Source organism: Solanum verrucosum, unplaced genomic scaffold, assembly GCF_900185275.1.
Source record: "Solanum verrucosum unplaced genomic scaffold, falcon-dt-bn FXZP01000252.1, whole genome shotgun sequence".
NCBI classification, from domain to species: domain Eukaryota; kingdom Viridiplantae; phylum Streptophyta; class Magnoliopsida; order Solanales; family Solanaceae; genus Solanum; species Solanum verrucosum.
In genome coordinates, this window is record NW_026019988.1 from 2,437,799 (window position 1) to 2,721,827 (window position 284,029).

Genomic DNA, 284,029 nt, shown 5'->3' on the forward strand with positions numbered 1-284,029 from the left:
ATATATATACACATATATATAACATTTAACTACACATCAACAGAAGTTTAATTTAATAAATTTAATTTATCGATCAAGTCAATGTAAATAATAATTTGGTTTACCCGCAAACCACAAACCGACCTCCGGATGTCGCTTTTAAAAGTAATTAGATGAAATAAAAATACCGATCTCCGGATGTCGCTTTAATTAATAGTAGAAATAAAAATACCAACCTCATGAGGTCGGTATTTTAATTACATACTATTTAATTTTTACCGACATTCGGAAGTCGGAATTATGAAATATTTAATTGAGAAAAAATTCCGACCTCAGGAGGTCAGAATTTTTAATGAATTACAATAAAAACTGACCTCTTGATGTCGGTATTATTTTCTCAATTAAATATAAAAAATACTGACCTCATGAGGTCGGTATTTTAATTACATACTATTTAAATTTTACCGACATTCGGAAGTCGGTATTATGAAATATTTAATTGAGTAAAAATTCTGACCTCAGGAGGTCAGAATTTTTAATGAATTACAATAAAAACCGACCACTTGATGTCGGTATTATTTTCTCAATTAAATATAAAAAGACCGACCTCATGAGGTCGGTATTTTAATTACATACTATTTAATTTTTACCGACATTCGGAAGTCGGTATTATGAAATATTTAATTGAGAAAAAATTTCGACCTCAAGAGGTCGGAATTTTTAATGAATTACAATAAAAACCGACCTCTTGATGTCGGTATTATTTTCTCAATTAAATATAAAAAATACCGACCTCATGAGGTCGGTATTTTAATTACATACTACCGACATTCGGAAGTCCGTATTATAAAATATCTAATTGAGAAAAAATTTCGACCTCAGGAGGTCGGAATTTTTAATGAATTACAATAAAAACCGACCTCTTGATGTTGGTATTATTTTCTCAATTAAATATAAAAAAATACCGACCTCATGAGGTCGGTATTTTTATTGTAATTCATTTTTTTCAGGAAAAATTCCGACCTCCAGAGGTCGGAATTTGGTTTTCCCGCTTTATTTTGCATAAAAACCGACTACTTGTAAATACCGACCTCCATTTGAGGTCAAAAAATTTTAGGTCGGTATTCACTGTTTTTTTAGTAGTGAGCGTTCCACCAAGTAACATGCCTTTGGATAAAATGCTGCTTGTTGTGGATCATGGAAAATCTACAATTTGGGCCTTTTGGGGAATTAATTAAGTTAATAATTTTAAAGTTAGAGTTATTCCTTAAAATAAAACAAAAATAATTACAACCAAATAATAAAGAGAGGGAGAGAAGAATTTGGGCCTTTTAGGGCCTACTGCTGTATATCAGTGTATAAAGCTTGTATATCTGCCCCGTTTCCAGCCTTCCAGACCTGTAACAGCTTCTCTTTCACCACAAATACGAGATTGATTCAAAACGACTCAAGGATATGCAAGAGTGGAGTCCAAAATGGACTCGGATGGAGTTTCACATGCAACGAAAATGAGGATAAAAATTAGCGCCTGAAAATAATAAGAGTAATAATGTATCTAAAATAGATTATCACATGATGTAGATCAAAGTGACACTACTTCAAGGAGGCCTTTCACAAGGAGTCAAGCTAAGGACCTTCAAGCATTGCAAGCTTTATGGATGAAGATGAAACCTTTGGAAGGCTCCAACATGGAAGACTTGAAGATATTTAATATATTAAGTGCTCTACCATTTTAAGTACCTTGTAATTTTAACGAAGGGCAATTGTTATTTTAGTTTTTAGTATAAATAGTAGATATTAGGGTTTCATAAAGGGTTTTTGACATGTTATGCCCAGGGGCGTATCTAGAGGGGGTGTCATGGGTTCACGTGAACCCATGCTCCCCTCTCTAGATCATATATATTAGTGTTATATTTTAAGAACGGAAAAGGGCCTAAAATACCTTCAAAGTATTGGAAATGGTACACAATTACCCCCCATCCACCTATTGGCCCCCAAATACCCTTCCCATCCACCTTTGGGTCCAAATTTACCCCCTTCATTAACAGAGTACAATTTAAAATAATTAAATAATATTTTTAATTACGTGGCATTCAACCATTGGTTGTAATTTAATTATTTAATATAATTTTAAACCCACCCATTTAACTTAACCCGCCCCAAATAGTTACTAAACCCGCCCGCCCAACCCAATACAAATGAAACCATCTAATTAAAACAACCCTAAAACCCAAATAAACACTTTATTTCTTCCAATTCATTTCACGATCTACAGAGGGTTTAGAACATCAATGTTCTTCTTCTTCAATTTGTTATAAATGTCAACTTCTTCTTCGATTTCTTCCCCTGAAGCACTTTAATCTCGTACATGTAAGTGTGGATTTATGGCAAGATATTTTACTGCTACAACTCTTGAAAATGGTGGACGCCGATTCTACTGTTGTCGTCGTCTTGGGTCAAATTCTTGTGGTTATTGGAATTGGATTGATGAAAAACTTCCATGTCATGTGTCAACCATGATTCATAATCAAAAAGTTGAATTGGATTCAATTCGGAAAGAAAGAAATCATTTGAAGAAGATTGTGGAGGATATGGGTGGCATTGAAGATTCTTATTTGAAGAATATGACTGCCGATGAAATGTTTGAGTTGAATGTTATGAATGGAAATGAAATTTCTAATTTGACGAAAGTTTCTGCCTTGAAGGGAAAAATGTCAAATTTGGAGTTGACCGATAAAATTGAGAGTTCAAACCTGAAGAAAGTATCTAGCTTGAATGATAAAGTTTCGAAGTTAGAGTTGAAAGTTCATCAATTGATAAGTTTGCTTGCAGTTTCTTGGGCTATTATTGTTGGTTTTGTAGCTGCCAAGATGATGTAGTGTGGTGCTATTGTTTGTGTTAAGTTAGTATTATTAGATTATGTTAGTTTTGTGGTTTTTTGTTATTGTAACGATGGTTTGTTTTGAAAATTTGTCAAGATGATGTAGGTTGTTGTTCTGTCTACTAATGAAGAATTCTGCAGCTTGATAAGCTGCATTTTCTTGCATTTTGATCATGCAGTATTCGTGCACTTTGTTAACAGAGGACCAAATTGACCACAACTTATTACCTGTTACTTTGAGTGGTAAGATGAGAATTGATATTACAAAATTATTACTACTATTTACTGCAAATTTTGACATTAATAATTAATCTCAAACATACAATAAAGCTAATTGAAAAGCAAAAGCAAATCTTTTTTTTTTTTAATCTTAATTGTATATGTGAAGATATAACAATAGAAAGCCAATTTCAAATGGGCGGTGTTGCAGTAATGCTGCTAGAATTTGTAACATTTTCACTTGGTAGCACACTAGCTAGCACTAAACATTTTCTAACTCTGAAGTCCTATCAGCAATAAGTTACTATCCCTAACTACATATAAATTATTGAAAAAATGTTCTCATTTTTCAACACCACACAGAATCTTCACAGTAGTAATCAAAAGTCTCTAGTTATGTGTACCATGATAATGTTAATATATGATTAAATCAAATAATTTGTAAATTGCAACTACCCAGTGAAATACATAAGATGTAAACTATACATGGCACCATGTGACTGATGGAGAGAAACACACTTCAACAAGGAAGGTAACTACCTGAAGAAGGCTCGCTATATTACTGAATGGTCACAGCATTAAGAAGCCAAACTTACATAAAATAAAATAAAAAAACAATCTCAGACATTAACACTGATAACAGAACTCAGCATTCCAATCTCAGACATCAAAACTGAGAACAGAACTCAGCAATTTGCCAACAACCTAGCATTTCAATCTCAGACATTAAAACTGATAACAGAACTCAGCAACTTCATAAATTTTACAGGTCACAAAATATTTTCAACCCACAAAACATTGTCAGACTAATTTGTCATTAACATGCATGGCCAGTGACACACGGTTAAGTATCAGAAAATAACAAACTAAGAAGTTTCACTGTACCATTACATACTAAACAAAAACTTAAAATCACTACTTAGCAACTACTTTCTAATGCTTTCCCCTCTTTGCCTTAAGCTTGCCAATTTTTTTCTCCTTGTCTTTTGTCAACTGATTTGAGGTCACACACGCTTTGCCTTTCCAAGTTAGCTTTTTTGGTGAGTATGGCAAATTAGTAGGAATAGAAGCACCATTTTCATCACCCTTGAAACTAATCCTTCTTGAACCAATTGGTTGTTGTTGCAGCTTTTTCATTTGTAGTCTAGTCTTTTCTTCAGATATCATCCTAGGTGCAAACACTGTATCCTCATCCTCAGATTCAATACCATATTCAACTTCATCTTCATCAACAGTTGCAATTGAAGGTGCAACAACTATTTCTTTTCCACTGTTTTTAGACCTCTTTGGAATTGCATCAACTTTGTCCTTTGAAACATTTTTTCTCTTTGATTTTGAAGGACCGGGAGCTTCATTGAATGCTTGACTTGATTGCTGGCTTGTTTGTCGACTACAAGATGCAACAAATCTAGGAGTTGGCATAAAGACGAGTTCATTTTCTTCACTTGGTTGGGGTGCTGGGAGAACTTGTCCTCTTTTTTGAAGCTATAAAATTTGTGAAAGAGTAAGATAAATAAATATACATTGTAAGTAATTATAAATTGATGAAACATAACTTACCAAATGACATCTTCTTCGATTATGACCTACAGCACTGCAGTTTCCACATGTCATTTGCAATCCTTTTCTACTTTTCGACCATAATCCCTCCCTTTTTCTTGCCTCATCCTTTTCCCTTACTCTCTTTAATTTTGGTCTACCAACCAATTTATGAATTTGTGGTGGTTGCATAGCTTGAGAAGGATCAATTTTCTAGAATTTCTCACCCCTAACAGGTTGAATTTTAGGCTGATAAACAAGCAAGTAAGCTTCTTTTGAGTACCACCAATGCATCTCATTTAGTGGTTCTAGTCTATCATGTTCTAATGCTTTAATAGCATGAGGACATAGTATTCCTGTCAAATCCCATGTCCTACAAGTACACTTCTTTGTAGCAAGATTCACAACATATCTATCTATACCCTCAGCCATCTCATATCCTAAGTCTATATTAGCAACAACATGACAACCTTGTGCAATCATTCTAAAATCATGATACAGATCCATGGAGTATGGACAATACTCTTCTGTCCACCTCTTACCCTCTTCTTCAAGTTGTTTCAACCTTTTCATAACCTATAAATAGCAGTGAAATATATAACATATACATGACATATATAATCTAAACATAACACCTACATATTACTATCATATTAAATATAAATAGTTACTATTATATAGTTATATAAAACAGTGGCAGTACCTTAATTCTAATGTCTTCCAGCATCTTGATTATTGGTTTTGCCCTTGCTTCCAAAATCCATTTGTTGAATGACTCAGTAAAATTATTTTCACATAAGTGGTTTTTGCAAACAGTGTCAAAAAAGGCCCTGCACCAATGTTGTGGTGGATACCATAAAAGCTCTTTGGCTGCTTGTTTAGACACAGAACCCATAGACTTTAATTGGTCATTAAATTCCTCTTCATAGGTACTCCAAGTAGACCACCAAAACATCTTCTTCATTTGTACACCACTCCAAGACCTGGACCAATTGGCTTCTTTGTGCCTTGCACACCATCTATGTTGTGCTTTTGGAAGCAAATCACCAACAACGTCAATCAAGCCCTGTAACAATAAGAAAAAATAGAATAGAATAACTTAAAAAAATTCAAGTGTATACAATAATTATAATAAAAAACTATCAAACACTTACAAAATTACCTTTTGCATATCAGACATAAGTGTCAATCCTTCACCATCTGTCAACCCCAATGAGTTCCTCAGCAACTCAATGAACCATTTCCATGTTCTAATAGTTTATCTATCCACCACTGCCCAAACAAGTGGATAAAAATGCTTCATTGAATCTTGTCCAAGTGCAACCAATAAAATTTACTTCCCTTTTAAAAAGGTGCCATCTAACCCTATAAATGGCCTTAGACCAGCTCTCCAACCACTTTTCAAAGCCTGAATACAAATATACATTCCCAAGAATTTTCTTTGTCCATGTTCCAACAAAGCCTCTTTGGATATGTTTATAATCACATCGGTACCAGGGTTGTTGTCCCTTAACTCTTGCGCATAACTCTCCAATTTATTGAAATCATCAACATAGCTACCATCTAATTTCTCTAGCACAAGTCTTTTGACCCTCTTCATTTTTGAATAACTAATATTAAGCTTAAAGTTATCATCTACAATCTTTCTCATTTCATTCACTTTGCACTTAGGATCATTTTGGACCTTCTTCTTAAAGTAGTGTGCTAGAGCTTGTTGAGTAGCTCTTCTATTCTTGAATGCTTCTGGACATGTATGTTTTGTTTGCAAGGTCTTAATTTCAAATACTTGCCCTTTCTTAACTTCAGAAATCGGACACACAAAAGGACAACCAACAATACACTTATATCTAACTCTAACAGAGTCACTCTTATCAACCCTAAGGTCAACCTTCCTAGCAATTGAATAGTAGCTTACAACCCTTTTAGCTTCTTCAAGGTTCTTAAAGCTCATACCTTTTTCCAACTCTTTAAAGTTGTCAAGTTGATCATTAACTTCTCTTTTCTTTTCCAACCTAAAGGATTCCAAATCTTCACTATTGTAGTCACTGGGATAAGGTTCATTTTCTTCCTCACTTGATTCACCTTCAGCTGCAGCATCTAATGTGACTAGGTAAGGTTCATTTTCATCATTTTCTTCCTCACTTGTTTCACCTTCAGTAGCAGCATCTATTGTGACTAGGTAAGGTTCATTATTGTGGCTGATGTCAATAGCTGGAACAACATCATCCCCCTCATCTACATCAAACAGTTCAAGTACACCAGACCTAACAAATAGTGATGTTTGTATTGTTCTTATGCCAAAGTCCCCCTCAATCAAATAATACCTCCAAGAAGGTCCTTTGAGTAGAAGTTGTTGGACCTTACTAAAACCTAACTTTTCATGAAACTCTTCACATATGTCTATATATGACAATAAATTTGGATCATACTCCTTCCAAACATGAGTCAATTTTTTAATGTAAATAACAGTAGGTATAAGTATCCACCTACCCCCATAATAGAATAATAGGTCCACCTTGTCAACCATTCTTCAAGAAAAGGACATTATAGACAAAAAAGAAAGAGAAAAGGGCTATTAGACAACAACAAAACATTAAAAAAAATAGAGGAATCTACCAAGAGTAAAGGAATAGGGACCACATTCTTCAAAGTAAAACTTTACATACGCAAAACATATAATATAATACCTAGAATCCAAAAAATGGACCATTCAATAAAATATTTCATACCTAACAACAGTAAAGGCAAATCAAACTAACAACTACACAAATCGAATAAAATTATAAAATAAAGAGATAGACAACGAATAAAGACAGAAAATAACAAACTTGAGACATCAATATAAAAATCCTACTCGAAATCAATATAGTAACACATAACACTAACATAAATAGACACCACAAAAAACTATTGTATCACCATAATAATTGTCAAAAAAGCATAGAAAAGATGGAACATTAACATTAATAGAAATCGATTCTCAAAACAAGTAAAATCAATAAAAACCTAAACCCTCACTGAAATTCCGAAGTGCACAAAAGTTCTTACTTGAGTTGACGTTGAAATTGTGAACGAAAATACCCTTGCAATCTGAGATCTTCACGGATGAGTGTAATTATCAGGATGGAAGCTACTAAACCCTCTGTAGATCGTGAAATGAATTGGAAGAAATGAAGTGTTTATTTGGGTTTTAGGGTTGTTTTAATTAGATGGTTTCATTTGTATTGGGTTGGGCGGGCGGGTTTAGTAACTATTTGGGGCGGGTTAAGTTAAAATGGGTGGGTTTAAAATTATATTAAATAATTAAATTACAACCAATGGTTGAATGCCACGTAATTAAAAATATTATTTAATTATTTTAAATTGTACTCTGTTAATGAAGGGGGTAAATTTGGACCCAAAGGTGGATCGGAAGTGTATTTGGGGATCAATAGGTGGGGTTAATGAAGGGGGTAAATTTGGATGTCAACAGAAATCATATGATTCATGAGTTGCTTGTGATTGTTATTGACTGTTGTTGTTGTTGATGCCGTGGAAGACTTGGGCAAATACCAACTGCTCTGTCAAGGCAACACATAAAGTGGTACTATATAATTGAATAATATAGAGTCGTCCCCATTAAGAAATGTTTTACCACAATGTGATACTTCCCAGTACAAATGGAAATTTCCTCAAGAATAGAAAACTATTTGTAACTTAATAAATCGACAATAATAATAATCATCAAGAAATTATACTTCTATATTTTAAATTTTTACTGATTTAGATATGTTTTACTTGAGCCGAATGTTTCGAAATTGTCTCTCTACCTTTAATACAACATAGGAATAAAATTGTGTATGCATCACCCTACTTTCTATTCCTTAGGCAACACGAGTAACAGAAATAATAGAATAGAGTTGGCCCATACCTTTTAATAATTATTATTATTATAATAATAATTATTATTATTATTATTATAATAATAATAATTATTATTATTATTATTATTATTATTATAATTATATTATTATTATTATTATTATTATTATTATTAAATTACCAATTAACCCTTCATTAAAAAAATGTATTATTACAGGTTAGTTGGTCCAAAGATGATAAATGCAAGTGGGATTATGATGGTAACTTAGGTCAAGCAACATGCATTTTTTCCAAACTTGTCTTACACTGCATGACCCTTAGGTTGACTTGGGTTTGTACAATATATATGAGCAATTTTCACATATATCAAACACAAAATTCATATTTGTATGCTATAGCAAAGTTTGCATAATTGCGCTTCATAGCAAACATATATATGTATAATTCGCTATATATATACAAAAAAAAATAATAGTTGTATAATTCGCTATACATATACAAAGAAAGCAGTTGTATACAAAAGATCAATTGTATAATCTGTGTATGTATAAAACGAGAAAGAGAGAAAGGAAAAAAAAAACTGGGCAGGAAAATATTTGTATTATATAATTATAAGTGTATAGGACAAAGATATATGCATTTGCATGTGTATATACAATTTTCTCTTGCTTTATACAAACAGAAGTGCAATTTATACGTTTCATTTCTGTTTGTATAAAGTGAGAGAGGCGAGTGAGCGAGCGAGATCTGGGAGAGTGGCGAGCGAGATCTGGGAGAGGGGAGAGAGGGGAACGAAAATATATGTATATATACAATTTTCTCTCGCTTTATACAAACAAAAACACATTTTATACATTTGCGTTTTTGTATAAAGTGAGAGAGGCGAGCAAGACTGCCACCAAACGAGAGTGGCGAGCGAGATTCCACCAGGGAGAGTGGCGAAAATAGCAATAGTTTGCTATAGGGTACAATTAAATCAAAGTATATTTATAGCATTTAATTTGAATTAATAGTTTGCAATATATACAATTTTCCCTATATATAATGCACAACCTTTTTTTATATATATAATTTTTTTTTAAAATAATTTAAGTTAACTGACTTTTCTCAATCAATTTCCTTAACCCTTAGATGACGCAATTCCTCAATATGATGACATTTCAATAATGTGAAATACCCCCCAGTCCCACAAATAAGTTTGTGGAAATCAAAATCATCTAACTTCATTAGTACGTTTGTAAAATAAATATATATTTTCATCATTTTTTTTCTTACTAATCATTTTCATCATTTTTTTTTCTCCTTTTCTTGACATTTTTTATTAATTCTTTCAATTATTTTTTTCTTGCAAAATCATCTTCTTAACTTATACCTCTTCAATTATATAAATTCTATTCTTAAATTAGTATTAATAATATTCATAACTCCCAAACCTTTCATATTCATAACCTCTCAGGCCTTTCATGTTCATAACCTCTAATTATTTAATAAAGAAGGTTATATTAACACTATAAAATCACACTAAAATTTATAGGTTCATGTACACTATTTATTACCATAAGTAAAATTTCACACATAAATTTTGTACTGCCCCAATAACAAAAGGTCAAACAACATGTTTTTTTTCTAAACTTATCTTAGACCGTGGAGACTCCCATCGACTTGATTCTGGACCATACAATATATATATCCATATGTTTTTGCCTTTATAAAGTTGGCCAATGTGAGATGACATTGCAATAAAAGTTTGTGGGAATCCTTAATTCCTTCTCAAATCAATTGATACGCTTTATAAGTACAAGTGGGATGAAATTCTTACCTTTAAACAAAAACAGAAACTTGAATGAGATAATCAAAAGCACTAAGGCTAGATATAAAATACTTTTGGAAAAGGAAACAGAACTATATAGGAAATAAAGGCAGAGGTAAGACTCCGTACACTTGTGAAATTACATTGGGTGTTGTTGTTGTTGATGCCGTGAAGACTTGGGCAAATACCAATTGCTCTGTCAAGTCAACACATAAAGTGGTACGATATAATTGAATAATATAGAGTCGTCCCCATTAAGGAATGTTTTACCGCAATGTGATACTTCCCAGTACGGATAGAAATTTCCTCAAGAATAGAAAACTACTTGTAAAACGTAATAAATTGACAATAATATAATGATCATCAACAAATTATTTTTTATATGTTTCCTCACTTTTGTGTTTTAATTTTTTACCGATTTAGGTATGTCTTACTTAAGCTGAATGTTTTGAAACTTGTCTCTCTACCTTTAACACAAGATAGGAATAAAATTGTGTACACATCACCCTACTTCTATTCCTTAGGGAACACACTGAGTAACATAAATAATAGAATAGAGTTGGCCCATATCTTTTAATTATTATTATAATTATGAAGGATTAAATTACCAATTTACCCTCCATTAGAAAAAAAGAGTTATTACAGGTTAGTTGGTCCAAAGATGAGAAATGCATGTGGGGTTTATGACGGTAACTTAGGTCAAGCAACTCTGGAGGTGAGCCGAATCCCATTTTCTCCAAACTTGTCTTATACTGCATGACCCCCTTAGGTTGACTTGGGTGTTGTTGTTGATGCCGTGAAGACTTGGGCAAATACCAATTGCTCTGTCAAGTCAACACATAAAGTGGTACGATATAATTGAATAATATAGAGTCGTCCCCATTAAGGAATGTTTCACCGCAATGTGATACTTTCCGGTACGAATGAAAATTTCCTCAAGAATAGAAAACTACTTGTAAAACGTAATAAATCGACAATAATATAATGATCATCAACAAATTATTTTTTATATGTTTCCTCACTTTTGTGTTTTAATTTTTTACCGATTTAGGTATGTCTTACTTAAGCTGAATGTTTTGAAACTGTCTCTCTACCTTTAACACAAGATAGGAATAAAATTGTGTACACATCACCCTACTTTCCATTCCTTAGGCAACACACTGAGTAACATAAATAATAGAATAGAGTTGGCCCATATCTTTTAATTATTATTATAATTATGAAGGATTGAATTACCAATTTACCCTCCATTAGAAAAAAAGAGTTATTACAGGTTAGTTGGTCCAAAGATGAGAAATGCATGTGGGGTTTATGATGGTAACTTAGGTCAAGCAACTCTAGAGGTGAGCCGAATCCCATTTTTTCCAAACTTGTCTTATACTGCATGACCCCTTAGGTTGACTTGGGTTTGTACCATATATATAACTAGATAATGTTGGCCGTGCTATGCACGGCCCAATAATATAAATGATATGTTTTAGGGCTAATAACCGAGTTTTTGAAGCGATTGTTTGCATGAATAAAGGAATAATTTTTTTTTTATCACAAATCCGTACTTTCTTTGACACTATTTAAGGCATAATAAGACTACCCACATACAACAATTTTGAAATATTTTATGTTGTCAATTATCATGATTTATAGTATTTTTACGATAGATTCACTTCAAGAATCAGTAGAATTTTTTATATTTTTTTCAAAACATATTTTATATTGTCAATTAGTTGGTCCAAAGATGATAAATGCATGTGGGGTTTATGATGGTAACTTAGGTCAAGCAACTCTGTAGGTGAGCCGAATCCCATTTTTTCCAAACTTGTCTTATACTGCATGACCCCTTAGGTTGACTTGGGTTTGTACCATATATATAACTAGATAATGTTGGCGGTGCTATGCACCGTCCAATAATATAAATGATATGTTTTGGGGCTAATAACCGAGTTTTTTGAAGCGATTGTTTGCGTGGATAAAGGAATAAGTTTTTTTATCACAAATTTGTACTTTCTTTGATGCTATTTAAGGCATAATAAGACTACCCACATACAACATTTTTGAAATATTTTATGTTGTCAATTATCATGATTTATAGTATTTTTATGATAGATTCACTTCAAGAATCAGTGGAATTTTTTGTATTTTTTTCAAAACATATTTTATACTGTCAATTATCATGATTTATAGTATTTTTACGTAATTTTTAAATATAAATAAAAAATAAAAAATAAGACAAATAAATTAAAATGGACCCAATATATGTTATTTGTGTTGTCTCCGTTCAACTATCAATTGTTCGGTCAACTCAACAACATAAGTGTTGCTATAATACATTTGAAAAACAAATCAAGCTTTGAATCAATCATGAAGAAGAATTTTCTCTTATTGATTCTTCTCTTTCTAATTCAATTTTCTGTATCACTTTCTTCCTCAAATGAGACTGACCAACAAGCTTTACTGGCTTTCCAAAATCTTATTACACCTCCCAATCATTTTTTGGCCAATAATTGGACCAAAAATACTTCTTTTTGCACTTGGTTTGGTGTCACTTGCAGTCCAAAAAGGCAAAGGGTTATAGCCTTGACTCTTCCTAATTTTCAACTAAAAGGCACAATTTCCCCATCGTTGGCCAATTTGTCCTTTCTCAGTGCTCTCAATCTCAAGAACAACTGCTTCCACGGTGGCATCCCTTATGGACTTGGCCAACTGCCTCGCTTGCGAGTAATTAACGTTAAAAACAACCAGCTCAACGGAAGTATACCGACAAGTCTATTTCAACACAGGAGAGTTCAAGTAATTTCATTGGCTTTCAATGAACTCAGTGGTGAAATGTGGAGAGGGCCATGGTATGTACCCCAACTGAGCGTCTTAAATCTCAGGAATAATAGCCTCACGGGTATAATCCCTCCTTCTGTTGGAAATGCCACACAAATGATGAACTTCAGTTTGTATGGGAATAGAGTCAGCGGCAACATTCCAAAGGAGGTCGGTAATCTGAGCCAGATTGCATTTTTATCCTTGGCCGATAATCAATTAACAGGTTCCATTCCCGCAACACTGTTTAATATCTCGTCCCTACTTGCCGTATCTGTGTCACTCAATAGCCTTTCTGGTCCTCTCTTGCTAAATGAAGGCAATATTGTGTCGAATCTGTACTATTTAAGTATATCTAAAAACCAAATTTCTGGTTGCATTCCTTCCAACATATGCCAACTCACGGAGCTCCAAGTTTTGTCCATATCTTTCAACAATATAGCTGGAGACATACCCAGAAATATTGGTTGTTTATCCAAACTCGAGAAATTTTATATGGGTGATAATCCAATAAAAGGGACTATTCCCACTTCATTGGGAAATATTTCCACTCTGCAATATCTTGATTGTATCAACAATTGGATGGAGGGGCAAATTCCTACGGAATTAGGGAAGCTATCAAATTTGAGGCAATTACGCTTTGACAATAATTCTAATCTTATTGGTGAAATTCCAGAGGCTATTTTCAACATATCTTCTTTGGAAGTGATTGGTTTCAATTTCAATAACCTCTCGGGGAGAATTCCAACCACTACAGGTCTTCATCTTCCGAATCTTGAAGTACTTGAGTTGGGAGTCAATCAGCTGGAAAGGGAAATTCCATTGTTCATAACAAATGCTTCCAAGCTTCAGATACTGGAGCTAGATGATAACTCTCTCACAGGAACTATTCCTAATAATTTGGGGAATCTTCATGAGCTGCGCGCACTGATCCTACATGATAATCAACTTACCAATGAACCAAGAGAGAGTGAGTTGCGATTCTTTGATTCTTTGGCGGACTGTAGGATGTTGCGATATCTATTAGTGGGCAACAATCCGTTGACTGGCGTTCTTCCCAATTCTATTGGGAATCTTTCATCTACTATTGAAGACTTTCATATAGGACATGCGCACATCAATGGCCTCATCCCCACAAGTATAGGCAACATGACCGGTCTTACATCCCTAAGTCTTGGCAGAAACAACTTGACAGGGAGTATTCCTTCTGATGTTGGTAAGCTTAAACAACTCCAAGGGTTGTATCTATATAATAATAAATTGCAGGGACGTATTCCAGAGGCAGTATGCCATTTATCTAATTTGGTTCAATTATTTCTGGATGGTAATGAGCTCTCTGGATTAATTCCAGAATGCTTTGGAAATCTTAGCATGCTACAACATCTTTATTTGGATTCTAATAAATTTTCATCAAAATTTCCGTTGAGCCTTTGGAAGATGAGTGGTCTTCTCTATCTAGACGTGTCAAAGAATTCAATAGAGGGAGAAGTTCCATCAGATATTGGAGGACTAAAAGCCATTGTAGAACTATATCTTTACAATAACCACTTTTCAGGTGTAATACCAACCAGATTGGGGGAGCTCCAAAACCTGCAGTATATTGACCTATCGAACAATTCATTTTTTGGCCAAATTCCATTATCCTTTGCCAACTTGATAAGCTTGGAATTCTTGAATTTGTCTTTAAATGCCTTGTCTGGTACAATTCCTAAGTCTTTGGAAAAACTCTCATACCTTAAAGGCATTAATGTTTCATTTAATGATTTAGAAGGTGAAATACCGAGTGGTGGCGTGTTTGCAAATTCCACTTTGCAATCATTTCTCGGGAACAAAGGTCTTTGCGGAATGCACATATTGGAGATTCCTGCTTGTGCTATCACTAATCCTGGAAAACAATCAAAGCCTAAGGAGGTTGTGCTAAAAATTGTTACTCCAGTGGTTATAGCATCCTTTCTGATATTCTTGTTCGTTTCAATTTGGATAATGAAACAACACAAGAAAGGAAAGTCTAAAGATGTTGAAAAGGTACCGGAGATCGGGACTCATCAATTAGTTTCTTATCACGAGATTCAACGAGCAACAAATAATTTTGATGAATCCAATTTAATTGGTGAGGGAAGCTCTGGCTTTGTGTACAAAGGCACATTATTTGGTGGAACTGCAGTGGCCATAAAGGTTCTGGATTTGGAAAATGAGCAAGTATGCAAGAGGTTTGACACCGAATGTGAAGTGATGAGAAATGTTAGACATAGAAATCTTGTTCCGGTGATTACTACTTGTTCTAGTGACTATATAAGAGCCTTTGTTCTGCGATATATGCCCAATGGGAGTCTTGAGAATTGGTTGTATAGAGAAGAGTATCACTTGAACCTCCTTCAAAGAGTCTCCATAATGCTTGATGTGGCTGTGGCAATCGAATATCTACACCATGGTCATAACACTCCAATAGTTCATTGCGACCTGAAGCCAGGAAACGTTCTTTTGGATGAAGATATGGTGGCTTATGTTGGTGATTTTGGAATCTCTAAGATTTTAGCTGTCAGCAAGTCCGTGGCACATACAGAGACATTGGGCACTCTTGGATACATTGCACCAGGTATAATAAAATCTACTCTCATTGATTTTCTCTTATCATAATAAAGCCTCTCCAAGTTATAGAAGTAAAAAGAGAATTATTGTTGTATTTCAATTGAGTAACTTTTCTTCATTCCTTTTCTAAGAATATGGCTCGGAGGGAATAGTGTCCACTAGTGGTGATGTTTATAGCTACGGCATCATGTTGATGGAGGTTTTGGCGAAAAGAAGGCCAACAGATGAAGAGATATGCAATGGAAATCTTAACTTGAGGAAATGGATCACACAATCAATTTCAGGGAGTATGATGGACGTTGTGGATGCCAATATTTTTTCTGAGGACGAACAAATCACTAGTAAAAGTGAAATCTGCATAGCGTCCATGATAGAATTGGGCTTAGACTGCACAAAGGAAATGCCGGAATCAAGAGTGACTATGAAAGAAGTAGTGAAGAGGCTTAACAAAATCAAGAACGCATTTCTGGAAACATAGAAGTCATGGTGTTCTTTTCTGAGCTGCAAATTAATATGATGCTTTTTGTTTACCTGGTTTTTTTAATAAAGTTGTTGTATAGTACTACTTGAAGTCTTTGAGTGGTTTTGGACCTAATTTACTCTATCTATTTGTGATATGTCTTGAATGCTTGAAAGAATCAGAAATAAAGGTGTTTAGCTGCACTATTTTGTTTTTTGAATGTGATGAAACAATTAGTGAATTGAGCACTTCTCATTTCCTTGTACTAATTAATTATTGTCTTCTTTGGACTTCACCTGCACAAGTATTCCAACAAGCCTATCTTAACTGCAGAGAGTTCCAAAGAAAAAATTGTAATCTGAGGCAGCTTGCATTTATGTCCTTGGTCGATAATCAATTAACAAGTTTCATTCACGCAACACTGTTGTCCCTCCAATGGAATATTGTGTGAAATCTGAAGTTTCTAAGTATATCTTACAATCTAATTTCTAGTCACATTCCTTCCAACAACATAACTGCAGAAATACCCTCGAAAAATCAAGTAGTTTTCCTTTGGAAAGATTAGTGTGAGGCTTCTGTTATAATCCTGAGTTTAATTTCATTGAAAATATGTTTTAGATGTTATTTTCATACTATGCTATAGACATATGATCATTTATAGGTTGAATGACACTTTGATCGCTATAGATCTCTTAAAGACCTTGCTATTTTAATACTCAAGATTATTCATAAACAATGTCACATTTATATAAGAGAATCAATAAACATTTCTGTTATAACTTTAGTGACCTGAGTATGAGTATAAGCTGAAAGAGATGAATGCTACTTAACTGCACATTTTTCCCACTTCACATAGCAGATAGGAATTCAACTGGGAGAAGAAAATCATAGCAGTTATTTTCTCATTGCAAAATGGTACTCCTTTGTTGAGTTAAACAAGAATTAAGGGTGTATTCGGTCGGTACACGGGAAAAGTATAAAAAGACAATTTATAAGGAGAGAGATGTTTTTACTGTGGTTGTTTCCGGTGGTTCACTTATCAAGTCTCTCAGGTAATGATTGATTAATTCTCTTCGTTTCTACTAGGAAGTATCATTTTGGGTTGCTAAGGTTTGTTGCCAGAAACTGGTGGAGCCACCATATATTGATTCAATAGACTGGTCGAAATGGCACGTTTTCTGGGTGGATGAGAGAGTGGTTCCAAAGGATCATCCTGATAGCAATTATATATGATGGTTTTCTATCCAAGGTATATTTGCAGCCCTTCCTACAATATATTGATTTTATTTAGTGCTGCCAACATACTGTGTAGTTTCTTCATTAGCTTTCTACCCATTATATTTCACCCTCTCCTCTGTTTATTTGTCGTTTTTCCCCCAACTTTTGTGATCTTTTGCTTGTTTGCCTGGTCAAAATGTGGGACGCACTAGTGATTTCTTCTCATCTGTTCAATCAGATACCCCAAAGTATTAGTAGAGCTATTCAGATTCTCATTCATCAACTCCAGATGAAATATTTGGGAAAATCAGTTGAGAAAGTAATTATGTGAGGGCGTTAGCCCAGCTGTATGCAAGTCATGCATACTATTGACATATCTTTTTCCTTCAGTTTATTCTCCTATTATATTTTATCTACAAGTTAGGCATGTGTACAAAATTGTTTGCATCAGTAACAGATTGATACCGAATGCAAAGGAAAAAGATATGGTGGCTCATTTTGCAGCTGCTATATTCAGGATGGAGCCGGTAATACGTGTGAGGCTTCTGCTATATTCATTAGTCTATTTTATATAGAGGAACATCACTTGGGAAAACTCGGTATTAGAACAGTATGTAAAGAAGCTAAGGTTGATTGTTTAGGTAGTAAAAGAAGCATTTTTTACAACAGTGGAAGAAGCAATGGGAAAGAAAGCTTATGACCAATTAGCTTCATCTACTTCAGAGTGTTTGTCAAACATATGAAAACTGATTTCTGCATCAAAGCTTTGCACATGTGATTACTATCTAAATTGTTACCGAATTAATATAATCTAATTTAACTTTGAAAATGAATCAAACTGACTTTCGAAAAGCGCAACATGACAATTAAAAGTGGACAGAGGGAGTACAAGCAAATATTAGTACACACATAACAATAACAGAGAAGATGGTGCAGCTGCTCTGATCCTTCAAAGTGTTTCATGTCCATTGACAATTGTTTTTGGAACCCACACTAGATTACGTGATGGGAAAAAGTTATTAAATCAGATAGGGAAAAGTAGTCGAAAAGATAATCTAATTCATTCAGTACCCAAACTTTAAATCATATCTCATATATTATTATAAGTGGGAGACTTTTATCTTCAAAGTTGAATTACCATTTTGCCCTTTTCTAAAAAAATCTCTTAATTTGAATTTATTTTTACAAAAAAAGAGGAGACAAAAAAGACCAAAAGTCATTACTTTTATTTAATAAAGAACCGTTTCTTTTCTGGGAATTCAATGACCTCCTAAGAGATAACCCCCATAAGTTTTTCAGAATTGAGACATTTATTTATCTTCCACATTCAACTCTTTGTTTTCTTATTGTTGAGTTTGAAAGATTTTTTTGTCTTATCACGTGTATTTTTTTAAAGGGCAACAAACATTCATATTTTATCAACAAAATCAATTACGAGATGATGCTGAAGAAAGATATCAGCTTAATCTTCTGGGCAACATGAAAACAAAATTTTAATTTAGGGAAGGTCAGCTCTAAAATGGCAAATATCATAAAGTCAGTTGTATCTTTCTAAACATGGATTGATTTATTATCTCTTTCTTTTTTTAGTGTTCTTCATGAATATCTATATGTGTGATTATATATTGTTGTTTTATACAAGGGTTTTGGGATAATAGAATGCCAACTTAACTTTGCAACACCAATTAATTATATATTTTTTGCATGCAGATTTTATACGATTGAAGCAGTGAAAAGATATAATTTCTTTCTTTTCGGTTCGCATCTTAGGTAATTGTTCTATTCAATATTTTAGCACTTCTTATGGACTATCAAACTAATTTTTTCCTGTTTGCTTCTTTTTTTCTCATTTTTTATTTATCAATTGTTTGTTCATTGCAAAAGTCTATTTTTCTCATTTTTTTTATTTATCAATTGTTTTTAACATTTCAAAATCTCGAAATATACTTACTAATGAATACCATTTTCAATAATAAATATTATCTTTAGGATAAAATATAATATTATACTTCATAATTCATTGTACTTAAGTCTCCAAAACATAATTTTTATTTTTATGTTATATTAATTTCTAAATTTTCATTTTTGCATATATTATATTATTATTTTGAAAGTGGAAGCCTTTTAAGTTGAAAAAATGAATTACCGAAATATCCATTATAAGTTGAAGGACATTTTTACTCATTAGTCATGAACTATTTCTTCAATATTCAAGTTATACAAAATTGTAAGAAAACATTTCATAAAATATTACCATTAAATTATTATAAATTTGTAATCAAATTATATTAAATGACAGAAAGACAAATAAGTTGGGAAGTGTAACCATCACCTTATTGAATAGCTTTTATCTTTACGTATTCTTCTAGAATATTCTCTAATTGGTTATGTGGTTAAATTTTTGACTGCTAATTAATTACGTTTGTTTTTAAAAATAAAAATTTTATATTTTTTTAAATGGAAAAAAATATTTGTAAGTTGAGTTGGAGGCTAAATCATATAAGACCGTGAAAAATTGAAAAATAAAAGTAAGAATTTTTTAGGTATATTCTTAGGTATAGTACTATGACAGAATCTCTTTCATTTATTCCCTTTATTTTGCTTGATTTTTAACAATTTTAACTTTCTAATAGGTGATGTTATCGTCATATAGAAAGGAATTAACCTCCAAAAATCTTGAAAACAAAGTAAAATGATAGGTATACATTGTGAATGATCTTTTAGTGTGTTGCATACTTATAATTATAGTTCTATTTCAAATATAATAATTTATTGTTAGATGTAAAATGACTATTTTAAATTGTAAGAGTGATTGTACTATATTACATTGAATTTGCGATACTTATAATGAAGTCATCTCCGATGCATACTGCAAGCATCTAAACATGCACCTCTGGTTATTTGAGTAGGTGCCTAGGAAGCAACAAATTCATGTTGAATGGTGCGTAATTAGGAAATTCGTAGGGGTGTATAAAAAATGAAAAGATTATAATCAGTTATGTATGAAATTTAAAGGGTTATATCACTATAAATAGGCTTGTACCCTCCACTGTATGGAATTCAAATGGATACATCGGAACTATGACCAGACATACACTTATGTTTTATTTAGTGTGGTCTTATCTCTATGAATACATTTTATGTATAATTTTATTTTATGTTGCAATTTTAGGCTGATCCTTCTATTTGTATCATTTGAAATGATAAACTTGTATTTTTTTTTATAGGTGTGCTACATAAGTTCTTTCATAAGCTAAATATAAATTATCATAATGTTTTTAGAACCTTTTCACCTCCTAACTTAATTGCAAGCTAAAGAATCATAAAGTGATCATATTCATTAGTAAGTAACAAAGTGATTTGTTAATATATATATATATATATATATATATATATATATATATATATATATATATATATAAAATTTATTTTGATTCGATGAGAAGACTCTTGAATTTTAATTGGTTATGGGAGAAGGTGTAGACAAGAACTCCAAAAATTATGTAGTAATTCTATCCTCCCTTTTTTTTCCATATGCATTGTTATGATTAAAATTTTAAGAAGGATGTGTATATTGTATTTTTTTCATGTATATTTTTTGTGTGTTTTCTCCCCTATTAGACTTCTTTAGTTTAATTTTCTACGATTTTCTATATTTTTATCAAGCTCAAATTAGTTATTTGTGACTTTAGTGAAAGTTTGCTACTACTAACCAAAGTTTAGATGTACCGTTGGTTACTTTATAACGAATTGCTTTTAAACATTAAAAAAAATGCACCCCTTGTTTGGTGTTTCTTGTCACACTTTTAATGATTAATTATTTGTAATTGTTGCATTTTATTTCTCATTACATACATGTTTTCATAGAATTGTAATCGTTCTAACAATCTAAAATAAAATTACATAGGACACACGTGCAACGCACGTAGCCAGAGACTAGTATTATTAAAAGTGGGAAGAATCCAAGTCAAAAGTTGAATTACCATTTTACCCCTACACTAAATAAAAAAGTTATAAAAATTAATTAATTAAATATTAAATAATAATATTATTATATTATTATACTAAAGCTAATCATCATAACCTGCTTGTTTGTTTTCTTCGTTTTGGCCTTTGATTTCCTTGGTAATTAAATTCCTTCTCCCATTACCTATAAATGCTTATTGCTATAATAATTATAATAAAGAAGGTTAATGAAGAGTTGCAGTGGTAATTAATTGTGAGAGTTATATATCATATTTGTGTAGCAAAGAGGTGTCGGTGGTCATATTTTTTGCAAAAATTCATGATTATTAAACAATTTTTTTATTTCTCTCTAAATACATTAGTTGATCACTGATTACTCTCATTATATTTTTTTTTTCACGAGAGAAATCTATACAAATTCTAAAACTTCATACGGAGCTTGCAATGATGAAAATGGATGTTGAAAATCTTCATGGAGGTTGAAAGCTATCTATTCACAAAGCTGGCCTTTTAGCAAGCATAGTTAGTAACTAATACATTTTCATGTTTTGAGAAACTTCTCTTTTAATAATTAGTTTTTAGGCAATTGTTCGAGGAATTCAAAGCAGCATTTTCACTGATTTACATACTTTGGGTAAGTGATAAGATGGAAACTCTCTTCTTCCTTTCTTTGTCATTTCACTTAATTATGTTATGTAATTTAATCATCCGGAAAAGTGTTACATTTGTCTTTCTTCCATTTAATTTTTTACCCCTTATTTTGTTAGAGCTTAATTTTTCATGTTTTAGATCATACCTAGCTACCATCTTCCTATCGAGAATCATTTTTTTTAATCATAATATTGTATATGTTCAATCAATCTATATTTTGTATATGATAATCCTTCAATAATATCAGATAATGCTTAGGCCTTGTATTTTGTGTATCGAACAATTATTTTTCTTATGCGTGCAGAAGAACAACGCTATAAATGAAGGTTATAAGATGTTGAATATCGGAGGTGGAAGGTGATTAAGAGAGAAATTCAAAATGTAGTAGATTTTTATGGATATATATATTTTCCCTTTGCCTTTATTAATTTTGTTAGTGATGTTTACATGCACTTCTCAAATTTAGAGCAAGAGTTCCTCGATATATCACATATCATCAGATGATATTTTATCTTAATTAGTGTTACATACTTGTACAAAATTTATACAGTAGTAGAGGACAAACGTGCAATACACGTTCTCAAAACTAGTACAATAGATAAGTACAACCTACAGCTAAATTTAAGGACACTAACTACAAGTTGTACTCACTAACAATTACAATAACTAATGCTTAATACACCCCCTTAAGTTAGGTGTAGTGCAACAATGCCTAACTTGGAATGACACCGTTCAAAGGCTGGTTTTGGCAAGGGCTTGGTAAATGTATCAACAAGTTGATCACAAGCGTGACAAGAACCTGATGCGCTTGAACTTGGTTCCTAGCATAACAGAAGTCCACAGAAATATGTTTCATACGGCTATGAAACACTGATTATGATAGAGATAAGTGACACCAACATTGTCACAAAATATTGTGGGTGTATTTGGAATGATAATACACAATTCATTGAGCAAGTTGCGCACCCATATGAGTTCGGCAATTGCATTTGCAACTGATTTGTACTCTGCTTCAGTGGATGAGTGAGCTACAACTTGTTGCTTTTTGGATGACCAACTCACTGGATTGGTCCCAAAGAAAAGAACATAACCTGATGTGGATATTCTACATGGTATCAGAGCCATAGCCATAGGTTGTCTTGTGAGTTTTTATTTCAAGATCGGGTTGGTGGTAGATTCAACTAGTTTGTGTAGATGGATTTTAGTGGTCGTGTTAATCGACTGGGGATGGAGTTTTTGAATCAGTCCAATTACAAGGTATGGAAGACATGTATGGAATCATACCTTGTGGGCGAGGATTTGTGGGATGTTGTTAACAGAAGTGACACAAATCCTCCCAATGACTGACCGAAAACTAGCAGTGCGTACAAGAAGTGGAAGCAGGTTAATGTGAAGGCGGAGTTCATTCTGAAGAGGACAATCTCCTCCGGTTTATTTGATCATATTATAAAGTGTAAATTAGCTCATGAAATATGGGGGACCCTTGATCGTTTGTTCAACAAGAAGAATGAAGCTCGGCTGCAGATATTGGAGAATGAATTGGCTTACATCACTCAAGGTAATCTTTCTATCTCCGAGTATATTTTAAAGATTAAGAACTTATGTTCTGAGATATCTTTGTTGAATTCGGAAGAGTAAGAACTTATGTTCTGAGATATCTTTGTTGAATTCGGAAGAGGCTATCTCGGAAGCACGAATGAGAAGAATTGTCATTCGTGGTTTGAAACCTGAATAAATTCCATTTGTGACGCCAATTCAAGGATGGACTTAATAACCATCCTTGGAGGAGTTTGAAAATTTGTTGTCGTCACAAGAACTACTAGCCAAGCAGTTTGCTAGTGTATTTGTCAAAGATGGAGAAGGAAATGCTCTTGTAGCCGACAATAGAAACTTCAAAGGAAAATCAAGAGATATGTTGCACTCTCGATCCTCAGGTGATATAAGATCACCGGGAATGAAGAAAGAGTCTTCCAACTATTATGGTAAGAAGCCTCTCAAATGTTATTGTTGTGGTCAGGTAGGACATATAAAAAGATATTGCCGAGCCAAGGAGAGTAATATGGCTCAAAAGGTTATTGAAGAAGAAGAAGAGTGGGGAAAATGTTTAGTAGCTGAGGCTCGAGCAATAGATGCCAGGATTTCCATCAATCTTGAAAGATACTGGATCGAGGATCTAGAATATAATATAGCCGATCATGTGGAGAAGCAAGACACTGATGTCATCGATATGAAGCAAGAAACTCTTGAAGATGTTCATACTGGTGATATGGTAGCTTTTATCGAAGAAATCAAAGAAATAACTCCTGAACATGCAGTGTTCAAAAGTATGTATGCCGATGGTAACCTTCGTGAAGAAAGCATTGAGGGACATGTATTGGAGATCGAAGTCTCTAGTCAATCATCTGTCATATCGAGGTTAGTAACTGGCTTTAGATTGAACATTGGAAACAAATGGAGAAAATGATGACCAAATAGATGAAGAAGTTGATTTTGAAGTTTCAAAGACAAATGATGTAACACCCCAGAGAATTTTCGAACTAAGACTCGAGCCATCCTTCATGTGGAGTGGGATTTTACCGAGGAATAAAAAATTTCTTGAGTGTTAAGTTAAGGTCCCTAGGTGTAGCACATTGAGTTCCAAGAAGAGTTGAATTGGAAATAGTCATTTTGGAAAGAATCTGGAAAATTTGGCTATGGAAAAAAGGTGAGTTTTTGGTCAAATTTGAGCAGTCGTATCTCCTAGCTCAAAATGATTTAGGCGAATTTCCAGTTATTTCTGGAAAGCCCTTGGAATGATCTTTCCAACGCCGCCGAGTTTGCTTGATTCCGAGTTCGTATGAGTGACTTATGCCCTTTGGAAGTTGGGTTGTTGGCACAGTCGCACAGTCGCACAGTCGCACAGTGCAGTTTGTTTAGTCCGAAAATTTTAAGGGTATTTTGGTCTTTTCCCTAATCTTTTCTTTGGGTTATATTGAGGTGTTAGACTGATGTTTGGATCATTTTTGTCCCATTTTAAAGAGTGAGAGTAAGAGTGAGAGTTAGGGCTTGGAAGATAAGAGAGAAAGAAGAGGAAAAGAAGAGGAGAAAGAGAAGAAGAAGCTAAGGATCGTCGTGGATTTTCGTCGGGGGTGATCCCTAATCAGGTATGTGAGCTTTTAGTGTTGGGTGATCCTTTCCCCCACACACCTAACCCCTTTTATTCATTAAGAAAGGATTGGTTTTGTTGTTAAAGTTGTGAGTTGTTGTGGTTGAAGTTGTTAAAGTTGTTAGTTGTTGTTGTTGAAATTATAGCTGGTATTGTTGTTGAGATTCTTGATGATTTGGGACTTGTTTCCGGTTGGGGTTTTGAGTTGAATTCTATTGAATGTTGAGGGATTTTATGTTTCTAAGTGATTGGGGCTAGAACCTTTGAAGTTAAGAGGGTTTACAGTTGGAAAAATGAAGGAGAAAAGTCGGGCTTCTTACATGAAACAAGTCCGTGTCGCGGACTTGTTCCCTCTGTGAACAAAATCTTCTCCGCGTCGCGGACAGGACGCGGACTCCACTGTTTTCAGAATTTATTCTCAAAATTTTTCTTAAGTTTGGTTGTTCCAAATCATTCCTAAACATCATGAGGTCCTTCCAAACACCAATCAAGTCCTTGAACCCATAATCCAATTCAAGGTGAGTTAGGATCAAAGTCAAGTGAAGTTAGTTTCCAAATCAAGTGAAAGTTAGTTTCCAAGTCAAGTGAAGTTAGTTTCAAAGTCAAGTGAAGTTAGTTTCCAAGTCAAGTGAAGTTAGTTTCAAAGTCAAGTGAAGTTAGTTTCCAAGTCAAGTGAAGTTAGTTTCAAAGTCAAGTGAAGTTAGTTTCCAAATCAAGTGAAGTTAGTTTCCAAGTCAAGTGAAGTTAGTTTCAAAGTCAAGTGAAGTTAGTTTCCAAATCAAGTGAAGTTAGTTTCCAAGTCAAGTGAAGTTAGTTTCAAAGTCAAATGAAGTTAGTTTCCAAATCAAGTGAAGTTAGTTTCCAAGTCAAGTGAAGTTAGTTTCAAAGTCAAGTGAAGTTAGTTTCCAAGTCAAGTGAAGTCAAGCTTAGAAGTAAGTAAGTCAAAACAAGTCTTTAAGGTTTTCCAAGAGTCTTCATTGATCGTTTTAACTTCATTTTAAGGCTCAAGTTAAGTAAAGAATGAAGAGTTCCAAGTTAAGAGTTTCAAGTTGAGTAAAGAGTTTCAAGTTGAGTCAAAGTATCGAGTTTCAAGTAAAGTAAAGAGTAAAGAGTTGAGTTCATTTCTCAAAGTTATTAGGGAACTATGTATTCCCAAAGAAGTTTTAAAGAAATGTTTTTACATTTAAACAAGGTTGGAAACTGAGATTTCCAAAAGAGCCTTCGGGCTAGTTTTTGAGTAATTATCTCATATCAGCAGGAATAAATATGTTTTAAAAACATAAGAGCCAGTACATTTTTGGGAGTAGTATTGAGCACCGAATTGGGGGAGAGTTCAAAGAACCCACAGCCCTCATAGAACCATGTTAGCCACCATGGGTAGAAAAGGATCATACTTTTTAGATGAATCCTTTTCAGATTAGACTAGTGGATCCATTAGGCAGTTCAGGTCTTATACCTTTGGCCGGGTATAAGATGCTCTGGCAGCGTGAGGTCGATCGCTGTATCATCACTATAGCTCTTATGTGATGGTTGTCGGTTAGAGAAACTCCCACAGCAGTTATTGTATTTTCATACACAGAAATTATTGTATTTTATATACATCAGTTCAATTGTATTTCTATATACATCTCAGGCTTATTGTATCCTTGTATACACTCAGAGTTTATAGCATGTTTTAAACAGTCTTTCTTTATATCGCACTTGTTTTAAATTGCCTTATATTGAAAGAAGTCAGTCAGGTTGAGTTCAGTTATTCAAGAGTCGAGTATCCTTGAGTTAAGTATCTTTGAGTTAAGTATATATCTTGAGTTAAGTATATATCCTTGAGTTGAGTATCTATCTTGAGTTGAGTATCTATCTTTGAGTTGAGTATCTATCTTTGAGTTGAGTATCTGTCTCTGAGTCCAGTATCTATCTTCTGAGTTGAGTAAGTTTGAGTAGTTTTGGGTATTCCTTGAGTTGAGAAAGTTTGAAAAGAGGTAAGTTATTCAATTTATTCCAGTTTTTCTTCTAGCCTATGTTGTTTAGCTTTCTAGCTTACATACTCGTACATTCCACGTACTGAGCCATTTGGCCTGCATCTTTTTATGATGCAGACACAGGTATTCAGGATCATCAACAGGAGATTCGTTGATACATCCGGGAGTTCCAGTTAGCTATGACAAGCCTCTTTGCTTCCGGAGGATTTCATTTACCTTTCAGTTGTATCAGTTGTTAGGAGGTCGTGGGTCTTGTCCCGGCTTCCATCTTTATCAGTTAGAGGCTTCATAGATAGACAATAGAGTTTCAGAAGTCTCTTCATTTATTTTGTTAAATGTTTTGAAGACTAAAGTTTCCTTTTATGGCGAGTTGTATATATATTCTATTATACAGAGTTTTCTTTTGAGTTAAAGATTTATAAAGTTGAGTTTATAAACTCTTATTCAGTTTTAAGCTCTTGTATGCTTAAGTTAGTATTCCTCTTGGAGTCAGCCAGGATGAGGGTTCGCTTGGGGACCAGCAATGGTCTTCGAGTGCCGGCCACGTCCAGGGTGTAGGCTCGGGGCGTGACAAACTTGGTATCAGAGCACAGAGTTCAAGTGTCCTAGGGTGTCTATGAAGCCGTGTCAGTAAGATCTTGTTTATGGTTGTGAGGGCCCCACTTCTATAAACGAGGGACTACAGACATTTAAGAAAAGTCTCCCTTTTTTTTCACACTCTTAATCGTGCAATAGAGCTAAGTCATGGAGATCTAATCTAACTCGTGCGTTCTTAGAATCTTTCAACTACCCATCATACTGGAGGTGGTTGAAAAGCAGAGTCAGTTCTTTGTCGATGAGTTGTTCTTAGCAAGAGTCTTGAGAAAGTCATGAGGATTCAGAGGGGCTTAAGAGAAGCCCAAGAGTAAGTTAAGTGTTCAGTTTCAGAGTAATGCCTTCATATGAATCGTGCATTTGAGATAAAAGTGAGTTGTACTTTCTTCTCTAAGTATTGTTTCAGCTGAGATCCTTACGAGGAGGTATGTTTAGAGCTTGGGTATGATTTTCACCCGAAAGAGTAGCATGAGTTACGAGATCATGAGCAGTAGTAGAGAAAGAGCCTAGAGTTAGAGAGAAAAATATACAGAAGTTTAGTAATTTAAGTAAGGGAGATAGTGATGAGGCAAGCTATGTTATTGTAGTCATGCACCCAGTAAGTTATGAATGAGGAGTTGTCCCTTATGGGTAGACTAAGAAGTGATGAGTTGTGAAGATTACATCATAAGAGGAAGAGTGTGTTGTAGCTAGATAGGAGTTAGTGATGAAGTGTTATTGTGTAGAAAATGACCAAGTGCGAGTGTTGAAAAAAGAAAGCAGAGTATTCATGAGGTGTTAGATCTACGCTAGGCTTATGATTTTGAGGGAGGTCCCATAACATTCAAGTGGTATAGAATTATTGGGCATTGATGTATAGTGAATGAGTAAATAGTACTCAAGTTGTGAAGGGAAATATGATAGTAAATTGTGAGTATGAATACTAAGAGGTGAGGTTTGACTTTTGGCCATAAGGTCCTAGTGGACGAGAGTTTCTGAATTTGTACCTAGTATTTGTAAGTTAGTGTAGTAAGCGAGCAATCATATTAATATTCGGGTTTAGTCATAAACCTTAAGCTTGAATTTGAGATGAGTGTCTTGACCAAAGAAATGGCAACATGAGAGTGATGATGCTAGTTTGAGATTTGATCTAGTAGACTTGACATAGAGTAAGTGAGGAATTAAGGTGATTAGTCGCAATAAATATGAGTGGTACAAGTGAGAGACCCTAACCTTTAGATAAGGGCAATGAAGTGTGATTAAGTCACCAGAGTAACAAAAGCGTTAAGAGGTGTACCGAGAGTGTATGTAACCAGAAGAAGTTAAAGGAAAAACCTTTGAAAGAGGACTTAGCACCGCTTATAGAGAGTTTGGTAGGCATGAGATAAATTTCTCCCAAGTGTTAGATTAAAAGAAGAGGTAAACAAGTTAAATATGTGGAATAGGTCCATAGCTTTCAAGTGTTAGCTTTAGACCTAAGGGGGAGATGTCAAGATGAGAAATGGAGTCAAGTGTTTTAGATTAAGATGGTAATGAATTCAAAGAGTTTGCGAGATATCTTTTCAGAGGCCATTTTAGAAATGGAGTGGTGTTAAAAAGAGGAGGTTGATGTTCTTATCGTGTTGTGATGGTGGGATAGTTCCATTTAAGTTTTTTTTTTTAACACTGAGGAAGAAAAGGATGAGGTTTTACTATGAGAAATATTCAAATGAGAGCCCTTAGTTGGATCTAAAGGAGTGGTTAGTAAGAGTCCATGGAGTGTTAGAATACTAAGCTTTAATGTGGTGTTAAAGAGTTATAGTCTTGGGATAAGATTCCCTATAGAGAGGTATAGAATCCGAACCTAAGGATTTGGGTTAAGCTTGAATATGGTAAGAGCAGACCATTAGTCGCAGACCTTAGTAAGAGTAGACCCTTCCATACCAAGACTAGCCGTCATTCGAGGACGAATGATTCCAAGGGGGAGATATTGTAACACCCCAGAGAATTTTCGAACTAAGACTCGAGCCATCCTTCATGTGGAGTGGGATTTTACCGAGGAATAAAAAATTTCTTGAGTGTTAAGTTAAGGTCCCTAGGTGTAGCACATTGAGTTCCAAGAAGAGTTGAATTGGAAATAGTCATTTTGGAAAGAATCTGGAAAATTTGGCTATGGAAAAAAGGTGAGTTTTTGGTCAACTTTGATCAGTCGTATCTCCTAGCTCAAAATGATTTAGGCGAATTTCCAGTTATGTCTGGAAAGCCCTTGGAATGATCTTTCCAACGCCGCCGAGTTTGCTTGATTCCGAGTTCGTATGAGTGACTTATGCCCTTTGGAAGTTGGGTTGTTGGCACAGTCGCACAGTGCAGTTTGTTTAGTCCGAAAATTTTAAGGGTATTTTGGTCTTTTCCCTAATCTTTTCTTTGGGTTATATTGAGGTGTTAGACTGATGTTTGGATCATTTTTGTCCCATTTTAAAGAGTGAGAGTAAGAGTGAGAGTTAGGGCTTGGAAGATAAGAGAGAAAGAAGAGGAAAAGAAGAGGAGAAAGAGAAGAAGAAGCTAAGGATCGTCGTGGATTTTCGTCGGGGGTGATCCCTAATCAGGTATGTGAGCTTTTAGTGTTGGGTGATCCTTTCCCCCACACACCTAACCCCTTTTATTCATTAAGAAAGGATTGGTTTTGTTGTTAAAGTTGTGAGTTGTTGTGGTTGAAGTTGTTAAAGTTGTTAGTTGTTGTTGTTGAAATTATAGCTGGTATTGTTGTTGAGATTCTTGATGATTTGGGACTTGTTTCCGGTTGGGGTTTTGAGTTGAATTCTATTGAATGTTGAGGGATTTTATGTTTCTAAGTGATTGGGGCTAGAACCTTTGAAGTTAAGAGGGTTTACAGTTGGAAAAATGAAGGAGAAAAGTCGGGCTTCTTACATGAAACAAGTCCGTGTCGCGGACTTGTTCCCTCTGTGAACAAAATCTTCTCCGCGTCGCGGACAGGACGCGGACTCCACTGTTTTCAGAATTTATTCTCAAAATTTTTCTTAAGTTTGGTTGTTCCAAATCATTCCTAAACATCATGAGGTCCTTCCAAACACCAATCAAGTCCTTGAACCCATAATCCAATTCAAGGTGAGTTAGGATCAAAGTCAAGTGAAGTTAGTTTCCAAATCAAGTGAAAGTTAGTTTCCAAGTCAAGTGAAGTTAGTTTCAAAGTCAAGTGAAGTTAGTTTCCAAGTCAAGTGAAGTTAGTTTCAAAGTCAAGTGAAGTTAGTTTCCAAGTCAAGTGAAGTTAGTTTCAAAGTCAAGTGAAGTTAGTTTCCAAATCAAGTGAAGTTAGTTTCCAAGTCAAGTGAAGTTAGTTTCAAAGTCAAGTGAAGTTAGTTTCCAAATCAAGTGAAGTTAGTTTCCAAGTCAAGTGAAGTTAGTTTCAAAGTCAAATGAAGTTAGTTTCCAAATCAAGTGAAGTTAGTTTCCAAGTCAAGTGAAGTTAGTTTCAAAGTCAAGTGAAGTTAGTTTCCAAGTCAAGTGAAGTCAAGCTTAGAAGTAAGTAAGTCAAAACAAGTCTTTAAGGTTTTCCAAGAGTCTTCAAAGTCAAGTGAAGTTAGTTTCCAAATCAAGTGAAAGTTAGTTTCCAAGTCAAGTGAAGTTAGTTTCAAAGTCAAGTGAAGTTAGTTTCCAAGTCAAGTGAAGTTAGTTTCAAAGTCAAGTGAAGTTAGTTTCCAAGTCAAGTGAAGTTAGTTTCAAAGTCAAGTGAAGTTAGTTTCCAAATCAAGTGAAGTTAGTTTCCAAGTCAAGTGAAGTTAGTTTCAAAGTCAAGTGAAGTTAGTTTCCAAATCAAGTGAAGTTAGTTTCCAAGTCAAGTGAAGTTAGTTTCAAAGTCAAATGAAGTTAGTTTCCAAATCAAGTGAAGTTAGTTTCCAAGTCAAGTGAAGTTAGTTTCAAAGTCAAGTGAAGTTAGTTTCCAAGTCAAGTGAAGTCAAGCTTAGAAGTAAGTAAGTCAAAACAAGTCTTTAAGGTTTTCCAAGAGTCTTCAAAGTCAAGTGAAGTTAGTTTCCAAATCAAGTGAAAGTTAGTTTCCAAGTCAAGTGAAGTTAGTTTCAAAGTCAAGTGAAGTTAGTTTCCAAGTCAAGTGAAGTTAGTTTCAAAGTCAAGTGAAGTTAGTTTCCAAGTCAAGTGAAGTTAGTTTCAAAGTCAAGTGAAGTTAGTTTCCAAATCAAGTGAAGTTAGTTTCCAAGTCAAGTGAAGTTAGTTTCAAAGTCAAGTGAAGTTAGTTTCCAAATCAAGTGAAGTTAGTTTCCAAGTCAAGTGAAGTTAGTTTCAAAGTCAAATGAAGTTAGTTTCCAAATCAAGTGAAGTTAGTTTCCAAGTCAAGTGAAGTTAGTTTCAAAGTCAAGTGAAGTTAGTTTCCAAGTCAAGTGAAGTCAAGCTTAGAAGTAAGTAAGTCAAAACAAGTCTTTAAGGTTTTCCAAGAGTCTTCATTGATCGTTTTAACTTCATTTTAAGGCTCAAGTTAAGTAAAGAATGAAGAGTTCCAAGTTAAGAGTTTCAAGTTGAGTAAAGAGTTTCAAGTTGAGTCAAAGTATCGAGTTTCAAGTAAAGTAAAGAGTAAAGAGTTGAGTTCATTTCTCAAAGTTATTAGGGAACTATGTATTCCCAAAGAAGTTTTAAAGAAATGTTTTTACATTTAAACAAGGTTGGAAACTGAGATTTCCAAAAGAGCCTTCGGGCTAGTTTTTGAGTAATTATCTCATATCAGCAGGAATAAATATGTTTTAAAAACATAAGAGCCAGTACATTTTTGGGAGTAGTATTGAGCACCGAATTGGGGGAGCGTTCAAAGAACCCACAGCCCTCATAGAACCATGTTAGCCACCATGGGTAGAAAAGGATCATACTTTTTAGATGAATCCTTTTCAGATTAGACTAGTGGATCCATTAGGCAGTTCAGGTCTTATACCTTTGGCCGGGTATAAGATGCTCTGACAGCGTGAGGTCGATCGCTGTATCATCACTATAGCTCTTATGTGATGGTTGTCGGTTAGAGAAACTCCCACAGCAGTTATTGTATTTTCATACACAGAAATTATTGTATTTTATATACATCAGTTCAATTGTATTTCTATATACATCTCAGGCTTATTGTATCCTTGTATACACTCAGAGTTTATAGCATGTTTTAAACAGTCTTTCTTTATATCGCACTTGTTTTAAATTGCCTTATATTGAAAGAAGTCAGTCAGGTTGAGTTCAGTTATTCAAGAGTCGAGTATCCTTGAGTTAAGTATCTTTGAGTTAAGTATATATCTTGAGTTAAGTATATATCCTTGAGTTGAGTATCTATCTTGAGTTGAGTATCTATCTTTGAGTTGAGTATCTATCTTTGAGTTGAGTATCTGTCTCTGAGTCCAGTATCTATCTTCTGAGTTGAGTAAGTTTGAGTAGTTTTGGGTATTCCTTGAGTTGAGAAAGTTTGAAAAGAGGTAAGTTATTCAATTTATTCCAGTTTTTCTTCTAGCCTATGTTGTTTAGCTTTCTAGCTTACATACTCGTACATTCCACGTACTGAGCCATTTGGCCTGCATCTTTTTATGATGCAGACACAGGTATTCAGGATCATCAACAGGAGATTCGTTGATACATCCGGGAGTTCCAGTTAGCTATGACAAGCCTCTTTGCTTCCGGAGGATTTCATTTACCTTTCAGTTGTATCAGTTGTTAGGAGGTCGTGGGTCTTGTCCCGGCTTCCATCTTTATCAGTTAGAGGCTTCATAGATAGACAATAGAGTTTCAGAAGTCTCTTCATTTATTTTGTTAAATGTTTTGAAGACTAAAGTTTCCTTTTATGGCGAGTTGTATATATATTCTATTATACAGAGTTTTCTTTTGAGTTAAAGATTTATAAAGTTGAGTTTATAAACTCTTATTCAGTTTTAAGCTCTTGTATGCTTAAGTTAGTATTCCTCTTGGAGTCAGCCAGGATGAGGGTTCGCTTGGGGACCAGCAATGGTCTTCGAGTGCCGGCCACGTCCAGGGTGTAGGCTCGGGGCGTGACAAATGATATGATTTTTGAAAGCTCTGAAGCTTCCAAAAAATCTATCGAGGAGATCATAAGAGAATATGGCAATGGATCCTATGTTGGTGTTGAGACTTCACAAGAAATTGATAGAGTTTCTCTGGATAATATAATTGTCGAGAAGTTAAGAGAAAGGGGGAGTTTGAGAACTCAACAAGGAGATAATTTAGATGGATCAACTGACAGTGAAAAATCTTTATCATTTGAAGAAGGAAGAGGAGTCCGGAAGAAAGTGTCACGCCCCGAGCCTACACCCTGGACGTGGCTGGCATTCGAAGACCATTGCTGCCCCCAAGCGAACCCTTGGCATGGCTTTCTTAACTCAGCAGAAAAACTCAATGCAATGCAAGGTTATAAAACAACCTAACTAATAAAAATCTGGCCAAAAAGGCAACTCAAGTCTCAAAATAGAATATTTACATATATACATATATGAGAGACTCCAAACTAACTGACTGACTGTCTATGAAGCCTCTAAAATACTGGGATGGATGTTGGGACAGACCCCATGACATCCTAATAAAACAAAGCTTAAGAGAACAAAATAACCGAGTCCTCCGGAATGCAAAGAGGCTCACCACTGACTCTGAAGTACTCAACTGGATCAACGGCAAACCGGATGCTGGCCCTGGGTACCTGTGTCTGCATCGTCATAAGATGCAGGCCAACTGGCATCAGTACATTGAATGTACAAGTATGCGAGTTGGAAAGCTAAACCACAACTTAAGCTTGAAGGAGTACAAAAGAACTCTTACCTTGGCTCTGTTCAATTCATGAATCACTGAACTCAATATATAAAACAATAAGACACATGCAATATATAAAGATTGAAAAAAAATAGTGTAAACAACTTAGTTCGTTAAGGATAAAACGATAACAAACTCAACTTTACTTATATAAAAGTAATATAACTTTTGTGGGAGATTCTTTAACCGACAATCACCACTATGAGCCCTAGTGGTGATACAACATTTTATCCTACGTTGCCCAAGGACCATCCTATACCTTGCCGTGATATAGGAAGCTAACTTTACTAAGTGGATCCACTAGCTTAATTTTACGGATTCATCTAAAAAGTATGACCCGTTAACTCCCATGTTGGCGCATGGTTCTTATGGAGAGTTGAGTTAATATGAACTCGTGTCCCCAATTCGGTGCTCAAGACTACTCCCAAAAATACTTAGCTCATAAGTGTTTTAAACACATCTTTCTTTATTTGAGATAATTACTCAAAACTTTGCCCGAAGGCTCACTTGGAATCGATGTTCCTTTTTCTTGAAAACTAGCCCAAAGGCTCTTTTGGAATCATAATTCCTTTTCTTACTCAAATGTAAAAACATTTAGAAACTTCTTTGGGAATACATAGTTCCCTTATACTTTTGAGAAATGACTCAACTTTAAACTCTTTACTCAATTGACTCTTTACTCTTTACTTGACTTGAAACTTGAGCCTTGAAATGAAGTTAAAACATTTAATAAAGACTCTTGAAAAACTTTAGAGACTTGCTTTGACTCCCTTCTTGAACTTCTAAACTCAACTCTTAACTTCACTTGACTTGGAAACTAACTCTCCTTGAATTGGAATTATGAATTCAAGGTGTTTGACCACATGATATGGATGAGTTCTTGACGTTTAAACGTACCTTGGAGTGTTGGAAACAACTATGAAACATAGGTAAAATACCTAGGAACATGTATGAAAAAGTGGGGAAGGAATGGGAAGACTTGGCGTCCTTGGCGCTCTGAGAGGTGCGGAGCGCCAGACCAAAAACTTCAGAGGAGGCCTGCTGGTTCACTAAGGGGCGCGCCGCCCCAAGGGGGAAAGTTCAGAGCTCCTATTGGGGCGCGCTGACAGGCGCGATGCCCCACCCTTTTTCCCCGAAAACTGACTTTTCTCCTTAGTTTTCTCCAACTCTAAACCTTTTACACATCAAAGGTTCCAGCCCCAAACACTTAAAATCATAAACCTCTCAACATACAATAGATTCAACTCAGAAACACCACCCGAAACATACACCAAACCAACAAGAACTTCAACTCAACACAACTACAACTTCAACAATTACAACCAACAACTTCAACAAACATATTCAATCTTTTCTCGAAATTAAACGAGCTTGGCATGTGGGGGAAAGAACCAACCCAACACTATGAACTCACATACCTTAATAGGGATCGCCCCCGAAGAAAATCACGACGATCTTTACGAAGTTTGCTTCTTCTTCTCCTTTCTCTCCTTTTCTCTCAAGAACCCTAATTCTTACTCTTTTTTAAAAAGGGAAAAACTGATCAAAAATCAGTCTTACACCTTAATATATATCCAAAGACAAGGCTAGGGAAAAGACCAAAATACCCTTACAAAAATTCCGGACGGAATCCCTACCAACTGCCCAACTTTCAAAGGGCATAACTCGCTCATACAAACTCAAAAATGAGCAAACTCGATGGCGTTGGAAAGACCAAGCCACGAACTTTGCAACCATAACTGGAACTACACCTAGATCATCCTGAGCTAGGAGTTATAACTGTTCAAAGTTGGCCAAAAATTCATTATTTTCCATAACCAAATTTTTTCCAGATTTTTAATTCTTTCCAAAAAGACTATTTCCAAGTTTTAAGCTTCTTCCTAGTCACCAACTTGCAAGATGTCACAGAAAGTGCTAAGATTTTCACCAAGACATGGCTCAAAGCTTCGTTTGAGCTCTTCCACGACAAGTGTGGGGTAGTTTCCAAAAAATCACTTTAAGGGGGAGTGTGAAAAATTAAAGTTGATTTTTTGGAGGTACAAAAAATATCTTAGATATTTAGTAAAACTTTCTAGAATTTTGTAGAGTAAATATCTTTGATATTTATACTTAGGAAATATCTAGATGTTCTAGATAAGTAGATATTTATAGTAAAGTATAGAAATATCTAGGTTCTTGTTACATAGTTAGAAGATAAGAATATCTAGATTTTTCTTGTAGAAGTATCTAGAATAATTTCTAGAAGCATCCCTATAAAAGAATAAATAGGGGTGGCATTAAGCATGTGTAAAACAATCTAATAACAACCCAAATAAAAGAGTCTTCTTCCATAAACAAGTTCTCCTTTCTAGCTTCCTCTTCTTTAGTTGAATATTCCAATCTTAGTTAACGATCTTGGGCTCGCAGAAGGTTTCCCAATTATACTTTTCTTCTGCTATTCTCTACAATTCTATCATTCAGGTCTCTGGCCCAATCGCATCAGTGTACCTGTAAAAATTGTTGTCTGAGTTGCAAAGAATTCGAAGACCTGAAGTTGTTGTGGCTTTAAGATACCGTAGTAGTATCCTCTTAACCGCCTTCCAGTGTTCATGGTAGGTTCATGCATAAACTGTGATAGTTTGTTGACAGCAGGCCGTGTGAATGATAAATCCTGTAACTTACCAACGGTGCGCCTGTAGAGTGTAGCATGAGCTAGCAGGCGGAGAACCATCAGCTGCCCGAGGTAGTTTACCGGAGCACATTGGAGTCAAGACTCCTTTACAATCTTGCATATCCAATTCAGACAAAATATCATGAATGTATTTGGATTGAGAGAGAATAAGACCATGACCATCTGACACTTTTTTTAACTTCGACACCCAAAAAGTAGTCTAAGTAACCAAGATCCTTCAAAGAAAACCCACTTCTATTCCATTTTGTGAAACACAACCCAAGTAGTAATGTAGTATTGTCAACTGGATAAATTCCTTTTCTTATTTTCCTCATACTTAATAATCTGTTTTCACATTAATCTTTTTGCTACTTATTTTCCTCATCCATATTAATCTGTTTTCGCATTTTGAATGTATTATATTTTGGAATTAAAAGAAAAAAATAAAAATAAAAATAAAATAGATTTAAAAAAAAAAAAGTGAAATCACACATGACAATGTGTGTAGTAGCGTGTGTCACGTTTGATTTTCTTCAAAAGAAAACATTAAAATTTCTTCCATTTTGTGCTAATTAGTGAACGTATGTTGTGTAACACAGCCTTGTAAGGTTGATTTGAAAGATTGACTCCCATTGACTTTGCTCTTAACAATTATTCTTTCTATATTATGACTTTTATTTCGTTCTGTGAAACACAACCCAATTAGTGTATTTTTTTTTATTTTGCTATTTATTTTCCTCCTTTTAATCTGTCTTTACATTAATCTGTTTTCACATTTTGGAAATTAGTCCATACTTTTCAGCATTTTATTTGTTTTGGTGCTATATATATAGTGGAGTTGTCACGCCCCGAGCCTACACCCTGGACGTGGCCGGCACTCGAAGACCATTGCTGGTCCCCAAGCGAACCCTCATCCTGGCTGACTCCAAGAGGAATACTAACTTAAGCATACAAAAGCTTAAAACTGAATAAGAGTTTATAAACTCAACTTTATAAATCTTTAACTCAAAAGAAAACTCTGTATAATAGAATATATATACAACTCGCCATAAAAGGAAACTTTAGTCTTCAAAACATTTAACAAAATAAATGAAGAGACTTCTGAAACTCTATTGTCTATCTATGAAGCCTCTAACTGATAAAGATGAAAGCCGGGACAAGACCCACGACCTCCTAACAACTGATACAACTGAAAGGTAAATGAAATCCTCCGGAAGCAAAGAGGCTTGTCATAGCTAACTGGAACTCCCGGATGTATCAACGAATCTCCTGTTGATGATCCTGAATACCTGTGTCTGCATCATAAAAAGATGCAGGCCAAATGGCTCAGTACGTGGAATGTACGAGTATGTAAGCTAGAAAGCTAAACAACATAGGCTAGAAGAAAAACTGGAATAAATTGAATAACTTACCTCTTTTCAAACTTTCTCAACTCAAGGAATACCCAAAACTACTCAAACTTACTCAACTCAGAAGATAGATACTGGACTCAGAGACAGATACTCAACTCAAAGATAGATACTCAACTCAAAGATAGATACTCAACTCAAGATAGATACTCAACTCAAGGATATATACTTAACTCAAGATATATACTTAACTCAAAGATACTTAACTCAAGGATACTCGACTCTTGAATAACTGAACTCAACCTGACTGACTTCTTTCAATATAAGGCAATTTAAAACAAGTGCGATATAAAGAAAGACTGTTTAAAACATGCTATAAACTCTGAGTGTATACAAGGATACAATAAGCCTGAGATGTATATAGAAATACAATTGAACTGATGTATATAAAATACAATAATTTCTGTGTATGAAAATACAATAACTGCTGTGGGAGTTTCTCTAACCGACAACCATCACATAAGAGCTATAGTGATGATACAGCGATCGACCTCACGCTGCCAGAGCATCTTATACCCGGCCAAAGGTATAAGACCTGAACTGCCTAATGGATCCACTAGTCTAATCTGAAAAGGATTCATCTAAAAAGTATGATCCTTTTCTACCCATGGTGGCTAACATGGTTCTATGGGGGCTGTGGGTTCTTTGAACGCTCCCCCAATTCGGTGCTCAATACTACTCCCAAAAATGTACTGGCTCTTATGTTTTTAAAACATATTTATTCCTGCTGATATGAGATAATTACTCAAAAACTAGCCCGAAGGCTCTTTTGGAAATCTCAGTTTCCAACCTTGTTTAAATGTAAAAACATTTCTTTAAAACTTCTTTGGGAATACATAGTTCCCTAATACCTTTGAGAAATGAACTCAACTCTTTACTCTTTACTTTACTTGAAACTCGATACTTTGACTCAACTTGAAACTCTTTACTCAACTTGAAACTCTTAACTTGGAACTCTTCATTCTTTACTTAACTTGAGCCTTAAAATGAAGTTAAAACGATCAATGAAGACTCTTGGAAAACCTTAAAGACTTGTTTTGACTTACTTACTTCTAAGCTTGACTTCACTTGACTTGGAAACTAACTTCACTTGACTTTGAAACTAACTTCACTTGACTTGGAAACTAACTTCACTTGATTTGGAAACTAACTTCATTTGACTTTGAAACTAACTTCACTTGACTTGGAAACTAACTTCACTTGATTTGGAAACTAACTTCACTTGACTTGGAAACTAACTTCACTTGATTTGGAAACTAACTTCACTTGACTTTGAAACTAACTTCACTTGACTTGGAAACTAACTTCACTTGACTTTGAAACTAACTTCACTTGACTTTGAAACTAACTTCACTTGACTTGGAAACTAACTTTCACTTGATTTGGAAACTAACTTCACTTGACTTTGATCCTAACTCACCTTGAATTGGATTATGGGTTCAAGGACTTGATTGGTGTTTGGAAGGACCTCATGATGTTTAGGAATGATTTGGAACAACCAAACTTAAGAAAAATTTTGAGAATAAATTCTGAAAACAGTGGAGTCCGCGTCCTGTCCGCGACGCGGAGAAGATTTTGTTCACAGAGGGAACAAGTCCGCGACACGGACTTGTTTCATGTAAGAAGCCCGACTTTTCTCCTTCATTTTTCCAACTGTAAACCCTCTTAACTTCAAAGGTTCTAGCCCCAATCACTTAGAAACATAAAATCCCTCAACATTCAATAGAATTCAACTCAAAACCCCAACCGGAAACAAGTCCCAAATCATCAAGAATCTCAACAACAATACCAGCTATAATTTCAACAACAACAACTAACAACTTTAACAACTTCAACCACAACAACTCACAACTTTAACAACAAAACCAATCCTTTCTTAATGAATAAAAGGGGTTAGGTGTGTGGGGGAAAGGATCACCCAACACTAAAAGCTCACATACCTGATTAGGGATCACCCCCGACGAAAATCCACGACGATCCTTAGCTTCTTCTTCTCTTTCTCCTCTTCTTTTCCTCTTCTTTCTCTCTTATCTTCCAAGCCCTAACTCTCACTCTTACTCTCACTCTTTAAAAAGGGACAAAAATGATCCAAACATCAGTATAACACCTCAATATAACCCAAAGAAAAGATTAGGGAAAAGACCAAAATACCCTTAAAATTTTCGGACTAAACAAACTGCACTGTGCGACTGTGCGACTGTGCCAACAACCCAACTTCCAAAGGGCATAAGTCACTCATACGAACTCGGAATCAAGCAAACTCGGCGGCGTTGGAAAGATCATTCCAAGGGCTTTCCAGAAATAACTGGAAATTCGCCTAAATCATTTTGAGCTAGGAGATACGACTGCTCAAAGTTGACCAAAAACTCACCTTTTTTCCATAGCCAAATTTTCCAGATTCTTTCCAAAATGACTATTTCCAATTCAACTCTTCTTGGAACTCAATGTGCTACACCTAGGGACCTTAACTTAACACTCAAGAAATTTTTTATTCCTCGGTAAAATCCCACTCCACATGAAGGATGGCTCGAGTCTTAGTTCGAAAATTCTCTGGGGTGTTACAGGAGTAACTTTGATCATTGGAAATACCACAAACACAAATTAATTGCCTTGAAATATTCTATATCATATGGAGAAGCACATTTTCTTATTGATTCTTCTCTTTCTAATTCAATTTTCTGTATCATTTGCTTCCTCAAATGAGAGTGACCAACAAGCTCTATTAGCTTTCCAAAATCTTATTACAAGTCCTAATCATTTTTTGGCCACTAATTGGACCAAAAATACTTCTTTTTGCTCTTGGTATGGTGTCACTTGTAGTCCAAAAAGGCAAAGGGTTGTGGCCTTGACTCTTCCTAATTTGCAACTTCAAGGCACAATTTCCCCGTCTTTGGCCAATTTGTCCTTCCTCAGTGAGATCAATCTTGGGAACAATAACTTCTGTGGTGGCATCCCTTATGGACTTGGCCACTTGCCTCGCTTGCGAGTGATTGATATTCAAAACAATCAGTTTAACGGAAGTATACCAACAAGTCTATTTCAAAACCGGAGAGTTCAAATAATTTCATTGGCTTTCAATGAACTCAGTGGTGAAATGTGGAGAGGGCCATGGTATGTACCCAAACTCAGAGTCTTAAATCTCGGGAACAATAACCTAACCGGTATAGTCCCTCCTTCTGTTGGAAATGCCACAAAAATGATGAACTTCAGTTTGTCTGGGAATAGAGTCAGCGGCAACATTCCAAAGGAGGTCGGTAATCTGAGCCAGCTTGCATTTCTGCCCTTGATCGATAATCAATTAACTGGTTCCATTCCTACATCACTTTTTAATATCTCGTCACTTCTTGTCCTAACTCTGAGAAATAATATCCTTTCTGGTCCTCTCTTGCTAAACGAAGGAAATATTGTTTCAAATCTGAAAATTTTAAGTATATCTTACAACCAAATATCTGGTTGCATTCCTTCCAACATATGCCAACTCACAGAGCTCAAAGTTTTGTCCATATCTTTCAACAATATAGCTGGAGATATACCCAGAAATATTGGTTGTTTATCCAAACTCGAGAAATTTTATATGGGTGATAATCCAATAAAAGGGACTATTCCCACTTCATTGGGAAATATTTCCACTCTGCATGATCTTTACTGTCGAAACAATCGGATAGTGGGGGGAATTCCTCCGGAATTAGGGAAGCTATCAAATTTGAGGCAATTAACCTTTGACAATAATTCTAATCTTATTGGTCAAATTCCAGAGGCTATTTTCAACATATCTTCTTTGGAATTGATTCTTTTCAATTTCAACAACCTCTCCGGGAGAATTCCAACCACTACAGGTCTTCATCTTCCGAACCTTAAAGTACTTCAGTTGGGAGTCAATCAGCTGGAAGGTGGTTCATAACAAATGCTTCCAAGCTTCAGAAACTGGAGCTAAATAATAACTTTCTGACAGGAACTATTCCTAATAATTTGGGGAATCTTCGTGAGCTGCAAACACTGCTCCTACATACCAATGAACCAAGAGAACGTGAGTTGTTATTCTTCAATTCGTTGGCGGACTGTAAGATGTTGCAATATCTACAAGTGGGTAAAAATCCGTTGAATGGCATTCTGCCCAATTCAATTGGGAATCTTTCATCTACTATTGAAAACATTTATATAGGATATGCACACATCAATGGCCTCATCCCCACAAGTATAGGCAACATGAGCGGTCTTACAGCCCTAAGCCTTGGAGAAAACAACTTGACAGGGAGTATTCCTTCTGAGATTGGTAAGCTTAAACAACTCCAAGGACTCGATCTATCTAACAATAAATTGCAGGGACATATTCCCGAGGCGGTATGCCATTTATCTAATTTGGTTAAACTATTTCTGAATGGTAATGAGCTCTCTGGATTAATTCCAGAATGCTTAGGAAATCTTAGCATGCTACAAAAGCTTTATTTGTGTTCTAATAAATTTTCATCAAAATTTCCATTGAGCCTTTGGAAGATGAGTAGTCTTCTCTATCTAAGTGTGTCACTGAATTCAGTAGACGGAGAAGTTCCATCAGATATTGGAGGACTGAAAGCCATTGTAGAACTACATCTTTCCAGTAACCTCTTTTCAGGAATGATACCAAGCACATTCAGGGAACTCCAAAACCTGCAGAATCTCGACCTGTCGAACAATTCATTTTTTGGCAAAATTCCATTATCCTTTGCCAACTTGATAAGCTTAGAATACTTGGATTTGTCTTCAAATGCGTTGTCAGGTACTATTCCTAAGTCTTTGGAAAAACTCTCATACCTTAAAAGCATCAATGTTTCATTTAATGATTTAGAAGGTGAAATACCGAGTGGTGGCGTGTTTGCAAATTCCACTTTGCAATCATTTCACGGGAACAAAGGTCTTTGCGGAATGTACATATTGGAGATTCCTGCTTGTGCTATCACTAATCCTGGAAAACAATCAAAGCTTAAGGAGGTTCTGCTAAAATTTGTTACTCCAGTGGTTATTGCATCCTTTCTGATATTCTTGTTCGTTTCAATTTGGATAATGAAACGACAGAAGAAAGGGAAGTCCAAAGAGGTAGAGAAGGTACTGGAGATCGGGACTCATCAATTAGTTTCTTATCACGAGATTCGACGAGCAACAAATAATTTTGATGAATCCAATTTAATTGGTGAGGGAAGCTCTGGCTCTGTGTACAAAGGCACATTGTTTGGTGGAACTGCAGTGGCCATTAAGGTTCTGGATTTGGAAAATGAGCAAGTATGCAAGAGGTTTGATTCCGAATGCGAAGTCATAAGAAATGTTAGACACAGAAATCTTGTTCCAGTGATTACTACATGTTCTAGTGACTATATAAGAGCCTTTGTTCTGCAATTTATGCCCAATGGGAGTCTTGAGAATTGGCTGTACAAAGAAGATCGCCACTTGAACCTTCATCAAAGAGTTTCTGTAATGCTTGATGCAGCTATGGCAGTTGAATATCTACATCATGGTCATGTCACTCTAATAGTTCATTGCGACTTAAAGCCAGCAAACATACTTTTGGATGAAGATATGGTGGCTCGTGTTGGTGATTTTGGAATCTCTAAAATTTTAGCCATAAGCAAGTCCGTGGCTTATACCGAGACATTGGGCAGTCTAGGATACATTGCACCAGGTATAATAAATCTTCTCTCTTTGATTTTCTCTTATCATAGTTAAGCATTCTAGAAGTAAAAAAAGCAAGTCTTCATTTATGCAGAATTATTGTTGTATTTCAATTGAGTAACTTTTCTTCAATCCGTTTTTAAGAATATGGCTCGGAGGGAATAGTGTCCACTAGTGGTGATGTTTATAGCTATGGCATCATGTTGACGGAGGTTTTGACGAAAAGAAGGCCAACGGATGAAGAGATATGCAATGAAAATCTTGACTTGAGGAAATGGATCATACAATCATTTTCAGGGAGTATGATGGACGTTGTGGATGTCAATCTTTTTTCTGAGGAAGAAGAAATCACTAGTAGAAGTGAAATGTGCATAGCGTCCATGATAGAATTGGGTTTAGACTGCACAAAGGAAACGCCAGAATCAAGAGTGACCATGAAAGAAGTAGTGAAGAGGCTTAACAAAATCAAGAACGCATTTCTGGAAACATAGAAGTCATGGTGTTCTTTTCTGAGCTGCAAATTAATATGATGCTTTTTGTTTACATGGTTTCTTCAATAAAGTTGTCGTATTGTACTAGTTGAAGTCTTTGAGTGGTTTTGGACCTATTTTACTCTATGATCTATTTGTGATTATGTTTTGATTTTTGAATGCTTGAAAGAAACCAGAAATAAAGGTGTTTAGCTGCACTATTTTGTTTTTTTTTGAATGTGATAATGAGTGAATGTGAAAAAAAATAAACAATTAGTGCAAATAATCTAACAAAATATGTTTTAGATGTTATTTTCATACTATGCTATAAACATAATGATCATTTACAGGTTGAATGACACTTAAATCTCTAGAGATGTCTTAAAAACCTTCCTATTTTTCATAAACAATATCTTTATATTTCTATCCCTCAAGTCAGGACAACAAAACATAGCAGTCTGGTCAAACAGAGAAGAAAAATAAAACAATACAAGGCCAAAGAAAAACTTATTTTCTCATTGCAAAATGGTATTTGTTGAGTTAAGCAAGAATTAAGGGTGTATTCTTTATAGGGGAAAAACATTTCTCAACTTTTTCATAAATGGTTACAGAGCAGTTGCTATAGATTAAGACTTCAGTTACTTTAAAATAACTCACTGTAAGAAAACAAAAGATATATGCGGAACTTTTCTTGTATATTTGATGATCTTTTCCATTGACAAGGTCTTGTATATATACAGCAAGAAAAAGAATCCTTACAGTTTACTAATAGCAAAGAAAAGACTCCTAACAAGATGTGTGTACGTCCTATTTAGCTTACTAGTCTATGGGAACGTGCGTTGCACGTTTGTTCCTTAACACTATTATAGAACTTTGATATATTTAAAAAATTAAGTTATGAAATAGCAAATTTTAAAATTAACAATATTAATTTTATATTTGTATTTTATTCATTAAATAAATTACATAAAAGTGGGACATGACATTTTTCATGAAACAAAAAAATATGTGAAGTCAATTATGACAGTATAGTCTTTAATGGTCTAAATATGTCGATGAATTGTTGAATTAAAAATTAATATATTCATGTAAATGTCTCTAACGAAATTTTCAAATACATGAACATACGAACAAATACCAACATGAACATACGAACAAATACCAAAAACGTAAAATAATAATACTGAAATTTTATCATTGTAACAAAAATAATATGTATATCCATTCACTAAAATTACACGCTAGCTCTAAATTTTATAATCCAAATGGGTTGACAACAAAGTGTTAATTGTATGACAACACAAGAGTCATACACTTATCTTGATATAATGTAAGATCTCCGAAATGGTCAAAATACAAAGCACATATTATATTATATACTCCCTCCGTTTCACAAAGAATGACCTCTTTTCCTTTTTAGTCAGTTTCAAAAAGAATGATCTCTTTTCTTTTTTGGTAACATTTTACTTTTTGCTTTCCACGTGGCATGTTTAAGACCACAAGATTAAGGACAATTTTGTACATTTGACATAACTTTAATTTAGGACCACAAGATTCAAAAGTCTTCTTTATTTACTTAAATTCCGTGCCAAGTCAAACCAGGTCATTCTTTGTGAAACGGAGGGAGTATATGAATAAAGCCTTTTAATTCACATTGCTTCACACTAGTGAAGACGATGATAATTCATTATCGATTTATCATGTTTACAAATTGATAGCTCATAAATCGAGCAACTAATATATAAAATTGGATTGAACATATCAATAAGCAACCCTAATAAAGTAAACGTTATTGAAGGCTATTTTAAGAATAGAGGCAGAAAAAGACTCTTGATTGATTTCAACACTTTGTTTTCTCATTATAATATAAAATTTAAAATGATTTTTTATGACTGATCCTAATAATCACAATAAACTATAACTAATTAATATATTCTTCAAGATTATATGAATCAATACCCCATATAATTCTATAGTTTTGCTTCTCATCATACATGATACAACATCAGATGTATCTTATGAAAATTATCTAGTGTGATAACTTTTCATTCTTGGAAATACAATTCACTTACATATAATAGGGATGATGATCCTACAAACACATTGTATATTTTTATCAAGTTCAATAATTTAACAAACGAAAATCAATTAAGCAACTAAAATTCTGATAAATAAATCACAAAAAATACTTAAAATTTCTACCTGTATATTTTGTTATTGTTTTTCACCAAGTAGATGACTGCATATGATACTCTTTACTCAATATATATTATCACTAAAAACTCTCAAGAAAATTATCAGATATAATAAATAAAAAATCAGGTTGATGGCTGCATATGATACTCTTTACTTAATATATATTATCACTAAAAACGCTCAAGAAAATTATCAGATATAAAAAATAAAAAATAAAAAATATCCATAAGAAAAAAGAAATCACCACAAAAATATTACACCCATATTTTAGCTAATACCCAAATCAAAATTATAATTCAATATATAATTCGATTCAGAAAAAATCCAAAAGAAAAGAAAAATATATAAAGTCTAATTAACTTGACACTCACAATACCCTTCAATTGTAAAAACGTGTAGTGTGGTCATATTGTAATTAATAGAGGCTGCACATAAAACTAAAAACAAATAAATACCACCTTAATTGTTAAAAAACATGACTTTTGAGCTTCTTGAAACCAAATTAATAAAGAAATAAAGAAAATATAGTAGAAAAATATAAAGAGACATTCAGGGTTCTTTTAAAATATTAAATAAATAATAGAAAATTAATAACAAAGATATATAAAGCGACATTCATGATTTTTTGAATATCAAATAAATAATAGAAAATTAATAACAAAAGAGAAAGGAAAAATTTAATGCACAGCAAAATAGAGTTTAACACCATTTTATTCCTCTAGTCGCATTGAGATATACGACGTTTCAGTCATCATTAAAAATTGAAATGAAAACACTTAAAAGCACATTTAATATTATAATTAAGATATTTAAATGATTGTTTTGAAGTTCTTTTACTCTAGCATAATATATTGTATATATTCACAATAAGTATTACACGGAAAAGTAACTCCGGAAAATTGAAAAGACTACAATAAATTTAGTTTCTCAACTAAATAATTCATTCTAAATATTTATTATAATATAAGTTTATTTTTTAATAAATAAAATATTTATAGAAATAGTTTTAGCTTGAGGGTATAATGGTAATCCAACTTTAATTGTTGGAGCTTCCCACTTATAATAATATATAGGGGTGTACAAAACCGAACCGCAAACCGAGTCAAACCGAAAAAAAAACCCGACTAGTGGTTTGGTTTGGCTTGGTTTGGTATTGAAAAAAAAACCCGACTATATTTGGGTTGGTTTGGTTTTAACTAAAAAAAACCAACCCGAGACCAAACCAACCCGACATTATATATGTAATTTTAAAATTTTATTTTATACATAAAAATGTTTATTAATATATAATTTATATATTTTTCTTAATCTTTCTCACAATTTTTTGTTTAATATTAGTGGACTTTGGGCTACATTGTTGACTTGAGCCCACTTGTTATTTTTAGGAATAAACAAAAGCCCAAATAAATTATACAATATAACTAGCCCTTTAATATTCTCTTTCTCATTTAACAAAGGTCATTTAGGTCAGCAGCTCAAAAATAGCTCTTCACCTTCAAAGACTTAGTCAATGTTAGGTTTTACTCATTAGCTATTAGGACATATATTGAGCTCGTCTTTTGGTTTTAGTTCAAATCGTCATCAACTCATCTTAATCTGGGTAAGTAATTGCTACTAACTCGTTTTTGGATATTTTTGTTCTATTGCCATTGTCAACAACATCACATTTTTGGGTAGTTGAATCATAGATATAAACCTAAAAATTATACATCTTGGTGTCCATATCTATGGTGTGTTAAGCTTAGCAACAAGATGATAAAGATGATGATAAATTTTTTGTATATAAGTTTCACTTATTTCTCTCTTTACTTATGTTGTTTCAATGCAATGAAAAAGGGGCAAGTGTTCGACTCATTGCTTTTGGTTCCATTTGTATGGAGGTTTTTGTACTGTAAACATTGTGATGGTCCGCAGAGATAAGGAAAAACAAGTGATAGAGATAAAAATTTAAGAGACTATTAGATTTGATAGCAGTAGCCAGTAATATACATCATACTTTTCTAACCAAATATTTTGTACTATATTGGTATCTGTTTTGGTTTCAAAGTGAAATATACTTCTAAGTCTTGTGCACAATACTTGAATGGAAGTCTTGTTGAAACACAATCTTGTATCAGAATACTAATAACTATCGTTATGTATGTGCAGAAACTTTCTTTTTGGATGGAAACTACACCTTCTGTAACGGATGTAGAGATGATTAATAATATTCCTTCAACTATGTCGACAATATCTCAACAACAAGGCAAAGTAACTCCACATCGACGCATACCTCCTAAGAAGCAAAAAAGAGCAGCTCCTCCGGTCACTCCTAACTCTGGAACTACAGGTAGAGAAACATCTCAAATTTGGGATCATTTCTCCAAGTTTATTGCTAAAGAAGGTAAATGTAGGGCAAAATGTAATTATTGTACTAAAACATTTGCTGCCGACAGTGTCAATGGGACAACTACGTTATGGAATCATTTAACTGTGAAATGTCTCAAGTCTCCATTTAAGTCCGATAAGTGGCAAACAACATTAAAACCTATCAAAAGAGGTTGGCCAGAAGGTGGTTCCACTGAAAAAGGGGTTTTTAATATGGATGAAATTAAGAGAGCAATTACCGAATTTATAATTATTGATGAACAACCGTTTAGGGCTGTTAAGCGAGAAGGATTCAAAAAATTAATGGCTAAAGCCTTTCCAAATTTTGAAGTACCTTCTCGTGTAACCGTTGCTCGACATTGTCTAAGGATTTATCAAGAAGAGAAAGAAAAGCTTAAGGAGCTTATAAAAAACCAACGTATTTGTCTTACCAGTGACACATGGACATCAATCCAAAATTATACTTATATGGTTGTCACTGCACATTGGATTGATGATCAATGGAATCTACAAAAGAGAATTCTTAATTTTTTTCAAACATCAGATCACAAAGGTGAGACTATTGCCAAGGGGATTGAGGATTGCTTATTAGGTTGGGGCATTGAGAACTTGTTTACAGTGACCTTGGATAATGCAACCGCAAATGATGCTGCCATTAAGAGTTTAAAGGGGCGTATTGAAGTTTGGAAAGGTGTAATGTTTGAAAATCAGTTTTTACATGTTAGATGTAATGCTCATATTTTAAACTTGATTGTAAAAGAGGGGCTGGATGAGCAAATTGAGCCTATTTCTCATATAAGAAGTGCTATCAAATATGTCAGGTCTTCTTCTTCAAGATTTGCTACTTTTAAGTCTGTTGTTGAGAAAGTTAAGATTGACACCCGTGGTCTTGTAAGTCTGGATGTTGAGACTAGATGGAACTCGACATACACAATGTTGGATAAAGCTTTGAAATTTGAAAAAGCTTTTACAAGAATGTATGTGGATGACCAGAATTATCAAAAGCAATGTCGAGAAATAAGTACAACAACAAAAAATCCATCAACAGATGATTGGAAGAATGTGAAAGCTTTTGTGAAGTTTCTTAATATTTTCTATCAGGCAACTTTAAAATTTTCGGGCAGCTTATATTCTACTTCTCACTCTTTCTTTCATGATTTTTTCAATCTCCGAAATGATATTATCAAGTATACAATACATGATGATCTCATTTTGGTTGATATGGCAACAAGAATGAAATCCAAGATGGATAAATATTGGGGTAAGTTTGAGAGTATGAATATGTTACTGATGGTTGCTGTTGTGTTGGATCCTAGATACAAGATGCAATATGTAGAGTATATTCTTTCTATTGCATATGGCTCTTTGATGGGAAGATTAAAGTCTCAAGATGTGAGAGATGTTTTGAATCTCTTATATAATCACTACAATTGCTCTTGCTCTGAAGATCCTAACGAAAATATTGAAAATGATAATTGTGTGATGGGTGAATCTAGTGATTTGTTGCAATATCAGTGGGAGAAACACATGAATAAAGAGGGATTTGTTGTAAAAAAATCTGATCTGGAAATATACTTGAAAGATGTAGTGAAGATCAATGATTTTAATATTTTGAGTTGGTGGAAAGTTTCGTCCAGTAGATATCCAATTGTTGCGAAAATTGCTAGGGATATCCTTTCTATTCCTATTTCTACTGTTGCATCTGAGTCAGCTTTTAGTACAGGTGGTCGAATTCTTGATAGTTATCGAAGCTCTTTATCTCCAAAAACGGTAGAAGCGCTTATTTGCACTCAACAATGGCTACGATCACCTTCTAAAGAATGCAAGCTTGAAGATATATTAGAGGAAGTCCAAAAAATTGACGAAATTGAAGAAGGTAACTTTATATATTCTAATTGCTATTAAAAATGATTCTCTGCTTTTGAATTTTATTTAGTATTCAATTTGTTTCAGTTGTTTCAGAATACCCCGACTCACCTTTGAGGATTGATTAGCCAGTTGATGTACTTTAATTTCACTACATGGAACAAAGGTATTAGTTTATTCTTTTGTGATTGTTAATTACCTAATTACTGTTTGCTCTAAATAGCAATAAGAACTAAGGACTAAACATCAACCTAGTTAATATGTTGCTAATCAACTTAATTGATTTGTATTGTCTACTTTGCAGATGCAGGCTATGGTTTTTGGAAAATATGTAAAGAAGATCTCACTTCAAAAATGTTTTGTTCCTCTAGGTACAAGGTCCTAGGTTGTAATTAATGATGGTGTAGAATTTAAAGACTTGAATGTAAATAACTTGTATTAACTTTTGATGACAATATTTTGACTATGCAAAAATTGTTTAAGTCACTATGTTACTTTCATGAATTTCTCTAATGTATAATGAATCACTCTTGATTATTGATATTATTTTATGATTTGTCCAAAATAGTAATAGTAGTAATTTTTTGAGAATTTGTGTTCCAAATAGAATGGAGAATTGCCTATTGAACTCATGGGCTTGCAATGCCAAAAGAAACTACTGAATGATTTTCTAGGATGAAAAATCATGTTAGTGTTCAACGATTTTTTTAAATCACTGAAAGAACACTAGTTCTTTAGTCTTTATAAAAAAACCCGAGAAAACCCGAATAACCCGAGAAAATCGAATAACCCGAAAAAACCCGAGATTGAAAAAACCTGACTATTATTGGTTTGGTTTGGTTTGGTTTATATATATTTTAACCCGATACAAATGGTTTGGTTTGATTTTTAAAAAACCTGAACCAACCCGGTAATGTACACCCCTAATAATATATATGATATGATAATACTTCAGCCCACTGTTGACTGAGATTGTTAACCAACTGAGGCCCAAAAGACCAAAAGAACCAATAAGCCATCTGAATCTGTGTGTGGAGGCCCAGTACTCTTTGTACAATTCTTGTCTTCGTTAGTGAGCAGATCAATTTTCACACCAACACCCTTTCTCAAGTTGGAGGGGATGAGAATACACCTAACTTGCCCAATAAGGTGTGATGCAGAGGTCCAGTCAATGATTTAGTGAACAAATCAGCTAGTTGGGATGAAGATCGAATGTGAGAAAGTGAAATGCAAGGTGTGCCTAGGGCTAGTTTTATTAATAATAAAAAAAGGGACCTCAAAGAGAAAAGTACAAGCAAGGCGGCCTAGGCCTTATCTTACTAATCCTAATAAGGTAGCATGTCTTTACTGATGAAATTTTTTATCATGCATGAGGCACAACTATGATGTGGCAGACAAAAGTTGTATGAGGCCACCGCTTTATGGGAAAATTAGCAAACTAGTCAAAAATCTTAACATAATTATTTAAAACATATATAGTTTATAAATATTAGTAAAAATGTCAAAATGTCAATATTTTAAAAAACATTGTGTATCCTAATTTAGTTCCTATTTTACCTCATCTTAATTAAAGTTTTCCAACTCATTCTCTCTCATATGTATTTTTTTTAAAAAATATTTTCTCTCTCACTGATTTCCCTCTTCCAATTCTTCTTCATCTTTCAACTCCCGCTTCTCTCTCTTTCGTTCTTTCGAGTTTTTTTTTCTAGAAATTGAAAAATATATCTCTAAAGATATTCACAACAATTCCTTGGATTAGTGTATGCATCTTTATCCGATTTTTCGGTTTGTTTACTGATTTTATTTTTGTTTAAATCTTTCTAAATTTTTGTTTGACCAATTTCGTTTAGGGTTTGAAAACCTCAAAATCACTCTCTAATGGACGAATATAAGAGGATTACAAGAGGTATCCAACTAAACCAATATTTTTCTAGCAATTTTCCATCCTTTATTGATTATATTACCATTACAATATTTGCATGTTCACTTGAAGTTGTTAAAATCATAAAAATCTTGATTTCTATTAGTTTCGAGTATCTATAATAATTTTCTTTTGTATTCAAAATTCATTAAGTATGCGTATTGATATAAAATTGTATTGCCACTGTGTATGGATATTGTGGGTTTTTAAATATAGATATTGTATTCCTTAATTTTATTTTATTTTTGTATTTGTGGACATTCTGTTAGTTTTGATAATATACCCACATACTTGGACTCATCATATCTATGTATCATTTTCTAGTTGTGGACATTGTAAGAGTGTTCTTTGTATCCAGTCAATTAAAGTTACATATTTACTTTATATAGTTATATTCATTTTTTAAGAATTAGTAATGTTATTTCAGATTGTATTCATGTTTAATTATTTGATGGTTTTGTATTCATTATGTTATATATGTTGTATATATTTTGTGTGCAGTATAGTTTGTTTTGTGATAAAAACATGTTTCAGTCATTATAAGAGAGTCAAGTATTCGTTAACTAGTGAATCATTAATTTGTTTGGAAGTTTGGACATGAAAGTTTTTTAAATTTTCCGGGTAATTATAATTTATTTTGGATGACGAGACAAAGTTTTACTAATGCACAAGTGAATACGGATTCATATTTGGGTTTGGTGAACTAAATCATAAAAAGGAACATAGTAGACGAAGAAGTAGAAGATGAAGAAAGAGAGAGTGAAAGAAGAAGATTGCAAAAATTGTATTCATATTAATTTTTGTTTGTCAATTGGTTGTCTTTTACTCAACATTTGTAGTTTTATTAAAAACATTGTATTTCTTTTTTAGTTTGTAGTCATTCCAATAGGTATGCCAAATGGATTTGTGTTTCTTAAGCATTGATGTATCCTATTTCTTTCACAGTCAATTTGTATTTTTTTTAAGAATGTTGTATTCTTCCTCAAAAGATTGTATTATTTCCACTATGTATGCTATTTTCTTCTAGAATCTTGTATCCTTTCTTAAATCGTATTCATATGTAACGATTAGATTATATTGGGATGCAATCAGTAATATTTTTGAATACAAATAAAAGAGAAATATATTTGGCAGCCATGTAATGCAATTTTGATCACTGGATACAATTTTTAGTTTTCACTATGAAAGTAAAATACATACATAACTCAATCATGAATACTTTTTGTTATATGAATGTAAATTTGTATTTGTTGATGATTTTGTATTCAATTTTTGTGGAATACAATATAGTTACATGGATAACTATTCTGTCTGGAGCGCTGATAGCCTTAAGATCATCATATCCAACATTTGGTGGTAGCTTCCTCTAGAACAACAAGGTCACACCAAACACAAGTGAAAAAAAAAGTAAACTCAAATGTCGATTAGAAAACATTACAAAAAACTACATGAAAAAATCAGCTGGGTGTTTCAGAAAACAAAAATTGGAGTACCAAATAAGGTTAGATCCCATTCGTAGCAAAACGGGGATGAGAAAGGCACCAAGCAACAAATTCAGCAGAATACTTGAACTTCCAACCCAACGTCGATTTCTATGCCTATCTGTTTGTATAGATCACCTTTTTTCTGGCAAAATCTTTGATCAATTGTCTTGTCTTCTACGGAGAAGGAGGATCATCAATGGAGAATTGAAAGTCGTTAATGGGGATGAGGAAGACGAGAGAATTTGTCGCCTATTTTAGTCTCTTAATCTGTATCGATCTCCTTTTTTTCGGCAAAGATCTTGTCTTGACTTCTACGAAGAACGAGGATCATCAATGGAGAATTGAAAGTCGTTAATGGGGATGAGGAAGACAAGAGAATTTGTCGCCTATTTTAGTCTCTTAATCTGTATCGATCTCCTTTTTTTTGGCAAAGATCTTGTCTTGCCTTCTACGAAGAACGATTAATGGATGATGAGGAAGACGAGAGAATTTGTGCCTGTTTTAGTTTCCTAATTTGTAAAGTAAGTAATAATATATTTTCAGCACTATTTACTTAATTTGAAAGATTATCTCCCCTGATTTTCTCTAATTTGTTATTTGCTTAGTTGTATTTTATTAAGTTAAATCAAAGAAAAAAAATACATAAATCAACATTATAACAAACTAAAATATTGATATTTTTAATAAATATTAAAAGTGTGGCTAATGATACTATTAAATGCTAAAATATTGACATTTTGAAAATTTTCCCCTTTATATTTACCAAGGGGATCCATATCAAAAAAATGGCCAGACGCCTCTTTCTCTCTCTTCCTTTTAGCGTTTTTTTTCTCTTTCTTACTTTTTTTTTTACTTTTTTCCCTTTGTGGTTTCTTTCTAACAATTGTACCAAATTTTATACTTTCATACTTAAATAACTTTATTCATGAAAAATATGAAATCCAAAAAATCTTGCCTGACTCATTCTATTTCTAACTTTTTGCTATTATTTTTCCATCTCGATATTAATTATTATTATTATTATTAAAAATAATTATATAAAATTATTTGTTAATTTACAAAGATACAATTAATTACAATTTTTCTATTTTATTACAACAATTAATTATTTTTGAAATTATAAATAAAATTTATAAAGTTACCAAAAAAAATCAAGGTATAAATTAGTAAAATTAATGTTCTATTTATAATTTCTTTAGAAATTTGTAAAAGAAAAGTATATTATAAATTTAATAAGTTTTTTTTCTCTCTCAATGATTTCATAATCCAAAAGCACTTCAATCCACAAATAATCTTCAATAAGTAAATATAACGAAAAGAACATCAATGATATTGACAAACAATTACATAAGTTTTGATACTATTGTCATGAAATTCAAAAACGAAAAAACATCCATAAACAACAACATAAATATATATTATTTTCGTCAATTTATACGATATATTTATTCTTAAAATTCAAGCTAGGTGAAAATTAATAAATATTTTGTTTATCTACTTTTCTTACACGTTTCTTAAGAATTATAAATATAAATAATAATTTTAATAATTTATTCCTTAAAAGAATTTTTGCAATTTTACAAATTTATTTATAATTTTTTAAAAAATAATTATTAGGATTAAAAAAACTACTTATATCTTGATTTTGTAAACTAAAAAATAAATTTCAAATAACTGTTTATTATAATAGAATAAATAACATAGAATAGAAAAAATAATATTAAAATAATAAACTAAAAACTTATACAATGATCGTAAAATTTAAATCAAAATTCAGTATGTAACAAAAAAGAGCATAAACTGATTGGATCAGCAAATAAAATTCTTAAAAGATTTGGTTAACATAATCTTAAAGAAGAACAAAATATTTAAAAAAATTAAAACACAAAATATATTGAACAAGGGGCATAAAACCAAAAAAAAAAAAAATGACGAAGGGGACTTTAAGATGTCCCTTTATTAGCTTGGCAAATGGGTCCCACTTATGTCCATTTGTCAATTAAACAATGCCTCATACAAGTATGACATGACGTGCCTCATACATAATAAAAATTTTCCTCCACTAATTATTGGATTTATTGGATCTTCTTGTTGTTATTGAAACTGTCATATGATTTTGTTTTGTTAGTCGCTTCGGTAGGTGCCTTGGAATAAATTTCTCAGGGCTCACCATCCTAACTATATATGTTGCCTTTCATGTGTCTTCTTTTTGCTTATGTTGCTTCCACTTCTTCATTGCTTGGTTGAGATATCCCCATCCTTGGCTACCTTATCAAATAGTATGTCTAGCATAACCTCCTTATCATCCCCGTCAAACATGTCACTGCCCAAGTCAATATCATGAGTTGTAGTTGGACTAAGTCTTGAAACTACAACTTATGGCTCATGGCTCTTTTCCAATACCTTGGTTGTAATAGTCAAATTCTTTTAGGAGTTATCAACTATCACTTCCATAGAAGAATTGGTAACCTTATAATATGGTCTAAATTTAATTTTCACATACCTATTTTACAATGCTTTCAATTGAGTTCATCATGTTCAAGATCCTGATATTCATGATTTAATAATTATGATTAGCATGTACAATCATGATGATTGGTGGAGTTAAAGGTACTAGACCTAACTAAAATCATATGAAAGGAATTGTCTTGATAAATATATACATACAATTTCCTAGAATCCATTAGACTTACCGAAAACTCAAGCACGATATATAGGAGATAAAGATTCATATTACATGATAACCAGTTGACTAAGATCAAATGTCCTAGTTGTAGTACAAAAGTGATAATATATCATCTCTTTATAGGTTGGTTACGTAGGTGCAATTGAATTTTACGTTATTGTCTATAAATTTTGTTCACTTGTTCGGAATTGAGACATAATTATTTCGAATATCCTGCTCTCAAATACTGCAATGGTAATAGATGTTCAATGCAAGTTGTGATGTGGTCAGGGGCAGATCTAGCTAATGTGGTATGTGTTCATGTGAATCCACATAAGCTAGATGGTCCGATGGAGATTACAATGTAGGGAATCAAATCCTCATCAATAAGCTGAAAGTTTAAATTGTCACACCCTGAGCCTACACCCTGGGTGGGACTGACACTTGAGAACCATTTCTGGCCCCAAGCGAACCCTTGACCTGGCTAGACTCTCAGCGGAAGACTCTAATCATTATTACAATGATCAAATGCTCTTATAAAACAATTGACTGAAATTAAACTCAGAACGTTTAAGGATAAAACATTCAACTAGCTATAGATTGCAACTCAAGTCTTAACATAAGAAATAATGATGTAAAGACAACAGAACTATTAATTGTCTATGAAGCCTCTAAAACAAGGAAGGATGCCGGGACAAGACCCCCGATCATCCTAACAACTAAAGTACTAAAGCAATGTAAAAGGAGCCCTCCAAAAATCAATGAGGCTCACCAACTGACTCTGAGTGCTCAACTAGATCAACGAGGCGCTGAATGCTGATCCTGGTTACCTGTGTCTGCATCATAAAATGATGCAAGCCAAATGGCATTGGTACATTGAATATATGAGTATGTGAGGGAATACTAAACAAGACATAAGCTTGAAAGGAATCTGAAAAGAACACTTACCTTGGCTTTACTCAACTCATGAATAACTCAACTCAAATGCAAAGTAAAACAACAATAATGGTGCAGTTATACAAAGCTTTTAAAAAAAGGAGGTAGCAACTCAATTTGTTAAAGAAATTCAATAACAACTCAGTTTAATTACATATAAAGTAATATAATACTGTGAGAGTTTCTCTAACCGATAACCACCATTATGAGCCTAAGTGAGATACAATGTCTTGTCCACGCTGCCAGAACTGTCCTATACTTTGCCGTCATATAGAACGCCTTAACTAAGTGGATCCACTAGTCTATGCTAAAAAAACACTAAGGAATCGCAGAGGGCGAAATGAGATCTTCTTGGAACAAGGTCAGAGACGTTGGACGGAATCTAAAAAGTATGATCCTTTTCTACCCATGATGGCCACATAGTTTATGGAGACTTGAGTTATTATGAACTCACGTCCCCATATTGGTGCTCAATTCTACTCCCAAAATATACTCAACTCATATTTTTTAAAAACAAAACTCTTTCTTTGGTTTGAGATAATTACTCAAAACTTAGCTTAAAAGCTCTCTTGGAAATCGGTGTTTCCTTTCTTGCTCAAATGTGAAAACATTTTAACTCTTGGGAATACTTCGTTCCCGTATAATCTTTGAAGAAATGAACTTTACTCTTACTTTTTACTCAACTCAAAGCTTAAGTCTTAAAACAAAGTTAAAATGTTTGTGAAAGACTTTTGGAAAATTCTATGAACTTCTCTTGACTTAATTCTTAACCTCTAGACTTGACTCTTAACTTTCCTTGAATTGAATTATGGATTCAAGGTTCATGATCTCATGTTTATGGATGATTTCATGATGTTTAGACGTACCTTAGAGTATATAAATCGACTAGAAAACATAGGTACGTTGCTAAGGAACTAGTATGGAAAGAAGGGGAAAAAAGTGGAAGAACTGGCGTCCTTGGCGCATTGAGAAGTGCGGGGCGCCAACCCTTAAATTTCAGGGACTAGGTTGGGGCGCTCTGACTGGTGCGGCGCCCCAAAGCCCAAATTTTAGAGCCCTTTTTGGGGCGCTTTGGCTGGGGTGACTGTCACGCCCCGAGCCTACACCCTGGACGTGGCCGGCACTCGAAGACCATTGCTGGCCCCCAAACGAACCCTTGGCCTGACTTTCTTAACTCAGTGGAAACTTAACTCAACAGTAACTCAATGCAATGCAAGGTTTTAAAACAACCTGACTGACATAAAATCTGGCCACAAAGGCAACTCGAGTCTCAAAATAAAATATTTACATATATACATAGATGAGAGACTCCCAACTAACTGACTGACTGTCTATGAAGCCTCTAAGATACTGAGATGGATGTTGGGACAGACCCCACAACATTCTAATTGAACAAAACTTGAGAGAACAAAATAACCGAGTCCTCCGAAATGCAAAGAGGCTCACCACTGACTCTGAAGTGCTCAACTGGATCAACGGCGAACCGGATGCTGGCCCTGGGTACCTGTGTCTGCATCATAATAAGATGCAGGCCAACTGGCATCAGTACATTGAATGTACGAGTATGTGAGCTGGAAAGCTAAACCACAACTCAAGCTTGAAAGGAGTACAAAGGAACTCTTACCTTGGCTCTGTTTAACTCTTGAATAACTGAACTCAATATATAAATCAATACGACATATGCAATATATAAAGCGTGTAAAACAGTGTAAACAACTTAGCTCGTTAAAGATAAAACAATAACAGCTCAACTTTACTTGTATAAAAGTAATATAACTTTAGTGGGAGATTCTTTAATCGACAATCACCACTATGAGCCCTAGTGGTGATACAACATTTTACCTCACGTTGCCCGAGGACCATCCTATACCTTGCCGTGATATAAGAAGCTAATGATACAACGTTTTACCTCACGTTGCCCAAGGACCATCCTATACCTTGCCGTGATATAGGAAGCTAATGATACAACGTTTTACCTCACGTTGCCCAAGGACCATCCTATACCTTGCCGTGATATAGAAAGCTAATGATACAACGTTTTACCTCACGTTGCCCAAGGACCATCCTATACCTTGCCGTGATATAGGAAGCTAATGATACAACGTTTTACCTCACGTTGCCCAAGGACCATCCTATACCTTGCCGTGATATAGGAAGCTAATGATACAACGTTTTACCTCACGTTGCACGAGGACTATCCTACACCTTGCCGTGATATAGGAAGCTAACTTTACCAAGTGGATCCACTTGCATAATCTTACGAATTCATCTAAAAAGTATGACCCGTTAACTCCCATGTTGGCACATGGTTCATTTGGAGAGTTAAGTTTATAGGAACTCGTATCTCCAATTCGGTGCTCAAGGATACTCCCCAAAATACTTAGCTCATAAGTGTTTTAAACACATCTTTCTTTATTTGAGATAATTACTCAAAACTTAGCCCAAAGGCTCTTTTGGAAAACATAATTCCTTTCTTACTCAAATGTAAAAACAATTAGAAACTTCTTTGGGAATACATAGTTCCCTAATACTTTTGAGAAATGAACTCAACTTTAAACTCTTTACTCAACTTGAAACACTTACTTGACTTGAAACTCTTGACTTAACTTGGAACTTGAGCCTTAAAATGAAGTTAAAACATTCAACAAAGACTCTTGGAAAGCTTTAAAGACTTGCTTTGACTCCCTTCTTGAACTTCTAGACTCAACTTTTAACTTCCCTTTTACTTGGAAACTTACTCTCCTTGAATTGGAATCATGGATTCAAGGTGTTTGATCACGTGTTATGGACGAGTTCTTGACGTTTCAACGTACCTTGGGGTGTTAGAAACAACTTGGGAACATAGGTACAATACCTAGGAACATGTATGAGAGTGGGGGGAAAGGATGAGAAGACTTGGCGCTCTGAGAGGCGCGGAGCGCCAGACCTCAAACTTCAGAGAGGTCTGGTTGGGGCTCTGGTAGGGACGGCGCCCCAAGGGCTGGACCTCAGAGTCCCTCTTGGGGCGCGCTAGCTGGCGCGACGCCCCAACCCTTTTCCCCGAAAACTTGACTTTTCTCCTCCTTTTCTCCAACTCTAAACCTTCTAAACTTCCAAGCTTTATACCCCAAAGACTTGGGATCATCAAAACCCTTAACATACACTAGATTCAACTCAAAAACACCACCGGAAACATACACCAAACCAACAAGAACTTCAACACAACACAACTACAACTTCAACAATTATATCCAACAACTTCAACAAACATATTCAATCTTTTCTCCAAATTAAACGAGCTTGGCGTGTGGGGGAAAGAACCAACCCAACACTATGAACTCAGATACCTAATAGGGATCACCCCCGGCGATATCCACGACAATCTTTTGACAAAAACTTGCTTCTTTTTCTCCTTTCTCTCTTCTTCTTCTCTTCTTCTCTTCTTCACTCTCAAACCCTTACTTTCACTCTTTAAAATGAGGGAAACTGATCAAAACCAGTCTAACACACTAATATATATCCAAACGAAAAAGGCTAGGGAAAAGACCAAAATACCCTTACCATTTCCGGACAGATTTCCTGCCAACTGCCCAACTTTCAAAGGGCATAACTCGCTCATACGAACTCGGAAACTAGCAAACTTTATGGCGTTGGAAAGATCATTCCACCGAATTTGCAAGCATAACTGGAACAACACCTAGATCATCCTGAGCTAGGAGTTATAACTGTTAAAAGTTGGCCAAAAACTCATTATTTTCCATACTTAGCCAAATTTTTCAGATTTGAAATTTTTCACATTTTTCCAAAAATGGGTATTTTCAATTTCAAGCTTTTTCAAAGTTATTTCAAATTGTCGGATGTTACAGCGACGCCCCATGCCCCTGCCCAGGTACACTCCAACTTTTCTCCTTCGTTTTTCAACTCTAAACCCCCTATTTCAACTTGGTTCTTTCCCCCAAACACTTAGAATCGACTATATCCTCAATATACATAAGATTCTACTCGAAATCACACCTAATTGCATGAATCAAACTCAACAAACTTCAACAACAAGAACCCATAAGATTTCAAACGAATTTCATCAAGAACTCATAAGATTTGCTTTCAAAACAATACAACTTCGCTGAATTGAATCATGATTGGCGCATGGGTGAACTAACCCAGCGCTATGTGATCTCACGTAGGGATCAACCCTTGGAGAAATCCACACGCAATTCTCCAAGAAATCGACGAATCCTTGCTTCTTCTCCTCTTTTTTCCTTTTCTTTTCTCTTCTATCAAAACCCTAACTCTTTTTCAAAAGTTTAAACTGACCAAGTTCAGTTTAGACCCCAAATAATTACCAAAAAATGAAATTAAAATAATAGGGTATGGAAAAGACCATAATGCCCTTCTAAAATCCGGATTAGACTTTCCTTATTTGAACAACCCAACTTCAAATGGGCATATATCACTCATACGAACTCGGAATCGCGCAAACTCGGAGGCGTTAGAAAGATAATTCCAAGATATTTCCTACGGTATTTGGAAGCACACCTAACTCATCCTGATCTAGGAGTTATGGTAGTTTGAAGCTGACCCAAAACTCAAACTTAACATAACTCAACAAATTTCCAGATTTTTCATTCTTTCCTAAAATGACTATTTCCAATTCTATCTCTTTCTAGTTCTTTCAATTAGTGAGATGTTACATAAATAGAAAGAGAATCACCCAAAATTTCAGTAAGTAAAAAAAGAAATCTTTGAAATTTCAATAAGTAGAATATTTAGAATTGACAGTAGAAACTACCACGAAATTGCTCCAAAAGAAATTTCAAGGAAATGACATTGGAATAACTATTGTCTAGTAAGTAGTACCTATCACTATATTTATTATTGCAATAAAGATGGTGTTGACATTAGTTTGATTAGGTAAGAGTTAATTAATTCTTCCTCTATTCTTTTTAACTTGTTCATAACATCAAAAATAGATGGCTACTTATACTTGTCAAATTATTTTTTAAAAAAACAAAAGATAATTTATCATTTCATACCGATTTTACCTTTATTATTAAGTACATCCGCCTGAACTCTAGTTCACTTGTGTCCTTTTACTTTCTTCAAACATGACATTTAAATAACTGTGTTCTTAACTTATCACTATATTTAGGCTATATTTATAGTAATAAAGAGGGTTATTGACATTAGTAAGACTAGGTAAGTGTTAATAATTGCATAATGAATTATTGAAATTAAGTGAATAAAGTCATTTATTTTTTAATTTTAAAAAAGTAACTTATTGTTTGCTATTTTCACTTTAAGAAAATGTAATACTAGCTGGAAGATGCATCTACGATATTGTTTCAGCTGTTGAATGCCAGAAAATTGAAAGAGATAATCAAAAGCACCTGAATTGAGTATATATTTTGCGAGTTTCTTAAAGTAAAGACCTTGAAATAGATTCACGGAGAAATTCACAAAATAATTATAAATATTTGACTATGAATTCAATTCATTTATTATTGTACTAGTTTCTGGGTACATTTAGCCAAGTGTATCGATTACTATAAACTTACAGTATATGACAATCGTGCTCCACACAAGTCCTTAGACATCTTATTATAATGTTTGACTTGTAAATGTTAAGTATTTATGTGATTTATGTTGCAGTAAAAAGTATAATTGATAATGGATATTAGAAGATTTTTTACCAATTAGTGTCACACAGATAATTGTTAGAGTAAGCGTGTTTGTTTGAAAATTAAAATAGTTATCTAATTTTATATGGATCATTGATAATGAACTTTATACTTTTAATCTCGTTGTTATTAATTAAAGAGGCAATATACTAATTCGACCATTGAAAGCAAGCTTTTGGCATTGAGGTATGTGTTGGGTTTTATTTGCCCTGACTTTCTTACCATAAATAAGTTTTCCTTTTAGGAAAATGTTTTAATATTTTACTAGTCCTTTTCTTGTAGGAAAGGTTTTAGGACTCTATAAATATACGTTTGTTCATTCTAACTTAATTAGCATTCACAATGTAGTCCTAGGGTTTTAAGAGTTTCAGTTATGGGGGAGAATTTGTGTACCTCCTTGTATTCTGAGTGAATTGGTTGAGGTTGTTTCTCTCTATATTTTGTACTCTCATATTTATAGTGGATTGCTCATCTCCTTTGTGGATGTAGGTCGATTGACCGAACCACGTTAAATCTTTGTGTCTTTGGTGTGTGTTTCTCATTTGTTTTCTTACTCATGGTCTTTCGAGATTTGCTTTGCAAAGCTTCCGCATTGTACCTGCTTATTTCGGTCCTAAAAAGTGGTATCAGAGCCAGGGTGCAATGTTTTGTTGATGGAACCAAGTTAAAAATGGATGTTCATCTTGGCGGGTGTAGTTCTACCCGCAACTTTTTTGACAATAATGAAGATCTTTGTTGGAGAAATTATTTCAAATAGGTTCTCTGTGTCGAGATGTAGATTTGATGGAGGAAATTATGGAGAAGAGATGCAATCTGTTGAAGATTATGTGAAGAAGGTGGACAAATTTATTTTGTCAGAAATTCATGCCAAGGGGGAGATTTGTTGGGTTTTATTTGCCTTGACTTTCTTACCATAAATAAGTTTTCGTTTTAGGAAAAGGTTTTGTAACATCCGGTAAGTTGAAATAACTATGAAGAGGCCTAAAAATCGGAGATAGTCATTTTTGGAATAAAATTGAAAATCTGGAAATTTGGTTAAGTGTGGGAAATCAGTGAGTTTTGGCCAACTTTGAGTAGTCATAACTCCTAGCTCAGGATGAGTTAGGAGTAGTTTCAGTTATGATTGTGAAGATTGTGGAATGATCTTTCCAACGCCACCGAGTTTGCTCGATTCCAAGTTCGTATGAACGAGTTATACCCTTTGAAAGTTGGGAAGTTGGCAGGGAATCCGTCCGGAAATTTTAAGGGCATTTTGGTCTTTTCCCTAGCTATTTCTTTTGGGGTTATATTGTTGTGTTAGGCTGATTTTTGGATCATTTGGTCCCATTTTAAAAGAATGAAAGCTAGGGCTTGAGAGTGAAGAAGAGAGGAAGAAGAGAAGAAGAAGAGAAGAAGAGGAGAAGAAGAGGAGATCAAGCAAGTTTCCGTCGTGGATATCGTCGGGGGTGATCCCTACTAGGTATGTGAGTTCTTAGTGTTGGGTTGATCCTTTCCCCCACACACCAAACTCATTTTTTTATTATTGAGAAAAGATTGGATATGTTGTTGAAGTTGTTGTGTTGTTGGTGTTGTTGTTTGTGTTGTTGAATTCCCTTGTTGATTTGGGCATGTTTCCGGTTGTGTTTGGGTTGAAATCTATGGTATGTTGAGGGATTTATGATTCTAAATGTTTGGGGCTGGAGACCTTGAAGTTTAGAAGGTTTAGAGTTGGAGAAAAGAAGGAAGAAAAGTCGAGTTTTCTGGGGAAAGGGGTGGTGCGTCGCGCGCCCCAAAGGAGCTTCTGAGCTTTCCCCCTTGGGGCGCCGCGCCTAGCAGTGCGCGAGCAGGTCCCTTCTGAGCTTCAAGGGCTGGCGCTCCGCGCCTTGCAGAGCGCCAAGGACGCCATGTTCCCCCATTCTTTTCATACTTTCTCATGCATGTTCCTAGGTATTATACATATGTTTCCTAGTTTTTTCCAACACTCTAAGGTACATTTAGACACCCCGAATTCATCCATAAACATGTGATCATACACCTTGAATCCATAGTTCAATTCAAGGCAAGTTAGGATCGAAGTTAAGGTGAAGTTAGAGTCAAGTCAAGCAAGGTTAAGAAGTAAGTTCAAGCAAGTCTCTAAAGCTTTTCAAGAGTCGTCATTAAATGTTTTACCTTCGTTTTAAGGTTCAAGTTTCAAGTCGAGTAAGGAGTATAGAGTTCAAGCCAAGTGAAGAGTCTCAAGTTTCAAGCTAAGTCAAGAACATAAAGTTGAGTTCATTTCTCAAAGTTATTAATGTATTCCCAAATAAGTTTTAAAGAAATGTTTTACATTTAAACAAGGTTGGAAACTGAGATATCCAAATAGCCTTCGGGCTAGTTTTTGAGTAATTATCTCAAATCAGCAGGAAGACATATGTTTTAAAAACATAAGAGCCAGTACATTTTTGGGAGTAGTATCGAGCACCGAATTGGGGGAGCGTTCAAAGAACCCACAGCCCCCATAGAACCATGTTAGCCACCATGGGTAGAAAAGGATCATACTTTTTAGATGAATCATTTTCCAGATAGACTAGTGGATCCATTAGGCAGTTCATATCTTATACCTTTGGCCGGGTATAAGATGCTCTGGTAGCGTGAGGTCGATCGCTGTATCATCACTATAGCTCTTGTGTGATGGTTGTCGGTTAGAGAAACTCCCATAACAGTTATTGTATTTTCTTACACAGAAAGTATTATATTTTTATACATCAGTTCACTTGTATTTCTATATACATCTCAGGCTTATTGTATCTTTGTATACACACAGAGTTTATAGCATGTTTTAAGTAGTCTTTCTTTATATCGCCCTTGTTTTAAAATTGCCTTATATTGAAAGAAGTCAGTCAGGTTGAGTTGAGTTGAGCCAGGTAAGTTTTTCAGTTTCTTCCAGATTTTCCTTCTAGCCTTTGTTGCTTAGCTTCCAGCTCGCATACTCGTACATTCCATGTACTGATGCTAGTTGGCCTTCATCTTATTATGATGCAGACACAGGTACCCAGGATCAGTATCCAGCACGTCGTTGATCCAGCTGAGCACTCCAGAGTCAGTGGTGAGCCTCCTTGCATTCCGGAGGACTCAATTATTTTGTGTTCTTAGTTTTGTTTTATTAGGGTGTTGCGGGGTCTGTCCCAACATCCATCTCAGTATTTTAGAGGCTTCATAGACAATCAGTCAGCTAGTTTTTGAGTCTCTCATCTATGTATATATTTAAATATCTTATTTTGAGATTCGAGATGCCCTTGTGGCCAAATTTTTATAATTTAAGTTGTTGTGTAAACTTGCATTGCATTAGGTTATTCTGTTGAGTTAGGTTTCTGCTGAGTTAAGTAAGCCAGGCCAAGGGTTCGCTTGGGGCCAGAAATGGTCTCCGGGTGCCGGTCCCGCCCAGGGTGTAGGCTCGGGCGTGACAGGTTTTAATATTTTACTAGTCCTTTTCTTGTAGGAAAGGTTTTAAGACTCTATAAATAGAGGCTTGTTTCTTCTAACTTAAATCAACATTCACAGTGTAGTCCAAGGGTTTTGAGAGTTGCGGTTATGGGGGAGAATTTTTGAACCTCCTTGTAGTCTGAATGAAATTGTTGAGGTCATTTCTCTCTATATTTGTACTCTCATATTTATATAGTGGATTGCTCATCTCTTTTGTGGATGTAGGTCGATTGATGGAACCACGTTAAATTTTTTGTGTCTTTTGGTATATTTCTCGTTTGTCTTCTTACTCATGGTCTTTCGAGGTTTGCTTTGCTAGCTTTCGCATTGTACCTGCTTATTTCTGTAACATCCGACAATTTGAAATAACTATGAAGAGACTTAGAATTGGAAATAGTCATTTTTGGAAGGAATTCAAAAATCTGGAAATTTGGTTAAGTGTGGGAAAAAAGTGAGTTTTTGGCCAACTTTGAGCAGTCATAACTCCTAGCTCACGATGAGTTAGGAGTAGTTCCAGTTATGTTTCCGAAGCTTGTGGAATGATCTTTCCAACGCCGCCAAGTTTGCTTGATTCCGAGTTTGTATGAGTGAGTTGTGCCCATTGGAAGTTGGGTAGTTGGCAGGGAAATCCGTCCGGAAATTTTAAGGGCATTTTGGTATTTTCCCTAATCAATTCTTTTGGTTATATTTAAGTGTTGGACTGATTTTTAGATCAGTTTGTCCCATTTTAAAAGAGTGAGAGTGAAGGTTTTGAGTGAAGAGGAGATGAAGAGGAGAAGAAGAGAAGAAAGAGGAGATCAAACAAGTTTCCGTCAAAGATCGTCGTGGATATCGTCGGGGGTGATCCCTACAAGGTATGTGAGTTCATAGTGTTGGGTTGATCCTTTCCCCCACACACCAAACTCGTTTTATTATTGAGAAAAGATCGGTTGTGTTGTTGAAGTTGTTGGTTGCTGTTGATGTTGTTAATTGTGAAGTCCCTTGTTGATTTGGGCATGTTTCCGGTTGTGTCTTAGGTTGAAATCTATTGTATGTTGAGGGATTTATGATTCTAAGTGTTTGGGGCTGGAAACCTTGAAGTTTAGAAGGTTTAGAGTTGGAGAAAAGAAGGAGAAAAGTCGAAGTTGTCGGGGAAAAGGGGTGGCGCGTCGCGCCTTGCAGAGCGCCAAGGACGCCAAGTTCCCCCGTTCTTTTCACACTTTGTCATGCATGTTCCTTGGTACTGTACCTATGTTTCCTAGTTGTTTCCAACACTCCAAGGTACTTCTAAACGTCAAGAACTCATCCAAAAACGTGTGATCATACACCTTGAATCCATAATCCAATTCAAGGCGAGTTAGTATCAAGTTAAAGTGAAGTTAGAGTCAAGTCAAGCAAAGTTAAGAAGTAAGTTCAAGCAACTCTCTAAAGCTTTTCAAGAGTTGTTATTAAACGTTTACCTTCGTTTTAAGGTTCAAGTTTCAAGTCGAGTAAAGAGTATAGAGTTCAAGCCAAGTGAAGAGTCTCAAGTTTCAAGTTAAGTCAAGACCATAAGGTCGAGTCCATTTCTCAAAAGTTATTAGGGAACTATGTATTTCCCAAAGAAGTTTCTAAATGTTTTTACATTTGAGTAAGAAAGGAACATCGATTCCAAGAGAGCCTTGGGCTAGATTTTGAGCAATTATCTCAAACTAAAGAAAGATGTGTTTAAAACACTTATGAGCTAAAGTATATTTTCGGGAGTAGTCTTGAGCACCAAGTTGGGGACACGAGTTCATATTAACTCAACTCTCCATAAGAACCATGCGGCCAACATGGGGTTTAACGGGTCATACTTTTTAGATGATCCCGTAAGTTAAGCTAGTGGATCCACTTAGTAAAGATAGCTTCCTATATCACGGCCAGGGATAGGATGGTCCTTGGGTGACATGAGGTAAAACGTTGTATCACCACTAGGGCTCATAGTGGTGATTGTCGGTTAAAGAATCTCCCACCAAAGTTATATTACTTTTATATAAGTAAAGTTGAGTTTGTTATTGTTTTATCATTAACGAGCTAAGTTGTTATACTGTTTTACAAGGTTTATATATTGCATGTGTCTTATTGCTATATATATATATATATATATATTGAGTTCAGTTATTCATGAGTCGTACAAAGCCAAGGTAAGTGTTCGCTTGTACTCTTTTCAAGCTTAAGTTGTGGTTTAGATTTCCAGCTCGCATACTCGTACATTCCATGTACTGATGCCAGTTGGCCTGCATCTTATGATGATGCAGACACAGGTACCCAGGATCAGCATCCAGCACGTCGTTGATCCAGCTGAGCACTCCAGAGTCAGTGGTGAGCCTCCTTGCATTCCGGAGGACTCAATTATTTTGTGTTCTTAGTTTTGTTTTATTAGGGTGTTGCGGGGTCTGTCCCAACATCCATCTCAGTATTTTAAAGGCTTCATAGACAGTCAGTCAGTTAGTTTTGAGTCTCTCATCTATGTATATATGTAAATATTCTATTTTGAGATTCGAGTTGCCTTTGTGGCCAGATTTTTAAGTTAAGTTGTTTTGCAACCTTGCATTTGCATTGAGTTATTCTGTTGGGTTAGGTTTCCGCTGAGTTAAGAAAGCTAGGCCAATGGTTCGCTTGGGGCCAGAAACGGTCTCCGGGTGCCGGTTTCGCCTAGGGTGTAGGCTCGGGGCGTGATAATTTCGGTCATAATAAGTGGTGTCATAGAGGTTGTTCCTTCTAACTTAATCAGCATTTACAATGTAGTCCTAGGGTTTTGAGAGTTGCGGTTATGGGGAGAATTTTGTGTATCTCCTTGTATTTTGAGTGAATTGGTTGACTCTATATTTTGTACTCTCATATTTATAGTGGATTGCTCATCTCTTTTGTTGACGTAGGTCAATTGACCGAACCACGTTGAATCTTTGTGTCTTTTGTTGTATTTTCTCGTTTGTCTTCTTACTCATGGTCTTTCGAGGTTTTCTTTGCTAGCTTCCGCCTTACAACTGCTTATTTTGGTCCTAACAGGTGGTTTTATGCCGTAATTTTACTATCTTTAGATAAATCACTTTTTGAAATGTTCTAAGTATAAAACAATTTTTAAAAAATACTTAGAAAAAAGTCGTCACTTAATTTTTTAAAGAAATTAAGAAAACTTAATTTAAAAAAGACTATAACAGATGATTCATCTTGGGGAGTAATTCAGATGATTTTTCCAGTCTTGAGACCGTCTTCAATAGTTTTACCAATTTTGACTATCTCACTTAACTTCTTTCCCAAAATGAGCAACATCCTATTGTAGTACTCCGGCTCTTGTATGCGCACGAAGACTTCAATAATTTCTTTCCCGATCATGGGAGGCATAACCCTTGCAACCTCTCTTCTCCAACGGTATGCATATTCTCGATAACTTTCACAAGACTTCTGCTTGATTCTCTCCAAAGAGTATCGATCAGGAATGAATTTCACATTGTAACCAAACCTTTCAATGAAGTCTTTAGCCAAAGCGTTCCAACTTGGCCATTGTTTCATTTCTTAAGAAATATATCATTCAAAAGCTTCTTCTTTCAGGCTTCGACTAAAGAGATGCATTAACAAAGCCTCATCTTTTCCAACTCCCAAAAATTGGTTGCAATAAGCCCTCAAATGAGCAAAAGGATTTTCAACTCCGCTAAAAGAGTCAAATTTCGGCACTTTAAAACCTTCCAGGAACTCCAAAGGTGAATGAATGCACAAATCTTCATAATTCAACCCCACAATGCCTGGGGTGTATTGAAAGTCCTTCATTGCATTCAAAACTTCCTCTCTGATGTTTTGCTCATCCTTTCCTTTTATGACCTTCCACCCCTTCTCCTTCTCCTCATAATAATCGAGTTCAAAATGTGTGGTAGATGGATGGTATGATTCTGACGGCGTTGGAATATGAAAATCAGTTTTAAGAGGTATGGATTGAGTGGTAGGTGAGTTTTGAACAATTTGAGTAGGGATTTGATGGTCGGGAGGAAAATTCTGGAGACTGTTGGTGTTTGAATTTCGAGGAATATGTAACTTTTGGTGTGAGGAGCTAGCATGATGTGGGTTAAGTTTAGTTAGGTTGATGATGAGAGGTTCTGGAATGGTAGTGGTGGATGAATTGTTTGGAAAATGTTTGGATGTTGGATCCAAAGTTAGAAAATTGAGTGGAGGCCTTTCATTGTCTGGAGTAGGAGTGTTGGCAATGATAGCCAGATTTATCAACTCTCAGGTCTTATCTGATTCATCCCTCATTTCAGCAATCTATTGGAATAATTGTGCAATTATCTTGTTCTGTTCAACAATGATAGGGTCATTCACATTGATTTTGGCCAAATTAGTGTTCTCAACATTCTCAACCACTTTTTCTTTGTCTTTCGACAAACATTGGTCGGAGAAGGAATCTTTGGGGTCTTTGGACCTCGTGAAGTATGAATTAATGTTCTGCCATTTTCTCAACACAGATCAATTTTGAGTACCTGAAAAGAAAAATAACTCAAAAGACAAATGTGTTAGTTTGTGTAGATGATAAATAATATAAAATATCACACACATGACTGCACACACATAAGAGTTGTTTTACATGAAGATAAACTAGCCCACATATATAGAAAAATGACTAAATAGACAAGAATTTGTCTATTTGATTTGAGATTAGTGAATCAAAGAAGTTAACTTTTGTGGAGCCGAGGTTCTTTTATACTTCTGATTTTTTATGAGATGGAACTCTAATCTTTTCGCAAGGGTTGAAAAAAATAGAATTTCTCAAAATGGGGATCGAGACTTGAAAGGTTGTCTACGTATCTCTCTGAGGAGAATTCAGGTCCTACGTAGTTCGACTTGTTTGAATCTCTTTTCGACCTGAGATAGAGGGTTAACCTTTTTCTAAGATGAGAAAGTAAAGATTTGAAAGATGAAGTTTGAATTTTTTAGGGAAACTGAAGACTCGAAGGGTATTTGGACACACTTTTGATAGTGACTTGATATTTGTGCTTAAGGGTTCTAAAAACAATTTGAAGAGGAGTGAACTAGAATATCTCCAAATAAAGCAACATATTCACATAAGCAGTTATAACACAATAACATATATTGCGCGTTCTAAACAAATATGTGATCCTTTTGTGCCAAGGTAGACCTAGCAATTTGAATAATGTATAACGTCATTTAAAACATTTCATTATTCCAAAATCAAACATTATACAAGTTTTATGAATAAACTAAATAGGGATACATAATAGGGGAAAGTGATATAAATAATCAGTCTCACACAGGGGCATAATCCTAAACTATGCCTCCATGGAAGGTTTTTCGTTCTTGAGCTTCTTATAGCTTGTAAAGCTATTTCTTCAACTAGAATAAGATATAATCTACCTCTTACCCTAGGATATAATGATTTTTCAAACAACATATACATCCTTTAAATTTAACAAATAAGTATGATCGTCCGTTTAGGCCGTGAGCCATTTTGGACTCAAGGTGGTCTCTCTAATGGGCCCAACACGCCTTGGGTGTTGGCTCATGTTAGGTCAATACGCTAAATTGAGGGATTTGATTTCGCTCTACACTAGTTAACTAAGAGTGGGTTTTATTTGAAGTGAATCAACGACCCAAATGGACAACTTGGGCTGGGGTAGTTAGCGACCATTGACCATCTAGTAGCCAACTACATTGGCCAGGGTACCCCGAGAAATAATTTGGATAACGAACGATTGCGGCCCGCATAATCATCCTTTAAGTGAGAAATAATAAGAAGTCGTTTGAAGGAATAAATTACATGCATACAATGACAGTTAATATCATAACTTAAACAAATAAGGCACATATGAGGCAAAACAATTCAACAAATATTAACAAATAGTCAAAAGAATCAAGTCATGGTTAGAACTTAATTAAATCTCCAGCAGAGTCGCCATTTCTGTATGCTGTAATTTTGCTATCTTTAGAAAAATCACTTTTTGAAATGTTCTAAGTATAAAATAATTTGAAAAAAATACTTAAAAAACAGTTGCCACTTAATTTTTTAAAGAAATTAAGAAAACTTATTTAAAAAAGACTCTAATAGATTAAGTGTTTAAAAATTTAGAGAAAATGGGTAAGAGGTTCTCATTTACACTTCAAGAAGGTTTTTAAAATATTTTAAGTGCTCGCTAACACGCATTATCCGACAACTTGGTTAAAATATAATTTTTGACTCTTTGTTAGAAAAATGATTATAAAAATAATTTACAATATTAACTTGAAACAATAGTTAAACAATGAACAATTAAATTACAGGTGATTAATATTTCAACAAAATTACATTAATTAAAATTTATTTGAATCATTTTGGAAATAATAATTTAAACCAATTTGATCAATTAAAGCATGGAAACTTTTTTAAATAAATAAAAAGTTTTGATTAAAGATAAAAAAAACAAGTCAAAACTAACTAACATAAAGTATATAGTTCATCTTTTGGAGATTTAATTAAATTAAACCAAATCAAATAAAAATGTTAGAATTAAACAAATCACAAATAAAGAGGATAAATAAAAGAGAAGCAAAAAAAAAAAAAATCAGATTTTTGGGCTTTGGCATAATCTGTCCTAAAACTATCAACAATCTGCATAAATATATGGGCTTTTGGCCCAATTGCGTCAAAAGTGCAAGCTGTTAGAATTTGGTCTTCGGCCCAATTTTCCTGCTTTTATACAGTGTATACAACAAGTGTATATTTTTGTATACGGGTCGTATTTTGACCCATTTTCTTGTATATCGGACTGTATACTGACTGTATATTGAGTGTATACTGTTGTATACAACATGTATACAACCCATTTTTGGCTTTTCGATACCTGTGATCTAACTTTTCAGTGACTCGAATAAGATGTGGCTGACTAAAAAATGGTCCAACTAAATGATATGTAAGGAGGGGTCCAAAATGGACTCGAATTGGTGAGTTCATGCAAAAAAAATAAAAATGATAAAAGATTAGGACAAGGAAGAAAGTCACAACAACTCAAAATTTGAAAATGCAGACATATGAGGGCAGAAGAATGAATTCCAGATTATGGATATGCTATGACTAAGATGACAAAACCTTTGCTGCAAACTTGGTTCAAAATTCTAACCATAATCAAATAAAATTTAAATGAAATGCCAACAAAGACACACCATTATTGTATTGAAACTAAGAATTTGCTAGTGCAAATTAATTATTAGAGAAGGCAATAACTCAAGTAAAGAAGACAATCACAAATCCATGAATATTTTAACTCATTCCTCAACAACAAGAAAAAAAAAACTATTTTGACATAATCCGAACTATTAAAACAAATTAACACATAGGTTAGCTAATTATTTCTGAAACAAATTAACACAGAAGTTAGCTAATTAATGATGAATTCAACAAGGCAACGGAAACTAATAGGAACCAAACAATAATAAAATAAATCCCATAGCATAGGCTAAAGAAGCTTATTACATGCACATTGTACTTCAAATTGCCACATGAACAACATATACTCTTAAAGCATTTACTAACACAAGCAATAAACATATAAATGTTGATATGCGATGCTTAGAAGGCCGAGCCAGGCCATTACAGATTTGCCATCTAAAACAAGCAAACAAACAAAAAACAAAAGTAACACTAAAAATCTTAATCATAGTCAAAGAATGTAGGTATGGGATAAGAGTAAACTTCACTAAATACAAAGAAATCATACATCATTGAGATCTTAAAAACACGCTTCATGAAGAAAGCAATCAGGTTGGAAACGAAAATGCTCATCAAACTTAGGCTAAATATACCTTACTTGGAACTGAACATGTAGAAACTCAAACGAGACTAAAATTGTAAGCTATTGAGCACACAAAATAGGATAAGATTTAGACATAGAAAATAATATGAACTTAAATATAACTTTAGGAACACACAAATTGATCATTCAAAATGCAACAGTGATAGTTAAATACAATTACCATTTTGACATGAAGATACCTTATACAGAGAACTAGAATGGATTACTACCCAAAAAAATAGAAATTTATAAGGCGAGTATATTACCTTTTGTAGAGCAGTGAATCCGAGACGACGAGCTTGACCACAAAGAACTTCCACTAGTGAGCCGATTTCGATGAACTCCGGAAAATAAAACAACTTCGAATTCAAATTCGAATAGAAGAGACTCAAACTCTCTGTTTTTTTTTTACTCTTTTAGGATGTATTTTTCTGTCATTTTTATGTGTATCTCCCCCCTCATAGTGATTGAAAGAGAGAATATATAGAAGATTTAACACTGAAAATTGGGGGAAACGGGCAGAAAAGGGGAGAGAAATCCGTTGAGCAAAATTCAAAATCTTTTGAATTTCTATCCTCCTTTCCAATGCCAACAATGAAAGGATGTGTGATTTTTGAAAAAGGAGAAAAGGGAACGGCGATTGGACGCAACTGCTTCAAAAAGGAGGACGGCGCGATTGTTTCCGAATTTTCTGGACGTTGATGGACTGTTCTCAATTTGTGTTTCATTGGGAACTGTTGTCGCTGTTGTGCGCTGGGTTATACGCTGATCCATTTTTCTCGCTGGCTTTGCATTTCTGGGTTTCTTCGCGTGGAAAAGAACGGGGTGGGGTCGGGCGTATGGGTGTTGTACGTATGCTGATGGGCTGATGGGTTTTAAAGTTGTATGATTGAAAATTGTGTTGTAAATAACATATATATACAAGTATTATAGAAAATTAGCAACAAATAGCTCATAATTAAATAGCATTTAATAGACCAAAAAAAAGGAGCACAAATTAGCCCATATTAACAGACGGCTACTAATAGGTTTTTCTTTAAAAAAAAAATTCTTGTGAAACTAACCGCCACACATAGCATTAAAAACGGAACGTGGGAAATCATATAAACTCCCCATAGATAATTAGCAATTTAGTATCCATAAACTCATAAATTCATAAAACTTCATGTATAAAAAAATCAACGAGATTCTACTACAAACATCAACAAATAGATGACATCTTTGATAGTATTGATTCATCATAGCGGAGAATGGGATAGCGCAAATAATTTTGTAAACTATTCCATGGAGGGGTGGTTATTACAACAGACATTGATTTCAACGGATTCACTCGCTTGCTTTCAAGCCATCTAAACGTCGATACTTCCTTGAATTCGTTTGATTTTCATTATAAAATTGATGAAAATTCTATGCCGATGTTGATACGAGACTCTATGGGATTACGAGTATACATTGAATTGAAAAAAGGTTCAGGAAACTTCAAAGACTATCCATTGTGCATACTTGGAAAGCTATAGATATTCATCATACACTTTTAATTAATGGAGAAGAATATGGGGAGGTCAATACCCAAATAATACCTCATAGTAACACCAACACAGACAATTTGAATGTAATTGAATATAATGACATGGCTGCTCGGGGTGATTGCATATTTTCAACAATGCAATATTATTGAAAGTGATGTTGCTAACGTACCCTCAGAAGATTTTGAAGTCTGTCATTGAAAATTATGCAATTCGAAAGAAGTTCCAATTTAAAGTGAACAGATCAAGTGCATCAAGGTATTATTCAATTAGTATAAGTAGAATATAAATCTATGTTATCTGCTACAATGTATACCTTTTCAAAAATGGTATTCTTTATGTATCCAATCACTTATAAATTTAAACAGTTGACTGAATTATGTATTATCAAAAGATTTGGTTTTTATCACGTGAATGAACAGTCATGTATACAATGCATTAATGTATACATATTCGTGTATTCGTTCACTAAAAAAGTAAACAGTGAATCGAATAATCTTTTATCACATAAATGAGTTTTTATCACGTGAATGAACATTCATGTATACACTGCATTCATGTATACATATTTGTGTATTCATTCACTAAAACTTTGTATACATTTCAGATTCTTCCTTCAGTGTGTAAATGAGGATTGCACTTGGAAATTAAAATGCTCAGCATTACACAAGTAAAAAATATTCAAAGTTAGACAATTCATTGTTGAACACACTTGTCCTGCAAAGGATAGACTAATGTCGCAACGAGTTGCTACCTCAACTATACTTGGAAGAGAAATACAGTACAAATATCATGATCCAAAAGTTGTATACAATGCGAGAGACATAATTACTGATATGAATAAACAATTTGGACTTGATTTGACATACTGGAAAGCACATAGAGCAATGTTAAAAGCATTGACAATGGTTAGAGGTGATCCCACAGAATCCTATGCTGAGATACCAAGATATTTGCACATGTTGACGCAGTCGAATCCAAGATCTATTGTCAGTTTACAAAAACACAGCTGAGGGACATTTTCAATATGCTTTTGTGGCTTTAAATTCTTCAATACAAGGTTGGGTAAATTGCAGGCCAGTTGTAATTGTTGATGGTAGCTTTCTCAAAGCAGCCTAATCATGGAACCTTTCTAACTGCTAGTTGTCAAGATGTTGGAGGTATGTATACAACTCTTATTTATTTCAATATATTTTTTCACATATAAAGATTGCACTAATTACCTCCTCAAATCATTTTTTTCTCATAACATTATACCACACTTACAATTCATTATGATTTGTTTAGGACATATATTACCATTGGCATACACAATTGTCGATTCCAAAAATAATGTATCATGGCAATGATTTTTTGAAAAGTTCAAAAAAGCGTATGGAGTGAGGGATAAAATGTGTTTTGTATCAGATAGGCATCAAAGCATAATTAGAGCTAAATCAGTTATATATCCAGATTTACCACATTATGCATGTATGTGACATCTGTGGAAAAACATCAAAGAAAATTTCAGAAGAAGCCAATTATAATTAAGGGAAATATATTATGCAATGGCTTGCGCATACACTGTGCGAGATTTTGACTACTATATGGCGGATGTTAATCGAATCGATCATCGAGTGAAGACTTACATGTATGAAATTGGCTATAGTAAATGGTCAAGGGCGCATTCCACAAGTAATAGAACAATGACCATGACATCCAACATAGCAGAGTCACTTAACTCAGCAACAAAAGACGCACAAGATCTCCCAGTAACAAGGCTACTTGAAGAGATGCGTAAATTAATTGAGAAATGGAACTATGACAGGTCAAAAGAAGCTCTGTATACAAATACCAAACTTACAGCAAAATATGAATCAATTCTTGCTGATAACCTGGAAATTGCACTACATATGATGGTAAGTTTTATTAGTTATACTAATCATATTAATTATTCTTAATATAAATTGCACACCATTAATATTTATACTAATCATATTAATTATCTTCAATAGGTGCGACCTTCAAGTGATTACCTACATACCGTCACACATATGGGGAAAACTTTCATCGTCTGTATAAAAGCAAAAACATGTACATGTCAACAATTTCAATTCGATGAACTTCCATGTCCACACGCTTTAGCAGTATTACATAAAAAAGGTTTGGATGGAGATGATTACAGCTCATTATACTATACCAAGGAGAACATGATGAAGACATATGATATCCTCGTAAATCCAATGCCCGATGAAAGTACATGGGACTTACCACAAGAAGTGGCTGAAGAAATTTTATTGCATCCAATAGGTAACAAAGTGCCTGGAAGACCCCGAAAAAAGACAAGAAAAGGCTTGAAAATCGGCAAAAATAACATGTAAGACGTCATGTGGAAAATATGGACAAGAAGGGCATAACATATAAGATCAGAACCTGCAGGAACATGCCTAAAGAAAAATAGAAGTTAAATATAGTAATTATATATAATGTGTATCTATTTCTTTAGAATATTTTATGAATTCATTGATGTCATGTACATTATTTTAGATATATATATTTATTTATTTATTTTTAATTGAGATGCAATAAAAGACCAGAGTATGTATGATAACATCCACCTTGAGCTTTGGTGATCAAGTTTGCTCTAGTGCTGAAATCTTAACTGGCACAGATTATGGTTCCAATTCTGAGGCTCATCAAAAGCATTAGGAATGAAAAAAATAGATTACAGAACCAGCCTCTGGAAATAATCTCGGTTATCATGTAATTGCTTCACCTTATACAAGTCATAACAAATGAAATAAAATTAACCACATCCCTTATGAAATATATAATTAGTTATTATATCATATCAATGAAGATAGTAAAATATAGATAAAGAATTAATGTACATAACAAAGAGCAAATTAAATTAATAGCACATGTCAAAAGGAAATTAGATTCCAGAAAAAAACGTCTACAAATATATAACCAAAACATCAAACTTACGGTTTAAACAAACACATTAACAATTATCACTTAAAACAATATGATATCTTTCAAAACAACAACTACACTTTCTGTCTAATAGCTTTATCCTTGATCTTGATTTTTCTCTTTGGGAACTCAGATTCACTCTCAGCTTGTTCTTTCTGCTTGTTCAGTCCATAATTTCATAAAAGACATGCCAATCGCCTTCAATATTGATCTACATCAAAATTGGTAGGGAACTGACGATTTCAAATGAAATACTCTACAAAAGCAGATACAAAAACACCGCAATCCCTGCATAGACAAATAAGAATTCCCTTAACTATTTCTCAAATTGGAGGGAATGAGAATACAGCCAACTTGCCCAATAAGGTGTGATGCAGAGGTTCAGGCAATGATTTAGTGAACAAATCAGCTGGTTGGGATGAAGATCGAATGTGACAAAGAGAAATGTAAGGTGTGCCTAGGGCTAGTTTTATTAATAATAAAAAAGGAATCTTTAAGCAAGGGACCTATGCCTTATCTTACTAATCCTAATAAGGTAGCATGCCTCTACTAATTACTGGATTTATTGGATCTTCTTGTTGTTGTTGAAACTCTCATATGATTTTGTTTTGCCAATCACATCGGTAGGTGCCATGGAATAAATTCGCCAGCCACCTTACCATCCCAACTATTTTCCCTTTCATGTGTCTTCTTTTTGCTTATGTTGCTTCCACTTCTTCGTTGCTTAGTTAAGATATACCCATCATTGGCTACCTTATCAAATAATATGTCTAGCATATCCTCCTCATCATCTCCGTCAAACATGTCACTCCCCAAGTCATATCATGAGTTGTACTTGGATTAAGTCTTGAAACTACTACAACTTCTGGCTCATGGATCTTTTCCAATACCGATCACCTACCTCTTATCGAATTTGCTTACAACAATAGTTGCCACTCTAGCATCCAAATGGAAATTTGTTAAGTATTTTGAGTTGAGTTTTTGGTCAACTACAAACGACCATAACTCCTAGCTCAGGATGAGTTAGGTGTGTTTCCAGATATTGTAGGAAAGATCTTGGAATAATCTTTCCAACGCCGCCGAGTTTGCACGATTCTTAGTTCGTATGAGTAAGTTATTCCCATTGGAAGTTGGGTTGTTCATATAAGAAAAGTCGAATATGTCACACCCCGAGCCTACACACTGGACGTGGCCGGCACTCGAAGACCATTGTTGGCCCCCAAGTGAACCCTTGGCCTGGCTTTCTTAACTCAGCGGAAACCTAACTCAACAGAATAACTCAAAGCAATGAAAGGTCATAAAACAACCCAACTGATAAAATCTGGCCAAAAAGGCAACTCAAGTCTCAAAATAAAATATTTATATATATACATAGATGAGAGACTCAATACTAACTAACTGACTGTCTATGAAGCCTCTATAATACTGAGATGGATGTTGGGACAGACCCCATAACATCCTCATAAAACAAAATTAGGAAAACGAAATAACAAAGTCCTCCGGAATGTAAGGAGGCTCACCATTAACTCTGGAGTGCTCAATTGGATCAACGGCGTACTGAATGATGATCCTGGGTACCTGTGTCTGCATCATAATAAGATGCAGGCCAACTGGCATCAGTACATGGAATGTACGAGTATGCGAACTGGATAACTATACAACAACTTAAGCTTGAAAAGGGATACAAAAGAGAACTTGCCTTGGCTCTAGTCAACTCATGAGTAACTGAACTCAATATAAAGCAATAAGACACATGCAATATATAAAGCTTGTAAAACTATTTAAAACATGACATCGAAATCATATTTATAATATCATAAAAATACCATGCTCCCTCTCAAAGTCTACTTGTGCAATGCATGAATGAAGTCCCATACCCCCATCCATACTAAGCAGAACTCCTCGAGGAACCATGCAATTTCTATTGTGGGAGTTTCTCTAATCGACAGCCACCACTACATGCCTAAGTGGTGATACAACGTCTTGCCCACGCTGCCAGAACTGTCCTATACTTTCTTGTTATATAGAACGCTTTAACTTAGTGGATCCACTAGCTTAACTTTACGTGATCATCTAAAAAGTATGACACGTCAAATCCCATGTTTGGCTACATGGTTCTTATGGAGAGTTGAGTTAATATGAACTCGTGTCCCCAATTCGGTGCTCAAGACTACTCCCAAAAATACTCTAGCTCATAAGTGTTTTAAACACATCTTTCTTTAGTTTGAAATAATTGCTCAAACTACCCTCTTAAAAGAGGCAATTGCTTTTGAAAACTCTTTCTAAAAAGAACATATCAAAACCATATTTTTAATATGATCATTGATGACTCGGGAAGTCATACTGCATAAACATTGATGGTATATCTAGAGACCATACTGTTTAAACATTGATGACATACTCAATTGTCATACTAATCATGTTTTAGAAACTCTTTCGCAAAACTCATCTTTTCTTAAAAGAGATAGTACTCAAACTGCTCAAAACTCTTTTGGAAATCTCAGTTTCCTCTCATCTTAAATATGAAAACATTTATAAACTTCTTTGGGAATACTTAGTTCCCTAATAACTTTTGAGAAATGAACTTGACTCTTTACTATTGGCTTAACTAGAAACTCTATACTCTTTACTTAACTTGAAACTTGAGCCTAAAAATGAAGTTAAAATGTTCAATAAAGACTCTTGAAAAACTTTAAAGATTTGCTTTGACTTATTTCTTAACTTCTAAGCTTGACTCTAACTTCACTTAACTTGGATCCTATCTTTCCTGGAATTGGATTACGGATTCAAGGGTAATGATCTCCTGTTTATGGATGAGTTCGGGATGTCTAAATGTACATTAGAGTGTTGAAAACAACTATAGAACATAGGTACATTGCCAAGGAACATGTATGAAAAAGTGGGAAGGAATGGGAAGGATTGGCGTCCTTGGCGCTCTGAGAGGCGCGGGGCGCCAGCATTCAGACTTCAGAGGGGCCTGGTGGGGGCTTTGCTAGGCGCGCCGCCCCAAGGGCTGGACTTCAAAGTCCCTTTTGGGGCACGGTGGCTGGCGCGACGCCCCAGCCTTTTTCCCCGAAAATTTGACTCTTATCCTTCCTTTTTCCAACTCTAAACCTTCTTAACTTCAAAGGTTCCAGCCCCAAACACTTAGAATCATAAATCCCCTTAATATACAATAGATTCAACTCGAAATCACAACCGGAAACATGCACCAAACCAACAAGAAACTTCAACAACACAACCACAACTTCAACAAACACAACCAATCTTTTCTCGGAATTAAAACGATTTTGGCGTGTGGGGGAATGAACCAACCCAACACTATGATCTCGCATACCTTAATAGGGATCACCCCCGACGAAATCCACGACGATCTCTACGAACCTTGCTTATTCTTCTCCTTCTCCTCTTCTTCTCTTCTTCTCTCTCAAAGCCCTAACCCTCACTTTAAAAAGGAAAAACTTATTTAAAATCAGTCTAAACCTTAAAATAACCAAAAGAAATGGTTATGGAAAAGACCAAAATACCCTTACAAATTCGGACTAAACTGCCCTGCCAACAACCCAACTTCCAAAGGGCATAACTCATTCATACGAACTCGGAATCACGTAAACTCAGCGGAGTTGGAAAGATCACTCCATGATTTTTCCAAACATAACTGGAAATACACCTAACTCATCCTGAGCTAGGAGTTATGACTGTCTGAAGTTGACCAAAAACTCATTTTTTTCCATACTTAGCTAAATTTCCAGATTTTTAATTCTTTCCAAAAATGACTATTTCCAATTCTAAGCTTCTTCATAGCTATTTCAAATTGCTGAATGTTACAATATCTCCCCCGTAGGAACATTCGTCCTCGAATGAGATTACTCTTACTAAGCTATATTGCCAATCCCTTGACTATGGGATAGGTAATCAGCTCAATTATCCTTGAAACCAATCCCACAATCCACCTTGATACCTCAAAACACCATCTCCCCCTTGTTCAAAAGCCATCACTGCTTATGAACATTTTGCCTGTAATTCCAGCAAGATAGGGTCTGGGTCTTTCTCACCTTTTACTTCTGGCACTAATGATGGGTCAGACCCATTCATCATCACTATTCCTCCTTTTGCGGAATCTATAAGTCTGACTCCCAGGCGTGCCGGTCCGTGCATATCTTTTGCTAACTCTCTCTTTCCTTCTTCAATATGGGTGGTGCTACCCATAGACAACTTGCTTAAAGAATCAGTAACAGCATTAACCTTACCAGGGTGATAAAGAAAACTCATGTCATCATCCTTGAGTATAACTTTAACCACTCTCTCTCTGTCTGAGATTAAGCTCATTCTAAGTGAACACACCCACATGAACATCATACAACAGTGACGTCATATCTTCAAAGCGAAAACTACAACAGCCAACTCTAGCTCATCACATTACACCCTGATTAGCCTAAACTCGACTATTGATCTCAAATCCATTTTAGATTCAGATACCCAGTATGTACTCAAGAACCAAATATCATAACTGGGTGGTAGTCAACTTCTCTTTCCATTCCTGAAAACTTTTCTCACAAGCTTCAGACCGTTGAAACTTCGCTATTTTTCTGAGTCAACTTGGTCAAATAAAACCCCTATCTACTAGATCCTTTTAACTGCTCTTTCAACTCTTTCAACTCTGCTGGTGCCATTCTATATGGAGAAATAGAGATAGGACAAGTATCTGGAATGATGTCTTAACCAAAGTCTATTTCTCTCTCAGGAGAAATTTCGAGTAGATCATCAGGAAAAACTTCTGGAAACTCTCTTACTATAGGAACTGACTGAAAAGGAGGTATCTCAACACTAGTCATTATCGTGGACTAAGTGATAGATACAACCCTTCGAAACTAACTTTCTCGCCTTGAGGTACGAAATGAAACGACCCTTAGGCACTGCTGAACTACTACTCCACTCTATGACTAGCTCACTAGGTTGCTCAGGTATAGCATCAAAGTTCATAGCAACATAAGGAATTACAAAAGATAAACTCGCTCTGGGTCTAGTAAAGCATAAACAGCAAAGTCAAAGACTTGAATCATACCAGTGACAACATCTGGTGAATCCTCTTGCTTTGGGCGACTATTGATTGCGTAGAGGCGGTTTGCTCCTCCGCCAGTACTAGAAATAGCTCCTCTAGGTACCATCTTGTCTGGGGGAGCAACTGATGAAGCTTGGGCCCTATTGCTCAGATTTCCACTACCTTGCCTGTTCTTAGGGCACTCTTTCATGAAGTGACCCTCTTGTCCACACTTAAAACAACCTGTCTGGCCATCACGACACTTACTTGGGTGGGTTCTACCACACGTAGCACATGCAGGAGCCTTACTACCCCTTAGTACCATACTGTCTTGAGGATATGTAAGTCTAGTCCTGAAACTATAGGAATTTCTATTGTACCCATCTTTGTTCTCAGGTGCAAGTGCACTAGCAAATGGTGGAGCAGGTCCCTTCTGTTTCTGTGGGAGGGATGACTGATTGGCATCATTTTTTTGCTACCTAAACTCGTCCCCTACTATCTTAGCCCTCTTATCCTTAAACTCTTCTCTATCCTTCAACTTATCCTCCTCAACTTGTTGTAAATGGATCATAAATCTTGTTAGGTCAATATCCCCTATCAGCATAGCTGCCTTGCCTTCCTTGCTTGACTGACGAGACAATCCAGCAACATATAAACTCATTCTACTCCTCATGTCTACAACCATCTCCGGAGCATAGTGGGAAAGTTGCGTGAACTTTAGACTATACTCATGAACACTCATAGACTCCGGATTAAGGGTGAGAAACTCTTTTAGCTTTGCCTCTCACAACTCACGAGGTAAGAAACGCCCCATGAGAGCACTCTCAAACACAACCCAACTCACTACTTTCGCATCCTCAACCCTAGTCTTTTTGCATTGGTCAAACCAGATTCTAGCAACACCCTTCATTTGGTATGTAGCTAGTTCCACCCTCTCCGACTCAGCAACATGCATCACATCAAATACCTTTTTAAGCTCCTCAATGAAGTTCTCCGGATTCTCAGTGACACTTGAACATGTGAAGCTTGGTGGGTTCATCCTTAAGAGTTCACGGATCCTTGAAGTATCAACCACTTAGTGTCAATTATCTCTCTGTCCAACATGAAAGGTCGCAACTTGACTTAACATTCGGATAGCTTCACCAAAATCAGCATATTTTATCTCTTCATGGGTTTGCATTTCTAGGGCATTTGGTAACTCTTGTTCCTCAACACTCTTCATAGCTGGACGAACTTTGATTGTTCTTCGTAGAGGCAAAATCCTCTAAAAACACACGCAAGCACGAATTAGAAGGAAACTTTTTAGAGATAAACTCTAACGCACGAAATGAATGTGAAAGAAGTGAGATAGTTCCTAAATGTTGCAGCCTCCTAATTATAGATGTGGTGTGCTTCACACCGATAACTAGGACTCTACAGACACAGCTTCATAGACTCCCTAGGACTCTGGAACTCTGTGCTCTAATACCAAGTTTGTCATGCCCCGAGCCTACACCCTGGACGTGGCCGGCACTCGAAGACCATTGTAAGCCCCCAAGCGAACCTTTGGCCTGGCTTTCTTAACTCAGCGGAAACCTAACTCAACAGAATAACTCAAAGCAATGAAAGGTCATAAAACAACCCAACTGATAAAATCTGGCCAAAAAGGCAACTCGAGTCTCAAAATAGAATATTTATATATATACATAGATGAGAGACTCAATACTAACTGACTGACTGTTTATGAAGCCTCTATAATACTGAGATGGATGTTGGGCCAGACCCCGCAACATCCTAATAAAACAAAACTAGCAAAACAAAATAACTAAGTCCTACGGAATGCAAGGAGGCTCACCACTGACTCTGGAGTGCTCAACTGGATCAACGGCGTGCTGAATGATGATCTTGGGTACCTGTGTCTGCATCATAATTATGATGCAGGCCAACTGGCATTAGTACATGGAATGTACGAGTATGCGAGCTGGACAGCTAAACAATAACTTAAGCTTGAAAAGGGATACAAAAGAGAACTTACCTTGGCTCTAGTCAACTCATGAGTAATTGAACTCAATATAAAGCAATAAGACACATGCAATATATAAAGCTTGTAAACTATTTAAAACATGACATCGAAATCATATTTATAATATCATAAAAATACCATGCTCCCTCTCAAAGTCTACTTGTGCAATGCATGAATGAAGTCCCATACCCCCATCCATACTAAGCAGAACTCCTCGAGGAACCATGCAATTTCTACTGTGGGAGTTTCTCTAACCGACAACCACCACTACATGCCTAAGTGGTGATACAACGTCTTGCCCACGCTGCCAGAACTGTCCTATACTTTCTCATTATATAGAATGCTTTAACTTAGTGGATCCACTAGCTTAACTTTACATGATCATCTAAAAAGTATAACCCGTCAAATCCCATGTTTGGCTACATGGTTCTTATGGAGAGTTGAGTTAATATGAACTCGTGTCCCCAATTCGGTGCTCAATAGTACTCCCAAAAATATTTTAGCTCATAAGTGTTTTAAACACATATTTCTTTAGTTTGAAATAATTGCATAAACTACCCTCTTAAAAGAGCTAATTGCTCTTGAAAAATCTTTCTAAAAAGAACATATCAATACCATATTTTTAATATGATCATTGATGACTCGGGAAGTCATACTGCATAAACATTGATGGTATATCTAGAGAGCAGACTGTTTAAACATTGATGACATACTCGATTATCATACTAATCATGTTTTAGAAACTCTTTGCAAAACTCAACTTTTCTTAAAAGAGATAGTACTCAAACTGCTCAAAACTCTTTTGGAAATCTCAGTTTCCTCTCCTCTTAAATGTGAAAACATTTATAAACTTCTTTGGGAATACTTAGTTCCCTAATAACTTTTGAGAAATGAACTTGACTCTTTACTCTTGGCTTAACTAGAAACTCTATACTCTTTACTTAACTTGAAACTCTATACTCTATACTTAACTTGAAACTTGAGCCTAAAAATGAAGTTAAAATGTTCAATAAAGACTCTTGAAAAACTTTAAAGACTTGCTTTGACTTACTTCTTAACTTCTAAGCTTGACTCTAACTTCACTTGACTTGGATCCTATCTTCCCTCGAATTGGATTATGGATTCAAGGGTAATGATCTCATGTTTATGGATGAGTTCAGGATGTCTAGATGTACCTTAGAGTGTTGAAAACAACTATAGAACATAGGTACATTACCAAGGAACATGTATGAAAAAATGGGAAAGGAATAGGAAGGATTGGCGCCCTTGGCGCTCTAAGAGGCGCGGGGCGCCAGCCCTCAGACTTCAGAGGGGCCTGGTGGGGGCTCTGCTAGGCGCGCCGCCCCAAGGGCTGGACTTCAGAGTCCTTTTTGGGGCACGCTGGCTGGCGCGACGCCCCAGCCTTTTTCCCCGAAAATTTGACTCTTATCCTTCCTTTTTCCAACTCTAAACCTTCTTAACTTCAAAGGTTCCAGCCCCAAACACTTAGAATCATAAATCCCCTTAATATACAATAGATTCAACTCGAAATCACAACCGGAAACATGCACCAAACCAACAAGAAACTTCAACAACACAACCACAACTTCAACAAACACAACCAATCTTTTCTCGGAATTAAAACGAGTTTAGCGTGTGGGGGAATGAACCAACCCAACACTATGATCTAACATACCTTAATAGGGATCACCCCCGATGAAATCCACGACAATCTCTACGAACCTTGTTTATTCTTCTCCTTCTCCTCTTCTTCTCCTCTTCTCTCTCAAAGCCCTAACCCTCACTTTAAAAAGGAAAAACTGATTTAAAATCAGTCTAAAACCTTAATATAACCAAAATAAATGATTAGGGAAAAGACCAAAATACCCTTACAAATTCGGACTAAACTATCCTGCCAACAGCCCAACTTCCAAAGGGCATAACTCACTCATACGAACTTGGAATCGCGCAAACTTGGCGGCGTTGGAAAGATCACTCCAAGAGATTTCCAAACATAACTTGAAATACACCTAAATCATCCTGAGCTAGGAGTTATGAATGTCTAAAGTTGACCAAAAACTCATTTGTTTCCATACTTAGCTAAATTTCCAAATTTTTAATTCTTTCCAAAAATGACTATTTCCAATTCCAAGCTTCTTCATAGCTATTTCAAATTGTCGGATGTTACATAATCCGGATTTTGGAAGGATATTATGGTCTTTTCCATACCCTATTATTTTATTTCAATTTTTGGAGTTTAATTAGGGTCAAATCAGAATTGATCAGTATAGTCAATTGGATATTCACGCTAGGGCTTGGAGAAAGAGAAAAGAGGAGAAAGGAGAAGAAAAGCTCAAGATTCGCCAAGATCGTGCAATTTGGTTGTGGATTTCGCCAAGGATTTAATCCTACAAGGTACGTGAGACTTTCATAGCATTGGGTTCGTTCACCCACGCGCCAAACATGTTTAGTTCAGCGAAATTTGTTCTAAAAAGGTTGAAAGTATGATGTTCTTAATATGTATTCTTGAATTTTATGTCGTTCTTGAAGTGGGCTGATATTGAGAAGTTTCTGAGATCCTTACGTCAAATCATAGAGTTGTTTTGAGTTAGGTTCTTAGATATATTTGTTGGATATCTGAATCTAAAGAGAATTTGAGAAAAATAGTCGAGTTTAGGAGAATTGGGACTGGAAAATGAAGAAGGAAAAAGTCAGGCGAATTTGGGCAGTGGAGCCGCATCGCGGACCTGCTCCTCAGATTTGAGAAAAAGTTCTTTGCAGAGCGGAGCGGTCAAGGACAGTTCTGCCTCAAAAGTTATTTTCGCGACCAGAAATTTAAATATATCTTTGTGCCGCGGAACAGCTTACAGGAAGTGATTTCTTGATCTTTTCTCATGTTTAACTATCTAAAAACACTCCTAAACATCATGAGATCTTTCCTATCACAAACCACAATCCTTGAATCCATAATTCAATTCAAGGAAAGTTAAGAGTCAAGTCTAGAAGTTAAGAAGCAAGTCAAGAGAAGTTTATAAAGTTTTTCAAAAGTCTTTTACAAACGTTTTAACTTTGTTTTAAGACTTAAAGTTTTAAGTTAAGCAAAGAGTAAAGAGTTGAGTTCATTTCTCCAAAAGTTATAAGGGAACTAAGTATTCCCAAGAGTTTAAAATGTTTTCACATGTGAACAAGAAAGGGAAATATCGATTTCCAAGAGAGCTTTTAAGCTAAGTTTTGAGTAATTATCTCAAACCAAAGAAAAAAGTTTTGTTTTAAAACATATGAGCTAAGTATATTTTGGGAGTAGTATTGAGCACCGATATGAGGATACGAGTTTATATTAACTCAAGTCTCCATAAACCATGTAGTCATCATGAGTAGTAAAGGATCATACTATTTAGATGACTCCTTAAGTGCTTTTTAGCATAGACTAGTGGATCCACTTAGTTAAGGCGTTGTATATGATGGCAAAGTATATGACAGTTCTGGCAGCAAGGGAAAGACGTTGTATCACCACTTAGGCTCATAGTGGTGGTTGTCGGTTAGAGAATCTTCCACAGAAACTATATTATTTTATTATACGAGTACAAATGAGTTTGTTATTGCATTTCTTTAACAAACTAAGTTGATTTCTACTGCTTTAAAAGTTTTCTGTATATTGCATATGTTTTATTGATTTATATTGAGTTAAGCTATTTAGAAGTTGAGTAAAGCCAAGGTAAGTGTTTATTTCAGATTCTTTTCAAGCTTAAGTTATGTTTAGCATTCCAACTTGCATACTCGTACATTCAATGTACTGATGCCAGTTGGCCTGCATCGTCTTATGATGTAGACGGACGTAACCAGGATCACCATCCCGCGCCTCGTTGATTCAGTTGAGCACGCAGAGTCTATTGATGAGCCTCCTTGCTTTCCGGAGGGCTCCTTTTTACATTGCTTTCTAGTTTTCAATTGTTAGGATGATCGGGGGTACTGTCCCGACATCCCTCTTTGTTTCAAAGGCTTCACAGACAGATAGTTATAGTTCTTTAGTCTTATTCATTTCAGTTGTATTCGTTTAAGACTTGAGTTTCCATTTTGGCTAAGTTATTATCTCTTAAGTTATTGCATGAGTTACAGTTCTTATGCTTAAGTCTTCCGCTGAGTAAATAAGCCAGACCAAGGGTTCGCTTGGGGCCAACAATGGTTCTCGAGTGCCAGTCCCGCCCAGAGTGTAGGCTCAGGGCGTGACAGTTTTGCTAACCTAAGTGCAGAAAATGGAGTATATTTGTCATCATATAAAAGGGGGGAATTGATGGTTTGAAGAAACTCTCAAATTGATTTTGATGATGAAAAAAATGAACCAAGTTCACATAAGACCTACCAGACTTAAAAATATAAAAGGCGGGAAGAAATCACTTATTCAGATATGAAGTAGCAAAAAGTGTTCAAAACAGCAAATCAAGTTAAATAAGGAAAAGAATAAAAGTAGATGACTCCTAGGCGGTTAAGGAAGAAGGCAAACAAGTTCTATAAGGAAATGTGTTGACACCCAATTTTGGACCTCCACATTATAGATTAATCGTCAAGCTTCTCCAATTTCAAACGATCTAAAATAATTAGTTTTATAATTTTAAAAAAATTATTAAAAAATATAATATAGTTTGCAAGTTATTTTAAAGAGATTTGTTACTTTCTATGATTTTTAAATAATATATATGTTTTATATAATTTTGTATATAATTAGTATATTTTATAAACATTTCGAAAATCATCTCAAAAAAATTTTAATTTTAGTAAGTATCTTATTAAATTAGTTTAGTTTAAATTATGGTTATAATTTTGAATTATTAATTTACAATTAAGTTAATTATTTTGTTTCGTTAAAGATTAAGAAGCTTGTTAGTTAATTATATTAATTCGTCTTATTTAAGTTTTAGTCGAATTCACTAGTTTATTCAATTTGGCTTATTTTTAAACCCAATAGATTTTTCCTTCTTTAAGACCAAATCAAGCCATTATGCCAACTCCCGTAATCCATTTTATTTTTCCAATTCCAAATACCCAATCCCAGCAGCCCACCAAAACATTCACAGCCCATTTCCAATTCAACAAAAAAAAAACCCCAATTCCCATTTTCCAGCAGCAGCAACAATACAACGCCCAAACCACCGACCCCCTGTACGTCATCTTCTTCTTCTTCGACGCGAACCCGAGCCCATAAGCACGGCAAGACCAGCGAATCTAGCAGCGACCCGACCCAGTTCTCGCGTCCCTCTCCCTCTCTCCTCTTGACGTGTTCTCTCAGTACAAGGACCGTTGCGAATTTTCTAGGTTTCGAAATCTCCTATCTCTTTCGTCCTTGCTCTTCAAATCGAGCGTCTAAGTTCATCTTCCGTTGAGAATAGGGACGAAATCGAGTCAGCAACCTTTATCTCTTAGGAATTTTGAATTTTGAATGGGGAAATCCATCTGAAATTCCCTCCAGATTCCCCCTTATTTCAGTCCATATCTCCCTCTATATAAACCCTTTTTCATGCTTCATTGTGAAGGGGATTTTTTTGGGAAAAGTTAGGAAGAAAATTTGGGGGAGAAAATTGACAAGAAATAGTATAAAGAACTCTTCCAAAGCTGTAAGAATCGTCCAAATAATAATAATAATAATAATAATAATAATAATAATAATAATATATACTTTAGATACATATTTCCTCTTCTCGTTCTTTGTGGGTTGCGAGGGTATTAGCCGGGTTTCTCGAAGTTCCCGTTCGTGGTGTTGAAGCGTCTTATAGATCGTTGTCCCGGAACGCTGCTCCGAAAAAGGTAACACTTCCTCCTTTATAGTATGTTCTTATCGTTTATATTCCGAAATGGTGTTTCCAATGTCTCGGAGGTTTGTGTTGTTCATGTTGGTCATTGAATTCTTGATATCCTGATTTCTCGTGTATGTGACCCTTTAGCGATTCCCCTGTCTAATAGTAGTATGCTTTCGATTCCTACTTTCTCATGCTTAGCTTCGCTGCTCCTCTGTGTTTATCTTGAGGTTATTTTTTCTCCCCCCTTATCTTGAGTTTACTTGCTAAAATGTAGTTGAATACACATGTTGTGTTTTCTCGTGGTCTCTTGGCATCTAGAGTTTTTTTGTTTTTGCTACTGTGATGTTGGTTTTCTTTTTATTCTTTGTTTTAAAAAAAATGGAATAAAATAAGACAAAGCAAAATCTCGGGAGTCATCTAATATGGAGTTGTAAGTTGTATGTTTCCAGCATGCTTTGGTTGTTTCCTAAGTCATATTCACATGTTCAAAATATTCTCATGTACGTGTGTTAGATTATTGCCTTTGTTTGAGTACACCTTTGATGTATAGGTTTGGTTTGGCATGATTTTTCATGTAGTAATTCTGTTCTGTGCAAGATGTGATCCTTTGTGATTTATATTTTTATGTATCTGCCGAGATTACTTCCAATCCCTATGAGTTTGGTCATTCATGTTCAGCTCGGTATAATTTTGCATTAATCCTAGTCCAATGTGTTAATTATTTTGATTCATTGTATATAGTTAATTAGTTTTCTCTTAACATGCATGTATTTGTTGGATTGTTCCTTACTGGCACACTTTTCTCTTGTTTCAAAAATATATGCAAAGTTGGTTATGTTCTCATAGTTATTTCCTATGCAAAATCATGTGAGAACTAGTTGTTTCTTAATCATCTAAGGTTTATTAACTCTTTGCTGATTAGTGTTACTTTGTTTTGTTTATTGTGAGCAACTATGGAGGATTCCATTTGGGGCTAGATCATCTTCTTGCATCATTAATTGGGCCATTTAGGCCCGAAGCCATTCCCGCATCACTCTTTTCATTATCGAGTTCAGAATTAGAAAGCAAATATTCGAATTTCGAAAGGAAAGCAATATACAAGGCTGAAAAATCAAAGTTACAGGGCTAGGAAGTCAAAAACAGAATGGTGTACAGGCCAATATACGCTGCGATACACCATTGTATACGTTGATATACATGGAAAAAACACCGATATGCAGGTTCAAAAAAATAAAAGGCAGGTTGCAGGGTCAAAATGGACTGTATACATTCGGTATTCAGTCCGATATACACAACAATAGATCGAAATACGGCCTATATACATCGATATACATTTTTTGTATACACAGGTCCTTGGTGCGAAAATGGGCCTAAAGTCCAACAGATTTGGCCCAAATTCGGGCATCCTCTTATTATTGCCACTATTTATTTGTTCGTATTAACTCTCTAACCCTTTTTATGTGATTTGGTTTTAATTTAATTAATTCCCCAAAAGATGAACATTCTTTATGTTAGTTTATTTTAATACCATTCATTTTTTATCAACTCTCATGCTTTTATTGATATTTAGTCAAAACTTTATATTTTGTTTTCAATTAATTCAAAATAGTTTCATGCTTTAATTAATCTGATTGGTTCAAGTTATTTTTTAAAATGATTTAAAAATATAAATTCTAATTAATTTAGTCTTTTTATTCTATTCACTTGCATCATAATTCAATTGTTTCACTTTGGATACTCTTCTATAAAAAATAAAACGTGTCATTTATTTAACTATTTTTCTCAAAGTTAAACAAACATCGTAAATCATCATTCTTATGTTAAAACATTTTTTTTTCCTTCTTTTTCTAAAAAACAAGTCAAAGTCATTTTAGTCAAATCGCCAGTCAACCACAAGTTGGCGGGCATTCCGAGGGCCTAACACCTTCTCGGAATGTACATTGAACTTCGAACCCTTTTTATTTTCAAATGGTTTTATCTGTTTAAATCTTTCGAAAATCTCAAGTCTTTTTTCTTGATTTTTACTAAAAATTAAGTGGTGACTCTGTTTTTTTTGAAAATTCGATTTCTCTTAAATCATAAGTTTAATCGATTTTTCGAAAACTCAATCATTTTTTATTTTATTTATATTTTTAAATAAAACAAAAAAGAATTAGTCTTCAAGGAAAAACTAATTCCTTTCCTTGTAGAAGTTGGTCAAGCTCAAATCAATCTTTACAAAAGGACAAGGGTGAAGAAAGAAAAAGTTGTCTTTGCCAAATAAAAATCAAGAGAGTTATTCCAAGCGAAGGCCAACCTATTCAAAGAGATCGAGAAAATGGAAGAAAGAAGTTCTAGAGTTGGGATTTCTTTTGTGTTTTAGAATTGCATTGATTCATCTCTGAATCAGTGTTTAGAGTTTTTTCTTAGAGAGTAGAGTCTTTGAGTGAGTTGTACCAAGAAGTGAGTTTGACTTCTTGGAGAGTAGAGTCTTGAGTGAGTTGTACCAAGAAGAGAGTTTGACTTCTTGGAGAGTAGACTCTTCGATTATAGTTAATCAATAGAAAGTATAGGTACTAGAGTTAATTAGTTCCTTGATTATTGAGTTGTAATCTTGAGTGTGGTTTTTCCCTTCCTTGGGGGAGGAAGGTTTCCACGATAAAATCTTTATTTTATTGTGTTGTGTCTTTACTTAGGCAAATTTATAAGAACCTGGTTCTTTATTAGGGGGTAAGGTTTCTTCGATAGGAATTTAGGAGTGAATGAGAGGGTTTGATTATGAAAACTGATTATCTACACGTTTAGGGTAATTTCGATGACTTCCTATAGGTTTCTAGGACAATAATACCCTTTAAAAAATGAGCTGGGAGTCGGGATTTTATTCCATCAGACAATGAGGTCCGTATTCACTTCGTAACGCGGATCATCGCAGTGTTGCTGTCAAGTTAGAGCGTCTCTAGTAAATCAACCATGATGTTTTACTCAGAACTCTGATTGAGGCAAACTTGGTGGCGTTGGAAAGATGATTCATAGAGCTTTAATTTTATAGGTAACAGGCCACCTAATTCATTATATTCTGAGAGATATGATCGTCTGAAGTTGACCTAAGTATAATCTTATATTGAAATTCAATCGGTAAGAAAGATTTCAACTCAACTTTGTGCTCGGAGATTCTAGTGACCTCAATTGATATCCAAAAATCATTCCCCAACTAAAGAATTGACCTTAGCACCTAAGAAACATTAAGAATCACTCGGCACAACCTTATACATAAATGAAGAATAGAACGGGTCTTAACTTAGAAATATTCGGGGTGTAACAGTCAAGGTTTAACATGTGAAACCATTTTATGATTTATCCAAATTTCACTTACAAGTATACTATCTTGACCTTTTATTTTGTACCAAAGAATTATCTTCCTATCAAATCTTTACATTAATTCATCTTCTATTGGGTTTGACTCCACAAGGACCAAACCAATTCTTTCAAGAAGGCCAACAAATGAAGCGATATGCACAAAAATCTTGACTCGCGGAAATGAATAACACAAACATTTCCATGGACTATGATGGATGTCAAGAGGCTTAACAAAACATAGTAAGTTAGTTTCTGAGCTGCCAGTTAATATTATGCTTTTTGTTTACCTGGTTTCTTTTGTAATTTCATTTGAGTTTGCTAAATTAACTCTTATTTTCTTTTATAATTTCATTTGAGTGGTTTTGATTGCCCTACAGGAGCCTTTCTCATAATTTAATGGCGTATTTGAACTTTTTCTTATAATAATAATGTGTTGTTGAATTTAATTTGGGAAACTTCTAAAAACATTTTGCAAATAGTCAAGTCAAGGTTGTGGAAACAAAGCATATGTGTGAGTGGCTGTGAATAATTAGGAACTTGGTGGAAATAAATTTCTTGATATTTAGTGTAATTTAATTTGTTATAGTAGGTTAATTATTACTCTTTCCGTTTCTATTTACTTGTCAAATATTTTATAATCTGATGTCCCTTTTTACTTGTCAATTTTGACAAATCAAGAAAGGACAAAAAATGTTTTCCTATTATATCCTCAATTTATTAACATTGAGTTAATATCTTTGAATAATGTAATGAGTAAATAGAGAAAATGGTCAAATGCCCCCCCAATCTATTACCGGATTCTCAACTAAACACTTAAACTTTACGGGGGTCCTATCACCCCCTGAAATGTTTTAAAATAGAATAAATAAACCCTTAATGCTGAGTCGGCTGAGAAGGTGTATTGCACTCTCTTTGAGAGAGTGAAAAGAGAATAAATAGGGTTGTTTTTATGTTTATTTCATATTTTTATTTTATTTTCTTTCTCTGTCTAATTAAATTAAAATAATCTCCCCCACCCCACCCCCAACCGCCCCACACTTCTTCTTTTTCACACTCACCCTACACCTCTTCTTCTTTTTCACACTTCTGCTTTATTTTTATTTTTCATCACAAATCTCTACAAATTTCTTTAGGAATTCTACATATTAACCGTCTCTTACATAATCAAAGAACCTTTAAACAAATTTAGTTATTACTCTCAAATCAAAGTAATACAATAAAGAACTCAAAATTTAATTTTTTTACCAGAACCCATTCCAAACAAACATAGAATTTTCAATTTCCAACACCTTCACAAGCTCTTCTCTCAAACGTTAATTCTAATTTCACATTCTTGAATTTAACCACAAATTGGGGTATTTTAGAAATGGGGCATAAAAAATTCAATTGGATCATATTTTTTTTCAATTGGATTCATTTCAATGTTTTAATTTGGTTTGCTACTTTCACCAACATTAAGAAAAGAAAGAAATTGAATTCAAAATTTATGGCATGCCCATATACTACTTTGGGTATATCCCTTCATAAGCCCCCAACATTAGTAAAATGTGTAGCAATGAACTTTGAGAGAAATTGTGGGGAATAGGATAAAGATATTGGTCATAGAAACTTTTACTCGTCGGAAAAAATTTACTGTCTTTTCTCTTGCCAGAATGTCAATGTATGAGAAGTGAGTTTGATAATGGTGATGTTCTTAATGATAATGGAGGGTTTCTAATGGGGCATATAATAATTTTTTTTTAAAAAGTAGGAAAAACAATTCATTTATTATATTTATTAGGTGACATTGACATAGCGTTGACGTGGCACTGACATGGCATGTGTGTGCGTTACACCACAATACACATGAGTGATTATGTCATTTTAGGGTGAAATTTATTTCCTTATAAAATAGTTTAGGGGGTAATAGGACCCCCGTAAAGTATGAGCGTGTAGTTGAAAATCCGACCATAGGTGGAGGGGATTTTGACCATTTTCTCGAGTAAATATATTTGGGATCTCATTAATTAATAGAGTTAATATCTACACCAATCATTATTTTCTTAATAGGCGTGTCAAATCTGAATTTGACAAGTAAAAAGGGACGGACGATATATTTAGCTTAAGTTACTTCTTAATGTTATTAAATAGAGTTGACATAATATATAAACGTGTCATTTTACTTGATCTTAATTGATATTTGTGCCCTCTGAGTTGGAGTGTTCACAAGTGGACTGACTTTTCTTTGGTTTTGTGAAAATAATGCATGCAAGTTGTCAGGTACTATTACTAAGTCTTTGAAAATGATGATTTCAATCAATTTCCCTACCCCTCAGTTTACGCAATTCACCTATATTCTTGTGTTTTTGTCAATGTATTTCTCAATGTGATGACATTTCAATTAAAGTTTGTGGAAATCACAACCATTTAACTTTATTAGTATGCTTATAAAAAAAGAAATCATTTTATCTATAATGACCAAAAAAAAATTGTAGTTATACATATGTTCTGACATGTAATTTAAGACTAAAAATTTCACAAGTTTTCAATGACTTCTCAAATTGCCTGTCGAATCATACTATGTCATACAAACTAGAACACAGGGAGTTGTTTATGTATAAACAACACACAGGACACACAAATTAAATGAAGAGTGAATAGGTTAAAGAAAACTTAAAATATTATTATTTTGTTGATTTCATACCTAAACTAACGGATGTTCTTGTAAGGGGTGGAGACAGAGGGGTGCAAGCAGGGGCGGAGTTTATTAAAAAATTAAATAAACATATATATATTAATTTGTGAACCCCTAACAAATTGATTGACGACTTAGTGGTAAGGAAGAGGTTGTGAAAATACTTTCCACGCTTCAAGCCCAAGCTCTGCGGCATGAAGTATACTCAAGGAAGTAATTTTCATAGAAAGACAATGTTAGAACAAAAACTTATGTAATCAAACTCACATGTAGGTTAATTAGGCTCTGCAAAGGCATAATAATAAACATGTCCTTTAACATGGCCTCATTTCACATTTATACCACATAGGACTCATGTGTCTACTTGTTCAACTTTATACAAGTTTAAGTGTCTACTTGTGCACACCAAAGTTGGAAAGTTAAAGGGCACATTTTTGTATTAAACACATACAATTTTTTAAAAGGAAGCATGCTTTGCAATATCTTGAGTTCATTATAGTTCATGGGTTTTATGAATCTTGCAAAACGAAAATAGTTTAACGGTTTATTAAGCTATTCACTCTTAACCAAATGTTATGATTACTATATCTCTTCAGTTACATATTCCACATAAAAAATTTCCTAGACTATATATGTTCTCGACTGTTATTAACTATACAAATAATTTTAGTACGTTATTGATTTATTTGCATCTAAGGACCATTCCATATGAAAGAAATTAATGTTTTGTATGTTTGATGTGACAGAACATGTTGGCACTGAAGAATTGAAAAATAGTGATATCTACATTTCCAAGGTAAGAGTAAGACTTTGTACATTTGTTAGAGTACATTGGATGTTGTTTTTGTTTTAAGAGTAAGACTTGGGCAAACACCAATTGCTCTGTCAAGTCAACAACATAAGTGGTGCTATATATTTGAAGAAACAAATCAAACTTTGAATCAATCTGTTTCCAAGTGCATAGCATATAGTAACAGCATGAAGAAGATTAATATTGTCTTATTGATTCTTCTCTTTCGAATTCAATTTTCTGAATCATTTGCTTCATCAAATGAGACTGACCAACAAGCTCTACTAGTTTTCCAAAATCTTGTTACAAGTCCTAGTCATTTTTTGGCCAATAATTGGACCAAAAATACTTCTTTTTGCTCTTGGTTTGGTGTCACTTGCAGTTCCAGAAGACAAAGGGTTATTGCCTTGGATCTTCCTAATTTGCAACTTCAAGGCACAATTTCCCCGTCTTTGGCCAATTTGTCCTTCCTCAGCATTCTCAATCTCGAGAACAACAGCTTCCACGGTGGCATCCCTGATGGACTTGGCCACTTGCCCCGCTTGCGAGTCATTGATATTCAAAATAATCAGCTAAGCGGATGTATACCAACAAATCTATTTCAACACCGGAGAGTTCAGGTAATTTCTTTGGCTTTCAATGAACTCGGTGGTGAAATGTGGAAAGGGCCATGGTATGTATCCGAACTCAGAGTCTTGGATCTCAGGAACAATAGTCTCACAGGTATGATCCCTCCTTCTGTTGGAAATGCCACAAAAATGATGAACTTCAGTTTGTCTGGGAATAGAGTCAGCGGCAACATTCCAAAGGAAATTGGTAATCTGAGGCAATTTACAATGTTGCGTTTGTACGATAATCAATTAACAGGTTTCATTCCCGCAACATTGTTTAATATTTCATCACTTCTTGTCCTATCTCTTGGAATCAATAGTCTTTCCGGTCCTCTCTTGCCTGATGAAGGGAATCTAGCAACCAAATTTCTAAACTTTTTAAGTATATCTGGCAACCAAATTTCTGGTTGCATTCCTTCCAACATATGCCAACTCACAGAGCTCCAAGCTTTGTACATATCTTACAACAACATAACTGAAGACATACCCAGAAATATAGGTTGTTTATCAAAACTCGAAAAGTTTTATATTGGCAATAATCTAATAAAAGGGACTATTCCCACTTCGTTGGGAAATATTTCCACTCTGCAATATCTTGATTGTGGAGAAAATCGCATAGTTGGTCAAATTCCTCCGGAATTAGGGAAGCTATCAAATTTGAGGAAATTAATTTTTGCCCATAATTCTAATCTTAATGGTCAAATTCCAGAGGCTATTTTCAACATATCTTCTTTGGAAATGATTGATTTCAGTCTTAGCAACCTCTCAGGGAGAATTCCAACCACTACAGGTCTTCATCTTCCCAACCTTAAAGAACTTTACTTGGGACGCAATCAGCTTGAAGGGGAAATTCCATTGTTCATAACAAATGCTTCCAATCTTGAGATACTGGTGCTAGTACACAACTTTCTCACAGGCGCTATTCCTACTAATTTAGGAAATCTTCGTGAGCTGCAAGATCTGTTCCTACATCATAATCAACTTACCAATGAACCAAGAGAGCGTGAGTTGTTATTCTTCAATTCTTTGGCGGACTGTAGGATGTTGCGATATCTACAAGTGGGTTACAATCTGTTGAATGGCATTCTGCCCAATTCTATTGGGAATCTTTCATCTACTATCGAAAGCTTTGAAATAGCAGAAGCACACATCAAAGGCCTCATCCCCACAGGTATAGGCAACATGAGCGGTCTTACAGCCCTAGACGTTGAAGGAAACAACTTGTCGGGAAGTATTCCTTCTGAGATTGGTAAGCTTAAACAACTCCAAGGGCTGTTTCTAGATAACAATAAATTGCAGGGACATATTCCAGAGGCAGTATGCCATTTACCTAATTTGGTTGAATTATTTCTGGATGGTAATGAGCTCTCTGGATCAATTCCAGAATGCTTAGGAACATTTAGCATGCTTCAAAATCTTTATTTGGGTTCTAATAAATTTTCGTCAAAATTTCCATTGAGCCTTTGGAAGATGAGTGGTCTTCTCTATCTAGACGTGTCACAGAATTCAATAGAGGGAGAAATTCCATCAGATATTGGAGGACTGAAAGCCATTGTAGAACTATATCTTTCCAGTAACCACTTTTCAGGAATGATACCAAGCACATCCGGGGAACTCCAAAACCTGCAGTCTCTTGACCTATCGAACAATTCATTTTTTGGAAAAATTCCATTATCCTTTGCCAACTTGATAAGCTTAAAAGACTTGGATTTGTCTTTGAATGTGTTGTCAGGTACTATTCCTAAGTCTTTGGAAAAACTCTCATACCTTAAAAGCATTAATGTTTCATTTAATGATTTAGAAGGTGAAATACCGAGTGGTGGTGTGTTTGCAAATTCCACTTTGCAATCATTTCTCGGGAATAAAGGTCTTTGCGGAATGCACATATTGGAGATTCCTTCTTGTGCTATCACTAATCCTGGAAAACAATCAAAGCTTAAGGAGGTTCTGCTAAAAATTGTTACTCTAGTGGTTACTACATCCTTTTTGATATTCTTGTTCATTTCAATTTGGATAATGAAACGACAGAAGAAAGGAAAGTCCAAAGATGTTGAAAAGGTACTGGAGATTAGGACTCACCAATTAGTTTCTTATCATGAGATTCAACGAGCAACAAATAATTTTGATGAATCCAATTTAATTGGTGAGGGAAGCTCTGGCTCTGTGTACAAAGGCATTTTATCTAGTAGAACTGTAGTGGCCATAAAGGTTCTGGAGTTGGGAAATGAGCAAGTATGCAAGAGATTTGATACCGAATGTGAAGTGATGAGAAATGTTAGACACAGAAATCTTGTTTCAGTGATTACTACGTGTTCTAGTGACTATATAAGAGCCTTTGTTCTGCAATATATGCCCAATGGAAGTCTTGAGAATTGGCTGTACAAAGAAGATCGCCACTTGAACCTTCATCAAAGAGTCACTGTAATGCTTGATGCAGCTATGGCAGTTGAATATCTACATCATGGTCATGTCACTCCAATAGTTCATTGCGACCTAAAGCCAGCCAACGTACTTTTGGATGAAGATATGGTGGCTCATGTTGGTGATTTTGGTATCTCTAAAATTTTAGCCATAAGCAAGTCCGTGGCTTATACCGAGACATTGGGCACTCTTGGATACATTGCACCAGGTATAATAAATCTTCTCTCTTTGAATTTCTCTTATCATAGTTAAGCATTCTAGAAGTAAAAAAAGCAAGTCTTCATTTATGCAGAATTATTGTTGTATTTCAATTGAGTAACTTTTCTTCAATCCGTTTTTAAGAATATGGCTCGGAGGGAATAGTGTCCACTAGTGGTGATGTTTATAGTTATGGCATCATGTTGATGGAGGTTTTGACGAAAAGAAGGCCTACAAATGAAGAGATATGCAATGGAAATCTTAACTTGAGGAAATGGATCATACAATCATTTTCAGGGAGTATGATGGACGTTGTGGATGTCAATCTTTTTTCTGAGGAAGAACAAATCACTAGTAAAAGTGAAATCTGCATAGCTTCCATGATAGAATTGGGTTTAGACTGCACAAAGGAAACGCCAGAATCAAGAGTGACCATGAAAGAAGTAGTGAAGAGGCTTCACAAAATCAAGAACGCATTTCTGGAAACATAGAAGTCATGGTGTTCTTTTCTGAGCTGCAAATTAATATGATGCTTTTTGTTTCTTTAATAAAGTTGCCGTATAGTGCTACTTGAAGTCATGTATTGTTTGTAATTTCATTTGAGTGGTTTTGGACCTATCTATTTGTGATTATGTTTTGAATACTTGAAAGAAACCAGAAATAAAGGTGTTTAGCTGCACTATTTTGTTTTTTAGAATGTGAAAAAAAAAACAATTAGTGAAAATAATCTAACAAAATATGTTTTAGATGTTATTTTCATACTATGCTATAAACATAATGATCATTTACAGGTTGAATGACACTTAGATCTCTAGAGATGTCTTTAAAACCTTCCTATTTTTCATAAACAATATCTTTATATTTCTATCCCTCAAGTCAGGACAACAAAACATAGCAGTCTGGTCAAACAGAGAAGAAAAATAAAACAATACAAGGCCAAAGAAAAGTTATTTTCTCATTGCAAAATGGTATTTGTTGTGTTAAAGCAAGAATTAAGGGTGTATTCTTTATAGGGGAAAAACATTTCTCAACTTTTCATATATGGTTACAGAGCAGTTGCTACTTCAGTTACTTTAGAATAACTCACTGTAAGAAAACAAAAGATATATGCAGAACTTTTCTTGTACATTTGATGATCTTTTCCATTGTACAATGCCTTGTATATATACATGTTAATGATACAGAATATTCACAAGTCAGATATAGCCTTTGCTTAACCACAATCTCGATCCAACCTCTCTTTTCTTCCTTCCTCCATGGATACTGATCCAAAGTCACCAGACAGCTCATCTCGTGCTACAGTCACCAACACTCCCAACATAACATCACACTTGGGTGAGGTGCTTGTATGCATCAATGCTGCTGCACAATAACCATTGAAACTGACTTCCACCAACTTTGTTTCGTGGAAAACCCAGTTACACTCTCTTCTCATTGGATACAATCTCATGGGGTATATCAATGTCTCCGTGCAAGTTCCTGTTGATGAAACTAATTTTCAGACAAGACAAATTAATCCTTCATGCCATCTTGACCTCGGTTTCAGAGGCTATTGTACCATTCATAGCCTCTTCCAAGACTTCTCACCATGCTTGGACAATAATCCAAAAAACATATGCAAACAAATCCAGATCACAAATCATGTCTCTTAAAGAAAGCCTCTCTGTGATTCAACGAGGTGAACAAACTATATCTGAATATCTTCAGCAGATCCGTACTATGGCAGACAGCCTTGCTCTTGTTGGTTCGCCTATTTTACAAGATGATCTCATTCTCTACACCCTTAATGGAGTTGGCCCTGATTACAAGGAAATAGCTGCTGCTATTAAGGCCCGTGATACCTGCATCTCATTTGAAGATCTTCATGACAAACTCAGACTTTGAATCCTATTTGGCCAAGTCCAAATCTATGGGTTCTGATGTCTCCATTGCCACACTGAATGCAACAACCAAGTCATGTCAACCACAACACCGCAACAGAGGTTCCTACTCTAATCACAATCAGCCGGCCATGTCTCACAGAAATTTGGGACAGCATGGGGGAAATCAGAGATCTCACAAGCCTCGTGTCATCTGTCAATTGTGTTAAAAGCCTGGGGATGTTGCAAAGAAATGTTACAGAGCCAAAGAAATCATACTTGGAACTCCGACAGCAAAACAATACAACTGTCTCTACTCAAACAACTCAAGGATGGTTAATGGATTCAGGTGCTTCACACCATGTCACCAATGACATTCAAAACTTATCCTTGTCTTTGGATTATGATGGCCGGTGGCCCTGATGAAGTGCAAATAGGTGATGGCTCAGGTTTGCATATTACACATGTTGGTACATCCAAAATAAATTCCTCCTCAAATACATTACACCTTCACAATGTCCTTTGTGTCCCAAGTATTAAATCTAATCTGAATTCTGTTGGCAAATTCTGCAAAACTAACAAAGTGTCTGTTGAATTTTTTCCGCAATATTTCTCTGTGAAGGATCTCAACACTAGGGAGGTCGTGCTACAAGGAAAAAATAAAGATGATGTATATGTTCTTCCAACGTCATCCCCACCTACAGTTCACAACACCATTAGAACACTTATCGTTGATTGGCATGGTCGTCTTGGACATCCTTCAGATAGGATTCTTCATCACATCATCCACACCGACTCTCTACCACTGTCATCATCATCTCTTAAGTCAAAGTCATGTGTCTCGTGTGCTTGTAATAAAAGCCATCAGCTTCCATTTAGTCAGTCTACTCTTCGGAGTTCATCTCCCTTAGAGTTGCTTTTCAGTGATGTATGGGGCCCTGCCCCAGTTGAATCTATTGACGGTTTCAAATATTATCTCATTTTTGTTGATCACTACTCTAAGTATATATGGCTTTACCCGTTGAAGAGAAAATCAGAGGTCACCAACTTGTTTCCCAAATTCAAATCGTTGGTTGAAAAACACTTCGAAAAACCAATAAAAACTCTCTTCACTGATGGTGGCACTGAATATTTTAAACTCAAAGAGCTTTTTGCCACTCATGGAATAAGTCATTTAACATCTCCACCATATACTCCACCAACACAATGGCTATGTCGAAAGGAGACACCGTCAAATAGTTGAAACTGGGCTCACTCTTCTTCACCAAGCTTCTGTATCTCCATCTTTCTGGTCGCATGCTTTTCAAGCTACCACTTATCTGTACCCCGACACTTGACTATCAACCCCCATTTCAACATTGCTCCCAATAGAACCAAACTGCGTGCCTTTGGATGTCTTTGCTTTCCTTGGTTGCGACCTTATGCAAATCACAAACTTGAGCCTCACTCTAAGCCATGCATCTTTATTGGTTACTCCTCAAATCAAAGTGCCTACAAATGTTATGAACCTGTGTCAAAAAAGATCTTCTTTTCTCGGCATGTTCAATTTGCGGAGTCCACATTTCCATGTTCCTCACAACTGTTACCATCTTCCTCTGTCCATGTTTCATGGAATGCTGCATCAAATTCTGCCACTCATTTCACACTACCAGTTCCCTCATCTGTAAAAAGGCCTTTACCTTTGCCCGTGCCTTCACCGTCTCCAAATGTGGACACTGTCATTTCTTCTCCTCCGTGTAGAGAATCTCCCCAAGGAACTTCAGATCCCTCACTGTCTTCACCACCCTGTCAAACAAACACTCATATACAACAAGGTCCCACGCGTAACCATCCCATGACCACACGGTCTCAAAACAACATTTATAAACCTAAACAAGCCTTCACCACAACAAAACATCCCATTAGTTCCTCCATTGAGCCATCATGCGTTACACAAGCCATTAAAGATCCTGAATGGAGAGCAGCAATGTCAGAAGAATTTAATGCTCTTGTTAAAAATGGTACATGGGAACTTGTCCCTTTTCAACCTCACTTTAATGTCATTGGTTGTAAGTGGATTTTCAGGATAAAGCGAAAAACTGATGGAACTATTAGCCACTATAAAGAACGTCTAGTAGCTAAAGGCTTTCATCAAAGACCCAGGCTTGACTATCATAACACATTCAGTCCTGTTATTAAAACAACTACCATTGGAGTAGTCCTATGCATTGTCTTTCAACTTGGGTGGAAGATTAGTCAACTTGATGTCAACAATGCTTTCCTTCAAGGATCATTGCAGGACGAAGTCTATATGAGTCAACCACCTGGGTTTGTTGACTCTACTAGACCATCTCACATTTGCAAGCTAAAGCAAGCAATTTATGGTTTAAAACAGGCACCTAGAGCTTGGTATCATGAACTGAGCAAATTTATTCTCTCTCTTGGCTTTGTTCAGTCTCAAAGTGATGCATCTTTGTTCATCTATGCACATGGTTCTGTCCTTTGCTATTTCCTGGTGTATGTTGATGACTTACTGATTACAGGAAATTCCAATCAGTTTCTGGAACAACTTGTTTCCACTCTCTCTACACAGTTCTCCTTAAAAGATCTGGGCAGCTTACATTATTTTTTAGGGGTTGAACTCATCCCAACAACCAGGGGCCTCATTTTGTCACAACACAAGTATATCAGGGACATTCTTGACAGATTCGATTTGAGTGGTGCTAATCCTGTTGCAACCCTATGTCCACTTCAGTTGAATTAAAATTGAAAGATGGAACTGCTTTGATCGATGCCAAATCTTATCGGCAGTTAGTTGGCTCCTTACAATACCTCAATCTCACCCGTCCTGATATTTCTTACAGTGTTAACAAGTTGTCTCAGTTCATGCAGAATCCTACCACAACGCACTGGCAGGCTCTTAAGCGAGTGTTACGCTATCTTAAAGCTACCATTTACCATGGTCTTCATCTCAAACGTGACTCTCCATTGATGCTTCGAGCCTTTTCTGATGCAGATTGGGCAGGGAATTTGGACGACCGTAGCTCTACATCTGCCTACATTGTCTACCTAGGCAGCAATCCTATTTCTTGGAGCTCAAAGAAACAAAAAACTATAGCCCGTTCTTCCACAGAAGCGGAGTACAGAGCTGTTGCCTCTACTGCTTCTGAACTTGCTTGGGTTCATGCCTTACTTCATGAACTACATCAGTGTCCATCCTCAACTCCCACAATCCTATGTGATAATATTGGCACAACTTATGCTTGTGCCAATCCCGTCTTTCACAGTTGAATGAAGCATGTTTCTATTGATTTCCATTTTGTCCATGATAGGATTGCCAAGGGGCAGCTACACGTTGTCCATGTATCCACAAAAGACTAATTGGCAGATGCACTGACTAAACCACTGTCCAGACAAAGGCTTGAGTTTCTTCAATCCAAGATCGGCGTATCTGATGGATCCTCTGTCTTGCGGGGGCATGTTAATGATACAGAATATTCACAAGATCAAAACAAATCAAGTAGCAAATCTCGCTCAATCAAAATCCCATGAAAGCAGCAGTCAAATCAGATTAGTGATAATAATTGATTCTGATATATCAGATCACTTGATTTTAGGGATTATATGAATTTGTAGTTGTGTATATATATACCTGTACTCTACAGTCAATATATGGAGTTCTTATTCTCACATATATTTATTATTGGGGAAAATGCATAAGTACCCCCAACCTATGCCCGAATTTCCAGAGATACACTTATACTATACTAAGGTCCTATTATCCCCCGAACTTATTTTATAAATAATTTTCTACGCCTTTTCGGCTTACGTGGCACTATCAACCAGATAGCTTGAAAAAATTGTCAACACGCTGGGCCCAGAAGATAGTGTCACGTAGGCCGAAAAGGGGTAGAAAATTATTTATAAAATAAGTTTGAGGGTAATAGGACCTTAGGGCATCTCCAACCCAATCCTCTATTTTACTCTCTAAATACAGAGTTCTCTATTTTTTAAGACAACCAACTCCAACCCAATTCTCTATTTTACCCTCTAAAAAAGAATTTTTTTCTCTTTCCTCAATTTTATATTATTATTTCTATTGCATTCTTATTTTCTTATTTCATAATATAAATCCTTTATTTCTTTTTTTTCAAAGAATTACTTTATATAATTTTTAATGTGATATGAAATTATATTTTATTCTAACTTTTTTAAATAACATAAATTGCAAGAAAATATAATATAATACATAAATTAGGGGACAAATTCAAATAAAAGTGACATACAATTACATAAACACTCAATTTTCAAAATTATTACGTTGCTCCCATAAATGCTCTATTAATGCATTACGGAATTTAAAATGCTCTATTAATGCATTACGGAGTTCAAAATTAATTCATTACAGAGTTCAATGGTAAAAAATATAGTGAAATCCATCCCATGGTAAAAAGCAAAACTTACATTCTATATATAATATATGTAGAAGTCTATTCTTGTCACAAAGGCAAGATAGTATACTCACATTTCCAGAAAACAACTAAAAAATGTCTCGATCTTCTGGATACTCTCTCAATGAGGATAAATTATTATGTCAAATCTATGTATATATCTCAAGACCCGATCACCGGCACATGCCAATCCTATGATCAGTTTTGGGTTCGAATTGAACAAAGCTATAATAATTTAATGGAAGAATCATGGATATATCGCAATAAGAAATCATTGCAGTGTCAAATAGCTTTAATTGAGAAGGCAGTAAGAAAATTAAGTGGATGTATTAGACAAATAGAAAATTTGCATCCCAGTAGTGCTTTAGATATAGATATTGTAAGTGACTATTTTCTAACTACTTATAATATATTTATATATATTTACTTACACAATTTTGATTCATATTTTTGCAAATTAATCAAGCAAAAATGCTACTTATGCAAGAACCAACTTATAAAAAAGGTTTTAAGTTTGATCATGTATCGAATCTAATGAAAGATTTTGAAAAGTTTAAGGTATCGACACCGGAAAGAAAAAAGCTCGAGGACAAGGCTCTACTTTGCAATCATCGGAATCCGAGGCTCCTAGTCCTACATCACCTATAGTATCATCTCCTAACTTATCATCTTTTTCACTTAATTTAAATGAGAATTTTTCAGGTCATTACACTTCATCTGAACGGCCTATTGGGGTGAAGAAATCAAAATTAAAGAGATCAAAAAATGAAGGTCATTCGTCAACTATGAAACTTTTCGAAATCGAAAATAATCGACTTGGGAAGATGTTATCAGAGTTTGCTACATCCAAACAACCGGACGGTGAAAGGCTAGATATATATATATATATATAAAGCCAAGGAATTTAGAGACGAAACTAAAATTTTAATGAAAAATTTAGAAACTGTTAGTGATCCAAATATTCGTGATTACCTGCAACGGGAACAACAACGAATACTGAAAAAAGAAATCGACAATCACAACCGCAATCACAACCACAATCGCAACAATTTTCGGAATCAAATCCTAATTTTTTTCCGAATAGTGCTAAATCTGGAAACGACCTACCGGATTACTAAATTATTGTTGTGATCAATTAATTATTATGTTATGTATTGTATTTTCTCTTATATTTAAATTATTATGTTATGTATTATACTGTATTGTTATCTTGTATTTAAATTATTATGTTATGTATTGTGTTGTTATCTTGTATTTAAATTATCATATCATGTCCTGTATTTTTTAATTAATTTTTTTCATCTTGCCATTTTAATTTTGCGTATTCTTTTTGTTGGAATGTATGTGTCCACTTGTCTAGATGGGACCAGGTCCTCAGCACAGTTACAATAACAGAAAATAAACAAAGTGCTGAAAGTAAAGATTGCACAACAACTTTACGTGGAAACCTCCTTGCTCAAGGGAGTAAAACCACGACCTAGCCTGCCAGGACTTTTCAAACTTCTTTCACTAGTCTTCTCAAGCAAAAGTAAAAGCAAGTTTACAAACCGAGATTAGCCTACTAATCCCAACTCTAAGCAATACCTCTTATTACTTAGATGAGCCAGAGCAGATACAACACTACCCACTAAGCTATCACCCTTAGATAACTTAGACTTTGCTAAGCGGATACAACACCGCCCACTATACTAATCCTAACCGATTAATATAGACTTTTAGAGTAAGAACCTAAGTTACCCTTAACCTAGTTCTTACAATGATTCAAACAAGTTTGAAACGTTTCTTTCACAAAACGAATCCTACAATGTAAGCACTATTATAAGCAAACAAAGTAACAGCTGGTACAAGAAGCTCTTGAAATAATCGATCAGATCCCTTGTTGTTCTTGAAGCTCTTGAAGTAATTGATCAAGTCCCTTGCTGTTCTTGAAGCTTGAAAGACTCTCTCTTTGAATGAATTGATTATATTGTTGTATTTTGTTTAGTATATACCACAAAAAGTTATTACCAAACGTACAAGCAACCTCCTTGCTTCTGATTGGTGAAGTACTCTACAGCTTCTGACGCAGACAGCTTTTACAGCTGTACCGCACTTTGACACTGGACAAGCATACTCTGCAGAGGACCAGGTCCCTGCACTTGTGAGGAGATCATCAAAACACCAAAAGGCATAAGCTCTTATCAATTTCCCCCTTTTTGATGATGACAAACAACCTGCATAACTCCTCACGTGAGTGAACAGACATTCATTCAAATACATAACAACAACCACAGTTTATTCCCCCTTAGTTCAATGCCCCTAACAACCATAGTTCATTCCCCCTTAGTTCAGTGCCCCCTATTCCCCTTAGTTCAGTGCCCCTTAACAACCATAGTTCGTTCCCCCTTAGTTCAGTGCCCCCTATTCCACAACCAACTTTACAACAAAACTTCCCCCTCTTGACATCATTGAAAAGGTGAAGCAGTAAACATATTCAAGTTAAATGCAAGGCAATAAAGAATTCAGGGCCTTGGGCCACACAGAACATGTGTATGTAAGCATAAAGAGAATATTAAGCCACACATGAACAGGGGAGAAACATAAATAGCATTAGATCACAAATACTGACCACTGTAGTCAAGCAAAACAAACACAAAGCCACAAGAATTTTAATCAGGATTGTAAGGAAACAAGACACTTTTAGGATGGAATGGGAAAGGGATTGAGGGTGCACATAAGCAGAGACATATGCTCATTTGCATCCTCATGAGCCTTGATAAGCTGCATGTTGAGAGCCTTAACTTCCTCACTGAGTGATGCATTTGTCTTTAGCAGCCTTTCATTTTCATCCCTCAACATTTGCAACACCTGCTCATTTCCATCGCTGGTACCAGGTCCTCTAGAAACTGCCTTCTGTAATTCAGACCTCAATGAAGCGATTTCAATCTCCTTGTTATTCAGAATCTCAGTAAGATCAGTTACTTCCCGTTTAAGAGCAGTCTGCTACTCTAGAACATCTGTCATTTGAGATCTGCCCCTAGCTTTTCCTTCAATTGATATTTCCCTTTGAGAAACCTTTTCGATAACCCTGCATTTTTTATATCTCCATGTTTTAATTTTTAGCCACCTGTTTTCTAGCTTTCTCCCTTTTCACAGGAGATTTCTTTGCAACCTTTTGGACTAGAAAATGAGAAGTTGAATGAACTAAGGTTTTCAACTTCTTGGGAGATAGGGATCTTTGAAGAAGAATTAGAGTTAGACATTTTGAGAAAGAGAGAAAAGTTTTGGAAAGGGGATTAGTGAATTTCAACAAGAATTGTTTGATGAGATTTTGTAATTTGATTCACTAAGAGAAATAGTATATAAAACCAAAAAGACATCGGGTCCCCAACAGTAGAAACCTTTGGTTTAAAAGCAAAAAGACATCTGAAACTGACGCGATGAATGGGCGAGGGACATGTGGCAGTGATGTTGACATACAGACAGTGTAGTATAAGTGATACTAACCTCAGCAGGACCAGGTCCCCTTTTCAGTTTGCAACCCTGTCAGTATGATTTAATATTCCCTACAGCTAGACACACCATGAGTGTATACCTACATTAAGGTACCAGAAGTGAATTCTTAAGTGACAAGCATTAAAACAAGTATAGATACCTGCCCTCCGTAACATAATCAAAATAGAAGATTTTTGTGCAAACTTGTCACGGAATCAGGTAATCTTATGCATCCCCAGCCTCATCGTGCTTTTAATGAAACATTCTTTACTCAATGACTTTGTAAAGATATCAGTCAGCTGGTCCTCAGTCTTACAGAACTTCATCACCACATTTTGCTTCTCAACATTGTCCCTCAGGAAATCAGTGATGATCCAAGAAAATGTGTCATGCCTGATGTACTCTTTCGATCTACAAGAAAGCCTGCATAGTCAGCATCTGCAAAACCAATTAAATCAAGTGATTCACATGTTAGGTAGAGGAGGACTAGGTCCTGAGTTCCCTTCAAGTGTCTCAGGATACGTTTAGTTACCTTTAGATGGGATTCCTTTGGTGCTGCTTGAAATCTTGCACTCATCCCTCAACTTCATCTTCATCTAAGTCAAGCTTCACACTTGTGCTCATGGGAGTGTCAAGAACTTTTGCCTCAATCGGATTGAACTTTCAAAGCAGTTCCTTGATGTATTTCTCTTGACATAAAGGCTGAATATGCAACTAGATTTCTTGTCCTGGATCTAGTTTGAATTCCAGAGTCAAGTGGAGAGATGAGATTGTCCCATGGTTGTGAGAATTGATGTTTCCATCCGGACTTTCTGATCAACTCTTCTTCGATTTCAACATCAAATTCAGCTTCATGATTTTGAGATGGAACCTTCTGGGTAGTATCAGAGGGACCAGGTGCTCCTGTGAGATCTGCAGCAATTTCCTTCACAGCCTGTTTGTTTCCAGGATTTAGGATATCATTGTCTTCCCTTTCCTTGATCAGCTCCTCCATCTCATGTTCTCCCTTCATCACTCCTCCTCTGCTTTGAATTCTAACAGGTTCACACAGATTCATGTGGAGAAGTTCCAAAGGTCTGGTAGTGCTCACACCTTTCCTTGCCTTGAAAGAAAATCTTGTTTGTTTGCCTTTTGCACAGGCGTCACAAATTTTGTCATTTGAGAACTTTAGCTTTGGTAGTCCGCGGACCAGGTCCCCTGCAACAAGCTTGTTAAGTAAAGAGGTACTTACATGACCCAGTCGTTTATGACAAGGATTTGCATCATCAGTTTGAGCACTCAGACATGACAAGTTGTTTCCCTTCAGACATGATATTGACTTCATTTCTCTTGTTCCAAATATGAAACACACTTAAGAGATTAAACTACAGACCATCCACATAGTGTACACTTTCTATGGAATGATCTATAGTTCTTCCTATTTTGCCAATACCAAGAATAAAACTTTTCTTTTAGCTGCCAAAAGACACACCACCACCTTGGTGTGCTTCCAAAGAGAGGAAGTTAAGAGTATTTCCAGTCATATGCCTTGAGCATCCACTATTCATGTACCAGCATTGACTGCTCCCTCTCTTCTGCACAAGAATCACTTATTAGACTTGGGAACCCACTTCAGACGGAGTTCCCAATAACTATCAAAAGGCTTAATAAGAAACCTTTCTGTCCAGGGGGGCAAAGTGTTCTTACTGAAACGATAACGGGGACCAGGTCCCTTGAGTTCCCTTTTATCATTGTTTTCCGATCTGACAAATTTCTCATGCTTTTCTTTTGCTTTTCTCAGAGTCTCACACTTTTCTTTTAGATGACCATTACGCCCACAGTGAGTGCACAACAGATTGTCAGATACAGACACATATTTGCTATGAGGATTATAAGGAGGTTCTATTGGTCTACGTCCCAACCCTTTCTTTCCATTGAAACTCTGATTAGATAGATTAGAGAGTATCTTAGAAGAGTCAGTCCATTTTAGAGAGTGGATTAACTCCTCCTTGACCTTACTCAGATCCTTTCTCAGTTGAGAATTTGTTTCAAAAGAAGCAACTAACTTGGACTCAAGGATTTTGAGCTTTTCTTCCAGTTCTTCCTCAAGGATGCTAAGCTTTCTCTTTCCACCTACTGAGGTACCAGGTCCCTCACTGGGTTCCAGACTATCATTCTCGAGGATACCTATCCTGATACTCAGTTTAGACATGAGAGCAGAATTTTTATCTTCACACAAACTTAATTTTTTATTCAACATTAAGTTTTCAGTGGTTCGTTCATCAACACAATCAATAAGCAGAGCAGCAAGTTTCCTCAAATTTTCAATAGGCAGATTATCTAGATCATCTTTAAGATCAAAAAGAGTTACCTCATCTGAATCCTCTTCATCATCAGAATTTGCCATTAATGAGAAGATGGAATTGAAGACATTTTCATCATCTTTAATAGCCATCATTGAAACATCTTCATAACTTTCTGCATCTTCTTCTGACTCACTTGAATCATTTCCCCATACAGCAAGGGCTTTTCTTACCAACTGATCAGCATGAGCCTTTCTCCGAGCACTGTCTGGGACCAAGTCCCTCTTACGAGGTTTGAAGTTCTGAGTTTCCTGCTTCTGGCTGGGACAGTCCCTCATAAAATGACCAGGTATGCCACATTTATGACAAAGGTCATTTCCGTTTGATGTTCTGCTGGTCGAAGCCTTCTTTTGAAAGACGTCATGTTTCTTGATAATTTTTTGAAACCTTTTCGTAACATAGGCCATTTGATCTTCCTCCTCAGTCGCATCATTTTGTGAGGATTTCAGAGCAACAGATCTCTCCTTCTTTCCCTCCTTCATGTTTGTCCCCTGCTTTTTGTTCAGCTCGTAAGTTTGGAGATTTCCAATCAGCTCATCCATGGCAAGTGTCTTCAGATCTTTTGCCTCTGTTATAGCGTCAACTTTGCTTTCCCATGACTTGGGAAGAACCTTGAGAATCTTGCGAACTTGTTTGCTTAAGGGAATGGGCTCACCTAAGCACTTTAGTTCGTTGGTGATGGAAGTGAATCTTGAGTTCATTTCAAAGATAGTTTCACCTTCCTTCATGCAAAAATTCTCGTATTGAGTCGTAAGCATATCGACCTTAGACTCTTTTACTTGTTGTGTTCCCTCATGGGCTGTTTGGAGACAGTCCCATATCTTTTTGGCTGATTCACAGGCAGAAATTTTGTTGTACTCATCCGCTCCAATCCCACACACTAGGATCTTCTTGGCTTTGTAATTTTTTTCAATCTTCTTCCTATCAGCTTCATTGTATTCTTTTCTTGTCTTGACCATAGAAGTGGTGGTCTCTCCATCCTTCACTTCCTTGACTGGAACGTAAGGACCATTAAGAATGATATCCCACAACTCAGTGTCCTCTGCATTGATATAATCATGCATACGATTTTTCCACCATCCATAATACTGACCATTGAATCGAGGTGGTCTGATCGAAGACTGTCCTTCCTCCATGTTAGGTGGAGCGGCCATTCCGTCCAGATCTTTCCTTTTCTTGGTGTTAACCAGAGAGAAAAGACTAGCTCTGATACCACTTGTTGGAATGTATGCGTCCACTTGTCTAGATGGGACCAGGTCCTTAACACAGTTACAATAACAGAAAATAAACAAAGTGCTGAAAGTAAAGATTGCACAACAACTTTACGTGGAAACCTCCTTGCTCAAGGGAGTAAAACCACGACCTGGCCTGCCAGGACTTTTCAAACTTCTTTCACTAGTCTTCTCAAGCAACAGTAAAAGCAAGTTTACAAACCGAGATTAGCCTACTAATCCCAACTCTAAGCAATACCTCTGATTACGTAGATGAGCCAGAGCAGATACAACACTACCCACTAAGCTATCACCCTTAGATAACTTAGACTTTGTTAAGCGGATACAACACCGCCCACTATACTAATCCTAACCGATTAATATAGACTTTTAGAGTAAGAACCTAAGTTACCCTTAACCTAGTTCTTACAATGATTCAAACAAGTTTGAAACGTTTCTTTCACAAAACGAATCCTACAATGTAAGCACTATTACAAGCAAACAAAGTAACAGCTGGTACAGGAAGCTCTTGAAGTAATCGATCAGATCCCTTGTTGTTCTTGAAGCTCTTGAAGTAATTGATCAAGTCCCTTGCTGTTCTTGAAGCTTGAAAGACTCTCTCTTTGAATGAATTGATTATATTGTTGTATTTTGTTTAGTATATACCACAAAAAGTTATTACCAAATGTACAAGCAACCTCCTTGCTTCTGATTGGTGAAGTACTCTGCAGCTTTTGACGCAGACATCTTTTACAGCTGTACCGCACTTTGACACTGGACAAGCATACTCTGCAGAGGACCAGGTCCCTGCACTTATGAGGAGATCATCAAAACACCAAAAGGCATAAGCTCTTATTACTTTATAATGAAAATTAATACTAAAATAAAATTGGTGCATAAGGGGGTTCTGCCTAGAGGAGAGAGAAGACATGAGGCATCCTCTAGGGATTTGGGGATTGCAAATGCATTGGAGAATAAATAGCCTATAGACTGGCCCACTCCCATGATTAAACATATGCCACGGTTAGCTGATCCTAAACCTAGTCCTCACCACTGTGTTTAAAGCTTTTGATGTTCCTTTGGGGGAAGGAAGGGTTCTGAATAGGAATGACATGTTTACCAGGTATACTCTCGTTGACTGCCAACTCCTTGTTGATATCGACTAGGTTCCAGGTTCTCTTCCGCAAGCTACTGGCCCAGTTATCGGTATTCTGAATGATCTCCATGCTGTCAGGGAACAAAATGCTGCCCTCCGTATTGAAATTGAGACTTTGCGCACTAACCTGGCTGAGTCACAGGGGGAGTTGCTCGGTTGAAGGACCAACTATTGCAGCAACAACAAGACAACAATGCTCGAGTGGATCGTGTGCTTCAACTCCTGGCCCTATCTCAGACCCCTCAACCCCTCCTCCGTCCACCTCTTAAAACTAACATCATTCCAGTTCTTTTTGCTTCTTTTGAGACAATATTGTAAATTTGCTTTGTCTTGTGTCTGTTGGATAATTTGGTGGAGCTCCATGAGCTTAAAACCTGGTGCATCCTATTTTGCTTGATTATTTTTTTTTGCCTTGTGATGCACTTTGGTATCTTTTTTGGATGGCTAATATCCTTAGATCTTTGATTGGTCTCTCTTTGTCCTGACTAAGTGTTACCTTTACATGCTCTGAGTTTGTTATTCTTCTGCTATTTTTTTTTGTGTGTTTTACCCTTCTTTTTGATATGTCAAAAGGGGGAAGTGTTTTGCTAACCTAAGTGCAGGAAATGTGAAATGGAGTATATTTGTCATCATCAAAAAGGGGGAAGTTGATGGCTTGAAGAAACTCTCAAATTGATTTTGATGATGAAAACATGAACCAGGTTCACATAAGACATACCAGACTTAAAAATATAAAAGGCGGGAAGAAATCACTTATTCAGATATGAAGTAGGAAAAAGTGTTCAAAACAGCAAACCAAGTTAAATAAGGAAAAGAATAAAAGCAGATGACTCCTAGGCAGTTAAGGAAGAAGGCAAACAAGTTCTATAAGGAAAAGAATTAGTCTTCAAGGAAAAACTAATTCCTTTCCTTGTAGAAGTTGGTCAAGCTCAAATCAATACAAAAGGACAAGGGTGAAGAAAGAAAAAGTTGTCTTTGCCAAGTAAAAATCAAGAGAGTTATTCCAAGCGAAGTCCAACCTATTCAAAGAGATCGAGAAAGCGGAAGAAAGAAGTTCTAGAGTTAGGATTTATTTTGTGTTTTAGAGTTGCATTGATTCATTTTTTAATCAGTGTTTAGAGTTTGTTCTTGGAGAATAGTCTTTGAGTGAGTTGTACCAAGAAGTGGGTTTGACTTCTTGGAGAGTAGATTCTTGAGTGAGTATTACCAAGAAGTGGGTTTGACTTCTTGGAGAGTAGACTCTTCGATTGTAGTTAATCAATAGAGAATATAGGTACTAGAGTTAATTAGTTCCTTGATTATTGAGTTGTAATCTTGAGTTGTGCTAAAAGATAATAAAACTGTGGTGTGGTTTTTTCCTTCCTTGACGGAGGAAGGTTTCCACGATAAAATCTTTGTTTTATTGTGTTGTATCTTTACATAGGCAAATTTACAAGAACTTGGTTCTTTATTAGGGGGTAAGGTTTCTTCGGTAGGAATTTAGGAGTGAATGAGAGAGTTTGATTATGAAAACTGATTTTCTATACGTTTAGGGTAATTTCGATGACTTCCTATAGGTTTCTAGGACAATAATACTCTTAAATAAAACAAGCTAGGAGTCGGGATATTCCAGCGGACAATGAGGTCCGTATTCACTTCGTAACGCGGATCATCGCGGAGTTGCTGTCAAGTTAGAGCGTCTCTAGTAAATCAACCATGATGTTTTACTCAGAACTCTGATTGAGGCAAACTTGGTGGCATTGGAACGATGATTCATAGAGCTTTAATTTATAGGTTATAGGCCACCTAATTCATTATATTCTGAGAGATATGATCGTCTGAAGTGGACCTAAGTATAATCTTATATTGAAACTCAATCGGTAAGAAATATTTCAACTCAACTTTGTGCTCGGAGATTCTAGTGACCTCAATTGATATCCAAAAATCATTCCTCAACTAAAGAATTGACCTTAGCACCTAAGAAACATTAAGAATCACTCTGCACGACCTTATACATAAATGACGAATAGAACGGATCTTAACTTAGAAATATTCGGGGTGTAAGTTTTGACATGTGAAACCGTCTTATGGTTTACCTAAATTTCACTTACAAATATACTATCTTGACCTTTTATTTTGTACCAAAGAATTATCTTCCTATCAAATCTTCAAATTAATTCATCTTCTATTGGGTTTGACTCCACAAGGACCAAATCAACTCTTTCAAGAATGCCAACAAATGAAGAGATATGCAACAAAAATCTTGACTTGCGGAAATGGATAACACAAACATTTCCATGGACTATGATGGATGTCAAGAGGCTTAACAAAACATAGTAAGTTAGTTTCTGAGCTGCCAGTTAATATGATGCTTTTTGTTTACCTGGTTTCTTTTGTAATTTCATTTGAGAATGCTAAATTAACTTTTATTTTCTTTTGTAATTTCATTTGAGTGGTTTTGATTGCCCTAGAGGAGCCTTTGTCATAATTTAATGGCATATTTGAACTTTTTCCCTTATAATAATAATATTTAGTTGAATTTAATTTGGGAAACTTCTAAAAACATTTTGCAAATAGTCAAGTCAAGGTTGTGGAAACAAAGCATATGTGTGAGTGGCTGTGAATAATTAGGAACTTGGTAGAAATAAATTTCTTGATATTTAGTGTAATTTAATTTGTTATAGTAGGTTAATTCCGTTTCTATTTACTTGTCAAATATTTTCTAATCGGATGTCCCTTTTTGCTTGTCAATTTTGACAAATCAAGACAGGACAAAAAATGTTTTCCTATTGTATCCTCAATTTATTAACATTGAGTTAATGTCTTTGAAAAATGTAGTGAGTAAATATATTTGGGATCTCATTAATTAATAGAGTTAAAATAATAAACTCACTACACCAATCATTATTTTCTTAAATGCCGTGTCAAATCAAATTTTGACAAGTAAAAAGGAACGAACGATATATTTAGCTTAAGTGGGTTCAGACAGACCCAATAACTTTTTCATAGATCTTAAATTGTTATTAAAAAATATAATAAAATATATATGTATATTAACTTGTGAACCCCTAACAAAATTGATTGACGACTTAGTGGTAAGAAAGAGGTTGTAAAAATACTTTCCACTCTTCAAGCCCAGGCTCTGCGGCATGAAGTATACTCAAGGAAGTAATTTTCATAGAAAGACAATGTTAGAACATAAACTTATGTAATCAAACTCACATGTAGGTTAATTAGGCTCAGCAAAGGCATAATACATAAACATGCCTTTTAACTTGGCCTCATTTCACATTTATGCCACATAGGACTCATATGTCTACTTATTCAACTTTATACAAGTTTAAGTTATATTTAGCTTAAGTTACTTCTTAATGTTATTAAATATAGTTGACATAATATATAAACGTGTCATTTCACTTGATCTTAATTGATATTTATGCCCTCTGAGTTGGAGTGTTCACAAGTGGACTGACGTTTCTTTGGTTTTGTGAAAATAATGCATGCAAGTTGTCAGGTACTATTACTAAGTCTTTGAAAATGATGATTTCAATCAATTTCCCTACCCCTCAGTTTACGCAATTCACCTATATTCTTGTGTTTTTGTCAATGTATTTCTCAATGTGATGACATTTCAATTAAAGTTTGTGGAAATCACAACCATTTCACTTTATTAGTATGCTTATAAAAAAAAGAAATCATTTTATCTATAATGACAAAAAATAAATTGTAGTTATACATATGTTCTGACACCTAATTGAAGACTAAAAATTTCAAAAGTTTTCAATGCCTTCTCAAATTTCCTGTCGAATCATTCTATGTCATACAAACTAGAACACAGGGAGTTGTTTAACTATAAACAACACACAGACACACAAATTAAATGAAGAGTGAATAGGTTAAAGAAAAACTTAAAATATTATTATTTTGTTGATTCCACACCTAAACTAATGGATGTTCTTGTAAGGGGTGGAACAGAGGGGTGCAAGCAGGGGCAGAGCTAAATGGGGGTTTGGACGAACTCAGTAGCTTTTTCGTAGATCCTAAATTGTTATTAAAAAATTAAATATACATATAAACATACATATATAGTTTAATCTCATTTCACATTTATACCACATATAGGACTCATGTGTCTACTTGTTCAACTTTATATAAGTTTAAGTGTCTACTTTTGCACACCAAAGTTGGAGAGCATAAATGTGAAATGTGATCAAGTTAAAAGGCACATTTTTCTATTAAACACAAAGACAATTTTTTTTAAAAGGAAGCATGCTTTGCAATATCATGAGTTCATAATAGTTCATGGGTTTTATGAAACTTGCAAAACGAAAAAAGTTTAATGGTTTATTAAGCTACTAGTTTTTGGGTATGTGCGTTGCACGTATATACCTATTAGTTGGTATCAAGTTCTTCTATATATGATTTCAAGTGATATGTAAGATAATAAAAATAGAAATTAAAGGGTACCAAGAATGCAAGTTACGGAGGATGATGATGAATATTAATATTATATTTTAGTCACCTAGCACTTAAACTCACAATGGAGTCAATATTTGCGGAGGTACTTCTTTGTAAATTATGTAATTTATATATCATTTCTCACACCTTTTATATTAGATTTGATGAGATAAATTTTCCTATCTAAACAATAATTTGCAGAAAATGATTTCTCATCCACCTAAAAAAGCCCAATAAGGTGTGATGCAGAGGTTCAGGCAATGATTTAGTGAACAAATCAGCTGGTTGGGATGAAGATCGAATGTGAAAAAGTGAAATGCAAGGTGTGCCTAGGGCTAGTTTTATTAATAAAAAAAAGGGACCTCGAAGAGAAAAGTACAAGCAAGGGGTTTAGGTTTTATCTTATTTATCTTAATAAAGTAGCATGCCTCTACTAATGAAAAACTTTATCGTGCATGAGGCACAACTATAATGTGGCAGACAAAAGTTGTATGAGACCGTTTATATTTTGCCAAGTGGATCCATTTCAGAAAAATGGCCAGACACCTCTTTCTCTCTCTTCCTTTTAGCGCTTTTTTTTTCTCTTTCTTACTATTTTTTTTACTTTTTTACCTTTTTGGTTTCTTTCTAACAATTGTTCCAAATTTTATACTTCCATACTTAAATAATTTTATTCATGAAAAATATGAAATCCAAAAAGCCTGACTTATTCTATTTCTAACATTTTGATATTATTTTTCCATCTCGATATTAATTATAATTAAAAATAGTTATATAAAATTATTTGTTAATTTACAAAGTACAATTAATTACAATTTTTCTATATTATTACAACCATTAATTATTTTTGAAAGTATAAATAAAATTTACAAAGTTACCAAAAAAAATCAAGGTATAAATTAGTAAAATTATTATTCTATTTATGCTTTCTTAAGAAATTTGTAAAAGAAAAGGAAGATTATAAATTTAATAAGTTCTTTTTTTTTTCTCTCAACAATTTCATAATCCAAAAGAACTTCAATCCACAAATAATCTTCAATAAGTAAATATAACGAAAATAACATCAATGATCTTGACAAACAATTACATAATTTTTGATACTATTGTCATGAAATTCAAAAACGAAAAACATCCATAAACAACATAAATACATATTATTTTCGTCAATTTATACGCTATTTTTATTCTTAAAATTCAAGCTAGGTGAAATTTAATAAATATTTTGTTTATCTACTTTTCTTCCACATTTCTTAAGAAATTATAAATATAAATAATAATTTTAATAATTTATTCCTTAAAAGAATTTTTGCAATTTTACAAAATTTATTTATAATTCTTTTTAAAAATAATTATTAGGATTAAAAAAAACTACTTATATCTTGATTTTATAAACTAAAAAATAAATTTCAAACAACTGTTTATTATAATAGAATAAATAACATAGAATAGAAAAAATAATAAACTAAAAACTTATATAATGATCGTAAAATTTAAATCAAAATTCAGTACGTAAAAAAAAGCATAAACTAATAAGATCAGCAAATAAAATTCTTAAAGATTTGGTTAACATAATCTTAAAGAAGAACAAAATATTTAAAAAAAATAAAACACAAAATATGTTGAACAAGGGGCATAAAACCAAAAATAAAAAAAATTGACAAACGAGACTTAAATATGTCCCTATATTAGCTTGGCAAATGGGTCTCATCCATGTCCATTTGTCAATTAAACAATGTCTCACTTGCCTCATACATAATAAAAAAAATTCTCCACCTTACCATCCAATTATGCTGCCTTTCATGCGTTGTCTTTTTGCTTATGTTACTTCCACTTCTCGTTGCTTAGTTGAGATATCCCCATCATTGGCTACCTTATCAAATAATATGTCTAGCATATCTTCCTTATCATCTTCGTCAAACATGTCACTGCCTAAGTCAATAGACTAAGTCTTGAAACTACAACTTATGGCTCATGGCTCTTTTTCAATACCTTGGTCGTAATGATCAAATTCTTTTTGGAGTTATCAACTATCACTTCCATAGAAGAATTGGTAACTTATAATATAGTCTAAATTTAATTTTCACATACCTATTTTACAATGCTTTCAATTGAGTTCATCATGTTCAAGATCCTGATATTCATAATTTAATAATTATGATTAGCATGTACAATCATGATGATTGATGGAGTTAAAAGGTAAGTAGACCTAACTAAAATCATAAGAAAGGAATTGTCTTGATAAATATATACAATTTCCTAGAATCCATTAGACTTACCGGAAACTCAAGCACGATATATAGGAGATAAAGATTCATATTACATGATAACCAGTTGGCTGGGATCAAATGTCCTAGTTGTAGTACAAAAGTGATAATATATCATCTCTTTATAAGTTGGTTGGTGCAATTGAATTTACATTATTGTCTATAAATTTTGTTCACTTGTTCAGAATTGAGACATAATTATTTAGAATATTCTGCTCTCAAATATTGCAATGGTAATAGATGTTCGATGCAAGTTGTGATGTGGTCAGGGACAGATCTAGCTAATGTGGTATGTGTTCACGTGAATCCACATATGCTAAATGGTCCGATGAAGATTACAATGTAAGGAATCGAATCCTCATTTAAATAGAAAGAGAATCACTCAAAATTTCAGTAAGTAAAAAAAAAGAAATCTTTGAAATTTCAATAAGTAGAGTATTTAGAATTGATAGCAGAAACTACAGCGAAATTGCTCCAAAAGAAATTTCAAGGAAATGACATTGAAATAACTATTGTCTAGTAAGTAGTGTTGGGTTTTATAGGTGTGAACAGGAAATGAAGGGTTGTGACTCTCCTAAAGAGTTGTAACTATGCCGAAGGGTTGTGACCTTTATGGAAGGTTGTGTCCTTTCTAAAGGGTTGTGACCGTTTGAAAGGTTATGCCTTTTCCAAAGTGTTGTGACCTTTCTGAAAGACTGTTTTCTTTTTGAAAGGTTGTCTTCTTTCCAAAGGGTTATGACCTTTACCCTTTGTTGGCTATAAATAGAGAGGTTTTCTCTCATTTTTCTGCATCGAATTCTTCCCTTCTTTTGCATACATTTCTTACAAAACAAAAGCGATCGATCGTGTATGTGTGTGATTCGTTGCTGTCATTTTGAGTTCATTGAAATTATCGAAGTTTGAGGTACCACTACTTCTTTAATGGTTAATCCATTTTATCTTGAGAGGAATTAATCTTCAACCTCGGGTACTTGAGGGGATTAAATTTCTTAAGGACACACAGTGGGTTCTGTGGACTCGGATAGTTCTTTGTGTTTTTCTTTTCATCTTTTATTATTTCTGGTTTGCTAATCTGAATACAAGAGATAGCAAGCTTAAGAAATTTATTGTTGGTATTTTCTGTGGTAAGGAAATTACTTCTATTTTCTGTGTTCTTTTTATGGGGAAAGAAAAAGAAGAAAAAAAGAATTATTTTATCATATGATAAAAGAGATTTGGGATGAATTAGTACTACTTTAATATGTTCGAGTATATTTTTTGTAGTAAGTTTTCCTTGGATGGGTAAGATTATTTTTATTTTCTTCCCAAGTGCATTCAAGCATTGCACCCCCTTCAGTTTTCTTTTCGATGAGAAAAGTTATTTTGTGCATAAAGGCTAAGATGAACACTTTATTTTTTTCCCCTATATTCTTGGTTTTGTATAACTATGAGAAGAAGTAAATGAATAAATGCTGTCTCCTAACAATATTTGAACATGAGTTTAGTTTCTTGTTGAAATTAAATGTCTTCTTGAGGAAAATAGGAATATGATGGAAACTGAGAAAAGGAAAAAAAAATTAACAAGAAAAGTGACTTGCATGGAATTATTGTTGACAGATAGAATATGATTCAATGAGAGTAAAAATCAGGTTCTATCTTTATTTTCCTTGATTATTATTTTCTTTTTCTATCCTTTATAAGTTAAATATATCTTTATTATTATTAATATGTATTCTGTTTAGAGGAGGAAAAATAAAACTTTTGTAGTTTTCTACTCCATGTGAAATTTGATTGTGTTTGACTTTTGGAGATTTTTTTTCTCCTTTGATTTGAAGAATATAAAAACTTCACGAACAAATCAGATTGTGCATTGGTTTGAAGAATATATAGAAACTTCACCATTTGAATGAATATTTTGACTTGAAGAGTACAAAATCTTCGTCAGGAATATTAAGGCTAAATGATTGAAAAAAATAAAATCTTCATCATTAGCTCGAAACAGTGTTGTATCTGAGGTTTCTGGAGATTAAAACTTTTTTGGTTTACTACTTTGTCTGAATGTGAAACTGATTCGAAGAATATTAAAACTTCATCAGAATTCAAGGTTCATTCGGTTAACGATTAGAAGAATACAAAAACTTCACCGTTAAACTAGAAACAAGTTGTATAAAGATTGAATCTTTATTGTTAGTATTCTAAATACTAAGTGGTTTGTCTAGTTGTGACAAAAAGGGAAAAAAAACACTAGTGACATAAAATTAGTGGTTTTTGTGCCTGCAATGGGTGTTTATATGGATTAAATCTCCAAAAGAAGGCTTCGTGTTGCCAATGTGTAAGCATGGGAAAAAATATGTGGAAAGTAATTTCAAATACTTGAAAAATATTTTTGAGAACATATCTAAAATGTGGGGGGTTCTTTACTTGTGATAAAGACAAAATTAGACTTACTATCTAATTTAAATTTGAAAGTACAAGATATGAAATTTAATGACAATCTTGTATTATGTTAGATCCACAAAATTCTTGGAGTATATTTGATATTGTGGTCGTTGAGTCTCTCTTTACTAGTATATGATATGACTAGTATGAAACCACAAAATTATATTACTCATTGAAAAGAATTGTATTCTTTGATGAAAAAGTTTCACTTTAAAATATTGTGATTTTTCATGAAAAGATATGTCTATTAATTTTTTTTTTATAGACATGAACATTGGTGAAAAGTGATATGTTATGTTTGTGTTGTAAAACAAACATTTGGGTCATATTGCCCTTATTGGACCGATGAGACTATGATCATGGGTAATTCTATAACAATTGAATGTTGTGGAAAGGTCTTTCTGAAAAGGACAAATGACAAGGTATTGACTCTAAAACAATGTCTGTATTTGAGAAAGTTATAAAAAAAGTAAAGAACAAAATATTTGTGGGAAAAGGTTACCTCACAGAAGGTCTTTTCAAACTTAGTATTTTTTTTTTGTTCTTAATTGCTTGAATCAAATTGTTTGTGACATAAATGTTTGGGATATGTCAATTACAAAACCTTGCAAAAACTGATCAACTTAGAAGTTTTGCCTAACTTCTAGTGCAATAAATCAAAATGTCAAGTATGTGTTATTGAAGGGAATTTTAATACCTTTACACTGACATTTGTGATATGAAGTCAACACCATCTTGTGATGGGAAAAAGTGTTTCATAAATTTTATTGACAATTGTAGTAGATATTGTTATGTTTATTTGCTGAATGGTAAGGATGAAGCAATGGAAACATATTGGCAATATAAAACTGAAGTTGAAAATCAGTTGGATAAAGAGATTGTCATGATTAGAAGTAGTAGATGTGGAGAATATGAATCTTCTTTTGCAGAAATATATTTGGAAAATGGAATCATCCATCAAATTACTGCACATTCTCACCTCAATCTAATGAAATTGTTGACAGGAAAAAACCGAACTTTGAAGGAAATGTTGAATGTCCTATTTATAAGTTCAGGTTTACCACAAAATTTGTGGGGGGTGCTATCATTATAGCAAAAGAGAACAACAAAAAAAAAATTGTCTGTTCAGAAAGAGAGAAACAAAAAGTTTTGTTTGTTAGTAAAGGGAGTAACAAATAATAATAAAAACAAACGTTTGTTTGTTAAGAAAGGGAGCAACAGAAAGTTGTGTTTATTCAGACTTTGTTGTATCCTGATAGAGAGTTGTTTGTCGTCCCTTAAAGTTTATACAAGCAATAACTATTGAAAGATAGTGATCAAACAATTTCCAATACAGTTTATTTCATATGAGAAATGGAAATGAGGGAACTATTCCTAAACGGGTCAAAATAGGACCTAAGACTTTGGATTGTATGTTCATTGGATATGCTACAAATACTAAAGCATGTCGATTTATGGTTCATAAGTCCGAACTGTCGGATAGTCAAGTGAAGGGTCTAAACGACCTTGGAAAGAACCAAAGGAAAATGTACTTAATAAAGAGATTCGGAGGCGTAGTAAATGTCAATGGACAAATTACTTCCTACGAGTTTGATTTTGTAACATTTCTTCTTGAAAATGAGTCTCATTTATTCTAAAAGTTATGTCCTTCGTGGACTCATTCTCTTTGAGAAAAGTCTGTCAATAGTAAGATAGATTCAATCTTGAGCAACCATACTTGAGAGTTGGTTGATCTTCCTCCAGGAAATAAACTTTTGGATTCAAAGTGGATCTACAAAAGGAAAAGAAAGTTGATGAAACTATTGACAAATACAAAGACAGACTTGTTGTCATAGGCTTTAGGCAATAAGAAAGTCTTGTTTGACAGATAATAGCACTAACTAGGATTGCATCAATTCAGATATTAATTGCGCTAGTTGCGAAATATGGCCTTCAAATTCATCAAAATGGATGTGAAAACATTTTTTAAAATGGAAAATTGGAGGAAGAAATTTACATGGAACAATCCGAGGGTTTGTGGTTTCTAGTAAAGAAAAGAAATTGAATGACTCCAAAATTTCTTGAAAGATTTTTGGCCCAAACCTTTTAGCTCCAGTATGCATACACTGTGAGAGTTAATTTGCAATAGGTAGGGCATGGAGCATGATATATAATGGAAAGTCTCGTCATATATGACGTAGACATAATATCGTTAGAGAACTACTCTCTAGTGGAATTATCATAATTGACTATGTAAAGTCAAAGGATAATGTGTCCGATCCACTTATAAAAGGCCTAACTAGAGAGAGAGTTGATAGATTATCAGAGGGAATGAGACTATGGTCGAGAACAAGTCATTGTGGCGGTAACTCTACCTAGAAGACTGGAGATCCCAAGATCTAGGTTCAAGGAGATCAAACAAAGTCATTGATGACGGTTCAACATTTTCAAAATATTTTTTATGGTCCATTCTCATGATAAGACAATGTTCAGTAACAAGGACAAAGGCATTAGGACTTTTTAATGATTTCTAAGTTTGATACATGGTATATCAAATGGTGTATCTACGGGATAACACATTTAGAAATCACCTATGTAAGTGTGAAGTGTAAGCCGCTTCAAGGAGAATCCGGTAAGGCCAGTTCTCTACACACTTATAAACCGAGACGTGTTCATGGATGAAATGAACAAAACAATGAGAACCAAAAACAGTTCAAGGGTTGATTGTGTGACTTATGTTGTCTAGGTATACACCAAAGCTCGACGGTTCAAAGATATCAAATCTACCGATTGACCAAGTATATCCGATATATGTTCACTGTGGAAAGTTCAAAGGGAAACCCACTTATCCAGAGACAATCAATCCTTAATTACGAATCACGCGGTTTTTCATGCATATGTTTAAATAATAGTCATTCCCTATTCATGTGGGGGATTGTTGGGTTTTAAAGGTGAGAACAAGAAATGAAGGGTTGTGACTCTCCTAAAGAGTTGTAACTATGCCGAAGGATTGTGACCTTTATGAAAGGTTGTGTCCTTTCTAAATGGTTGTGACCGTTTGAAAGGTTATGCCTTTTCCAAAGTGTTGTGACCTTTCTGAAAGACTGTTTTCTTTTTGAAAGGTTGTCTTCTTTCCAAAGGGTTATGACTTTTACCCTTTGTTGGCTATAAATAGAGAGGTTTTCTCTCATTTTTCTGCATCGAATTCTACCCTTCTTTTGCATACATTTCTTACAAAACAAAATCGATCGATCATGTCTGTGTGTGTGATTCGTTGCTGTCATTTTGAGTTCGTTGAAATTATCGAAGTTTGAGGTATCACTACTTCTTTAATGGTTAATCCGTTTTATCTTGAGAGGAATTAATCTGCAACCTCGGGTACTTGAGGGAATTAAATTTCTTAAGGACACACAGTGGGTTTTGTGGACTCGGATAGTTCTTTGTGTTTTTCTTTTCATCTTTTATTATTTCTGGTTTGCTAATCTGAATACAAGAGATAACAATTAAGTAGTACCTATCACTATATTTATTATTGTAATAAAAATGGTTGTTGACATTAGTTGGATTAGGTAAGAGTTAATTAATTCTTCCTCTGTTCTTTTTTACTTGTTCATAACATCAAAAAATAGATGGTTACTTATACTTGTCAAATTATTTTTTTTAAAACAAATGGTAATTTATCATTTCATACCGATTTTACCCTTATTATTAAGTACATCCGCGTGAACTCTACTTCACTGTATCCTTTTACTTTCTTCAAACATGACATTTAAATAACTGTGTTGTTAACCTATCACTATATTTATAACAATAAAGAGGGTTATTGACATTAGTTGGACTAGGTAAGTGTTAATAATTGCAAAATGAACTATTGAAATTAAGTGAATAAAGTCCTTTATTTTTTAATTTCAAAAAAGTAACTTATTGTTTGCTATTTATACTAGCTGGAAGGCCAGAAACTTGAAAGAGATAACCAAAAGCACCTGAATTAAGTATATTTTTTGCTGAGTTTCGTAAAGTAAAGACCTTGAAATAGATTCACGGAGAAATCAACAAAATAATTATAAATATTAGACTATGAATCCGATCCATTTATTATTGTATATTAATTTAAAATTATCATAGAAATTTATAAATTTTAAATCAACCTGACTGTGTATATGGTTGGTCAAGCAACATGTACTACAACAAAAATACATTTTAGCGGTAATAAATATATATATATATATTAATATAGAGTGTTAAAGTAATTACCGACATTAGTTAATTTTCATTGGATCCAATGTCGCTAAAGGCTTTAGTGACATATACAAAGAGTGCTAATTGCCGTTAATAATCTATATCTATCTATCTATCTATACTACCTTAAAAGCATGAACTCTCAAACTTGAATGTTGAATTACTATAATACCCCCAATTAAAAATACTCAATTTGTTTTATTTGTTGATTTAATTAATTGTATTACATTAAGAGTAGATACCTTTTCAAATTAAAGGGTTGTAACTTTTTCGAAGGGTTGAATTTTTTTTTTGACGGGTAGTGACATTTTCGATGAGTTGTGACTTTTCTGAAGGATTGTCATTTCTCCAAAGGGTTGTGACTTTTCCGTGAGCAACAACATTTTTCAAGGGTTGTAACTTTTCTGATAAGGCACAATTTGCACCTATTCATACTACTTTTTGTTAGCTATAAATAGAGGGGTTTGCTCTCACTTTAAACTACAATCTTTGTAAGTTTTCTACTCTTCTTCTTCTTAAAAAGTCTCAAGTATTATTTTGCAACAATTGATTAAGTTCGAAATTCAATGAAATTCGAGGTACCACATAAAAAAGAATTGGTTAACAAATTGTAGCAAATCATGCATCAATTGTTTCTTCTTTGTTTATTCATAAATAATAATCAAATACGAAAAAGGACACATGATTGAGGTAAAATATTTTTTCTTTGTTTTTTCATTCTTTATTTGTTTACCCTCAAATGAAGCAGTTTGTTCCTAATCTTTCTAAAACATCGCGCATAAACGTAATCCATTGAATTATTAATTTTGATGTTAAGTCCACTAATTCAAAAATTGATATTCATTTTTACTTATAATGTGATAACATAGTCATGATAATAATTATTTGTCATAGATATGTAAGTAAAAATGAACAGAGAAAGTAAAGTATTGGTGGCAAGAGATTTCAATCAAATAGAATTCTAGAGAAAATATAACATGAACATATATTTTCCTCTGCCTTCTTCATTGGCTATGAATTGTCCATATATTTTTTCATTTTTATATTTATATTGAGTTTAAATAATTTTTAAGTATGAATTTAATGTTATTTCATGTTTATTTTACTCTTAGAAAATGTTATTTCACAAGATACACTTCGTGCTACTATATAAAAATAGATTAAAAGAATTTTAGTTAATCATAGAATGGTTAAATTATAGTAAAGATTCTATAAATAATACTTTAAATTTTATTCAGCTATTATTTTCTTATGGGAAAATGCATAAGTACCCCCCAGCCTATACCCGAAATCCCAGAGACACACCTAACCTTCACTAAGGTCCTCTTACCCTCCCGAACTTAATTTATCTATAATATTCTACCCCTTTTCGGCCTACGTGGCACTATCCTTGAAAAATTGGTCAACATGCGCTGGGCCCACAAGATAGTGCCACGTAGGCCAAAAAGGGGTAGAATATTACATATAAAATAAGTTCAGGGGGGTAATAGGACCTTTGTAAAGGTTAGGTGTGTCTCTGGGATTTCGGGCATAGGCTGGGGGGGGTACTTATGCATTTTTCCTTTTCTTATTGAAAAAGTATAACATTTTATATCATGATACAACTTTTATAAGATACTAGATACTTTCATTAGACAACAACTATCGTATGTGGTAGAAAAAAAAGGAGAAGACGACAATTCCACAAAGAAAAAGTAGAAACTTAAAGAAATGAAATATTGTTCACCATACGTGATGTTATTTATATATAGATCTAAAACAAAGAATTGGTCAAACAAAATATTTGACATACTCTCAAAACTCTATGTAACTATAATTCATTATACCAAAATGTATGTGTAACAACCTAATTTTCTTTAGAACAAATCTTTTATGTTAAATTTTTTTGTCTCTATAACATTCTATTTATAATAGTGTTGACATTCATTATACAAGTACACTGTTTTGTAAAATTTCCTCTCTATAACAACCTTACTCAAAAATTAATTGAGTAATAATATTTTGTAATGATATATTACGTGTAAAGATAAAATATTGAAATATTTATGGTAATCATTATTAGTATCATGCACATACCAATTTTCAAGTACGAAGATTTAAGAGAAAAATTGTACTTAATGGTGTCCATCATTTATGGTTAAATTTTTTACAAAATCGAATGAGGTAAAAGACAACACTACTAAAGAAATGTCACTTTCTCCCCACATTTAAACTTTGAATGTATTTTGAAATGCTCCTATGATATCTGAGCATTTTGATCTCAAAAAACAAGTAACTCTCTGACAATGTGTATTAATCATTTAAAAGCACATTTCTTATATTCTTTCAAGCTTTAATATAGTAATATTAATTCCATTTTACAACATTATATACTATATTATATGATACACACGTGCAATGCACATGTCATGAAACTAGTACATATATAATGACAATTAAGTTGTCGTTAATTAATTGCCACTAAATGCTTCTTTCCAAACTAGACTGCCTGACCTCCCATTCACTTGGTTCTGGCCATATAAAATAATGCAACTTTTTTAATTAAAAAAAATGTTCTAACGTTATTAGAATGTTTAACTTTAAAATTCACAACAATTTAATTTTATTAGTACGTTTGTAAAAAAAAATATTTAAAGTTAAAAATTTCATTTTATCTGTAGTGAGAAAATAAATAAATTATAGTCATACAAATGTAACGACATAGTTAAGACTAAAAGTTTCAAAAGTTTTCAATGCTTCCCAAATTTCTTGTCGAATAAGACTATGTCATATAAATAACACACAAATCAAATGAAGAGTGAATTGGTTAAAAAAGTTAAAACTATTACTCTATTATTTGGCGTGTTTCATACATAAGCTATCACATATTCTTATAAGGTGTGGAGACAGAGGGGTGCAAGGGTTTTTGTAACACCTCGGATTCAAAAAGGGTAAAATTTCAGCTTTTAAGAAATCTGGTGCCAGGACCGACGGACACCACCGACGGTCCGTTGTTTAACACATGGACCGTAGGTCAGGTTCGTGGTTGGCCAAGTAATTTTCCAAAAATGTTGAGTTTCAGTACTTTGTTGACGGTTCACCAGGATGGCCCGTCATTCAATTTACAAGCCGGAGGTAGGGTCGAGTCCCAAACTTAGAGAAAATTCAGCATCAAAAGTCAAGATCCACGGTCGGGATCAATGGACCGTCATTACACTACAAGAAAAGTGCATTTTAACGACCATTTCTTAACGAAGGGACATAGATGTGGTCGTAAAAAGTGTATTCCTAACGACAAAATAATTTTTTTGGTCGTTAGAGTTAGTTTTTAATATATTATAAGCGAGAGGATAAATATTAGTCGTTCTAAAATTATTTTCCGGTCGTTAAAACAAATTACCAGTATATATATATATATATATATATATATATATATATTATTTTGTTTTTATTGAAGAATAATTATATTTGGGTTAAATATTAAATTTACAAATAATAACTTAAACAAAAAAAAAAGCCGCGTATTTTTCCTTCGGTTTTATTTGAGAAACAATATGAGAGAAGCCCTACGTACGTTTCTCATTAGATCCACGGCGGCTCATCACTAGGTTTCAGTTTTCTTCGTTCGTAAGAGAAAATAAGATAGTTGTGAATCTACAGAGAGGTTCCTCTTCTTCACTTTTTCAAGCAGAGTAAGCTTTGAATCTACAGAGAGGTTCTTGTTCTTCATTTTTTCAAGCAGAGTAAGCTTTGAATCTACAGAACAATTGATCAGAACTTCCTCCTCTACAAAATCAATAGTAAGTGATTGTTCTCTTCTCTCTGGTAAATCATTTGACCTCTTTGTATTCTATCAAGTTTAATTTGTTTTTGGCGTTCTGGAATTCAATTCTAACTGGAACTGGTGTGACGATTTTATCTTTGTCTGAAAGTTGTTTTTGTATCTGGAATTCAATTTTATATGAAACTGGATGTGACGTTATAATGTTTAGAGGAAACATTGATCATTATTTATCTACTAAGATTGTCCCTGGACTCATCAAGAATATATCTTAGGTATGATTAGGATTGATGGAGTTGTTCTCTGTTTCTCATCCCGTTAGATATTGTTTTTACTAAAATACAATCTTTTGTGCGTTGTACTTATTGATTATTCTATATGAAAGATAGTTTATATGGATCGACAGAGTTCTTATCAATATAGAATAAATGGATTGTACAGAGCTACAAGAACTGTAAGTGTTTCTTCTCCTTATGTCTGTCAAATCCTTTAACCCACCTCTTTGTATTCCACCATGTTCAATTTGTTATTGGCGCTTTATATGTTATCTAATTCTTGTAGTCAATCATTCTTTATCCCCTAATAATGTAATCGAGAATAAGTCTTTCAGATCAAACATGAAGATCGTAGCTTTTTTTATGTATGATCAGAATTAATGTATATGGTCTTTGTTCTCATCCAGCCAAAAGTTTCTTTACCAAATACAACCAATTTTGTGTTGAACTTCTATATGTGCCAAGGTTCAGCACACTATCTATTACTGTTTAGTATGTGTTTGACTGAATTGTATAGGGAATTGACATGAAATTTAGTAAGAGAGCAACATGTTCCTATAGTAGAAAGCAATTGTTTGTGAAGCAGTCTATAGCCTTAGTCACATATATCACATCTGATTAGTTTTTTCTTCTTATTGTTACTCTATTGTACTTGGAGCTGCAATTTTGTATCTGTCAACATTTTTTCGATTAGTTTTTGTACAAAAATTGCGCTCATTTGAGGCAGATCAAGTAGTTTTATGTTAGTCTTTGTCAGGTTCCATTTTTGGTTATTGAATTACAATTTTAGAATTGGAAGATTCGAGTTACGTAATAAAAAATAGATAAAATCCAAAGTGGGACATAATTTATTGCTACATGCTTGAATGTTACAGATGACGATGTGCCCTATCTTTTTGTGAAAGTTTTTGTGTGCTAACGTAAATTAGGAAAAACTTTATTTTATCAATTTTAATGATCCCTTTCTGAGGGCATACTTCTATGTAAATTGCTTTGCTGCTCCCCTTCCTTTTTTGTCTATATGTCTGAACTTGTATCTTCATGTTGTCTAATTTGCCATGTTCTTATTCTGCTGGATGGAATCTGCGTTTTGTCCATATTTATAATGTGTTTGTCTGCTATTGGTAACCGCCAAATTCATTGAATTCTTGTATATATGTTTGATTAGTAGCTAGGTTAGCTAAGTAATCTAGAGTGCAGAGCAGAGCAGCGAGAAACAGTGCAGAGCAGTGATAAACACAGTTAATCTAGAGTGCAGAGCAGCGAGAAACAGTTAGTTTTTCTTATCCTTCTCTCAGCCAAATACTTAAGCTTCCTTTCATTGAATTCTATAAAGTTCAATTTGTTTTTGGCGTTTTATATGCTGTCTCATTCTTGTTTTCTGTATGGTTTTTTTTATCTTTGAAATTCAATTGTATACTAAAATGGATTTAAAATTCAGTTGCATCTAACTTCAGTTTTTATTAGTTGACAGTTTTCCAGAAACTGTCCACATTAATTCTTTTAGATAAAAAAAAAAGCTTGTAGATTTTTGATATGATTCAGTGGGCTGTACAGAGAAACTGAGAACTATTGTCATTTCTACTAAATCAACTATTAGTGTACCTGGTTAAATTTTCTGTAGCACAATTCTATTTGCATTAATATACACACCTAGAGGCAACCCCTACTTTCTTGGAGAATTTAACATGCAACTTCAAGTTTGTGGACCTGATCAAGTTCATGTATAGCAGAACTCCATTGGATTCATTTATACATGTCAAGAAGAATCTAATGAACGCAAAGTTAGAATTGTTGGTAATTAATTTGTCGTCCCCTTTTTTTTCTCAGTATCTATCTTTTTTATTTCATCAACACAACACCAGAACATTTACCATTCTTCATCTGCTTAGAATTTTTATTTACTTAAATACTCCACAAATTGGTTCTATGATTCAAGTATCTTAGCATGTAGGAGATATAACTATTTTTTAGGTTTGTCAACCCCCTCTCGAACTTGTTTTATTGATTTATTAATTCTTGGACGATTAAATATAATTTTAGTTGTTGCACCTTTTGTATTTTTGTACTGAAATACTTTTGTTCCACATTTTATTGTCTAGACCGGATTATGGCACCTGATAAGCAATGGATGCAACTTATTCATAATAGACTTGATGATGCTTATATACATGGGGTAGAAAGCTTTTTGAATTATACTTTTACAAGATTGAGGAAAGCGAATGAAATAAGATGCCCATGTGTTAAATGTTGTAATGCAGTTTCTCGAACACGAGAGATTGTTAGATCACATTTAATAGTACATGGAATGATCCAAAATTATACCTTTTGGTATCACCATGGAGAGAGGATAGGTGAGACAGAAGAATCAGATTCTGAATCTGAAGATGATGAAAATGAAATTGGCGAGGATGATGAAGAGGATGAAATACATGAAATTCTTACAGATTTACATCCTGCTTTTAATATAGAAAATATGAATACTGGCGGTGATGATATTCCCGAGGAGGAACCAAATCCTGAAGCGAAAAGATTCTATAGTCTTTTAAAGGAATATGATCAACCACTATACAAAGGTTCAAAACTTTCAAAACTTTCTACTTTGGTGAAATTGCTTCATATTAAAAGTATTGGGCGTTGGAGTAATGACTCATTTAATATGTTACTGAAGATGTGAAAGAATGATTTGTTGCCTGATGAATCAAACTTGCCAGATTCATATTATGAAGCAAGGAAACTAATTTGAAGCCTAGGGCTTTCATATGATAAGATTGATGCATGTAAGAATGATTGCATGTTATATTGGAAGAATGATAAGTTAGTTGATTCTTGCAAAATTTGTGGTGCATCTAGATGGAAGGAGGATAAAAATAGTGGAGAAACTAGACTTAGAAAGGGAAAAAAGATACCACACAAGATCTTACGCTATTTTCCTTTAAAGACAAGGCTTCAAAGATTGTTTATGTGCTCAAAAACATCTTCTTTAATGAAATGGCATCATGAAAACAAAGCTAGTGATGGGATTATGAGGCATCCAGTTGATTCAAAAGCATGGAAAAAGTTTGATGAACTTCATCAATCATTTGCTATGGAGCCTCGTAATGTTAGACTTGGACTTTCTAGTGATGGTTTTCAACCATTTGGATGTTCTAGAACTCCATATAGTATTTGGCCGGTGGTACTTATTCCTTATAATTTACCACCTTGGTTATGCATGAAACAGGAAAATTTTGTTTTTTCAATGCTTATTCCCGGTCCTGGAAGTCCCGGAGATGCAATTGATGTTTATCTTCAACCATTGATTGATGAATTAAATGAATTATGGAAAACTGGAGTTGTTACCTTTGATGCGTCAATTAAACAGAACTTCACGTTGCATGCTGCTTTATTGTGGACCATTAATGACTTTCCAGCTTATGCAAATCTATCTGGTTGGAGTACAAAAGGAAAATTAGCTTGCCCATGTTGTAATAAAGAAACAATCTCAATTAGGTTGAATAATGGTCAAAAACAGTGTTATATGGGTCATAGACGCTTTCTTCCTCTTAATCACAAATGGAGGAAAGATAAAAAGTCATTTGATGGTACTACAGAGTGGAGATTACCTCCAAATACATTATCTGGTGATGACATACTTGATCAAGTGGCTGATTTAGATGGGTTACCTCTAACAAATGATCCAAAGAAGAAGATTAAAGTATCACATGAGAAAAGAGGTGATAATTGGAATAAGAAGAGTATTTTTTTTTATCTTCCATATTGGAAAACTTTGTTGTTGCGGCATAATTTAGATGTGATGCACATTGAGAAGAATATATGTGATAATATTTTGGGAACAATCTTAAATATCAAAGGCAAAACAAAAGACACCCTGAGCAGTCGCTTGGATTTGCAAGAAATGAACATCAGGAAAGAATTACATCCAAAAGAAAATGGAGACAAGTATGAGCTACCAACAGCATGTTTCACATTATCTCCTGAAGAGAAGCACAAGTTTTTAAATTTTTTGAAGGATTTAAGGGTTCCTGATGGATTTTCATCAAATATTTCTCATTGTATCAATATGAAAGATCACAAAATCTCAGGATTAAAAAGTCATGATTGTCATGGTCTTCTTCAACATTTAATCCCACTTGCCATACGTAGTATGCTATGCACGGAGGTGCGTGAGCCAATAATTGAGTTGTCATTGTTTTTCAATATTCTTAGAGCAAAGTGCTTAAAACTAGAGGAGTTGGAACAAATAGAAGCACAAATTCCTGAAACTCAATGCAAGTTAGAAAAGGTTTTCCTTCCTGCTTTTTTTGATGACATGGAGCACTTGCCAATTCATTTAGCTAATGAGGCTATGATTGCTGGACCTGTTCAATATCAATCAATGTATCCAATAGAGCGATGGTTATACTTTTTGAAGCTTTTTATTCGTAATAGATCATGCGTTGAAGGTTCTATTGCAGAGGGACATATAGCAAATGAATTTACGACCTTATGTTCAAGGTATTTGCATACAATGGAAACAAAATTTAATCGCCTTGAACGGAATTATGATGGGGGTGCTATAGAATCTGATGGAGGTTTAATGATTTTTTGTCAACCTGGAAAAGCTTTAAAAGGTGGCAAGACACACCGACTTGATTTAAAAGAAATGGAGCAAGCCCATATTTATATTTTGAAGAATTGTGATGAAGTTCAACCATTTCTCGAGTAAGTAATTACTTTTCAAAATAATGATTTTGTAATTCTTCAAAATGCTTCAAAATGTAATTCTTCTCGAGTAAGTAATGACTCTTATTATGCTTCAATCTTCTATAGAGAGTTTTCTCAAGTTCCAGGTGATTCCTCTCAAAAAAATTCAGATAGACAATTCATTAGTTAGTTTAAAGAAAAGGTGAATACTATTTAAAAACTATTATTTTCAAATCATGGAAATAATATTTGCTAAACTATGTTCTTAATCATGATAGATTGCAGGATTATACGAACATGACAATAGTAAGAAAATTGAAGATTTACTCACATTGTCACGTGGTCCTATGAAATACGTGACAAGTTTCAAAGGCTACATTATTAATGGGTATAGATTTCATGTACAAGATTATGATAACGGTTTGAGGACTCAAAATTGTGGGATAGTTGTTGCCGGTGAGACTGATGAAGAAGATAGAATAATTGATTACTATGGAGAACTAACAGAGATTCTTGAATTACAATTTATCGGGGGGAGAAGATTGGTTTTGTTTAGATGTATGTGGTATGACGTATATGACAAAGAAAGGGGAGTTAAAATGGATGAATATGACTTTGTGAGTGTTAACCCACAATGATTTTTGAAAACAGATGAGCCTTTTGTATTAGCCAATCAAGCATCACAAGTATTTTATGCGAGAGATCATTCTAATAAAGGCTGGAATGTGGTGCAAAAGTTTATGCCTCGTGATTCTTTTGATGATATGCAAAAGAATGATAATGATTCTGAGGATTTACATGATTCAATTGAAAGAAAAAGAAAAAGAACTCATACAGGTTTGGAACTTCATAGTGGATGCTTATATTTTTTCAATTACATGCACATATTCTAAATCTTCTATATGTAATTTTGATCCATTGAAGTAGTTAGAGTGAATAGAGGTTGATCGAATAACAATATCTTCTTATTTACTTTGTATGAAATGAATAGAGACAATGTGTAGTAGCATTTATCTTTTGTTTGTTTATCCTAGCTATTTTTATATTTGTTCTATGTTAATATCCGTCCTAAAAGATACTTAGCTAAATGTACTATATTGTTGGACTTTATGATAGGATGAAATGAGTCCTTTAAATTTTAAGAAATCTGAAATGGGATCAAGTTCAAAGAATTTAAAGCAATCATTCCTTCCACCTGGAGAGGATCACTGCACATGAATGCAAAGTCGAAACCATTGAAAGAGGTTCTCAAAGATGTGCCACAGGGGGTCGACAAGAGTGATTGGGAATGGTTGGTCAAAGAGCATTTTTTATCCAAAAAATTTAAGGTAGGATATTTACTAACCAGTCATTTAATTTGTCTATCATAATGTTGCTAATGTGTTGTTAATACAGGAAACAAGTACGCGAAACACAAGGAATAGGTCTAAGTTGAGTATGCCTCACCGTACGTGTAGCAAGCCAATTAGAGAGATAATTTATGAATTGGTACGTATTCGATTCTTCTACTCCTATTAAGAAAGCTCCTCTTCGTTTCAAATATATGACTGTTTGAATGTTAAGGGAGGAAAGCATGGTAATCCACCGGACATGGCGACTATCTTCTTTGAGACTCGTAAGAAGGACAACAAGCTTCTCGAACCTGAAACTAATAAAAAATATGTATGTCAATTTACAAATTTCTGGTTACATACTTTTACTGAATGTATATTGCATTATCCTTTAATTTTCTTATATTTTACAGGATGAAATTCAAGAACTACTACAAGTTGAGCCGTCGCTTACTAATATCAAGGTGGTAGAAAGATGTTTCGGACCTCAAAGCAAGAGTCATGTGATTGGATTTGGTGGTGGGATAACCAGTAGGGATTTGAAAGGAGGTAGCGCTGCAAAGACTGCACTGTTAGAAGAGCTAAATACGAGTCGAAAGGAAAAGGCTGCACTATTAGAAGAACTGAATGCGACTCGAAAAGAAAATGAATCAATTAAAAGATGCTTGGATAACATAGAGAAGAAATGTGAAATGTTTGATAGTGCAATCTTTAGAGATCCTTCATCACCACCATCATCAAGTGAATAAAGTAATTGCTGAATCATTTTACAGGTCAGTAAGCTTTTTACTGCTTAAGGCATGAAGTATCAATAGCTGCTAGCTCATCACGTGACCAGTTAAAATCAAAAGTATTCCCCTTTGGACATATTACTATTTCGTCTATCTTTTTGTAACTTGACATGAATCTCTGCCTTCTTATCCTTCTTTTCATCATTTGTTTTTTTATCCTTTCATTAATTTCACTAAGAGCAGTCTCCCTGGCAGCATTTCAAACTTCTGCACTTTCAGTTCTCTTCTTCTGAATTAAATTAGTTAGTATTATTTATTGTTAACGTTGTGCTTCTGTACTTTGCCGAATATTCTTGTGAAACAAATCATTTTAATTTCTTACAATCTGGAATTTTTGATGAGAAAATAATTAAACAATCATTATTTATGTCTCCGCAACATATATATCGGATTGAATTATTCAATTAACTTATGCAAATATTTATCCTTGCAACAGATCATGATCAAGAATTTGAAGTGACGAAGGATCTTCAAGTCATGTGGAGCGAGTTGAACAACAATTGAAGATATTAGCAGAGATGAACAAGTTAAAGTGAAAGAAGTTCATTAAACTTATTTTACAAAACTAGGCTATTTTCGTTAAATTATTAATTAGCATCTCTACATATATATACATTCTAGATTCTTATTTTTCTTTTTGTAGGATTTTTAGAAACTCTTCATTCATTGTACGTAATTAACTACGTACGTACTTACATTATCATCAATTTATATTATTGAATCAATTTATGACATTGGAAATGTTTGTTTAATTACATATATATGAAATATAATGATTTTTAATTATCAATCACAAGGGATCAGACAAAATGTAAGCTTTTATTTAATAATATTTATTTTTTTTAAATATCAACAAAGGGAAATACGTGGTTGTTAACATGGATTCCAGTCGCTAAAAGAGCTTATAATATAACTATATGAAGTTATCTAGCGACCAAGATAAAAATTAACGAAGGGGAAATGTGATCGCAAAAAAGATCTAATGACCAATTTTTTTGCCGTCACTAAAGATTTCTTAACGACCGGACTTGAATTTGGTCGTCTAGTATTAACGTCGGAGCTACTAACGACGGACGATGACCAATTTTTGTTCAGTCGTAAATGACCAATAACGACTGGATTTGCCCTTTTAGAGACTAATTTTCCTGTCGCTAAAGACCAATTTTCTTGTAGTGTTAGACCCACAGTCCATGGATGGGGTCCGTCAATCAAGGCCTCAGAACTTGGCCTCTGATCCAGACGACGCCCTAACAGGACGGTCCGTAGATTGACCAACGGACCGTCGGTTTGATCGTCGTTGGTGGCAGCAGTTAAAATCTTTAGGGGCTTTTGGGTCTTTTCTCAATTATTCTAGCCTAATACTATGTCGTTTTACCCTTCACTAAAATCCCTATATAAGTATTTTTAACCCCAAATTGAAACCATTCTCTCAAATTTCTAAAAGAAGGACAAGTCTTCCTCTCAAATATTTCTCTCTCTAGAAGTTGAAGAAGAAAGTTAGGGTTTCAAGTCAAGCCTCCAATTCCATCATTGAAGGCAAGCTTTTGGCATTGAGGTATTATAGTTTTCATCCATGAAACCCTTTCCTTCATGGAGTTCCCAAATTCTCCAATTTACAAAATTAGAATTCCCTAATTGAGATTAGGAATTTCTTCTATGTTATGGTTCTCTTAATTATGGATTTAACTGATTGATTTATGATCTTCTATACATGAATTGAGTTAATCTCATGTTTTTATGATGATCCCCATGAACCCACACAATTCTCATGTTTTCCAAGGTATGATCATATGATGTGGGTTTTGAATTATGAAAGAAGAGTTTATGAAATTAAGCATGTTCTCATGAAATTGATGTAAATGTTTTAAGGATACTTTAAGAGTAAAGTATCAATGTTGTTATTTGTTGTGTTGTGAAAGGATTTCTCATATACACATGAAAGCATAATTTGTGAAAGGATATTCTCACATAAAGGATTTTTAGGGTTGAAAGGTTTTCTCAACTACACTCGGAATCAAAGATTTAAGGAGTTATTCTAATGAAAGCTAACTTGGATTGGTTATTGAATGATACCTTTCCATGGATAATACATTACTTAGCTCGGATTAGCAATATGGCGTGCCCTTCCATGGATAATAAAGACAAGTATGCATAATTGACTATTCTGTGGGAATTACTCTTAGTATCAAGCGGATATTGAGATGGATGCTCTCTCGTTGGTAGAGACGGGTTTTCTAGAAGCAATCTCCTTGTCCCTTAACTATGTACCACCATAGGATGTTGTCTTATCTAGATATTAGCTAGTGGATCCACCTAAGCTAGAAGTTCATGGGCCTTACCTTGGCAAGTAGGACAATCCTTTCCGGTGTGGGAGACACCGGATTCCGTGTTGATAGGTCACATGGTCTTATATGTCGGTTAAACGTAAATTTGCCACAATTATGAACTAAGGTTACTTTTATAAGTACCTCATGAATGTCTTGAAGATGTCAGCTTGCATTGACCTTGTTTTATGACTTATGCTTTCTAACTCTTATTAACATGTTTTAGCTTGGTCATTGCATGTTTATGAAAATGTTCCCTTTTAAGCATGTTTTCAAATGATTTTATGCATGGCTATCATACTTGTTACATGTTTGTACTAACGCATACTCTTACCTACAGTTTCCCAAATGTAGGGTCTGATAGTCAGGGTTCCCGGTTTCGTGGCTAGAGTTCGTTGAGGAGATTTCGAGCTTTGGTGAGTTCTCATGCTTCGAGGACGAACATTTATTGTTTTCAGTCTTTTGTTTCTTTCAGTTTTGAACATGATGTACGGGGTTCGCTCAAATTCATTCTTATGTACTAGATGGATTTGAGATGATGTTTAGAGTTCCGTTTTGCTTTTATAAACTCTCTACGTTGAAAACTGTCTTTTGAATCTCTTATATTTCTATTTCTTATGTTATGAATGCTAAGTGGCTTGTATGGAGGCCTCCCGGGGTCCTATACGCCATGTTATGCCTAGAGACTACCTTGGATAGTGACAGTTTTGTAGTTGACATTGAATGGTTGATGTTCACATTGAATGTCATATTCCTCCTCCATGAAGTTTTAATATGAGTTCATGGGTTTTGTAGTTTATGTATTAAACTTGCAAAACGAAAATACTTGAGTGGTTTATTAGCCTATTCACTCTTAAACGAATGTTGTGATTATTATATCTCTCAGTTATATATTACATATAAAAATCTTCTTAGAATATATTTGTTCTGAAGTGTTATTAACTATACAGTGAAATCTGAAGAGAAAAAAAATAGACGCACAGAACATCAATATTTTAGAAGAATATTATTTTGTATCCTCCAAATTTTAATAACACAAGCCTATTTCTAGTGGAAGAGTTGCCTTAATAATAATGATGAACAAACCATAGATTATAAATATAGGAAAAAGAGATCAAATAATTGGACCATTCCATACGAAAGAAATTAATAATGATGACCAAACCATAGATTAGTATGTTATCAAATAATTTTCAATTTAAGGACCATTTCATCATACCAAAGAAATTAATGTTTTGTATATATGATTGATGTGATAGTACATGTGGGGGCAGTGAAGACTATGGAAATAGTGATATCGTAAAGACTTGGGCAAATACCAATTGCTCTGTCAACTCAACAACATAAGTGTTGCTATATATTTCAAAAACAAATCAAGCTTTGAAGCAATCTGTTTCCAAGTGCATAGCATAGTTACAGCATGAAAAAGAACATTGTCTTATTGATTCTTCACTTTCTAATCCAATTTTCTACATCACTTGCTTATTCCAATGAGACTGACCAACAAGCTCTACTAGCTTTCCAAAATCTTGTTAGGAGTCCCACTCATTTTTTGGCCAATAATTGGACGAAAAATACCTCTTTTTGCTCTTGGTTCGGTGTCACGTGCACTCCTAAAAGGCAAAGGGTTATGGCCTTGGCTCTTCCTAATTTGCAACTTCAAGGCACAATTACCCCGTCTTTAGCCAATTTGTCCTTCCTCAGTATTCTCAATCTCCAGAACAACAGCTTCCACGGTGGCATCCCTTATGGACTTGGCCACATCCCTCGCTTGCGAGTCATTGACGTTAAAAACAATCAGCTCAACGGAAGTATACCAACAAGTCTATTTCAAAACCGGAGAGTTCAAGTAATTTCATTGGCTTTCAATGAACTCAGTGGTGAAATGTGGAGAGGCCCATGGTATGTACCCGAACTCAGAGTCTTAGATCTCGGGAACTATTAGCCTCACCGGTATAGTCCCTCCTTCTGTTGGAAATGCCACAAAAATGATGAACTTCAGTATGTCTGGGAATAGAGTCAGCGGCAACATTCCAAAGGAGATCGGTAATCTGAGCCAACTTACAGACTTGTCCTTGACTGATAATCAATTAATAGGTTCCATTCCCGCAGAACTGTTTAATATCTCGTCGCTACTTGCCATACATCTGCGATACAATAGCCTTTCCGGCCCTCTCTTGCTAGATGAAGGGAATATTGTGTCAAATCTCAAATATCTAAGTATATCTCACAACCAAATTTCTGGTTGCATTCCTTCCAACATATGCCAACTCACAAAGATCAAAGTTTTGTCCATATATTTCAACAACATAACTGGAGACGTACCCAGAAATATTGGTTGTTTATCCAAACTCGAGATGTTTCTTATTGGTGAAAATCCAATAAAAGGGAATATTCCCACTTCGTTGGGAAATAGTTCCACTCTGCAATATATTTATTGTGGAAACAATCGCATAGTGGGGCAAATTCCTCCGGAATTAGGGAAGCTATCAAATTTGAGGGAATTAAGCTTTGCCCAAAATTCTAATCTTGTTGGTCAAATTCCAGAGGCTTTTTTCAACATATCTTCTTTGGAAATTACTGATTTCAGTTTCAATAACCTCTCAGGTCTTCCAACCACTACAGGTCTTCATCTTCCAAACCTTAAACAGCTTGTCTTGGGAGGTAATCAGCTTGAAGGGGAAATTCCAGTATTCATAACAAATGCTTCCAAGCTGCAGATACTGGAGCTAAATGATAACTTTCTGACAGGAACTATTCCTAACAATTTGGGGAGTCTTCGTGAGCTGCGAGAACTATACCTACATCATAATCAACTTACCAATGAACCCAGGGAGCGTGAGTTGTTATTTTTCTATTCTTTGGCAAACTGTAGGGTGTTGAAATATCTACAAGTCGGTAACAATCTGTTGAATGGTATTCTGCTCAATTCTATTGGGAATCTTTCATCTACTATCGAAAGTTTGTATATAGGATACGCACACATCGGAGGCCTCATCCCCATAAGCATAGGCAGCATGAGTGGTCTTACATCCCTAGACATTGAAGGAAACAACTTTATGGGAAGTTTCCTCCTGAGATTGGTAAGCTTAAACAACTCCAAGGGTTGTATCTAAATAACAATAAATTGCAGGGACATATTCCAGAGACGGTATGCCATTTATCTAATTTGGTTCAATTATATCTACATACTAATGAGCTCTCTGGATCAATTCCAGAATGCTTAGGAAATCTTAGCATGCTACAAGAGCTTTATTTGAGTTATAATAAATTTTCATCAAAATTTCCGTTGAGCCTTTGGAAGATGAGTGGTCTTCTCTATCTAAGTTTGTCACAAAATTCAATAGAGGGAGAAGTTCCATCAGATATTGGAGGACTTAAAGCCATTGTAGAACTATATCTTTCCAGTAACCACTTTTCAGGAATGATACCAAGCACATTCGGGGAACTCCAAAGCCTGCAGTATCTTGACCTATCCAACAATTCATTTTTTGGCAAAATTCCATTGTCATTTGCCAACTTGATAAGCTTGGAATTCTTGAATTTGTCTTTAAATGCATTGTCAGGTACTATTCCTAAGTCATTGGAAAAACTCTCCTACCTTAAAAGCATTAATGTTTCATTCAATGATTTAGAAGGTGAAATACCGAGTGGTGGTGTGTTTGCAAATTCCACTCTGCAATCATTTCTCGGGAACAAAGGTCTTTGCGGAATGCACATATTGGAGATTCCTGCTTGTGCTATCACTAATCCTGGAAAACAATCAAAGCTCAAGGAGGTTTTACTAGAAATTGTTGCTCCAGTGGTTACTTCATCCTTTCTGATATTCTTGTTGGATTCAGTTTGGATAATGAAACGACAGAAGAAAGGGAAGTCCAAAGATGTGGAGAAGGTACCGGAGATCGGGACTCATCAATTAGTTTCTTATCACGAGATTCAACGAGCAACAAATAATTTTGATGAATCCAATTTAATTGGTGAGGGAAGCTCTGGCTCTGTGTACAAAGGCATATTGTTTGGTGGAATTGCAGTGGCCATTAAGGTTCTGGATTTGGAAAATGAGCAAGTATGCAAGAGGTTTGATGCCGAATGCGAAGTGATGAGAAATGTTAGACACAGAAATCTTGTTCCAGTGATTACTACATGTTCTAGTGACAATATAAGAGCCTTTGTTCTGCAATTTATGCCCAATGGAAGTCTTGAGAATTGGCTGTACAAAGAAGATCGCCACTTGAACCTTCATCAAAGAGTCACTGTAATGCTTGATGCAGCTATGGCAGTTGAATATCTACATCATGGTCATGTCACGCCAATAGTTCATTGCGACTTAAAGCCAGCAAACGTACTTTTGGATGAAGATATGGTGGCTCATGTTGGTGATTTTGGTATCTCTAAAATTTTAGCCATAAGCAAGTCCGTGGCTTATACCGAGACATTGGGCACTCTTGGATACATTGCACCAGGTATAAAAAAATCTACTCTCTTTGATTTTCTCTTATATCGTAGTTAAGCCTCTCTAAGGTCTAAAAGTAAAAAGAGCAAGTCTTTATTTATGCAGAATTATTGTTGTATTTCAATTGAGTAACTTTTCTTCATTCCTTTTCTAAGAATATGGCTCGGAGGGAATAGTGTCCACTAGTGGTGATGTTTATAGCTACGGAATCATGTTGATGGAGGTTTTGACGAAAAGAAGGCCAACAAATGAAGAGATATGCAATGGAAATCTTGACTTGAGGAAATGGATTACACTATCATTTTCAGGGAGTATGATGCACGTTGTGGATGTCAATCTTTTTTGTGAGGAAGAACAAATCACTAGTAAAAGTGAAATGTGCATAGCGTCCATGATAGAATTGGGTTTAGACTGCACAAAGGAAACGCCAGAATCAAGAGTGACCATGAAAGAAGTAGTGAAGAGGCTTAACAAAATCAAGAACGCATTTCTGGAAACATAGAAGTGATCAGCATCTGTTCTTTACTGAGCTGCAAATCAGTTGAGAAAGTAATTATGTGAGGGCGTTAGGCCAGCGGTAACAAGGAATGCAACTCATGCATACTATTAAACATATCTTTTTCCGCAGTCCCATAGATTAAGAAGTTAAGCCTGCTAATGTATTAGTGAGAACTAAAATGATATGATTAATATGTAATTCACATTAGATTTCTTATCTTTAACACATTTTGTGCACTCTCTGTTTAATAGATCAAAAAGTGCCATGATCCACTTTTTGGCAGTTTTTTCCTCACTTGTTTCTGTGAGGATCAGGAACTCGGTAATTAAACTGCAGTTTATTCTCCTATTATATTTTATCTACAAGTTAGGCATGTGTACAGATTGTTTGCATCAGTAACAGATTGATACCGAATTCAAAGGAAAAATATATGGTGGCTCATTTTGCAGCTGCTATATTCAGGATGGAGCCGGTAATACATGTGAGGCTTCTGCTATATTCATGAGTTTATTTTATATAGAGGAACATCACTTGGGAAAACTCGGTATCAGAACAGTATGTAAAGAAGCTTAGGTTGATTGTTTAGGTAGTAAAAGAAGCATTTTTTTACAACAGTGGAAGAAGCAATGGGAAAGAAAGCCTATGACCAATTAGCTGTTTCTACTTCAGAGTGCTTGTCAAACATATGAAAACTGATTTCTGCATCAAAGCTTTGCACATGTGATTACTATCTAAATTGAATTGAATTAATATAATCTAATTTACTTATGAAAATTAATCAAATTGACTTTTGAAAAGCGCAATGTGACAATTAAAAGTGGACAGAGGGAGTACAAGCAAATATTAGTACACGCATAACAATAACAGAGAAGATGGTGCATCTGCTCTGATCCTTCAAAGCGTTTCATGTCCATTGGCATTTGTTTTTGGAACCCACACTAGATTACATGGATGGGAAAAAGTTATAAAATCAGATAGAGAAAAGTAGTAGAAAAGATAATCTTATTCATTCAGTACCCAAATTTTAAATACAATAGATAAGTACAACCTACAACAACTAAATTTAAGGAAACTAACTTCAACCTATACTCCTAAACAATAGGGGGAGTCTTCTATTGATACTCTAAAATAGTAACTCTTACCGTAACTAATGCTTAATACACCCCCTCAAGTTAAGTGTGGTGCAACAATGCCTAACTTGGAATGACACCGTTCAAAGGCTGGTTTTGGCAAGGGCTTGGTAAATGTATTAGCACAAGTGTGAGTGTGTGTGACAAGAACCTGATGCGCTTGAACTTGGTTCCTAGCATAACAGAAGTCCACAGCAATATGTTTCATACGGCTATGAAACACTGGATTATGATAGAGATAAGTGACACCAACATTGTCACAAAAGATTGTGGGTGTATTTGGAATGGTGATACGCAATTCATTGAGCAAGTTGCGCACCCATATGAGTTTGGCAAGTGCATTTGCTACTGATTTGTACTCTGCTTCAGTGGATGAGTGAGCTACAACTTGTTGCTTTTTGGATGACCAACTCACTGGATTGTGCCCAAATAAAAGAACATAACCTGATGTGGATATTTTGTCATTCGGGTCTCCGGCCCAATCGGCATCAGCGTACATGTAAAGATTGTTGTCTAAGTTGCGAAGAATTCGAAGACCTGAAGTTGTTGTTGTTTTATTAAGAAAATATAATTATACTGGTTTAGAGTCGCCACTTAATTTTTAAGAAAAATCAAGAAAACTATTTTTTTCAAAAGATTAAAACAGAAATCTGATGAAAATATTCAAAGGAGTTCGGGGTTCATATTAGCATTTCAGGAAGGGTTTGAAAGCACCCGAAATGCCTGCTAATACGTGGTTATCCGGCAATTAATTATTTAGCTAGATTTGTTTGACTTAATTTGGATTGAACAATTTTAGGACCATTTTAAAAGAAAAATATTGAAATATTACCTAAATGAAATATTTTATAAACTTATTTATTTATTTATTTATTAAGTCAAGTAAAAGATGAATAGCTTAGTTAAGTAATTAACTCAGAATGGGTGTCTTTCGGGGATTTGGATTTTTTAAAACCTTAAGATTAAGTAGCAGATATCGGCAAGTAAACAAACACGATAAAGCAAAGAGGGAAAGAAACTTAGGCCCAAATTTGGTTTTCCTATCCGCCTAGGCCAGTATTTGGGCCCATTTTTGTTTTGGGCCTTCGGCCCATTAGAGTCACCTGCACCTATCCTAAACTAACGTAAAGAAATATTTTTCTTTGGGCCTTAGGCCCAATTTTTCATCTGTCCTAAACTCTTACAAAATAATAAACATAATGACTAAATGGGCTTAGGCCCAATAAAAAACAAAATACAATCCTTTTTATCTAAAGAGTGGGCCTTTGGCCCAATCTTTTCAATATCCTCCGCTTTCACATTTTCCACCTTCGAGACCTGTTCGTCGATTTTAATGGCTGACTGACTCAAAAAAGGAATTTGAGCCTTTATGGCTCTTCCAAAATGCAAGACCGGGAAGATGAGTTCATGGTGAACTCAAGGCAAATTTCACATGCAACAAAAAGGAAATAAGGATTAGTATTCGAAAGTAATATCTTAAAAGATACATCTAAATGACAATGAAGATTAATCAGTTGCAAAAATAATAAATGCATCAAAGTGAATACAACATTCAAGCTAAAGGTCAAACAAATTAATCAAGTTAAGACAACATAAGAAAATAAATAGTAGTGACTATGAACTCAAAAATCAAGTAGTAATCAGGGCCTTCAAACTAGGAGTAATTATCAACCTAATCTAATGACTCTTGCACAATGCACACAAACAAGCAACAAGAAAGTCGATGATTCGATAAGATAAAACATATATATATATAGAAGAGCTAACACCATATCGATACAAATAGATTTCTCCGCTTAAGTTATCGATCATGTAATGCTAAAGACCAACAGTTATTAAAAATAAAGCATATGAAATAAGGCACCTAGCTAGAACATATGAATAAAGCAATTAGAAAATACTTGACTCTAGGTCATGGCTAGACACAATTATTTATGACCTTTAAAAAAAAGACAAAAGAATTCCACTGTTAGCAAGACAAAACCTTTGCTACTCATCTTATGACTTAACAGGGACGAGAAGGAATTTAATACAAAATAGAAAGTGACAAATTCCACATTAGACTACCAAAAATCCTAACACAGGGAAATTCCTAGGTACAACATATATAATGACAGTAAAAAGTTCAAAAGGAGAATAAGCATTGGCATAGCAAAAGAAAGCTCACATTATGAACAAGCAATTAACAAACAAGAAGATTCCAAAGTATAAAGAGATAGAGAGGGAGCATGCTGCACACTAGACAAACATCACACTTTATGCAATAATCGATACCTGATTTATCCATGGAGACTTAAAGCTAACAGCTTATCATGCTAAAGGGTCAAACTAACTCACTTGAAACAAAAAGAGGAAAATGGCTACAATCTAAATGCCTAAACAAAATGACATCGCTATTCAAACTAAATATGCTAAACGATAGCATAAACTAGCATAAATAATGTCCATAGAAAACAACACGGTTGGACAATGACACCGAATGAATAACTCGACTAATCAACAAGTAAGAACTAGAAATAATATCTACAGATTTAAACAAAGGCAGGAAAATTGTTTTCTGGAAAAGGCAAAGGTCACTCTAGCTATGCCGAAACTTTACGAAGACGGAGCAATGAACACAACATCACGAGTTAAACCAAAACAGGTATGGACATCAAATTAACGACTAACATTATATCATATGAACGAAAATAAGAACAAAGTGTGCGAGGCCGAAATGACGCAACCTATTCACTCATCATTTAAACTATTAGGGCCCGTTTGGCCATGCGATATGGTATCATAATATGGAATCATGATATGGTATCATGATATGGAATCAAATAAAAAATACATCAATATTAGTTTAGTGAACATAAAATAAATTGGAAGCATTATAGAATGCACTTCATAAAAATAATGTTTGTAAGAGTAATAAAAATAGTGCTTCCAAGACAATGCAAAGTCATAAAATAAATATTATCTCTTTAAACAAAGTTGATAGGAAATATGTAACTAAATACTAATAACTTACACATAAAATATAAATGTTCACTTATTAAGGCCATAAAATAAATTTATTAATGTGATTGAAATTTTACCTTAAACCAAGGCCAAAATCGAGTATTATGTCGAATTTTGGAATGTACGCCAGTCATATTTTTTGGTTGTATATATGTTGGTGCCATCTTGCTAATTGCCTCGGCAACTATTTTAACATGTTGGTTAATTGTTTCAAGTGAATGTTGAAAAGTTTCACAATCGTGAGGTGTGAGTTAAAGTGACTATATGTTGGTGAGAATAATAAATTTTATGTCGGTGAGAATAATAAATTTTAAAAAGTAATGATGTGATTATAAATTTTATTTACATATGAAACAAATGGTTAGTAGATATAAATGTGGGGTTGTTTTAACAAAATATAAACTCATGGATCAATTATTGTATTAAAATATCTCAAATAATGATATGGAATCACCATATAATTCCATATCATGTTTTTGGAGAATATGGTATCACCTCTGATGATATGGAATCATGAGATGGAATCAGCGTAAAATCGCATGTCCAAACGCTGATTCCATCTCACGATACCATATCGTGATATGGTATCGCATGGACAAACACCTACAAAATGTGAATCTAACCTTCTCAAGCAACGTGAGGCAGGGATTCCATTAATTAAAGACTCACAATCAAGTTAGTGAATATAAAGATCAATATATATCCCAAGATAGCTTTACTAATATCTCACCCAACCAAGACGCGACATCACATAGGAGTATATGCATCACATCAACAACACCATAAACCCAACTACATATATTAGCAGACCACCCTCGGAACAGAGGTCTTCCAACACCAAAGATTGAAATAAGAAAAGAGATGAAGAGAATGTTATTGGGAGAGAGTAGTGTTACCTATTTCGGACAGCGAACAGGAACCAAAAGCTAGCAACGACTTCACCACTGCACGAACTTGACCCCGGACAACAAATAGGGAGTCTGGACAGAAATCTGAGCAGCTATCTCTAGTTCGAATGAACTTGTGATAGAGCAATGGATAGCACCAAAAGGAAAATAAAACTAAGTTCTCTCTATTTCAGAGTGTATTTCATATGTATTCAGACTACTTTTTCTTAAGCTATTCTTATATTTTTGCTAAAAACTCTTCCAACTCGAAAATCTCCTCCTCTCAACAGTGAATAACAAGCAACATATATAGAAGGGGAATTAGGGTTCAGAAAAGGGGAGGGAAAATGGACGAAATCCAAATTCAAGGCCCAATTCCAAATTCAAAAATAAAAATTCTTTCACTATTCAAGCAAAACACCATTTTTTCTGAAGTTTTGTCCCATTCCAGAAGAGGATATGGGAACAGCCGTGTGCTTGCTTTATGCTGCTCTGTTGTGTTGTAGAAGATGACAACAAAATCGTACTGGTCTTTGATTCGCTTGACGCCGTGAGACACCGTGTATCTCCATTTGAATAGATTGACATTGAATTGCTGCATGATTTTCTTTGTGAACGTTGGGATAGCATATTCCGTTGATGTCGCTTGGAAGTTATGTCGATGCCGTGTCCTTGTCGTGAAGATGGAAGCTGCTGATGGTGAAAAGATATGGGTCTCTTTAGAATTGAAAAAGTGGGCCGGGTCGGATGGGAATTGGGCTGGGTTGTCGGAATTGCTGGAATGAAATGAGTGGGCTGCTGTACTGTTGGGCATTAGTGTTGTAACGTATGGGATTTGCTGGAGTTTGGGAATTGTATGGCCCAACTTAGAGTCTTAAAAGGGTAAGGTAAAAGGATAGTTAAAAATTGCAATAAAAGGGTTATTGCAATTAGAAAGACTACATGAATTAGCAATTTAACCATACGAAATTAATGTTGTAGTCAAATTGATTTTGATTAGCAAATCTGGCTAAAATTTGAAAATAAGATGAATTGATATTAATTAATTAATGAGCTTCTTAATTTTAACAAAATAAAATAATTAACTTTATAAAAATAACTAATTCAACAACATATCCATAATTTAAACTAAGCCAAATTAATAAAGCGTTTAACTAAAAAAAAGAAAATCTTTTTCAAATATTTGTAAAATATATTAGCAACATATGTAAAGATTTTAAAACATATTCATTATTTAAAATATTATAAAAGTGAGTAAAATTCTTTAAAATAACTTGAAACATATTTTGAATTTTTCATAAAATTAGTTATTTCAAATCATTTGAAATTAAAGAAGCTCGAAAATTAATTCCCATCGTGGAGGTCCAAAATTGGATGTCAACAGTTGTGGCTTTAAGATACCGCATTATCCTCTTAACCGCCTTCCCATGTTCATGGTAAGTTCATGCATAAACTGTGATAGTTTGTTGACAGCATAAGAAATAGCAGGCTGTGTGAATGATAAATCTTGTAACTATTGGAAAACTATATGCACAACAGAAGCATATCAGAATGAATAATAGATAACCAATAATCGTTTATGCTAGAACACATAATCATGCTAGAACACATAAACTTGTTGAATTTAATTCAAGAATTACCTCTTGAAGCATGAGCAGATACCTTCAAGCGAAATCCACAAATTAGATTTACCTTCAAGTGAATCCATATAATAGACAACAACTATGGTCTTCTACAGCGATCCCAAGTTCACATCCGAACTCTCTCAATACTTGGGTGCACAAGTATAAATAGAAAACTAAATCATCACTTTTTTAGGTTAGGAGAATCCCTATTTATAGAGATTCCTTCCCAATCCAAAAAGGAGTAGAAAACATAGTTTTTCGAAAAACCCACATTATTCTTCCTTTTTTCATATAAATAGGATTCTGAGTTCTAGTTAAATATGAGCACTGTAGGGACCACATAATTAATTACTCAGGCCTTCTATTATGGAAATAATTTCAAATAATTAATTTGAATTATTCTTATCATAATAAATTACAAACCATTCCACTAGAAATTCGTAATTGCACTCCTCAATTTATATCTCAAAATTCCCATTAAACACTTGTGTAATTCCCATGTTAAGATTACATATACTAATCAATAAATTAAATTACTGATTAATTTCCTTTAGAACACTACTTAACTTATTTCATATGTCGGATTCATAAATCCACTTGCAAGGTTTGACACGGTGAAAACTTGTAAGTTTCTCAAAAAGGCATATCAATCAATCTCTATAACGTGACATGGATTCCATCAACTAATTTATTATTTCACCATTATATATTATTATCATCCAATCTACCAAGCATATTGACCCATCTCAGAATCTCACATTTTAATAAATCAAAACGATAATTAATATATACAGATCATAATAGTTATATTAGGATTAAGTATATAAGTACATTTAATAGTTTAAAGAATATGTTTTTGTCAGCCAATCTAAATCAACTATCTCTACTCGGTCCCGTTCAATACGTACAAAATGCACTAGCACAAGAAGTTGGAACTATACCGTTCCTATAATTAAGATAAATTACATATAATCTTGTGCTACAATCGTACCGATGACATGTCCAATTTCCATCCTAGATTGTGAACAGAAAACTTTATACTTATAAGAACCGATGATTTAATCATTTGTGTATAAGCTAAAACTCTAAACACTAAATCATCTACCATATAAGTAAACAGACACCATAAACGAATATATGATATATTAAAACTGAATAGATATTTATTCTATAATAAATATTATATCTTAACATATGGTTAATAGTATATATCCCAACAGTAACTTACCAAGGGTGCGCCTGTAGAATGTAGCATGAGTAGGCGGAGAACCATCAGCTGCCCGAGGTAGTTTACCTGAGCACATTGGAGTCAAGAGTACTCCTTTACAATCTTGCATATCCAATTCAGCTAAAATATCATAAATGTATTTGGATTGAGAGAGAATAAGACCATCTGACGCTTTTTTTAACTTCGACACCCAAAAAGTAGTCTAAGTAACCAAGATTCTTCAAAGAAAACCGACTTTTATTCCATTTTGTGAAACACAACCCAAGTAGTGTTAACTGTCAAGGAAAAAATGGATAAATTCCCTTTCTTATTTTCCTCCTTTTAATTTGTTTCCACATTAATCTTTTTGCTACTTATTTTCCTCCTTATTAATCTGTTTTTGTATTTTGAATATATTATATTTTGGAATTACAAGAAAACAAAAATAAAAATAATAAAATAGTTTTTTTTTTAAAAAAAAAGTGAAATCACACATGACAATGTGTGTAGTAGTGTGTGTCACGTTTGATTTTCTTCAAAAGAAAACATTAATATATCTTCCATTTTGTGCTAAGTAGTGAATGTGTGTTGTGTAACACAGCCTTGTAATGCTGACTTGCCTCTTAACTATATATAGAAAATTGATAGTAACATTTATTCTTTCTATTATGACTTTTATTTCGTTTTGTGAAACACAACCCAATTAGTGTTTTTTTTCTTTTTGCGTCTTTACATTAATCTGTTTGTTACTTATTTTCCTCCTCCGTATGAATCCGTTTTCACATTTGGAAATTATAGTCTATACTTTTCAACATTTTATTTAGGGAAAATGCATAAGTACCCCCCAGTCTATGCCCAAAATCCCTGAGATAGACCTAACCTTTATTAAGGTCCTATTACCCCCCGAACTTATTTTATATATAATTTTCTACCCCTTTTCGGCCTACGTGGCACTATCTTGTGGGCCCAGCGCGTGTTGACAACTTTTTCAAGGAAAGTGCCGAAAAGGGGTAGAAAATTATATATAAAATAAGTTCGGGGGGTAATAGGACCTTAGTAAAGGTTAGATGTATCTCAGGGATTTTGGGCATAGGCTGGGGGTACTTATGCATTTTCCCTTTTATTTATATATAGTGGAGTAACTTTGATCATTGGAATACAACACACACAAATTAATTCCCTTGGAACATTTTATATCATATGGAGAAGCACATTTTCTTTTTAATTCTTCTCTTTCTAATTCAATTTTCTATATCACTTGCTTCCTTTGATGAGACTGACCAACAAGCTCTATTAGCTTTCCAAAATCTTATTACAAGTCCCAATCATTTTTTGGCCAATAATTGGACCAAAAATACTTCTTTTTGCTCTTGGTTTGGTGTCACTTGCACTCCAAAAACGCAAAGGGACTATTCCCACTTCATTGGGAAATATTGATTGTTTATCCAAACTCGAGATGCTTTTTATTAGTGATAATCCAATAAAAGGGACTATTCCCACTTCATTGGGAAATATTTCCTCTCTGCATTATTTTAATTGTGGAAACAATCACATAGTGGAGCAAATTCCTCCAGAATTAGGAAAGCTATCAAATTTGAGGCAATTAATCTTAGACAATAATTATAATCTTATTGGTCAAATTCCAGAGGCTATTTTCAACATATCTTCTTTGGAAGTGATTGGTTTCAATATCAATAACCTCTCGGGGAGAATTCCAACCACTACAGGTCTTCATCTTCCTAACCTTAAAGTACTTCACTTGGGAGGTAATCAGCTTGAAGGGGAAATTCCATTGTTCATAACAAATGCTTCCGAGCTTCAGATAATATCGCTAGATGATAACTCTCTCACATAAACTATTCCTAACAATTTGGGAAATCTTCGTGAGCTGCAAATACTACTTCTACATACTAATCAACTTACCAATGAACCAAGAGAGCGTGAGTTGTTATTCTTCAATTCTTTAGCGGACTGTACGATGTTCTGTCACGCCCCGAGACTACACCCTGGGCGGGACCGGCACCTGGAGACCATTTCTGGCCCTAAGCGAACTTTTGGCCTGGCTTTCTTAACTCAGCGGAAACCTAACTCAACAGAGTAACTCAATGCAAATGCAAGGTTACAAAACAACTTAACTTATAAAATTTGGCAACAAAGGCAACTCGAATCTCAAAATAGAATATTTGCATATATACATAGATGAGAGACTCAAAACTAACTGACTGACTGTCTATGAAGCCTCTACAATACTGAGATTGATGTTGGGACAAACCCCGCAACATCCTAATAGAACAAAACTAAGAGAACAAAATAACCGAGTCCTCCGGAAAGCAAGGAAGCTCACCACTGACTTTGGAGTGCTCAAATGGATCAACGGCGTGCTGTATGCTGATCCTGGGTACCTGCGTCTGCATCATAATAAGATGCAGGCCAACTGGCATCAGTACATGGAATGTACGAGTATGCGAGCTGGAAAGCTAAACCACAACTTAAGCTTGAAAGGAGTACAAGAGAACACTTACCTTGGCCCTGTACGACTCATGAATAATTGAACTCAACATATAATGCAATAAGACACATGCAATATATATATATAGCTAGTAAAACAGTATAAACAACTTAGCTCGTAAATGATAAACACTAACAAACTCAACTTTACTTATATAAAAGTAATACAGCTTTTGTGGGAGATTCTTTAACCGACAACCACCACTATGAGCCCTAGTGATGATACAACGTTTTACCTAACGTTGCCCAAGGACCATCCTATACCTTGCCGTGATATAGGACCTTACTTTTGCTTAGTGGATCCACTAGCTAAATCTTACGTGATCATCTAAAAAGAATGATACGTCAAGTCCCATGTTGGCACATGGTTCTTATGGAGATTTGAGTTAATATGAACTCGTGTCCCCAATTCGGTGCTCAATACTACTCCCAAAAATACTTTGGCTCATAAGTGTCTTTAAACACATCTTGCTTTAATTGAGATGATTACTCAAAACTTAGCCCAAAGGCTCTTTTAGAAAAACATGGTTCCCCTCTTACTCAAATGTAAAAACATTTACGACCTTCTTTGGGAATACTTAGTTCCCTAATAGCTTTTGAGAAATGGACTCAACTTTATGCTCTTGACTTAACTTGAAACTCGATACTCTTCACTTGACTTGAAACTTGAGACTCTTTACTTAGCTTGAAACTCTATACTCTTTGCTTGACTTAAAACTTGAAACGAAGTTAAAACGTTCAACAACGACTTTTGAAAAGCTTTAAAGACTTGCTTAGACTTACTTCTTAACTTTGCTTGACTTGACTCTAACTTCACTTTGACTTGATACTAACTTGCCTTAAATTGGATTATGGATTCAAGGTATATGACCACACATTTGTAGATGAGTTCTTAACATTTAAACGTACCTTGGAGTGTTGGAAACAACTAGGAAACATAGGTACAATACCAAGAAACATGCATGAAAGGGTGGGGAATGAAAGGGAAAGCTTGGCGTCCTTGGCGTTCTGCAAGGCGCGGAGCGCCAGCCCTCAAAGTTCAGAGGGCCAGCTGAGGCGCTCTGCAAGGTGCGGCGCCCCAAGGGGGAAAGTTTAGAGCCCCTTTTTGGGCGCGCTGGCAGGCGCAACGCGCCAGCCCCTTCCCCAGAAAGTCCAACTTTTTCTCCCTCATTTTCCAACTCTAAACCTTCTAAACCTCAAGGGTTCCAACACCAAACACTTAGAACCATAAAACCCTCAACATACAATAGATTTCAACTCAAAAACACAACCGGAAACATGTCCCAAATCAACAAGGAACTTCAATAACATCAACAACACAACCCAACAACTTCAACAACATAATCAATCTTTTCTCGAAAATAAAATGAGTTTGGCGTGTGGGGGAAAGGATCAACCCAACACTATGAACTCACATACCTAGTAGGAATCACCCCCGACGATATCCACAACAGAAACTTGCTTGATCTCCTCTTTCTCCTCTTCTTCTCTTCTTCACTCAAAACCCTCACTCTCACTCTTTTAAAACGGGACAAACTGATATAAAAATCATTCTAACACTTTAATATAACCAAAAGAATTGATTAGGGAAAAGACCAAAATGCCCTTAAAATTTCCGGACGGATTTCCCTGCCAACTGCCCAACTTCCAAAGGGCATAACTCACTCATACGAACTCGAAATCGAGCAAACTCGGTGGAGTTGGAAAGATCATTCCACGAAATTTTCAACCATAACTAGAACTACACCTAACTCATCTTTAGCTAGAAGTTATGATGGCTCAAAGTTGGCCAAAAACTCACCCTTTCCCATACTTAGCCAAATTTTCCAGATTTTCAAAATTCTTTCCAAAAATGAAAATTTCCAATTTTAAGCCTCTTCGTAGTCATTTTACATTGCCGGATGCTACATGTTCAAATATCTACAAGTGGGTTCCAATCCATTGAATGGCGTTCTGCGCAATTCTATTGGGAATCTTTCATCTACTATTCAAAACTTTAATATAGGATATGCACACATCAATGAACTCATCCCCACAAGTATAGGCAATATGAGCGGTCTTACAGCCATAGACATTGAAGGAAACAACTTGACAGGGAGTATTCCTTCTGAGATTGGTAAGCTTAAACAACTCCAAGGGCTGTATCTAGATAACAATAAATTGAAGGGACATATTCCAGAAGCGGTATGCAATTTGTCTGATTTGGTTCAATTATATCTGTATGGTAATGAGCTCTCTGGATTAATTCCAGAATGCTTAGGAAATCTTAGCATGCTTCAAGAGCTTTATTTGGGTTCTAATAAATTTTCATCAAAATTTCCATTGAGCCTTTGGAAAATGAGTGGTCTTCTGTATCTAGACGTGTCACAGAATTCAATAGAGGGAGAAGTTCCATCAGATATTGGAGGACTGAAAGCCATTGTAGAACTACATCTTTCCAGTAACCACTTTTCAGGAATGATACCAAGCACATTCGGGTAACTCCAAAACCTGCAGTATCTTGACCTATAGAACAATTCATTTTTTGGCCTAATTCCATTATCCTTTGCCAACTTGATAAACTTGGAATTCTTGAATGTCTTTAAATGCATTGTCAGGTAGTATTCCTGTATATTTGGAAAAACTCTCATACCTTCAAAGCATTAATGTTTCATTTAATGATTTAGAAGGTGTAATACCAAGTATTGGTGTGTTTGCAAATACCACTCTGCAGTCATTTCTTGGGAACAAAGGTCTATGTGGAGTGCACATATTGGATATTCCTGCTTGTGCTATCACTAATCCTGGAAAACAATCAAAGCTTAAGGAGGGTGTGCTAAAAATTGTTACTCATGTGGTTATATCATCCTTTCTGATATTCTTGTTGGTTTCAATTTGGATAATGAAACGACAAAAGAAAGGGAAGTCCAAAGATGTGGAAAAGGTACCGGAGATCGGGACTCATCAATTAGTTTCTTATCACGAGATTCAACGAGCAACAAATAATTTTGATGAATCCAATTTAATTGGTGAGGGAATCTCTGGTTCTGTGTACAAAGGCACATTGTTTGGTGGAACTGCAGTGGCCATTAAGGTTCTGGATTTGGAAAATGAGAAAGTATGCAAGAGGTTTGATACCAAATGTGAAGTGATGAGAAATGTTATGTCACACCCCGAGCCTACACCCTGGGCGGGACCGGCACTCGGAGACCATTGCTGGCCCCAAACGAACCCTTGGCCTGGCTTTCTTAACTCAGCGGAAACCGAACTCAAAAGAATAACTCAAAGCAATGCAATATTTCAAAAAAAAAAAAAAAAAAAAACAACTTAACTTATAAAATATGGCCCTAAGGCAACCCGAATCTCAAAATAGGATATTTACATAAATATATATATATATAAGAGACTCAAACTAGCTGACTGACTGTCTGTCTATGAAGCCTCTAAAAATACTGAGATGGATGTTGGGACAGACCCCGCAACATCCTAATAAAATCAAAACTAAGAACACTCAATAATTGAGCCCTCCGAAATGCAAGGAGGCTCACCACTGACTCTGGAGTGCTCAGCTGGATCAACGACGTGCAGGCTGCTGATCTGGGATACCTGAATCTGCATCATGAAACGATGCAGGCCAACTGGCATCAGTACATGGAATGTACGAGTATGCAAGCTGGAAACTAAGCAACAACGGCTAGAAGGAGAAATCTGGAAGAAACTGAATAGCTTACCTGTCTCAACTCAACTCAACCTGACTGACTTCTTTCAATATAAGACAATTTAGGACAAGTGCGATATAAAGAAAGACTGTTTAAAACATGCTATAAACTCTGTGTGTATACAAAGATACAATAAGCCTGAAATGTATATAGAAATACAATAATCTGATGTATATAAAAATACAATAATCTCTGAGTATGAAAATACAATAACTGCTGTGGGAGTTTCTCTAACCGACAACCATCACATAAGAGCTATAGTGATGATACAGCGATCGACCTCACGCTGCCAGAGCATCTTATACCCGGCCAAAGGTATAAGACCTGAACTGCCTAATGGATCCACTAGTCTAATCTGAAAAGGATTCATCTAGAAAGCATGATCCTTTTCTACCCATGGTGGCTAACATGGTTCTATGGGGGCTGTGGGTTCTTTGGAACGCTCCCCCAATTCGGTGCTCGATACTACTCCCAAAAATGTACTGGCTCTTATGTTTTTAAAACATATTTATTCCTGCTGATATGAGATAATTACTCAAAAACTAGCCCGAAGGCCCCTTTGGAAATCTCAGTTTCCAACCTTGTTCAATTGTAAAAACATTTCTTTAAAACTTCTTTGGGAATACATAGTTCCCTAATAACTTTGAGACTGAACTCAACTTTAAACTCTTGACTTAACTTGACTGCTAACTTCACTTGACTTGGAACCATCTTTCCTTGAATCGGAATTATAAATTCAAGGTGTTCGATCACATGTTATGGAGGGATTCTTGAACTCTTAGACGCACTATGGAGTGTCGGAAACAACCATAAAACATAGGTAATAATACTTTGGAACTTGCTTGAGAAAGTGAGAAAAGGAATGGGGAACTTGGCTGAGACTTTAGATTTCTGGTGACACAGGCGGCATCTACGGAAGCCATCGACGGACCGTAGATGAACCTACGGTCCGTACTGTAGGTCCGTAGATCGCGTCAGAGATTTTCCCCAGAATTTATTTAAGAAAAAGACTAAGTGTTGACCTACGGTCCTGACTTACAGTCCGTGGATCGAGCTACGGACCTTGGGTCGGACCCGTAGATCGACGCCCCAAAAACTAACTTCTGTCTTGATCGACGGTTGACCAGTACGGACCGTCGATTGATCTACGGTCCGTAGGTCACGCCCGTAGATGGGGATCGACAGCCCAGATATTTGTTGCGAAAAGATGTGAATCAACCTCCAATGGTCATAACTCTTAGAATCATAATTCCCTCAACATACAATAGGTTTCAACTACACAATCCACAACATCAACAACTAACAACTTCACCAACTTCACCAACTTTAACAACTTCAACAACTTTAACAACTTCAACAACTATTCCAATCTTTTCTCAATCATATAATAAACTAGGTGTGTGTGGGGGAAAGGATCAACCCACACGAAAAACTCACATACCTTTAATAGGGATCACCCCCGACGAAAATCCACAACGATCTAATTGCCTCTCTGAACTCGGCATTAGAAACTTCCCCATGATCTTGCACTCCAGGTGCATCAGGTAACTCTTGCTCATCAACATAGCGTCTAGGAAGACGCCCTCTGCCAACTCTTCGTGGAGGCATGACTATCTGAAACACGCGCAAGCACGGATTAGAGAGAAACTTTTTAGAGATCAACTCTAACGCACGAAATGAGTGTGAAAGAAATGAGAAATCTTCCTAAATGTTGCAGCCTCCCAATTATAGATGTGGCGCGCTTCACACCGATAACTAGGACTCTACAGACACGGCTTCAAAGACTCCCTAGGACTCTTGAACTCTGTGCTCTAATACCAAGTTTGTCACGCCCCGAGCCTACACCCTGGGCGGGACCGGCACTCGGAGACCATTGCTGGCCCCAAGCGAACCCTTGGCCTGGCTTTCTTAACTCAGCAGAAACATAACTCAATAGAATAACTCAAAGCAATGCAATATTTCAAAAAAAAAAAAAAAACAAAACAACTTAACTTATAAAATATGGCCCTAAGGCAACCCGAATCTCTAAATAGGATATTTACATAAATATATATATATATATATAAGAGACTCAAACTAGCTGACTGACTGTCTGTCTATGAAGCCTCTAAAAATACTGAGATGGATGTTGGGACAGACCCCGCAACATCCTAATAAAATCAAAACTAAGAACACTCAATAATTGAGCCCTCCGAAATGCAAGGAGGCTCACCACTGACTCTGGAGTGCTCAGCTGGATCAACGACGTGCAGGCTGCTGATCTGGGATACCTGAATCTGCATCATGAAACGATGCAGGCCAACTGGCATCAGTACATGGAATGTACGAGTATGCAAGCTGGAAACTAAGCAACAACGGCTAGAAGGAGAAATCTGGAAGAAACTGAATAGCTTACCTGTCTCAACTCAACTCAACCTGACTGACTTCTTTCAATATAAGACAATTTAGGACAAGTGCGATATAAAGAAAGACTGTTTAAAACATGCTATAAACTCTGTGTGTATACAAAGATACAATAAGCCTGAAATGTATATAGAAATACAATAATCTGATGTATATAAAAATACAATAATCTCTGAGTATGAAAATACAATAACTGCTGTGGGAGTTTCTCTAACCGACAACCATCACATAAGAGCTATAGTGATGATACAGCGATCGACCTCACGCTGCCAGAGCATCTTATACCCGGCCAAAGGTATAAGACCTGAACTGCCTAATGGATCCACTAGTCTAATCTGAAAAGGATTCATCTAGAAAGCATGATCCTTTTCTACCCATGGTGGCTAACATGGTTCTATGGGGGCTGTGGGTTCTTTGGAACGCTCCCCCAATTCGGTGCTCGATACTACTCCCAAAAATGTACTGGCTCTTATGTTTTTAAAACATATTTATTCCTGCTGATATGAGATAATTACTCAAAAACTAGCCCGAAGGCCCCTTTGGAAATCTCAGTTTCCAACCTTGTTCAATTGTAAAAACATTTCTTTAAAACTTCTTTGGGAATACATAGTTCCCTAATAACTTTGAGACTGAACTCAACTTTAAACTCTTGACTTAACTTGACTGCTAACTTCACTTGACTTGGAACCATCTTTCCTTGAATCGGAATTATAAATTCAAGGTGTTCGATCACATGTTATGGAGGGATTCTTGAACTCTTAGACGCACTATGGAGTGTCGGAAACAACCATAAAACATAGGTAATAATACTTTGGAACTTGCTTGAGAAAGTGAGAAAAGGAATGGGGAACTTGGCTGAGACTTTAGATTTCTGGTGACACAGGCGGCATCTACGGAAGCCATCGACGGACCGTAGATGAACCTACGGTCCGTACTGTAGGTCCGTAGATCGCGTCAGAGATTTTCCCCAGAATTTATTTAAGAAAAAGACTAAGTGTTGACCTACGGTCCTGACTTACAGTCCGTGGATCGAGCTACGGACCTTGGGTCGGACCCGTAGATCGACGCCCCAAAAACTAACTTCTGTCTTGATCGACGGTTGACCAGTACGGACCGTCGATTGATCTACGGTCCGTAGGTCACGCCCGTAGATGGGGATCGACAGCCCAGATATTTGTTGCGAAAAGATGTGAATCAACCTCCAATGGTCATAACTCTTAGAATCATAATTCCCTCAACATACAATAGGTTTCAACTACACAATCCACAACATCAACAACTAACAACTTCACCAACTTCACCAACTTTAACAACTTCAACAACTTTAACAACTTCAACAACTATTCCAATCTTTTCTCAATCATATAATAAACTAGGTGTGTGTGGGGGAAAGGATCAACCCACACGAAAAACTCACATACCTTTAATAGGGATCACCCCCGACGAAAATCCACAACGATCTAATTGCCTCTCTGAACTCGGCATTAGAAACTTCCCCATGATCTTGCACTCCAGGTGCATCAGGTAACTCTTGCTCATCAACATAGCGTCTAGGAAGACGCCCTCTGCCAACTCTTCGTGGAGGCATGACTATCTGAAACACGCGCAAGCACGGATTAGAGAGAAACTTTTTAGAGATCAACTCTAACGCACGAAATGAGTGTGAAAGAAATGAGAAATCTTCCTAAATGTTGCAGCCTCCCAATTATAGATGTGGCGCGCTTCACACCGATAACTAGGACTCTACAGACACGGCTTCAAAGACTCCCTAGGACTCTTGAACTCTGTGCTCTAATACCAAGTTTGTCACGCCCCGAGCCTACACCCTGGGCGGGACCGGCACTCGGAGACCATTGCTGGCCCCAAGCGAACCCTTGGCCTGGCTTTCTTAACTCAGCAGAAACATAACTCAATAGAATAACTCAAAGCAATGCAATATTTCAAAAAAAAAAAAAAAACAAAACAACTTAACTTATAAAATATGGCCCTAAGGCAACCCGAATCTCTAAATAGGATATTTACATAAATATATATATATATATATAAGAGACTCAAACTAGCTGACTGACTGTCTGTCTATGAAGCCTCTAAAAATACTGAGATGGATGTTGGGACAGACCCCGCAACATCCTAATAAAATCAAAACTAAGAACACTCAATAATTGAGCCCTCCGAAATGCAAGGAGGCTCACCACTGACTCTGGAGTGCTCAGCTGGATCAACGACGTGCAGGCTGCTGATCTGGGATACCTGAATCTGCATCATGAAACGATGCAGGCCAACTGGCATCAGTACATGGAATGTACGAGTATGCAAGCTGGAAACTAAGCAACAACGGCTAGAAGGAGAAATCTGGAAGAAACTGAATAGCTTACCTGTCTCAACTCAACTCAACCTGACTGACTTCTTTCAATATAAGACAATTTAGGACAAGTGCGATATAAAGAAAGACTGTTTAAAACATGCTATAAACTCTGTGTGTATACAAAGATACAATAAGCCTGAAATGTATATAGAAATACAATAATCTGATGTATATAAAAATACAATAATCTCTGAGTATGAAAATACAATAACTGCTGTGGGAGTTTCTCTAACCGACAACCATCACATAAGAGCTATAGTGATGATACAGCGATCGACCTCACGCTGCCAGAGCATCTTATACCCGGCCAAAGGTATAAGACCTGAACTGCCTAATGGATCCACTAGTCTAATCTGAAAAGGATTCATCTAGAAAGCATGATCCTTTTCTACCCATGGTGGCTAACATGGTTCTATGGGGGCTGTGGGTTCTTTGGAACGCTCCCCCAATTCGGTGCTCGATACTACTCCCAAAAATGTACTGGCTCTTATGTTTTTAAAACATATTTATTCCTGCTGATATGAGATAATTACTCAAAAACTAGCCCGAAGGCCCCTTTGGAAATCTCAGTTTCCAACCTTGTTCAATTGTAAAAACATTTCTTTAAAACTTCTTTGGGAATACATAGTTCCCTAATAACTTTGAGACTGAACTCAACTTTAAACTCTTGACTTAACTTGACTGCTAACTTCACTTGACTTGGAACCATCTTTCCTTGAATCGGAATTATAAATTCAAGGTGTTCGATCACATGTTATGGAGGGATTCTTGAACTCTTAGACGCACTATGGAGTGTCGGAAACAACCATAAAACATAGGTAATAATACTTTGGAACTTGCTTGAGAAAGTGAGAAAAGGAATGGGGAACTTGGCTGAGACTTTAGATTTCTGGTGACACAGGCGGCATCTACGGAAGCCATCGACGGACCGTAGATGAACCTACGGTCCGTACTGTAGGTCCGTAGATCGCGTCAGAGATTTTCCCCAGAATTTATTTAAGAAAAAGACTAAGTGTTGACCTACGGTCCTGACTTACAGTCCGTGGATCGAGCTACGGACCTTGGGTCGGACCCGTAGATCGACGCCCCAAAAACTAACTTCTGTCTTGATCGACGGTTGACCAGTACGGACCGTCGATTGATCTACGGTCCGTAGGTCACGCCCGTAGATGGGGATCGACAGCCCAGATATTTGTTGCGAAAAGATGTGAATCAACCTCCAATGGTCATAACTCTTAGAATCATAATTCCCTCAACATACAATAGGTTTCAACTACACAATCCACAACATCAACAACTAACAACTTCACCAACTTCACCAACTTTAACAACTTCAACAACTTTAACAACTTCAACAACTATTCCAATCTTTTCTCAATCATATAATAAACTAGGTGTGTGTGGGGGAAAGGATCAACCCACACGAAAAACTCACATACCTTTAATAGGGATCACCCCCGACGAAAATCCACAACGATCTAATTGCCTCTCTGAACTCGGCATTAGAAACTTCCCCATGATCTTGCACTCCAGGTGCATCAGGTAACTCTTGCTCATCAACATAGCGTCTAGGAAGACGCCCTCTGCCAACTCTTCGTGGAGGCATGACTATCTGAAACACGCGCAAGCACGGATTAGAGAGAAACTTTTTAGAGATCAACTCTAACGCACGAAATGAGTGTGAAAGAAATGAGAAATCTTCCTAAATGTTGCAGCCTCCCAATTATAGATGTGGCGCGCTTCACACCGATAACTAGGACTCTACAGACACGGCTTCAAAGACTCCCTAGGACTCTTGAACTCTGTGCTCTAATACCAAGTTTGTCACGCCCCGAGCCTACACCCTGGGCGGGACCGGCACTCGGAGACCATTGCTGGCCCCAAGCGAACCCTTGGCCTGGCTTTCTTAACTCAGCAGAAACCTAACTCAATAGAATAACTCAAAGCAATGCAATATTTCAAAAAAAAAAAAAAACAAAACAACTTAACTTATAAAATATGGCCCTAAGGCAACCCGAATCTCTAAATAGGATATTTACATAAATATATATATATATATAAGAGACTCAAACTAGCTGACTGACTGTCTGTCTATGAAGCCTCTAAAAATACTGAGATGGATGTTGGGACAGACCCCGCAACATCCTAATAAAATCAAAACTAAGAACACTCAATAATTGAGCCCTCCGAAATGCAAGGAGGCTCACCACTGACTCTGGAGTGCTCAGCTGGATCAACGACGTGCAGGCTGCTGATCTGGGATACCTGAATCTGCATCATGAAACGATGCAGGCCAACTGGCATCAGTACATGGAATGTACGAGTATGCAAGCTGGAAACTAAGCAACAACGGCTAGAAGGAGAAATCTGGAAGAAACTGAATAGCTTACCTGTCTCAACTCAACTCAACCTGACTGACTTCTTTCAATATAAGACAATTTAGGACAAGTGCGATATAAAGAAAGACTGTTTAAAACATGCTATAAACTCTGTGTGTATACAAAGATACAATAAGCCTGAAATGTATATAGAAATACAATAATCTGATGTATATAAAAATACAATAATCTCTGAGTATGAAAATACAATAACTGCTGTGGGAGTTTCTCTAACCGACAACCATCACATAAGAGCTATAGTGATGATACAGCGATCGACCTCACGCTGCCAGAGCATCTTATACCCGGCCAAAGGTATAAGACCTGAACTGCCTAATGGATCCACTAGTCTAATCTGAAAAGGATTCATCTAGAAAGCATGATCCTTTTCTACCCATGGTGGCTAACATGGTTCTATGGGGGCTGTGGGTTCTTTGGAACGCTCCCCCAATTCGGTGCTCGATACTACTCCCAAAAATGTACTGGCTCTTATGTTTTTAAAACATATTTATTCCTGCTGATATGAGATAATTACTCAAAAACTAGCCCGAAGGCCCCTTTGGAAATCTCAGTTTCCAACCTTGTTCAATTGTAAAAACATTTCTTTAAAACTTCTTTGGGAATACATAGTTCCCTAATAACTTTGAGACTGAACTCAACTTTAAACTCTTGACTTAACTTGACTGCTAACTTCACTTGACTTGGAACCATCTTTCCTTGAATCGGAATTATGAATTCAAGGTGTTCGATCACATGTTATGGAGGGATTCTTGAACTCTTAGACGCACTATGGAGTGTCGGAAACAACCATAAAACATAGGTAATAATACTTTGGAACTTGCTTGAGAAAGTGAGAAAAGGAATGGGGAACTTGGCTGAGACTTTAGATTTCTGGTGACACAGGCGGCATCTACGGAAGCCATCGACGGACCGTAGATGAACCTACGGTCCGTACTGTAGGTCCGTAGATCGCGTCAGAGATTTTCCCCAGAATTTATTTAAGAAAAAGACTAAGTGTTGACCTACGGTCCTGACTTACAGTCCGTGGATCGAGCTACGGACCTTGGGTCGGACCCGTAGATCGATGCCCCAAAAACTAACTTCTGTCTTGATCGACGGTTGACCAGTACGGACCGTCGATTGATCTACGGTCCGTAGGTCACGCCCGTAGATGGGGATCGACAGCCCAGATATTTGTTGCGAAAAGATGTGAATCAACCTCCAATGGTCATAACTCTTAGAATCATAATTCCCTCAACATACAATAGGTTTCAACTACACAATCCACAACATCAACAACTAACAACTTCACCAACTTCACCAACTTTAACAACTTCAACAACTTTAACAACTTCAACAACTATTCCAATCTTTTCTCAATCATATAATAAACTAGGTGTGTGGGGGGGAAAGGATCAACCCACACGAAAAACTCACATACCTTTAATAGGGATCACCCCCGACGAAAATCCACAACGATCTAATTGCCTCTCTGAACTCGGCATTAGAAACTTCCCAATGATCTTGCACTCCAGGTGCATCAGGTAACTCTTGCTCATCAACATAGCGTCTAGGAAGACGCCCTCTGCCAACTCTTCGTGGAGGCATGACTATCTGAAACACGCGCAAGCACGGATTAGAGAGAAACTTTTTAGAGATCAACTCTAACGCACGAAATGAGTGTGAAAGAAATGAGAAATCTTCCTAAATGTTGCAGCCTCCCAATTATAGATGTGGCGCGCTTCACACCGATAACTAGGACTCTACAGACACGGCTTCAAAGACTCCCTAGGACTCTTGAACTCTGTGCTCTAATACCAAGTTTGTCACGCCCCGAGCCTACACCCTGGGCGGGACCGGCACTCGGAGACCATTGCTGGCCCCAAGCGAACCCTTGGCCTGGCTTTCTTAACTCAGCAGAAACCTAACTCAATAGAATAACTCAAAGCAATGCAATATTTCAAAAAAAAAAAAAACAAAACAACTTAACTTATAAAATATGGCCCTAAGGCAACCCGAATCTCTAAATAGGATATTTACATAAATATATATATATATATATATAAGAGACTCAAACTAGCTGACTGACTGTTTGTCTATGAAGCCTCTAAAAATACTGAGATGGATGTTGGGACAGACCCCGCAACATCCTAATAAAATCAAAACTAAGAACACTCAATAATTGAGCCCTCCGAAATGCAAGGAGGCTCACCACTGACTCTGGAGTGCTCAGCTGGATCAACGACGTGCAGGCTGCTGATCTGGGATACCTGAATCTGCATCATGAAACGATGCAGGCCAACTGGCATCAGTACATGGAATGTACGAGTATGCAAGCTGGAAACTAAGCAACAACGGCTAGAAGGAGAAATCTGGAAGAAACTGAATAGCTTACCTGTCTCAACTCAACTCAACCTGACTGACTTCTTTCAATATAAGACAATTTAGGACAAGTGCGATATAAAGAAAGACTGTTTAAAACATGCTATAAACTCTGTGTGTATACAAAGATACAATAAGCCTGAAATGTATATAGAAATACAATAATCTGATGTATATAAAAATACAATAATCTCTGAGTATGAAAATACAATAACTGCTGTGGGAGTTTCTCTAACCGACAACCATCACATAAGAGCTATAGTGATGATACAGCGATCGACCTCACGCTGCCAGAGCATCTTATACCCGGCCAAAGGTATAAGACCTGAACTGCCTAATGGATCCACTAGTCTAATCTGAAAAGGATTCATCTAGAAAGCATGATCCTTTTCTACCCATGGTGGCTAACATGGTTCTATGGGGGCTGTGGGTTCTTTGGAACGCTCCCCCAATTCGGTGCTCGATACTACTCCCAAAAATGTACTGGCTCTTATGTTTTTAAAACATATTTATTCCTGCTGATATGAGATAATTACTCAAAAACTAGCCCGAAGGCCCCTTTGGAAATCTCAGTTTCCAACCTTGTTCAATTGTAAAAACATTTCTTTAAAACTTCTTTGGGAATACATAGTTCCCTAATAACTTTGAGACTGAACTCAACTTTAAACTCTTGACTTAACTTGACTGCTAACTTCACTTGACTTGGAACCATCTTTCCTTGAATCGGAATTATGAATTCAAGGTGTTCGATCACATGTTATGGAGGGATTCTTGAACTCTTAGACGCACTATGGAGTGTCGGAAACAACCATAAAACATAGGTAATAATACTTTGGAACTTGCTTGAGAAAGTGAGAAAAGGAATGGGGAACTTGGCTGAGACTTTAGATTTCTGGTGACACAGGCGGCATCTACGGAAGCCATCGACGGACCGTAGATGAACCTACGGTCCGTACTGTAGGTCCGTAGATCGCGTCAGAGATTTTCCCCAGAATTTATTTAAGAAAAAGACTAAGTGTTGACCTACGGTCCTGACTTACAGTCCGTGGATCGAGCTACGGACCTTGGGTCGGACCCGTAGATCGACGCCCCAAAAACTAACTTCTGTCTTGATCGACGGTTGACCAGTACGGACCGTCGATTGATCTACGGTCCGTAGGTCACGCCCGTAGATGGGGATCGACAGCCCAGATATTTGTTGCGAAAAGATGTGAATCAACCTCCAATGGTCATAACTCTTAGAATCATAATTCCCTCAACATACAATAGGTTTCAACTACACAATCCACAACATCAACAACTAACAACTTCACCAACTTCACCAACTTTAACAACTTCAACAACTTTAACAACTTCAACAACTATTCCAATCTTTTCTCAATCATATAATAAACTAGGTGTGTGTGGGGGAAAGGATCAACCCACACGAAAAACTCACATACCTTTAATAGGGATCACCCCCGACGAAAATCCACAACGATCTAATTGCCTCTCTGAACTCGGCATTAGAAACTTCCCAATGATCTTGCACTCCAGGTGCATCAGGTAACTCTTGCTCATCAACATAGCGTCTAGGAAGACGCCCTCTGCCAACTCTTCGTGGAGGCATGACTATCTGAAACACGCGCAAGCACGGATTAGAGAGAAACTTTTTAGAGATCAACTCTAACGCACGAAATGAGTGTGAAAGAAATGAGAAATCTTCCTAAATGTTGCAGCCTCCCAATTATAGATGTGGCGCGCTTCACACCGATAACTAGGACTCTACAGACACGGCTTCAAAGACTCCCTAGGACTCTTGAACTCTGTGCTCTAATACCAAGTTTGTCACGCCCCGAGCCTACACCCTGGGCGGGACCGGCACTCGGAGACCATTGCTGGCCCCAAGCGAACCCTTGGCCTGGCTTTCTTAACTCAGCAGAAACCTAACTCAATAGAATAACTCAAAGCAATGCAATATTTCAAAAAAAAAAAAAAACAAAACAACTTAACTTATAAAATATGGCCCTAAGGCAACCCGAATCTCTAAATAGGATATTTACATAAATATATATATATATATAAGAGACTCAAACTAGCTGACTGACTGTCTGTCTATGAAGCCTCTAAAAATACTGAGATGGATGTTGGGACAGACCCCGCAACATCCTAATAAAATCAAAACTAAGAACACTCAATAATTGAGCCCTCCGAAATGCAAGGAGGCTCACCACTGACTCTGGAGTGCTCAGCTGGATCAACGACGTGCAGGCTGCTGATCTGGGATACCTGAATCTGCATCATGAAACGATGCAGGCCAACTGGCATCAGTACATGGAATGTACGAGTATGCAAGCTGGAAACTAAGCAACAACGGCTAGAAGGAGAAATCTGGAAGAAACTGAATAGCTTACCTGTCTCAACTCAACTCAACCTGACTGACTTCTTTCAATATAAGACAATTTAGGACAAGTGCGATATAAAGAAAGACTGTTTAAAACATGCTATAAACTCTGTGTGTATACAAAGATACAATAAGCCTGAAATGTATATAGAAATACAATAATCTGATGTATATAAAAATACAATAATCTCTGAGTATGAAAATACAATAACTGCTGTGGGAGTTTCTCTAACCGACAACCATCACATAAGAGCTATAGTGATGATACAGCGATCGACCTCACGCTGCCAGAGCATCTTATACCCGGCCAAAGGTATAAGACCTGAACTGCCTAATGGATCCACTAGTCTAATCTGAAAAGGATTCATCTAGAAAGCATGATCCTTTTCTACCCATGGTGGCTAACATGGTTCTATGGGGGCTGTGGGTTCTTTGGAACGCTCCCCCAATTCGGTGCTCGATACTACTCCCAAAAATGTACTGGCTCTTATGTTTTTAAAACATATTTATTCCTGCTGATATGAGATAATTACTCAAAAACTAGCCCGAAGGCCCCTTTGGAAATCTCAGTTTCCAACCTTGTTCAATTGTAAAAACATTTCTTTAAAACTTCTTTGGGAATACATAGTTCCCTAATAACTTTGAGACTGAACTCAACTTTAAACTCTTGACTTAACTTGACTGCTAACTTCACTTGACTTGGAACCATCTTTCCTTGAATCGGAATTATGAATTCAAGGTGTTCGATCACATGTTATGGAGGGATTCTTGAACTCTTAGACGCACTATGGAGTGTCGGAAACAACCATAAAACATAGGTAATAATACTTTGGAACTTGCTTGAGAAAGTGAGAAAAGGAATGGGGAACTTGGCTGAGACTTTAGATTTCTGGTGACACAGGCGGCATCTACGGAAGCCATCGACGGACCGTAGATGAACCTACGGTCCGTACTGTAGGTCCGTAGATCGCGTCAGAGATTTTCCCCAGAATTTATTTAAGAAAAAGACTAAGTGTTGACCTACGGTCCTGACTTACAGTCCGTGGATCGAGCTACGGACCTTGGGTCGGACCCGTAGATCGACGCCCCAAAAACTAACTTCTGTCTTGATCGACGGTTGACCAGTACGGACCGTCGATTGATCTACGGTCCGTAGGTCACGCCCGTAGATGGGGATCGACAGCCCAGATATTTGTTGCGAAAAGATGTGAATCAACCTCCAATGGTCATAACTCTTAGAATCATAATTCCCTCAACATACAATAGGTTTCAACTACACAATCCACAACATCAACAACTAACAACTTCACCAACTTCACCAACTTTAACAACTTCAACAACTTTAACAACTTCAACAACTATTCCAATCTTTTCTCAATCATATAATAAACTAGGTGTGTGTGGGGGAAAGGATCAACCCACACGAAAAACTCACATACCTTTAATAGGGATCACCCCCGACGAAAATCCACAACGATCTTGACTAAGCTCCTCTTCCTTCTCTTCTTCTCCTTCTCCTTCTCCTCTTCTTAAATCTCAAGAACCCTAACTCTTTCTCTTCAAAAAGGGACAAAAATGATCCAAAGATCATTCTAATACAACAATATGAGCTCAAAAGAATTGGCTAGGGAAAAGACTAAAATGCCCTTAAAGATTCCCGGACGGATTTCCTTGTCAACTGCCCAACTTTCAAAGGTCATAACTCCCTCATACGAACTCGGAATCGAGCAAACTCGGTGGCGTTGGAAAGGTCGTTCCACGAACTTTGCAACCATAACTGGAATTCCACCTAACTCATCCTGAGCTAGAATTTATGGCTGTTCAAAGTTGGCCAAAATTTCACATTTTCCATACTTAGCCAAAATTTCCAAAACTTTAAATTCTTTCCAAAAAAATGAAAATTTCCAATTCTAAGCCTCTTCAATTATTTCATATTGCCGGATGTTACAATATCTCCCCCTTGGGAACATTCGTCCTCGAATGAGGTTGCTCTTACAAAACTAAGGGTGTAACATCTAACTCAAACACCCAACAAGCAATTATGCATACAACAACAACAACTACAACAACAACGACAACATGCCCATTATATTTTAAAGAGCACTAAGAAGGAAATTAATACCTTAATCCGCATTCCCTCCGGATTCAAAAAGATGCGGATATCTCTTCTTCATGTCCTCTTCGGCTTCCCAAGTGGCTTCCTCAACAAATTGGTTCCTCCAAAGGACCTTGACTGACGCCACATCTTTCGTTCTCAACCTACGAACTTGGCGATCTAAAATCTGAACCGGCACTTCCTCATAAGATAAGTTATCCTTGATCTTAACACTTTCAGTCGGTAGGATCAATGAAGGATCACCTATGCACTTTTTCAACATAGAGATGTGAAATACCGGATGAACCGCTGCTAGCTCTTGTGATAACTCCAACTCATAAGCAACATTGCCAATCCTCTTGGCTATGCGGTAAGGTCCAATATACCGGGGACTGAGTTTCCCCTTCTTACCGAACCTCATAACGCCTTTCATGGGTGAAACCTTCAAATATACCCAATCGTCTACTTCAAACTCTAATGCCCTTCTCCTAACATCAGTGTAGGATTTCTGACGACTCTGTGCCGTCTTCAACCTCTCTTGAATCACTTTCACCTTCTCCATAGCTTGGTAAACTAAATCTGGTCCTATCAACTGTGCTTCACCAACTTCAAACCATCCAATAGGAGATCTACATCTTCTCCCATAAAGAGCTTCATACGGAGCCATCTGGATGCTAGAGTGATAACTGTTGTTGTAGGCAAATTCAATTAGAGGTAGGTGATCATCCCAACTACCTTTGAAATCGATTACACAAGCCCTCAACATATCCTCTAAGGTCTGAATAGTGCGTTCTGCTTGCCCATCAGTCTGAGGATGAAAGGCAGTACTTAAGTTCACCTTTGAACCCAAGCCCTTCTGAAAAGATTTCCAGAACTGTGCAGTAAACTGTGCACCTCTATCTGAAATAATAGAGATTGGGACTCCATGAAGTCTCACTATCTCTTGAACATACAACTTGGCATAATCTTCTGCTGTATTGGTAGTCTTTACCGGTAGAAAATGAGCTGACTTTGTCATTCGGTCGACAATTACCCAAATGGAATCATGCTGTCTGCGAGACCTCGGCAACCCTATGATGAAATCCATATTGATCATCTCCCACTTCCACTCTGGAAGTTCTATCCTCTGAGCCAAACCACCGGGCCTTTGGTGTTCAACTTTCACTTGTTGGCAATTTGGACACTTAGCAACAAACTCAGCAATGCCCCTCTTCATGCCATTCCACCAATAAACTTCACGCAAATCACGATACATCTTGGTGGAACCTGGATGAACGGAATATCGGGAGCTATGAGCTTCCTCCATAATCTTTTCTTGGAGTCCATCTACCATAGGTACACACATTCTACCTTGATATCTTAATACACCATCTCCCCCTTGTTCAAAAGCTAATACTCTTTGCTTCTGAACATTTGCCTTCAACTCGAGCAAAATGGGATCTTGATCTTGCTTTTCTTTCACTTCCGACATTAATGATGACTCGGCCCTGCTCTTACCGCTATAACTCCTTCTGCGGAATCTGTGAAGCTGACTCCCAGGCATGCCAGTCTGTGCACATCTTTTGCTAACTTTCTTCTTCCTTCTTCAATATGGACGGTGCTACCCACAGACAACCTGCTTAAAGAATCAGCAACGACGTTAGCCTTACCTGGGTGGTAAAGAATACTAAGGTCATAATCCTTGAGTAACTCTAACCACCTCCTCTGTCTGAGATTAAGCTCTTTCTGAGTAAGCACATATTGAAGGCTCTTGTGATCAGTGAAAATGTCGACATGCACACCATACAAGTAATGACGCCATATCTTCAAAGCAAATACCACAGCAGCTAGCTCTAAGTCATGGGTTGGGTAGTTCTTCTCATGAACCTTCAACTGTCTGGAGGCATAAGCTATAACTTTGCCATTCTGCATTAAGACACAACCCAAAGCAACTCTAGACGCATCACAATACACCACAAAACCTTGAGTACCTTCTGGTAGCGTTAAAACTGGAGCTGTAATCAATCTCTTTTTCAATTCCTGAAAGCTTTTCTCACAAGCTTCAGACCATTGAAATTTCACTGTCTTCTGAGTCAACTTTGTCAAAGGAGATGCAATACTCGAGAACCCTCGACAAACCTTCTATAATAGCCAGCTAATCCCAAGAAACTCCTAATTTCAGTTGGAGATGTGGGTCTAGGCCAATTCTGCACTGCCTCAATTTTCCGAGTATCAACTTTAATTCCATCACCGGACACAATGTGGCCTAGGAATGCCACAGACTTAAGCCAAAACTCACACTTAGAGAACTTGGCATACAACTCCTTGTCTTTCAAAGTCTGAAGAACTGTTCTGAGATGACTAGCATGATCTTCTTCATTCCTTGAATAAATAGTATATCATCAATAAAGACAATAACAAACATATCTAAATAAGGTTTGAAGACTCTATTCATCAAATCCATGAAAGCTGCGGGCGCATTGGTCAAACCAAAGGACATGACCAAAAACTCATAATGACCATACCTGGTTCTGAAAGCTGTCTTTGGGATATCACATTCCCTTACCCTTAACTGATGATAGCCTGATCGGAGGTCAATCTTTGAAAAACAAGTGGCACCCTGAAGCTGATAAAAAGATCATCAATCCTCGGAAGAGGGTACTTGTTCTTGATGGTAACCTTATTCAACTGGCGGTAGTCTATACACATTCTAAGGGAACCATCTTTCTTTCTCACAAACAAAACCGGAGCACCCCAAGGTGAGACACTCGGTCGAATGAAACCCTTTTTTAAGAGACCTTTCAACTGCTCTTTCAACTCTTTCAACTCTGCTGGTGCCATTCTATATGGCGGAATAGAGATAGGACGAGTATCTGGAATGAGATCTATGCCGAAATCTATTTCTCTCTCAGGAGGAATTCGGGTAGATCATCAGGAAAAACTTCTGGAAACTCTCTTACTATAAGAACTGACTGGAAATGAGGTATCTCAACACTAGAGTCATGGACTCGGATTAAGTGATAGATACAACCCTTCAAAACTAACTTTCTTGCCTTAAGGTACGAAATAAAACGACCCTTAGGCATTGTTGAACTACTACTCCACTCTAGGACTGGCTCATTCGGAAACTGAAACTTGACGGCTCGAGTTCTACAATCTATCGACGCATAACAAGCATGAAGCCAATCCATGCCTAGAATGACATCGAAATCTACCATTTCTAACTCAACCAAATCAGCCTTGGTGTTCTTGTGACTGATGGAAACAGGACAATCACGATAAACTCTTTCCGCTAGAATAGACTCCCCAATAGGTGTAGAAACACAAAAGGGTTCACAAAGTCTTTCAGGAAGAACCTCAAACTGATTTGCAACATAAGGAGTTACAAACGATAAACTTGCTCCTGGGTCTAGCAAAGCATACACATTAAAAGCAAAGACTTTGATCATACCAGTTACAACATTCGGAGAATTCTCTTGCTCATGGCGACTGGTGATAGCATAAAGGCGGTTCGCTCCTCCACCAACACTAGCAGTAGCTCCTCTAGGTGTCGTCCTGTCTGGGGGAATAACTGAAGAAGACTGTGCTTTATTGCCTCCATTACCCTGCCTATTCTTTGGACACTCTCGCATGAAATGCCCATTCTGACCACACTTGAAACAACCAAGGGAGCCTTCTCGACAAATACCTGAGTGGTTCCTACCACATTTGGCGCAAACCGGAGGCTTACTACTCCCTTGCGCCACACTACCCGAAGATTGTGCTGGTCTAGCCCTGAAGTCCTTCGAATTCTGAACATTAAATTCACCTCTGTATCTGGGTGCAGGTGCTCTAGCAATTGATGGAGCAGGTCCCTATTGCCTTTGCTGAAGGGAGGAACGGTTTGAAACACCTTTCTGCTGCCCGGACTCGTTCCCGATCTTAGCTCTCTTATTTCTGAACTCTTCTCTGTCCCTCAGCTTCTCTTCCTCAACCTGCTGCATATAAACCATCAACCTTGATATGTCCATGTCCCCGATGAGCATTGCCGCCCTACCTTCCTTGCTCGACAACCGAGACAGCCCAGCAACAAACAAACTCATTCTATTTCTCATGTCTGCAACCATCTCCGGAGCATAGCGGGAAAGTTGGGTGAACTTCAGACTGTACTCATGAACACTCAAGGACTCCTGCTTAAGTGTGAGGAACTCACGTACCTTGGCCTCTTTCAGTTCTCGAGGAAAGAAATGTCCCAAGAAAGCTTCCTCAAAACAGGCCCAACTCGCAGGTGGTGCATTCTCAACTCTGTCCCCTTTCCACTGGTCGAACCAAGTTCTATCTACATCCTTCAATTGATAAGCAGCTAGTTCGACCCGCTCAGTATCTACCACATGCATCACATCAAAAATCTTCTTCGACTCTTCAATGAAGTTTTCTGGATCCTCAGTAGTGCTCGAACCCATGAAACTCGGAGGATTCATTCCCAAGAACTCACGAATCCTAGAAGTGTCAGCTCCTTCTGTCGAGCTCCCCTTTGCTGACCAATCTGATTAGCTACAGCTTGACTCAACATTCTAATTGCCTCTCTGAACTCGGCATTAGAAACTTCCCCATGATCTTGCACTCCAGGTGCATCAGGTAACTCTTGCTCATCAACATAGCGTCTAGGAAACGCCCTCTGCCAACTCTTCGTGGAGGCATGACTATCTGAAACACGCGCAAGCACGGATTAGAGAGAAACTTTTTAGAGATCAACTCTAACGCACGAAATGAGTGTGAAAGAAATGAGAAATCTTCCTAAATGTTGCAGCCTCCCAATTATAGATGTGGCGCGCTTCACACCGATAACTAGGACTCTACAGACACGGCTTCATAGACTCCCTAGGACTCTTGAACTCTGTGCTCTGATACCAAGTTTGTCACGCCCCGAGCCTACACCCTGGGCGGGACCGGCACTCGGAGACCATTGCTGGCCCCAAGCGAACCCTTGGCCTGGCTTTCTTAACTCAGCGGAAACCTAACTCAACAGAATAACTCAAAGCAATGCAATATTCAAAAAACAACTTAACTTATAAAATATGGCCCTAAGGCAACCCGAATCTCAAAATAGGATATTTACATAATATATATATATATAAGAGACTCAAACTAGCTGACTGACTGTCTGTCTATGAAGCCTCTAAAAATACTGAGATGGATGTTGGGACAGACCCCGCAACATCCTAATAAAATCAAAACTAAGAACACTCAATAATTGAGCCCTCCGGAATGCAAGGAGGCTCACCACTGACTCTGGAGTGCTCAGCTGGATCAACGACGTGCAGGCTGCTGATCTGGGATACCTGAATCTGCATCATGAAACGATGCAGGCCAACTGGCATCAGTACATGGAATGTACGAGTATGCAAGCTGGAAACTAAGCAACAACGGCTAGAAGGAGAAATCTGGAAGAAACTGAATAGCTTACCTGTCTCAACTCAACTCAACCTGACTGACTTCTTTCAATATAAGGCAATTTAAACAAGTGCGATATAAAGAAAGACTGTTTAAAACATGCTATAAACTCTGTGTGTATACAAAGATACAATAAGCCTGAAATGTATATAGAAATACAATAACTGATGTATATAAAAATACAATAATCTCTGAGTATGAAAATACAATAACTGCTGTGGGAGTTTTTCTAACCGACAACCATCACATAAGAGCTATAGTGATGATACAGCGATCGACCTCACGCTGCCAGAGCATCTTATACCCGGCCAAAGGTATAAGACCTGAACTGCCTAATGGATCCACTAGTCTAATCTGAAAAGGATTCATCTAGAAAGCATGATCCTTTTCTACCCATGGTGGCTAACATGGTTCTATGGGGGCTGTGGGTTCTTTGGAACGCTCCCCCAATTCGGTGCTCGATACTACTCCCAAAAATGTACTGGCTCTTATGTTTTTAAAACATATTTATTCCTGCTGATATGAGATAATTACTCAAAAACTAGCCCGAAGGCCCCTTTGGAAATCTCAGTTTCCAACCTTGTTCAATTGTAAAAACATTTCTTTAAAACTTCTTTGGGAATACATAGTTCCCTAATAACTTTGAGACTGAACTCAACTTTAAACTCTTGACTTAACTTGACTGCTAACTTCACTTGACTTGGAACCATCTTTCCTTGAATCGGAATTATAATTCAAGGTGTTCGATCACATGTTATGGAGGGATTCTTGAACTCTTAGACGCACTATGGAGTGTCGGAAACAACCATAAAACATAGGTAATAATACTTTGGAACTTGCTTGAGAAAGTGAGAAAAGGAATGGGGAACTTGGCTGAGACTTTAGATTTCTGGTGACACAGGCGGCATCTACGGAAGCCATCGACGGACCGTAGATGAACCTACGGTCCGTACTGTAGGTCCGTAGATCGCGTCAGAGATTTTCCCCAGAATTTATTTAAGAAAAAGACTAAGTGTTGACCTACGGTCCTGACTTACAGTCCGTGGATCGAGCTACGGACCTTGGGTCGGACCCGTAGATCGACGCCCCAAAAACTAACTTCTGTCTTGATCGACGGTTGACCAGTACGGACCGTCGATTGATCTACGGTCCGTAGGTCACGCCCGTAGATGGGGATCGACAGCCCAGATATTTGTTGCGAAAAGATGTGAATCAACCTCCAATGGTCATAACTCTTAGAATCATAATTCCCTCAACATACAATAGGTTTCAACTACACAATCCACAACATCAACAACTAACAACTTCACCAACTTCACCAACTTTAACAACTTCAACAACTTTAACAACTTCAACAACTATTCCAATCTTTTCTCAATCATATAATAAACTAGGTGTGTGTGGGGGAAAGGATCAACCCACACGAAAAACTCACATACCTTTAATAGGGATCACCCCCGACGAAAATCCACAACGATCTTGACTAAGCTCCTCTTCCTTCTCTTCTTCTCCTTCTCCTTCTCCTCTTCTTAAATCTCAAGAACCCTAACTCTTTCTCTTCAAAAAGGGACAAAAATGATCCAAAGATCATTCTAATACAACAATATGAGCTCAAAAGAATTGGCTAGGGAAAAGACTAAAATGCCCTTAAAGATTCCCGGACGGATTTCCTTGTCAACTGCCCAACTTTCAAAGGTCATAACTCCCTCATACGAACTCGGAATCGAGAAAACTCGGTGGCGTTGGAAAGGTCGTTCCATGAACTTTGCAACCATAACTGTAATTCCACCTAACTCATCCTGAGCTAGAATTTATGGCTGTTCAAAGTTGGCCAAAATTTCACATTTTCCATACTTAGCCAAAATTTCCAAAACTTTAAATTCTTTCCAAAAAAATGAAAATTTCCAATTCTAAGCCTCTTCAATTATTTCATATTGCCGGATGTTACATGTTAGACATAGAAATCTTGTTCCGGTGATTACTACTTGTTCTAGGGACTATATAAGAGCCTTTGTTCTGCAATATATGCCCAATGGGAGTCTTGAGAATTGGTTGTATAGAGAAGAGTCCCAGTTGAACCTCCTTCAAAGAGTCACTGTAATGCTTGATGCAGCTATGGCAGTTGAATATCTACATCATGGTCATGTCACTCCAATAGTTCATTACGCCTTAAAGCCAAGCAACGTTCTTTTGGATGAAGATATGGTGGCTCATGTTGGTGATTTTGGAATCTCTAAGATTTTAGCTGTCAGCAAGTCCATGGCACATACAGAGACATTGGGCACTCTTGGATACATTGCACCAGGTATAAAAAATCTACTCTGATTGATTTTCTCTTATCATAATTAAGCCTCTCCAAGTTGTAGAAGTAAAAAGAAAACTATTGTTATATTTCAATTGTTATAGTTTCTGGCATGTACGTAACCTTTTCAGTTCACTTTTCATCTTTTTTACCAGCCTTAGTATTGCACAATATTTAAGTACACAGTACCATACCTAGGAAGTCTGGATAACTGCTCCAATATTTAAGTACACTGTACTAGTGATAGTTTGGCTGGACAATGATCACTCACACCTTGAGGAAGACTCTTCTCTGATCCTGCTTATCATTCCAAGTGTAAGGGATTCCAGAGCTGGGCATTTCTGTCAGGCTACATTCCTCTACACACTCCTGCATAGGTGACAGGATTTCCCCCTATTCTGTCGTCTTGCTTAAGCACATTGTTAAAGTCTCCCATGGAGCCTTACATCTGTCCTTAACTCCGCTAAGATGCCCCCATAGTTCTCTCCTTTCCTCCTTAGTATTATGTGCATACACATATGTAGCTATATTCTCCAATTGTAGTGACTTAAACACTACTCTGCATGTACTTCGCCTTCTATCAAATGTACTTCATACAAATTCGGCTTCCATGTTACTATGACTCTTCCATTATAGTGATTTTGCAAGTTATTTAAGTATTCCCATCCTTGGAACATAACTGTCTCCATTTTATTACTTATTAGTTTGGTCTCAGCAACCCAATTAAACCTACTTCATACTTATTACAGAGGAGTTTGACCTCCTCCTGTTTATTGAGGCCATTAAGACCTCTCACATTCCAACTTAAGCATGTTCACCATCAATTAGGAAGTTTGTGGTAATCATCCACACCCTTCACTGTACCCCCATATTCTCCTTGTCTGCATTAACCAAACTTTGAAACTTCCACCTCTTCTGCCCAAGTCTGTTTGCTACTACTAGCTGAGGCCTGAGTGTATTCCATCGACCCATTCTCTTAGTGTATTCTCCATTGATTTCAGTTTGCTTTGTGTCTGCACTGGTGTTTTTACTACACCAGTTGACTTGGCCATTGCCTCTCCAAGTTGTAGAAGTAAAAATAGAATTATTGTTGTATTTCAATTGAGTAACTTTTCTTCAATCCTTTTCTAAGAATATGGCTCGGAAGGAATAGTGTCTGCTAGTGGTGATGTTTATAGCTACGGCATCATGTTGATGGAGGTTTTGACCAAAGAAGGCCAACAGATGACGAGATATGCAATGAAAATCTTGACCTGAGGAAATGGATAATACAATCATTTTCAGGGAGTATGATGGACGTTGTGGATGCCAATATTTTTTCTGAGGAAGAACAAATCACTTGTAAAAGTGAAATGTGCGTAGCCTCTGTTGACACCCAATTTTGACCTTCCCCGATATAATTAATCATCAAGCTTCTTCAATTTCCAACGATTTAAACTAATTAATTTTTTATAAAATTTCAAAAATAGTTTGCAAGTTATTTTAAGTAATTCTGTCAATTTTATAATTTTTAAATAATAAATATATTTTATAGTTATGTATACAATTAATATATTTAATGAATATTCGAAAAATCATCTCAAAAAGATTTTAATTTTAGTAAGTTTTCAATTAAATTAGTTTTAGTTTAAATTGTAGTTAATATTTTGGATTGTTAGTTTTTAAAGTTAATTATTTTATTTAGTTTAAAATTAAGAAGCTCATTAATTAATTTGTTCGTCTTATTTAGCTTTTGGCCAAATTTCACCAATTAATTTCCATTTGGCTCAAGTTTTAACCGCAATTGATTACATGTTAATTCTTTGTAGTTACAATTATAGCCATTTTATTATTTGTCTTCCACCCATTTGTAATGGGTCAATTCTTACCCCTTTCATAATTGTCATCAGTCCATTCCTTTATTTTGTAGCAGCCTTCTCCCACCTTTAAATACGTAGCCCACCAATTAATCACCTAACCCGGCCCATTGCCCTTTCCAAAGAACTCAGCAGTACGATACAAACGACCCCCCACACTCTTCGCTCTTTGCCTCCAGCAGCGACGCGTGCAACCCAACCCCAGACCCCTGCACGCGTCTACTTCTCCCTCACGCGTCAACAACGGCTCTTCATCAATAAGTTCACGGCGTGAACTCGGAGACATCAACAAATACACAGCAATTCCAACGGCAATGACAAGCGGCGTCAATACGCGCGAATCGGTACGCGCACAGGCACCACTCTGCTCTTCTTGTTGTCTTCTTCCACCTCTGCCAAAGTAGCAATTCCAGCAAAAGGCACCTGCAGCAGCCGCGTCCTTTGTCCTTGTAGTGTGGGATCGATCCACGTCGCGCCCAAGGACGAGTGATTTGATCCCACCCATCCATCTCCTTTTTCCCCTTTCGGAATGAGTCAAAATCTCAAGAAAAAGGGTGTTTAGCTTGAATGGTGAAAGATTTTTTATTTTTGAATTTGGATTTGGGCCTTGGTTTGTCGGATTTTTGGTCCGTTTTCCCCCATTTTCCGAACCCTAATCCCTCCTATATATGTTGTTGTTCACTGTAAAGAAAAAAAAATAGGAAGGAGATTTTGTGGGATTTTTGGGAGTGAAAATATGGAGCTAAGCTAAACAAAACAGTTAAAATTCATACGAAATACGCCTCAAGAAAACAAAGGAGATAATTGGTTGCGGTGTCTAAGTTTAATACTGCTGCCCAGACTTTGGGGTTGTCGTTCGTGTTCGAGTTTCGTGGTGGAAGTGTCGCCTCTAGCTCGTTTCGTCTTCAGTTCGCTGCCTCCGGGAAGGTAAACTCCTTCTTGATCATTAACCCATATTGGATGTTCCATTCATGAACTGAACTTTCTGTAGATTCTTTGTTTTTTTAAGCTCGAATGTCTCTGTTCTTAGTTATTTTGGTGTCTAATGCCCTGTCGTTCGGGTTTGAGTCAGTATTCTAGTTAACTGAGGCATAGAACGTGTTTGTGTATGAGATTTATGTCTAGAGTATCTATGATTAAGAACTTGGCTCCTCCCTTTGATGTTGCGTCTTTGTGATTAGTATATTTAAGCTGTCTTTGTAAGTTTGAAGGCGCTCTTATTTTTAGTTTGGGGAATGTGGCTGCTCATTTACGCAATTAAGCGCCTCTCGTTCTTATCTCGCGTATGCTCAAAACATATTTTCCTCTGCTGATTTGTTTATGCTTCAGATTATAGGGATACTTGATTGTAGGTAGTATAAGTCCTAAACATATTAAACCTATTTGTTCAGATTGGTTTCTTACATCTTATGCTTATCAATTTCCAAAATCTTTCATGATTAAAATGATGTTGCGACCCATGTTTCCCTGCATTGGCTGATTTGCAATATTGTGGTTAACATAAGTGGCATACCTTAGCTTAATTTTAACGCGGAAAGTGATCAAGCTGTTGTGTCTTCAGTCCCTTTTCTTACGGTTTGTCATTTGATCGCAAAGATTCATTGTTTGTTTGGTATTCTAGCCCCGAACATTGATAACCCGATTTGATGGCTAAATTTCATCCTAATTTCTTTATCTCGTATAAGTTTGTTTAATTATGATCACTGTTAAATATTTTGGATCATTTTATACTCGCTTAGGTTGAGTTCTATTTGTGGTCATTGTGACTTTTCTCCTAACCCCGTCCCCATTTGTTTGCCGAATGCTTGAAAGTCATTGTTCCTGTTAAGTTGAAAAATTGTGAAATTCGATCAACTTGATTTTTGAGTCATTAGGTAAATAGTAAAGTGAGTTACAAGGAGTTCCATTCTTTTTCTTCTTACTTTCCTGTCTTCCTCTTATCAATATGCATATTATTAGTTCATCTCTTTTCGGATTCATTCATCCGCCTTGTGCTCCTTGTCTTTTATTTTGGTTAAACTTGTCCGTCGATTTTTTCATTTAAATGAATTTACCGTAAAATTAATTTTTGAATTTAGTTCATTTTAATCTATGGTTGTATGTTTGTCACTATCTATGGGATATAAATATATGTATGTGAAACATTTGTTTCTCTGTGCTTACTCACTTATTTTAATTATATATATATCAATATGTAGACCCATATAAATACAGCACCTCAATCTTCTTACCCCCTAACATTATAATAATAATATTAATTCATGCCTAACAATTACACCTCCAACCCAAATTCCAATTTTAACATATCATTACTCAATGGTCAACAATGTTTGTCCAAAATCTGCCGTCAACTTTCACGTGGAAGCAATTATTATACATATGTCCTTCAATTTCATTTTATAATATAATAATATATATTCCTATCAACAATCAATATATACAATACAACATTAGAGCTTGTCGAATTCTAATCCTAATTAATTTTTTATTTTTTTTATTTTGTTCTCACTGTGATGATTAGGCGGTAGTGATTATTTCTCTCCTTTAGTTTCTTATATTAAGTCAAGTAGGTTGTTACTCATAAGTTGACTTGTTTTTGTTGCATGTGAAATCTATCCATGTCCTCACGGACTCCATCTCCTTCTCGCATTTCCTATGGGGCCTTGGAGGCCCAATACCCTTTTGTTGAGTCGATCGACCTTCAAAATTGAAGAACATATCCTTGACGTGGGCATACAGGTGTTTGGAGTTAATACATGATTGTATACACTAGTATACGTCTAGTGTATACGAAAATGCGAAAAATGGGCCTAAAGGCCCCAAATTCAGAGTTGTATTTTGTTATTTTTGGGCCTAAGCCCTTGTTATTTTACTTATTATTATTTTGTTAGAATTTAGGACAGGTGGTAAGAATTGGACCTTTTGGCCCAAAATGAAATTAGGCCCAAGTGCTGGCCCAAGCGGACAGAAAACTAGACTTGGGCCCAAATTTCCTTCTTTACTTTATTATTTCATAATTGTTTATCTGTCAATATTTGCTGCTAAATCTTAAGGTTTTAAAATTCAAATCCCAAAAGATATCCGTTTTGATTTTATAACTTGACTAAATCAATCACCTTTAATAAGACTTAAAGAATAAATTTTGCAAATTATCTCACTTAGATAGTATTTAAGTACTTCTCCTTTTCCCTTTTTAAAATGGTCTTAACTAAAAAATAGTTCAATTTTGCAATTCAAGTTAAGTTAAATTACTTTAACCAAATAATTAATTGTCGGATAATCGCGTATTAGTGGGCATTTCGGGTGCTTTCAAACCCTTCCCGAAATTCTAATTTGAACCTCGAACCCCCTTAATAGTTTTCAATAGATTTACTGTTTTAGTCTTTTGAAAACAATAATTTTCTTAATTTTGCTTTAAAATTAAGTGGCGACTCTAAAATCAGTCTAAATAATATTTTTAAATAAAACAGCCTCCATGATAGAATTGGGTTTAGACTGCACAAAGGAAACGCCAAAATCAAGAGTGACCATGAAAGATGTAGTCAAGAGGCTTAACAAAATCAAGAACGCATTTCAGGAAACATAGAAGTGATCAAAATCTGTTCCGATGGTGTTCTTTTCTGAGCTGCAAGTTAATATGATGCTTTTTTGCTTACCTGATTTGTTTAGTCGATTGTACTACCTGGAGACATGTACTGCTTGTACTTCAGAGTGTTGCATTTCCCTTATTTTGTGATTTCAGATTTAGTAGTACTCTTTAATATGTTTTGAATGTTTGAATAAAATTGCGGAAGTGTTTAGTTGCACTATGTTACTTTCTGTTTCTATTTGCCTCTACTTCATATTTTTGATTCATTAGTTTCTTCCTATTGATATATCAACTAGAGTAGTATTTTATAAAGGGAAAAAGGACAAATGTACCTTTGAACTATCGTAAATGGTATGCAGATACCCTCTGTCATCCTTTTGGGACATTGGTGCCCCTGCTGTCCAAAAACTAGAGCATATATACCCTTTATACTAACGGACATACACGTGGTGCAATCTTATACGTCGATAAATGTTGGATCGGTGGATAAGATTGTGACACGTGTATGTCCGTTAGTATAAAGGTATATATGCTCTAGGTTTTGGATGGCAAGAGCATCAATGTCCCAAAAGTATGACGGAGGGTATTGGCAATTTACGATAGTTTGGGGGTATATTTGTCCTTTTTCCCTTTTATAAATGAAATACTTAGTTGGACTTGGTGAGTTTTGCAAGTGACGATCCTAGTAATTCAATAGTTTTTACACCGTAAGTGCATATAATTTATACTTAAATTTGATCTCCCTGTTCTTCAGTATCATTCAAAAGTTATTGACGATTTGCTTAACATACACTTGCAAGTAAATCTTCTTGAATGGTTTTCTAGTATAGGAGATTTATGTAGCTCAACTCGAATGTTTTGTGGTTCAAGAAAGTGTATAAGCTTCAAAAAAAGCTTTATATGGGGTTGCTGCATGCAGGCTCCAAGTGCAGTGAAGAGTACACTCCCTAATTGTTTCTTTATATATTGATGATTTACTTGTTACGGGCTGTGATGAGTAAGAATTGCTTCGGATGAAGTCTTTTTTGGGATGCATGGAAGCATATCAATCAGCAAAAGTATGTCCTGGAGATGCAAGTTGCAAACAGTTCCTACACCATTGGTTTTGAATACCAAATTTTCTAAGGAAGATTTTGGAATTGTAGTTTCACTGGACGAATGCAGAGTCTGTCCAGTGAATAAAATCTTTGCTTTTGTATAAAAGAGCAGTAGTTCCTCTGCTTTCTCTTTTATTTCCTATGACGACTCTCCAAATCCCATCAGGCCATAACCACGCGGTGGTTGGGTCCCTAAACAATTCTTTCTCCAGGTACAGATGATAAAGAATATTGTTTGATTGATGTGATAGTACATGTGGGGATAAGTTTGCAGTAAAGACTTGAAAAATAGTATGAAGTTTACGAACCTCTTAACAAGAATTCTTCCTTCTATTATGAGTTAGCCGATTTTGTGAAACACAACCCAAGTAGTAGTTAGGAGTGTCAACTGTCAAGGAAAAAATGGATAAATTCCTTTTCTTATTTTCCTCCTTTTAATCTGTTTTCACACTAATCTTTTTGCTACTTATTTTCCTCATCCATATTAATCTGTTTTCACATTTTGGAAATTTGAGTCTATTTAAATTAATGAAGGTATTTAGCTGCACTATTTTGCTTTTTGTTTGCAAGCTCGGAAATCTCTCTTTTCGCCTCTCTCTCCTTCATTTGTATTTGCCTCGGAATTTGTAGGTGACATATCCTCATTAAAATAGTGACGCATTTATACTTGTCGTCTATCTAAAGCATGATTACTTTTCCGTTAACAAACTCATTGAATTAGAAAAATATAATCTTAAAGTACTTATTTTAACTTCTAAAAATACGATGTAAACTTTAAAAAATTACCTTATCCATTTTTTTTAATCTCTTCAGGCCCGACTTAGTTGAAACAATGGATGCTCATGTGACAATGAACTTGAATACCCCTTGTTAAAAAAGTATTCATATGACAATTTCCATTCATAAAAATAATTTTGTTATTTTGTTACTTTGCCTTATTATTGACGAGTGCAATTCATGTATTAGAGTGTGTTTATAGAACCAATTTAAATCAGGATAAGACGTTTAGATGGTCATAAGCAAAAGTTAAGGTTCACAATACGATACATTATGAAACAATACCTAATAAATAATAGTGAAATTAAGGTCCTTTCTAGATTAAAAAAAATGAGAAAATATAGGTAATAATAAGATTTCATGTACTCAAAATTGACTTTGAGATACATAATTTTCTACATCAGATACTTGTGTTTAAGAGACATTATAATTAAGTTAATGTATCTAGATGATCACTGGATAGATAATTTTAGTATCAAACGGATACTTGAGGCAAAATCTAAGTATCTATCTATGTATTTTACCAAAAACAAAATATGAGGAGGTTAAAAAAAAGGAAAAGGGTTCGAAATATATTCGAACTTTGACCGAAATTGCTATAACAATCCCAAACTTTGGGGAGGACCTATTACCCCCCTCTACACTATTTAATAGTGTATTTTAAATGTATATATACACCCACGTGGACAAGTTATTATTTATAACTAGTCTCTGGACACGCGTGTTGCGCGTGTGTTCCATATGTCAATAATTAAAAACTCTTATAAAGTTAAATAAATATTATATTTTAAAATATAATACCAACTTAACCTCAATCAATTCATCTTACTATTTGCTTCCTTTAAAAATAAGGGTGAAATTATAATATTAGATCGATCCTATGCATAACTTTAAAGCAATGAACCAAACCTTGCATATATAATTTATTAAAAAAAAACACAAAAAATGTCGAATCAAATGAATTTGGTTCATGTAAATATAAGGTAATCAAACTTAGTCATTGTAAGACAATGTAGAAGTCATACTTGATATTTCTAACTTTATGAATTCATCTTGCTTCAAACTATTTTAGGTGTTTCTAAATAAAGTGAAGATGTCAAACCTGCTATTCGCTTTATTGTTACTCCCAGATCATAAATTAGTTTAGTTGTTTTATTAAAAAAAATTCATACCAGCTTCAAAAATTAAATGCAAAGAATATCATTATTAATTTTAAAAGCAAAATAATCATTTAGATGAATAAAATAAAATAGTTCGGAGTATTAGACAAATCTTTTTTAAAAAGTTCAATTAGTATGCATTAAGTAAAAAAGGTTTATTTTAATTCACCGAATAATTTCATAGCATTGAAAGAGATTATGTAGTTGTTTGTACCTAGAACTTCATCCTAAATTTTTCTGTTTTTCTCTCATTTCTCTTCATCTGAATTCATGAATATAGACACCTCAACTATTGATTAGTTTAAGCAAAAGAAAAATTAAATAATATTAAAAAATAAATTCCTCTCTTGTGTCCATTTGTATTTTCAAAACATTGTAGTTGTGAACCTATTAAGTATAATTATTAGTAATTAGTTGAGAATACCAAAATTACTCCAAGCCAAATAGCACCGGATACATTGCAAGGCAACATGTATAGTGATTTTACATTTCTACACAAAATAGTAACAAGATATTCCAAAAAGAGAAACAATCGTAAATAAAGAATATAATTGAAACAATCCTTTCTAATTTGTAAAAATCTATAAATGATAAAAATCTTACAAACAAACAATAGAAGATGGAAAAAGAAGGAACTTTACCATAGGAGTACGTAGAAATGCTAGTGGAAGAATTCAAGATAACAAATTTGTATTTGGTAGTGGTATATATTGATTTAGCTACAACTCTTCATATTCTTTAATTTAAGATTAAAAGGAGGGAAACCTTGATTCATGTACTTATTTAAAATTCTAGAAAACCTAAATAGCTCTTGTCCTTCCACATTCCCTTTTTAATAAATAACTTACAATTCAAAAAACAATTAAAATAATATTATTAAAATTCTAGAAATCCTAAATAGCTCTTGTTCTTCCACATTCCCTTTCTAATAAAAAACTTACAATTCAAAAAATAATTAAAATAATATTATTTAATTAATTAGATGTTTAATTTAGTTTAGGGGTAAAATGGTAATCCAACTTTTTATCTTTAGAGCTTTCCACTTTTAATAATATATGATGATGATGCAGTTTTTATGATGGTCGCGTGGGCACATATATACCTTTAAAATACACTAAAAATAGTGGAGGGGGTAAAAGGTTCTACCCAAAGTTTGGGATTATTACAATAATTTCGGTCAAAGTTCGGATATATTTTAGACATTTTTCCCTAAAAAATAACAATCAACTAAATATTAGGATCATATAATCTAGGGAAAAAAGGTTCGAAATATATCCAAACTTTGACCAAAATTGTTGTAACAATCCCAAACGTTGGGCAAGACCTATTATCCCGCACTATTTAATACTATTGTATTTTAAAGATAAATGGGTGTCCACGTGGACATCATAAATATCGCATCATTATAAATAGTAATTTGTCCAGCTGGACACTTATATATCCTTAAAATACATTATTAAATAGTGTAGGGGGTAATAGATCCTGTCCAAAGTTTGAGATTGTTACAACAATTTCAGTCAATTGGATGAAAGGGTAAATTCTTCAAGAATTAGGGAAGCTATCAAATTTGAGAGAATTAAGCTTTGCCAATAATTCTAATCTTATTGGTCAAATTCCAGAGGCTATTTTCAACATATCGTCTTTGGAAGTGATCAATTTTAGTTTCAATAACCTCTCGGGGAGAATTCCAACCACTACAGGTCTTCATCTTCCGAACCTTAAAGAACTTTACTTGGGAGACAATCAGCTTGAAGGGGAAATTCCATTGTTCATAACAAATGCTTCCAAGCTTCAGACACTGGCGCTAAATGATAACTCTCTCAAAGGAAATATTCCTAACAATTTAGGGAATCTTCGTGAGCTGCAAATACTGCTCCTAGGGTCTGAGGGTATAAACTAAACAAGAGTAGGCAAATAACAATATAAACAAGCGGAAGCAAACCAAAAACATATATACAAATAAAGATCCCTCCCAGAACCTGGAAGTCACTAGTACAGAGCTACTAACAAAATGAGTACAAGTCTCAAAAGTGGACAACAGAGACTGGACTGTCTCGAAAGGTAAAAGACAAGTCTATATATACAGATGGAGACTGAAATAGTACAAAACGTCGTGTGCTCACTCCCGTCTCCGGATCAATCTGCTCCAAGCTCGATCAACGCTGGCTACTAGTTCCCGGACCTACATCACGAAATAGATGCAGAGCGTAGCATGAGTACCAAAACAAAAGGTACCCAGTAGGCATCATTGGCCGACTGAACTTGAAAAGTAAAGGCAGTATGAAAAGAAGGAATAACACAAATCGAAGTCAAGAACTAAAATCTAACTAACAATGGAATGCACACGAGTGTACAAAGAACTAACTAAAGTAATCTATAAGCTAACTACACCTAACTGGACCCCCATAAGCCTAGAAGGTACACTCGTGCGCAAGTTAAATAAAAACTCGGACGGACCCCCATAAGCCCGACGAGTACACAGAATAACTATAACTAAAGAGAATTGCATATACTAACCCAAGAACGAAGAACATCGAACCAGAACCTCAACCCTAATTAGTAGAATCTGACAGTACGGAGGCCGAACCTCGAACCGGATGCTCACAAGAAATACCCAAGTAACCAATCACAAGTAACAAGTATAAGAGGCCGGAACTCTAACCGGATGCTCTATATAAGTATTTGGGCAATAGAGGCCGGAACTCTAACCGGATGCTCTATAAAGGTGCCAATGTAGTTGCTGAAAGAGTCTCAATCGATCCATACTCATAAATGTCCGTGAAACGCCGTCCACACATAGCCAATCAATGTAAGTCCTTGGAACCAAATCGAAAACCAAATTCAAATCGTGAAGTAGAATTAGTGTCGCCGACGTAACTCGTGAAGCCGTAACATCGGGGAAAATAAGGATAACTAAAGTTGGAGCAAGCGTATTGCCTAACTAAGGCCCAAACTATCAGACTCAAGTTTGCTATACCAGTCTACAGGGATCTAAGCCGGTCGAGCGACGTCGGGGCAAAACTAAGGCCTATCGGATCCGAATCATGTATTTCTAAGGCAATCCCTAGTCAAACCTAAACTAAGGCCCAACATGCTTCAAATAAACAGTAAATTAAGCATGCAAGCACTTCACATAGCGAGGAGGGTCAATTAATAACACAAAGCATGCTCACAGTTACCTGATAATTCCCGAAATAGGCCGAAAACATGATTTCTCAACACCTATGCAAGATTCAATAACTACCCAACCCAAATCCCAACTAATCAACGTGCATTCACAAACCCGAGCTCAATCTAATAGAGGGAAACCGTAGCCTACCGGTAGGTCGATCACACGCGCTCCAAAATCACTTCTCCGGAGCTTTCCCTTTCTAAACGATCTCGAAACGTTGCCCCGCTATCAAAAATAGAGTCACAACATTAATACGGTCGTTTAGACACCAAAATCACAACAAACGGAGATGGGTCATTTTCGGGGTCAAAACGGGGAAAGTGGGACCCGCGCAGGAAATTCCGAAATTAACCCCAAAAGTGGGTCCTAACCAGTTCCCCCAGCTCATGTTCCAAAATGGGACACAATTCGGGGCTCGGGAACAACACAATATCAACATACAACCAAAACCCAAATTTTCTCAAAAATTAGAAATGGACAGCAGTTGAATCAGGGTATTTACCAGAAACTGGAGGTCTACAGTGAAATGCGACAACACCACGACGTTCTCCTCGAAAAACCACTCAAGATAGACTCAAAAATCACCGAAATCGGACCTAAAATGGCTGAGAAAACAAGTCTCAAAAATTTCCAAAATCAAGCTCACAAAAAGGTCGTGGCAGCAGGTGTTTCACGAAATTTACCTCAAACGGAGACCCCAAATCACTATCTGAGCTCACCAACACGTTGTCCTTGAAAAATCTCACAACTTTGCCTTTTGAATCGCCCAAATCGGTTGAGAGATGAGAGAGTTATGAGGGTTTGAAGTTTGGGAAATGTGTTGCTGTTTTTTTGCATTTATTGCAGAAAATCTGCAATAATTCCAAAACTTAAAACTCCGACGGGGTGCTCCGAACTCGTTCGGAACCCCATGCACACAAACGAGATATGCAACCATACCAAATTCGACATTCCAGATTCAACGGCGCAGTCGAAATTTCCATCAGAGGTCATTTCGATAAAAAAGTGGGTCCCACTTCCAAAAGTCATTTTAAGTCAAAACCCACAAAAGGGCTTGGAAAGATATCGAAAACCTCCAGACACAAAAGAAGGGTCAATCTAGACCAAACTCGACATTCCGGAGCTAACCACACTGACGAAATTCTCATCCGAGCGCGTTTACTCAGAATGTTGACCAAAGTCAAACTTAAGCCAAATTTCAAAGGCTAAAACGCCTAATCGCACCGACTCACACTGAAAACCTCGGGAGTCATGTCGACCATGCTACTAGCCTAAAATGACCCTTCCGGAGCTGATGGAATCGTCAGAATTGGATTCCGATGTCATCTTCTTGAACTTTTGATCGAAAATGATCGTTCAAGGTTCATAAGCTCCAAAACACAAAAACTCGCACCAAGACCAAACGAACGACCAGGTGACCGAACTGTCAGTCCCAGCAAGTCATAAATGACTTGGGGTCGCTATAGAAATGCTCTAAACGATACACAGAAGGCAAGACACAGAAATGACCAAGAGGATCATTACAATGCCGTCCGTTGCTAATAAAAAATAATTAATAAAATAAAATAAATTAAAAGCGACGGACAATATGGTTAATTTTTTAATTTATATATAATTATTTTTAATAAAAGCGACGGACAGCGTCGCTATATATATTTAATAAATAATTATTAATTAAATATATATATATATATATATTTGGCGCAAAAATCCACCAAAAAATGCGACGGACTAAGAAATGCCGTCCATCGCTTTTTGTCAAATAATTTAAAAAATAATCATTTTTATGAAAGATCAGATTCTAATAATTCAATAGTTTTTACATCGTAAATGCACATAATTTAAATTCAACCTTAAATTTGATCTACCTGTTTCTCAATATCAGTCAAAGTAAGTGCAAGTAAATATTCTTGAATGGTTTTCTACGTGAGGAGATTTATGTAGCTTCAACCCGAAAGTTTTTGGTTCAAGGAAGTGAAATCACTCCCGTTCTCAGTTTCATTGCTCATCAATTGAAGCTATGTTTGTAGGTAAAATTTGCAGAGATCAAAATGCTAAATAATGGAGAAGTTTTCCATCCAACAAACATGTCTTGTGCTGAATGCGAGAAAATAAATTATAATTGAATACCAAAATAAGTAATTACAGATAAGAATAATGAACTCATAGATGAGAGGTTAGGTGCAAAGTGTAAAAGGAAAAGTTGTTTGAACACTTTTTCCAAGTAGTTGATGGAAAAAAGAAAAGAAAAGGGTGTTAGTTTTTCTTTCTGTTTGCAAGCTTGGAAATATCTCTTTTTGCCTCTCCTTTATATTAACAAGCCTAATTATATATACAAGGTTGAATCTATTAATTTACTAGTTATAATAGTAAATTACATATTGTCTCTAAGAAATTTCATAGCATATATTTCTCTGTCATTCTTTTTAACAGTAGTTGTCTGGCAGCTTGTCAACACCTCGATTATTCAAACGAGTAGCTTCTATCAGCAAGATGAATACATAATTTAAACTTGAAGGGCTCCATTAACCTTTGAGATTGTTAGCACATCATATTATGTATGTGTTTTGTGTTGGAATATTTTGAAATCATAGAAAGAGGCTCTCAACAAGGGTTAAGCAGATAGAAATAAATCATAAGTAGCATTTGTTACTTTGATGTGAACTTTGAGAGCAGATGATACATGAGCATGTAAATTCTATAAGAGCACAAATGAACTTTAAGAGAAGATGTAAGTGAATTATGAGAGTGCAAATTGCAAAACAGTTCCTATGCTATTTGCTTTGAATATGTTATGAACCAAGTCCAGCCCAATGTGGATACGAAAGTAGTTATTGTGATGAAAAGAGCTATTGGGCCTAGAACAAGCAATAGGGCCAGGTTAATTTTGGATCCGGGTTGAGAAGTGGGCGTGGGAACAGTTCCATCAAAAAGAGTAGTGGTATGTGATTTAGGGATTATGCAAATTGTTGAGTAAAGAGTCTCATTCTCTCATCTCCATCCTTTATCGAGCTTCTATCTATCTCTATATATTTTTATCTTCTTCCCTTCGGTTAACCTTTTCAGTTTCATTTTAAGGACGTCAATTGTTAATAATTTGTTGTTTCCATTTCTCAATTGTATTTTGTGTTCTTCAACGATTATAATGCATATCATGGCTGTGTTGGTAACTTGAGTTGTTATATTGGTGCTTTCATTGACGTACTCTAATGGTAGTTATAGTATTAGATCGATTCAGTGGTCAACGATAATCCAGAGGACTGGATTTATAGGGCAGAGCGATACTTCACTTTCCTAGGCTTCTCTGAGGAACACTGGCTGCCTCTTCCTTCCTTATATCTGTAACATCCGGCAATATGAAATAATTGAAGAGGCTTAGAATTGGAAATTTTCATTTTTTTGGAAAGAATTTAAAGTTTTGGAAATTTTGGCTAAGTATGGAAAATGTGAAATTTTGGCCAACTTTAAACAGCCATAAATTCTAGCTCAGGATGAGTTAGGTGGAATTCCAGTTATGGTTGCAAAGTTCGTGGAACGACCTTTCCAACGCCACCGAGTTTACTCGATTCCGAGTTCGTATGAGGGAGTTATGATCTTTGAAAGTTGGGCAGTTGACAAGGAAATCCGTCCGGGAATCTTTAAGGGCATTTTAGTCTTTTCCCTAGCCAATTCTTTTGAGCTCATATTGTTGTATTAGAATGATCTTTGGATCATTTTTGTCCCTTTTTGAAGAGAAAGAGTTAGGGTTCTTGAGATTTAAGAAGAGGAGAAGGAGAAGGAGAAGAAGAGAAGGAAGAGGAGCTTAGTCAAGATCGTTGTGGATTTTCGTCGGGGGTGATCCCTATTAAAGGTATGTGAGTTTTTCGTGTGGGTTGATCCTTTCCCCCACACACACCTAGTTTATTATATGATTGAGAAAAGATTGGAATAGTTGTTGAAGTTGTTAAAGTTGTTGAAGTTGTTAAAGTTGGTGAAGTTGGTGAAGTTGTTAGTTGTTGATGTTGTGGATTGTGTAGTTGAAACCTATTGTATGTTGAGGGAATTATGATTCTAAGAGTTATGACCATTGGAGGTTGATTCACATCTTTTCGCAGCAAATATCTGGGCTGTCGATCCCCATCTACGGGCGTGACCTACGGACCGTAGATCAATCGACGGTCCGTACTGGTCAACCGTCGATCAAGACAGAAGTTAGTTTTTGGGGCGTCGATCTACGGGTCCGACCCAAGGTCCGTAGCTCGATCCACGGACCGTAAGTCAGGACCGTAGGTCAACACTTAGTCTTTTTCTTAAATAAATTCTGGGGAAAATCTCTGACGCGATCTACGGACCTACAGTACGGACCGTAGGTTCATCTACGGTCCGTCGATGGCTTCCGTAGATGCCGCCTGTGTCACCAGAAATCTAAAGTCTCAGCCAAGTTCCCCATTCCTTTTCTCACTTTCTCAAGCAAGTTCCAAAGTATTATTACCTATGTTTTATGGTTGTTTCCGACACTCCATAGTGCGTCTAAGAGTTCAAGAATCCCTCCATAACATGTGATCGAACACCTTGAATTCATAATTCCGATTCAAGGAAAGATGGTTCCAAGTCAAGTGAAGTTAGCAGTCAAGTGAAGTCAAGAGTTTAAAGTTGAGTTCAGTCTCAAAGTTATTAGGGAACTATGTATTCCCAAAGAAGTTTTAAAGAAATGTTTTTACAATTGAACAAGGTTGGAAACTGAGATTTCCAAAGGGGCCTTCGGGCTAGTTTTTGAGTAATTATCTCATATCAGCAGGAATAAATATGTTTTAAAAACATAAAAGCCAGTACATTTTTGGGAGTAGTATCGAGCACCGAATTGGGGGAGCGTTCCAAAGAACCCACAGCCCCCATAGAACCATGTTAGCCACCATGGGTAGAAAAGGATCATGCTTTCTAGATGAATCCTTTTCAGATTAGACTAGTGGATCCATTAGGCAGTTCAGGTCTTATACTTTTGGCCGGGTATAAGATGCTCTGGCAGCGTGAGGTCGATCGCTGTATCATCACTATAGCTCTTATGTGATGGTTGTCGGTTAGAGAAACTCCCACAGCAGTTATTGTATTTTCATACTCAGAGATTATTGTATTTTTATATACATCAGATTATTGTATTTCTATATACATTTCAGGCTTATTGTATCTTTATATACACACAGAGTTTATAGCATGTTTTAAACAGTCTTTCTTTATATCGCACTTGTCCTAAATTGTCTTATATTGAAAGAAGTCAGTCAGGTTGAGTTGAGTTGAGACAGGTAAGCTATTCAGTTTCTTCCAGATTTCTCCTTCTAGCCGTTGTTGCTTAGTTTCCAGCTTGCATACTCGTACATTCCATGTACTGATGCCAGTTGGCCTGCATCGTTTCATGATGCAGATTCAGGTATCCCAGATCAGCAGCGTACACGTCGTTGATCCAGCTGAGCACTCCAGAGTCAGTGGTGAGCCTCCTTGCATTCCGGAGGGCTCAATTATTGAGTGTTCTTAGTTTTGATTTTATTAGGATGTTGCGGGGCCTGTCCCAACATCCATCTCAGTATTTTTAGAGGCTTCATAGACAGACAGTCAGTCAGCTAGTTTGAGTCTCTTATATATATATATATATATATTTATGTAAATATCCTATTTTGAGATTCGGGTTGCCTTAGGGCCATATTTTATAAGTTAAGTTGTTTTTTTTTTTTTGAAATATTGCATTGCTTTGAGTTATTCTGTTGAGTTAGGTTTCCGCTGAGTTAAGAAAGCCAGGCCAAGGGTTCGCTTGGGGCCAGCAATGGTCTCCGAGTGCCGGTCCCACCCAGGGTGTAGGCTCGGGGCGTGACAATATCTTGATGGTCAGGCCCTTGAATGGTTCCGTTGTATGCTTTGCAACAAACAATTTTCTTATTAAAATCAAGTTAGCCCCGCGTTTTCGTACATAAACTTATGCAAGGTGTCGTGTGCTACGGAAGATGGAGGACAAATCTTCATCTATATCTCAACAGGTTATAGTACAAGATACAAGTATTAGTGCTGCTACAATCTTTAGTTGAGCGAATGCATCTCCTTTGGCCAAAGAAAACTCAAGCCCTATGGGACCATCCGGAGTTGTTTAACACTTCTGCAGATAAACATTTGGGCCATGTTTTATGAAATGTCGAGTGGAGTTTTCATCAAAGAATTGGAGGATACTTCTTCTGCATCTAGCCTTGTAGCTGATTTGGAAGATATTCAGTCACCTAAGGTGTTCAACGAACTTTTCCATAGTTGCTACCCCAAGATAGTCGCAGAGGTGCAATCTGATACTCCAATCAAAATGCTTGATGAAGAAGCATCAGGCCCTGAATGCAGCAGAGTCCAACTGTTTGTGACTCTAATAAACAGAAAATTGAATTAGAAACCTTTGACGACATGTATCTTCGTGAGTTTTTTTTTGAGCCTGAGACTACTAAGGAGCTATGTCATGATGAATTTTTTCTGAAGATTGAGGATACTAGATAGCGTTCCACCAAGTAACATGCCTTTGGATAAAATGCTGTTTGTTGTGGATCATGGAAAATCTACAAATGTATCCCATGCTCACAATATTTTGTGTCAATTTTCAGTTAATCCTAATGTGAATTCCTTTATTGTCTCCGTTCACGGAACTTGATGGAATGTGCTAACCTATCACAAGCTAAGGGGCTGGGTCAACAATACACTAAACATGCAGTAAAAGATAACTAAACAACCAAGAAGACAACAAGGAGTTTTATGAGGAATTTGCATTATTGGCTCGTGTTTATAGGATTCTGAATGAGTTTCGAGGGTCAAAAAGATGTTTTCAATTGGTGGTGCACACTTTTAGTGGCAAATAAAATAGAATTTTAGCGACGAAAAAATGGGTTTTAGTGACGACATTGTTGAGTTAAATATCTATTCGAACCCATTTCATATTTTGGACATTTTGGGAGCTAGAAAAGTTGGTTTGAGGTGATTTCTGATGCGTTTTTCTTTCATAATTATTGGTTGTATTTCTAAGCCTATTTTTACTCTTTTTCCAAGAATATCCCTTTCATATTTCATGATTTATATCCATTAAGTTGAGATTTTAAACCCCAAAGTAGAGAAATAAAAAATTGTTGATTTGAAGGTCGATTTGGAATAGGTTTTCATTGATTTTCGGGATTTAAGGTCCTTGTATTTTGGGTAAACTGATTTTGACAAAGTTTTTCCGAAATTTCTCATTTTTGACCGCATTTCAAATGTGAGTTTTGGGTTTTTTCTCCCAAAGTTGGAAAAATAGTAAATTATTGATTTAAAGCTTGATTCTTGCTTGTATTTAATGAGTTTTTCAACCACAAACTCCTCTTGGCATGTAGAACTTGATTTTCAACTAAAAAATTTTGATTTTATCCTTTTGATTTCTGAAGTGATTTTAAAACTATTTTACCTCCAATTTCAAATCATATCAATATGGATATCATTGGACTCCTTTTGATTAATGATTTCCATTCTTTATAGTTGAAAATCATTTCGATTAGTGTGTGGTTAAGGATTTGCTCTGGTAGAGTTGTTCGAGTGAAGTTTTGGTCTTGGGGTAGGTTTGGCTATCCTTCTCCTAGACCTGGATTGGGTAATTGATCATTCTTATGTCTTAGGCTATAGGATGAGATCATAGCATAATTTTGGGCTGTGATTTGTATTGTGTTGCCCGTGCGGGGGCTCGATTATATTGTGTTGCCCATGTGGGGTCTTGCATGTATTTTTTAGCCTGTGTTGAGGTCTTAATTGTTGTTTTATTTACTTTGAAAGCATACAATTCATGAGTTGCTTGTGAGAGAGGCTTGTAATTCTATTTGACTTGTAATGCCCGATTGAGGGGCTGAGTTGGAAACTTTATAATGCTTTGAGTAAGCGAAATGCTTTCTAAATGGAATTCACTTATTTCAAATGAACTCTTTCCCACTATTTTTCATATGAGAGTGTATATCACGATTCTACTGAGTTTTGAGAAATTTAGACTATTGATACATATTGATTTAATTATTGCCTCCATGCTATATATGTGTTGTGATGCATCCATCCTCATTCATCTTATCATGTTCTTGGAAAATTGAGAAAAATGTAGAGATTCCTTTTGAGAAAGAGAATGAGACACCTTTTTATATCCTTGACTACACTGAGGTGGCAAGTTGATGAGATATTGAGATTGTGATTTGGTATAAGGACTGCGAGTCCCCTGTGGGTCCTTGTCTGGGAGCCTTAGCTTGACAGGGTGTATATGATAGGTTGTGCGACAACCTTGATTCCACTGTACTACCACATCATTGCATTGCATTAATCATTTAAATTGCTTGACTTGTCTGTGATATGAGAACTGTTGTGACCTTATGTGTTTACTTTACTCGCGCCGTTCATTATAAGTTGGCGGCATCGATGGCAGAATGAGACTTTTTTGTATGTAGGTGGAAGCGTTCCTTAGTATATTCTATAAGTTGATTAATTTCTTTTGCTCAGTCGGCCAAGACTACTGAGTACTTGTGGATTGTACTCACCCCCTGCTTCTGTTATTCATTTTATGCAGATCCTAGTCATGTTGAGCTTTGCATCAGTTGATTGGATCCAGTGGAGTTCTCTCTTTCGGAGTTGTGGTTAGATCATGTTTTCCGAATCACCATTAATCTCTTTCTATCATTTAAAGTCTTTAACTTTCTTTTCAAAGACTTGAGATATATTTCACATTCTAAAAATGTATTAGATGCTCTTTATACTTATGCTACCAGGTTTTGAAGATATTCTTTGTTGTGTTTTTTGTCGTTTGTGGTCTGACTTCCCTTTGAGAGTCTCTTATGTGTATTTCTTTCAGCTTATACATTTTTTTGGGATTCTCGGGGTGTGTGCCATCATGACCTCAACTTTTGGGTCTTGATACTAACAAAATTTACCGTTGATATCTTTCTTGTTAGCTCCAAAGAAAAATCTCATGAAATCACAATCACTCACCTTTATTAGTCTGTTCAAAACTAATTTACTTTTATCTAAAAGTAAAACTACACTTAAATAATTTATAATTTATTTCTACAAAATGTGTTTGTTGCTACAACATTTTATAGACTATTCAATTATTGATAGCGTGATCAAAGACAAATTCAGAATTTACCTGTAACATTTCTAATAAGCATTAAATACATTATATTTTTAAAGTTATAGGTTCATGTACACTATTTATTATCATTAGTAAAATTTCACACATAAATGTACTGCCCCAATAACAAAAGGTCAAACAACATGTTTTTTTCTAAACTTGTCTTGGACTATGGAGACTCCCATTGACTTGGTTCTGGACCATACAATATATATCCATATGTTTTTGCCTTTATAAAGTTGGCCAATGTGAGATGAAATTCTTACCTTTAAACAAAAACAGAAACTTGAATGAGATAATCAAAAGCATTAAGGCTAGATATAAAATACTTTTGGAAAAGGCAGAGGAGTCATTTTAAGGACAATTTCATACGTTTGCAGTGAATATTATGGAAATAGTTAAGGGTAAGACTTCGTACACTTGGGCAAATACCAATTGCTCTGTCAAGTCAACACATAAAGTGGGACGATATAATTGAATAATATAGAGTCGTCCCCGTTAAGGAATGTTGTACCGCAATGTGATTCTTCCCAGTACGAATGGAAATTTCCTCAAGAATAGAAAACTACTTGTAACGTAATAAACCGATAATAATAATGATCATCAACAAATTATTTTTTATATGGTTCCTCACTTCTGTATTTTAATTTTTTACCATTTTAGATATAACTTACTTGAGCCGAATGTTTCGAAACTGTCTCTCTACCTTTAATACAAGATAGGAATAAAGCTGTGTACCCATCCCGTACCCTACTTTCTATTCCTTAGGCAACACACGGAGTAACAGAAATAATAGAATAGAGTTGGCCCATACCTTTTAATTCTCATTATTATTATTATTATTATTATGAAGGATTAAATTACCAACAAGTCTATTTCAAAACCGGAGAGTTCAAGTAATTTCATTGGCTTTCAATGAACTTAGTGGTGAAATGTGGAGAGGGCCATGGTATGTACCCGAACTCAGAGTCTTAAATCTCGGGAACAATAGTCTCACAGGTATAATCCCTCCTTATGTTGGAAATGCCACAAAATTGATGAACTTCGATTTGTATGAGAATAGAGTCAGCGGCAACATTCCAAAGGAGATCGGTAATCTGAGACAACTTACAGAGTTGTATTTGTACAACAATCAATTAACAGGTTTCATTCCCACAACATTGTTTAATATTTCGTCACTTCTTGCCTTATCTTTTGGAATCAATAGGCTTTCCGGTCCTCTCTTGGTAGATGAAGGAAATATTGTCTCAAATCTCAACTTCTTAAGTATATCTTACAACCAAAATTCTGGTTGCATTCCTTCCAACATATGCCAACTCACAGAGCTCAATTTTTTGTCCATATATTTCAACAAAATAACTGGAGACATACCCAAAAATATTGGTTGTTTATCCAAACTCGAGAAGTTTTATATTGGTGATAATCCAATAAAAGGGACTATTCCCACTTCATTGGGAAATATTTCCACTCTGCAATATCTTTATTGTGGAAACAATCGCATAGTGGGGTAAATTCCTCCGGAATTAGGGAAGATATCAAATTTGAGGGAATTAAGCTTTGTCCATAATTATAATCTTATTGGGGCAAAATTCTCATACCTTAAAAGCTATCAAATGCGTTGTCAGGTACTATTCCTAAGTCTTTGGAAAAATTCTCATACCTTAAAAGCATTAATGTTTCATTTAATGATTTAGAAGGTGAAATACCGAGTGGTGGTGTGTTTGCAAATTCCACTCTCCAATCATTTCTCGGGAACAAAGGTCTTTGCTGAATGCACATATTGGAGATTCCTGCTTGTGCTATCACTAATCCTGGAAAACAATCAAAGCTCAAGGAGGTTTTGCTAGAAATTGTTACTCCAGTGGTTACTTCTTCCTTTCTGATATTCTTGTTGGTTACAATTTGGATAATGAAACGACAGAAGAAAGGGAAGTCCAAAGATGTAGAGAAGGTACCGGAGATCAGGACTCATCAATTAGTTGCAATGGGAGTGTTGAGAATTGGTTGTATAGAAAAGAGTTCCACTTGAACCTCCTTCAAAGAGTCTCCATAATACTTGATGTGGCTGTGGCAATCGAATATCTACACCATGGTCATAACACTCCAATAGTTCATTGCGACCTGAAGCCAGACAACGTTCTTTTGGATGAAGATATGGTGGCTCATATTGGTGATTTTGGAATCTCTAAGATTTTAGCTGTCAGCTAGTCCGTGGCACATACAGAGACATTGGGCACTCTTGGATACATTGCACCAGGTATAAAAAATCTACTCTCCTTGATTTTCTCTCATCATAATTAAGCCTCTCCAAGTTGTAGAAGTAAAAAAAAAAACAAGTTTTCATTTATGCAGAACTATTGTTTTTAATTCTTTTCTTCATTCTGTTTTTAAGAATATGGCACGGAGGGAATAATGTCCACTAGCGGTGATGTTTATAGCTATGGCATCATGTTGATGGAGGTTTTGACGAAAAGAAGGCCAACAGATGAAGAGATACGCAATGGAAATCTTGACTTGAGGAAATGGATAACACAATCATTTTCAGGGAGTATGATGGACGTTATGGATGCCAATCTTTTTTCTGAGGAAGAACAAATCACTTGTTAAAGTGAAATGTGCATAGCCTCCATGATAGAATTGGCTTTAGACTGCACAAAGGAAACGCCAGAATCAAGAGTGACCATGAAAGAAGTAGTCAAGAGGTTTAACAAAATCAACAACACATTTCTGGAAACATAGAAGTTATGGTGTTGTTTTCTGAGCTGCAAATTAATATGATGCTTTTTGTTTCTTTAATAAAGTTGTTGTATAGTACTACGTGAAGTCTTTGAGTGTTTTGGACCTATTTTACTCTATCTATTTGTGATTATGTTTTGAATGCTTGAAAGAAACCAGAAATAAAGGTGTTTAGCTGCACTATTTTGTTTTTTGAATGTGATGAAACAATTAGTGAATTGAGCACTTTTCATTTCCTTGTACTAATTAATTACTGTCTTCTTTGGACTTTACCTTCACAAGTATTCCAACAAACCTATCTTAACACCAGAGAGTTCGAAAGAAAATTTGGTAATCTGAGCCAGCTTGCATTTTTGTCCTTGGTCGATAATCATTCCCGAAACAGTTGTTGTCCCTCTTGCTTGATCTGAAGTTTCTAAGTATATGTTACAATCTAATTTCTGGTCACATTCCTTCCAACAACATAACTGGAGAAATACCCTTCAAAAATCAAGTAGTTTTCCTTTGGAAAGATAAGTGTGAGGCTTCTGCTATTATCCTGAGTTTAATTTCATTGAAAATATGTTTTAGATGTTATTTTCATACCATGCTATAGACATATATATGATCATTTATAGGTTGAATGACACTTTGATCTCTAAAAAAAACCTTGCTATTTTTATACGCAAAATTTTTCGTAAATAATGTCTCATTTACATAAGAGAATCAATAAACATTACTGTTATAACTTTAGTGACCTGAGTATGAGTATAAGCTAACAGAGGTTTAAGGATCAATTCTACTTAAGCAAGAATTAAGGATGTATTCGGTACAGGGGAAAAACATTTCTCAACTTTTCCGTATATGGTTGGTCAACTGTGTGGGAATAGACATGACACAGCCACGTTGGCGCTTTTGCCAATCAACAACAACAACGTCTCAATGTCAAACAAGTTTGGACATATTTTTGTTGATAGTTTACTTAAAATATTGACTCCTATTTCTTGACGAATTAAAATAAAACCTCTTAACAAGAATTCTTGTATCTATTATGAGTTTGCCGACTTTTATTCCATTTTGTGAAACACAACCCAAGTAGTGTCAACTGTCAAGGAAAAAATGGATAAATTCCATTTATTATTTTCCTCCTTTAAATTTGTTTTCACATTAATTTTTTTGCTACTTATTTTTCTCATCCATATTAATCTGTTTCCACATCAATCTTTTTGCTACTTATTTTCCTCTTACTTATTAATCTGTTTTCACATTTTGGAAATTAGATTCTATTTATTTAAATTAATGAAGAAGGTATTTAGCTGCACTATTTTGCTTTTTGTCTCTCTTTTCGCCTCTCTCCTTCATTTGTATTTGCCTCGGAATTTTTACATAGTCAATGTGTAGAACATAAACTCTAATGAGATTAAAAACATGAATAGATTAAGCACCTGTTGATAATGTATTTGCCTCAGTATCTCCCGCAGAGGGTGAGCCCTATCGGAACGAGCCCTACGCTACACGATTTCAAATTAGTTGGATTTCAATATGAATATTCAATATCAAATGATAAATAATATTAAAAATTGGGAAAAGGGAAAATGTACATTTCTAACTTTGCAGGTGATATATCCTAATTTAAAAAGTGACGCGTTTATACTTATCGTCTATCTAAAGCATGATTACTCTTTCGTTGACAAACTCATTGAATTATAAGAAAAAATAATAATCTTAAAGTACTTATTTTAACTTCTAAAAATACGATGTAACCTTTAAAGAATTTCCTTATCCATTTTTTTTTTAATCTCTTCAGGCCCGACTTAGTTGAAAAAATGGATGTTCATGTGACAATGAACTTGAATACCCCTTGTTAAAAAAGTATTCATATGACAATTTCCATTCATAAAAATAATTTTGTTATTTTGTTACTTTGCCTTATTATTGACGAGTGCAATTCATGCATTAGAGTATGTTTATAGAACCAATTTAAATCAGGATAAGGATAAGGTGTTTAGATGGTCATAAACAAAAGTTTAGATTCACAATATGATACATTATGAAACAATACGTAACAACAATAGTGAAATCAAGGTCCTTTCTAGATAAGAAATATAGGTAAAAGGGAAAATTGTATGAAATAGCAAACTATTAATTCAAATTAAATGATATAGCCATAGTTTATTTTAATTGTAATTCGCAGCAAACATCCCCTTTTTTTGTCATCTGATTCGATATGCAATTAGTCATTTTCGGTATACAATTAGCCATTTTATACATTTCGGTATAAAATGTATAGAATGCGTTTGTGTTTGTATAAAGCGAGAGAAAAGTGTATATACAAATACAAATGCATATATTTTAGTCCTAACACTTATAATTATACAAATACAGATCTTATTATACAAATTAAAATGTATAAATGAATTTATACAAAACTGAACAATTTGTATAAAATTGGATGTTTGTAGCGAATTATACAAATCAAAAGCTCCATAGCAAACATAAAATTTGCTATGGAGCCAGTTATGCAAACTATATCTATATCATACAAATATAATTTTTATGTTTGCTATATGTGAAAGTTGTTCAAAATTAAATAAAATTTCATGTACTCAAAATTGATTTTGAGATACATAATTTTCTATATCAGATACTTGTGTTTAAGAGACATTATAATTAAGTTAATGCATCTAGATGATCACTGGATAAATAATTTTAATATCAAACGGATAATTGATGCAAAATTTAAGTATCTATCTATGTATTTTAGCAAAAATAAAATATGAGGAGGTTAAAAAAAACAATAAACTAAATATCAGGTTCATATAATTTACTTCTTGCTTACGTGAAGTTGTGAATATAGGAAATCTTAGCCTCCGATTCTTTTTTCAGGTTCATATTATTATAAAAATAAATGTTGCCCTTTTCATTTGAATTTGATTGAATATATTATATTTTGGAATTAAAAGAAAACAAAAATAGAAATAATTATTTCAAATCTATTTTATTATAATAAAATAGATTAGAAAAAAAATATTAAAAAAGTGAAACCACACGTGACAACATGTGTAGTAGTGTGTGTCACGTTTGATTTTCTTCTAAAGAAAACATTAAAATTTCTTCCATTTTGTGCTAATTAGAGAATGTGTGTTGTGTAACACAGCCTTGTAAATTTGATTTGAAAGATTGACTCCCATTGACTTTGCTCTTAACAATTATTCTTTCTATTATGACTTTTATTTCGTTTTGTGAAACACAACCCAATTAGTGTCTTTTTTTCCTTTTGGAAATTATAGTCTATACTTTTCAACATTTTATTTGTTTTAGTGCTATATATATGTATATATATCATATATCATATCTTACTAAAAGTGGAAAGCTCCAAAGTGAAAAGTTGAATTACCATTTTATCCCTACACTAAATTAAATTATTATAAAATATAATTAATTAAATATTATATTATTAATTAAGAAAATCATCTTATCCAATACTACTCCAGAATGAACACATACGTTGCATACTTAAGGTTTAATGACAATCAATCAAGTATTTGAGTATACAAAGGGGTGGATTAATTTTCTTGCAATTGCCACTTATTGCAGCCTATTCAGTACTCTAGAATAACTTTTCATCTTCCTAAACTAATTCATTGTTTGAAAGTTTGTTTCAACTTTCAAGTGTAGCTTTAGAATTTTATAAATTGCCAGATCAGTAAATCATGGTAAATTCATTGAGGTTCTCTTCCGGAGTTTCAATACCACTAATCTTCCTCCTCTCCTTCTTTTTCATTATTTATCTTCAATATGTTTGTTAAGGGGTTCCATAATTCCATTGTTATTGCTCATATATTTCGTCTCTCTTAACCATATGTTTTAAGTTATTAATTGTGCCTGATTATGAGGGATTCTTGGGCTGCTAATAATTATGCCGCGACACAAGGGACAACAGATGCAGTTAAAAATGCTACTAGCATGAACAAACAAGAAGTATATATATGCATATCACATCATGGACGTCTTTGTTCAACATTTAAATAACCCTGATGAGTTATATTTATTAAATCGCCCTCTTTAATTAGTTCGAGAGAAGACAACTGTAAATGATCTAATTTCCTGTAGTAGCTGTAATTGCATTCATATTGGATCTTAAAATTGTTAAATCTAAATCTTTATTTCATCAATGCCAAAAAGAGGCATAGTGAAACTTGGATTTAATTACCAGAAAGTAGAAAAATGAAAAGCTACGAGATTTAGGAGTTAAATAAATTACAATCCTTAAGCCTTCAACAATCCCAATAATACCAAATATAATACAATATCAATAATACCAACTTCTCATGACTTATTCACACTAAAAAAACAACATAATTAACAATTGATTAAGAAAATTAAACTAAGATGATAATATATATATATAGAACTCAATATTGTACACACTTAATACAGTTGAAAGAAAACGAGAAAATCTCTATGCTCTCTTCTCTTGTCTCTTTTTATTTGTTTTTTTTTTATGTTTATGTTTCTTGTTTGTTTTTATTGTATAACATTTTATTGTTTGATTGTTATTATTAATGAGAATTTACATTGGTTTGTTGCTTTGTATACATTAACCTAGCATATGGTATTTTCGTATCCTTATTTGAATATTGTATTTGTACAATAATTAGTTATTTTTACTTTATGAACTTTTAGTCAATTTTATAATTAAGAATGTATTCTTTTTATTAGGAAGATATATGTACTCTATCATAAAAACGGTGGACCTTTTTTAGTAAATACCAATAGTGAAGGGTATAAAATATGTCATTTGCAATACAAAATTTATATGAAATGTTTTGGGATAAACGTGCAACACGCGTTTCCAGAACTAGTATATATATATATATATATATATATATATATATATATATATATATAGTGGAGTAACTTTGATCGTTGGAAATACAACACACACAAATTAATATGGAGAAGCACATTTTCTTATTGATTCTTCTTTTTCTAATCCAATTTTCTATATCACTTGCTTCCTCTAATGAGACTGACCAACAAGCTCTATTAGCTTTCCAAAATCTTATTACAAGTACCACTCATTTTTTGGCCAATAATTGGACAAAAAATACTTCTTTTTGCTCTTGGTCTGGTGTCACTTGCACTCCAAAAAGCCAAAGGGTTGTGGCCTTGACTCTTCCTAATTTGCAACTTCAAGGCACAATTTCCCCGTCTTTGGCCAATTTGTCCTTTCTCAGTGTTCTCAATCTCGAGAACAACAGCTTCCATGGTGGCATCCCTTATGGACTTGGCGACATGCCTCGCTTGAAAGTTATTGATGTTAAAAACAATCAGCTCAGCGGAAGTATACCAACAAGTCTATTTCAAAACCGGAGAGTTCAAGTAATTTCATTGGCTTTCAATGAACTCAGTGGTGAAATGTGGAGAGGGCCATGGTATGTACCAAAACTGAGAGTCTTAAATCTCGGGAACAATAGCCTCACCGGTATAGTCCCTCCTTCTGTTGGAAATGCCACAAAAATGATGAACTTCAGTATGTCTGGGAATAGAGTGAGCGGCAACATTCCAAAGGAGATTGGTAATATGAGCCAACTTGTAGAGCTATTATTGTTTGACAACCAATTAATAGGTTTCATTCCTCCAACATTGTTTAATATCTCGTCTCTACTTTCTGTATCTCTGGCAAACAATAGCCTTTACGGTTCTCTCTTGCTTGATGAAGGAAATATTGTCTCAAATCTCAACATCTTAAGCATATCGTACAACCAAATTTCTGGTTGCATTCCTTCCAACATATGCCAACTCACACAGCTCAAAGTTTTGTCCATATATTTCAACAATATAACTGGAGACATACCCAGAAATATTGGTTGTTTATCCAAAATCGAGAAGTTTTATATTGGTGATAATCTAATAAAAGGGACTATTCCCACTTCATTGGGAAATATTTCCACTCTGCATAGTCTTTACTGTCGAAACAATCGCATAGTGGGGGGAATACCTCCGGAATTAGGGAAGCTATCAAATTTGAGGCAATTAAGCTTTGCCCATAATTCTAATCTTATGGGTGAAATTCCAGAGGCTATTTTCAACATATCTTCTTTGGAAATGATTGATTTCAGTTTCAACAACCTCTCGGGGAGAATTCCAACCACTACAGGTCTTCCTAACCTTAAGGAACTTATCTTGGCAGTCAATCAGCTTGAAGGGGAAATTCCATTGTTCATAACAAATGCTTCCAAGCTTCAGATACTGGAGCTAGATCGTAACTCTCTCACAGGAACTGTTCCTAACAATTTGGGGAATCTCCGTGAGCTGCGAGCACTGCTCCTACATACTAATCAACTTACCAATGAACCAAGAGTGAATGAGTTGCGATTCTTCATTTCTTTGGCGGACTGTAAGATGCTGCGATATCTACAAGTGGGTTCCAATCCGTTGAATGGCATTCTGCCCAATTCTATTGGGAATCTTTCATCTACTATTGAATACTTTAATATAGAAGATGCACACATCAATGGCCTCATCCCCACAAGTATAGGCAACATGAGCGGTCTTACTTCCCTAGACATTCAAGGAAACAACTTGATAGGGAGTATTCCTTCTGATGTTGGTAAGCTTAAACAACTCCAAGGGCTGTGTCTATGTAGCAATAAATTGCAGGGACATATTCCAGAGGCGGCATGCCATTTGTCTAATTTGGTTGAACTATATCTGGATGGTAATGAGCTCTCTGGATTAATTCCAGAATGCTTTGGAAATCTTAGCATGCTACAAAAGCTTTATTTGGGTTCTAATAAATTTTCATCAAATTTTTTGGTGAGCCTTTGGAAGATGAGTGGTCTTCTCTATCTAAGTGTGTCGCAAAATTCAATAGAGGGAGAACTTCCATCAGATATTGGAGGACTAAAAGCCATTGTAGAACTATATCTTTACAATAACCACTTTTCAGGTGTGATACCAACCAGATTGGGGGAACTCCAAAACCTGCAGTATCTTGACCTATCGAACAATTCATTTTTTGGCCAAATTCCATTATCCTTTGCCAACTTGATAAGCTTAGAATTCTTGAATTTGTCTTTAAATGCCTTGTCCGGTGCTATTCCTAAGTCTTTGGAAAAACTCTCATACCTTAAAAGCATTAATGTTTCATTTAATGATTTAGAAGGTGAAATACCGAGTGGTGGCGTGTTTGCAAATTCCACTTTGCAATCATTTCTCGGGAACAAAGGTCTTTGCGGAATGCACATATTGGAGATTCCTGCTTGTGCTATCACTAATCCTGGAAAACAATCAAAGCATAAGGAGGTTGTGCTCAAATTTGTTACTCCAGTGGTTATTGCATCCTTTCTGATATTCTTGTTGGTTTCAATTTGGATAATGAAACGACACAAGAAAGGAAAGTCTAAAGATGTTGAAGAGGTACCGGAGATCGGAACTCATCAATTAGTTTCTTATCACGAGATTCAACGAGCAACAAATAATTTTGATGAATCCAATTTAATTGGTGAGGGAAGCTCTGGCTTTGTGTACAAAGGCACATTGTTTAGTGGAACTGCAGTGGCCATTAAGGTTCTGGATTTGAAAAATGAGAAAGTATGCAAGAGGTTTGATACCGAATGTGAAGTGATGAGAAATGTTAGACACAGAAATCTTGTTCCAGTGATTACTACATGTTCTAGTGACTATATAAGAGCCTTTGTTCTGCAATTTATGCCCAATGGTAGTCTTGAGAATTGGCTGTACAAAGAAGATCGCCACTTAAACCTTCATCAAAGAGTCACTGTAATGTTTGATACAGCTATGGCAGTTGAATATCTACATCATGGTCATGTCGCTCCAATAGTTCATTGTGACCTAAAGCCAGCCAATATTCTTTTGGATGAAGATATGGTGGCTCATGTTGGTGATTTTGGAATCTCTAAAATTTTAGCCATAAGCAAGTCCATTGCTTATACCAAGACATTGGGCACTCTTGGATACATTGCACCAGGTATACTAGTCTCTTTCTATATATTTTCCAAAATCATAAAAGCAAGTGTCTGTTAGTACATAATTATGTTATATTCAAATGAGTAATTCTTTTTCATTTTCATTCTTTTTCTAAGAATATGGCTTGGAGGGAATAGTGTCTGTTAGTACATAATTATGTTATATTCAAATGAGTAATTCTTTTTCATTTTCATTCTTTTTCTAAGAATATGGCTTGGAGGGAATAGTGTCTGCTAGTGGTGATGTTTATAGCTATGGCATCATGGTTATGGAGGTCTTGACGAAAAGAAGGCCAACAGATGAAGAGATATGCAATGAAAATCTTGACTTGAGGAAATGGATCACACAATCATTTTCAGGGAGTATGATGGACGTTGTGGATGCCAATCTTTTTTGTGAGGAAGAACAAATCACTAGTAAAAGTGAAATGTGCATAGCGTCCATGATAGAATTGGGTTTAGACTGCACAAAGGAAATTCCAAAATCAAGAATAAGCATGAAAGAAGTAGTGAAGAGGCTTAACAAAATCAACAACACATTTCTGGAAACATAGAAGTGATCAGCATCGCTTCGGATGGTGTTCTTTTCTGAGTTGCAAGTTAATATGATGCTTTTTGTTTCTTTAGTACTACTTGGAGTCATGTATTGTTTGTAATTTCATTTGAGTGGTTTTGAACCTATTTTACTTTATCTATTTGTAATTATGTTTCGAATGCTTGAAAGAAACCAGAATGAAACTATTTTGCATTAGCTTCTTCATTTGTATTCAATAAACTTCTTTTCATTTCCTTGTACTAATTACTGTATTCTTTGGACGTTAGAAATGAGTTTATTAAGAGAAGACTTTATACAGAGGAACATCACTTGGACTCGCTATCACAAAACAGGATTTTAGGCATTTTTCATATATTAACGTTAGTCCAGTGAGCCATCGATAATTAGTGATTGACCCCCAAACTTGACCAGGCATTTTTACGCCCAATTTTTTGTATGATAAGTAAAATTAGTTGACCAACTTGTTTGGCAGACCGACCTTTAAACAGCCTTTGAGCTATGTCATGACATATTTTTCCGCCTAATTACTGTTGACATCGATGATTTTATGATTCGATTATTAAATTAATTAACAACGTCGTCATCGTCATCGTCTATCCAAGAAGAAGAAGAAGAAGAAGTAAATATCATATTTCTCTCTCTCTACACAAGGTATTGGATTTAGCATAGCTCAAAGACTTGGATTTGAAGGTGCTTCTGTTGTTATCTCCTCTCGCAAACAGGTTTTTTCTTCACTCCAAAAATTAGTGTGAGGCTTCTGCTATAATCCTGAGGTTAATTTTTGTCCTTGGTCGATAATCAATTAACAGGTTTCACTGTTGTACCTCTTGCTTGATCAATGGAATATTATGTGAAATCTAAAGTTTCATTCATTTCTTTCAACAACATAACTGGATAAATACCCTTCAAAAATTAAGTGAAGGATATTTTATTTTCAGTTTTCCTTTGGAAAGATAAGTGTGAGGCTTCTGTTATAATCCTGAGTTTAATTTCATTGAAAATATGTTTTAGATGTTATTTTCATACTATGCTATAGACATATATATGATCATTTATACTTATAGGTTGAATGACACTTTGATCGCTAGAGATGTCTCAAAAACCTTGCTATTTTAAGAAGAATAGTAACTGATCTGTTTAATTAATGTGACATTATTCTGGTTATTCGTATAGAAAGAGAGGTCTATTTTCAGTGTTTTAAATCATTTTCTAAATAAGTTTTGATTATGATTTAATACTTGTGTTTGCTGTAGTAAAGATGTGTTTGAAAAGGATATATGGACTCCTATAGAGTTTTGGATAATGTTTGTTGCAGGAAATTGGTGGAGCCACCATATATTGATTCAATAGACTGGTTGAAATGGCACGTTTTCTGGGTGGATGAGAGAGTGGTTCCAAAGGATCATCCTGATAGCAATTATATATGATGGTTTTCTATCCAAGGTATATTTGCAGCCCTTCCTACAATATATTGATTTTATTTAGTGCTGCCACCGTGTACTATCTTCATTAGCTTTCTACCCATTATATTTCACCCTCTCCTCTGTTTATTTGTTGTTTTTCCCTCAACTTTTGTGATCTTTTGCTTATTTGTCTGGTCAAAATATGGGACGCGCTAGTGATTTCTCCTCATCTGTTCAATCAGATACCCCAAAGTATTAGTAGAGTTATTCAGATTCTCATTCATCAACTCCAGATGAAATATTTGGGAAAATCAGTTGAGAAAGTAATTATGTGAGGGCGTTAGGCCAGTCAGTATGCAAGTCATGCATAAATATAAACATATCACAAATGTCCCATAGATTAAGAAGTTAAGCCTGCTAATGTATTAGTGAGAACTAAAATGATATGATTTTCCCTGTAATTCACATTAGATTTCTTATCTTTAACACATTTTGTGCACTCTCTGCTCAATAGATCAAAAAGTGCCATGATCCACTTTTTGGCAGTTTTTTCCTCACTTGTTTCTGTGAGGAACAGGAACTCGGGAGAGAAGGCCCAAAATAGTCTCTCATCTTTGGGTTAAGACTCAAAGTCATCCTTGAATTTTCACATGGAGCATTAATAGTCCCTCATGTTTGAAATATTGGTGCACTTTTGGTCCTCCCCTAAACTTTTGCCTATTTTTTAACATTAATTTTGTTCATAATTTTATGTAAGGAATGACCCATCGTCTTTTTTATATATTTAGTAGAAATAATAACTCTATGTGAGAGAAGGTGAGAAAAAGAACACCTTGTTCTGTTCAGTATAAATATTATTACAGCCAAACTAAGAACATTTTAACATATGACATTGCAAGAAAAGAAAAAATTGTACTATTGTACGTGAAATCATCGTGATAAACCTCTCGACTTTACCTGCAATACAATTTCTACTAAACATAATAAGGTGTTTTTCTTCTCACAATCTCCCACATGGAGTTATTATTTCTACTAAATATATAAAATGATGATTAAACATTCCATACATAAATTATGAACAAAATCAATGTTAAAAGATAGGCAAAATTTTGAAGAAGGACCAAAAGTGCACCAATATTGCAAACATGAGGGACTATTAATGCTCCATGTTAAAACTCAAGGATGACTTTGAGTCTTCACCTAAAGATGAGGGACTATTTTGGGCCTTTTCTCGGAACTCGGTAATAAAACTGCAGTTTATTCTCCTACTAGTTAGGCATGTGTACAGATTGTTTGCATCAGTAACAGATTGATTCCGAATGCAAAGGAAAAAGATATGGTGACATTCATTTTGCAGCTGCTATATTCAGGATGGAGCCGGTAATACGTGTGAGGCTTCTGCTATATTCATGAGTTCATTTTATATAGAGGAACATCACTTGGGAAAACTCGGTATCAGAACAGTATGTAAAGAAGCTAAGGTTGATTGTTTAGGTAGTAAAAGAACCATTTTTTACAACAGTGGAAGAAGCAATTAGCTGTTTCTACTTCAGAGTGTTTGTCAAACATATGAAAACTGATTTCTACATCAAAGCTTTGCACATGTGATTACTATCTAAATTGTATCAAATTAATATAATCTAATTTAACTTTGAAAATTAATCAAATTAACTTTCGAAAAGTGCAACATGACAATTAAAAGTGGACAGAGGGAGTACAAGCAAATATTAGTACACGCATAACAATAATGGTGCAGCTGCTCTGATCCTTCAAAGCGTTTCATGTCCATTGGCAATTGTTTTTGGAACCCACACTAGATTACATGGATGGGAAAAAGTTATAGAATTAGATTGAGAAAAGTAGTCGAAAAGATAATCTTATTCATTCAGTACCCAAACTTTAAATACAATAGATAACTACGACCTACAGCTAAATTTAAGGAAACTAACTACAACCTGTACTCTTACCGTAACTAACAATTACAGTAACTAATGCTTAATACACCCCCTCAAGTTAGGTGTAGTGCAACAATGCCTAACTTGGAATGACACCGTTCAAAGGCTGATTTTGGCAAGGGCTTGGTAAATGTATCAGCACAAGCGTGAGTGTGTGTGACAAGAACCTGATGCGCTTGAACTTTGTTCCTAGCATAACAGAAGTCCACAGCAATATGTTTCATACGGCTATGAAACACTGGATTATGATAGAGATAAGTGACACCAACACTGACACAAAAGATTGTGGGTGTATTTGGAATGGTGATACGCAATTCATTGAGCAAGTTGCACACCCATATGAGTTCGGCAAGTGCATTTGCAACTGATTTGTACTCTGCTTCAGTGGATGAGCGAGCTACAACTTGTTGCTTTTTGGATGACCAACTCATTGGATTGGGCCCAAAGAAAAGAATGTTTTATTTAAAAATAGTAATTTAGACTGATTTTAGAGTCGCCACTTAATTTTTAAGAAAAATAAAGAAAACTATTTTTTCAAAAGATTAAAACAGAAATCAAATGAAAATATTCAAAGGGGTTCGGGGTTCTTATTAGCATTTCAGGAAGGGTTTGAAAGCACCCGAAATGCCCGCTAACTTGCGATTATCCGATAATTAATTATTTGGCTAAAATAATTTAACTCAACTTGAATTACAAAATTGAACTATTTTATAGTTAAGACCATTCTAAAAAGGGAAAAGGGGAAGTATTGGAAAATATTGTCTAAGTGAGATATTTTGCGAATTTATTCTTTAAGTCTTGTTAAGAGATGACCGGTTTAGTTAAATTGTTAAACCAAAATGAATGTCTTTCGGGGATTTGAATTGTCGACCTTAAGGTTAATGGCAAATATCAACAAGCACACCAAACACAATAAAATAAAGAGGGAAAGAGACTCGGGCCCAAGTTTGGTTTCCTGTCCGCCTAGACCAATACTTGGGCCCATTTTCATCTTAGACTTTTGGCCCATTTGAGTCACATGCACCTGTCCTGATCTAACATAAAATAGGATATTATTTGGGCCTTAGGCCCAATTTTTCACCTGTCCTAAATTCTAGCACGACAATAGATAAGTGGGCTTAGGCCCAAAAGTAACAAAATACAATTTTGGAATTAGGGGTGGGCCTTTGGCCCAATCTCTTCAATTCTCCGATCTGCTTCAATATTTTTTTTCAACTCCGGGATCTGTACGTCGATTTTCAATGGCTAGTTGACTTGATAAAAGAATTTGAGCCTTTATGGCTTTCCCAGAATGCAAGGGAAAGATGTGAGTTCACAATGGACTCTGATGGGGTTCATGTCAAACAAAGAAAATAATACATTAGCCTTTGCTTAATAAAATTAATGAAATAACTAGCAGATACATCGATTAAGTAAAAATAAATAATTAATTATTTAAGTTAGAAAAGCCATCACTTTACTTTCACACCTTTAATTGGCTAATTGGAGAACTGAAATGAATAAATACTAAAGACAGTGAAAAGAGTTTATGCATAACTAGAAAATTGTAGTATTAAGCAACACTTCATCAATTCGATAAACAGTGAGCAATATTTTAAAGTGCGAGACTCGCACATTTGACCAAACTTAATTTTCTTTCGAAACTTGAATCGGAGAAAATAGTAAGCATAGACCATGAATACCCAAGCATTACTCTCGAATAGAATTAGGAACATAGGAAGGGCAGGTAGAAATGATCAAGTAGGAAACTAACAATATCGCTTAAACCAACATAGTTTCAACAACCCAAATATGGTAATCAAACATTTAAAGATAAATCTCCGAATCACCATTTTCAAATGAAGTACCATATTAAGACCAAACTAAATAGAGATCGCGAAACTTAACATCATCTAAATGAAAGGAAAAAATTAAACTAGGTAGGGAGCATAGACTTTATTCAAACAAAGTGTGAGGATAACGAACACTCGACTTAAACCAGTAAGTAAAAGAAAGCAAACACACATGCTGAACTAGACAAATTGTGAAGCAACCCGACAACAGAAAATAAATGTTAACCAAACCAAAAGAAACGACAGAAATCTCCTTAAGCATACTAGGCTAAGACCAATCAAAATAAACATGTTCATGCTAATTAGTCGTTGGGTAGATTTTAAAACAAATGGCCGCAACCGGGGTCTAAGTTAATTAATACGGAGAACCAAAATCAATGACTAAAGCTATATCCTATCAAAACAACAATTATCAAATGTAAAAGGCCTGGGGTTGACTCTTTATTTAGGAGCAGTAAGAGGCACACTTAGCACAAAGGACCATCATTTTCGATAAAAGAACCTTGAACAACATGAAGTAGCTTCAAGATCATGAGTCAACATTCACAAACAAAACAACAACAAACCCAAGAACCTGTCCTATGCTTCAAACAACTAAGATACATTTAATGTTTAAACCAACAATTCGTCACTAGGCATCCGTAATAAGTCAAAAAAATAAATAAAAATGAGTAGAGACACTCATGAGAAGGAGAAGAAAAATCATCAGGGAGCTTCATTTCTTTCAGTGTGACACCAATTTAAAGAAAAATCATCAGGGAGCGTCCAAGGCATGAACCTACCTTGTATCTTGACGGAAAAGACGTCGTTTGGAGCTGTTGTTGTCGTTCTGGCGTGTATTGATGTTGCTTCCGTCTATTTGGAATTGACGTTGTGATTGTCTCTTGTGAGTTACTGCTTCTTGGTCTTGTTTTGTGAATAGAAAAGTGGGCCGGATCAGGTAAATGAGTGTGGGATGGGAATTAGGGGAAATTGGGTCGGCAATGAATTTGGTGGGCTGCTGGTATTGTATTTGCTGGAATTGGATTAGGTTGGCTGGGAATAAAAAAGTGGGTTAAGGTTTTGGATTAAATTGGATCACTTGAAATGGTCCAAAATTGGTTCGAAAGATTGGTAAATGATGAAATAGAAATGGCTATATTTGCAATAGAAAGATGGCTAGGTGGATTTCAATGGATGCCGATTAGAGTTAAGAAATTAGGCAAATTTAATTTAATTGGCGAATTCGGCTAAAACCAAATAAGACGAATTAGTATTGATTAATTATTGAGCTTCTTACTCTTAACGAACTAAAATAATTAATTTACTTGTAAAATAATTGATTCGAAAATATAAACTATAATTAAGCTAAACCAATTAACAAAACATTTACTTAAAATAAAATATTTTCGAGGTAATTTTTGAATATTCATAAAATATACTAATTATATACATAACTATGCAAAAACATATATTTTATTTAAAAATTATAAAAAGTAAAAAAAACTATTTAAAATAACTTTCAAACTATTTTTTTTTTTTGAAATTTTATAAAACTAATTATTTTAAATCGTTTAAAATTGAAGAAGCTCGAAATGATTAATTTATATTGTGGAGGTCCAAAATTGGGTGTCAACAAAGAACATAACCTGATGTGGATATTCTGTCATTCGGTCTCCATCCCAATCGACATCAGCGTATATGTAAAGATTGTTGTCTAAGTTGCGAAGAATTCGAAGACCTGAAGTTGTTGTGGCTTTAAGATACCATAGTATCCTCTTAACCGCCTTCCGTGTTCATGCATAAACTGTGATAGTTTGTTCACTGTTGGGAAACTATATGTACATCAGAAGCATACCAGAATTTTACTGCTTACATGAATAATAAATAACCAAATCGTTTATGCTAGAACACATATAATATGCTAGAACACATAAACTTACAGAAATTTAATTCTAGAATTACCTCTTGAAGCGTGAGCAGATACCTTAAAACGAATCCATGAATTAGACAGACCTTCAAGAGAATCCACACGATAGACAACAACTTTGTAGTCTTCTACAATGATCCCAAGTTCACATCCGAACTCTCTCAATACTTGGGTGGGGAAGTATGAATAGAAACCTTCTCATCTTTCTAGGGTTAGAAGAATCCCTAATTATAGAGATTTCCTCCCAATCCAAAGAGGAGAACCAAAACACACGTTATTTTTCATCAACCGAAAAATAGTTTTCTTTTTAAAAGGAAACTAATGCTTGTCTCCCCTTTTCCCTTTAGAAATAAGATTCTGAGTTTTAGTTAAATATGGGCACTAGGGACCACAAAATTAATTACTGAGGCTTTCTATTATGGAAATAATTCCAAATAATTAATTTGAATTATTCTTACCATAATAAATTACAAATCATTCCACTAGAAATTCGTAATTGCACTCCTCTATTTATATTTCGAAATTCCCCATTAAACACTTATGTAATTCCCCATGTTAAGATTACAGATACTAATCAATAAATTAAATTACTGACGAATTTAACTTAATGATTAATTTCCTTTAGAGCACTACTTAACTTATTTCAAGTGTCAGATTCATAAATCCACTTGCAAGGTTTGACACGATGAAAACTTATAAGTTTCTCAAAAAGGCATATCAATCAATCTCTATAACGAGATATGGATTCCATCAACTAACTTATTATTTCAATAATATATATTATTATCATCCAATCAACCAGATATATTGACACATCTCAGAATCTCACCTTTTCATAAATCAAAACGATAATTAATATATACAGATCATAATAGTTATATCAAGATTGAGAATATAAGTACATTTAATAGTTTAGAGAATATGCTTTTGCCAGTCAGTCTAAAGCAACTATCTCTACTCGGTCCTGTTCAATACATACAAAATGCACTAGCACAAGTAATTGGAACTATATCATTCCCATAATCAAGATAAATAACATATAATCTTGTGCTACAATCGTACCGATGGCATGTCCAATTTCCATCCTAGATTGTGAACAAAAACCTTTATACTTATAAGAACCGATGATTTAATCCTCTGTGTATTAGCTAAAACTCTACACACTAAATCATCTACTATATAAGGAAACAAACACCATAAACAGATATATGATCTATTATAACTGAGAAAATATTTATTCTATAATAAATATTATATCTTAACATATGGTTAATAGTATCAACAGTTCACAATATAAGAAATATCAAGCCGTGTGAATGATAAATCTTGTAACTTACCAAGGGTGCGCCTGTAGAGTGTAGCATGATGTAACATCCGGCAATATGAAATAATTGAAGAGGCTTAGAATTGGAAATTTTCATTTTTGGAAAGAATTTAAAGTTTTGGAAATTTTGGCTAAGTATGGAAAATGTGAAATTTTGGCCAACTTTGAACAGCCATAAATTCTAGCTCAGGATGAGTTAGGTGGAATTCCAGTTATGGTTGCAAAGTTCGTGGAACGACCTTTCCAACGCCACTGAGTTAGCTCGATTCCGAGTTCGTATGAGGGAGTTATGACCTTTGAAAGTTGGGCAGTTGACAAGGAAATCCGTCCGGGAATCATTAAGGGCATTTTAGTCTTTTCCCTAGCCAATTCTTTTGAGCTCATATTGTTGTATTAGGATGATCTTTGGATCATTTTTTGTCCCATTTTCTTTGAAAGAGAAAGAGTTAGGGTTCTTGAGATTGAAGAAGAGAAGAAGGAGAAGAAGAAGAAGAGAAGAAAGAGGAGATTTGTCAAGACCATTGTGGATTTTCGTCGGGGGTGATCCCTATCAAGGTATGTGAGTTTTTCGTGTGGGTTGATTCTTTCCCTCACACACACCAAGTTTATTCTATGCTTTGAGAAAAGATTGGGAATTGTTGTTGAAGTGTCGAAGTTGTTAGTTGTTGTTGATATTGTTGTTGAGGTTGTTGAAGTTATTGTTCGTTGTGAGGCTTGATTGGGTTGTGCATTAAGTTGAAACCTATTGTATGTTGAGGGGATTATGATTCTAAGAGCTATGACCCTTTTAAAGGTTGATCCACCATCGATTTGCAGAAATTTCTAGGCTGTCGATCCCCATCTACGGGACTGACCTACGGACCGTAGATCGATCGACGGTCCGTACTGGTCAACCGTCAATCGGAACAGAAGTTGGTTTTTGGGGGATTGATCTACGGTCACGACCTACGGTCCGTGGCCTGACCTACGGACCGTAAGTCAGGACCGTAAGTCAGGACCGTAGGTCAACACTTAGTCTTTTTCTTAAATGAATTCTGGGGAAAATCTCTGACGCAATCTACGGACCTGCAGTACGGACCGTAAGTCCATCTACGGTCCGTCGATGGCGTCCGTAAGTCCTATCTGTGTCACCAGAAATCTGAAGTCTCAGCCAAGTTTCCCCTCTTCTTTTCTCACTTTCTCATGCATGTTCCAAAGTAATTCACCTATGTTTTATAGTTGTTTTCGACGTTCCAAAGTGCGTCTAAGCGTTCAAGAATCCTTCCATAACATGTGATCGAACACCTTGAATTCATAATTCCGATTCAAGGGAAGATAGTTCCAAGTCAAGTGAAGTTTCAAGTCGAGTAAGAGTCTTAGTTTCAAGCTAAGTCATGAGTTTAAAGTTGAGTTCTCTTTTAAAAAAAAAAAAAAAAGAAAGCTATTAGGGAACTAAGTATTCCCAAAGGAGGTTGTAAATGCTATTATATTTGAATAAGAAGGGAATCATGTTTTCTTTCCCCAAAGGAGCCTTTGGGCTAAAGTTTTGAGTAATTATCTCAATCAAAGAAAGAAGTTATTTTAAAAGCATGAGCCAAAGTATTTTTGGGAGTAGTATTGAGCACCGAATTGGGGACACGAGTTCATATTAACTCAACTCCCCATAAGAACCATGCGCCAACATGGGACTTGTCGTATCATTCTTTTTAGATGATCTCGTAAGATTAGGCTAGTGGATCCACTAAGCAAAAGTAAGGTCCTATATCGATGGCAAGGTATAGGATGGTCCTTTGGCAACGTGAGGTAAAACGTTGTATCATCACTAAGGCTCGTAGTGGTGATTGTCGGTTAAAGAACCTCCCACAAAAGCTGTATTATATTTATAAAAGAAAAGTGGAGTTTGTTGTCATTTTATCCTTAACGATCTAAGTCGTTTACATTCTTTTACAAGCTTTATACGTGTGGCTCGTGTCTTATTGCTTTACTTTGAGTCCAGTTTTGTATATGAGTCGTTCAGAGTCAAGGTAAGTGATCTCTTGTTCTCCTTTCAAGCTTAAGTTGTGGTTCCGCTTTTCCAGCTCACATATTCGTACATTCCATGTACTGATGCCAGTTGGCCTGCATCGTCTTATGATGCAGATACAGGTACCCCGGATCAGCATCCTGCACGTCGTTGATCCAGCTGAGCACTCCAGAGTCTGTGGTGAGCCTCCTTGCGTTCCGGAGGACTCAATTATTTTGTGTACTTAGCTTTGTTCTATTAGGATGTTGCGGGGTCTGTCCCCACATCCATCTCAGTATATTAGAGGCTTCAATAGACAGTCAGACAGTCAGTCAGTCAGTTATTTTTGAGTCTCTCATCCATGTATATGTATATATATATATATATATATATGTAAATATTCTATTTTGAGGCTCGAGTTGCCCTTTGGGCCATATTTTATTAGTTAAGTTGTTCATGTCTTTGTATGACGTTGAGTTATTCTGTTGAGTTAGGTTTCCGCTGAGTTAAGAAAGCCAGGCCAAGGGTTCGCCTGGGGCCAGCAATGGTCTCCAGGTGCCGGTCCCGCCCAGGGTGTAGGCTCGGGGCGTGACACATGAGCAGGCAGAGAACCAGTGGCGGAGCTAGGATTTTTAATAAAGGGTTTCAAAATCTAAAGAACTAAACACACGAACTAATCGAAGGGGGTTCGACATCTACTATATATACCTCAAAAATAATTTTAACCATATATAAATAGTATATTTTCCGCCGAAGGGGGTTCGGATGTGTTAGGACCGAAATAATTAGGTGTAATGCGGAAGCTAGCAAATCAACCCTCGAAAGACCACGAACAAGAAGACAAACGAGAAATATACCAAAAGACACAAAGATTTAACGTGGTTCGGTCAATCGACCTACGTCCACAAAGGAGATGAGCAATCCACTATAAATATGAGAGTACAAAATATAGAGAGAAACAACCTCAACCAATTCACTCGGGATACATGAGAGGTTCACACAAGCGATAACGTATCAAGCTTGTGTCCTACAAATTCTCCCCCATAACAAAAACTCTCAAAGCCCCTAGGACTACATTGTGAATGTTGATTAAGTTAGAAGGACCAAGCCTCTATTTATAGAGTCCTAAACCTTTTCCTACAAGAAAAGGACTAGCCAATCTTAAACATTTTCCTATAAGAAAAAGGCTAGCCAATGCTAAACCTTTTTCTAAAAGGAAAACCTATTTATGGTAAGAAACTCAGGGCAAATAATACCCAACAGGATGAACCCCCTAACAGAAGGCTGGCTCCGCCCCTGTGGAGAACCATTTGCTGCCCAAGGTAGTTAACCGGAGCACATTGGAGTCAAGACTCCTTTACAATCTTGCATATCCAATTCAGACAAAATATCATGAATGTATTTGGATTGAGAGAGAATAAGACGGCCATCTGACAGTTTTTTTAACTTCGACACCCAAAAAATAGTCCAAGTAACCCACTTTTATTCCATTTTGTGAAACATAAACCAAGTAGTGTCAACTGTCAAGGAAAAAATGGATACATTCCTCTTCTTATTTTCCTCCTTTTAATCTGTTTTCTCATTAATCTTTTTGCTACTTATTTTCCTCATCCATATTAATCTGTTTTCGCATTTTGAATATATTATATTTTGGAATTAAAAGAAAACAAAAATAAAAATAATAAAATAGATTGTTTAAAAAAAAAAAGTGAAATCACACATGACAATGTGTGTAGTAGTGTGTGTCACATTTGATTTCTTCAAAAGAAAACATTAAAATTTCTTCCATTTTGTGCTAATTAGTGAATGTGTGTTGTGTAACACAGCCTTGTAAGTTGATTTGAAAGATTGACTCTTATTGACTTGGCTCTTAACTATATATAGAAAATTGATAGTAACATTTATTTCGTTTTGTGAAACACAACCCAATTAGTGTCTTTTTTCTTTTTGCGTCTTTACTCCGTCTTTACATTAATCTGTTTGTTACTTATTTTCTTCCTCCGTATGAATCCGTTTTCACATTTTGGAAATTATAGTCTATACTTTTCAACATTTTATTTATATATAGTGGAGTAACTTTGATCATTGGAATACAACACACACAAATTAATTCCCTTGAAACATTATATATCATATGGAAAAGCACGTTTTCTTATTAATTCTTCTCTTTCTAATCCAATTTTCTATATCACTTGCTTCCTCTAATGAGACTGACCAACAAGCTCTACTAGCTTTCAAAAATCTTATTACAAGTCCTAATCATTTTTTGGCCAATAATTGGACCAAGAATGCTTCTTTTTGCTCTTGGGTCGGCGTCACGTGCACTCTAAAAAAGGCAAAGGGTTGTGGCTTTGGCTCTTCCTAATTTGCAACTTCAAGGCACAATTTCCCCATCTTTGGCCAATTTGTCCTTCCTCAGTGTTCTCAATCTCCAGAACAACAGCTTCCACAGTGGCATCCCTTATGGCATTGGCCACATGCCTCGCTTGCGAGTCATTGATGTTAAAAACAATCAACTCAATGGAAGTATACCAACAAGTCTATTTCAACACCGGAGAATTCAAGTAATTTCATTGGCTTTCAATGAACTCAGTGGTGAAATGTGGAGAGGGCCATGGTATGTACCCAAACTCAGAGTCTTAAATCTCAGGAACAATAGCCTCACTGGTACGATCCCTCTTTCTGTTGGAAATGCCACAAAAATGATGAAATTTAGTTTGTCTGGGAATAGAGTCAGCGGCAACATTCTTAAGGAAATTGGTAATCTGAGCCAACTTGTAGAGTTGAACTTGAGAGATAATCAATTAACAGGTTCCATTACTGCACCACTGTTTAACATCTCATCACTACTTTATTTAACTCTGGCAAGCAATACACTTTCCGGTCCTCTCTTGCTTGGTGAAGGGAATTTTGTGTCAAATCTAGAGTTATTAAGTATATCTGACAATCAAATATCTGGTTGCATTACTTCCAACATATGCCAACTCACAGAGCTCAAACTTTTGTCCATATCGTACAACAACATAACTGGAGACGTACCCAGAAATATTGGTTGTTTATCCAAGCTCCAAGAGTTTTATATTGGTGATAATCTAATAAAAGGGACTATTCCCACTTCATTGGGAAATATTTCCACTCTGCATAATCTTAATTGTGGAAACAATCGCATAGTGGGGCGAATTCCTCCGGAATTAGGGAAGCTATCAAATTTGAGGAAATTTACCTTTCACCATAATTCTAATCTAATTGGTAAAATTCCAGAGGCTATTTTCAACATCTCTTCTTTGGAAATGATCGATTTCAGTTTCAACAACCTCTCAGGGAGAATTCCAACCACTACAGGTCTTCATCTTCCAAATCTTGAAGGACTTTACTTGGGAGACAATCAGCTAGAAGGGGAAATTTCATTGTTCATAACAAATGCTTCCAAGCTTCAGATAATATCGCTAGATGATAACTCTCTCACAGGAACTATTCCTAACAATTTGGGAAATCTTTGTGAGCTGCAAATACTACTTCTACATACTAATCAACTTACCAATGAACCAAGAGAGCGTGAGTTGTTATTCTTCAATTCTTTAGCGGACTGTAGGATGTTGAAATATCTACAAGTATGGGTTCCAATCCGTTGAATGGCATTCTGCCCTATTCTATTGGGAATCTTTCATCTACTATTGAAAGCTTGTATATAGGAGATGCACATATTAGAGGCCTCATCCCCACAAGTATAGGCAACATGACCGGTCTTACTGCCGTAGACATTCAAGGAGATAACTTGATAGGGAGTATTCCTTCTGATGTTGGTAAGCTTAAACAACTCCAAGGGCTGTCTCTATCTACCAATAAATTGCAGGGACATATTCCAGAGGCGGTATGCCATTTATCTAATTTGGTTAAACTATTTCTGAGTGGTAATGAGCTCTCTGGATTAATTCCCAAATGCTTAGGAAATCTTAGCATGCTACAACACCTTTTTTTGGGTTCTAATAAATTTTCATCAAAATTTCCGTTGAGCCTTTGGAAGATGAGTGGTCTTCTCTATCTAAGTGTGTCACAAAATTCAATAGAGGGAGAACTTACATCAGATATTGGAGGACTAAAAGCCATTGTAAAGCTATATCTTTACAATAACCACTTTTCAGGTGTGATACCAACCAGATTCGGGGAACTCCAAAACCTACATTACATTGACCTATTGAAATTCATGTTTTGGCCAAATTCCATTATCCTTTGCCAACTTGATAAGCTTAGAATTCTTAGATTTGTCTTTAAATGCGTTGTCAGGTACTATTCCTAAGTCATTGGAAAAACTCTCCTACCTTAAAAGCATTAATGTTTCATCTAATGATTTAGAAGGTGAAATACAGAGTTGTGGTGTGTTTGCAAATTCCACTCTGCAATCATTTCTTGGTAACAAAGGTCTTTGCGGAATGCACATATTGGAGATTCCTTCTTGTGCTATCACTAATCCTGGAAAACAATCAAAGCTTAAGGAGGTTCTGCTAAAATTTGTTACTCCCGTGGTTATTGCATTTTTTCTGATGATGAAACGACAGAAGAAAGGGAAGTCCAACGATGTGGAGAAGGTACCGGAGATCAGGACTCATCAATTAATTTCTTATCACGAGATTCAACGAGCAACAAATAATTTTGATGAATCCAATTTAATTGGTGAGGGAAGCTCTGGCTCTGTGTACAAAGGCACATTGTTTGGTGGAACTGCAGTGGCCATTAAGGTTCTCGATTTGGAAAATGAGCAAGTATGCAAGAGGTTTGATACCGAATGCGAAGTGATGAGAAAAGTTAGACACAGAAATCTTGTTCCAGTGATTACTACATGTTCTTGTGACTATATAAGAGCCTTAGTTCTTCAATTTATGCCCAATGGAAGTCTTGAGAATTGGCTGTTCAAAGAAGATCGCAACTTGAACCTTCATCAAAGAGTCACTGTAATGTTTGATGCAGCTATGGCAGTTGAATATCTACATCATGCTCATGTCACTCCAATAGTTCATTGCGACTTAAAGCCAGGCAACGTTCTTTTGGATGACGATATGGTGGCTCATGTTGGTGATTTTGGAATCTCTAAGATTTTAGTTGTCAGCAAGTCTGTGGCACATACAGAAACATTGGGCACCCTTGGATACATTGCACCAGGTATAAAAAATCTACTCTCGTTGATTTTCTCTTATCATAATTATATTAAGAGAAACTTTTCTTCAATCTAAGTTGTAGAAGTAAAAAAAAAGCAAGTCTTCATTTATGCAGAATTATTGTTGTATTTCAATTGAGTAACTTTTCTTCAATCCTTTTCTAAGAATATGGCTTGGAGGGAATAGTGTCTGCTAGTGGTGATGTTTATAGCTATGGCATCATGTTGATGGAGGTTTTGAGCAAAAGAAGGCAAACAGAAGAAAAAAAATGCAATAAATATCTTGACTTGAGGAAATGGATCACACAATCATTTTCAGGGACTATGATGGAAGTTGTGGATGTCAATCTCTTTTCCGAGGAAGAACAAATCACTTGTAAAAGTGAAATCTGCATAGCCTCCATGATAGAATTGGCTTTAGATTGCACAAAGGAAACGCCAGAATCAAGAATAAGTATGAAGGATGTAGTCAAGAGGCTTAACAAAATCAAGAACACATTTCTTGAAACATAGAAGTGATCAGCATCGCTTCGGATGGTGTTCTTTTCTGAGCTGCAAGTTAATATGATGATTTTTGTTTACCTGGTTTCTTTAGTCGTTTGTACTGTTTGTACTTGAGTGTTGCATTTTGTGATTTCAGATTTGAGTAGTTTGGACCTGTTTCACATTCTTTATTTGTAGCTATGTTTTGAATGCTTGAATAAACCAGAATGTGATGGGGTCGGAAAGTGTGAACCTGTTTCACTTTCTTACAATTTATTTCAGAATGCAAATTGCAAAACAGTTCCTTGTACTTGGAGTCGGATAGTGTGATGCTTCGTATTATAGAAGTTTGATTGGAATTTGGAAATCTTTTGTACTTGACGACTTCAGGACCTGATTTAATGATGCTAGCAATTAGTTTACCTTCAAGATTTATGCAAAGTCCCGGCAACATTCATTTTGCAGCCTCTATATTCAGGATGGAGCCGGTAATACGTGTGAGGCTTCTACTATATTCATGAGTTTATTATATAGAGAAACATCGCTTGGACTAGGTATCAGAACAGTATGTATTGATATTGTAAAGAAGCTAAAGTTGATTGTTTAGGTAGTAAAAGAAGCATTCTTTAGAACAGTGGAAGAATCAATGGGAAAGAAAGCCTATGACCAAGTAGCTTCATCTACTGTTTCTACTTCAGAGTGTTTGTCAAACATATGAAAACTGAAAAAACAATTTCTGCATCAAAGCTTTGCACATGTGATTACTATCTAAATTGTATCGAATTAATATAATCTAATTTAACTTTGAAAATTAATCAAATTGACTTTCGAAAAGCGCAACATGACAATTAAAAGTGGACAGAGGGAGTACAAGCAAATAGTAGTACACGCATAACAATAACAGAGAAGATGGGGCAGCTGCTCTGATCCTTCAAAGCGTTTCATGTCCATTGGCAATTGTTTTTGGAACCCACACTAGATTACATGGATGGGAGAAAGTTATAAAATCAGTTTGGGAAAAGTAGTCGAAAAGATAATCTTATTCATTCAGTACCCAAACTTTAAATACAATAGATAAGTACAACCTACAGCTAAATTTAAGGAAACTAACTACAACCTGTACTCCTAAACAATAGGGGGAGTCTTCTATTGATACTCTAAAACAGTAACTCTTACCGTAACTAACAATTACAGTAACTAATGCTTAATACACCCCCTCAAGTTAGGTGTAGTGCAACAATGCCTAACTTGGAATGACACCATCCAAAGGCTGGTTTTGGCAATGGCTTGGTAAATGTATCAGCAAGTTGATCACAAGCGTGAGTGTGTGTGACAAGAACATGATGCGCTTGAACTTGGTTCGTAGCATAACAGAAGTCCACAGCAATATGTTTCATACCGCTATGAAACACTGGATTATGATAGAGATAAGTGACACCAACATTGTCACAAAAGATTGTGGGTGTATTTGGAATGGTGATACGCAATTCATTGAGCAAGTTGCGCACCCATATGAGTTCGGCAAGCGCATTGGCAACTGATTTGTACTCTGCTTCATTGGATGAGCGAGCTACAACTTGTTGCTTTTTGGATGACCAACTCACTGGATTGGGCCCAAAGAAAAGAACATAACCTGATGTGGATATTCTGTCATTCGGGTCTCCGCCTGGCATCAGCGTACATGTAAAGATTGTTGTCTGAGTTGCGAAGAATTCTAAGACCTGAAGTTGTTAAATATCAGGCCGTATGAATGATAAATCTTGTAACTTACCATGGGTGCGCCTGTTGAGTGTAGAATGAGCAGACGGAGAACCATCAGCTGCCCGAGGTAGTTTACCGGAGCACATTGGAGTCAAGACTCCTTTACAATCTTGCATATCCAATTCAGACAATATCATGAAAGTATTTGGATTGAGAGATAATAAGACCATCGGACACTTTTTTAACTTGGACACCCAGAAAGTAGTCTAAGTAACCAAGATCCTTCAATGAAAACCAAGAACCAAAGAATCAATAACATGTCTAATCAAGCTGGGATGACTTCCTGCGATCAAAATGTCGTCAACATATATAGATGAGTACATAAATAGTTGCAGCCAAATCCTTCAAAATAAACAGAGAAACATCAGATTCAGACTTGATAAATCCCATTTTCTGTAGATGATTGCGCAATGTAGTATACCAAGCCCACGGGGATTGTTTAAGACCATTAATAGTGTACTTAGTAGTTAGTTATAGATATGCATTAATTTGAATTTTGAATTATCAAGATCTGGTATACAGTTTGTATCGTATAGAGTTTGTATTCTCGTAGGGGTTAACTACATCGGTTGTTCCTGTATTTTGTATCTATAAAAGAGCACCTTGCTCTTTCATTATTATAATAAGATCGATACTCTGTTTTACCACATTAATCATGGTATCAGAGCATTAGTAAACAATAACAAAATAATGACGGGAAACAATAACGAAGCTGCCAGTTCTCCATACACGATGCAACCAACTGATAATCCTGGAGTGTTTCTGGTGACATGTTTCCTCATACAAGATAATTATTCGACGTGGAGGAGGGCCATGAAGAATTCCTTGTTGGCTAAATCAAAGTTAGGCTTCGTTAATGGCAGTCTTCAGTGACCCACATCAAACTCTACAAACGAAGCTGCCTAGATTAAAGGGAATTTTATGGTAATATCTTGTCTTTTCAACTCTCTTCATCCCTCCCTTCACAGTAATGTAGCTTTCTTTGCTACGGCATGTGAACTTTGGAAAGATTTGGAGGAGCGATTTTCACAAGGGAATGCTTCTCGAGTTCACCAGTTGAAGATGGAGATCGTAAATACACAACAACATGATCAAACAATGAGTGTTTACTACACAAAATTGCAGGGATTATGGGATGAATATGGATCATATTCCCAATTACCGAACTGCAGTTGTGGTGCTATTAAGCAATACATGGCAGAAAGGGAAAAAGAGAAGGTTCATCAATTTCTTATGGGATTGAATGACAAGTTTAATGTTGTTCGAGCTCAGATCTTAAATACTGAACCATTACCAACTCTTGCTCATGTGTATGGATTAGTTTCACAGGAAGAACGACAACAACAACTCACTACAAGCAGAGGAAATAATTTATTGGAGGGGCGGCATTTGCTTCAAAGAGCAACACCAAGACTTTCAACTCTCATCAATTGTCAAGTAATCGTGATGTATCAAAACTATTTTGTGATCACTGCAAACGGTGGAGACACACCAAGGAAAAATGTTTTGAACTATATGGCTATCCAGATTGGTGGGAAAACAATAGAAAAGGAAAGGGTAAGTCAGCTAATTCCAATCGAACATCAGAAGTTGAACGTGTTGAATCCTCCCCCAATAAGTGGTTTATCAGAAGAACAATATAACCAGCTCATGTCTCTTTTAAGCCTCAATAACTCCTAGGGTATTGATTCAATGGCTAACTTTGTTGGTAAGGCTGTTACTTTTCCTGCCGCTAATTATAAATGGATATTAGATTCAGGAGCGTCTGATCATATGACTTATCAGAAGAATTTTTTGTCTAATGAAAGAAAGCTTCTCTTTGATTCTAATATAACTATTGCTGATGGTTCATGTATTACTGCTAATACTTGTGGAGATGTGGCTCTTAATTCTTCAATAACCTTAAATCATGTATTACACGTACCCATATTTGCTTGCAACCTTATTTCTATCAGTAAGCTGACACAATCATTGAATTGTGTTGCTCATTTTTTCCCTTCCTTTTGTGTTCTACGGGACTTAGCCACGAGGAAGTTGATCAGCATGGGTAAACTGAAGAATAGCCTTTATTATTTTCAAAGCCAAGCATTAGTTTTAGCTCTTTTGTCAATAAAGACCAGACAGTTTTGTGGCATCAACATCTTGGTCATGTGTCTTTTAGTCGTTTGTCTTTCATTTCAGAACTTCAATTTTTTAATTTTAATAAGTAAGATGATTATTGTGATGCTTGCCACCGAGCTAAGCAAATCCAGAAGTCATTTCCTGTTAGTTCTATCAAATCTAGAGAATCTTTTGATTTGATTTATTGTGATTTATGGGGTCCCTATCATTCACCTTCATTGTCAAAGTCTCAATATTTTTTTATCATCGTGGATGATTTTACCAGACTACCTGGGTATATTTTCTTAAGTCTAAAACTGAAGTTTCTCATTTATTAATTTCCTTTCTTGCCATGGTAAAAAGACAATTCAATCGTTCACTTCAGCAATGTTGTCGGGAAGAAGGAATCTTAAATCAGTTGACTTGTCTGTGATATGAGAACTGTTGTGACCTTATGTGTTTACGTTATTCGCATCGTTCATTATAAATTGGCGGCACCGATGCAGAAATGAGATTTTTCTGTATGTAGGTGGAAGCGTTCTTTAGAATATTTTATAAGTTGATTAATTTCTTTTGCTCAGTTGGCCAAGCCTACTGAGTACTTGTGGATTGTACTCACCCCTGCTTCTGTTATCCCTTTGATGCAGATCCTAGTCAGGGTGAGCATCGTATCAGTTGATTGGATCCAACGAAATTCTCTCTTTTGGAGTTGCGGTGAGATCTTGTTTTCCGGATTACCATTAGTCTCCTTCTATCATTTAAAGTCTTTAACTTTCTTTTCGAAGACTTGAGATGTATTTCACATTCTAAAAATGTATTAGATGTTCTTTATACTTATGCTACCAGGTTTTGGGGATATTCTTTGTTGTTTCTTATCGTTTGTGGTCTGACTTCCCTTCGGGAGTCTCTTATGTGTATTTCTTTCGGCTTACACACTTTTTTGGGATTCTCGGGGTGTGTGTCATCATAACCTCAACTTTTGGGTCTTGATACTACCAAAATTTACTGTTGATATCTTCTTTTGTACTGCCCCAATAACAAAAGGTCAAACAACATGTTTTTTTCTAAACTTATCTTAGACTATGGAGACTCCCATTGACTTGGTTCTGGACCATACAATATATATATCCATATGTTTTTGCCTTTATAAAGTTGGCCAATGTGAGATGACATTGCAATAAAAGTCTGTGGGAATCCTTAATTTCTTCTCAAATCAATTAAATTACCAATTTCATTTTTATTTTTTTCTTATCCAATTAAATTACCAATTAAGCCTTCATTTTTAAAAAAATGTATTATTACAGGTTAGTTGGTCCAAAGATGATAAATGCATGTGGGGTTGTGATGGTAACTTAGGTCAAGCAACATGCATTTTTTCCAAACTTGTCTTACACTGCATGACCCCTTAGGTTGACTTGGGTTTGTACCATATATATAATGCAACCTTTTATATATATACTAGTCATGGACACGTGCGCTGCACGTGTGAGCCATGTTAAGTTGTATCATTCTTGTTGTTGCCCCAATCATTATGTGCTACCGGCCTCACTATCTAAGAGTTATAATTAGTAAAATGACATCTTTTAGTAGTTATTCCTACTACAACCCATAAAATAGGATAAGAGGAGAAGTATAACCAAACACTACAACAAATTCGATTATCAGGGACAAATAATTTCGTCATTTATAAATCATATTTCGTCACTAAAATTCTTGTGAGACGAAAAATAATTTGTCACTCTCTAAAAGTATACAAAGACGATTTAGTGCTTCGTCGCTAAAAGTATTATATTAACTACAAAAAGAAAAATCGTCCCCAAATTCTTAAACATTTGTGACAAATTCATTTGTCGTAAAAAGTATATTTTTTGTAGATAATAGTATGTTTTGTCACTAAAAAGGTTATTACTACCGATAAAATTATATCGTCGCTAATGACTATATTTTATATACCAATATTATTTTGTTATTAAATGTATTAATTAGGGACAATTTTATTATTATAAAAAAGATTAATTTTCTTATTATCCTCCCCCCCCCCCCCCCCCACCCAACCATCTCAAATTTATTTTAAACTCCTCCCTAGGAGTAGGGGTGTTCACGGTTTGGTTTGGGTCGGTTATTGGTCAAAACCAAAACCAAACCAATTTAATCGGTTTTAAAATTATCAAAACCAAACCAAACCAAACATAATATATATTTATCGGTTTGGTTGTTTTCGGTTTTGGTTTGGTTTGGTTCGGTTATTCGGTTATTAGCCATACATAAAAATAAAAGAAACAATTCATTCAAAACGTGAAAAATGTGACAACAACCCATTCAAACAAAAAAATAGTCAGAATGACTGGCATTATAGAACTTTCGATCATTGAATTTAGGGAAAATGCATAAGTACCCCCCCAACCTATACCCGAAATCCCAGAGACACACCTAACCTTTACTAAGGTCCTATTACCCCCCCCCCCCCCGAACTTAATTTATCTATAATATTCTACCCCTTTTCGGCCTACGTGGCACTATCCTTGAAAAATTGGTCAACATGCACTGGGCCCACAAGATAGTGCCACGTAGGCCAAAAAGGGGTAGAATATTACATATAAAATAAGTTCAGGGGGTAATAGGACCTTAGTAAAGGTTAGGTGTGTCTCTGGGATTTCGGGCATAGGCTGGGGGGTACTAATACATTTTCCCTTGAATATACTGAATAAAACTTCAAAATTCACTATTTTGGCATAGAAGGAAGAGGCAATGACATTTTCAGTCCCACAAAGAATTTCCATAGACACTCATATACATGAAACCAATAAGAAAAATGTTCTCACCTTGGACATTTTTTCTTTCATAAGTAAATTATAAATAATTTTTGATGAAACATATATAAAATCTTTAAAATTGTTTATGAATACAATATATTATGTATGTATAATAATAAAATTTATGTATATAACTTGTTGGTTCGGTTCGGTTATTTCTTCAATTTTTTTCGAACAAAACCATAACCAAACCAAATACTATCGGTTCTTAATAATCTAAAACCAAACCAAATCAAAACCCAAATTAAATCGGTTCATTTAATCGGTTTGGATCGGTTTTTATCCAAACCATGAACACCCCTACCTAGGAGCTCCCACATCATGCTTTCTTGGGGATTCGAACTCACAACCTTAAGGTTGGAAGTGAGAAGTGCTTACCATCAGATCAACTCTCTCTTGTCTCTCATTTTTAATTGATTTTCTACTTCATTCACTTCTTTCAAATTTAACTTTTGTAGATATAATATATTATATGATTATTTATGCACATACACAAGTGCATGAAATTTACCACCCACAATTCATTCAAATGTAGATTATATTTTAATTAAACTATATATTTTTTAACATATCTTTAAATATATTCAGTACAATTCTGTTATTTTATTCAGTTATTTTTATAAATTTTAAAAATTATATAGTACAATTACAAATTTAAATAAAATTAAACTTTCGATTTTATTTTAAAAATTGAATAATCGGTTCAATTCGGTTAGTAAATCAATTGTTTTGTAAAAAAAAAAACATTGATACCCATAACTATAGTACTTCATCATAATATATTTGAAATCCTAGGTTGTTAGTTTCTTTCATTTGTGCTTTCATTTTTTTAGTTTATTTCGATTTTCACACTGATGGAAAAGTTAATAGAAATTCATGAAATATTTCGCACCTTTGCAAAGTCTAAGTTTGTAAGTCGATGTTATCTCTGTATAGTTGATCTACATGCATTTGTGAAATTACTATTAAATAACTACATATTTTTAGACAGAAGCAAATAGATCAACTTAGTCTATGCAGTTTACCAATCACAAATCAATAGACACGCACAAAAATTAGCACCAAGACTTGAGAAATTATTTTTTCTATCGTCTTTATTGATGAAAGTGTATCAAATAAAAAACAAAAGTGTTAAACCAACAAATATTAGTGATCTAGTGGCAGAATCATACCCCACTCACGATACTTATAACCTGGATTGTATTTTTGAAATGATGCATAATTGTGTAATTTAAGAAAATTCATGAATTGAACTTTTTCATTTTTACAAAATGGACCAAATTCGTTGGTTTTAATATTTTCCCTCGCCAATTAACGAAAGGACTCTGTCTATTTCTTATGAAGCACTTATATTATTCTTTTTGTAAGTTGTCACTTGTAATTATGAACAATTGTAGCAAAAAAAATTGTATTTAGCTATGAATTTTTTTCGTAGGAAATAGTTGAATTATTCACTACAAATTTTAAGTCGTCGCTATTTAACACCTTACATATTTCGTGACAATTTTTTTTGTTGTCACTGAATCACAGATTGTTTAGAGACAATAAAATCTTTGTCACCAATTATTTATACTATTAGTGACGAAAATAAATATCATAATTAAAGTTAAATTCTTATAGCTAAAACTTATAATATTTAACTATGAATTCAAATTTGTCGATATTGTAACATCATATTTTTTTAGATGAAATTTTTTTGGGTAAAAAAATCAATAAATTTTAAGACAAAAAATAATTTGTCATGAATTAGATACATTATTAGTGACGAAATAATGTGTCACCGATAACTTTAAATTCGTGACCAACACTACTTAACAAATGGCGCCAATTAATTTTTTGGTGGGAAACTTTAGTAGACGAAACTTTGCTACGGTTTTTTTGTTTCGTCACTAAAAGTATGTGTCTCATATATTTAAGCACGAAAAGTAAATTTTTTCACTAAATGCGAACAATTAGAGACGAATTTGATGTCGTAGCTATATATCATATTTGTTGTAGTGAAAGTACATCTTCGAGTTCTCTCTTTCATTTGATTTCGTGTAGTTTTTCTTGAACAATTCTATTCGGGTCCATTACGAAAGCAAAAAAAGATTACATATTTTTAAATTTAGAAAGAAAGAGAATTATCGTGATATTCAAAATCATAAAAGTTATAAGAGACATGCACAAACATCCTTAGACCACAAAGTAACATGGTGAATATAATTAATATTAAGCCAACTATTATTAAATATTAATAATAAAGTAGAAATAAAGCAATTCACGTTATATTAGAGTAGTAAAGCAATCTACTATAAAGGAAAAAAAGTAATTAACCATTACATTAGTCATAATCTCATAAGTATAAGTTTCAAAATGGTAGGGAATTAGCATAAAATATGGGGAAAAATAACCTGAGGGTTGTAGTTGTCGTTAAGAATTGACAGAGAGAAGAAGAGAAAACTGACAAAATGATGGAAGTGATTTAACACTTTGCCACTTTGGTGTCGACTTTTATAAAGTATTGTATAATATATGTAAATGATATGCGTAAATGTTAATATAATTAAGAACTTCTTGACCACATTTCCTACTCTATAGAAAAATAACAGAGAATAGAAAAATGCTTGTAACACACTATTATCATTGCAGTAACAAAAATAACTTTCAAGTGAAAATCGTAGACGAACTATAAAGTAATAATGAATCTATTAGATAAAAACTTACCAAATATTTCCATCAACTCGTGGAATTAAATAGAAAGAGAACTATAATATCATCATCATCATTGATAATCACTCTAATTTAATTTCAACATGTGATACAGAATTCTTTGAAGATGGAAAAAGATTTAAAAACTATCACAATGTAATTGGAATGAACTCAGAGACCACTATATATAGTTAGATTAAAAGTTGAGTGGTCAAGTAGAGAGTTGGAAAGGACAAAAAATAAATAGCAAATTAGATATAATTTATACTTATAATGGTATATGTACTTCTAGTAACGGTTGGCAAAATGATACAAAGAGATCTCATTGAATTTGTGAAGAAAAATGAGGAGGGGGCCAGGGAGGATTTAGCAGAGAAGCCGTTTTTTATTTACTCAATGCTAAGCTCCCTTACCAGCTTTATTATATATATTTTCTTCTTTGAGTCATTAAAGTTGTTTAATCTATCCAATTAAATTGAATATGTTCCTCTCCTTATTTAAGATATAATTATTGTATATAGTGAAAGATGTAATTCAATTCCAAAATCTCCTCCTCTTCCCTTATTTAAGGCTTATAAATCATACTGTAATCATTTTAATTAGGAAAATCATTTCGAAAATTGAGATTTTATTGAAATACGGATGAAAGTTAAAAAAATCTGGAAAAAAGAAAATAAAAACATATATAGATGCTGAGCTTTGGAGGTGTGAAATCACCATTTTCATTTCCCAACTATATAGTTATATATAGATTTTCTAAACCAAATTTCGAGTAAAATTAGATTGCACGGTTAGTAATTTTTTTTTTCAAAAACAAATAAATAGAATGAAGTTGAAGTAAAGAGATCTAGAGCCGTTAATTAGTTTTTAATGAAATGATAATGATGAGAACAGTTTTTGGGTATACATGAATTAATGATGTGCCAAACTATATTTATATTTTTTTAGTTTATAAAGAGTAAAAATACACTTACCCACTTTTTTTTTTTAATTATTATTATTATTATTATAATAATAATAATAATAATAATAATATGATTACTATTTAATGTTTAATTATATATATATATATATATATAGGAATTAATCTAAGAAAATTCAAAAGTCATTACTATTTTAATTAAACTTATTATAACATTTTAATTTATAGGAGGGTAAAACCGTAATTCAACTTTTGACTTGAGTTCTTCCCACTTATAATATAATATGATATATAATTATTTTTAAAAATAATTTAAGTTAACTGACTTTTCTCAATCAATTTCCTTAACCCTTAGATTACGCAATTCCTCAATGTGATGACATTTCAATAATGTGAAATACCCCCACAAATAGGTTTGTGGAAATCAAAACCATTTAACTTCATTAGTACGTTTGTAAAAAATATAATATAGTATTTCATTTTATCTATAGTGAGAAAATAAATAAATTATAGTCATACAAATATAATAACATATTTAAGACTAAAAATTTCAAAAGTTTTCATTGCCTTGTCAAATTTCTTATTGATTCAGACTATGTCATATAAACAACAAACATACACACAAATTAAATGAAGAGTGGTTGAAAAAAATAGTACAGAACACAAATTTAACGGGTTTCGTAACTATACTATCGGATGTTCTTGTAAGGATATCGGAGATAGAGGGGTGCAAGGGGGTTCAGTTGAACCTGTTTGGTTGATGTTCATGTTAAATGTCATATTCCTACTCCATGAAGTTTTAATATGACTTCATAATATATATGTTCACAACTGTTATTAACTATAGAATAAAATTTGGAAAAAAAAAAATAGAAGTACAGGACACCAATTTTTTAGAAGAATATTATTTTGTATTCCCCAAATTTTAATAACACACATATACACACAAGCAAATTTCTAGTGGAAAGAGTTACCTTAATAATAATAATGATGAACAAACCATAGATTATAAATAGGGTTCCCTATAAATATATGAAATAGAATTCATTCAACATTTTAGTATGTTATCAAATAATTTTAATTTTAAGGACCATTCCATACGAAAGAAATTAATGTATTGTATGATTGATGTGATAGTATGGAAATAGTGATATCGTAAAGACTTGGGCAAATACCAATTGTTCGGTCAACTCAACAACAAAACTACAAAGGTGTTGGTTGCTATATAATACATTTGAAAAACAAATCAAGCTTTGAATCAATCATGAAGAAGCAGATCTTCTTATTGATTCTTCTCTTTCTAATTCAATTTTCTATATCACTTGCTTCCTCAAATGAGACAGACCAACAAGCTCTACTAGCTTTCCAAAATCTTATTACAAGTCCTAATCATTTTTTGGCCAATAATTGGACCAAGAATGCTTCATTTTGCTCTTGGATCGGAGTCACGTGCACTCCAAAAAGGCAAAGGGTAGTGGCTTTGGCTCTTCCTAATTTGCAACTTCAAGGCACAATTTCCCCATCTTTGGCCAATTTGTCCTTCCTCAGTGTTCTCAATCTCCAGAACAACAGCTTCCACGGTGGCATCCCTTATGGCATTGGCCACATGCCTCGCTTGCGAGTGATTGACGTTAAAAACAATCAGCTCAACGGAAGTATACCAACAAGTCTATTTCAAAACCGGAGAGTTCAAGTAGTTTCATTGGCTTTCAATGAACTCAGTGGTGAAATGTGGAGAGGGCCATGGTATGTACCAGAACTCAGAATCATGGATCTGACCAACAATAGCCTCACAGGTATAATCCCTCCTTCTGTTGGAAATGCCACAAAATTGATGAACTTCAGTTTGTCTGGGAATAGAGTCAGTGGGAACATTCCAAAGGAAATTGGTAATCTCAGCCAGCTTGCATTTTTGTACTTGTTCGATAATCAATTAACAGGTTCCATTCCCACAGAACTGTTTAATATCTCATCACTACTTGCCATACATCTGCGATACAATAGCCTTTCTGGTCCTCTCTTGCTAGATAAAGGGAATATTGTGTCGAATCTGTACTTTTTAAGTATATCTAACAACCAAATTTCTGGTTGCATTCCTTCCAACATATGCCAACTCACGGAGCTCCAAGTTTTTTCCTTATCTTTCAACAACATAATTGGAGACATACCCAAAAATATTGATTGTTTATCCAATCTCCAGGAGTTTTATATTCGTCATAATTCAATAAAAGGGACTATTCCCACTTCATTGGGAAATATTTCAACTCTGCAATATCTTTATTCCGGAAACAATCTCATGGTGGGGCCAATTCCTCCAGAATTAGGGAAGCTATCAAATTTGAGGCAATTAATTTTTTCCAATAATTCTAATCTTATTGGTCAAATTCCAGAGGCTATTTTCAACATATCTTCTTTGGAATTAATCAATTTCAGTTTCAATAACCTGTCGGGTAGAATTCCAACCACTACAGGTCTTCATCTTCCGAACCTTAAAGTACTTGACTTGGGAGTCAATCAGCTTGAAGGGGAAATTCCATTGTTCATAACAAATGCTTCCAAGCTTCAGATACTGGAGCTAGATCAGAACTCTCTCACGGGAGCTATTCCTACTAATTTGGGGAATCTCCATGAGCTGCGAGAACTATCCCTACATCATAATCAACTAACCAATGAACCAACAGAGCGCGAGTTGCGATTCTTCGATTCTTTGGCTGACTGTAGGATGTTGAGATATCTACAAGTGGGTAACAATCCGTTGACTGGCGTTCTTCCCAATTCTATTGGGAATCTTTCATCTACTATTCAAAACTTTCATATAACAGATGCACACATCAATGGCCTCATCCCCACAAGTATAGGCAACATGAGCGGTCTTACAGCCCTAAACCTTAGCAGAAACAAGTTGTCGAGAAGTATTCCTTCTGAGATTGGTAAGCTTAAACAACTCCAAGGGCTGGCTCTATATAACAATAAATTGCAGGGACGTATTCCAGAGGTGGTATGCCATTTATCGAATTTGGTTGGCTTATTACTGGATGGTAATGAGCTCTGTGGATTAATTCCAGAATGCTTTGGAAATCTTAGCATGCTACAAGCGCTTTCTTTGGATTCTAATAAATTTTCATCAAAATTTCCGTTGAGCCTTTGGAAGATGAGTGGTCTTCTCTATCTAAGTGTGTCACGAAATTCAATAGAGGGAGAACTTCCATCAGATATTGGAGGACTGAAAGCCATTGTAGAACTATATCTTTACAATAACCACTTTTCAGGTGTGATACCAACCAGATTGGGGGAACTCCAAAACCTGCAGCATCTTGACCTATCCACCAATTCATTTTTTGGCCAAATTCCATTATCCTTTGCCAACTTGATAAGCTTGGAATTCTTGAATTTGTCTTTAAATGCCTTGTCCGGTACTATTCCTAAATCTTTGGAAAAACTCTCATACCTGAAAAACATTAATGTTTCATTTAATGATTTAGAAGGTGAAATACCGAGTGGTGGCGTGTTTGCAAATTCCACTGTGCAATCATTTCTCGGGAACAAAGGTCTTTGCGGAATGCACATATTGGAGATTCCTACTTGTGCTATCACTAATCATGGAAAACAATCAAAGCTTAAGGAGGTTGTGCTAAAAATTGTTACTCCAGTGGTTATTGCATCCTTTCTGATATTCTTGTTCGTTTCAATTTGGATAATGAAACGACAGAAGAAAGGGAAGTCCAAAGATGTTGAAAAGGTATTGGAGATCGGGACTCATCAATTAGTTTCTTATCACGAGATTCAACGAGCAACAAATAATTTTGATGAATCCAATTTAATTGGTGAGGGAAGCTCTGGCTCTGTGTACAAAGGCACATTGTTTGGTGGAACTGCAGTGGCCATTAAGGTTCTGGATTTGGAAAACGAGCAAGTATGCAAGAGGTTTGATACCGAATGCGAAGTGATGAGAAATGTTAGACACAGAAATCTTGTTTCAGTGATTACTACATGTTCTAGTGACTATATAAGAGCCTTTGTTCTGCAATTTATGCCCAATGGAAGTCTTGAGAATTGGCTGTACAAAGAAGATCGACACTTGAACCTTCATCAAAGAGTCACTGTAATGCTTGATGCAGCTATGGCAGTTGAATATCTACACCATGGTCATAACACTCCAATAGTTCATTGCGACCTGAAGCCAGCCAACGTTCTTTTGGATGAAGATATGGTGGCTCATGTTGGTGATTTTGGAATCTCTAAAATTTTAGCCATAAGCAAGTCCATGGCTTATACAGAGACATTGGGCACTCTTGGATATATTGCACCAGGTAAAAGAAAATCTACTCTCATTGATTTTCTCTTATCATAATTAAGCCTCTCCAAGTTGTAGAAGTAAAATGAGAATTATTGTTGTATTTCAATTGAATTAACTTTTTTTTAAATCCTTTTTTAAGAATATGGCTCAGATGGAATAGTGTCTGCTAGTGGCGATGTTTATAGTTACGGCATCATGTTGATGGAGGTTTTGACGAAAAGAAGGCCAACAGATGAAGAGATATGCAATGAAAATCTTGACTTGAGGAAATGGATCACACAATCATTTTCAGGGAGTATGATGGACGTTGTGGATGCCAATCTTTTCTCCGAGGAAGAACAGATCACTTCAGAAAGTGAAATCTGCATTGCGTCCATGATAGAATTGGGTTTAGACTGCACAAAGGAAATGCCAGAATCAAGAATAAGCATGAAAGAAGTAGTGAAGAGGCTTAACAAAATCAACAACGCATTTCTGGAAACATAGTAGTGATCAGTATCTATTCCGGTGGTGTTCTTTTCTGAGCTGCAAATTAATATGATGCTTTTTGTTTACTTAATTTCTTTAGTCGTTCGTACTGTTTGTTCTTCACAGTGTTGCATTTCCCTCATTTTGTGATTTTAGATTTGAGCAGTCTTTAATATGTTTTGAATGCTTGAATAAAATTAAGAAAGTGTTTAGCTGCACTAATTTACTTTCTGTTTGCCTCTACTTCATATTCAACTATTTAATAAATGGAATGCTTATTTGGAGTTGGTGAATTTTGCAGGTGAATGAAAGACCAGATCCTAACAATTCAATAGTTTTTACACATTATGGTCACAACCTCATTTCTTGAATGGAGTCGTCAAGCTATTATAATCCATTTTAACCCAATAAAAATAGATGAGTACATAATGGAGATTCTCAGGTTAATTAACTTAAATAGTCACCACCACAATAATTACGATGAATTAGGGCACCTACTTATCAACTATATAATTAAACATAAACTCTTTTAAGGTCTTATTATCCTACTAGATACTAGTAGGGTTCAAAAACCTAAAGGGGATAATATTATGGGGATTATAAATATGGAAGATCTCAAGTATATGAAAATGTGTGTGAGTATACTAGTTTTTGTGTAACGTGTGTTGCACATATATATATCCCATGTAAATTATTTGCAAGAATGATTGTAATAAAGGTCACTTTGTAAAAATATTTATGACTTATTTTACATTTTAAGTTCAAAATTTTTTATTTTATATTTAATCTCTTTACCTAGTCAAACACCATCATTTAAGGACAATTAAAGTACTATTTTGTACTTATTAGAACTTAGAAGATGCATTATTACAACTAATAATATACAGTGTTATAATGCTAAATTTGCACTAATTAGATTATTATTGATCCTTAAAATTTCACGAAAGAGGAGTTTTGCTCACTTTGAGATGGTTAAAAGATCATATATAAAAAAAAATTAACTTCTATACATTTAAACATAACTACTTGTAGCGTATCAACGAGAATTGTGATGGAGTGATAAAATCATTCCTTCGTCCTTAGCAAAAAGTCTTGACCGGTTCGAACTCTATTGGATATAGAGCCATCCCATTAAGGAATGTTTTTACTGCAATGTGAAAAATTTCCTCAAGAATAGGAAACTACTCGTAACGCGGTAATAAATCGACAATAATAATGATCATCAAGAAATTATTTTTTATATGGTTCCTTACTTCTGTATTTCATTTTTTACCGATTTAGATATGTCTTATTTGAGCCGGATGTTTCGAAAGTGTCTCTCTACCTTTAACACAAGATAGGAATAAAATTGTGTACACATCACCCTCCCAGACACCAATTGTGAGAGGTTTCCCATACTCACAACTTTTTTAATCTTAGCATATCCCTCAACATGAAGAAATCTAAAGATTACTAGACAAGAATGCACAATCCATTAAAATAAAACTAAATGCAAAGGTATCAAAGATTAGAATTACTTGTGAAACAATTTGGACACAACACAAAATCTTGTCACTTTGGACAAAGAATCTTTAGCACAAAGACAAAAACCTCACTTCTTTCATAACACACATATTGTGTTTGATTGATTAATTAATCTCTAAATATGAATCCCAATATGGATATCTTTGCCAAGATTTTGCACTTCAAAAATCACATTGTCACATTGATTTCCTTATCAATTTTCATAACTTTTTTTTTAATGTTGGCACCTAATATTCTTACTTATTTCTGGCCTCTTTTGCTATCCACAACTCTACTTTTGGTCACAATTCTTGCCTTCAACAATGTACCACCGTTAGCTGTTGAATTCTCCAATGTAAAAGAAAGTGAAGGATCATTACTTGATTTTCTTGCAGGGCACCAACACCAGGAGCAACTTGAAGAGTTCTAATATTTGGTCGCCCGCAACGGTTCTCAAGCCCCTAAGGGTTCGGGAGAATCTAGTAGCTTAGGTCAAAACTCTGTATTTATGTTAATAAATCTACTTAAACTAATGTGTAAATAGTTTATCCAGGACCTTGGAAACGGTGTTTCTTAAAATTCTGGATCCGCCTCTGCTTCTGGTGGAAAGTTTATGGGAAACAATTGATAAATGTACATTCTTGTGCATGTTTAAAGAACTACTAAGATGATATTGGTAATGTAACATGTCTCAATTTGTTCAAATTTTACATGCCTTAAACTTACATTCTTCTCAATAGTCTTGAAGAAAATTAGTTTATAGACGATGTGAAATAACAACGATAACTATGCCTCAATTTTAAACAAGTTTGTGTCGACTATATGATTCCTTACTAGCCATGTTTCAATCTGTTTAAATCATGGCTTAACTTACATTCTCCCAATGGTTCAAAATTGTGACAAGTTCTTGAATCTTGAATGTATCTATGATCCTTTTTTCCAAACATCAAGTGCATAGGATTGAAAGTTTGCAAAATTTTCTACGCAATTTCCACAGTTCTATCATCTATGCATAAAATGTTTAGAGGGATGTTATCAGCTTTTGGATCGAGACGACGACTGCCAAAGTGCAATATCATTTTCAGTCAATGTGCCTGAATGATCAACATCAAGCAATTTGAAACTGTCCATGACTATTGAGATGTCTTCCTCAGTTATCTTCCCCAACTCTTTAAGTTTATACACAATGAATTCTGCAGCGCTGGATGAAGACAAATGAAAATGATAATTAGAATGTAGCACAAAAACTTGAACGCGATATAACAATAACAACTATGCCTCAGTTCTAAGCAAGTTGTTGTTGGAAAGCATAGGAAGGTAAATGTATTAAAAGGACATTCCGGTGCACTAAGCTCCTGATAAGTGTGGGTCCCAAGAAGGGCCGGACCACATTAGATCTAATGTACGCAACCTTACCTTGCAGTTTTGCAAGAGGTTGTGTTCGCCACTTGAACTTGTGACCACATGGTCACATGACAACCCTGTTTCTATTGCACCAATGCTCCCCTTCGTAAACGTACTAACATGAGTAAAACATATTCCCAACTAATTGTTATTGCATATATAACGTTTTATTTCGTTGTGCTCTATGTCTGTAGCACGTTAACGACTTACCTCACTTCACTGTCATGATCAAGATCTGCAGCCTGGAGGTCTGAATTTGTCAACTCGCGAGTTAGAGCCCATTTGAACATAGATTTTCGCCTTTGTTCTGTATATAACTCAGCAAGGGAGTAAAATAACTGTCCCAAACAAATTGTGCTCATCAATATCCAAAAAGAAGCGAATAAACGCCCCCATTTCGTCGAGAAACTCTTATCTCCATACCCCAGAGTAGTAATAGTAGCACAAACACAATAAAAAGCATCACACAAACTCAAATCCTCAACTTGGCATAGAAAATTGTTCCAAGCATAGTAAGTACAACAAGAAGTGCCACAGTACTTAAAAACTTGTACTTTTCGATGTTCGTTTCTACCTCTTTCAAAACCTCTGTTGAACTAGTACTATCTTTCCTCATCTTTATGGCTTTGAGAAACATGATTTGTTGCCTCTCAAGAAAGCTATCTGCTGCTTTACTCAGAACAAATCCAACAAGAGCCATACCGGTGAACACAAAAACACACGCGAGAAACTTAGCTAAGATGCTTTTAGGAACAAGATCACCATATCCAACAGTAGTCATTGTAACAATACACAAGTATATTGCATCAAGAATCCCATTAGTCTTTTTTCCCTCGATTTGATCGCTTATGATGAAGAAGCAAATCGCTCCGACTCCTATATAGACAGCCAAAAACAATAGTACATCTCTGAGTCTAAAACTCTTTGTTGAAATGAACTCAGGGTAATGAAGGGATTCCTCATTATTTCTCTGTATATGACTAATAGTACAACAAGTGCTGCTAGATTGAGACCGCCTTCGCTTGAATGAGTTTACATCACTAAATCGAATCGATGAATTTGCATTGCCTCGTAGTAGAGGTTCTTCAACATCGCCATTCGCCATGACAGCTCAAAAAACATGCTTTTAACTACCAAAACCAAACTGCAATCAAGATAATGTACATCAATAATAATAACAACATACCACTGAAATCCCACAACTGGAGTCTGGGAAGGGTAGTGTGTACGCAGACCTTACCCCCCTCTTGGAACATAAAGAGGTTGTTTCCAATAGTCCCTCGGCTCATCTCAACTATTCCTATGCATATGATTGTAATCTTTCTAAGCTTTTCAAATATTTAAGTTTCAATCATTTGTTTTCTTAATTAGAATATAGTTCAAACTATTGTTAATGAGATATATAACCTTGTACAATGCATAACAACCATGGGCGGAGCTAGGGTACCAGAAGGGGGTTTCGAATAGGGTTCATCCAAGCCCCCTTCGTTGAAAGATTTATTATATACAAGGTTAAAATTATTATTTTTAGTTAATGTTGAATCCAATTGACTACTTCGTTAATTTACTTCTTTATATTTTGGATTCTCTAAGTGAAAATAATGGTTCCACCATGTTAAGTTTCAATCTTTTGCAACATTGGCTTCAACCATAAAAGTTAGAAAAATGGGAATTGCATACACATATAACTCTTTATGGTCACTTGTTTCAACAATCCAGTCAAAAAACACCATAAATACTAAAGGTGGCGAAATCGGGATTTTCAATTAGGTGAGTCAAAATATAAAGAAATAAACACACGATGAACAGAAATCAAGAAATCAACATTAATGAGAGAAATCCTATGAGTATGCAAATCCAACAACTTTGAATTATGTTAAATCCAACTTCAAAACAATAAACAAATATGTAATAAAGAAAATCTAGAGAAAATTTCCAAAAAAAATATATAAGGTGGAGAATGTTATATTACCTTATGTTAAAAATACTATCATATTCAGCAAATAGACTCTTTTCAAATCCATGCAATCTTTTTCTTTTGGATGAAAACAGAAAGAAATAAAAAAAAAATCAGAAGGAAAAAAGAATAATGAGCATGAAAAAAAAAAGTTTTTTTAGTTACGGCTACAAAAAGGGGTTTATGATTAGAGGATAAAAATGACATGTAATTGTGAATCACAAATAAATTAATGTTGTCCACTCACCTTACAAAATTTATTGGAGGCTTTCAATTGATTCTAATTTTTCAACAATAATATATGGTTACTCTATTTTCACCTGGCTTAATTTTAATTAACTTACCATATTTATCATTCAATCTGATTTTTTGCATGATTATTGTTTCTTTTCTTTCCATATCATGTGTTAGTTACTTTACGAGTGCCTATTAGAACAACGTCTCTACCCCACACAAGTAGAAGTAAGATCATGTGTTATTTTTCAGAGATTTGTATCATTATCTGATTGCCTTACAGTGCTGTTAAAATGTAATCTGTTGAAATACTTTAAGCCTATGTTGCTCAAGACTCTATGAAAATGTCGACAAGTCGTGTTGGTCTCTTTAAATGTAGTGCATTTTTGGAGAATTCGACACGGGTGTTGCAACATTTTGAGACTCCATCAACATAGCTTTAAACATAAGTCCCTTGTAGGAGAAACAGAATTTTGTCTCTAACAAGTAACAACACTCTTTAGTCACACGAAATTAAGGAAATAAACGCGAGGGGCGTTATGTATAAACACAAACTTGATGTTCATTTCCTGTACAGAGTACCCAAACAAATGAGTGAGAGCATTACTTCAGCTGAGACTAGAGCTAGATTGATGTAAATCCACTTACTGTATCGTCCCAAAACAGGACAACGTTCATCATGAATGACAGTGAAGGTATCTCGAGGAAAGAGTCGCTACCTCCCAAGGTAGGGTAAGGTCTGTGTACACTCTATCCTCCTCAGACCCCACTTGTGGGATTACACTGGATATGTTGTTGTTATATTCACTCTTTGTTTTCTTGGACTGAAAATGTCCATATATCTATGTGGCATTGCTAAGTTCAACTTCGCCAATTGCACATTTCTGGTCTCCCTTGTCCGAAATCAATGGATTACAGAGGATAGGGACCAACCGCGAGAAAAGTAAGAGAAAGTACATAAGCAGTTCGAGAGTAAGCATAATGTCCTTTACAGCAGCAACAACAGATACAAACTAGTAGCAAGCAAATGCCATATGATACAAACCAGAAAACAGCAATGATGAAGAGAGAAAAGATTTTCATCGATCAGCAGGCAAACTCATGGATGACATTTCATCTAATAACTGATCAACACAAGGAAACAATCCAATAGTAGGATTTAGGAGGTTCGAAAGGACATCAAACCAGGTATTGATAATGGCAGAGTGGCCTTACAGCCAAATAGCTGATAAGCAGCCAATATATTTCCATTTAACCGCATGAGAGTTTTGGTTGTTATATTTTGTTAACAAGATACCTTCCAAGGGAATCGATAGGCTTGGTAGAGTCAGAATTTTGCATTCCCCGTTGTCTAATTTTAATTCGAGCAATGTAATCTGCTGCAATCCAAGCAAAACTTAACATAACACCATTTGAAACAGCATCTGGCAATTGCAACTCTAGTGATCTAGTCACCCAATGAGGATGGTAGGTGACCCGATACCACGCAGATGCCTTTCTTTCATACATATCATTCTTCTCATCAACGGGAAGCATATCAAAATCAGGCTCCATCTGCTCAAAAACATTCCTGAACTCCTTCCTCAACGTATTATATGCATGCTTCAGCCTCTCTTTTAATTCCCCTTGCTTCTTAGCACTGTACTTCGGCATGGACCATATATGTCCAGTAACCACCTCTTCCTCCCCGTTAACTTTGTATTGTCCTAAAAGCCCATTCAACTGACCATCATAAGAACATTTGTGGTTCCATGCATCATCTATGAAATCTTCATATCCCAGAATCTCAATATTAGTGTCATATGGGATGTCTTTAGGGACAAACTCAAGTCCAGAAGATTCTCCACCCTCTGCATCATATACATCTATAACTTGCCTATATAATTTGCCCAAAATTTTCTTTGACTCGTATGTTTGAAACGGCTCTTTCCCCATGAAGTCTGGATACATTTTTGGTTTGAGGTCAAATGGCATGGTGACAAGTTTTCCAGTTTTGGGGAAATCAACGGCTAGAGCAGCAAGTTCTGCCAATTTAAGGCACTTCTCATCCAAAGCTCCAAATTCACTGAGGTCAGCATGAACCACATGTGCGTTGCAGATTTCTCCTAGACTCTCTTGGACCATGTTCTTTGAGAAAAAATCTATTATGTCCTGTAAAAAAAGAAGGCAATAGTTAAAAAACTGAAAAAATAAACAGTACACCGGAAAAATAAAATACAAAAGAATATTATGCAACTAGTTGAATGATCCAACAAATAATAAGTGTCATAAAGAAGACCTAAATTCCTAATCGAGTGCAAGAAGAGCACAAGATCTATTGTAAGTGTCTTTAAATTTTTCTTTTTATTATAGTGAGTGTACCTACAGAAAAAGAGTCTCCTTCTTCTATTACAACCAAATACATTATGGATAAACCATACAACTTAAATATGGTCGAATGCAATTGGGATGCATTATACAAGAAAAGTGAACAATAAATGCAACAAAACTCAATACAGTTGTTAAATGATAGTTAACATTTGCTAAAGAACAAGTAATGCTAGCTTTTCAAGAAGGCATACAATTATCTCATCAGTATTCTAACCAAGTGAGCATTAAGCCGTAAAACAAACTTATACAGATCTGGAAAAGCTAACCAAATATAGGAAGATATGAACAAAGCTGCAAGAAATATCATTATAGTTGGATAGTTACCGTATGCTGAACTTGACGACCCAACTGTTTGGCTTCTGCAGGTGCATAGTCCATTGGCATCCAGCTTTTCTTACTGGGTGGAATGAGATTTTCATCCCAAGTCACAAAGTAGAGATCACCATCAAGGTCACTCCCTGATGCTTCATTTGAATGTGGCCTATCCCCTTTCTGAGGGAAGACCAGACAATCAAAGAGATGGTGTAAACCAGGAACATCTACAGCCTCCAGAATCCTCACATCCCCGGGATGAAGACACGGGTTCTTTGCAATTACAACAAGGCCCTTTATTACTTGAAGATTTTTCTTGATTTCAGAAAACTTTGGACCATGCTTAACAAAACAGGTCTCCAATGAAGGGCCTGACACTTGAATAAAGCATTGGCCTTGCTCAAGTTTACCTAATTCATCCAAACAGCCCATCAACCACCTTCCTGAAGGAACAAACATCCTTGCCTTATTCCTGAGGTCGCCGAGTTGAGCAGCTCTAATGCTAGCCAACATCCCTCTCAAATGAGGTTCACTTTGAGGTTTAAACCCTGCACTCAACATTATAGCCGCTGTATTTCCTGCCTCGGCACATGAAGCTGTAATTACATCAAAAGCCATGTCCGAATCCACAAGTATCTTATCCAACTTTGATAACATTTCTTTCTGCATTTCCCAAAACATTTCATCTTTAACTTCCAAGGACGAGAGCAAGGTTATTATTTGCCGGTTCAGAAAACCAGGCTGTAATCTCGTCCAAGAGCAGATTTCAAGGATAGTGTGATTTGAGTCAAATTTCTTCATACTTGGTCTCAGAGAAAGGCGGATACCATCTTTCTCTGCCGGCCAACATGCGACAACACCTTTACAACCAGCATACCTTATCTGATAAGCACAAGGAGGATTGACACTTAACTGCAACTTCGCTGCAACTTCTATAGATAGATCTGCTGACATCATGCCGATTCCATCAGAGAAAACATACCCATTTCTTTCTACATCTGGAAGCTCGGAGTTAACCTCGCTTGGAAGGACTTCCACTGTTGCATAGGTTGATGAAAAGCACTGTCCCATCCTAGCAGCACATTTTGCAACATTCCTGTTACCGAACTTACCCATCCAGTTTATGATGTTGGGCACCCTAATTTCCGGGGCTTCAGCAAAAAACCAGGCAGAACGATCCCTCAGCTGGTTAGCTGAGAAAGCCAAAAAAGAATACCTTCGACCACACAGATAAAATCCTTTACTCAGAATACTTTTCACCCTTTGGAAGATTCCAGTTCTCTGGGGATTAGAACTTGATGTAATTTCTCTCACAATAGTAGCAGCATAGTATGTCAGAACATTCCTGTTCAAGTTACGCATGCCCTCATCCATAAAAGTAACTCGCAAAAATCGATCTGAAACCTGCTTATACTTCCTGAGAACTCTATTGGATAGCTCAACAGTTGGCGGAAGACAGTATGCTTTGGTTGGGGTAATAACCAACCTTCTAACCTCTACAACATCATCCAACTGTCCAGTTCTCTCGAGAAGGTTAGGATTACTAAATAGCCATTTCTGGACACTTGCTAACTTCTGAATAGCATCATTGACAGGCCTTTTGTAAGAAAAGATGTGCTTCAGTGCAGCTAAATTTACCCCCTCCTGATGCTTTCTAAGCAAAGAAAAGAATTCAGCAGTCATCTGATGCTGATTAACTATGCCTTTGTGCAAAACCGCATTTACCAGAAACAAGACCTTAAAGCTTATACCTTCATGGTTTTGAAAGCAGAAGAAAGGTTCTGAGACGGACACCCCAAAATCAGGCTCATCTCTCACCCGGAGCATCTGCCTGTTACCCTGTTCTACCACAGGCACCCTACTTTCTCTGAAATAGTTCATGGCCTTCTTAAGGCTAGGACCATTGCGAGGTCGAATTGAAATACGGTAGGTATTAAACCTACCAATGGCTCCACTACATGTAATGTCTGTGGTTCGGATCCACTGATCATCGTCATCTAATAAGTCAAAAGCAACTGATTCTTCAATGTCATCATCAGCAGTTCTATAGAAAACCAATGGAGATGAAGCCAGCTGCAACAATAATACCAAAGATGCAAAGTCTTTGCATTCGTTAATCTCATTGATTTCCCTCAGCAAAAACTCAATCTTGAAATTGCATTTTATAACGGCATGTTTTCCTTCACCCTTGAAACAGAAAGCAGTATCCCTTGTGAAAAGTATTCTGCATGTCCCATTAAATGGATCCACAAGAAAGTTAACACCAGAATGAGGTCCCCTCCAACCAACCACAAAGTCATCATTACTAACCAGTACTCCAATTTCTACACCAACGTCCGAAAACTTAAAAGGCATGATAGTTCTTCTCCTCTTATTCATATTAAAGGGATTCTCAGGACCCAAACTAACCTTCAAAGGCTTCTCTTCTAAGAAGAGTTCATTACGCCTAGCAGCAGCAAGAGCATTCTGTGCGGACTCTGAAGATGCAAAATGAACGAATGCATGAGGTTCCACTTTTATGTAATTGTTCATTCTTCGCACGTTCTCTACATCAATGTCATAAGTCGGGTAAGAGTCAGGAGGAGTGGATGAAGTCTTTAATCTACACCTCCACACTTGTCCAACTTGTTCTTCCAGATATTCTGAAAGCACTTTCGCATTGACATCATTGCAGAACCCACCAACACTAATTTGAGTCACTACGAGATCCTTTTCAGAACCCTCTGATCCCATCTTTTTCTTGAAGGAGTCACGCAGACTTTTGGACTCACTTATTCACACAGCCTCCAAGTTCACCTGTTACCTGACCAAAAATTTGTGAATAAAACGAAACAACATAACAAATCTTATAGAATGGACAATGTATGAGGCAACAAAATATTTAACTATTTATAGAATATGATAGAGCATCAGGTTGCTAAGAAAAGCCATCCATGAGCTGGAAATCATAGTTCACAACCATACCAATCGAAATGTTGATTATTCATTTAGACCACATAGATAACCTTCTGAAACATCCTTAAGCTTTTCTACCTTCCAAGTGCAGAACAAATATTAAATAAACTAACCAATCAAGAACAAGAAGATGAAATATATGTACGCTGCATTTTAGTAATCAGACGGTGATGAGACACTGTGGAAGAGAGTGATCAAGAGGACAACATGAGCTAATAGATTCACTTATTTCCCAGTTGAGAATTTGAAAAACAGACATCTGTAGATCAGTATTTCTATCTTTAGGTATTAGTCATATTTTTGTCCAAAACTCCTATTCTTACATCTGATTATCAGATATGTGAAAACATCTAACAACTGGCCTTTGAATACTGTTTATCAGGCTTTGTGAAATTAAGACATTCAGATAGCAATAACATATAACTAGTCAAGCAATCTCAGAAAAGAGCTCTTAGCCTAAATTTGATTTTCTCTGAAGAAGAAAAGCCTATATAAACACACCACTTTATTTGCAGTATCATTCCATAACATGAAGTGAAGCAAGTACAAAAAAATATACTAGCCATTTCGCAAAAGAAAGATCTTTTGTGTCCTATAAGTAATTGTGTTCTAGCACCAGCTCTCTACTCCTCCAGAAGATACATCCCAAACAGCGAGTGAAAAATAGCTAATCAAACAAAATTATGCCTAATTCTTTTCCCAAAATCTCACCTCTTTTCCCTTGGTGAAGGACAAATCACCAATTGATGAGAATCTGGATCAGAACTTACAAAAAATGCAAAATGTAAGAAACTCAACAATAACATACCCAGTATGATTCCACAAGTGGGGTCCGGAGAGTAGAATGTACACAGACCTTACCACCCACGTTTGTGGGGGTAGATAGTTGTTTCCGATAGACCCTTGGCTCAACAAAAACTACTACAAAACAGGGTAGCAAGAACAATATGTAAGAAACTCAGCAAGAACACAACAACAACAACCATAGATGCAAATTTGGATCAATAACTTCAGCAAGATACAAACCTTAAGAACCCCAATTGAGAAAAAGGGAAAAATAACCCCACTTTCTGTAATTAAAGGAAAGAACCGTATAAACAATGCAGTAAACCACATCAACCATAGATAAAAATTTGGGTTCAAAACATCAAAGATACAAACTTTTAGAAACCAAATGGAGAAAAATACATAACAAGAGAACCCCACTTCCTGTAACTAAAGGAAAAAACTGTATAAACCAGTAAAGCAAATCAAGCATAGATGCAAATTTGGATCAAGAACTTCAACAAGATACAAACTTTAACAACCCAATTCAGAAAGATAGAAAAATAAAGAACCCCACTTTCTGTAATTAGGAAAAAACTGTACACTCAATGCAGTAAAGCAAATAAACCATAGATGCAAATGGGGTTCAAGAACTTCAACAAGATACAAACTTTAAGAAACCCAATTGAGAAAAATGGAAAAACAGTATAAACCATACAGTAAAGCAAATCACCCATAGATGCAAAATTGGATCAAGACACAAACTTTAAGATACCCAATTGAGAAAAACGGAAAACCTATATAAAAAATGCAGTAAAGCAAATCAACCATGATGCGAATTGAACAAGAACTTCAACAAGATACAAACTTTAAGAAACCCAATTGAGAAAAAAAAAACAGTATAAACCATACAGTAAAGCAAAATCACCCATAGATGCAAATTTGAATCAAGATACAAACTTTAAGATACCCAATTGAGAAAAACGGAAAACCCATATAGAAAAATGCAGTAAAGCAAATCAACCATGGATGCAAATTTTGATCAAGAACTTCAACAAGATGCAAACTTTAAGATACTCAATTGAGAAAAAAGGAAAAATAAGAGAACCCCACTAACCTTTCTGAACTTAGTGATCAAATACACAAATACAAGAAATCAGAACAAAAGGGAGTGTGTCTTTGCTTCTTCAAGAAGCACTTGCAGTTACAGGAAAGTGTACTAGGGGCCTGGGTAAGGGATTTCACGCGACAAGGATGCTACCATTTTATTTTATTTTATTTTATTTCATTTATATATTTTGTTGGGATCTCAAGGATTGCTTTCCCATGTTTCCTAATGTATTGAGTCGTATTGTATAGTATTTGGACAAATATAATATTTGAACAGATTGTATTATCTTTTGCAATTATATGGCATTAGAAAACTTGTTCATACTTCGCGCCGTAATAAAATTTAAAAAGAAAACAACAATTAAAGAAACTAAGAAAATGATAGACTTCATGCATTATTTATTTATTTTATTTCATTTATATTTTTCGGATCTAAATGGTTGTTTTCTAATGGTTCCTAATGTATTGAATCGTATTATCTTTGTTTGGATAAATATAATGTCTGGACAGATTGTATTATCTTTCGGAATTACATGAAACTAAGAAACTTGTCCACGTTTCACGTCGTATTAAACTTTAAAAAGAAAACAAAAAATTAAATAAATTAAGAGAATGATAGACTTCATTCATTATTTATTTATTTATGTATTTATATGTGCTTCGCGCGGAATTAAATATATTTTTTAATAAGTGATGTCGCTAATTGACTAGTTCTTAATAAGCAGTTTATAAAAAGAAAACAGTACAAATCGAGTCACGGTCTTAATATTATCTGTTCAGAAAATAGTTAGAAAGATATTTTCAAACTGTAATTTCCGCTTAATATTACCAATAAAAGAAACATAACAAAGTTAGTATGAAAAGTTTCAGTAAATTGACCATCTAATTACCGTAATTTTTTTTATTAAATTCAATGAATTTAATAACAATAATATTAGTTCAACCAAAATAACATTAAATTTAATTGATTATAAATTACATTGTTATAAATTCATTGAACTAAGTGGATTGACCATTGAGTTTATCCATAAACTTATACTTATCATCTATATGTATTCTGTAGGCTCTATGAACCTTTTTGGATAAGAATGTATCTATTTATTATGATACTTAATATGGTGACTTTTGGAGTGATTTTTCAACATATAGATAGGATTGTTCATTCACCGTTGTAAAAGACACGTGATGAGACAAGAAGACATTTGAATAAGATGATCTCTACATTTTATTCTCCATATATCTTGTCTATACTATGTATAGTATATTGCTTATATTTTACAACATACATGACTTTGTTTTTATGTAAACGACTTGATTTGTAATACATATAATTCAAAATATATTTATGATGCATAAAAGTTATAAAAATACTTAAATTATGTTTCAATATAGTTATACACGAAATTAAGAAGTTAGTGAGATCTTCTTGTGGTAAAGTCTCATCTTGTGTGTTGGTCAAAGTTACAATAGTAACATTGAACCCTCGAATATGTTCGAAGATCTCGAAATGATTTTCCAGTTCGGGGGAGAATTCACAAAATTCTGTTTCCACTTTTTGTTTGATTTTTTCTTATACTTTATTTTCCATATTGAATTCATCTAATGTGTACTTCATCGTATACGATTCATTAATATTAAAGGATCGCATATCTCAATTTTTATTTTTACATGCGTAATATTTATTGAGAAAAATATCTCATAAAATATTACATCGGAGATTATACTTTGCAATATAAAATAAAAGAATTGAAACACATAACATAAAATAAATGTATATTTGAAATAAGTCATGATGTCATAGTAATTTGATGCGTTACTTATCTACTCGATTATATAGAGATTAACATAAAGTGACAAATTATTAATTTTTTGAGAGTACATATAATCAAGTTATAAAAAGGTATACCAAGAGTTGAATAATATTTGAGAAAATTATCAAAATGGTCCTTGATGTATTGGAGTTACTTTATTTTGGTCTTTAATATATTCTAGGTGATTGAAATAGTCCTTTATGTATGACAAAATGTGTTCAATTTAGTCTTTTATCCTAAACTTAACAATTTATCCCTAAAAACTATTAAATATAACTGTGGGGCCCACATCTCTTACAAAATCCACCATTTTTACCATCTTTATTAGCTCAAAGAAAAAGTTTCATGAATTCTAAAACATCATTTTCTCTAACATCTAACCACACAATTACAAAATAATTATTGTAAAAAGGTTGAAACTCTTTCTTTGAGCTAATAAAGATGGTAAAAATGGTGGATTTTGTAAGATATGTGGGCCCCACAGTTATATTAAACAGTTTTTGGGAATAAATTGTTAAGTTTAGGGTAAAAGACTAAATTGAACACATTTTGTTATACATGAAGGACTATTTCAATCACCTAAAATATATTAAGGACCAAAATAAAGTAACCCAATACATCAAGGACCATTTTGATCATTTCTCAATAATATTTACACCTAACACATATAGAGCAGTTAAAGAGTTTTATAACGTTAATTGAATTGTTAAGATTAATTATTATTGTAGTCTTTACTTTAAAAAAAATGTGATAACAACTCTTTAAAAGATAACTCCTTCTTTAATGTGGAAAATCAAGATAAATAATTTTTTCTTTAAATAATTATAAGTTAAATACATATTAATTACATATATAGATTTATTATAGCAAAATTATAAAAATAACTTTTATTACATATGTACATTTCATTTACAAAGTCATAAAAAAAAATTATGTATTCGATCATAATATATATATATTTGTTATTGGAAAATTAAAATAAAGATTTTTGAAGTTTTTTTTTTACAATAATTAAGATATGTTAAAGGAATAATACATTTTAGTTTTAACATAATATATTTAATTAGATTAAGAGAGTAAAATGAGTTGACTTTTGAACTTTTATAATATGATATATATATGTTATTGGAAAAATAAAATAGAGATTTTTGAAGTTTTTTTTTCACAATAATTAAGATATGTTAAAGGAATAATACATTTTAGTTTTAACATAATATATTTAATTAGATTAAGAGAGTAAAATGAGTTGACTTTTGAACTTTTATAATATGACACATAAATATATAAGATTTTTTTCAATAAAGACTCAATATACTTGAAACTTATCTTTACCCAAGTGTCAAACCTCACTTCCACATTTATCTCATGCAACCCCACTGAATTTATATTCCACATATTCTATTTTAGTCATGCTCAACCTGAACCTTTAGGACTCGTTTGATAGGCGGTATTAAATAAAATAATTCATGGATTAAAATATAGTACATCTAATACATTGTTTTGTTACCTTATTTAATTTAATCCATGGATTGCTTATACACCATATGTGGTATTATTTTATCCCTAGAAAATGGAGGGATAACTAATCCAAGGTTTAACAAATCTTGGATAAGACCCCTAACTATTCCCTTATTCATTTTCCTAAATTTCTTTTGTAATTTGATTTCCTTTTTATTTATATCGGAATGGTTATAAATGTTCTTTTTAATTCTCCCAATCCGTTTAATATAATTTAATGATTTCACTAATATTTTTTTCTCCATTTTTTTGAATTTTTTTATTCAATGTAGTTTGTCGATTAACCATTTGAACGGTTTGTGTTTTTTTTTTTAAAAAAAAAAAAAACTTTAGATAGTGAACAATTTAAGTAGTCTTAAATCTATGTTAAGTTTAAGATATATTTGACCAACAAAAAATTAGAAATATATATATATATAACTTAACTAGTTAAAAAATTATCCGGCGGTTATCTACCTTGACTCAATTACGTGAAATAAACAATCTCATAATAACACAAGAGTTTATAATAGGAAATAATTTTTTTGTAGAGTTTTAAATCAAACACAAGATTAAGTGGGAAGCAATGAACCAAACACTTTGACAAAAATAATTCTTACACTACTAATTCTTGCATTGTCAATGTTTGTACCAAACGACCCCTTAGAGTCCAGGGTGACCGGCCGTCTCCACACCCCAACCTAGCATTAGCTTTTCAATTCCAAACCAAATCACTAATAAGTTTTTTTTCTCGATCTAACTCGAAAAAATAAGTTTGAACATGCACAATATATAAGTGTAGACACGTGATTATTGATTGAACCTAATGTTTTACACTATGTTAGTACTTAAATATTTTAATTGGATATTTTGATTTTATCTTATTTAGTAAGTTTGTTTTTCGAAGATTTGGAAAATACAAAAAATAGAGTCATATTTTAGGGTAAGTTTTGTTTTAAATTTTTTCAAAAGAAATGAAAACTCAAAAAAAATATGTTTTTTAAAACTTAAGTTTTAATAAATAAGCTAGTAATTTTAATATATTATCAATGATATTTTAATCTAATTATTTAATTTTTTTTAAATATTTTGTTTGCTTAAAATAGTCAGCCATTATTTTATTTTTAAAATTAAATTTTTTATTTTTTTTAAAAAATTAATAAAGCAAGAAGAAAAATTTAATTACCCCTCCCACTAATCCTAAAAACTCACAACCCAATAAACCCCCTGACATTCCCCCACTCACCAAACATCTAACTCAACAAAACACCCACACAGCCAACAAATAAGAAAAGAAAAAAAAACATACATTGAGAAAAAATGGTTAAGTTCGAAATTTGCTTTCATAGTTTTGAGTTCATGATTTTTTATTGTGATTTTTTTCTTTTTTGTGACTTAATTTTCACAAAAAATAACACTTAATCTTTATTGTATGACTTGATTTCACAATTATACAAGATCTAATTACAATGTTATGAAGTTATTCAAATTTTATATATGTTTGACTTTGATACTATAATATTATAATTTATATTTGAATGGTTGCACGGTTTGATTTCTCGAATGAATTTTAATTTTTAGATAATTTGTTATTATATCCCTATATATTAATCGGGTTATTCAGAGCATATTTAGGCTATTAAAAAAAATCATATACAAACATTAGGAATTAGAAATTTTTAAACATATCTTATATTTGTAAACTAAGATCATGTTTATGCGTTTACGATAAGGACATGAAAAATAGAATGTCAAGATCATAGTTATACGTCTGGGCCTAAGTATTTGTTAAAAATAATAATCTTTGATTTAAGCAAGCGACTAATTGCTTTTAACGTTAGACGAGTATAGACACATTTTAAAAATTGATTTCAATTAATAATATGGTTACACATCATATTTTTGTAACACTTAAAAAACATTCAAGGATGAAGTTACACACCTTGGCCAAACTATTTTCAATAATTAACCTTCATTAATTCAATCAGATGGGTACATAGAGATTATTAGGTGTGATGCACTCGCGTAAAGAAGACAATTATGCCTCTAAGCCTGTGTATGTCAAGACCAAGTATACAATGACGAATCTAGGCTGAGACCAATAAAAGTTCAATGATAAAAAATGTGTGTAAACCGTAGCATGTAATCATATATCCATAATAGTCTAAAATAAGTATATGTTGATAAACGCGATCGTGCTAAAACCACGGGATTCGAGGGGTGCGTCATACCTTCCCCTCAGTCAACAAAATTTCTAATATGTATTTCTTGTTCAAAGACAAATAAAAATAAAAAGTCAACTTTCTTTTGATTAGAGATTTAAACAAGGTGACTTGGAACACCATAACTCAATTCTAAGTGACGACTCTGAAAAATTAAAATAATCCTTATTTAATATGTTATTTAATTTGGAAAACCCCCATAAAAAAAGGGTATGATAATAAGTTTTTTTTTATTAAAAAAATAACATTATAATACATGATTTACTTTTGGGATATAACAAATTGTTACCATCATTTATTTTTATCTAACTCACAATTTCCAAAATTTAAATTATGAAACTAAAATAAATTTCAATATTTGGGCCTTAAAATAACAAATAAGCTAAACACCCTTTCTTCTTCCCCCCAATTTTTCTTTTTGAATTCAGACAGCTCCAAACTTCCATTATCACCCTCTCAAAAACAGCCAAGAAATGATCTTTTCTTAATTACAATCTTAAATTCAAACCTTTATCACTCCAAAAAGGTAAAAAAAAAAAAAAAACACAATCCAATCCCCAATGGCTTCAATCAAGCCATCGTATCTGTACGCCAACGCCGCCACTTCTTCCATAGATTCTCTCCGATCTTCTTCCAAATCCGATCCCTCATCCTCCACCGACCTATCCCCTCGCCCCCACAACCCCCACTCCTTGTCACGCGCTCTGACGCGCCCTCACGCGCCGTCCACCACACGTCACAACTTCGGGTCCTTGGTCAAGAAATTGGTGGAGCACAAATCTGGGCCATCGATTAAATCGAAGCCTAAGGGTGAGCTGAAATTGATTGTTCCGGTGGATTTCGTGGCGAAAAGGGGAAATGGATTGAGTGCTTTGCACAAGAAGTTGTTCAAGGGAGTAGTGAAAAGAGATGAAGGGAGTGAGAAGAAGAAGAAGGCTTTAACTGAAGTTAAAGCGAATACGAGGAGTTTAGCTATGGTGTTGAGAAGTGAGAGGGAGTTGTTGAGTATGAACAAGGAGCAAGAGAATGAGATTGATGAACTCAAATTGAATATTGAAGAGAAAAACAAAGAGGTATTTTCTTCAATTGTGTAATTTGCTTAATGCTAGAGTTTGATTAGAATCTATTTTAGAGGTGGCGGAGCTAGGAGTTCTATCGAGTTCATTCAAAAGTTTCAATTTGCAATCTATAGTAAGTCAAGGGGGCTCGAAAATTTATGTAATGTGATGCTTGAAGAGAAGTACATAGAGGTGTGACTATGAATTGTGTAATTTGTTTAATGCAAGAGTTTGATTAGATCCATTTTACTCTTGATTTGCCCCCTAGTACTTGATTTAGTGCTTAAGCATTGGCGTAGCTAGGAATTTTAATGAGGGCATTCGAAAGTTTCAATTTTGGGACCTTAAGTAAGTTGAGGGGGTTCAAAAGTTTATATATATACGAAAAAATTGATTTTGGACTATGATTTTCCAACAATTGAACCCCTTTATAGGTTGTGGCTCCGCCATTGTGCTCATGATTAGTGCTAAGTTTATTCAAAAGATTATATTTAGTAATAATTAACGAATTGGTGTTTGCTGAGCTCAAATTGATGCTTGAAGAGAAAAACAGAAAGGTTCGTTCTTGAATTGTGTAATTTGCTTAATACTAGAGTTCTATTAGAATCCATTGTAGTCCTAGTTTGCCCCCCTAATACTTGATTTAGTGCTTAAGCAGTGGCGTAGCTAGGATGTTTAACAAGTCCATTCAAAAACTTCAAACTCACAACCTAATGTAAGTTGAGGGGATTCAAAAGTTTATGTATATAGGAGAAAGTTGTTTTATCCTTATTTGGGCAGTAGGATTCTCCAATGATTGAACCCCTTCATTGGATGTGGCTCCGCCATTGTGCTTACAAATAGTGCTGAGTTTATGTAAACAATTGCTTTTAGTAATATTTGATGAATTGGTGTTTCCCAAATGTTTTGCTTCACAAATTTTGGAAAACAAATAACTGAATCCTGATACTGTTGAGTCCACTTGCCAGTAAAAGAAGCAATGAAAGTAAGTTCGATTTTTGACCCAAAACTGTTCTTTTTTAACAAAAGTTAGAGATTTGTACTTCATTCAGGGGTAAATGAGAGGTTAGAGAACCCTTTAAAGTATCAATTATTTAGTATTAGAATGAAATGGCCTTTTTAGAGTGGAATTGATGTAGAGGATCCATACAGCCGATCCAACTAATTTGAGATTGAGGTTTGATTGATAGCTTAAAATTTAACTCTGCCTCGTCATCCATTGATTGTGCACTCCTGCAAAGTTTATAAGGGAAGCTCGTGTGTTCGACATTTCTAAGTGGATGGTAACTTGCAGTGAAAAAGCTTGCCTAAAAGTTGCACCTTTTTAGATTATGTAAGGATTACAAGTCTGAGTAAACTTTCTAAAAGTAGTATTAGGTGATATGTTATACTGATAAATGATAATAGTAGATTGTAAATCTTTTGGTTCTTTAATGAAAGTAGTTTCGGTGTTAGAACAATGGGATCATAGAGATGTTGAGTTACTTAATGGCAACTAGTTTCGTTTTAGAGTAAGCTTCTGTGTGGTAGCTGTTAATTGTATACTGTGTGAATTTAGGAATGCTCTTACTGAAATGACACATTTGTTGTAAAAAATGTGGTGGATGATAGTACCTTCGATGGTACGTTGATTATATGGTGCTGTTTTATCTCATTTGCTATTTTAAAATGATGACAGGTTGAGAAGTTAAAGGATTTGTGTTTGAAGCAGAGGGAAGAGATAAAGTCGTTGAAAAATGCCGTACTATTCCCAGATGTTATGAATTCTCAACTTCAGGAACTTGTGGAGAAGCAGGGATCAGAACTCAAACAGGCAAACCAGCTTATACCAAGTCTACAAAAGCAAGTCACTTCTCTTACAGGACAACTACAATGCCTCGCCTATGATCTTGCTGAGGTAACCTTGAGAAAGTTGTTGCCAGTATCCACTTAATATGATTGAGGATTTATTAACAAATGCATAAGCTAGTTGTTTAATATTCTTAATATAAGACCATAAGTGCTTAGAAGAATTCATTTTCTTGAACTTGTGCAGAATTTTTGTCTATTAGTATCTGTCTGTCCTCTGACGGAGACATTTGTAATGTACCATAGGCGTAGTATTAAAAGAACTGCAGCATTCCTAAGATCAGCAGATATTAGTTAAATGAAGTCACTTTATTGTTTGATATTCTCAGTTACCTTACCAATCTTCATCTTAAAAGTTAGAAGTAATGAAACCGAGACAATTTTAATGGATGTTCTTCAATGTTTCAAATTTACTGCTGGATATATTCTCTTGGTGTGAGCCTGAACCAAACTCTTTAACTATACCTAAGGGCTAAGAGATCATGACTTCAAACAGAATGAGAAAAAAAGGTCCAGTCTATAGCATAGGTCTTTCTTTCCCCTGTTTCCTTTCAAAGGAGAGGCCTTGCAGATTCGTAAGTCCATGTATCATTGGATTTGAAATCAAACACTCTACCTTGAGCGGATAGGAATTGAGACTTTCAATGGTCTGCTTTTCTCTCCTCGTGATCGAAGTTGATCCCTTTACCACATAGAATGTGCTTTGGATGTAATGATGCAAATATGTTCAGTATATTATAAAACCAACATTAGTTTTTGAAATGATATTTTTCATACAGGTTAAAGCAGAAAAATACTCTCTAAGAGGGTGTTATGATTCTCTTGATAGCTCCCCAAGGTCACCAGAATACGATCAAGAAGAAGCAGGGAATTCTCTGGTAAGTACATTTTTATGTTTAACAGAAACAAAAATGGTGGTAAGAAGATAACCAATGATATCTTGCATAAAAATTGGATATCTGTTTTCTGCTCCATGTGAAGATTCTTTCGGAAAGCATTTGACTGTGACATTTTACGCATAAGTTTCAGAGAGTAACTAAGTTTTTCTTCATTTTTCTCTAGGAATTCAGTTCTGAGAACACAATTTCCCCCGGTAGTCCAGATGACATGCTTCTCAAGGACTTAAATCCATGTTTAACGCCTTATTCTGCCAAGACGAAGTCCAAGGTGAGTGTCTCATGAGCCAAAAAAAGCAGCACGACTTGATTACTGGCAGTTGTTTCTCATATAGAATCTTAAGTTGTTAGATTATGTTTTCAACGCACCCCTCATTGATTATTTAACGAGACAGGAAAGTGGAGTTTCTTTTCTATAATGGGGGACAATATGACATGAATTCAACACTTTTGCCAGCTTTGATACCATGTTAAAAGTGGGTGGTCATCTCATCTAAAAGCTTAAACTGTCAAATATGACACATTTTTATATACTTAAATCTTTTCAACCGTCATAGTTTGGAAAATTCGAATAAAGTACCTCTACCAGTATATTGCATAGTTTCTGAATTCACAATCATTTGAAGTTTTCAAGATTCATTTCAAAACATGATGTTCTATTCTTTTTACCAAAGTGAACTCTACTTTGATGCCTAATATGATCTATTTTAGGAATTTGAGTTCAATTCTCCTGATGACAAGAACTTGCTTAGAAACAATATACAAGTGTACCATGACACTAGCTACAGCTACAATTCTTGTGCAAGCAAAGTATCGAAAAGTTCAGGCTGTTGTCAAAGTTCAAAGGCAGCCAACAATTCAATTCGCGCAGCTCGTGGATCTGATGAAAGCAAATACACATACAGAAAGCAGATCCACAATATGTTCTAAGGTTATTATTGATCCTCAACAAGCATCTTTATAGCTTTGGTTTGATTAAGGCCACATTGAGATGAAATTAAATTGAAGAAACATGGTCAGTGAGTATTCATATAGCCGAATCCAACTTATTTAGGATTGAGGCACAAAGTTTTTTTTAAGGATTTTTGTTGCATTTTACAACTAAGATTATGTGATGCACTTATATATTTTGTTTACTTTACATTTATGTGCAAAATTTGGAGCTTTTTGAGCTTCAAAACCATATACATTGCTCATTAGTCAATAAAACACTTGTATGTACTCCCTTTGTTTCATTTTATTTTTTTTGTCGTAGTTTGTCTTGACATGAAGTTTAAGAATGTAGAGTTCTGAATCTCGTGATCCTAAGCTAGAGGCGTGTATAACACACCAAAGATATCGTTTTGAATCTTTCAGTCTTAAACATGTCATGTCAGTTCTATAAGGGTGTGCCATTAAAGGTTAAAATGATGAAATCCAAGAGTTATTGAATAGAAAGGCGACATTTTTATAAATTGTATTAAAAAGATCGTAAGACAAATACATTGAAATGAAGGCGATGTATTCCATATATTCCATCTATCTTGGTAGCAATCCACCATTAAGTGCCATCCTCACAACCTGGAAAATAACTGCCACATATCCAGACATTAAAAGATATGTTAGAACTTGGTTTTTTGGCATAATATATGTTTTCATTTTATGAAAGTATACAAATTATATACACTATCAATATATCAAAATTAAACGTTTCATCTATAAATAATAATAATATAATATAGTATACGTTAATCATTCAAAAAATATTATTTACACTTCATTGATTGATCTAGCCTTTTCTTCGTATGGATATAGTGAATCACATACTAAAAGGGCATCCTAGGCGACTTACTTGACTACTAAGGTTGTTGGCAGACTCTTTCATTAAGTAGGGGTAAACATGACAAATGCTTAAGAATATCCAATTAAATTTGAACAATATGCAATGATGTACCCAATGTAATCCCATATGCCATATATGGGGTCTGGAAAAGATATGGTGTATGCAGTCAATACTTTTGAAAAGCATTTCAAAGATATTTGAAAAAGGAAATATGGAAATGAAGAAGATATGGAAACCAAAAGGAAAGCAATACATAGCATTCAGACAAAAATGAATAGTAACAACAATGAAATAATGCAATAACCGAGGCACAAGAGTCAAGAAATATTGATGATAACAGAAAATCAATGACAAGAAACTACAAGAATAATGCTAATACCACCGTAAGAAAGCGAAAACAGACACAATGCTCCAAACAATTACCAGTCATATCTCATAGAAAAGCGAGACAACATTCACCTGCCTACTTATCTTTTATTATAATTCGCAACCTTCATACCCTTCTACGAAAAATATGATTAAACTTAATTAAGAATTAAAATGGTTTGAGGGATTAGGAAATTAGCTTACAAGATCCAATGAATAAAACAGCAAAGAGAACAAGAAAAATATGAATTGGCTCCAATCCTTTGTTGCCTCTTTGATTTTGCAATATTCCCCTCTTTGTTATGTTCTTTTCAAACTTAGCCACTTTCTTCTCTGCAACTCTTTTTGAAGTTGTCTACAAAATTTCACAAAATAAATAAATAAATTTTAAATTCTGAAATCGCCTGACTTCATTTTTTGACGGAGCCACATAGTATCATAAAATTATTATGTATATTGATCAAATATTACATATACATTAAATCATGAACAAAAGTGTGGAGCCACAAACTATTGAAGGGGATTCAATTTGAATCCCTTCTTTAAAATAATTACACATAAAAACAAATATTTTCATATATATTTATAATGACAAAGATAAATTAAAAAAATTGACATCACAAGTTCAAATATTTTGAATCCCCTATTAAAACTTCTAGTTCTGGTTCTGCTCTTCAATACTTTTAACGAAATTTCTAAATTCGCATGTATTTGATATTGAAAATGGAACACAAACCTCATTGTAATTATTACATTATTAAAGAAAATAATACTACAATTACATATAATAACTACATAATACTGAGAGGAAGGAAGATATTAGCTCTTACCATTGATGTGTTGCTTTGGTTGTAGTTAAAAGCACTATATATGAACTTTATACTAATTTGAAATATGATAATGAAGAAGAAAGAAGATGCCTTTAGTGTTGCAGTATTATACTCTCATTTTAACTTTAACTTGTCACGTTTCGCTTTTTGAGAGGCAAGGTGCATGTATTTTAATATGAGAAAAATTACAATTTATAACACGTTTCGTATAGTTTTCAAACATCTAATTTAAAATATTTAAAAATCTAATTAAAAATTTAATTTCAAAATTAATCAAATTGACTCTCATAAAATAAAACGTGATAAGTAAAAATAATAAAATGTGATAAGTAAAAGTGAGCCGTATGATGAGAGTATATTCTTTAATAAATGTGATAATAAATTAAAGTAGTTTCTTTTTTTATCCTTCAACATGAAATGTTGGAAGTGTAATTAATGAAAAACACAAGACTTGTCGGCAAAAAAGAAATTACTTCCTCCTGTCACGCTATAACTCACTTTCAAAACTAAATTAGATTATATTAATTTAATATTTTAAAATAAAAAATTAGATATAAAAAATTTATATGAAAATTACTATAAGTTATAATATTTTTCATATTAATATAATAAAGAAATACATTTAAAAGTATTATTCAAAAGTTCATATCGTTTAACTCTTAAAAAGAAAATTATGACAAGTAAGAAGAGCGGAATGAGTACTTTTTTTCTTTTGCTTAGATATATTTAGAAATAAACAATTTTAGAATAGTGAAAGAACATTTATTAATGATTCATATAATCGAGCTTCTCTTTGATTTGTTTTAATTATAATTTCAAATTATCGTTCAAGTAAAATATCGTTAGGGGTCAAAAGTAATATATCTGATGTAGTTCTATAGTAAGGATTTAAGGGTATGATATGTACATCGGTCTTATTTCTATCTTATAAAAATAAAAAAGTTATATATTTTCGATAGATCTTCAATTCCATTAAGGTAAAGAAATTTATTTTACACGCTTTCATAACCGTACTAATAATATTAAACCAAATGTCGGATGTAGGGTAAAGTTACCCAATTCTAAATTATAGTATAGGGACCAATTTAGCCCCCCTAAATAAGGGGAGAGACTAGGAAATGATGAATTAATTTGTCAAAGTTATTCCTCTGATTTTAAATTATTTATCGTGAATTTTCTTAGCTCAAATTATTATTATTTTAAAAGTTCATGACAAACTTATTTTTTTCTCGTTTTACACTTAACATTGATCGTTTTTGTAGACTACACACATTTCATAATGATAAATAAATAAATAAAAAAAATATTCGATGAAAATAATTATATTTTAAGACATTAATAAAATTAACATAGTCAAAAATTCCTCCTGATTAATGTTTAATTTGAGACGAAGAAAGTAAAATACATTCCTTACTAGTCACTAATGACTCATGCAAGCGATTTAATCTTCTTTAATATAAAATTAATCTTTATCATATAGTAATTGATTTGTAACTAGAAATTTATTTTAATACAAAATTGGTGGACTTGGTCATCATTTTAGATGACATAAGAATGATGACTTTTCATATATTAGATCATCATGACGCTCGTTCTAATTAAATAATAGAGTAGTAAATAATTAAGCATTTGACTGAATTGAAGACTTTATTAATTTAATTTGGGGTAGTTTATTGACTTTTCTTTTTTTTAATTTTGGACATACATGTTATTTGCAAATATTAAAGTGCTACTTGTAAATCAACATTTATCTTACTATATATAATAGTTTTATCCAGTATTTAATATTTAATATATAATTTATTTTTAAAAAAAAACAATAATGTGTAATAATAATTTAGTTGAAGAATATAATGTAAAATTAAAAGATGAGAGTTTTAATTAATTAGGTTTATACTTTATAGTGATGGAGAGCAAGGGCGGAGCTAAGGGATGCAAGGAGGAATCTCGTGATCGAAATATATATATATATATATATATATATATATATATATATATATATATATATAAATATTTCTATTATAGTAAAAAAGGCTTGTTCAACATGTGTGCTTAATGTCCATTATTTCAAATTTGAGGATGTTTTTGTCTTTTCAAAGTTTTATTGTAGCTTACGTGTCTTGTAGTTTCAAATTTGAGGGTGTTTTTGTCTTTTCATTGTTTTATTGTAGCTTACCGACAGATATTCTTTTATTTGGTGTGCTTAAGAATCCCAGTACCTCAAATATCATGGCATGCAATTCATTTTTTTTAAAATTATTTATGTTTTTGCATATATATGTTGGGGGATTTTAATTTAATTTTTATTGTTTATGTTATTTGTTGAATACAGAAATATTGATTCTTTTGGTCTTTGTTCATACTGTTTTGGTGATGAAATGAAAATTACATTCCATTTTGATTTAGTTAATCACATTCATTATTAACTTGTGAAATAATTCTTGTTGGACAGGAGAATCCATAAAGATATGCAGTTGTTCAGCATAGTGTTTTGGAATATAGAAATCAGAATGCCATCAACTCAAATACCTTTTGTTTCATAACTGTAGAAAATTAGATTGTATATGATTTAGTTACTCACATTAATGTTCCATGGTCATACATTATTTAGCATTGTGTTAATACAATTTGATATCTATCAAATCATAATATAAAAATTAGTTTCATACAAAAATTAGTTATTTAGATAATAAACATATAATGAAAAATGACTTTCCATCTCATAGTATTGTTCTATGTATAATAGTTGAATGGCTACACTTCATATGAAAAAAAGAAGAAAAGAAGGTTAATATCTACTCCCTCCGTCCCTTTTTAGTTGTCCACTTTAGAAATGACACACAGATTAAGGCAACAATGATTAGCACAGTGAAGTTACAATTTTACCCTTATGACAACTTTTCATTTCAAAATTACAACCACTTATTTGAATTAAAGTGAAATAAATTGGAGGGAAACAACATACACTTTTACAATTTTCAAGAAGTGTAAATAAGGGTATAATAGGAAAAAATTTGTTGTCCTTTCTTGATTTGTCAAAATGGACAACTAAATAGGGACAACCAAAAAAGGAAATATGGACAAGTAAATAGGGACGGAGGGAGTATGTGGTAGCTAGATTAAATGATTTCAGAGATGGAAAGGTGATATGACTATTATCAATCGAGAATTTCTCGATTCAAAGGTGATATGACTAGATATGAGAACACATTTTCTCTGATGATGTTCAACTTTTCATGTAACAACATGATGCTTTGATTAGATGAATACCCAGAGTGAAAGAGATTGAGAAGACTCTTAAAAGCAACTGGAAACTCTCCACCACAAAGTAAGGTGAGTTGAACTTCGAATGAAATGCTTTCAACTTTATTTTCATATCATATTGGCCCAACTGATGACAATTGACACTAATATTTCCATTAATATTTAAACCACGTAGATATATATATATATATATATATATATATATATATATATATATATATATATATATATGTTGTTTTGTTTGTCTATTTTACATCGCTTCTATTATTTGATTTTTCTATTTTTGAATTGCTATTTTTATGTTTTAATTTATTTATTTTTCCACGTTAAAAAAAGATTTTTCTATTTTTAAATTTCTATTTTTAATGCAACACAATGTTTTTATTTATATTTGTTATTATTATGAGTAATTCGTGCAATGCAGGCTCTTCTTTTTGGAAGAGATCCAATTTTTTATTCAAATCTTTGTGCATCAATTTGATCATAAAACAAAGCTGTGAGGATATTTTCTTCAAATTTCATGCCAATAATATTCAATAATTAGCATGTGGTGATCATCTGCTGTGAAGTTAACATGTATCAAATTATTTACTGCAAATTTATATCAAAAATAAAATAAAATTAGTACTAGTTTTCATAATATTGGGTCCGTATCACCCGCTAGTGTGTGTGTATATATATATATATATATATATTACATTTTCATAACTATTTTATCGTTGTTTATTCATATTTTAAATCCCCTTTTGCTATTATTTTCGAGGGAAACTTTCGCAAATAGCCACTAAAATAATTTTAATTAGGATCCATAGCTATAGTTTGCTAATTACGCTTCGTAGCTACATGTTAGGGGGATGAGAGAGGCGATTGAGATTGGGAGAGGGAGGAGAGAGGCAAGTGAGAGAGGGCGGAGAGTGAAGAGAGGCGAATATGTATATTTGTCAAATTATGTATATCTATCAGATAATTGTATATATGTAACTGGTATACATATGTATTTGTATATCTGGGGAGAGAGATTGGGAGAGGAAGGAGAGAAGCGAGCTAGAGAGGGCAGGTAGTAGAGAGAGACGATTGCATATCTATCATATAATTGTAAATTGTAAATTGTAAATGTATATGTATACTAAGCATATTTTTATGTTTTTAAATTAGCATAAGATTAATATGTATTTTGTAAAAATATATTATGTAAACAAAAGTTTGCGTGTATACCTTCCTTCTCTTTAGTCGATGAATAGTCCTATCACCGCCTCAGCAGTTCTCCTTTCAGGCCATGAACAGTTTTCTCCCTAACGACCTCAGTCTCTGGCTACTTTTTACTGTTCCTCCTTTGGGCTGAAGATCGCAACCTTCACTTAAGACTATCAATGGATTTTTGAGAAAAGAGGGTAAACAAACCAACTTTTATTTCATAATATAATTTTTACATATACATATAAACATATACTTAATCAAAACATAGAAATATACTTTTCCCTGGCGGGAGAAGCTACTACTCACTCAAACTCATACTCCCGAAGGTACCTAACATTTTTCTCAAAGTGTTTTTCTCTAGGAAAATGTAGTCTGCCTTCTTCGTATGAAGTTCCTCTCCTTTTATAGATGGAAGGAAGGACTTTATTACAAACGGAAATTATTTTAAGGACTTCCTTAAAATGTTACATAATTATCTTCAAGTCCTTGCTTTTTCTGACTAAAGATTCCTTTGTGATAAGATAATGGACACTCCATTGTCTTCTTTTGAATAATTGGTCTATGAGGTGACCCTTTTTTTGTCTTTGAGAAAAGAAAAGGATTCCTTTTCTTTATTGCTTCATGACGTAAGTGCTTACGTCATCTTTTTTGTCTTCATCTTTATGCTACATCATGCATGCTCATGATCTAGCATTTTGCATGCTAATTTCCATGTTTCCTCAGTTGCTCCTAGCCTGTGGAGCTTTATGTCGAGCATTCTTTCTTTTAGTTCTTTGGACTTAGTTTTTCCTTTAGTAATCAAAACCCAATCATGGTCTTGATCGATGACTCTGCAATCTTCTTTGTAAAATCTTGTAAGAATAGCGTATAAGGCTTTTATTCCTAACGCTCTTCTAGTTTGGATCCATTTTTTATTAAGGTGGGGAAGTTTTTTATCAACTCCTGTAGCCTTAACATTAAATTCTTTAATTTTTTCAACCGAAATATAGTTGAGCGTAGGATAGTATGCTTGCAAATCTTTGCATTCCATTGATATGCTAAAAAATCTGCAGTAAACTCCATTGCCTTGAGCAAAATTCTTGATTACTTCGAACAATTTTGAGGGTAGTTGGGACAGTTCTTTTAGATCTGGTTTTGTGTACACACGATCTAAATACCCAAATTCAAATAATTGAGCCGTAAAACTCGGTATTCCATTAGGGAAAATTGATATTCTAGAAAACAAACTAGTTGTTCCTAAAACACCGTATGTTTCTCCACTTTCTTCGGGAAGATTATAGATGTATCTGGTAAAAGCAAGATACTCTTCTTCCTTTGGATGTTGTTTTCCAACCTGAAAAGAAGAAAAAACTTTTGTTCCAGATGGAACTTGAGTGTTAGTTTTACTTTCTGGTTTCCCAGATATAATTCTTTCAGCTTTCGCTGATGATGAGCTTGCTGTTTCATTTGCTCGGCTTTTTTCCTCATCTTTAGATGCGAAATTTGGCATATCCGTGCTTACCATTGAGATGTTTTTGGCACCAGGTGCTAGTGGGACATCTCCTGCCACTTTGTTGGGATTAATATTCCCTTTCAGATTTGAATTCTGTGAAGGACGTGTGTCCAGATGCTCACATAAGAGTAAAAATTCTCTCATGTTTTCAGCTTGAGTAGTACTAAGCTGATTTAATTCAGATTGTAACATCCAAGATTGTTCAGACAACTTTGATAGCTCGTCTCTGATTTTGAAAAACTTTTGACTTTTTTCATCAATGGACTCATCCACTGTCTTCACTTTTTAATATATCTTGTTCACCAGGATTTTTGTCTGATTGTCCATATTGGACGTTTCTAGAAATGAAATCTGCAAGAAAATTGTCATTTCCTTTAATATATACTATTGAGAATGAATAAAAAGACAATAATACTTGCCATCGATGTAATCTTCTGTATTGTGGTTCAGAAGAAAGCTTGTTAAATATTAGTCCTGACACATGTGTGTTATCAGTTCTAATAACAAATGATTTTGGTAAAAGGAAAGCAGAAAATTTTCTAATTCCCCTAACAATGGCTAATAATTCCTTTTCGTTTGTGGAATATCTTGTTTCTGCATCATTAAAAGTACCACTTGTGTACCTGCAAATTTCATTTAAATCGGTTTGCAATAGTGCTCCCCAATGATAGTTAGATGCATCAGTTTGTAAAACTAGATTATCACTATCTTCCAGTAATCTGAGTTTTGGTAACTTAGCACATTCTTCTTTTAGACTTTTGATACACTGTGTGTGCTCTTCTGTCCATCCAAGTCTATTGGATTTTCTTATTAATTTTTGTAGTATATTTCATTTTTTTGCTAAGTCCGAAATAAATTCTCCTGTATAATTTAAACAACCTAGAAATTTTTGAATTTCTTGTTTTGTTGTTAATTTATCAGGAAATTCTACTACCTTTTTTGATATATGTGATTGGAGTTCAATTCCATTCTTCGAAATAATCATTTCTAAGAATTCAATCTCATTTTTATTGATGTCAGCTTTTTTCTGGCTTAACACAATTTCATTTTTTAAACAAATTTCTGAAAATTCTTTCAGATGTGTTAAATGTTCTTCATATGTTTTGGAACATATTAGGATGTCATCTATATAGACAATTAAAAAATTCTTTTCTGAGAATATTTTATCCATTTTTCTTTGGAATATTTGTGGCGCATTTTTTAGCCCAAAAGGCATAACTAACCACTCATAATGTCCATTAGGAGTACTGAAAGCAGTTAGCTGTACTGAGTTTTTTGCCAATTTTATTTGCCAAAATCCACTTTTACAGTCAATTTTGAGAAATATGTTTTTCCTTTTGCAAGGTTAATCAAATTAGTTTTATTTGGGATAAATATCCATCAAATAAGCAGTTTTTATTTAGCTCTTTATAGTTTATTACCATGCGAGCTTTTCCTCTTTTAATTTCAGCATGATTTCTTACCATAAATGTTGGGCTACTATGAGGACTTTTACTCATTCTTATTAATTTTAAGTTGAGTAATTCTTTAATTTGAATTCTAAATTCAACTTTATCATCTTCATTGTAGAGCATGGGTCTGACTCTGATGATTATACTAGGGTCCTTTAAAGTTAAAGTTGCTCTTTCATGATATTGTTCCCATTTTTCTAACGGATTCTCTCCGTAAGATTTTTGTAAATTTTCTTTAATTTTTTCTAGATTAAGACACTTACAAGTAATTTTTCTTAGATTTTCTAAGTATTTTCTTTTAAAATTTTCATTATCCTTTTCAAGATTATATGGATTTTGTTTTCTTGGGGCTTTTATAAAATGTCCACAAGGAGTTTTTAGGCTTATCATATATAATGTTTGATGATAATCCTGAAATTGTTGTATAAAATCATTTCCTAATAATAAATCTGTTTCCAGTTTATCATAAGCAAATAATTTGTTTATAGACACAATCTTTGATCCTAGGATTATTTCTACTTTCTCCTTTGATCTTGAAAGCTTTTCTTTATCTCCTGTGATTCCAATCATAGAGATGTTATTTTTATTTATATCCCAATCTTTTATTAAAAAAGATTTTGCTAGACTTGCTTCAGATCCATTGTCTATTTGACAACATGTCGTTAATTTTGTATCATAGAATGTTATTTCTATGAAAACTGAAACTTTAAATATAGTTTCTTTTGGCATTTATATTTTCGATATGAAACAAGTTTCACCTTTATATAGCATTTCTATTCCATTTTTTTCCAATGCTGTAATCTTCTAATTTATTTAGGAATAAATTTCCTAAAATTAATTCTTGATCACCTTCTTGATTTGTAATATAACAAGGAACTGTTATTCTTATTGTGTCTAGTTGTATAGGTAAATCTACCATGTTTTTACAACTAAAGTTATTACCTTCAAAGGTTTTGTAGGTATAATGTTCTCCTTCGTAAATTGGTATTCCTTCTATTAGGATACCTTTTACATGGTTAAATGTTGCTCCTGTTTGTATCAAGATCTCCTGATATTTCCATTCTGTTCCATTGAAGATTCTTCCTTTTATTTTTGTTATGTTCGGAGTTTCAATTTTTATAGGATATCTGTTGGATATACTTTTTCTAATTGAATTTCTTCCGTATTCTATTGAAAGTCTAGGATTACTAGTACTTCCTATTTCTTGTGTTTTTCCAAATCGAATTTCATATTCATCCGGAATTTGGGCTTGTTGAATTTCCGCTTCAACTATTCTTGCAATTCCTGCACATTCTTGATCTATTTCGATCATTCCTTTATTTTTATACACCTTACCATAGTTTGAATTTGTAACTGTGTATAATGTTTGGTAATATATACTCATTATATGATTACCTGGTTTAAATAAATCATTTCTTTTGATCTGAAAATGTAAACTCAATGCGTCATTAAAATCAGCATCTTTGAGTGATATACAATATTTTGGATAATATGTAAATATGAGTTTTGTATAGGCTAGGTTTCCCTCTACTATACCAAGATTTCCTTCTCTTGCATTTATGAATCTTTCATCTGATAAATTTATCACTATTGGACAATTGATTCCTTCTTTAAAAGTCGATTTGACTAATATTTGGATTCCTCCTAGATGAACATAATTCATTTTCTTTCTTTTTCTTTTAGGAATTTTCCTAAGAATTTGATCTATCATAGGTTTTGTTAACAGGTTCAGTTTATGTTTTCCTGTTATTTGGGTAATTTCTATTACCTTTTCTATTTCTTGATATTCATGGTAAGAAATTTTGTCTCTTGCAAACATTCTTTGCATTCTGCTTAGTAGATTGTCTTCTACTTTAATATTTAGTTTTAATCCTTGGATTTTTCTGAATGTTTCTCCATCAAAGGTTGCTTTTAAAGCGTATCCTCGATGATCTTCTTCTGTTTCTAGGATTTGAACAGAATCATCTCTTTCTTGTATTTCTCTATTCATTTAGTCAGATTCTTCTGAACTAGTTGAATATTCTTCATAGATTTCATCAAAGAAATCATTACTTTCTATAGATTTTATTGATTCGAGGTCTGAATCAATTTCTATTCTATCTATTTTTGAGATTTTTACTCTTCTTTTGTTACATTCATAGCTTTTGTGGCCTTTCTCTCCACAATTATAGCATTTGTATTTATCCAAAGGTTTTTTTGAAAATTCTCTTTTCTTTCTATAGTATTTTTTTCTAGGTATATACTTCTGTTTTGAGAAGTTTTTTCTTTTTTTCAAACCCTTTTTGAATTGTTTTCTTTTTTTATATGGTCTATCATCACATCCCCATTGAGTAGATGCCTTTGTGTCGTTACAATAAATTTGTGTATTTATTCTTTTAGCTTTTCTTTGGATGTTATGAGACATACAAAGTTGACCAAGTCTGTTTTTCAGGAAACTTATTCTCTGTCCTAGAGTATCTCCTTTTTTATTTTCTTTTTCGTATTCTTCTCTGAAGTATTTTGCCCAGAAGCCTGGTAATTTTTTATAGTATTTTTCTAGATAAGGTATCATTTCCTTACCACTGTCAAATACCTTGTAGTAATATTCTTCGAATTCATAGGTACATTCCTGAATATAACTCATTTTACAGATTTGCAATTTTTCTAATTGCTCTTTAGCAATAGTTCTTATAACTTCTTTATTTTCTTTTATATTTCCTTGTCCACCAAAGAATTCATTTGCTATATATTGTTTTAAATTTGCTATACCTTCTTGTACATAATTTTTTAATCCTTCTAAGGTATCATTCTTGATTATTTTTTCTGCATCTTCTGTTAATCCAGAAAACCAATCATTTACTTTTCCTATGAAAGTGTTTACCATGATGATATATTTTTCTTCATCTGTATAATTTCCTTTTCCTAATAGGAAGTATAGGAGCATATTTTGAGACCAAAGGTCTAAGCTATCTTCCGGATCTCTTTTGCATTCGAGATCAAGAAATTGAGCTCCAATATCTCCTGTTGGGAGTCTATTTGGCATGAATTTTGATTTATCACTATTATGATAATGTTTTGTAAAATCATTATTTTTCTTTGCTTTATTTGCAAAGTTTTTATCGCCTTTTTCTGGCTCTTGCCATTCTTCTTTCATTGAAGTAGATGCTTCAAATTTTCCTTGGAATCCGCCTGTTTCCCCTTTATTCATGTATACTTTTAATTCTTCTGAAAGATTAAGATCTTCCATAGAATAAACTAATTCGTCTAGTTCATTCATCACTTTTAGCTTCTTTTTCTTTTGAATCAGAATTTGTTGCTTCAGAATTACATTCTAGATCTGTCTCTAGATCATATAACTCTTTTTCTTTTTGTTTTTCAAGAAATTTTTGGATTAATTGTTCATCCATGCTTCCTTTTTGATAAGTGTTTCCACTTGCTAATTTCTTAGACAATAATTCTTTAATATATTTTTGACTAACTTTTTTGTCAAAATTTTTTGTTTTTTCTATTATTTTTGTAATTCTTCCTGGAAGATTTTCTTTAATATAGGTAATTTCTATTTTTATCATTTTTAACCGTAAGGTTAATTGTTTATTACTCTCTATGAGATCTTTTAATAATTTTGAGATTTCTTTTAAGCTCGTCTTTTATTTTGAAAAGTAATAATCAGAGGTATCAAAGAAATTATAATTTATAATATTATATCTTTCTTCGTCTTTTTTTATTTTTTAAAGTAATTATTTTTACTATTTTTCTTTTTAGATTTTCATCTAAACTTTTTATTACTTGTAAAATTGATATAAAAGTATCAGTTTCTATATACCATATAGGGTTTACACATGAAAAATCTGTGTCCATAATTTAGTTACTTGGCTCTGATACCATTATATATATATAAGCGAAGAAAGAGGCGAGAGAGAGGAAGAAAGGAGAGAGGCGCACGTAATTTCAACTAAAATTAAGCTGCGAGCGGTAATTAATTCAAACTATAACTATATTAGCTAATTAACTAATATATATCTGTATATCGACGTAATTTTCCCTATTTTGAATACTTTAAGTCAAACCTTACCATTTATAGAGTAAGGGCCCAATGTCAAAATCAAATCTCATACCATTATATTCAATGACTTGAAGTATTTAATAGTTAAAAATTGGTATATTGACGTCATCAAAATTGTTATTTCTTAAATAGTTCTAGTGAATATTATGTAAGGTGAGTTAGGACATACTCCCTCCCCTCCCTCTGTCCAATACTAGTTGTCGAGTGTACTAAAAACTGTTGTCCAACAATATTTATTTAATTTTAAAAATTAAGAGATAATTTACCTTTTGTGTCTATTATACCCTTGCTATTAAATATTATTTATCATCTAACACATTTTTAAAACTTTATATTTTAATAAGGTCAACGGATAATATATAATACTATCCCCGATTATTTATTGTCTATTAAGGGATATGTCAAGTCAATAGTGGACTATAGTTGAACTGAGGAAATAATTATATTCACTTGTTATGACATTTTATAATTTGTAGTTTTCGATACTAAATTGACCATTTTTACT

The 284,029-nt window shown here is 34.9% G+C and overlaps 6 protein-coding genes and 2 pseudogenes across 6 annotated transcripts; 5 read left to right on the plus strand and 3 right to left on the minus strand.

Annotated features, from left to right (window-relative positions):
• Positions 1-4,831: 4,831 nt before the first annotated feature.
• Positions 4,832-7,145, minus strand: LOC125818859 (uncharacterized; annotated as a pseudogene).
• Positions 7,146-12,647: 5,502 nt separating this feature from the next.
• Positions 12,648-16,164, plus strand: LOC125818860 (LRR receptor-like serine/threonine-protein kinase EFR). Its single transcript, XM_049498374.1, has 2 exons — positions 12,648-15,693; positions 15,818-16,164. The coding sequence occupies exons 1-2, from the start codon at positions 12,648-12,650 to the stop codon at positions 16,162-16,164; spliced, it is 3,393 nt and encodes a 1,130-aa protein (XP_049354331.1).
• Positions 16,165-41,161: 24,997 nt separating this feature from the next.
• Positions 41,162-42,949, plus strand: LOC125818862 (LRR receptor-like serine/threonine-protein kinase FLS2). Its single transcript, XM_049498375.1, has 3 exons — positions 41,162-42,422; positions 42,485-42,873; positions 42,941-42,949. The coding sequence occupies exons 1-3, from the start codon at positions 41,162-41,164 to the stop codon at positions 42,947-42,949; spliced, it is 1,659 nt and encodes a 552-aa protein (XP_049354332.1).
• Positions 42,950-43,026: 77 nt separating this feature from the next.
• Positions 43,027-216,025, plus strand: LOC125818863 (receptor kinase-like protein Xa21). The gene is made up of 4 exons (XM_049498376.1): positions 43,027-43,799; positions 101,903-102,288; positions 185,117-185,184; positions 215,747-216,025. Exons 1-4 carry the CDS (start codon positions 43,027-43,029, stop codon positions 216,023-216,025), a joined length of 1,506 nt encoding a protein of 501 aa, XP_049354333.1.
• A 29,479-nt stretch (positions 216,026-245,504) lies between these two features.
• LOC125818864 (receptor kinase-like protein Xa21) lies at positions 245,505-247,136 on the plus strand. The gene is made up of 2 exons (XM_049498377.1): positions 245,505-246,663; positions 246,790-247,136. The coding sequence occupies exons 1-2, from the start codon at positions 245,505-245,507 to the stop codon at positions 247,134-247,136; spliced, it is 1,506 nt and encodes a 501-aa protein (XP_049354334.1).
• A 1,595-nt stretch (positions 247,137-248,731) lies between these two features.
• On the minus strand, positions 248,732-251,136 carry LOC125818730 (two-pore potassium channel 1-like; annotated as a pseudogene).
• Positions 251,137-253,307: 2,171 nt separating this feature from the next.
• Positions 253,308-258,668, minus strand: LOC125818528 (RNA-dependent RNA polymerase 6-like). Its single transcript, XM_049498011.1, has 3 exons — positions 258,565-258,668; positions 254,911-257,694; positions 253,308-254,367 (listed from the first exon to the last, which is right to left on the minus strand). Exons 2-3 carry the CDS (start codon positions 257,629-257,631, stop codon positions 253,492-253,494), a joined length of 3,597 nt encoding a protein of 1,198 aa, XP_049353968.1. The 5' UTR covers positions 257,632-257,694; positions 258,565-258,668; the 3' UTR covers positions 253,308-253,491.
• Positions 258,669-265,678: 7,010 nt separating this feature from the next.
• Positions 265,679-270,269, plus strand: LOC125818728 (uncharacterized). The gene is made up of 5 exons (XM_049498242.1): positions 265,679-266,331; positions 267,995-268,213; positions 268,944-269,042; positions 269,227-269,331; positions 269,772-270,269. The coding sequence occupies exons 1-5, from the start codon at positions 265,819-265,821 to the stop codon at positions 269,988-269,990; spliced, it is 1,155 nt and encodes a 384-aa protein (XP_049354199.1). The 5' UTR covers positions 265,679-265,818; the 3' UTR covers positions 269,991-270,269.
• Positions 270,270-284,029: the final 13,760 nt, after the last annotated feature.

Coding starts and splice junctions, on each gene's coding strand:
- LOC125818863 (XM_049498376.1), top strand. CDS start 43,027: ATGAGTAGTCTTCTCTATCTAAGTGTGTCACTGAATTCAGTAGACGGA. Junction 102,289..185,116: donor TCTTGGATACATTGCACCAG/GTATAATAAATC, acceptor TCCTTTTCTAAG/AATATGGCTCGGAAGGAATA. Junction 185,185..215,746: donor ACGGCATCATGTTGATGGAG/GTTTTGACCAAA, acceptor ATGGTTATGGAG/GTCTTGACGAAAAGAAGGCC.
- LOC125818864 (XM_049498377.1), top strand. CDS start 245,505: ATGAGTGGTCTTCTCTATCTAAGTGTGTCACGAAATTCAATAGAGGGA. Junction 246,664..246,789: donor TCTTGGATATATTGCACCAG/GTAAAAGAAAAT, acceptor TCCTTTTTTAAG/AATATGGCTCAGATGGAATA.
- LOC125818728 (XM_049498242.1), top strand. CDS start 265,819: ATGGCTTCAATCAAGCCATCGTATCTGTACGCCAACGCCGCCACTTCT. Junction 269,043..269,226: donor AAGAAGCAGGGAATTCTCTG/GTAAGTACATTT, acceptor ATTTTTCTCTAG/GAATTCAGTTCTGAGAACAC. Junction 269,332..269,771: donor CTGCCAAGACGAAGTCCAAG/GTGAGTGTCTCA, acceptor GATCTATTTTAG/GAATTTGAGTTCAATTCTCC.
- LOC125818862 (XM_049498375.1), top strand. CDS start 41,162: ATGGAGAAGCACATTTTCTTATTGATTCTTCTCTTTCTAATTCAATTT. Junction 42,423..42,484: donor GGGAGTCAATCAGCTGGAAG/GTGGTTCATAAC, acceptor ACTTTCTGACAG/GAACTATTCCTAATAATTTG.
- LOC125818860 (XM_049498374.1), top strand. CDS start 12,648: ATGAAGAAGAATTTTCTCTTATTGATTCTTCTCTTTCTAATTCAATTT. Junction 15,694..15,817: donor TCTTGGATACATTGCACCAG/GTATAATAAAAT, acceptor TCCTTTTCTAAG/AATATGGCTCGGAGGGAATA.
- LOC125818528 (XM_049498011.1), bottom strand. CDS start 257,631: ATGGGATCAGAGGGTTCTGAAAAGGATCTCGTAGTGACTCAAATTAGT. Junction 254,368..254,910: donor GTCGTCAAGTTCAGCATACG/GTAACTATCCAA, acceptor CTTTTTTTACAG/GACATAATAGATTTTTTCTC.